At 40.4% G+C, this 288,358-nt stretch overlaps 2 protein-coding genes across 5 annotated transcripts; one reads left to right on the top strand and one right to left on the bottom strand.

Annotated features, from left to right (window-relative positions):
* Positions 1 to 25,715: 25,715 nt before the first annotated feature.
* On the bottom strand, positions 25,716 to 40,189 carry PRRG1 (proline rich and Gla domain 1). 4 transcript variants are annotated; one of them, XM_083612594.1, is made up of 5 exons: positions 39,890 to 40,036; positions 38,965 to 39,035; positions 32,279 to 32,316; positions 31,279 to 31,439; positions 25,716 to 30,128 (listed from the first exon to the last, which is right to left on the bottom strand). In XM_083612594.1, the coding sequence occupies exons 3-5, from the start codon at positions 32,295 to 32,297 to the stop codon at positions 29,628 to 29,630; spliced, it is 681 nt and encodes a 226-aa protein (XP_083468720.1). In that variant the 5' UTR covers positions 32,298 to 32,316; positions 38,965 to 39,035; positions 39,890 to 40,036; the 3' UTR covers positions 25,716 to 29,627. The 4 variants fall into 4 exon arrangements, with proteins under 4 accessions (XP_083468720.1, XP_083468719.1, XP_083468721.1 ...); XM_083612593.1 differs by lacking the exon at positions 38,965 to 39,035 and having other exon boundaries at positions 39,894 to 40,189; XM_083612595.1 differs by lacking the exon at positions 38,965 to 39,035 and having other exon boundaries at positions 39,535 to 40,036.
* Positions 40,190 to 65,359: 25,170 nt separating this feature from the next.
* CFAP47 (cilia and flagella associated protein 47) lies at positions 65,360 to 246,127 on the top strand. The gene is made up of 64 exons (XM_083612236.1): positions 65,360 to 65,865; positions 66,378 to 66,529; positions 68,812 to 68,927; positions 70,229 to 70,367; positions 70,681 to 70,909; positions 73,432 to 73,592; positions 74,436 to 74,572; positions 75,801 to 76,036; positions 77,427 to 77,619; positions 78,814 to 79,024; positions 80,679 to 80,831; positions 81,382 to 81,562; positions 82,293 to 82,389; positions 82,776 to 82,992; positions 83,892 to 84,136; positions 85,318 to 85,448; positions 86,014 to 86,136; positions 86,495 to 86,626; positions 87,824 to 87,901; positions 89,129 to 89,273; positions 94,344 to 94,432; positions 95,399 to 95,564; positions 101,832 to 101,932; positions 103,878 to 104,037; positions 106,439 to 106,634; positions 108,912 to 109,124; positions 111,455 to 111,555; positions 113,965 to 114,090; positions 115,579 to 115,789; positions 117,383 to 117,589; positions 119,634 to 119,727; positions 120,254 to 120,361; positions 120,976 to 121,171; positions 126,336 to 126,433; positions 127,924 to 128,040; positions 129,956 to 130,090; positions 130,992 to 131,104; positions 133,378 to 133,528; positions 135,831 to 135,919; positions 136,972 to 137,058; positions 141,387 to 141,469; positions 144,668 to 144,870; positions 146,655 to 146,763; positions 148,476 to 148,702; positions 149,409 to 149,586; positions 157,497 to 157,690; positions 158,478 to 158,621; positions 160,712 to 160,885; positions 166,200 to 166,311; positions 167,897 to 168,010; positions 173,320 to 173,417; positions 183,040 to 183,218; positions 184,234 to 184,341; positions 190,635 to 190,746; positions 195,798 to 195,902; positions 198,528 to 198,684; positions 205,170 to 205,262; positions 213,806 to 213,965; positions 215,652 to 215,749; positions 220,644 to 220,796; positions 233,382 to 233,553; positions 235,569 to 235,730; positions 244,916 to 245,084; positions 245,797 to 246,127. The coding sequence occupies exons 1-64, from the start codon at positions 65,641 to 65,643 to the stop codon at positions 246,004 to 246,006; spliced, it is 9,573 nt and encodes a 3,190-aa protein (XP_083468362.1). The 5' UTR covers positions 65,360 to 65,640; the 3' UTR covers positions 246,007 to 246,127.
* Positions 246,128 to 288,358: the final 42,231 nt, after the last annotated feature.

Here is a 288,358-nt window from a genome sequence, read left to right as displayed (position 1 = left end):
CGAGGCGCCGCTCGCTCCGCAGCCGGGAAGCCGAGCGGAGCCCCCTGGAGGAGGTGTGTCCGACTCCCGAGCAGCCCGCTCCTCTGCCGGCTCGGAGCAGAGAGGCGAGGGAGGAACTATCAGGTCGTGGAGTTCTTCCCTCAGCCCAGAGCAAGGCGGCTTCTCTTCGCCAGGGCGCCTGGCATGTTCTGCCCGCGCCTTTCGCTTCCTCTCTCTCTCCAGTCCTGCCTGAAATGTCTGCAAGAGACAGCAGCCCGCCGCCTCCTCCTCCCGCTATTTCCTCTGTGGTGTGAAGAAGAGGCGGCCGCTCTCCCTCAGCGCCTGGCAGTAGCAGCAGCAGCAGCCGCCGCTGTCAAGAATGCGCCACCCACCGCCACGGCGCCCCTCCCACCGCTGTTCCTGCTCGCTGAAGTCTGTCGTGTGCGCGCGCGTGTCAAGGCGGCGGCGTGGGGCGGCGGAAGAGAGAGCCATTGTTTCAAACATATGCAGCTCTTTTCCAAATCTTACTGTATTCTTGTCTCTCTCCCACACGCCCGTCCATCAATGAGTGCAAATTTCATTATATAGGTTTTTTAATAGGGCTTCATGCAGTCTGCCAAAATACCGCTCGGATAGTGGAGGCGTGTGTTTGTGTGTGTGTGTGTACGTACACACACACACACACACACACACACACACAGTATATAGGTAAGGCCAATAAGAAACAGATCCTTTTTCTTTTCTTTTAGGAAGAGGAAACTTTTAATTATTGTTATTAGAGGGTAATAAGGCGTCTTGCTATTTTAATGTATTGGGACTCACAAGTAACTTTTGATGACCGTGGTTTTTAATGTAGAATGTGTTAAGATGTTTAAAAATGTGTTTTTAATACAAAAAGAGGTAAGTAATAATAACCTAAGCACGCACACAGCCAGTTGAATTTCCATGTCAATATACCTTAGTGCTTCTTTTCATCCTCAGCAATGCATTACAATACTTGAACAGGGCAAGGAATTTCATCTTGAACAGAACAAATGGAGGAGATGCAGTACCAGAAAAGAGAAGCTCTACTGTTAGCACAGGTGCACTTCCTCTGCAAATTGCTACACTAGGCAGCTCTTTCTGAACCCACAGTGGCAATGACCTTGCTGTTATTAGAGGAAACTGTAAAGTCGAAGCAGATTTTCACTGACTGCAGCCAACAGTGTCTGGCTGTGCTTGCTATGAGACATTCGTTTTAGAAAACTGTATTAGGTAGTGCCAAAAACACATACTATGTTCCTATTCCCTGGTTTAGTGTCCTTTCCCCAATTACATTTTCTTTAAGTTGCAAATCTAGATAAAAGCATGAGCTTACCAGCATTTACTCCCTGAAGGCAATTTGTCTATAAATACTTCACAAGTTATCTGACTCGGCTCTGCTAAGCTTGTGCATTTGCCAAGGTTCACAATGAAGTGCAGATATAGGACTTAACGGACAATGTATCTCCTTTAAATACATTTAGAATGTATTAATTTTAAATGCATGATAGTTTGTGCCAAATGTCATTCACCTCTACTTACAAGAGTGGTAGGAAACTTTATTGGAGCATGGGCCACATTATCCCAGTGGAAAGCTGTTAAGAGCTGCATTCCAATAGTGCGCAGGGAGAGACCCATACACAATGACTCTACCTAACCCAGAGAGATGCATACCATCACATACACACACAGCTGTTTCCCAGAGGCATATGTTTACTTTTTAGTAGCATCCCTTAGTTTTCACTTTTAATCTTCTCCCTAGACTTTTAAGAAAGAAAATTTGCTTTACAAAATGAAGGTCTTCCTTTATTCGCTTCGAGCAAAAACAGCACCCAGCAGAAGAATGCAAAGAACATCAATGCATGGTTGAACTGAAAACCCTGCCTTACACCTCTTCAAACTTGAAAATGCACTTGCATCTATAAAACTCCATGCATGCAATTGCAAGATGCACAATCAACTTTTGCATATTTTAAAATTTCAGGATCAATATTCATGCAGCTGGAGATTTTCTTACTTCCTAAACCACATTACCTTGCAGCAGGAGCAGCTTCCTATGCTGTCAACTCCTTTCTCTTCCTGCACCATGTGTGCTACTAGACAGTTACTGTTACAGACACCTTGGCTATCAAGGTTGTTTGCATTTCTTAAATATTCTGCTTTATGAAGTGCTTCCTTTTATCTGTTCTGAATCTTCCAGCATTCAGCTGAGGCAGGAAGATTTTTCTCTATTTTCTCAAGACCTTGTATAATTTTATACACCTCTCCTCTATCATATCTCTCTTCCATGACTTTTTTTCTAAACTAAAAAAAACCCAAATTTAACTTTTTGTCATATTCTAGCCTCATAATCATTTTGCTTGCATTTTTCTAGTTCTACAATATCCTTTTTGAGGTGTGACAATCAGAATTGGCACAGTGTTCCAAGTGCAGTCACACCACAGATTTGTATAATTGCATTAAAATATTGCCGGCTTTATTTTCAATCCTTTTTAAAATGATTATTAACATGGAATTCGTCCTTTTCATAGCTGCTGCATGCTGCATTAACATTTTCATCAAGGTATCTAACATGATCCTGAGGTCTCGTTCCTGGTCAATCCCCACCAGTTCAAACCTTGTAAATGTATATGTAAAGTTACTCCTAACTCCAGGTCCCAGTACTGATGATTGTGAGAACAATCCATTTATTCCTACTATCTGCTTCCTGTTCTTTAACCCCAGGGTAAAAAAATATTATTTATTTATCATTAGTATTGATAAAGCAATGTGCTCCTCAAATTCTTTTGTGCATGTGTCTGTTTACTCACAAGTAAACCACACTATGTCCAGTGGGTCTTATTACCTTGTAACTTTTTAAGAATTGCAACCTCATATATTTGTACTTACCAGGTATTTCCATGCATTTGCTCTTTGCAGAATATTTATTCTTTTCACCACTATTCTGATTATAATCTTAACAGGCAAGTTGATTAGCAGCTAAAGAACCACAAGGAGCGATCTTGTTGATGCAAAAGCATATCAGTTTAAATAAGTAATTAAGGGCCATTTATTTGATTGACTGAGTGATTTGTGGGCAACGCATCTGTCCAGTAGTCCTTAGCAGAGAGACTCTCTTGACTAACTGACATAGACAGCAACACGTATCTCTGAGGTCCTTCTGTGCATTAATGACAACTACGGTCAGAACAGGGATGTATTTAATGTCATGTTTCTTTAGCTAAAACTGTTTTTAATTTAATTCAGTTTTGGCTCATACAGTGCTTTTAAACACTCTTAAGAACATGAATAATTCATTGTGAATGTTAATTGTGTGTCCAAGTGCTTTATGGGATCAACATTAGCATTCTAACCTTAGGCTAAGCCAGATGTGACAATACATTACAAAATATATTTACCATGGTGCTATATTTTTGGAATATATTAATTGGAATACAAATTCAAATTAGTGAAAATGAAGTCTAAAACCTTGCAATTAACCCTTTTGCTGTGATTTCTGTGAATATGCCGAAGGAAATCCTGTAAACACATGGAATGCTAATCTCTCATTTAAAAAGCATGAGTTTAATTATTTTAAGATAGTTATGTAAGTGAACTGATCCAGATTATGCTGGGTGCTGCTTGCTTAAAAGTTACATGTAGATGGTTGCAGGTGGTGGGGGGAGCTACAATTCAGAACTGGGAAAACAAATATGGCCACACTGAGGATTGTATCTAAAGCAGCACCAGAGGAGCTCTGTTTATGCAATGACACTTTCATTTCCTCCCACTGCACACGTACACAGAGAGAGATCTTCTCCCCCAATCCCCTAGAGGCTAGAACTGACTTTGAGGGCTTGTGGGGGCTGAAAGGGAGAGGCGAGGTGGGGAAAATCTGTTTTGCTAGTGTATGCCTCTTAGGAATAGGTGCACTGGATACCACCCTTAAGCAATAAAGTAGGCAAGTGTACACAGACTGCCTGTAAAGCACAAAGCCAAGAGAACTACCTAGGAAAGTTTTGCATCCTCTAGTGCTATTACATCTGGGATTCATAAATATCTCTTCTTCCAATAGTCTCAGTCCAGACGGCCTGTTTATTAAAACTCACCTCTAGTTGGTCTGTTGTTTGCAGATCCTTTCCATTTCATTGATATTATGTGCTGTCTTTTTCTGCTTCCCCACCTCCCCAAATAATTATCTAGTCTTCTTCTGGATAGCTTCTAGCATAGTTTGCATGTTCCTTGATAAGGACAAGGATTGCCCACCTGCTCCCATTAGGGCAAATTCATATATTCTAGTAGTTGTGCTGCGGCAAAAAAGAAAAGAAAAGAAAAGCCAGGAGTGAAGAACTGTCATGGATGAAGAACTGTCTGTGTCAGATCTCAGAGGTTTAAATGTAGGACAGAGTGAGCCATGATTTTACAAAGTATCAGATGATGCACCGAAGTGCACAGCATAGCAAAAAAAGAAAGTTAACTTCTCTTGGCTTCCTCATATCATTGCCCTGTCAAAATGGTTGTATGAATTCTACTTCCATCAATTCTGTGGATCATGTGTTAACGAATATTGCTAGCAGATACAATAAAACAGTCATCTATTTTTCATAGCACTGTCTTTTTCCTGACATAGACTCGCAAAAAAACCTTGTCCCAGGGGCTAGATAGCAGTGAGAGCCTACAGGCACAACACATATTTTGCCTTAGTTACATTTTGATGATAAAGGCAGCAGAATGAGAAAAAACAAAAAAATCAGGTTTTGGACTTGTGCCTTTTCTGAGAACAACAACTCAAAGTGGTTTTAAATCAGTGGTTCCCAAACTCCCCTCTTGCGCCACAGGCCACTTGAAAATTGCTTGAGGGTCTTGGCCAACCACTTTTACTGCCTTTATTGCTTATTTTATTGTACTACAATTTGTATTGCATAGAAGTCTATAAAATTCATACTGTAAGTGTTCTCCACTGACATGCCATGAGCCACCGGTGGACCACAGGTGGTTCATGGACCACAATTTAGGAATTCCTGTTTTAAATCAATGTACTTCGCATTTGGTGGATGTGCATTCAGACTGACATATAGATTCAGACAACGCAGTGACAGATTATAATGGCAAAAAATGATTGCAGGGGCACAGCTGAATAATTTAAAGGCACTTTAAACTGACTTCAGCCAGAAAGGCCTTGGGAATACGCACCTTCAGACTAGAAGAGTTGGACAAGGTGGCAATAATACATTGCATTGGCAGTATGGTGAATTTGTACCAATTTAGCAAGACAAAAATAAAACACTTGTTACAAAAAGGTGTGTTGTAGGCTAGTGTTGCTATAGTGGGGCAAGGGTTCAGGGAAGGCAGGTACAGTACACCCACAAACACCAACACACAGCTTGTTTTTCCTGAAGGAAGTAAAGGTCTGGATTGTGGATCTGGAAAAGGCAAAATTCTCCAACTGGGCAGCAATGTAACAGAACACATTTGATCAGGCAGGGAGGGAACAGCTTGAGAATGCAGATGAGAATTCTTCATCTGAAGAAGTGTGCATGCACATGAAAGCTCATACCAAGAACCAACTTAGTTGGTCTTTAAGGTGCTACTGGAAGGAATTTTTTTTTTTGTTTTGTTTTGACCTAGACTGAGAATTTCTCACTTAAATATTTCAAAAGGTGTGGTTATGTTTGCAATAATACTTTTTGGTAAATTATTTCATTTTTGATTCTTTTTCCCCAGATCTTTTAAGTATCAGTGTTGCATGCAAGGTAGAACATCTATCTATCATCTATCATCTATCTATCTATATCTATCTATCATCTATCTATCTATCTATCATCTATCTATCTATCTATCTATCATCTATCTATCTATCTATCTATCTATCTATCTATCTATCTATCTGTCTGTCTATCTGTGGTGCATAAATGAGTATCAATTCCCTGTGGTGGTTCTCTAACAGAAGGTCAAAATAGTCAAAATAGTCAATTATCTTTCAGCAGAATCTTTTCCTGTATTCCCACTTGAATTTATTTTTGTTCTTCTTACACTGTACATTTATTCTCTTGATACATGTACTGTACTTCTCAATAAAGATTAAATTTAGACAACATCTATATTCATATAAAATGTGAATAACATCTATAGCTATTTTCAGACTTTGATATGTATTTTATATATTTATGTATTTCAAATACTGTACAATGATAAATATATTTGTAGTGCATACCACGAGAGCTTGTTTCACTACAAAATACTTGAGTGCTGTGTGTGTGTGTTTAGTGTTATTTTTCATCATATTTGGAAGTATTTCAAATTACTCCGCATTGAGAAGTGCTTTTTTTATCTCAAATTTCTACCTGGATATTCTTCTCCATACTTTCTGCCTTTGTCTGTTGGCATCACAGCTAAGCAGTCCCTGGCACAGCCTTTTAAAAACAAAGCACATTTCTACATGGTGTCCTTGGCTATTGTCTTAGGAAACTGTCTTTTAAAGTGCTGCTTTACAAAATGGATACCGTGATACTAAACTGGTATGATCACCTGAAACAAGCTGATCCAGAACTATGCCTTTTATAATGTGTCACTCAAAATTAGAGGGAACAGAAGGTGGCCAAATTGTTTATGTTCCACTGTGATATTTCCCCTATCTCCAGTAATAAGTATACACATTAAAACAGGTGATTAAATTATTTTTCTCCCTTTTCTGGCAGTGAAACAAATTCTGTTTAAAACACTGATTCATAAGGCTCAATTTGTATGGATTCATTTCTCCTAAACCTAATTTGCAATCCAACGGCTAAACCTGACATCGGTGTTTAACTTCAGATGGGTTCCCTATTCGGCATTCTCCTCAGCCTCAAGTCAGTCCCTGTGCTCTCTCTCAGCAGGTGCTAGACATGTTTGGCATTCAGACCTTCTGTAAAGCTTTCTAAATGTGGAGGCTTTTTCATACTAGAGAAAATTGACAAGTTAATACTCTTGTGCTGAAAGAAGCAGCAAAGCTAACATAATTTTGCTTGGTTTTTGGAACTGGCTGGGGTCAGGAGGGGGGGCACTAGGTACAAGATGTACTGAAGAACTGAGAGGAAGCTGTGTATAGCTCTTTAAGTGAAGAAACTCTACTATATAGTGCCATCATTTGAACTGCCTTTCCCTGGTCACCACCTGCCCCATTTTCCAGTTTCAGCTGGGCCATCCTTAAGAGATTTTACAGCCTGAGGCAAGGGATAAGAGGACGCCTCCATGCCACTTTGGACATTCAGTATCAACACTAAGGCATTAGGACAGTGTCCTGGTTAGGGAATGCAAGCAGGGCTCACACAGCTCTATCTTCTGTCACCTTACCACTTGTATTTTTACAAAGATGCTGCAGAGCACCTGAATTAAGCTTGTGGACCACTCATGGTTCATGGACCACAGTTTGGGAATCCCTGGTGTACATGAATCAAATATATTGATCCTCAATGTACACAACCATAATCCTAACCATACACAGTCCGTGATCCAGAATCCCAGTGCCTGATATGTTGGGAAAGGTAAGGAAGCACCTGGGGCTTTTTAACCTTTCCACAGCTGACAGCAGGCTAAACAGAACATCTGCAGAGGATAGTAGTAGTGTCTCTCGACCACATAATTTGTCTCCCCAAATTATAAACATCCTGAAAAAAGATCTGTGAATATAGTTTGCCTTAGGTTACCTGAAGGCCTTGTCTGGATGGCTGCCAAGAACATTTCCAAATCAATTTTTGTTCACGTGTATCTACTGATCCTGTGCTAAGCACTTCTTGTCCCCATGTTATTGCTACAAGTCAACTACAGGACCCTTCCAGGCTGCTGGAATTTGGGGGGTGGGATTCAATCACATTCTGGCAATTCAGGCTGCACAATTAAAGCTGATTTGGAGCTCTTGTGAAACAAAAGACTGGGCTTCTTGCAATAATAAAAGCAACGGGGAAATGCACTGGAAACTGGGATAACGCTTGATGCGACATTGTCTAAATCTCGCCGCCAGCAAATCAGGCAGAATACTCATTAAACAGGCTGCCTGGAAGCAGCCACAGTGTGCAGAAAGTGTCAAGGACTGGGAAAAGTTTAATTTGTAATGATTACAGCTTGTGTCAATGCTTTTGTTCAGAATTCAAATAAACTACAAACACACCCCTTACTCTGGAGTGCATTTTGTGATGGCAGTGGAAGCTTCTGCTTGCTTGGCTTTTCATTTTTGTAAAATGTGCAAGCATCTAAAACTGGTGGGGTAATAGACTTCTCGCAGATTCTGTCAGGTGTGTTTTTTATTCTGTTTGAAACAAATTGCCTTCTGGGGTTCTTTACCTCTGACTCAGTCACTGCATATGTGTATATATATACAGAAATGAATCACAGAATCATAGTTGGAAGGGACACCAAGGGTCATCTGGTTCAATCCCTGGCAATGCAAGAATCTCGAATGAGCTGCATTTCAGTAAAATATACCAGCTTGATGGAGTTGGCAGAATCTGGGCATCCAATGGCATAAAAATAAATATAGCAACTTTTCATTTTCTAAGTACTCTGCCCTGATTTGTAGTACCTTCAAAGTCAGAGGGTAAAATAAAAATAGCCCACCCAGCATCATGAATTATGTAAGAAAGCATCCTGTTCTTCATTACTATGGCAAAGTGTTCACAAACTGTGACCAAGCTCTGGCTATGGTGCTAAAAGGAATCTTTATACAGATAGGCTTTTGTCCAGGAAAGCACTTAAGTCAATCAATCTGACTTATGATGTAGCTCCATGTTTTTCCAGCTTTTGATACCTGACTGTGAACCTCATACACAACTTATCTTGAAGTAACTCTCATTGAGCTCAGTTCCTGAGTAGACATGCATAAGATTGTGTTGTTACACTTTTTTTCTGGATTGAAATTGGCAACAAACTCCACTTTTACACCAGAGAAAAACAAATCACTTCACTAACTAAACACCTATTTAACCCACAGCGCCACCCGCGTCACAAAATTTAGCAGGGAGTTCCAAAATCTGGTTGCAACCACTAAGAAGGCTCTTGCTTGAATTGTTCACCAGGACATATAACATCAATCTTGGCATGACTGCACAGGCTGCCAATTTGTTTCTGGCCCAATGCAAAGACCTATAAAGCCTTAAACAGCTCAGGACCACAATACCTCAATGATTGTCTCTGTATGAGCCAAGCTGGCATCTGCAATAATCATCTGAAGCCCTTTTTTGTGTGCCTCCTCCACAGCGGTTTGGTGGGTGGCAATATAGGAACAAGCCTTTTCTGCAGTGGCTTCCTTCGTTTGTGGGATGCTTTCCCCAGGGAGGCTCACCTGGCGCCTTCATTACATATCGTTAGGCACCAGGTGAAAACATTTCTCTTCAACCAGACGTTTGGCTGACTAACATTGTATGGCTTTAAAATGTGTTTGTGGGAGAGGGGATCTTGGTTTGTTTTTGTTTTATTATGTATTTTGTGTTCTCATTTAGTATTTTTCTATTGTCAGCCAAGCTGGGATCTTCAGATGAAGGGCAGTTGACTAATTAATTAATAACAGTAGGATTGCCTGTTGAGGCAATAGGAAAATCTTCAAGACCTATCAGGAAACCATTTGAATCCATCAGTCTCTTCAGGGGGATCATCCAAAAGCTCTGCTGCTTTGAGATCACCATCATTCCATCCAACACAAACCAAACTAAAGCAGATCAAGAGTGTGCCCCGCTGAGTGAGTGGGGTCAGAAACTACTTGGGGCATATCCATGGTTGCCATATAAACCATGAAATCCTGAGACATTCCTGACAGGGCAGTTTGCACATGTGCGTTAAAATCCTGGGGAACACCACCAAGACCACCCTGGATAGCTCAGGAATGAAAACTGCTAGGCAGCATGATGGACAGTACAGTCATACCTCTAGTTGCTTTAGGTTCAGGTTGTGGATTTTCGGGTTGCAAACGCAGCAAACCCAGAAGTATATACTTCTGGGTTTCACAGCACATGCACGTGCAGAAGTGGCGCTCTACTTATGGACTTTTCGGGGTGTAAACGGCACCCCGGAACGGATCGCGTCCATAAGTAGAGGTACCACTGTACACCAACAGGCTCCCTATTCTTGTTCTGATGCAAATACTGACCTCAGCATAGGTATGGCTACCTTGGACAGCTCCCTGCAGGGCTTAGGATAAATAGGGTACTGCATAAGAACAGGGCTCAGATGTTACAACAGCAGTTGCTCTCGGACCTCTATAGGAGCTTGAGCTCTGCCTCAGTAGCCAGCTCCAGCTCCGCTGAGAGGTACCTCTTCATTTAAAGGGCTCCAGCCTTCTCAGCCAGATGTTTTCTCAGATGGAGCAGGGGAGATTTAGGTTGCAGTGGTGTTCAGGGATGAAGCTGGAGTCAGAGGATGTAATTGGGCTGGAGGGGAACTGGCCCTGTGGTTTCTTCTTGCAGAAGTGCTTCCAGTAGATTAGGAGCTTCTCAGCCTGACCATGATAGCAATTCCCTCTCCCAGTTCTGAATTCCAAACCTCATCCTCTGAAGAAGGGGAATATGACACCAGGGTCATGACAATTCTGTTCTGGGCACCCACTGTCAGGAACACACAAGAAGAAGAAGAAGAAGAAGAAGAAGAAGAAGAAGAAGAAGAAGAAGAGTAGGAGGAGGAGTTTGGATTTGATATCCCACTTTATCACTACCCTAGGGAGTCTCAAAGCGGCTAACAATCTCCTTTCCCTTCCTCCTCCACAACAAACACTCTGTGAGGTGAGTGGGGCTGAGAGACTTCAAAGAAGTGTGACTAGCCCAAGGTCACCCAGCAGCTGCATGTGGAGGAGCGGGAAGGCGAACCCGGTTCACCAGATTACGAGTCTACCGCTCTTAACCACTACACCACTCAAACAGGAAGACTGCTGGATGTGGGTCATTGGTCAGGGGAATGAAATTGCAGTAGCCTACTGCAATGCAAAAAGAGCTCTTAAGCTCTCTGCATTGCTTACCAGGTTCTGGCAGGCTCTTGCAAGATCTCAGATGGCCCCACAAGAAAGCTGTACGCCTTGCTGGGGTGTGTGTGTTAAGACCTGTTTGGCGTGCCAGCTCTGGAAGGTAAGATTGCTTGTGTGTGTGTGGTTCTGGGGGCAGTTTTGACTATACTTGATTTCAACTTTACATACCATCCCCAGAACGTAACCTCTGTTTGAGATGAGAGTGATCTGTAGTGTGACTCTGTCCTATAATTGCTAAGCAGACTCTCCCACTTCCTTTTTTTTTAAAAGATATTTATTAAGATTTTCCATTTTATACAAACCAAAAAGAAAAAGAAAAAAGAGAAAAAAAGATTAAAAAGAAGAAATATTAAAAACACATAAATTTCATATCATATTTTCCAATAACATATTTCCTTGACCTCCTCATACCTCCCCTTCTTGTATTCCAGTTCAAATTGTTCATCCAGCAAATCCTTATCTCATAGCATTACAGCTATAAACCTTATTTTCAATCCATCTTCTTAAATTATTGTAACTTATACTTTTACTTATGTACAAAAAAGAACTATTTTTTCATATTCTTTTGTATCATTACAGCTGATAACCCCTTAATTTCAATCCAACATCACTCAATGTTCCTTAATGTTACAATATTTTTGCAAATAGTCTTTGAATTTCTTCCTTTCTTCTTCTGCCGATTCTTCTCCCTGGTCACGGATTCTGCCAGTCAATTCTGCCAGTCCCATAAAGTCAATCAATTTCGTCTGCCATTCTTCCAGAGTGGGTAGATCTTGCGTCTTCCAATACTTTGCAATGAGTATTCTTGCTGCTGTTGTAGCATACATAAAGAAAGTTCTATCCTTTTTTAACACCAATTGGCCGACCATGCCCAGGAGAAAGGCCTCTGGTTTCTTCACAAAGGTATATTTAAATACCTTTTTCAATTCATTATAAATCATTTCCCAGAAAGCCTTAATCCTAGGGCACGTCCACCAAAGGTGAAAAAAAGTACCTTCAGTTTCTTTACATTTCCAGCATTTATTATCGGGCAAATGGTAAATTTTTGCAAGCTTGACTGGGGTCATGTACCACCTTTATATCATTTTCATAATATTTTCTCTTAAGGCATTACATGCCGTAAATTTCATACCTGTGGTCCACAACTGTTCCCAGTCAGCAAACATGATGTTCTGTCCAACATCTTGTGCCCATTTAATCATAGCAGATTTAACCGTTTCATCCTGAGTATTCCATTTCAGCAGCAAGTTATACATTCTTGACAGTATCTTAGTTTTGGGTTCTAAAAGTTCTGTTTCCAGTTTGGATTTTCCCACCTGGAAGCCAATTTTCTTGTCCAAATTATAAGCCTCCATTATCTGAAAATAATGAAGCCAGTCTCGCACCTTATCTTTTAGTTTCTCAAAACTCTGCAATTTCAATTTGTCACCTTCTTGTTCCAAAATCTCCCAATATTTTGGCCACTTGGCCTCCATATTGAGCTTTTTCTGAGCCTTCGCTTCCATTGGTGATAACCACCTTGGGGTTTTGTTTTCAAGTAAGTCTTTATATCTTGTCCAAACATTAAACAATGCTCTGCAGACTCTCCCACTTCAGAAGCAATATGCTTCTGAATACCAGACCTTGGGGGGAAAGGGCTTGATGCTTTCAGTCCTTGATTTTCTTGCTTGTGGGCTTCCCAGTAGTATTTGGCTGGCTGTTGCTGGAAACAAGAGACTCTTCTAATGTTTTTAACTACTGCCAGCCAGCTGCATAATAAAGACATGACTCCATTTCTGCCATGCTGAAGGGCCCTTGTGGGCAACGCTTGAGCTGTGCTGCATGCTCTTGTCACACATTTTTCCACATGGAGATGTATTCTGTCAGATTGCTAATGTTGTGTCAAGTGAATTGCCTTAAAAAAAATCTAATATGGAAATGTATTGTTGTAGAAACATATTTAAGTGCCTGAAAGACAGCAAAGGAAGTATCATTTCCCCCACACAGTTTGTATCAAATTGCATTGTTTTGATGAATTTGAGGGGTTGGTTTTTGTTTTTTTTGCTTTATTTACAGTATGTGCTACTTTTTATATTATAGTGACTGCAATTTTGTTATTTTTAAATGCTATTATTGTGAGCTGCTTTGAACTCAATATTTATTGTTGAAGAAGCAGAATACAAACATTATATCAGATAAAAAAAATGACAAAGCATGACCTCTGCATTGGCTCTGACTGCTTTAGTAATCACTAAGGCTGTCTTGCTTATGACACTGGCCTTGCAATGTTTTGTGTATTTTAAAGATTTATATTCCACCATATCTTCAAGAAGCTCAGGACAGCTCCCCCTCTGCCCAGCATTATATCCTCACAGTCACTTTGTAAAATGGGCCAGGACACTCAGAGACGGTGACTGGTTCAAGGTCACCCAGTGAGCTTCATGACTGATTGGGGATTTGAATCTGGATCACCCCACTCTAACACTAGTATAACTATTGCACCACATTGACTCACTAATTTGGTTCACTCTACTCAGTTCAGATTCAGATATGCTGATCTAATGTACCAAAAAATTGAGCCCATCACCTACTCTTTTCCTTCTTGTATTTATTTTTTTATCCAGCTGTATTGTGTCCTGTATAAGGTTACTATCCACTGACAACTTTCCGTCTTGCATCAGGCTGTCAACATGTACCAAGGCAGGATTCTCTTTTCTGATGTGTGTATGACAATCATATGTATGCATTTCATTCTATGCATACATAGTGTGTACATGCTGGTCAGTGATGGCCAAATTATTGACACCTCTGCCTGTGATTCTATGCTTTGTTGCCATTTCAGCAAAACATGGGTTATTACATGATAAATTGTGCGAGTATCTGGCCAGAAAAATGCCCCAGGAATCATGTCAATCAGAAATGGAAAAGCTCCTGCAGTGCAAAGGTTTTCTTAATTTACTCTCTTGAGTATTGTTTCTGCTGTGGATATGACAGAATATGGAAGGGTGGAATACGTATATGATTGACACGCACTTCAGTACCCATTTCCCCTTAGCAGCACTCAAGACACTTACTAAAATCAGCATGAGCTGATTGTTTCCTGTAGTGGGAAAATGCACTATACATTACTTTGCAGGTTATACATAGACATCCATTTTTATCTTTTAATATCACAGTATTATGCAGTGGTAGGATGTTGACTGTGTTGTGTCAGCATTAGATTGAAGAGGGGAAAGCAAAGGCAGCGCTTGGTGTGTGTTCCTTTTGTTGTTGACAGGATACTTTCCTGAAAAAGCAACACTATGTTTGTCTGCTAACAGAAATGAAGGTAACCATTACATTGGAAGCTATTACCTGTTTTGTTTAAAGGATTTTTGCAGTGCGTTTTTCAGATGAGGTGTCTGTTGTAATTTTAGCCCCATTCAGGCATTCTCTGCATGCAGAACCTTTGCATGGGGAAGAGGGACAGTGAGGTTGAACTGCTGGCACGATTCCCAGCATCCTACATGGCCTTGCCCCTGCCTTCTGGTTACTCATGTCTTGGTGCAAACATTTGCATAGGGGAAAGCAAGGACCTCTGTACCTTTGGAATTCATGATGCTGTTGGCATTGGGTGGAACCCTACACAGGAGCAGTTGCTCAAACATAGGTTCCCCTTTGCAGATGCCTACATAAGAACATAAGAAAATCCTGCTGGAGCAAGCTAATGGTCAATATAGTCCAGCATTCTGTTCTCACAGTGGGCAATGATCAATACACAACCATTCAGGGGATCATGCCAGTGGCATGCAGATCATTTGCATGGGGAAATAATATATGCTGTGAGCTGCCTAGAGTGGCTAGGGAAACCTAGCCGGATGGGCAGGGTATTGATTATGATGATGATGCAGGGGAACCAGGGCAGGGAGTTCAATCCTGCTGCTTTCTTCTCTGCTCATGTGTAGAAAACACCTGACCACTATTATGACTGAACCAGCTAGTTCAGTAAACAGTGTAAAAGTGGGTGAAAGTAGTGGTTAGGGTGGCAGTCTAGGCCTGGGGAGACACAGGCTTAGATACCCACACAAATATGATGGTCACCGAGTGGCCATCTCTCAGACAAACCTACAAACATAAAAGTGGGGGCATGGACGCCTTCTTGAACACCTTGAAGGGAATGTCAGATATAAATTCAAGAATAAACATAATAAATAATGATAGAGGAGGTAGTCCCAGAGCTTTGGTGCTACTGTTGAAAAGGCCTTGCCTGTGTGCACACACACATACTCTTTCTCTCTCACACACCACTGCCTCTAAGGAAGATCTTAAAACATGAATAGATTTATATGTGCATATGCAAGAAGGTCATCCATTATGTCATGGAGCAACACATAATCCCCACCACCACCACCACCACCACAGGAAAGCTGGGAGCAGTTGTTCTGCTCATGGACAAAATGCAGATAATGGGCTCGAGTTACAATCAAAAAGACTGAGCCTGGCCTTAGGACTGCAGCTGAAGAAGTAGAAGAGGAAACTGCTCAGGGGTGTGGTGGAATCTTCATCTTTATTTTGATTAAGGTTGGGCAAGAGTTTGGTTAGATTTGGTAAGGTGGGCTAAGTCCTCAAAGCCACACACCATCCTAGCCACACCTGCCATGCTTTGCAGCCTCCTTAAGCATTAAGTATTTCTGCCTGGCTTGAATGTGTTCTTGAACTCGGATAATTCTTGCTTGCCTGGTGAGAGGATCGAGAGAAGAAGAAGATGAAGATGAAGAAGAGGAAGAGGAAGAGGAAGAGGAAGAAGAGTTTGGATTTGATATCCCGCTTTATCACTACCCGAAGGAGTCTCAAAGCGGCTAACATTCTCCTTTCCCTTCCTCCCCCACAACAAACACTCTGTGAGGTGAGTGGGGCTGAGAGACTTCAGAGAAGTGTGACTAGCCCAAGGTCACCCAGCAGCTGCATGTGGAGGAGCAGGGAAGTGAACCCGGTTCACCAGATTATGAGACTATCGCTCTTAACCACTACACCACACTGGCTAGGTGTGTGAGTAAATTAACATGTGTTGCTCCGCCCACTTTTGCTTCTGTCATCACTTATCATCATACTGTGGCTTCTAAAAGTTGCCTGGAAGGAAACAGAACCCTTGGGCTGACCTCACTGTTTACCCCCAAATCATGTATATCACCTGTAACTTGTGATAGCACTTAATGCATCTGATGATGTGGATTGTCTGTCAAAATGAAAAGTGTCTGTCAAAATGAAAATAAATATGTTAGGCTCTAAGGTTCCAGAATGTTATTCATTCTTTATCTACTTTATTGAAACTCTCAGCTGTGGAATCTGGTTTGTGTGATTCCCTCAGCCCTACTTTCTTGGCTATTTTCCTGAGCAAATTATGCTGCTCTCTGAATGTTTGCTCCCTCCCTCCCTCTCTCTCTCTCTCTCTCCAAATAAATAGGAGGTTATGGCTTTAAATTTGCAGCTAAACAATGAGGGCAAAATTACATGTTGCAATTACTTTAAAAGCATATTTACATTTGTTTGTCTGTGCAAAGAGGGAAAAAACCCCTGATATGGATCAGCATCATGGCATGAGTGGAGGGAATATTAACCCTTTCTCCCCCACCCTAATGTCTGAATGACACCCGTTACTCTACCCTAGCTCAACTGCTGCCATGCCTCAACAGGAATAAGAATACCAACCCCCCAGTACATTTATCAAAAATCTCTGTTAAAAATTCATGAATGCATTTTGAACCAAGAGACCTACGTTGATGAAAACAGAAGGAATGTGATTAGACTGAATGCAATCACCTTTTTAAGATGTAGCCCTGCTATTAAGGAAACTGATATGCTTAGTAACAGTAACAGAAAACAAGTTCTCTGTAATGACTACATTAGAAATTAAAATAGGAAAACTGCTTCAAAAGCAGCATCCGTAATCAAAGAATGACTGTGCAGTAGCGTTTCAAGAGTCACATGCAAATGTTGTAACTGAGAACCAGGATGAAGAGGGATGCAGTGATTTGTCTCAATTAGTGAATAAGTCTGAATTCATGAAATGTGTATTTTTCCAAGAAATGCAAGGGGGACACCTGGTGATAGAATGAAGTAACGCCACCGAGAAGAACAAGAAGCATGATTCAAAGTGCAGCATGTAACTGAATGAGAAAAACTGAGAAGAACTATGTCACAATAAATCCATTAGTCTTTGAGTTACCATATGACACTCTGTATTGTTATCCTAGATCCTACTGGGCTGAAGGAGCCACTGACTGCAGCCAACACCAAAGCAGCCATGTTGGGCCAAAAATGATGACAATAATACAAGGATAGGCAAGATGGTGCCCTCCAGATGTTGACTGAATCAGGGATGATGGGAACTGTAGTTCAGCAACTTCTGGGGAGCACCCTGTTGGCTGGCCCTGCTAATGGATTTGTATAGCTCTGTGCCACTTTGTGCAAGCTAAGTGGAACTTTGCTGCATCACAGCGCCAGTGAAGTGAAACCTTTATGCATTCATTCATTCAATTTATTTCCCACCCCTCCTCCTGAAGGATCCCATCTCCATCATTTGCATCTTGTTGATAAGAACCAGATGGTAACATTAAAGAAAGCACCATAGGTAATAAAATGCAAAAGAGAGTGATAACAGTGGCCCAGCAAATGTTGACTCATAGCATTACCGGAGAAAATGCTGCAATATGTCAAGGTGACCTGAGTAAAGAACTGCCAAAAAGCAGCAGTCCCAGTTGCACTTTCCCCTAGTTAGAATATGGATAACCATAATCTACATCTTATGCAGATTCACCTATGTACATAATTAAATTTAAGTGCGAGTGACGCGGGTGGCGCTGTGGGTTAAACCACAGAGCCTAGGACTTGCCGATCAGAAGTTCGGTGGTTCGAATCCCCATGACGGGATGAGCTTCCGTTGCTCGGTCCCTGCTCCTGCCAACCTAGCAGTTCAAAAGCACGTCAAAGTGCAAGTAGATAAATAGGTACCACTCTGGCGGGAAGGTAAATGGCGTTTCTGTGCGCTGCTCTGGTTCGCCAGAAGCGGCTTAGTCATGCTGGCCACATGACCCGGAAGCTGTACGCCAGCTCCCTTGGCCAATAAAGCGAGATGAGCGCCACAACCCCAGAGTCGGCCATGACTAGACCTAATGGTCAGGGGTCCTATATATAAAAGATGTCCACTGACTCATTCTCCCCCATTTCATTCCTATCTAACTCTCCATGCACTCACATCTAGCTGAAAATAACAGAATCCTAGCCTCAGATTAACTATTTATTCAAAAAAATATTAGGAAATTTATACATTCTCGGAAATATTTCAATGGTTTTGTAGAAGAAGGAATGTAGATGTAGACCGTCATGCCAACTGCATGTTGTGGCGTTTGCCCACTCATTATGGCGATGTCGTACTGGGGGAGAGAGAGAAAGGGTTAATAGGCTGACCAATAAGAAAGCCCAGGGGCAGAGCCGAACTGTGTTTAAGGCTCAACACAGGGGTTTTGGCAGTTAGTTAGTTCGGTTGGTTTCTTGTGGGTGGGAGGCATAAGAGTCAGAATGAGTTAGAGGCAGAGGGGAGACAGAGAGAGTGAATCGGGTTATAGTGTTTCAAAGTATTTAAAACTTGTTTGTGTTCACAATAAACTGGGATCTTTGTTAATACGTTACAACCAGAGTCTGAATATATTACTGGGGAAACGTGGTTGGTGGCAGTGGAAAAGGGAAGCCGTGGTGGTGCAGCGTCAACAGTGACTGGGGCCCTGTGCAAACACCACGCATGGGGGAGGGGACAGGTAGAAGTCCACTGGCTCTCTAGGTCGCCTAATTTTGAGGAGGTGTTAATCTGCAGCAGTGGTACTGTGTCTAGCCAATGTTTCACTCTGCTTACAAGCTGTGCTAGTGGCATAGGCAGTAAGAGATCTGAGCCCACTTAAAGGCACCCAGGAGACTTACATGCATTGGTTTAAAAGCAAAGCAAGTTCTTTGGTTGACTGAGCGCATCTGGCAAGAACAGAAAAGGTGCAGAAATCATAAGCATAAGCCTTACATGGATTTCTGCCCACCTTTTGGTTTCAAGGGTGAAATGGGGAGGGGAGGGGTGGGGCAGGGTAATCACATTACATTCTGACTCGAAACTGGAATAAATGAAGGTAGAAAACATGTGGCCTAGGTAACCAGTGATCCAAAGATGATTTCATACTAGATAGAAATGGGGCTCAAATCCTTCTTAATGCTGGTATTATACTGTTCTAGTTTTCAATCTATCTGCATATTGCAAGGTAATACAAGCTGGTAAGAAACAGATAAGCTAAAACTCTTGCTTGCCGTTTCCTGCTATGAAAACATGTTCTGTACTTTCCAGGCATTTAATCAAAAATCTGCCTACAACAAGCATTTGCTTTCATCAGTCGTTTCAGGAGTACAAAATACACTTGAGAACTTCTCTTTTAAAAGTACTCTGGCCTACTTTCATTCAGATTTTAAACATGCAGTCAACAGAGAGGAAATAGTGAACAATTGCACAGAAAGATGGATGGTGACAAGCTCTCAAAACGGGTTTAAATAGTTCTGGTGAGCTGAAGCTGGTTTAGTGTGAAGCTTCTTTTAGATTTAGTTTGCAACAAAGATATGGGATAAGTTATATCCAGTGTGTTATGTGGAGAATCTCTCGTTGTGTGACAGGGAACCACACACTTCTGCCTGTTACCTTGTGTTTTGCCTCCCTGCAGTTTGTTTCCATGACATCCACATTTTCCCTCGCTGGCTATCCTGCATTTATATACTACAAGGAAACTTAGGTACAACAAACAGAGGAGAAAACTCTGTGCATCACTTGCTTCCCTCAGAAGGACCATGATCTCTTCTTTAATCTGGAGCATGCACATTTCATCACAGGAGAGATGTTCCAGGAAGCAATGGACTTCCCAATGCATTCTTTAATTTGTTCCTGTAGTGCTAAGCCTGCTGTTTTGGCTGTGTTCTCTCTTTTTCCTTTCCATACTAAAATGGTAACTCTAAATTGGTTACAGGCATAGAAGCAATTGAGATCTATAACGTGTCTTGGATTTATGATCCAAATTAATGTTATTTCATATTAACTTACAGCAGAAGAAAGATGGCAATCTTCTTTGAAGATCAAATGGATAATGAGATATAGGAATGCTTGTAATAATGGACTGCCTTCTTTGAGGATGGTCGGCTTCCCAGGTCTTTCGGGAGTTGTGATCTAGCTTAAAAACTTAAGATTAACTCTTTAACAGCAACTGCTAAGGAAATCTTATTGATCAATTCTAATTACAAAGCACACAGTTACAGCTTCAAAAATAAATGTGATTGCATAAAGCTTTGAGGTTAATTGTTACAGTATCAATGATTAGGAAAAGGATACAGTACTTGTAGACTAGACAGCTACAGCAGCTTTTGCGGCAACTGAATTTCTTGTTTAGTGTTTGCTGAATTCATCATAATTTTTACAAGCTGCTGAGAAGGGTGAAATAACTTGCATATATGATATACCTGCTGGCTAACATAAAGTACAAAGATCACATACCCTCCCTCTACTTTGCTTAATCTCCAGCCTCATGAAGAGTTCTGGAGAACTTGAAAGCTTGCTCATTATTTTGTAAAATGTTGGTTGACCTAAGGCAGACATAGCCAATGTGAACATTGAGCCAAGTTGTTGAGCTACAACTCCCATCAGTTCCAGCCAGCACAGCCAATGGTCAGGGATGATGTGAGTTGTAGTCCAGTAGCATCTGATGGGCACAACATTGGTTACACCTGTACCAAGGTATTACTCTAAAATGGATTTTAGAATTTCTTATGAGGCAGCATTCAAGTAATATATCTAGCAATCTGTATCTGTATTTATTACTTCACTGCCTAAGAAAAAAGAAAGCTATACTCTGCATGTAGTTTGGCAAAGGTATGAGAAAAAAACCACAGCATGAATAATTCAGTGAGATCAAAATAACTTACGTGCTGCAAAACAGAATAACAGAATCATAGAATCATAGAAAAGGGTGAGTTTCCAGCTGCCAACACTTGGGAGGCAAACTGTTTCAAGCTGTTCCCAAATTTTTACTAACTTATGCTCCCCCCTGTCCCGAACTGGAATAAGCTATGGCCTTTCAGATGTTACTGGACTTGATTCCATCATCTCTGATCATTTACTATGCTGGCCCTTGCTGATGGGACTTTGAGACCAACAACAGCTGGATGACTCCTCCCCTAGAAAGTCCACATTGTCTGTGCATCATATACATCATTGCTGCTATGTAATAAATCTGCAAATAGAACTGCAATGTGGGAATTGTTCCATGGGATTCTTTATGTGAAAAAACAATGGGCTGCAATAATAATGATAATTGAAGACACAACTCCTCTGCGTGTACGGATTCAATAGTCCTGATGAATTAAAAGCCATGACTCATCTCCCATGCGCTTGCATCATTCAAAAAGATGCTATTTTTAGTCGTGGCCCATACTGTATCTGCTCACAAGTGGAATCCAGCTCACAACTCTTTACTTTCAAACCTAGATGTTCTAGTAAAAGCTGCATACTGCTTGGTCATTTCACTCAGAAATCACATGGCTTTGCTACCTTGATGTTGGTCAGCTAAGTTGGAACATCATTTCTGTGCCAGAATAATGTCCAGCAGGGCACCCCTACAATGCCTTGTATTGTGGCATTATACTGATGCAGCAGCTGTTGGAAACAAACAGCTAGCACATAAAAATAAATAAATTAAAAAACCTACTACAGTAGACAAAAGCTAGTTCTGAAAAGTTCTCTCTGACACAGTGAGCTTTTGTTTTCCTGGCATGCCCGTTTCATAAACAGCTCTCCATCTAAAACTAAGTGCTATGATTCCTGTGTGAGAATTGTGACATGCCATTATTATTATTATTATTATTATTATTATTATTATTATTATTAAAATTAAGACCCTGGTTATTTGTTTTCACTATAGTCACCCACCCGAACATTCAAATTACGCTGCATTGGCCAGCTATTCATGGAAAATCATTTTCCCTCTGTATCTTAGATGAGGAGGTAATTTATGTATTAAAATAAATAAAATTCCAAATCACTGAATTGGAGGCAACAAGATCCAACCTATGCATTTTGCTATAAAGTACAGTGGTACCTCCGTTTACAAACTTAATCTGTTCCTGAAGTCCGTTCTTAAACCGTAACTGTTCTTAAACCGAGGCGCACTTTCCCTAATGAGGCCTCTCACCGCTGGTGCCCTTCCACCGTTCGGCTTCCATTCTTAGACCGAGGTAAAATTCACAAACCGGGACACTATTTCTGGTTTTGCGGAGTTCGTAAACCGAATCGTTCTTAAACAGGACTGTTCTTAAACCGAGGTACCACTGTATAATATTCTGTGGTAAGATGTCTTGATTGAATCGATGTTCCTTTCCAAGAGCGAATAGGATGACAACTGTGACACTTAATAGGGTGACATTTAAAGCAGTACCATACCTATTTAAGGAATCACAGCTTCTCCCAAAGAATCCTGGGAACTGTAAAGGGACTGAGTGTTGTTAGGAAGTCTCTATTCCCCTCACAGGGCTATAATTCCCAGACTAATTTAACAACCAATCCTTCTACCCAAGCGTTTCCTAACAGTTCCCAGGATTCACTGGGGGAAACCATGACTGTTTAACATAGGTGCCAATTCCATGGGGGCCCTGAGCACCCACAAAATTCCCCATGAAGGGCCCAGACACCCACAAATTTTGATGCCAGGGCCATGCACACTGCATGGCACCCGGAGTTGTGGGGGCATGCTGGCACTCCTGCTGTTTAACATGGTACATTGCTGCTTTAAAAGTTTAGTCCACATGGGGCCTAGGTTGGTTCCTTCTGTCTCCCTGAATTGTCATCTATTAGCAGCCCTCCAACCTGGTTACAGAAGAGGAAGAGGTGGGACAGCGTCTTCATCTTCCCTTTTATATCATGCCTTTCAGCCAGCAAACCTGTGGACAGGGACTGCCTTGCTTTTTAATTTGTGTACAGCATCTAGAATATACTTCTAAGTGAACAAAAAAGGTGACACCTTCAGCATCCCATCCAGCCTCTATTAAAATACACCACCTCAGATGGACTGAGGGACACACGCAGGACTAATGTTCTCTCTGTGTTTAGCAGAAAAAGAAACAAACTGACAAGAAAAACATTAAGGAATTAGGCTAATACAAACAATGACAAAAGCTTTAAAAGTCAACCTTGTTTTCACAGCATTTCCATCTTCAGCCTGCAGCTAGTTCTCCCTTTTGCAGATCAGCTCCCTTTGTATGGCATGCAATAACAGTAATTTCAAGAGATTGTAGCTGAAGCTGCAACTCAACCGTTAGTTTTACAGGCACTCTTCAGGAACACAAGTCTTTGAACTGGGTTTCTGTAGCTCAAAGATTCAGGCTAATGATAGTTATTTCAGACAAGGGCATATTGGTGACTCTCCAAACGGCCAGTTACTCTCTTCCACACCAATCACAAACGAGTTTGTAATTTGAATGAGTGGAGAATAATTGGGTCCTGCAGCAAACATGTTACTTTTAAATAAACAAAATAAGATTATTTCTCTAAACCAGGATCTCATTAGTTGGGTCAATCTATGCTAATTGCAGTACATTTATATTTATTTCAGCCTCTGCACATTGTCAGTGCTAAATGTTTACGAACAGATGAAACATGCTGTTTCAGCAGAAATGGGTGGAAAGTCTATACTGCTATCAGTAACAAGCTCACTTATAAAATATACTTTCTCGTGCACCACCTGTGCCTTCTCAGGGTATTTATGAATAGCACTAGAAGTATTGTAGCAGATTACCACTGCATTGCCTGGGACCGAGGAGCCTTATGCTGGGTCCAAGTCAGGCAGGGTTGCTTACAGCTTTCCTGGTAGGAAAAGGAATTCTCAAGGAGAGAACACTGTCTCTAGAAGCTCCCAGCCCCAAATCAGGCAGCTCCACAAGCACTGGAGGCGGGAAAAGGAAGCACATATGCACCACAGCCCAACCCTCAGATGCTGGCTGCCCCAGATGAGGAAACTTCATCACTGTAAATCCTCTTGGCCCAGTTTATTATTGGTGGGTGAAACTACACACTAGATGTAAAGGTGCATTTTGCCACTGTGTGCATTTTTCTTTCACAATAACAGACATGGGAGGGACCTCAATGAAGAGCAAGCTACTAGTTGTTTTCCTGTTCAATCCATAGAGAGAACAAGAGATTGATTTTAGATTAAGGAAAACATAGGACATTCATAGTAAATATAACAGAAGTTGTGCTAGATAGATATATTTTGTACCTAGTAAAAAAGGTAAAGGTACCCCTGTTAGGTCCAGTCGCGGATGACTCTGGGGTTGCGGCACTCATCTTGCTCTATAGGCCGAGTGAGCCGGCGTTTGTCTGCAGATAGCTTCCGGGTCATGTGCCCAGCATAACTAAGACGCTTCTGGTGAACCAGAGCAGTATACGGAAACGGCGTTTACCTTCCCACCAGAACAGTACCTATTTATCTACTTGGACTTTGATGTGCTTTCGAACTGTTAGGTGGGCAGGAGCTGGGACCGAACAACGGGAGCTCACCCCTTTGCGGGGGTTCGAACCACCAACCTTCTGATTGGCTGATCCCTATACTTTGCTTTAGTGTAATCTGGAACCAACAGTCTTCAAGCATATCCTGTGAGACTGTATTTTTCAGTTTTAGGGTGCTTATTTTAAAGGAAAGACCAAGTAGGCTGATTGTGGTATGAGCTTCTATAGCAACAGAACATTTAAAAAGTTGGTCAAGTGTAAAGTGAACTTAAGCCTTCCTATTAGAGGGAAACAGTGAAATACTTAAAAGGAGATGGTGCATTTTAAACTCAAATATACCAAACATGAATTTTGTTGTTTTAAATCTCCTTGGAGAACAGATGCAACCCACAACTCCAAAGACCACCAGTGAGATTTTAGTGGGAGTGTTGACCAATTACATTACCTACAGATTACATTTCCTGAAAGCTGTAAACACAAGAGTTCAAGACAGACCACAGAAAGCATTGTTTCCACATCATTCAACAGTCAAGCATATTAGCACACACATTCAACACTCACCTTTATGGAAGCAACTTGGGGCAGGGGGATAGTTTCTACATGCAGTGTGTGATGATCCCATTCATTTAAAATAATTGTGCATAAGGATGCTAGGGAACTACAATGTGGTATTGCATCTGATGTGAAACCTGAAGATTGACACTGAAATCCCTGCTAGATAGGCCAGGGCAGAAAGAGAGAGCATGAGAAAACCACCTCCCTAACTCCCTAAAGGAAGGGGCAAGAATAATTGTAACGTCAACGTGCCCTATGCTTCGTCAAAATGTTTCTTGTCCCCCAATGCTAAGAAATATATTCCAAATTTGTTTTACATTTTATTCTGGCCTTACAAGATTGTATACAACTGAAACTGATAGCCAATTTAATGAAAATGGACTTATTATTACTGGCTCAAGGTCCTGAAGTAATTTGGAATTAACGGACGGTTATTTTCCACTACGTACATCCATTTCCTTCAAATAAGCTCTTTGGCCTCCAGGAAGGTGATAACAAGTAATGTTATCCTATTACTCTGGTCTTGGCAATGACTTAGTGATGGTCCTGTGGAATTCTCAAGTTAGGCAAAGATAAGTGTATACTCCAGGGGAAAATTAGCAGTGGTATTTCATTTTGAACAACACTTAAAAACAAAGTAACTTAACATTACATACTGCAGCAAGCTTTGATAATCTTTTGGACTTTTATTAGTCTTACAGTGCCAATATATCAAAACTTGTTCATAACCTTTTGTTCCAGACAATAAAAAAGCAAGGCTGTGACAGAACCATTCTGCTCTGAGTAAAATACCAAGGCACCAAGAATTTAAAAATAGCTTTATTGCATACCAGGATCCCACCCCCCAAATGTTTTTAAAATAGCATTAATTTAAATGTAAACCATATTAAAAAAATATTTAATACTGCAATAAAATTGGGGTTATTTACATGCACTGAACAAGTTGTCGCAAGAGTCAGGATAACTGTTATGGACAACACATGGCTTCTCCATTCTTACTTCTTTTATAACATAGAAGTATTAAGAACTTCACAAGATAATGGCATTGTTATACTCCAGGTGCAAAATATATCACATTGCCTATTATTAACCTAAAATACACACATCCAAAACTTTTATAGGCGAGGTTATGTGTTATATTATCTACTGCAAGGCAACAACCATTTAAAAATAGTTAACCATATTTTGAAAAAATAAACCTTCTGTATAAATCATCATGTTAGTTGGATTAATACGTGATCAATTCAGGAACAGCAACACACAAAAATCAAGCTAATAGGAAGCCTCACTTTTATAGGTTATATAACTGGAACCACTGCAACACAGGAATAAATTTATACATGAGATGAGGAAAATCTGAGATTCAACAGAAACTGGGGAGCTTCTCTTAGTATGTATCATGCGCGCGTTCCTTGATCAGCAGCAACAGAAAGGCCAACAATAGAAGTAATCTTAACAATAGATTTGCCCCATCCCAAGTGATTTCTGTAAGTCAGATATGAGGCACTTTATCACAGGAATGATTCACTCTGGCCGTGCGTCAAGGTGTTTTGAGGTAAAGTAAAAACAGAAGCATCTAGAGAGGCATATTATTAGGAACTTCCATCTGTAAAGGTGCACAGAAGAAAACAGTCTGGCCTTGAAGGCTGTGCAGTCTCATTGCATTTATCTTTAGCAGATATTAAAGCGAGCCCTTTAGCAGCAGACACTGGAGATTTCCCCATCACAATGCACTAATTTTAAGTCAAGGGAAGCAAAGCTAAATGTCTTGCTGGAGAATACAAGCATGTTCCATTCGCCACCCAGTTCAAAAAGCTGACTTTGCTACTCTACAAGTTTAACTGCTTGCTATGATTTCACAAGCTTTTTGGGGTAACCGGTGTGTGTGTGTGTGACATCTGACCAAGATTATACTAATAAATGCCTTGATAACAGAGATATGGGATGGTTTTCCAGCAGAAAAAGGCAGGACTGACTGAAGGTATTTTCATACCCGAAGCAGAAAGGTAAAATTATCCCCCCACCATGGTGGTTACTGCTGCCAAAAAGCAATGCACCTTGCTGGAACCCAAAAAGGGATAGACACAGGGCCCTTCTTGCTCTGGAACAATGTTTCTGAAAAATACACACAGACACGAAGGGCCGCTTCTTGATTCTGTACTCACATTACCACTGTGGCTCAGAATCCAGAGTCCAAAAACTGGGGAAATGGGTGCAAACACAAAATGGGAACACACAGGGAAGCAAGAAAGGAGATATAGTAGCCAGGAAAGAAAACAGGGTGTGGGGAGGAGAATGTGCACATGGGCCTACAGCTAATCACCCCACTTTTATTCTACTTAGTACACTTGGCGTAACCACAATGATCGGTGACCTCAAGTTTAAGATCATATGCACCTTGCGAGTTGGATCTAGACTTAAGACTCATTGAAGTCAGTGGAACTTCAGTCACAGCTGAGTCCCATTGATTCCACTGGCTCTGCTTCAAGCACAACTATGCTTGGATCCAACCCATTGTCAATAGAACACCTCCCGCCAACATGGAAGCTGAAGAGAGTTGTGTGGGAGGGGGGAAAAACCACAATTCTATTTTCTAACAGGTTCGACAATTTAAGCTTTCTTCCATTCATACGATATGCTAAATCCAAATCTGAAAGTGTGCCTATACTGTTTTAACTTGAAGAATACATCAACCAGTCATTCCCAAAATATGTGTTGGCGCAAACTACTGTGACTGTGAGAGAATCACAAGTGTGTTGAGAGAAATAAGTTGTTAAAAGTGTTCCTTTGAGACAGTGGGCATGCCTTCTTGCCAACAACCCTGTGTGAGAGGCAAGTTCTGCACTGGGGGTGTGGTTCTGATCACTCTGCTGCTCTTGTGTAAAACACACTGCTCTTGGGTCTCTGTGTAATATTTATTTAATAACAGTGGCTGAATGATCCAAATAACATCCATAATGCAGAAATGCAGTAGAGGTACCTGCCTTCAGAAGAGATTACTTTCTGGGCAAATCTATGTGAATCACTACTATAGAATGCCTTCAATTTCAGCTTAGGAAAATGGGGGGGCCAAGTATGAGAAAGGTTGCCAGAGTCACTCTTGTCTGGTTAGCCAGACTGAAATGCTTTAGGGCAGCACTGCACAATCTTCTGCCCATCAGATGTTTTTGACCACAACTCCCACCAGCCCCAGCCAGCCTGGTCAATTGTCAGTGATGATGGAACTTGTAATATGAAACACCTGGAAGACACCAGGTTACCGGGGGGGGGGGAATCACCCTCTTCTTACCTTCATGCACTGTTCTAGTTTGCCATGAATGGCCCAAAACAATTGGTTTTAAAAGATCAGTATGTACAGGAAAGGGTCCCCACCTTCGCATTTCTCACTCATTTTCCTACCCTCCCCCATTGAGAAATAAGAGCTGCTATTAAAAAGGGGGAAAACCCTGGTAAAGGGGTGGGTGAAGAGAAGCAGCACTTTCTCAGCACTGCTTTTGGAATAAAGTTTCTGGTTTATAGATTTCTGGTGATTTAAGCATCACCTCTTATCTGCTTTAAAAGCCAGCATGCATAAACAAGAGACCAGTCAGATCTTAACAGCATCTCTGTGAAGTGAAAAAGCACAGACGGGTCAGAATTGAGTATTGTAAATAAAAAAACAATAGGCCATTTCATAGTGTGTAAAATATGAAATGAATACAAACGTGGAACAATTCATTGAACTGCAACCAAATACTGATAAGGTATACTCCCACTGGTCATGGGATAATTAGTACACTGGGCTCTCAAGTCAACACACTTCCCACAGAAAGTAGGAAAGAGAGAGCTTCTGTACAGGGCTTATCACATCTTATGTCAATCACAGAAAAAGCTCCCTTCCCCTGTAATCTATTGTCTCTTAACCTTTACTCTGGCAGATAGGTTGTTATAGCTGCACTGAAGACAGGAACAAAATTAATTACTATCAGTATGTGTTTCTAGTTTGCATAATCGGAAAAATATATGTAGTACTATACTCCACCTCAGGAGCAGAGGCCTCTTTTTTTTTTTTTTTTTTTGCTGGAACCTAAAATTAATCAGTAGTTTACCACATTTCTCACAACTGTACTAAGTGTTATTTGTCAAAATGTTTCAACCTTACTTAGGGCAATGTGCTCTCTTTGGCAGAGGCAGCTATCACCATTTATGCCAGCTGGCTTAACTGGTTTCTGTTGGGTGTGGCTTATAAAGCACAACAAGCAAAAGGACAAAAATTATTGGCCTTTTTTGGTTTTAGATTCCTTTGTGTGTGTGTACCTGTGGTTATGGAGCCCTTTAGGTCTGCTGCAAGATCACTTCCAGCAATATAGAAAGACAGAAATTGCATCTCTGGAAGTATGCACAACCGTATCAAAGACTGCATTGTATCCAGGGCTGGGGGGATATGTGGAACAAAACTAATCTGGCACAGGGAAGAGGAAGTGGTGATAGCATTACCAATCTTTAAAATGTATAATTAAGCTGCAATAAAGTGCTAAAAAAGTATTAGGCTTCCCTCCTCATCCCCTTTAAAAGAATGGGCCCAGAATTCTCGCTGCTTCATTTAGTGGTAACAGGAGTTACTGAAATGCTATTCACAATTTCTTCATATTGAGGCGGTGGATCCGAGTGATTTGCCGCTTCCTTTCTCCTCGGGCCATTTGCACCAGCCACTTCCTCATACGATGGCGGTGGGTCGTAATTTGACAGCCTGATTGATATTGAGTCTGAACGTCCGTCTGTGTAGCTCAGATATCCTGGAGAGTGTCCATTGCCTTCAAACATCTCTTCCTGGGGGGAATGAAGAATGCTGAGTGGCTGAGGAAGTGGACTGCTTCCATCTGCAACAGTTCTGTCTCCTGTGACTTCTCTGGTTCTGCTATGGGCATACATGGAACGTCTATGCATTTTCTTTCTGAACAGGCACCTCCATGTGATAAATATGATAAGGATAACGAAAAAGCCAATGATTAATGGAATCACAAGGTAAAATGGATACCAGTTATGTCCTCCATTGATTTCTCCATTGAGCCTCTTCGTGTAGTCCTTCCAGAACTCCATCTGAAAATATGACAGAAGAAAATAGGTTTTCTGAGAGGTCCCTCCCCTATTTCTGATTGGAGAACTGAGAGGTTTTATGGCTGCACAAAAATACTGCTCCAGGAGTCAGCAAACAAGTATTCTGGCAGGTTTCCAGTATATGACCTCTTGTCAACCAATTTTCATTTCAGTTCCATTAGACACTCTTTTAACACTTGTGAACACATTTAAGAGTAATTATTTTCCTTTCTCATAATTGCAGGGAGAAGAGGTAGAAAAAAAGACACTGTTTATCATATTGAGATAAAACAGCAAAACATCTCCCCCATTACATTACTTTGCGGCATAGCACGGATCATAAGAGCATAAGGACAATATCTAGCCCAGCATCCTGTTCTCCCAGTGGCCAACCAGAGGCCTGTGGGAAATCAGGGAGCAGAACATGAACACAAGAGCACCATCTCCTCCCATGGTTTCCAGCACTGCTGCCTCCAACTGTGGAGATAGAGAATAGACATTGTAATGAGTAGCCATTGGTAGCCCTCTCCTTCAGAGACAAAATGTTCTGTGGAAGCTGATCCATGACAGCAAATGGGGCACTCCCCTACCAGCCCCAGTCTGCCTCAAAGTGCCTGTCCCACCTGCCTTCTTCCTAACAACCAATCCAAGGGACGGGGTACAGTGGGTAGGCAGGACATTGGTTGTTTTATATTGCCAGAATATGAATCCAACAGTGAAGGAAATTATCTGAGAAACTAGGGTACAGAGATGTCACAAACTTATAGCTTATTCAGAAGTTAGTCCTGAGTTCAGTGGGATTCACTTGTAAGTATACCGTGGGCCAGGCTGTAATAATAGCCAGCATTCAACTTTTACTCAGACTAAACCCACTGAATTTAATGGACCCAACCAAGTAAAACTTAGCTGAACACCACTCAATGATTCCATTACCCAAGTGCTTGAGATAAAAGAGATGGAGGCAAGAGTTTCTAGTAATCCAGGTTCTCTTTCTTCTTGCTTTCAATTTGCTGCAGTTTTGAACTAACTTCTCGTTCAGAGATTAAAGAAAGTTTTGTGTTCATTATGTCGAAAAGAAATATAAACCAATCAGTATCATTAAAAAGAAAGTTAACCCAGGAAGCATACCTTTACAACTGCATAGATAACTTACCGTCTTCTCATCATTTTCAAAAGCTTCTCTTGCCTCTTCTCTGTTACAAATTTCTTCAAAGCATTCGCGTTCAATGTTTCCTTGCTTTAATTCCTCCAAAAACCCATTAGCCCGCGGATATCTTTTCAGGACAGAATTGGCTTTAGTCTCTGAGATAAACACTGCAAAAAAAAAAAAAAAAAAAAAACCAGAGGTCACTAGCAATTTAAAACAGAAACATTAGGTTTTATTTATTTTATTTAATTCAAGATAATTCTTTTTCTAAGGCAAGAATATGTCAACTTATTTCTAAATAAAGCACATGTGTCTAGTGATTATATGGTTATCATTTTTAACTGTCCGAAGCACAAGGGCCTGGAGCAGTTAACAACATTTCAAACAGTACCAAGCCAGGTGAACAGAACATTCAATGCATTTTAAGTGTCAACCTCATCTCATCCCCGTAAGATTTGAACATGTTTGAATTGTCAGCACAGAAACAATCCAGCTTCCGAGGCTGGAATATAATAGCAGAAGAAGGGATGGTAGATGATTTGTGGCTTTTACAGATCAAGTCAAAACCAAAGTTTTTAAATACGCATCTTGTAGTGCCCAGATTCAAGGTTCGTTCAGCTGCCACAAGTCCTCTGCATGTGCCAGATGACCATGAGCTCTTATTGAGCTTTTAAGGTTAGGCCAAACCTGCTGTGTGTGATCTGATTTGTGGAAGCCTACTCAGTGCCCCTAATGGATATGCAGTTTAATCCAGGGATGGATTCTTGTGATTTCCCCACTACAGGTACTTCACATGAGCCCTTTTGTGCTAGAGTTAATACTTGACTCCTGTCAGACAGTGACGATTCTTTATTGGGGTGGAGAAAAGGAAGGATCTAATAGCTGACATAACAGCAGATATAGGCATGGAAAGGAGACAATGCCCCTTGCTCCAAAGATCCTGGCAGGGCATTACACACTCTTCCAAGTGAAAACACAAACTACTAGAACATGCACACAAACTTACCACCATCCATGTTTAGCATTGCTGTCTGGAGAGGTCAGCTGTAACATAAAAAAAGAAGGCACCCATTGTTAAATGTGAGGAACATCTCTTATTCGAAGACGTATATAAAAATGATTAAATGTTGTCAAGTTGATGGCCAGCAAAGTTTGAAAAGAGAAGCAGCTTTGTTGTTCAACTCCAGTATCTCGTTTAGTAGCACTAAACACAAAAACTATATTTTTATTTAGAATAATTAATATAGTGATCATCATTAACAAAGACTGGAACGGGTAGAGAAGTTCTACTAGGTGCATAAAGCACAGGAACTTTACACAAAGGTTAGGTAATGACCGTTCATTCATTTCAAAACATGGGAAGCCTTTTTGTTTTCATGATTTTGAATACATGAACCACATTGGCAGGATGCAGACAACAGGAGTGCTAGGTCTGGATGGGGGTTGGGGTATTCAAATTCAAACTTCTACTCAACCATAGAGCTCATCAGCTTTTTAGAGGCTTTAAAGAGTGCTTCTCTTAATGTTTTAATTTTGCTTATTAGCAACTGTGGGCGTTTACTTTCTGGAGCATTAAAGATATAAATCTTGAACTAATTAATGGCCTTGGACAATACAATCTTCCAGTCTTATCCATCTCACATGGCTGCTTGGAGGACAGCAATCTGGTTTGTACACGGGAAATACTGCAGACTTGGGCTTAAATGAAAACCAGTTTCACAAAGCGCTGTTCCCATTCAAAGGAAGGCAAGAACGCACATGGCTCAGCATTGTGCGAAACACATGCCTTTCTCCCACAAGAGATTTGTGGATATGGGAGCAGCCCATGAGAGAAGCTGAGGAATGCAGCTCAGTTTTTCCTGGTTGCGCTTTCACATGTTGCTCTCCAGAGAAGATCTAAGCATGCCCTTCACTATAGTGTAAACAAATATCTTGAACAGAAGTAAATAAATAGTGTTCTTGAAGGCAATGAATTGCAATGCCGATACATAAATTTAGGGGATCTGTGGGTAATGAAACAGGCTAGACAGCATCTGGAGTGCATATGGCATGCTGTTGTCTAGTGGTTAGAGCAGCCTCTCTCAACCTTGGGTCTCTAGATGTTGTTGGACCAAAACTCCCATCATCTCTAGCTAGCAGGCTCAGTAGTCAGGGATGATGGGAGTTGTAGTCCAACAACATCTGGGGACCCTAAGGTTAAGAAAGGCTGGGTTAGAGTTTTAGACTAGGACCTGGGAGATCAGGGTTCAAATCCCCACTTTAATTAATTGTTAAATCCCATCCAAATAAACCACCCATCAGAAGTACACCCCATTTTGTCAGGACTACATTTGTTTACTGGCTCTTATTCTCATTACTCATCCTAGAGAACTCTCTGCCTTGCTTAAACCAGCTTTTAAAAAGTTCAGCGTCATCAAGCATACAGACAATACCCAACTCCTCAGATGACCTCACTCAGCAGTTTCACACAGAAGTTAAAAAGAATGGGACACAGAATCGGAGCCTGTGGCATCTCGTGGCAGACATGCCTCAGGGCCAAACAGTTGTCCCTCAGTGCTCCCTTTTAGAAATCAGGCACGCAGGTAGGAGCAGAACCACCTGAACATCATATGGTAAACATGAAGAGTCTATCCAAAAGGATATTGTAGTCAATGACATCAAAAGCCACACCCTGAAGGGTCCAGGAGAATTAACAGGGTTGTACTCCTGGTATTGTTTTTTCCGGCATCAGGAGGCATAGGCCTTCTGAAGCAGCAATAAAAGCAATTTCTAATGACAAACCCAGGTTTGAAGCTAGATTTAAATGAATCTACATTTAGAAAGCATTAGAAAACTATTTGACGACAACAAAAAGACCCTGTCTGCCCTTTTTATTGAAACAATGCATTTTAATTGGAATTTAAGGATACCTTGAAAGACCTACATTGCTCCCAGTACGTTTCTGAGCACAATTCAAAGTGTTGGTGCTGACCTTTAAAGCCCTAAATGGCCTTGGCCCAGTATACTTGAAGGAGCGTCTCCACCCCCATCGTTCTGCCCGGACACTGAGGCCCAGCACCGAGGGCCTTTTGGCAGTTCCCTCCCTGCCAGAGATGAGGTTACAGGAAACCAGGAAGAGGGCCTTCTTGGTAGTGGCACCTGCCCTGTAGAACGCCCTTCCATCAGATGTCAAATAAACAACTATCTGACGCTTAGAAGGCATCTGAAGGCAGCCCTGTTTAGGGAAGCTTTTAATGTTTGATGGACTATTGTATCTTAATATTTTGTTGGAAGCCACTCAGAGAGGCTGGGGAAACGCACCCAGATGGGTGGGGTATAAATTATTATTATTATTATTATTATTATTATTATTATTATTATTATACCTCCCTTTTTGGAGGAGTATTAAGAGTTTGGCCTGAAAAGCAGCAAGTGTCCTAAGTAATGCACATCTAGAACATGGAAATCCTCTATCTTCTTTTTAAAACCTGGACGCCACCCAATAGAATGAAGCAACTGCAAGGAATTTCAGTACTGCACACCAACATAATAAAACTAGATAAATCACAATTAAACAAAAATCACAACCATCAATCTGACATTAAACTCCAGCAAAATCATGAGCAAAAATGCACATCTTTAACTGGCACAAGAAGTTCAACAGCACCGGTGCCAGCTGTATCTCAGAGAGGAAAGTATTCCAAAACTGGGATCTCACCAATGAGAAGGCAGTGCCCTGCACTACACTAAGCAAATTTTAGTTAATGGTGGTACTGGCAGGAGAGCATTATTTATTGTCATACATTGTGTATAAGCTTCTTTGTGTAAATCATTACTATCAAGTGTCTACAACACGGGTAGGCAAACTAAGGCCCAGGGGACAGATCCGGCCCAATCGCCTTCTCAATCCGGCCCATGGACTGTCCAGGAATCAGTGTGTTTTTACATGAGTAGAATGTGTCCTTTTATTTAAAATGCATCTCTGGGTTATTTGTGGGGCACAGGAATTCGTTCACCTCCCCCCAAAAATATAGTCCAGCCCCCCACAAGGTCTAATCGCATTGTATTTACAATGCATCTCCCCACCCCTCAAGAGAGCTAGAATTCAAAACCCAGCCTTTTCCCCAAACTATACAGCAAATGCCAATGACAAGTTTCCCTATCTGATAAGGTACATGTTTTGTTTTTTAAAAAATCAATACAACAGAGTCGTTTTGTGCATGTATACAAGACATGTGAGTTTTATGAAGCAACTTGTGAGTGTTTAGAGAACTGCATGAAATTATTGTGGGGTGCAGAGTATTCTGCAAAGCTTGCTCCTGGCTGGTTTGAGGGAGGGCAAATCCCACAAACACACATGGACATTCCTCTTAGTAGTCAACACTGAAAGGTGTTGCAAGTACTGCTGAGGAGGGAGAGATATGGCTAATCTAATCTTGGGAGTGACTGCAATGTGCGTATGACATGGTTCAAGTCTCTCTTTTTTGGGGGCCATATTTTTAGTCTACTCTTCATGCACATGTACAGACGTGTAGAATATAAAGCAGAATAAAAAATAACCAAGCAGCAGCAACAATAAAAATAGATTTCAATATAGCAATGTTACATGCCATGCAAGGTTATGGTGCCAGATGAAAGTCGAAGAACCTAAGAGCCCTGCAGGACCAGGTCAAAGACCCACCTAGTCCAGCATCCAACCAGATGCTTATGGGACACTGGCAAGCAGGTCCAGAACACAGCAACACTCTCGCCGCTTGTGATTTCCAGCAACTGGTATTTGGAAGAATACTGCCTCTGACTGTGGAGGTAGAACGTAGCCATCATTCATGACTAATAACCATTAATAACTTTATCCTCCATGAATAATTCTAATCCTCACTGAAAGCCACCCAAGTTGGTGACCATCCTGTGACAGTGAATCCCATAATTTAACTACGTGCTGCATACTCACTTTTCTCTGTCTGAGCTAACTGTCCTAGAAATGACATCACTCATATCTGAACCAAGGCACTAGGATATTTTAAAACATATTATACAACGGCCCCAATCCAAAGTTAGCCATACTATTGAATCCCACTGATAATTTCTCCAATGGAAATAGTCATAAGTAACTTCTTTTGACCTCAGCAATAGGGCTGGATTGTGGGTCAGATAATAGAACTCTGTATGCTACTCATTTATTAAATAGATATGTAAGTAAGTAAGTAAAAGGTTAGCAAAACGCTTCCAGCACAATATGACGTTTTAGTAATGCGCCTTCCGAGGTAAACAAGGAAATATTTATGGATAATGGCCGTTGGACTGCGGGGATAGGGCTTTCCCCAATGTCAGCACTGAATTTTATATTAGGAAATATTGTTATTTAGAATGTACCTTATAACAACATAACATTTGGAAGTGGAGCTTGAGGGTGTATGATTTTGAATAAGTTACAGATTTTATATTGTATGTGTCCGGACACATATCTGCACACAATCATATGCATTACTATGTAAACCTAATTCACTTGGGGGTTCTTGGGATGTCTTGTAGCCTAGATGCCCTATGAAGTTGCTACTTCATAAGGCAGTATGTACACAAACAAGCCCACCTCCTGTATATGACTGGGTGTGAACACAAAATAGGTAAAACGGCCAGAAATCTCGGACTACAAAAGTTGCAATCCTTTACCTACTTACTGAGAGTAAGCCCTGTTGAACTCAACTGATCTTATTTCAGAGTATACGTGTATAGGATTGTACTGTAAAATACACAGCTATTATTCTATCATTGGAAATCTGGAGCTAAAAAGTTTCAAGCAGTGCAGGGCTAGGAAGCTTCTAAGCCTAGGGTCACTTTACATCATGGAAAAATGGCATTGCTTCAAAGCAGGAAAGTGCATGCATCATCTGCACTCTGCTGCTGTGGGAAATTCCTAATGCGTGCAGTGGCCACAACTGAGATGCAATTATGTCTGATGAGCTGCAACTCTGCCCACACAGCCCTGTGACATGTCACTCTTAGGTTTTGTCTGGGGAGGCTGTAATTCAGTGGTATAGCATCTGTCTTTCATGCAGAAAGTCTCAGGTTCAATCCGCAGCATCTCCAGGTGTCTTCTGAGAGAAACGTGCCTGAAATTCTGGAAAGCTGCAGGCATCGGTGTAGCTCATACTGAGCTAAATGGACCAATGAGTCTGACTCCTATAAGGAACGTTTCCTGTTTCCTGTGTCTTTCCCCACACCATAATCATCATTATCATCTATACAACATGCAACACTATCAAGACCTTCACATGCCTGATGGGTCATCCTTTGCTACATTTGGAGCTAAAGAAATCGCTTTGAACTTTTGTTGAAACTGTCAAGTACAGGCTCACAGGACTACAAATATTGCTGCTCCTGCTAATTTACTAATGATTTCTTCTATGGCAGGCATTTGAAAATGTTTACTTGTTCACTTCTCTTAGGTCCAAGCATATTATCTGGTCTTTGCCAAGATGGTCCACTGATTTGACCCACTTTGTAGATAACTTAATTGTCATCTTCAGTTTTCCTATATTATTCAGTTCCTTTTAAACTTTACATATTAGTGCCACTGGAACCCTCAGATCCATGAATTACAGGAAGGCATCTAGTACTTCCTTGAGACTTATTATTTTAGTCTGTATTGGCATTCCATTGATTTTCCAGGTCTGTTTCTATTAAGGACTCTTTATGCCATTTTTAAAGTTAGTCATGACCCTTAGAACTTTCATTCACTGTTTCCCAAATTTACATATGGGTGCTATTTCAAAAGTGTCTATGCTTTCTTAACTCGTTCCAGTAAAAATCAAACTGCTGAAATACTTAAAAACAACCTGCAAAATTCTAATACTCCTCAGGCAACAAAAGTCATTCTGGTCAACAATGCAAACTGCAAAAACAGCTTACTAAGCAAAACGTTAAAGCCATAGTCAGGAAGCAGAAGTTTCCTGTTTAAAAGACATCCACTGGGCTTTGTGTTCAACAACTACTGTCTGTCGAAGCCAACCCCAGGATATTGATTGCTGATGCATTTGACAGATAGCAATTGTTGAACACAATTGCATTCTTTCCTTTATTCTTTCCTTTACCAAGGTTATCACCAAAGGCCCTCCTCTGTGTGCATAGGGTAGAATACCCTGCCCAAGGAGTTCTCCCCCTTTCCAATTGTATTTCACAGCAACCCTGAGGGGTAGGTTAAGCCAAGCGCAAGATCACCCAGTGAACTTCAAGGCCAATGGAGGATTTGAACCCTGATCTCCCAGATCCTAGGCCAACACACTAACCACTACACCATGCGGGTTCTCAAATATCTGTGTGCTAGCATCTAAACAGCTGAGGATATTAACATGTGTTATCTATGCATTTTAAACCCCATTTCATGCTAAAATATCTGCATAAGTAGGGTCAGCCTACTTATGTGTACTTCAAAACAAAAGGAGACTAAATACATGCATGTACCTTTCATATTTAATGCACAGGTCTGTACTTGGGCCCTCACATCGCCAAATCAAAACATGAGAAATCTGTGCCATCACCAAACACACACTTCCAACACAGCCAGCAAAATTCGAAGTCTCAGACAAGAAACTTTAAAAAGAACATTTGGTTCTGCACTGCTAGTGCAAGCAGAGATATATTAGACACCAAGTAACCAAACACAGCCACTTGGCAGCGCACATGCTTTCTGCAGCATACTTTGAAGTACAATACCTTCTTTTTGTAAAAACCGCATGGCAGGTCAAAGATGCCTATGACACAGAAAGGGCTGTAGGAGGTCAAAGCTCATTGCAGAAAAACAAAGATAGTGCAGAGCAATTTCCTGATAAATTAAAAACGGGTGAGACTGCAAAGCGAGTGCTTAATGCTGCGAAAGGCAGGGAGGTGGAGGGGGACATAAGGTTACTTCGTGCAGAGAAGCCATTTCACAGGGAGGAAGCAGGCAGCTGCCTGTTATCGGAAAGCGAGGAGGACAGGCCATTCTCTCCCCCTTCCGATCCATGTAAAACGCTCTTTTGGAGTACTTGGAGCCAGCTCCCTTCTCGGGACGCAAATCTCAGAACTACTTTTGTCTTAAAGGAATTAGATCACTTGCTCCTAAAACTTCCCATCATCTCGGCTTCCGAAAACAAAAAACCGAATCCGACAATGGCGTCTCTCCAAAACTCGGGCTGCGACCCTCTGAAATAAGTCCTGCCGGGCACAAAACATCAGCCCACAACAAACCAAACTCCCTGCGCCCAGATCAACATCTGGCTGGCTGACATCCAGCCAGCCACCTACCAAGCAACTCCTGCGGCAGGCAGGAAGGAGACCTCCCCTTTCCAACAGCGAGGATCACCGGATACAGGAGAAGGGGCGCCCGGAGAGCTCCCCAAAGCAAACCCCGCTTTGCTATTGCCAGCAGCAGCACCCCCGCGGCCCCTACCCAGGGAAAAAGAGCAAGGCTCCGGGACTTCTCTGCCCAGCTCATCTCCCGCCGCCACCTTCCCAAAGCCGTTCCCAGAGCCAAACAACTCCCTCACTTTAGCTTGAACCCCGACGGCGCCGCCCGTCCGAAGTCATCTCCCCCCCCTCCCCGCAGTCACCAGCGCCCTTCCTCCCCCCGCCAGGCGCCGGGAAGCGGCCCAGGAGTCACGAACCTCTCCGCGGCAGGAGCGCGCCGCAGCCTCCCTCCTTGACGCGCCGCACCTCCTTCTCTCCGGCAGCCTCGGAGAACTTCCCGGCGCTGCAGCGCTCCCAGTTCAGAAAGGCGCATCCAGCGCAGGCGCAACGCGCGCCTGACAACACCCCCGCGACGTTAGGGAAGCTGGGAAAAGGAAAGCAGCGCGCGGGGGCGGGGAGACCCTCGCCCCTCCTACGACAATGGCTCTCTAATCCGGTGTTGCTTCTTTGTGGGGTCACAGCCAATTCGCTGGAGGCGAAAGGTTGGATCTGTGCGTCCCAGCTACTTAGCCGGAGCAATCCTTCTCAACCAAGAGAGGCAGGCCTTTCGTGGAGAAAGCAGTGGGCATGCCGAAGGAACGCCTGGCTTCCATATGCTGCTAACTTCGGCTTGCTCACTCCGATCTTGGCGCCGAAATGTCTGCTCCCATGGCTTAGCTCCGTAAGCGGCGTGACCTGGCAAGGGAACATACAGCATATTTGATTATTATTATTTTTGCCTTTAAATGTTAAGCCCGCGGGAACGTCCACAGCTACGAATATTCACAACTCACTTGAGGCATCCTCACCCAGATTTTTCTTGCTATGGGCCTGTTGCAGCTTTTTGCTCTACTGCCCCATGGTGCACAGACACCAGACCTCGGAAAAGCAAGGAGGCTGTGCAGAAAACCTCTACCAGATTTGAAGGTTTCCTTCTACCTTATTTGTCGTGAGAAAAATAGCCCGCTGCGTATTGATTAGTGGACAGTTAATGATTGTGGGCCCCGCCCCCAGTAAATGAACAATAAATACACGATCGACAATGTATCCTTAAGCACACAATAACATTTATTGTTTGTCACATACCAGGAAAATATTATGGATGGAACTCAACCAAATTTTACTCCGTAGATCTATTGAAGTTATGTTTGTTAACTTCAAAAGGCCTATAGCTGTGGTGGGAAATGGACTGTGAGGGGTTTAATAGACTCTTTAATGCTTCACACACAGATTGCTTTAACATCTAGCTTTTGTTTTTGAAATAAATATAGATATTTCAACACCTTCCCTTTACTGGTCCATTAAATGTGTCTCTTGAGTTCCAGCACCAGCAAGTGAGATCTTGTCAAAATTCCCCATAATACTGTAGCAGAAACTATGAAAAGCAGATTAAACTTTGCTGTTAGGTTTTTTGCACATATGTACCAGTTTGGTTTTATCAAGTACAAACCTATGTACACATTGCTATTTACTGCAGCTCCAGTGCAGTCCCGCTGTACAGTAGGTGTTTGATACTGAGTACACATGACATTATCTGCAGTCTATATCTGCTTCCATATTGGCACCCGTGGAGGGTTTGCTCACACTTTCTGGGCACAATTTCTTAAGGAAATTGCAATCATTATTGGCCATTCACTGGTATTAGATCCTGAACTGGCTTCTATTTTGTCATAAATTAATGCTTACCTAGCTTAAAAACCTTTGGTAATTTTCCTTTTAGTTACGGTTAGACTGGGTATAACACGGGCACGGAATATGTTTCTGTTATTAATGTGAATTACTGGTATAAGAAGCTTTGTTATAATAGGTTTTGATGGCACTTCAAACCATTGGAGTTAATCACACATCCACACACACAAAATTCAAACCAGCTTCCATCTGATTTGAAAACTGAAGTTGCAGTTAAGCTAATGTGAACATTTCAGGTACTTGTTGCACCTGCACAGATTATGGCTTTATTGCATAGGAGTTTGGGGAGCAGAGTTGCAGCTGTGGGGGAAACAAGCCAGGCAATGTGCATCGAGTGAAAGCATCCCCATCACTTTCTCGTGTATACAGCGACGTAAAAATGCACCTTAAAATGCAGTGTATGAGTGAGTGAGAGAGAGTGAGTGTGTGAACAACCTTGCTGCCTTTTAAGCTGCTAATATGTATGTAGCCCAAGAGGCAGCAATATTATAGTGCAATCCTGTGCCTGCTTACCCAAAAGAAAGTCAGATTGAGTTCACAGGGCTTCCTTCCAGGCAGGTGGATACAGTAATGCATCCCTAATCTGTAATATAAAGTGTACACCTTCTTAAACACTTGGTCAACAGGAGGGAGTGAAACACCTTTACTCTCAGGTACTTTATCTGCCTAACAGCTTTATTCTGTAAGCAGAGGCGTACCTAGACTCCCTTGGCAAGGAGTTGTATCCATACCTCCAAAGCCAGGAGATACCATGGACCAGAAACTCAAAAAGTTTGCTTTTCACCATCCATTGCACTCTGAGCCATGGTGGAGAGGTGCAATTTTGGGCACCCTGGTCCTCCGCCCCTGGCAGGGGCCAACCTTATCAACTCCTAGGTAGGGTCCTGGCTGTAAGCAATTTGCAGTCAATTGCAAAGCCTGCATTAATTTAAGAGACTGAGCATGTCACCACTTGCAGGCATATTACAACATTGCAAAAATAGCTTATCAGGTAAGTATCTTCCTTAGCAAACTAGATGGGGGTTGGGTGCTGCGTGCTGTTTTATCTTGCTTACAGATAATCCCTCTTAAACAAGGTTCAGCCACGTTGGCTAGGCGCTGTATATTGCATATTTACCCTGTTGATGTCTGTGCTACAATTGTCATTACAAGCCCAGTTTCCAGGGCTACCTGATACAGTACCTATTAACCTGACCTGATTTATTTCAGGCTAGTCATCAATTGCAATTAAACAAATATGTAGATTGACAATGTAGAGGTTCAAGGAGGACATTATTTGCACTTAAATTCACACAGTAAGAAAGATGTACAGTCCAATCCTACACATGTTTGCTCAGGAGTAATTCCTATGGTTCAAAGGGTTAACTTCCATGTAAGTAAGTATGCATAGAATTGTACAGAGAATCATTTGCCCAACTGAACTAGTAGCACTCATTAAACATACATACATTCAGAGCTCTTGTATTCTTTCTACCCTACATGCGACAGAGAGAACATGCACTGAGGTCTGATTGGCATTTGGCTCTGGAGCAAATTGCATTTCTTCCTCTGATCCCTGTTACCTTGTACAGGAGCCTACATGCCTTACCAGGTATATATGTTGACCTATATTTGACCTCACTCCAAGGGCAGCACCAGTAACTTAGAGTTAGGTAAGATTTAAGTTCAGTTCAGCTTGCTTCAGCTACTTTATAAATCAAGCTATGTGGCTTGTTTCAAAAACAAAATTGTTCAATTTTAATGAAATTAATTCAATTATTAGTTCAATATATGTACACAAACACTTTTTAAAATATAGCCTTGAGTCCCAGAAATCTATAAAGAATGATTTCTGCCCTGATTTTTCACAGTGGCAGCTCATGCAACAGTTTCATTGCATGGCGCTGTGACTAAAAGTGAGCTGAGCTGCCCAAAGTTAACAGCCTGGGGGAGCTGTGTGAAAGGACTGGTATTTCTGGTGCTTCCAGACAGTTACTGCAAGTCAGGTGGGATTTAATCACACACTGGTAAGTTCAGGTTGCACAATTAAAGCTGGCTTGGAGTTATCGTGCTACAAACCTGGTTCTCCAAAAAATAGGACTATCAGTGATAAGGAAAATGATGAGATCACGCTCGTTTTGATACATCATTGTTTAGCCTCCTTGCAAACAAACTTGCAAACATTTGTTGAGTAAGTGCTCAAGAAACCAGTCTGAAAGCCTCTTCTGTTTGCAGCAGAGGAGAAAATGCCCCAGCTTTGATCTCTTGACTCTCTGGGTAGGACTGGGGGAGACAATACTTCTTTCTGAAGAGCTGCTGTCCATTAGTTTGTAGGCAATGCTGAACAGATTAACTTGGCAGGAGGCAGCTTTGTATTGTTATAGGTTTGGGGCAGAGGCCGACTCCCAATCACCTCTAGATTCAGCAAAAGGGTTAGAGTTTGAGCAAACTCATAAATCCGCAAGTTAAGTAGTTTGGTTAAAACTATGAAGAGGGAACAGTTTCGCTCCCTATCATTCCAAACCTGCTATAATGCTATAGCAGAGAAAGGGCGCTTTCCAGTGGTGGCACTCCTACAGGAGAATTAAGTCGGGGGACTGGTTTGCCACATCAGACCCACAGGCTGCTGATTCACCAGCTATGATATTTGTTGTGGCACAAAATTGATGATAAGTTGACTTGTGTTGGAATAGCATTGCCTAATGATTTAAAAATATGCACATCTCCCATCTTAATACAAATTGCAAACATGCACTGGATTATGGAGAAAGCTAGAGAGTTCCAGAAAGACATCTACTTCTGCTTCATTGACTATGCAAAAGCCTTTGACTGTGTCGACCACAGCAAACTATGGCAAGTTCTTAAAGAAATGGGAGTGCCTGATCACCTCATCTGTCTCCTGAGAAATTTCTATGTGGGACAAGAAGCTACAGTTAGAACTGGATATGTAACAACTGATTGGTTAAAAATTGGGAAAGGAGTATGACAAGGCTGTATATTGTCTCCCTGCTTTTTTAACTTATATGCAGAATTCATCATGCAAAAGGCTGGGCTGGATGAATCCCAAACTGGAATTAAGATTGCCGGAAGAAATATCAACAACCTCAGATATGCAGATGACACAACCTTGATGGCAGAAAGTGAGGAGGAATTAAAGAACCTTTTAATGAGGGTGAAAGAGGAGAGCGCAAAATATGGTCTGAAGCTCAACATCAAAAAAACGAAGATCATGGCCACTGGGCCCATCACCTCCTGGCAAATAGAAGGGGAAGAAATGGAGGCAGTGAGAGATTTTACTTTCTTGGGCTCCATGATCACTGCAGATGGTGACAGCAGTCACGAAATTAAAAGATGCCTGCTTCTTGGGAGAAAAGCAAGGACAAATTTAGACAGCATCTTAAAAAGCAGAGATATCACCTTGCCAACAAAGGTCTGTATAGTTAAAGCTATGGTTTTCCCAGTAGTGATGTATGGAAGTGAGAGCTGGAGCATAGAGAAGGCTGATCGCCAAAGAGTCAATGCTTTTGAATTATGGTGTTGGAGGAGACTCTTGAGAGTCCCATGGACTGCAAGAAGATCAAACCTCTCCATTCTTAAGGAAATCAGCCCTGAGTGCTCACTGGAAGGACAGATCATGAAGCTGAGTCTCCAATACTTTGGCCACCTCATGAGAAGAGAAGACTCCCTGGAAAAGACCCTGATGTTGGGAAAGATTGAGGGCACAAGGAGAAGGGGACAACAGAGGACGAGATGGTTGGACAGTGTTGTCGAAGCTACCAGCATGAGTTTGACCAAACTGTGGGAGACAGTGGAAGACAGGAGTGCCTGGCATGCTCTGGTCCATGGGGTCACGAAGAGTCGGACACGACTAAACAACAACAAAGTGCATGTTGCTAAATCAAAGTGACGTTTCTATTCTTCTTCTTCTCCTTCTCCTCCTCCTCTCCACAATTGCTTCAGAATTAAAAGGATGCACACCACTTATCCCAGCAGGTCACCTCTGGACTGACTTTTCCCCTGATATAAGATTCCAAGCGAGATCTGCAAGATCAATAAAGCAGTGAAATAAATGCATTTAGCCACCAACTGTCACTGGAATTTTCTTCGGGTCCAATTGCAAATGCTAGAGCAGCAGTCAATAGGCATTTGGCTGTTGTACAAGTAGGAAGACTGCAGACAAAGTAAACAATTTTGTCCCAAGAATACAAGTTGTGTACATACAAGGTATTTTTTGTGTGATTCCTTATTAAACTAATGAGTAAGTGTGTATGCAATTTTTGCATATATATATACCGGTATATGGAGATAATGATATGACTTATAATATTGTCTTTAAGCCAGGGGTGGGAACCTGTGACGCTCCACATGTTGGACTCCAACTTCCATCAGCCCCAGCCAGTGTGGCTAGCAGGCAAGAATGGGAACTGTAGTCCAGGAACATCTGGAATGCTGCAGTTTCTACATCCTGGCTTTAAATAGTCATATACCTGCTATAAAATGATAAAGCAACAATTTAAATTTGGTTGCAGTGCAGAAATGCCTCATCAGACACACCCTATGGACTTGCATATCTTTTCACAGAGCGGCAGCCTCTCCACCACTCGCAAACTGTTTTGTAATTCACCCAACAAGTTTCAAAAGCTACTTTGAAAATGAAAGTCTGTGTCTCAGCTGGTGATGCCTTTCATGATACTTCACTGACACTGCAATTCAGTTCATGTCTACTGAATTCTATGGAACTTACTCCCAGGTAAGTGCATATAGATTAGCCTGACTGCCTAAATAGTCTGGTTGAGAGCTAGCAAGCTATTTACAAGTGTACTATTTTATTGTTGTTAGCTGCTCTGAACCCGGCTTCGGCTGGGGAGGGTGGGATATAAATAAATTTTATTATTATTATTATTATTAATAATAATTATTATTACAAGCGACTGCACAGATGCAGTGGGATATCTGACAGCACAGCAGCATTCAGTACAGTACATAAATGGTTGTTTTCTGAGAAATAATTTTAAAAGGCAAAGTATGTACGATGACACAATCTGTACGCTCTCCTGAACTTTGTCAATTGGGCTCTGAACTGTGTGTTTGTTCTTTAAACCACTAATTCCCAAGCAGCCAACACTGCAATGCCAGCACACTGACTGTGGACCAAGTCCTACTGAATGCAAAGGAACATTTCCTAGTATACAGGCACAGAACTGGGCTACTAGTCAATTTGCAGTGATAAACTTAATAATTATTTTGATTTTCCATTCTGATTTATAGATGAGATCTGTACAGCTTGGTCTTCTGATCAACTTCATTAATACCGTTATGTCACAATATTTAATTGTATTATTTTTGTGCTGTGCCCTTTTGTCATTTTTTGTGCAAATATTTGCGTGAGCTGTATAGCTATTTGTGACAAGGAAGATCTGAGATAGTCACATTGTATTGAGTACATTGATCCAAATAATGTTTGCTTATGTGTTTATAGGTAATAAATTACCATACTGGATTGCAACGTACCTGGTCAATTATATATAGATCTTTGTTGTTTACTGAAATAATATTTATATTCTTTTCAGCAGCAATGCAGTTTTTATCACCTCATTTCACAGTGCCCAACCTCACAAATTAATTGCAGCAGGTTCCATCCATTGCAATGTGCTTTGGTTCTGCATTTTGTATTACTCACATGCTCCCCATTGCTGTTTAATCTTCCAATCACAGTGCAATTAGCACACCAAAACAGCATCTCCCCTAGAGAGTGTGAATCATTATTACAAGAAAAAAATAATATTATCAGTGCCCTATTATAGACAACCAGGGATTAAGTTCTCTCTCTTGGGAGTTATGTTTAATTATGGTGTATAACTTATAGGCCACAAGTGTTAGAAACCGATAAGAGAAGGTGAAGCTAACTGTGCATATTTAGTATTCAGACAGCACTGCCCTGAGCTGTGGCCTGTAACAGACTGAAGAGGGATGAAGAGCAGTTTAATCTAGCTGAAATTGGGCATCTAATAGATCCTGCCCCGCACATTAGATGGTTAACTACTTAAAAGTATTTGAATAACATGTATGAGTTCAGGGATGCCAGCCAGACTTCCCTAAATTCCTGGACCCAGTAAGAATTTAAGTAAGCCTTTTGAACCCCTGGATTCAGCATGGTTTTAAAATCTAAACCAGGCTAGCTTCCTCACGAGGATGGGGAACAAAGGAAAGGCGATGGGCCATTAAGAAAGCAAAAGGGAGGGGACTCTGTCCCAGACAGCCAATGGGTCGGGCCCCTCTTCCAGCTCTTAGATAGCTAGCAGGACATAAGCCAGAATTTAGGGCAGAGAAAAAAGATTGCAGGCTAGTAAAAGCAGCAAGCTGGAGGGGCAGAACAAAATCTTTCTGTCTGAATCCAAGGCGGTAGCTATGGGAAAAACAATACCCTTTTGGGGTGTTGATGCTGTGAACTCCTCCATTGCAGGTGCAGGTTGTATATACGTGTAAATAAACCACATATCATAAAGACACCACAGTTTCCACTGTGCCTCATTGCCAAAAGGAAACACAAACGCTGGATAAGTGCCTGGAACCCCTGGACTCTCATGCTGCTTGGAGTTTGGGGTGCAACAGTAAGAAAAAGTGATTGCACTATGCAGTGTGGAGAGCCAGTGTGGTGTAGTGGTTAAGAGCGGTAGTCTCGTAATCTGGGGAACTGGGTTCGCGTCTCCGCTCCTCCACATGCAGCTGCTGGGTGACCTTGGGCCAGTCACACTTCTCTGAAGTCTCTTAGCCTCACTCACCTCACAGAGTGTTTGTTGTGGGGGAGGAAGGGAAAGGAGAATGTTAGCCGCTTTGAGACTCCTTAAAGGGAGTGAAAGGCGGGATATCAAATCCAAACTCCTCCTCCTCCTCCAAGCAAGCAAGCTTGTTATTTGGGTCTTGATATAGAATTCTGTGTCCAATAATAGGCAACCATCATTTCAATGATATATAGCAATAAACAATGAAGTTCTATATACATCAAGTTATTTCCTCCTTGAACGTATAGATGCATGTTGCTTTGCTTACTACATGGGGCAGTAGTTACAGTGCTACCCAGTCACCAACAATCAGCAGCAGGTCTGGGCTCAAGCTTCCAACTTTGCTAACCATGGTTTATTGTTTTCCCCCACTGATACCTACAGTGGTTGATACTGATAGCTTAGACCAGGCATGGCCAAACTTGGCTCTCCAGCTGTTTTGGGACTACAACTCCCATCATCCCTAGCTAACAGGACCAGTGGTCAGGGATGATGGGAATTGTAGTCCCAAAACAGCTGGAGGGCCAAGTTTGGCCATGCGTGGCTTAGACCAAATCCCAACTTCAAAACAGGAGGTTCTTGGTTCATCTTCTGTTTCCCAAGCCGAGTTTGTATCACAGTACTAGAACGGTAATTTCTGCCTAAAAGAAGGCTCCTAGCTAGGACTAGGACCAGAGTTCTTGTTCCAACAAAATTCAAAGATATACAGTCTAGGGAAATATCATGCATGCAAATGGCAAATGGCAAAGTTACAAAACAAAGTGGGATACAGCACATCTATAATTCTTCTGTATCTTTACTTCTGTTGGAATGCCAAGGATTCATAGTTCATACAGCCTGCTCCTGAAATATGCTGCACCACAGTGAGCTCAGGGTCTGTGGTCAACATACCGTAGTTAAAGCTGGGGTTGGCTCATCCGTGTTAGTGGACCTGAGTGGCATACCCCTATTTCTCTCTCTCTCCATTACAGATAGTTAACCAGTGGCTGTATGTGAATGTGCTTTACTGTGTAAGGCTCCAGGTACAGAGGCAATTGAAAACCTGCAAGGACATCAGTCTGCTGCCTGTAAATAACTGACATTTTTCATGTGCTATTTGGGAAACATGCATTCTTATTTCAAGCCAAAAATTAAATGCATTCGTCAATTGCCTATTACATGAAAAAGGGATAGTGGCTGTCACTCCAGCCTTGATCATTAAAAATGCAAGGATAAATAATATGCCAGTAGTCCTGATATTGTTGGAATCTGACGGTCGTCAGGCCCAGCCAGCATGGCCATGGTCAGGTATGATGGAAGTTGGAGTCCAACAGTATCAGGAGGGCAAACCATTCCTTTCCCTGCTCTAAAGCAATGCATTTTAGCCAGTGCTCTTTTTCTAGAAAAAGAGGTGCCAGAACACACCATGAACACCTTCCTCATTCACCTGAGAGGTGCTGGAACTGAGTTCCAGTGCATTCTGGCTGAAAAAAAGCCCTGATTTTAGCTATGGTCATATTCAGAATAGTGAGAAACCAATACTCAACAGTAAAATCTTTAGAAACTATGCAAGAGCTAATTTTTGCAATTTGCCAGTTAGCATAATGCATATACCACAGTTCCAGACACTATGTTCATAATATAATACTGTGAAACCTCAGATAAAATATTTCTTTTAATACAAAGCACCAAAGTCAAAGTGATTTTTATTTACTGGAGTGGAAAAAACGCCAACTTTCCTCTACTTAGCAAAATCGATTTTGATGCCATGGGAAAAACTCAATGGAGAGTTGAAATATCCATATCATTAACAACAGTTTGTCTAGTCAACCGTCTCACTTGAATGTGCCTGCTCTGTTATAGCTGAGTCTTGTCTTTTACAAATTTAATTTTTCAGACTTTGATCTCTCTGATCCAACTGTTTTCAACTCTCTTTCCATGAAATTCAAAGGAAGGACTGTGAAATGAACAAATATATTTAATATTTGTTGAGTGAATGCTCCAGACTATTTCTGGATGGTTGGTACTTTTTACCCTTTTCGTGGGAAGTAGCCCTGAGAAAAAGCTCTGCAGTATATAGCCACAACACATGGCATAATCACAATGACCAGTAATGCTTGCAATTGTGGATCATGAACTGCCATCACTGAGCAATCTGTGCTTCTTGCTTCATTTGTCACAAATATCACTGTATTTGTTGCTGTGATAATTATAATTAAAAAAGATGGACAGAGAAACAAGATATAGCAAGCTCAGCTGGAAGAGTTACACATGCCCTTAATAGCATTTCAGTTGGGCTAGTTTGTTTTCATAGTGGTTCAACTGCTTGGGCGAATCCACAGTTAACCCACAAGCCATTCCCTTATATAAGGCTTAACACTTCCCCTGCCTATATTGCTTTAATATTATAAGTACATCAGCAGTGTAGTGGTAAATTTTATTTTTTTTTTATAAATTTTTTATTGGTTTTTCAACACATATTAAAGACAATACAACACAATACATAAACAAACAAACATATAAACACGTATAATTTCTTAACCTTTCTTTCCTAAAACCTTCTTTCAGCGACTTCCCCATACCTCCCCTTCCTGCATCCCTGTTTTAAATCATTCCAGCAACCCCTAATTTCAATTTCTTATAGCACCTTCTTTAAATCTTTTTTCTCATATCCAATTGTTTATCACTGCAATTCTATTTTGCATTACCCAAGACATTTTAACATTCATTAATTTTACAACAATTCTTAAGGTAAACTTTAAATTTCTTCCAGCCTTCTTCCACCGTCTCTTTCCCTTGGTCATGGATTCTGCCAGTCATCTCCGCCAGTCCCATGTAGTCGATCACCTTGGTCTGCCATTCTTCCAGTGTGGGTAGTTCTTGTGTCTTCCAATACTTTGCTAAAAGTACTCTTGCTGCTGTTGTAGCATACATAAAAAACGTCCTATCTTTCCTTGACACCAATTGGCCTACCATGCCCAGGAGGAAGGCTTCTGGTTTCTTCACGAATCTGCATTTAAGCACCTTTTTCATTTCATTATAAATCATTTCCCAGAAGACCTTGATCCTTGGGCACGTCCACCAAAGGTGGTAGAAAGTTCCTTCAGTTTCCTTACATTTCCAACATTTATTATTGGGCGTATGATAAATTTTTGCAAGCTTGACTGGGGTCATGTACCACCTATATATCGTTTTCATAATGTTCTCTCTTAAGGCATTACATGCCGTGAACTTTATACCGGTAGTCCATAACTGTTCCCAGTCAGCAAACATAATGTTATGACCAATGTCTTGTGCCCATTTAATCATAGCTGATTTAACCGTCTCATCCTGTGTATTCCATTTCAACAGCAAGTTGTACATTCTTGACAGATTCTTAGTATTGGGTTCCAATAACTCTGTTTCTAATTTTGACCTCTCCACCTGGAAGCCAATTTTCCTGTCCAGTTTGAAAACTTCATTTATCTGATAGTAATGAAGCCAATCTCTTACTTTTGACTTCAATTTCTCATAGCTCTGCAGTTTCACTTTTCCCTCCTCATGTTCTATAATTTCCCAATATTTTGGCCATTTGGGTTCCATATTAAGTTTTTTCACTTCCTTAGCTTCCATTGGTGACAACCACCTGGGGGTTTTATTTTCCAACAAATCTTTGTACCGAATCCAAACATTATATAGTGCTTTCCTAACAATATGGTTTTTGAAACCTTGATGAGTTTTAACCTTGTCATACCATATATATGCATGCCAGCCAAATCTGTTATTGAACCCTTCCAAATCCAAAATGTCTGTGTTCTCAAGAAGCAGCCAACTTTTCAGCCAGCAGAAAGCCGCTGATTCATAATACAACTTTAAGTCCGGCAGGGCAAACCCCCCTCTTTCTTTTGCATCAGTTAGTATCTTCAATTTTATTCTGGGCTTTTTGCCCTGCCAGACAAATCTAGATATATCTTTTTGCCACCTCTTGAAACAATCCATTTTGTCCAAAATCTGTAATGTTTGAAACAAAAACAACATTCTCGGCAAGACATTCATCTTAATAACAGCAATTCGGCCTAACAAGGAAAGTCTCAGATTTGACCATACTTCTAAATCTTTCTTAACTTCTGACCAACATTTCTCATAGTTATCTTTAAATAGGTTCACATTCTTAGATGTCAAATTAATCCCCAGGTATTTCACCTTCTTTGCTACCGTTAAACCAGTTTCATTCTGAAACCTCTCTCTTTCAACCACTGTTAGATTTTTATCCAATACTTTCGTTTTCTGTTTGTTCAACTTAAATCCTGCTACTTGACCAAATACTTGTATTAGTTCTAAAACTCTTTTCGTACTAGTGTCTGGCTCTTGTAATGTTAAAACTAGATCATCTGCAAATGCTCTCAGTTTATACTGTTTAGCTCCGACCTGAATCCCTTTAACCAGCTGGTCCTCTCTAATCATGTTTAATAAGACCTCCAGGACCGATATAAAAAGTAGTGGGGATATTGGGCATCCCTGTCGTGTCCCTTTCTCAATAGGAAATTCTTCTGTAACCACATTATTTACAATCAATTTTGCTTTTTGTTCAGAATAAATTGCACTTATACCATTTTCAAAACGTTGGCCTACCCCCATCCCTTGGAGATTCTTTTTCATAAAATTCCAAGAAATATTGTCAAAGGCTTTCTCCGCATCCACAAATATTAAAACTGCCTTAGTATTAATATTAACTTCCAGTAACTCCATAATGTCTATTATGTTTCTCACATTGTCTGACAAGTGTCTTCCTGGGAGAAAGCCCGCTTGGTCTTTATGAATCTCCCCCACCAAAACTTTTTTCAGTCTTTTTGCCAAAATGTCTGCAAAAATTTTGTAATCCACATTAAGTAATGATATAGGGCGGTAGTTCTTAACCTGGTTCTTCTCAGTCTCTGACTTTGGTATAAGTGTAATATATGCTTCTTTCCACGATTCAGGTGCCTTCTTCCCCTCTAAGATTTCGTTACAGACCTCCTTCAACGGTTGTATAAGCCATTCTTTCAAAGCTTTATAATATCTGGAGGTCAGTCCATCAGGTCCTGGAGATTTTCCCAATTGCATATTTTGAATGGCTCCCTCAATTTCTTGATCAGTTATCTTCTGATTCAAAGTCACTTTACTTTGTTCAGAAATTTTTTGTAATCCATATTTTTAAAGAAATTCTTCTATTTCTTTTTCATTCACCGGCCCTTGTGCATAAAGTCTCCTGAAATAACTCTGAAAGCAGTTTCTGATCTCATTTGGTTTATAAATGTTTTTTCCTTCCACTTCTAAATTTGTAACCGTATTTTGTTTTTGTCTCTTCTTCAGTTGCCATGCCAAAAATTTCCCACATTTGTCTGCCGATTCAAATGTCTTTTGTCTCATTTGTTTTATTTTCCATTCTATCTCTTGATTCATCAGTTCCATATATTGTCTCTGGTGGAACTTGATTTCTCTCAAGATTTCATGTGACTTTGGTTTAGATCTCAATCTTTTTTCTCCTTCTTTTATCTTTTCCAGGATCTTATCCTTCTTCTCATTCTGTCTCTTTCTTTTTATGGCGTTCTGTTGTATTAAAAATCCTCGCATGACGGCTTTAATTGCGTCCCAAATTACTCTTTTTTCCACTTCTGTTCTCAGATTTATCTCAAAGTAGTCCTTTACCGCTTTCTGGGCCTTTTTATAGACCTCTTCGTCTCTAAATAGGGAGTCATTCATCCTCCATCTAAAGGAACCAGCTGTTGTTGGGTTCATCTCCATCTTTACAGCATTATGGTCGGAGCAAGTCTTTGGGCAGATTTCCACTTTCTTAATCTTTGATGCCATCCCACTAGTTATCCATATTTGGTCGATTCTAGTCCATGTCATTTTTGCTTCAGAGAAGAAAGTTCCCTCTCTTTCAAGGGGGTTCCTTGTTCTCCAGATGTCAATCAGATTCATATTGTCAGTCATTTCAAAAAAGGTCTTAGGTAATCTCCCATCCTTGGAGATCACCTGTTTTTGTGCTTTGTCCATATTTGTAGAAACCACTCCATTCATGTCTCCCATTAAAATTACATTATAATCCAAAAAGTCTATTAATGTCTCATGCAATTTCTTAAAAAATTCTGACTTCCCTTCATTTGGTGCATAAACTCCTATTATCAATAATTTTTCTCCTTGAACTTGAATTTCAATTGCCAAATACCTTCCTTGTTCATCTTTAAATATTAATTTAGGGGCCAACTTTTCCTTTGCATAAATCACCACTCCTCTTTTCTTCACTTTGTCCGATGAAATGAATTCTTGTCCTAATCTTTTGTTAATAAGTAATTTTCGATGTACTCTAGTCACATGGGTTTCTTGTAAACAAATCAAGTCCAATTGTTCTTTTTTTAAGATATGAAAAACCTCTCGTCTCTTTCTAGGAAGATTGAGGCCATTACAATTCCAACTTAGAAATTGCAGAGACATCTTGTTCTTTATTTGGTTACCCCTCCAACAGCTCCAAGAAGATCGTCTTCTGTTGATTTTTTAGCTCCAAAAGATAAATTGGAAATATCTGGTAAATCCTCTAGGTCCGTAGGTTCCGCCGTTCCCTTCAAAAGATCCTCCTCATTCCTTGTCAGAAACTGTTCTTTGTCTTGCACTGTTTTAATCTTGATTTTCTTTCCTTTGTAGTTAAAGGACAGGCCTTGTGGGAACTCCCATCTTTCTCAATAGAGTGACCAAATCCTTGTAAAAGGTCCTCGCTTCCAAAATATATTTAGGGATATCTTTAAAGATCTGCACACGAGAATCTTCAATCTCAAGAGCTGTTTGGAAGTGTAAATTCAATATCTTGTCTCTCTCCTCCTGAGATCTCAAGGTTATCAGGCAATCTCTTGGGCTCTTTCTGTTCTGTCTCCTTCCCAGTCTGAAAGCAGTTGTTATCTTAAATTCCTCCTCTTTTAAGCTGTCCTGCCAAAAGTCCAGAAATTCTTTTGTAAGATAGTCTATCAAATTGTCCTTTTCATTTTCTGGAATAAATCTCAATCTCAAATTTTTACTTTTCCTCTGTAGTTCCATTAAAGACAGAGCAGCATCATGTTCTTCCAGCTTTTTACAGACTGGTACTATCTTTTCCTGTGTGTTTCCTGCAGAAATTTTTGCCTCCTCTGCCGAAGTTTTTGCCTCCTCTGCGATCTTTCTAGTTATCTCATTTTCTTGAACTAATTTATTTATAGTCTCTGTGTTCAGGTCCAATTTTGTTGATAATTCATTCAGCTGTTTGGAGTTTTCAGTGCTCTGCTTTGTTAAGACTTCCAGAGTTTCATTTATTTTAACCAATGCCTTTGTTATTGTTACTGTATCCATGGAGGGAGTTGAAGCAGGTGCAGTTGGGTTTATAATTGAGCCTCTTCTCTTTTGTTCAACTTTGCTCTTAGCCCTGGTTAATCTCTCCTCTGTTGGGTCACTCATATCCCAAGGTCTTTCCCACGAGAATCACTTTCAGCTGGGAAATTCCACAAGCCTGTTCCTTACAGTAAAAAAATAGTGGCTATATTCCTACAGCCTCTAGATGGAGCAACACAAAGTTCCAAATACAAAGAAACGAAAGTTCCTTTCAGAGGTAAACAAAAGTAGCAGCCAATTGTCCAATAATTTCCAAAATATCAAATTGTATCTTTCCAAAGTGCCAAACTTGTAACAAATAGTGTCTTTAGTTTATCCAAGGCAAAGCGCCTACTTTGTAGCAAATCAAATGACAGTTCTCAGTCCCGGTGGCTCACTTTCCAAGCAGTCCTCCCCAAGGGTTTAAAACGGCAGAACTTTCCCCTTCTAAGCTTCTTTCATGCAGGTAAAACAAATCACCAATCTTCCCCCCCTGCCCCTGCCTGCTAAGGGGGGGGATTTAAGTCCAATGTCAGAGTCCGTCAATTTAAAGGCTGCTTTCTGTCAAATTGCAGCTTCCTGTCCGTTGCTTTATTTACATGCAGTCCGAGGAAGGCAGACTTCCTTACTTTTTGCCTTCTCCGTTTTCAGCCAATTTCAAATTGTTTCCTTTTAGATTTGTTGTTCAATCTTACTCACGGTAGTCCAATTTAAGTTCCAAATGTCAGGAAGGAATCGGCGCTCTCCGTCAATGGCGACGCGGCTTCACTCCACGGGCTGGGTAGCGGCTCTCAGCACCGCGCTCCCCGATGCCGCTCCGGAGCCTTTAAAAAGACTCCTTTGCAGTAAGGGGGGGCGCTTAAGGTGCCCACCGAGCCTCCTTGCTCTCAGGCTTCCGCGCCTGAGATTTTAGGGGTCCCCGCTTCGCCGTAGCGGTCAGACCCGAACTCGTGAAGAAGCCTCCCTGAGCAGAGCTCAGCAGGAGGCGGCCATTAGCGCTGGCGCCGACCGGAAGTCCCCTGTAGTGGTAAATTTTAAAGTGCAGGAGCTCTTCAGGAGAATCCATATCACAAAAAGTCAAATGAACCCATTACTTTTTTATGCTACTTGGCAACCATTTATTTCATATTATGTGGCATGAGGACCATATAATACAGTTGCCCCAGAGACATGGCAATATGGAGAGATTTATTAGACTAAAATGTCGGTCAGTTTTCATATACCTTCTCCTAGGTCTGCTTTGTGTTTGGCTGCTCTTTGCGGAGAAACATTTGTTAGCTGCTTTCATTGCTCATATTTTATTGTAAAGTTTTGAAAATGCACTAGAAAATACTTTGAAAAACAAAGAGTCAAGATGACGAGGGTAGCTTTGTTTTTTTTTTTTTTATTAAATATTTATTGGCATTTTCAAGAAACACACAACAAACAAAAACAAGAAATACACAAAACAAAACAGAAAAAAAAAACAAAAATACATAATATTCAAAACTAAAAAAAGAAAAAAAATTAGAAAAAACCACATAAAATTTCTGATACTTATTATTCTTAACCTTATTTCTCAGACCTCCTCACACCTCCCCTTCTTGTATTCCAATTTAAATTGTCAGTTCAGCAAGTCCTTAACTTATTTCTTTACCTTAACTTAAACATTTGTTCTAACATACTATTATTTTACTTTACTTCTTTTTTCCATTTCCTCAATTTATTTCTAACAGCCTTATTTTCAATTAATTTAAAAAGAAAAAACCAATTTTACCTTATTAAAATCACACATCAATACTTATACCTCATTAATTATTCTTAAGCCTTTTTCCTAAAGTTGACCAAAATTTCCCTTCCACGATTTACCCAATTTCCTTACCACTAACAAAATATAAAAAGCAAATTATCCTTATGTACCCTTTGGATTCCCAACCTCCACCCACCCTTCTCCCGGTTCCAGTCCCCAACCAATATCCATCAGTCTTTATGTTATTTATTTAGCCTGGAGATCTCACGTCCAAGGCCCTTATATCTCTCTCAGTTCCTTTCTGCCGGTCTCTTTGATAGTCCTTGATGTTAAGCCCCAAGTCTCGGAGGGGCTCCGGCCCAACAGACTCCATGTTGCTTCCAGCCAGTCCTCCATACTTAAAAACAAAGCCTATGGGGTACTCCAACTCTTGTTTCAAATTTCTTTCAGATCCATATGTCCCCAAAGCTCCAGCTTTCACCTTCAACAAATTTGTAATCCTCAGGTCTTCAGATCTCCTCCAAAGGGGATCTCTCCATTTTCCAAAGTCCCATTCAGACCAGGCTTTCCACATCCAATTTTTATTGTCCTTTTTTATCATCATGTCAGGCCTCATATTGTAACTCTCCTTTGACTCCTGCAAATCTCCTGCTCCTCCTTCATTTTCTTCAAAAACAACATATTGCTCCATCATATCTACACTTTCAGTTTCATTTATTTGTTCAGTTGAATAGGCTTCCTGTTTCAAGTCCTTATCAGGCTCAAAACTGTTGTTTACTGTCCAGTGTAGTAATGATACCTCTGTAGACAAAGCATTGTATTCATCTTGCAAGTTTCCCAAGAGAACGAGTGCTCTGTCCAATTCTGCTTGGATTTTACATACTCCAGCCATTTTTGTGGTGTAGTGTCCCTGTTACCCCTCTAGGGGGATTTTAGTTCCTTAATGTTCCTTTCGGCTCAAAACCAAAAGTCCAGTTATTTTGTATCAGCCCTCCTTATTTTCAACAAGTTGTACCAAATAAACCAGCAAAAACAGCAGAAACAATGTTCTCTTTTTCCAGCTGACAGCTCACTTGACAGCTGTCAAAATCCTCAATACAACAGGCTTTCTCATAGGACGTTCCCGGGTCTCGGGGGGGGGTGAAATTTCAGCTCCCAAAATTCTTTTTATCCTCCAGTAAATGTTCTTATAGTGTCAAAACCGTGAAGTCAGGATCTTTCATTAAAAAGAAACAAGAAACAAATTCTCTCGACCTTAGCTGCCCAGTCCTTTGCTTTAAATTGTTTACAAAGAGGGGGGGGGTGGACTTCCTTTTTAGCCCCTTCCCGCTCGTTCCAAATCCAAAATTAAAAATTTTTAAGATTCCAATCTCCGTATTACTCACGGGTTTATATTTTAGAGTCCAATCGGTCTTGGAAGAAGTTGGCGCTCTCTGTCAATGGCTTGCGGCTTCACTCCATAGGCGAGGGAGTACTCTCAGCACCACGCCCCACCCTGCCTCCGTTCCGAAGCCTTTAAAAAGGCTCCGTCGCGGATTGGGGGGGCGCAAATGGTGCCCGCCGAGTCTCTGTGTTCACAGGCATCCGCGCCTGTGATTTTAAGGGTCTCCGCTTCGCCGCAGCGGCCAGACCCAGACGCTACGGAGCCGATTCCCTCCGGAGCTCGGAGGGAATCCGCCATTAAACAATGGCGCCAACCCGGAAGTCTCGACAAGGGTAGCTTTGTTGATTGATTTGCTCATACACCCTTGCCCACTAAAGAGCAGCAATACAGAACATGATACCCAATTTATTAGGACCAGCTTAAAGTTGTAGAATAGTGAGCTGCCCAAGGATGGTGTAATGAGCACCATGTTGGAATTTGGCTGGCTGGATCTAAGTTACATCCCTGATGTGGCATTACTGTAATCCTATGGGAGTAAACTCCATGAAACTCAGTGGTGCTTACTTCTGAATGCATAGGTTGAACTTGTTGAACTTTAACAACAGAGCTGAAATGCAACATTTAACTTTTCATTAGATGCACAAAAAGTTTTGCAAATGCTCACTTTTATACTCTGTGCAATTAAATAACTCAAGATGGATGTGGTTATGATCTCAGATGCTTCCAACTGTGCAAAATGCTTTACTATTAACTGCAGCAAATTGGGTGATAAGGGAGCACTTTTCATTTTATGTTGATAAAGGGAAAACAGCCAGTCACCATCTGTTATTGTTTTTAAAACAAATCTGAGTTAGAGATAAGTTATTGGTGTATATTTTAGGCCAAGTAAACCAGAACAAAACTTTGTTATATACATACTATGAATTGCAAAAGTGTATGTATTTCTATTACAATGTAACATAAGAATAAACCAGTCTCAAAGAACACTTGACAAGAAATATAAAGAGATTTATATTGTTAACAATCCAAAGTTTCTGGTTTTACTTATCTTCCAACTTCAATGGTTTCTTCCTTCTTTGTTGTACAAACCATCCTGCTCGTTATTTCTCTCATGGTCTTTATCTCTTAAGAGAGGCAAACCCAGTTCTACCAGTTAAAACTTTGATACTGCCTCTACTGAAATATAAACTTTAAATCTTTAAACAATAAACTTTAAGAGCATGAAAACTATAAAAAGGAATGTTTGAGATAAAACAAAACAAAGGAGTGCTGGAAGAGAGACACGTGCTGTCTTTTAACATGGTTCTATTTAGACCACACACCCTTTTTATACCAGCCACTATGCACATATGGAAAAGCAGGCTAAACACCCACCACTTTCACTTCACCATTTCCATCTTCTTTTAACCACCATGCATTTAAGAGATACAATAAATAATATCTGATAGAAGAAAGTTATTTTTTGTTTTATAAATGTAGTCAGGATGGTCACCATATTTTCAAGTAACTTACAACTAAATGAAAATGCATTGTAAGCAGCACAGGCCACGTGAAGCAGTATATATAGTTTTGACATGTCTGTTTCTCCTTTTTATCATATAGGGTCTCTGAACAGGCCTAGATTCAATAATGGATTGGATCAGAGTGAAGGAACTTAAACTCAATCTAGAGTTAATGATTGTAGAGGACTCAGAGTGGTAAGCTGGGGAAACGTTCATTCTAGATGAAATTGCTTTTTAAAAAGAGTTGTCTGTTAGATACTTCTTAGCTGCTTTTCAAAATAAAATATATTCCCAAAGCACCATAAAATGTAACAAAACCCTTTTTTTAAGTTCACAATTTAGATACGAAAACAGAAAGAGCACTAGAACCATCTGATCTCAAGCTGGCACACTCTGGCTCACAGCCAACAGAAACACATAGTAAAAGAACAATTCTAATTAAAACCAGATTGGGATTGAATCATATTCAGAAGCCTATCAAAAAGAAAACAGAAGGGAGCCAATTGTACCACTTGTGGGAGATGCAATGCTGGAACTAAAAAAGCAGCTGTAGCATTATTTTAGCTTAAGCTGCCTTGCCACTACATCTGCTGCTGGAGCGTAGCCTGGCCGCTGCAATGCTTACCTTTTTGACTTTCTAACTAAGACAGTTGTAATGTGTCTTAAAGACTGCCTGGAAGCATACTTCAAAATGCTACTGCTTAATTCATTTAAGCTGCTGTCAGTTTTTGATCAGTGAGAACTTACTACACTTCAGCGGCTACCGGTGTGTTCACAACCAATTCAATGCTTTTGACCTATAAATCCCTATATCGTGATGGGGAACCTGTGGCACTCCACATATTGTTAAACTACAACTCACATTACCTTAGGCCAATGGAAGTTGGCATCTAGCAATATCATACCCTCCAACAATTTTGTGCCAAAACTGAGACGTCAGGTGGGGCACACCTTCCGGTCCAGCGCTCTTTTAGTCCGATGTTCACGCCAGAGTGCTGGACCGAAAAACATGACACTCCAGGATCCAAACAGAAGCTAGGATTGGCTTCTGTGATGTCCCATTTAAAGCAGGACACTTAGGAGGTATGCAATATCTGTACGGCCACAGCCTGGCTCTCCAACCTTCCTGTAAATAATTTGGGGTATTTAAAGGAACATCTCCCATTTTAAGATCTAACAATGAGATCCTGCTAAGCAGGTCCATCTCTGGGGGGCAGCCAGATACACTTGACCCAGGCCTTGGAGCACCTGCTGGCCTGTTACGGACTGGCTGTTTTTTGAGTTTATAACTGAATTCCAACAAGGCTTCCGCCCCAGGCTTCAGACGAGCTCTGCAGGGCCTTGCTGCTAAGTGTACTACCTTTTGTGGATGTCTGTTTAGCAGTGTGCTTTCAGTAGTTTCCCCAGGAAACTAATTCCATCCCATTTCTTTCAGAAAACAGATATATTCTTCTTCATATTTTTTTAAAAAAAGAGAATCATAACCACAAAACTGAGGTAGGAGTTTGGAAACTGAGCTTATTTAGGCCTCCTATTTCTTCAGTGGTTTTGTTGACCAGTTTTATGGGCTTTGGTTTCACTATTTTTGCTATTGTTAAATTATTCATATATGGTTTTAAGTTACAAACTGCTTTATAAAGAGATTGAAAATCAGTATATATATTATGTAAAGAATGAAAGTAAGAATCCACAGGTAACCTGTGTGACGTCTGAAAAACTTTATTTGCTGCATATCTGAGAGCCAACTATGCATTAAGCTTAGTGGGTACTGGGCATCTATTTTGCCCTTTTAACTTTCATTAATTATGAGTGCAGTGTGTGTGTGCAATTCTTACTGGAAATGCAGTGCTCAGGGAGAGGAGACTTGTTAATTTCCTCCTTGGTGCAATCAGAACTAAAACCACTTCCTCACATGATTAAAAAGCTTGTTCTATGTGTTCTAACTGTACGGGAAGGTATTTTAGCGGCTGGGAGTGAAAGGAAAGAGGAAATGATATCTCGCCATGCACCACATTACTGGTAAAGATCCCACCTAACCGGAATTCATAAAATAAAAAGGAGAGGTAGCTGCATATTACACATTAAACATAATGTGTCATTTGGTCCTAACCCAGATAAAAAAAAGATGAATTCAAAAGTCAGACGTTGCATGGATTTATCAGAAACCCCACTTGTGCCCTGAGGAACAGGTCAGGTTGTGCCAATGATTAAAGTTGGGCAAATGATAAAGCTGAGAGACAAAGTGTATCAATGAAAAGGATATTGTATAGAACAGCTTAATAAGAAAAAAGAATGTGGGAAGCTAAAGTGGTTCATTTAAGGGCAGATCTAAAGTTGGAATTTCTCTGTCACATACAGGTGAACTGTACCTGAAATACTTTTCAGAGAGCCACACTGAAGTCCAGCACAGGTGAAAAGCAGTTAATTGTTATCTTCTGTATCTTGCCAATTCAGTTGTCTACATAGACAGAATGAGATATGTTCCAGGTCTGAAAGGCTGTTTTTAAGTGTTGTGTGTAATTAGATATGCTATTATGGCAATATAATCTTTGTTTGGTTTTCTTGTTTTAGTGCATTTTAGTGTTTAAACCATCTACCCAAGTGGTATAATCAAATATTGCTAAAATGCAAGAAAACAAGAAAACCAAACAAAGACCATATAGGTATTCATAATAATGTAACTAATCACGTACAATATCCAGAGAATGTTATGGGGTAACAATAAATAAATACTTTGTTCATAGATGACAGCAAACACTTTCAGAATTTCTTATGAAAATGAACAAACAAATCTTTAAAGGAGGCAGGTTAAAAGACAGATGGTTTGCTTATGTTGCCACACCATCAAGCCAACCAAGGGCTAGCATATCTAGATGCTTAGTCTAGTATTCTTCTTTCTGCTTCTACCTAAAGCATTTTATAAATGAGTAGAAAACATTATGCCCTTTCTTTGTAAAGTATCACTGATGAGGTTCTCAGGCCAGTTACACCTCTAAGTTGCTGGTGAAGCCAATGGGAATAAAACAAATCCCACACCCTTCCACAGTTACAGCTTTTTCTTAATTTGTAAGCATGCACAAGTCCCACAGAGCTAAAAGAAGCTTATGGCCAAAAAACTGAGTGCAAGATTTCAACTTTAGTACACACTATGGATTTATACATTAGTGAACATAAAAGAGCTTTTCAAAATAAGAGCAAAACCAAAGGTGTATTCACTAACCTATCTAGCAAAATATTGTTCTAAAAAGAATAAAAATGGATAATAGCTGAGAGATAGAGCTTGTGCTTTTCATATTAAAGGTCTCGATCCTGGTCATTTTAAAATAAAAAAAATAATCTCAAGTAACAGACTGCAAAGATCTACTTCTTAATCTTAACAGTTTCCTAAGGCTCCCCAAAAGAACACTGTATGATAACTGCTGATTTACAACTCTCCCATCCGCCAAACACATAGCTATTGCATACTAAGAGGAAGTCAGCAGGTGGCACTATTATACACATATTCTGCATATTTTTCTTTATCAAACTCATTCTTTTTTTCAATATAGTTTTTATGCATATTTCTGATACTAAAAAGCATTGTGCATCTACCATATGCTGTACACTTATATTCCTTCCCACTTCGTAAGGTAAGAAATAAAGCATTCCTATACTGAGTGTTTTTGAACTTAGGACTCAGCAACTGATGAAACAATTTGAACTGGGAAAACTACACAGCTCATAGTAAAACTATAATCCAAACCTATGCATGTTTAGTCCAATGCAATTCCTATTTTTTACAGTGGTGCCTACTCCTAGATGAGCAAGTTTGGGATGTACATTTATCTATCAGGAAGAATAATTTAATTCAGTGGTGCTTAATTTCAAATCAACATACTGTTTATAGAAACAAAGGAAGCTGCCTTATATCAAGTCAGAGCATTGATCGATTTAGCTTAATATTGCGATTTATGGACACTGATTGTCAGCAGTTTTTCAGACAGGATTCTTTCCCAGGCGTATCTGACCATAACTTAATGGAACTCTTCGCATACCAAATATGCATTCCGATACCGAGCTTCGGTCAGTCACCACATGTAATGAACGATTCTTCTTTTTATTTTATTTTCCATTCCCTCAAGGAGGTATAGAAAAACAGTTCTTCTCCTGGTTGTATTATTGCAACCACCTCATTAATTACGGATAGGCTGAGTGAGAAATCCCCCTGCATGCGTGGGGTTGGGATCCAGCAGTTCTCTAGCTGAGCCAAGAGGTTCTCAGCACAGCGAGGCTACGATGGCTTAACTCCCCTATCCTTGGTTTCAGCCAGGATCCCACCAGCAGTGGCGAGCCCAGTGGGGATTGCAGCCCGAGTCTCCCTGCCTCAACATTTTTTAAAACAAAAAATTTTTTTTCCTTCCAGTAGCACCTTAAAGACCAACTAAGTTAGTTCTTGGTATGAGCTTTCGTGTGCATGCACACTTCTTCAGAAGTGTATCTGAAGAAGTGTGCATGCACACGAAAGCTCATACCAAGAACTAACTTAGTTGGTCTTTAAGGTGCTACTGGAAGGAAATTTTTTTTTTTTGTTTTGACTATGGCAGACCAACACGGCTACCTATCTGTAACGTCAACATTTTTTCTCATCGAACAGTGGCTACAAATCAGACCGCTTTCCCTTGCTCGCTGTTACAAGACCCAGTAATGCCCCTTTTTTTGGCTCTTGGACTATCATATCAGTTGCTAGGAAGCGGGGAAAACAACAACAGGATTTCAATAGAAGAAGAACTGTGCCTGGAGGAAGAACTGAGGGGAGAGACTCCATCAGGCAAGGCCTCCTTCTACCTGCCTTGCCCCACTCTCTGCTTCTCAATGTGTATTGCATTGTTTTATGTACTGTGGCTTGTTTTATTGATTATAGTTTAGATATTATTGTAACTGTTGAGTGGATTTCTGTTTAACTTTTATATGTTGGTATTATTAATTTATACTATTGTAATGATTGTTGAATGTTACTTTTTTTGTTGAATGTTACTTTGTTGAATGTTACTTTATTGTAATGATTGTTGAATGTTACTTTTTTGATGGAGGTTGCCTATTTTAAAGTTATGTTTTATTATCACATTTTTGCATTGCATTAGATTGTTATAACATGTACTTTTTTTGTTTCTTCAGCTTGTAAACCGTCTTGAGTATTCTAAGATAGAAAGGCGGTATACAAATTAAAAATGATGATGATGATGAAGAATAACAACAACAACAACAACGCAGCAAAGCCTTTTTGTTATGCATTCAGCCGCAGTGGCCACTGCCCTAATAAAGTCATTTTTGCATTTCTGACTTGACGCACTCCTTTGCTGGGTTAACATCAGCACAACTCCACTCTACGCTCCCGTCTCTCTATGGTAAGCAAGGAAGCTTCCGCCACAGGCTTCGGAACGTTCGCTCGAAGCCTCGCCTCCAATCAACAGCGCCAGTCCCGTTGCTAGGTGACCGTTGCCAAGCTGCGGCGTGCGGAAGGAAGCTCGAGTCGCCTTGGAGACAGGGACGCTCCAGGCTGGGCGCTGGTTTAGCCAGAAGGCTGCCATGAGTTCCCGGGGCAGCGAGCAGGAGGGGGGCTGCGGCGGCGGCTGCGGAAGGATAATGGAGGCTCCCGCAGCCTCGTGGCACGTAGCCGGGGTGCGCATTACGCCCTCCGAGGTGCGCTTCGTGGACGCGGTGCCCGGAGGGCGCTACCGGGCGCTGCTGAGCATCCAGAACCTGCAGTCTCACAGCTGCCTTCTTCGCTTAATGCCTCCGGAACAACCTCAGGTGGGGAGCCCAGAACTGGCCCTTGAAACCCCCGCCTTCCCCTTTAAAAATGCTCCTTTGCACCCTTCGCAACGCTCCTCCTCCTTCTGAGGCTACTGTTAGTAGTGTCCACGTCCCCATCATGCACTTTCCCCTCCCTCCATTCCCCTTTGCTGCTTCACTTGTTGCAAAAAAAATACAAAACACCCCTCCCCAGGTTCGTAACAATGTAAATCTTGGCAGATCAAATAGGCGTTAAATAAAACCAAACAAACTCAGAGGCAGAGCGTTTGCCACTTGAGAGTTACTGAATAGTGTTTTGAATCAAAGCCCATCACTTGTCAATCATAATAATAATAATAATTTTATTATTTATATGCCTCACCCCAATCTGACTGGGTTGCTCCAGCCTCTCTGGCGGCTTCCAGCAAAATATCTTTCATGGATGGGCAATGAATATACTGTATGATCCTGCTGAAATCAAATGACAGTTGAATTGGAAATCAAATGGTTTATTTCTTCTTCTCTTGCAGTTCAAACTAATTGTGGAAAATCAAAAGAACTCTGTTGCTTCTGGGCTTCACATAACAGCCATTGTGGAATATCATCCTGATAAAGAGATAGACCTTCAGGACAGGTTACTCCTTCACATAGGAAAAAAGATAATTGAGATTCCTCTAATAGGGTATGGCATTTCAGCGTACAGTATTGCTCCAGTAGTTAAATTTTGTTAAAACAAGGTGAAATTTCCTCCATATGATTATTGTGACTTAAAATTGTTATGTGTGAAGTGGCCTTAAGGGCCGATCTACATACTAATTGCTTGTAACCAATTAATGTCCATAGTTTGAAAAAAACAACAACAAATAGCTGTAGGTGTGTAAACAGGATGAAAACCATGATTCTGGCAAAAAATCCAACACTGCCTGCCCCCTGTACTCTGAGAGGAAAACTTAAACTGATGCCAATAGACATTTCTCTCTTAGCCCTAGTAACAGCTAGCATGGGCTATTTATTTTATTAAAATGATAATGCTCCAATTTTACTCTTTGTGACATAGTGTTGCCACTTGACTGATGTTTATTACTAAATTAGTGCTTTTTAACTTTTTTAATGATGTTACAGATGTCAAAGAGAACAACAACTACCAAACTTTTAGAAGACATCTGAAGGCAGCCCTGTTAGGGACGCTTTTAATGTTTGATGTATTACTGTATTTTAATATTTGGTTGGAAGGTGCCCAGAGTGGCTGGGGAAGCCCAGTCAGATGGGTGGGGTATAAATAATAAATTATTATTATTAAATGCATTAATTAATAGCACAATCCAAACCAGTGTCCACCAACACGGGTTTGCATTGTAAGAGCCACCAACACATTTGCATTGCTCACTTGGTTAGAACCAGAAAGCGGGAGGGGGCAATCAAAAGTATGCTCTATGCCACTTTAGAGCTGACTTAGTGATTGGGTCTGCTGCTGTCAAGGGGTGTTAGTGGAGCTGTCTTAGGATCCAGTATGCCCTGTTTTGCCTCAGCCCCTCCCTGCCCCATAGTACTGTATTTTGGGGCTATAATTCACCTGCCCTCTCAGTGGAACAAGGAGCTCTGCACTGATGGAGTGATGCTAGTATCACTCCATGAGCAGAAGCTAGTGATGCTGTTCTGGTCTGGGTGCAGGGAGTCTATCAGGTATGATACTGACATCCTTAGGAATTATGCTACTGTTGCGGGAGTGGCTCTACCAGTTCAGTGATGAGTTTTGACCCAGGCTGAGGTACTATTAACCCTTTATTGTGCTGCTTTTTTATTTATATCTGTATAATTTTTTGTATTTTGTATTTGTACTATTTCATTTGTGTCCTGCTTTTCTTCCATGCTGGATCTACCAAGCTGTGAAGATCTATCAAGCTCTAAAGGTCAAAACTAGCGCTTTGAATTGGGCCTAGAAATAAAGTAGGGCACCAGTGCTGTTAGCAAAGCACCACCATAATACGTTTCTAATTTTTAGTTCTAATTAGCAGACTAGCAGCTATATTCTTAACTAACTGCAGTTTTGAACTGTCTTCAGAGGCAGCTCCATGTATAATGCATCACAGTAGTATAAATGAAGTCACTAAAGTTGACCAGGTAGTTAAACATCCTATAGTATAAAGCGCTTTGGGCTATAAAGGAAACGTTCACCTCCAGAAGAAATGGTTCATGGAGCACCCTCAAGGTTTAACTCTGGACAGTTTGCTATCCTTATTCATAGCTGCCACTAGATTTTTAATCTTTCCATTTTGTTTTGTTAGCTCTTTACCAAAATGTATTAAAACAGTGAGATATAGGACTCAGTGATGTTTTGCTGCTAGGCTATATAATGGGCACATTCTATGCAAAATTAGTCATGATTTGTAATGTGAACTAATCCATGTTTACTTAGAAGTAAGTTCTACTGAGTCTCAGCAGTGCTTGTTTTCAGGCAAGTGCATATGGGATTGTCAGCCCAAATTATATTGTTCTTACTGTGATTTTATCTTTTTCTCTTACTTTCTTGTACTGAATGTCTGTTACAGCAGTCATCATGAGCTCATACAATGTTGAAACTTTTATAATGTTATAAAATTGTTGGGGTATTCCAGTGTACTCATTGTATATTAAATTGTGATCAGTGTTTTTTTCTTAAGCGTAAGTAGACCAGATCCATTTTAAGAATTTATAATTTGATGAAACAAAGATGTTCAAGCTAATTAAAAATATAGTTGCAACTCAATGTGATTAAATTGTCCTTAAGTTCCAATAATTAAGAAAGCAAAATGACATTTTAATAAACCTCTTATGTTTGCTGATGTTGCTGCTAAATTAGATTACATAATTAAATTCTCTGTGTGTTGAAAATGGGAGGAAAGCTTTCTTTCCTAAAGCATCTTTAAAAAATGCAGCCAACAAAGTAATGTCAGAAAGCCAATTAAAAGTGCAATTGTTTTCCAGATTAATCCCATGCTGCTGCCTAGAAATTGAACCTGAGATAGATTTTGGCACAGCGATTGCAAACAGTAACGTAATTAATAAAAATCTAAAAATTACTAACTATGGATCATCTCCAGGTAAATATTTTCTGTGTAGCAAATTATACCAGATTCCTTTTCTGTTAACATGGTATATTGATGGGTTTCCTAACTACAGTATACAATGGTACCTCGGGTTACATACGCTTCAAGTTACAGACTCCGCTAACCCAGAAATAGTACCTCGGGATAAGAACTTTGTTTCAGGATGAGAACAGAAATTGCGTAGCGGCGGTGCAGCAGCAGCGGGAGGCCCCATTAGCTAAAGTGGTGCTTTAGGTTAAGAACAGTTTCAGGTTAAGAACGGATCTCCGGAACGAATTAAGTACATAACCAGAGGTACCACTGTATAATGAAATATTCATTTTTGTCTCACAGTTCTTAGACACGTCAAACTAGGGTTATCAACTTCTGGGAAAGCTACCGCCCTAGATGGTGTCACATTTTGGTAGACAAAGGTAGCAAAACGGTTTTTCTCTCCTTCCTCATTTTCCATTAATTTTTAAAATTTTGGGAGCATGTCATTGTATTTTGGGATAGCAAAGACAGAGAAATAGGTATGTGTGCATACATCACTGGGCAGAATTCAAGTTGCTGCTTCCACATGCCATGCTTGTGATTTGACTTGCAGTCTGTGGCTAAGGGTGCAATCCAAGCCTACTGTGGTGGTTCTGTGGAGCTCTTGCCACCTTCACAGCCCTGCCATTCACAGTGCAGAAAGTGAAGGGCAATATGACTGGGCCTGGTCTTTGCACCAGCTCTAGGCAAGCACAGTGATCAGGTCTGGTTTGAGATCTATGTCTTCTGGCAACAGCTGTAAAACTGACTTAGGATTCCTCTGAATGCCCTGTTTTGGGGGTTTCTGCTGGGGTCAGCTGGTGGGGATCCCACCAATGGACTTACTTTCAGCATGTTAGGCAGATGTAATGTACCGTATTTTTCGCCCCATAGGATGCACCGGCCCATAGGACGCACCTAGGGTTTTTTTTGGGGGGGGGAAATAAAGGGGGGGAAAAAGCCTGAGCTTCCCCTGACCCCAGCCCCCAGAACAGGCAGCTCTCCGCAAGCCTTGGGAGACCGGTGCGACTTCCCGCCAGGCTCCCACGGCTTGCAGATATTTGCCTGAAGCCCAAACCAGGTGGGGGGACAGCGGGAAGGCGCGCTGCGCCTCCCTGCTGTCCCTGGAGCTTGTGGGGCTGGCGGCGGGGAGAAGCGCGCTGCTATGTGAAGATAGGTGTGGAAGTAAAGTGCATCTCTGCCCACATTTTGTGCTACCACGTATCAGAGTGGAAATAGTTAATTTTACATGCAATGCACAATATTGCTTATATATTTTGTAGGTACATTTGCTATAAAATACAAAGGAAATGTCTCCATTTTGATATCACCAACCAGTGGAGTGGTGGAACCCCGATCAGAACAGTTGATTAATATGGAGATTTGTACAGATGTACCCAGAACAATTAATGAGACAGCCATGTAAGTTGCAGTCTTCCTTCTGCTCAGAATGTTGTGTGACACTGATACCACTGTCTACTCTGACAGGAAGCACTGAAGCTATAAATATGTTTACTATATTAGTGACATAGGCAGGTTCCACCATTAGTCTCCCAGTAAAATAATCTGTCTTTCAACCCAGCTTGGAATGGTAGAAATAGGCAGCTTCTATAAGTGTTGTACAAATGCTCTAGTAAAATACTGAGTTCATAAGATTAATGCACTATTGTAACACAGTTCTTATCTGTTCATATTTTCCCCTTTTGTTCCTTCTTACCTGTTGTTTACTCAAAAGTGTGAAATTGCAGGGACGGCCCAAAGCTCAGATAATCATCAAAGCCAATATAGTGGAGCAAATTCTTGAGCTTTTGGGTGTGCCTCCATCAAACAAAATAAAATGTGTCAATTTTGGATGTGTCTATTTTGGAACCACCAAGACTGAAGAAGTTCTTCTTCATAATAAAAGCCCAGAGCCCATGGATTGGGTGGCAATCCTGCAAGACAATGCTGTTGGTGGAGAGATGGTAAGGAAACCTTTTTTGAATTATTTTTAAAAAGCTTTTCAAATGTAAGGAAACCTGATGACTTTACTCCTGCTTTTCTGTCTGTTTTGCAGCAGGGTTTCCCTTCCATAGTTGTAGTCTTGTAGAAGAGAGTTTTTCTTTTGGTCAATATTGTGTGTTTTTCTTGTCTATATGTATCTCTTCCAACTGTGCGGGTGGAAGGATACAAAGAGCATTGAGGTCAGCATGTGGGAGTGTTTAAGCCAGGTCTCACAGGGAAGAAGATGGAAGGGGATGGAAGTAACAGAAGAAAAACATAGAAGCAGAGAAACCAGGGCGCTCTGGAGGACGAGGAGAGATTCATGAGCGAACAAGAAGAAGTAGGTAGAGGGAAAAGACGTGGCTCAGTTTCTCACAAGAAGGAGAAAGAGGAATAGGACAGAAGGGTCTGGGGCTGCCATCCCTAGTGGCTCGACAGAAAGAGAGAAGGGTGAAAAAGCTAGCAGGAAAGGAAACTACAAGGGGCATCAACAGAAGAACTGTACTGTATAAGGAAAGATGGGGTCAGGTGGAATATACATTATGAGAGACTGAGGAAGAAGGGAGTATATAGCAAAAAGAGAGTGGAGTCCTGGGATGCAAGATGGCAGTGGAATTCTTTGAGTAACTTTCCCACTACGGACAAGAGACCACCTGGGGTTCTGCAGACACCTAATACCAAGGGCAGGGATAGAACTGACACCAGCTCTCACAGCATTGTATCACACTGTAGTATGAATAACAAGAAGAATGTGCATTGCAAATGTGTGCCATCTCTGAAAGGTGGGTAAATAGTAGTAGTAGTATACCATCTCATCCTTATGTGCCCAACTGATGACTGTGCTGTGCAGGAGAGGGCCTCTTGAAGATGTAATCTCATCAAAAGGGTTATTCTATACAATGTTAGTATTAGGTGTGGCGGCACCTACCCTTTGGAACGCCTACCACATACCATTTCTGTTATCTTTTTGGTGTCTGTTGAAGACCTACTTTCCTTCTAAAGCCTTTTAAGTGGACATTTTTATTCTTATCTGTATTGGACTTGACATGGTTTCCAATATGTGTGTTTATTGTTAAATAGCTTCAGGCTGCTTTATGGGAAGTGATCATTAAGTTGAAAGGAAGAAAGAATAAATAGAACACTTGTGTGTGGAAAAATACAGCACTGCATTTGGGCCTAATGTTGTGATAGAACCAAACCCTTTCCATTACCCTTACGCTGTGTGGCTTGACCTCTGTCAACAAGGCCTGTGTTTACTCCTGTTTACTGTGAGCTTACTGTGTTTCCTGTGTTGGACTTTTCATTGATGTTCATGTGATGTCATCTAAAATGGACATATATTCTGTACTTTGTTATTACTATTTGATGTGTTGTTTCTCAACATGTGTGTAGGAGAACCAGTGTGGTGTAGTGGTTAGTGTTGGACTAGAACCTGGGAGATCAAAGTTTTGTGGGGATTAAATGAGGACAGGGAGAACCTTGTATGCTACCTTGAGCTCTCTAGAGAAAAAGGTGGGATAGAAATGCAACAAATAAGTAATAAATAAATAAACCAGCTTCATACCAATTGGGGTCCTTAAGTCACTCCTAATTTATCTCCAACCAAAGTGTGAACACCTTTGCATAGGATAAAGGCATCCCTGCCTGTCAACACCCCCGGTGAAATAAAATGAAGTCTGCTGCTGTGAACAGCTAAGGGGGAAAGAGCTATGAAAGGTACCAGAGCAAAAACAATTTTACTGCACTCTAAGGAAATCAGCCCTGAGTGCTCACTGGAAGGACAGATCGTGAAGCTGAGGCTCCAATACTTCAGCCACCTCATGAGAAGAGAAGACTCCCTGGAAAAGACCCTGGTGTGGGGAAAAGTTGAGGGCACAAGGAGAAGGGGACGGCAGAGGACGAGATGGTTGGACAGTGTTCTCGAAGCTACTAGCATGAATTTGACCAAACTGCGGCAGGCAGTGGAAGACAGGAGTGCCTGGCGTGCTCTGGTCCATGGGGTCACAAAGAGTCGGACACGGCTAAACGACAACAAGGCAGCATTGTGAATACACCAAAGGACTCCATGGGGAAATTCTAATGCATCTTTTTGTGTAAGCACAAACTGCATCCTCTCAGGGTTCCTGCAGTGTAAGGGCCTTCCAACCCCACATACTCCACCTGTCAGAAAGATGCATATTTGCTAGGGCATAATAATTCTGTAGAAAGTTCTTACTTTTTTTTTTAAAGCTATATTATACCAGTTATGTCTAATAAATACAAACAAGGAGTGATCTAGTGCTAGGGACAAGTTTCTTTCACATAATGGCAGTTTTTCCTTGCTACTCTTTCAGTATTAGACTGTGATATTTTATTTTTATTGCTTTTCTATATAATACAATCTAGGCTTATTCAATATGCATAATGTTTTTCTGCTTTTTTCTTTTTTCTGAAAAGCCCAGCATTAACAACTGAGAAAACTGAGTGGCTTTTAATATATTTTATACCTCACTTTGTCTTACAGGGCACAGATATTCAGAAGAGTACCAATGCTGTTTTAAGAGATTTACATTACACTGATGGAAAAGCAGAACAAGATGTTTCCGCTCTAATTGCCTGCATTCCCAATGAAGGAACACTACAGCCTGATCAGAAAATGATGATCTCTATTTGTTTTAGCCCAAAGTAAGCATGGAATGTGAACTTAATGATATTATTTATTAAATTTGTATACCACCCCCATACCTTTAGATCTCAGGGCAGTACACAACAATATATAAAAATATATATGATACATATGTGTGTGTGTTTGTGTATATATATATATATGTGTGTGTGTGTGTATGTGTGTGATTAAAATTACTAGAAATTGACCCCAAATATGATACACTCCTCTCTTTTTGATATAGGATTCATTCATAGCTGAAAAAGCACTCCTCTAACTTTTGTAATGAACTTATTTTGACTAACTGTTCTCCTAGTTATGGGAAAGGTTTCTGTTTTCAAAGAAAATATGGGGTATGAATGCCCTCTTTTAGCTGCAGTGGGTGACAGGAAAGGGTATACCCTGTCTGGAGACCAATCACTTCTTGTCTCAGTTGCCTAGCTGAGGCCAGAGGAAAAATTGGGGGGGAAAGTGTAATACAAGAGATGCAGTTGGAATTATTGGAAGCTATGCAGGCTCAAGGGTTGTGACAGCAGCAACTAGGCTGAATGGGCAGGGGGGTGGTATCAATTCACATGGAGCGTTGTGAAAAGAGTTGTATATTTAGATGATTTGTAAGTTGGTACATAGGGAACATTCTTAGCATAGTGACAAGTGAGAAGTCAAGAACCAAGTATTTATTATCTTGCACAGTGAGTGAGGTAATGACCCTGTAGAAACACCCCGTTAATTAGTGTTGCTATATTGATGTTGCATAAGAAACCTTAATTGCTCTAATTTTTCTGTTTAAACTTGTTAAGACATTAACAGCATATATTCTCCCTCCGGGCTTAGAAACATAAATGTAATTGTGAATTTTTCAGAATGGTGAAAAGGGACAGGGGGGACCTTGGCAAAACTCCACCAAGGCAAGATTATGCTCTCTTTCTGAAATTTGAAGCTATAGGAAGCAAAAACGACTTCTTGGAAGCAGTGGCTAGTGGTGACAGACCTACAGATGGTATGGCATTTATAAATACTGAATAAATGGAATGGAATTAGAACTGTACTTTTCCCTCTATAAATTTCCAGGAAGGGTAATGGGCTTTGCATAAAATAATCTATAATTTGAATACCTAAGTTAATTGGAAAACTCCTACCTCTGCATGTAATAAGAAGGTGTGAATTACATACCTTGAGGCTTGTTTTAGGTGGCAAGAGTGAAGCAACAACAAATTAGTTCCCTGGTCCCCCACTCACTCCATTCTTGGGCTGGTTGGCTCCCTGAAGAGGCAAGGCTTTCCACCTCTACCTCTTCCCTGCCTGAGCCTCACTCAGGCAAAGGCCCAAGGGCGTCCTTCCTCAGAGTAAGACATTTTGGGAAAGATGGCCTGTGCCTCTGCCATGTTTTGCTGTGATGAAGGCCAGCTCACCAAAAATGTTTCACTCTGAGAAAGGATCCCCTTGGCATTTTCTGAGAGTAAGGCTTGGGTAGGGGTGAGGTGGAATCTCTGTGCACAGCTTGAATAATTCAGGGTCTCGGCACCTTCTGTGGCCTGCATGTCAGGGATCAGGCATACCTTGCTATCTCTCCTCCTTTGATGACTTCTTAGGGATGACTGAGAGATCCCAATTAATTCTGTGCTGGCTGCAGAAGGTGTAGTGGCTGCTAGGTACCAGCATGCAGTAATGACATCATACATTATTCTTACCATGTAAGGATTTCTGGTTAGGTTTAGCATGACAAGGCAGACTCCAGAACCTGATAGGTTTTCCACTTCCTTACTTCAGTGACACTGATTTTCTGGCTGAAGGGCTGGTTATCCTGCAGGAATCTGTTTGCGGTCTGTAATAGTATGTGGAATTTCCCCAGGTGTTTTCACCAATTTCTCATGCCCACAACAAAGACACTTTTCTATCCTGGATACTAGTCAAATTTTGAGCCCATGTATGTTCAGAAAGCAATGACTTTTGGAAGCTAGGCTGGGGTTTTATGATGATTTTGCGTCATTTTTTTTAAAAAAATCTGATTACAATAGGGCATTTTATGTACATTTATCATACAATGTGTCTTGCCTGAAATTTCAGGAGGTAGACTGTACATTGATACATGTATGACTTGATCATATAAAATGGGGGCAAATTATATGAAGACAGTCTTTCATGATCTATAAGTAAATTGGTTGCTATATTATCTGTCTTTCGGCTGTAAATAATAGCATATCCTTTTATCTCAATGCTTTTTACAGAGAAGAATCGTCATCAGGTTGAGTTGGGTTTGATAGGCTCAGGGCTTCCAGTCATTCTGACATTCAAACCAGGACCAGTTGTTAATTTTGTGGAGTGTTACATGGGTGAACATACAGATATTGTTTGCACACTCAAAAATGAATGTGATATTCTTCCAGTATCATTTGCTTTTCGTAAGATTGCACATTATAATATTTGTCCTGAAAAGGGAAAAGTAAAAGCAAAGTCTACACAGGTACTATTTTGTATTTTTCTTTCATCTTATGCAGCATATATGTAGTTAACTTTCAAAGTGCTTTATATTGTGAAGTGTTGCATAGTACAATAACATAAATTTAAGTTGCTGCTAAAGCAGTATTACTGTAATGATGGCATGCATGAATGATTGTTACTTAAAATAAAACAAAAAAATAGAGCTTTCTTTTAAAGTATTTATTTACTAAATTTATATACCACCCTTCATCCAAAGAGCTCAGGGCGGTTCACAAGATAAAAATACAAGATAAAAGCCCAAATAAATAGAACAAAAATAAAATAAGAACCCTCCCCCCCACAAGCAGATTAAAAAAGCTGTAGAATATTAATCAGCCAAAGGCCTAGTTGAAGCAGAACATTTTCACCTGGCGCCTAAAGATGTATAATGACACTCCCTTGTCATTGAGAGACTGTTTCTGAGATGCATGAAATTTTACTCCTTTTTGCTTCTCTTGTCTTCCTGCTTCAAAGCAGTTACAGAATTGTTGCTTTATCCATCTCCTATCCACAAGAAGCACCGTTTACTCTTACATACACAGATGAGAAACATTCTCCTCTCTCTGGCTAAAGCTAACTATCATAACCACCTTCTTTCAACCCATCCATTCATCCATAACCCTCCATGAGTATATAATGAGAATGCACCTGTTACAACTTTTTACTCTATTCTATTAGCAGTCATTGCCCTTCTTCTTTACATTGGTTACTTGTCAAACTCCACATCAACTTCAAGCTTCTCTTCCTTATTTCTAAAGCCACATACATCTGGTTGCATCTTCCCTTATTTCCTCTTCCTCTTCTATTTTGCTACCTATTCTGCTGCCAAACTCCACTCCTATCTTGATGCCTTCTTCTTTGTAGTTCTTTCTCTTCAAAATATCATGTACTTGGCCTTTTGTGAGAACCTTCCTTTGCTGAACCCTTTTACTGAGCCATCTTAGCAACACACAGAAACTTTCTCACTACCACCTGAGCCTCTCTTGTCCTTCTGCTCATTGGCAACCGTTGGCCTCTGTTTCCTCAACTTCTCTCTCCCAGGCCTCTACACATCTACTCAGATGCAAATCCTGTCAAGTTCAGTGGGCTTATTCCTGGGTAGATGGTTACAGAATTGTAGTCTTCAAGTACATTGTAAGGAACCATGCTTGCTGTATAGTCTATGAAGCAGTCAACAGACTGTGAAGCCTAAGTAGTTGGATAGGGATGTTTAAGAGAATTTTACTACTTAAAGTTCAAGAAATGAAAACTATTTATTTGAATGCTGGGAATTTAACATCCTGGTGGTTTTTTTTTTTTAAGAAACAATGAGTGAGCATGATGTAACATTTTAAAATGCCTAAAGGTCTGTATTTATTTATTTTTGTCTTTAGGATATTTTATTTTCATTTATTCCACGTCACGTAGGAACCTTCACAGCGAAGCAGGTGATAGATATCATTGGTCCAGTGGCAAAAAAAGATGGCTTACCAGCACTGAAGTTCAAACCTTTCCATCAGTTATACTTAATTTTTTCTGGTGTGTGCAACTCTGTAACCAATAAAGTGGTTCTGAAACCCAACCTTGGTAAGTTAGTAAGAAAAAGGGACTACAATTTTAACGTGTTTGAAATTACATTTCTGTCAGTTCTTTTGCGGGATAATTCAGACAAATGGTAGACAGAGGCTGAAATGTTAGAACTAGTATTTGGTGACTTTGGCATGGTAATTGGTTCAAATAATTAATTGGTGAAGTAGCAAGTTAGTCACATGTCATCCTGTGGCTAGGGATGGGTGAGCAGCCTCCTGCATGCCCTGAAAATGAATTGGGCCCCCTTGAGTGTTCCAGTTGAAACTCAAAGCTTCTTGAGAGGAGCTGATGTTTGATTAGTCTCCACCTGTGGCTCTAACTCTTCACCCATCTGCCTGCCCACCAGCACATTACACCTGCCCCAGTGGAGAAGTGACCTTGAAGGTCAGGACCAGACCTAACTGACAAACCCTTTTCTTGAGCTTGAATGGAGGCTTTTAAAGAGCAATTTGAGAGTTCTGTCAGGTAACACATACCTGTTGTATTCAGAATGTGCGTGGTCTTCTTTGATCCCCGCCATTGCCCTCTTTCACATGTAATACTAAGCCAAACCATGGATTAACACAGGTATGAGGAAACTGTGACTGCTAAACTACAACTCAAATCCTTCCTGGCCATCGGCTGGGGCTGAAGGGAGTTGTGCTTCAGGAGTCCCTAGAGGGCCAAAAGTTCCCCCCACTGACTTTGGATGAATGAGCAAATGTGCACACTTTGGGAGAGATCACCTTGCTCCTTCCTCCCTGGTCATTTTGCTGATGTGCTGTGCGATTGCCTCAGGTGGCACATGCTGGGATGTAGCTTGTCCGTTCCTCCAATTGTTCTTTGCTGGGTGATAGAGCTGTGTATCCTTTCTGTCCTGCCCTGTACTCCTAAGCTAGCTTCCAACCTGAGGTGCAGAGGACATTATCTGGATAGCAGTGTTGAAGTAAAATCCACCTGTCACAGTCCAGTCAGCTTCTCTGTGTGGAATGGGAGGGTTGTTGTCATGTTCTTTGCTTCAGGCAGCAAAATGTCCTGAGCTGCCCCTTTATAATAACTCGTATAAGCACACTTATAAAACTAGTCTAGGAATGTACCCCTTTATTTTTAGGGGGGGAAATGTAGTATTAGGAATTGAGTTTTCTGCAATTCAAGGAATAAAGATGATATCTGATACACATATAATTTATTTTTATTTAAATTCTGACTAAGGTATAACACCACAGATTTCCAATGAAGTGGGAGTATTTGTAGCTAGGAAGGTGGAACAAACCACTGATGTTGCTCCAGTGGCACTTCTCAAATCAGATCGGACACAAATTCATGCCCACCGGATTAAAAAAAACCTGAGCAATGCATTGGTAGCTTTTCCTAATGATCGTCAAGCCAGCATAAGACCTCCTGAACTGCATAAGGATTACAGGTAATATTGAAAAAACGATAATGATTAATAACTGTCAGAGCTGGTTCAGATGCAGGTCAGTAAAAAGACACAGAATTAGGCAGTGTAGTTAATTCTTTATTTAAGAAAATGGCATACAGCTTAGCAATACCTCCCAACAGGACTTGCCACTATAGAGCAGTTGCCAGGACTGATGGTCCCTGCCTTTTACTTCCTCTAGGTCTCATTTTCTGCTGAATGTTTCCCAAGCAGCTTCAGACTACCTTGGGGAACCCGTAATCTCTGCCCCACCCCACCCTACGGATTGCCCTGTGTGTTTGTGGAGTCAACAGAGGGAACCCCCCCATCTTCTTCAGCCTCTGAGTCTGAGCTGCTCCCTGTCACAAGCTCCCTTTGCTCATTAAAGCCTGTTTTCTCTTCAACATTCAACCATTCCTCTCCCCAGTCTCCCTCTGACCTCTCCTCAGTGTCCCACTGTCACCACCACCAATCACTGGGCTCCAAGCCTTCCTCCTTTGGGGCTCCCCTTGGGGGTTCCCCAGCTGGTACCTCCCACCCCTCCTCATCATCTAGCCAGTCCCGAACAATAACAATAATTAAAATATCACCTTGAAGGTGACATCAAAGACTGCCCATCGTATAGCACAACAGGTTTTTGCTTGTATAACAGGACATCCCTTTCCTCTCTTCCCACATGTCACTCTCCAAGTGCCCTCAGATCTGTTCCAAATAGCTGCCCTAACTGCCCAGGCCAGATTATTTTAATCAGTGGGAAGAGGAGAGGAAAGGGGAAGATTCATTGCATGAATGGAAATCTCTTGTGACATTGGGTGCTATTTTAAATATTTTATTTTGTAGCCTTTAATGTTTGTCCCTGTGAATTAAATATATAGTGAACCCTAATTCAAGTGCAAGTGATTACTGTTTGTGTTGAAATATATTTTGCTAATATTGGATTGGCTCCAGAGTGATGGTTGTGCAAACAAAAGGGTTTCTGTTCAGGGGAGAAAGGGGCAATATTCTCTCTGAAACCCATCCCACCGCTGCTACTGCATGCTGCTCCAGAAAGGCCCCCAATTCTTGGGAGCAGCTTTTGAAGAGGCCCAGTAGAAGGGGGAATCTGCAAAGATAGCTTACTTGCCTCCTACCTCCAATGCAGAGTGGACCTCTGGGCTCAACCCACCATTTCCCTTTTTTCATACCAAATTGCAACAGTTCTATGTTAGGATTGTCTTGGCAAGGTCAAATGCTAGTAATGATCAGTGGAATAATGGACGTATGATGATAAAAATAACTGGGATTAAAATTGTTTAAGTCATAAAATTTAAAAAGTTGATTGGAAAATAAGGTGTTAGTTAAAAGGAATGTTAAGAGATTAGGATTTGCTGGATTAACAATTGGAACTAGAAAACAAGAAGGGGAGGTATGAGGAAGTCAAAGAAACATGTTATTGAAAAACTGTTATTGAAATTGATTTGTTTTTAATATTTTTCTTTCTTTTTTTCTTTTTGTGTTTGTATAAAATTGGAAAATTCAATAAATATTTATATATATAAAAAAAAATGGACGTATGAATAGCACATTTATATAGCAAAAGTGGAATTGTTTTCAGAATCCAGCGCACATTTAAATGGCTCTTGCTCTAATGAGGCTGCATTTCTTTTCACACATTCAGGACTATTTTCACAAAGGTTGCCAGATACAGTTATGTGGATCCAGAGTTTTCTTACACGTTATTTGAAGAAATGGAAAAGCAAGTGAATAAGGATTACTATGCAAGCTATCTTCAGAGTTTAAGACAGCATCGTTTGCATAAAAAAGCTGCTCGGTAAACATTGTTTCCAAATAAACTGCCAAAATGCTCAATCACTTTCCAGATTTATAGCGCTATAGTTTTATTCTTCGTTTTTATAAAAAGCTACAAATCCTAGTATGAATAATGTATAGGAAATGTGACTTAAAGGTTGAGAATAATTCTACGTACCTGAATGGGTTTGAGAACAATGAATCCCACGTGAGTGACATTTAGAAATTCAGATTGCAGTCCCTGGTGATCAGCTGCTTCCTCCAGCGTCAGCTAATTGTCTTGTCATGTGTGGTTACTTTTCCTCCCTCCTTTCCTCCACAAACTGCATTGGACTCTGAGATCTATCTATCTATCCCAAGTGATATGAGGAAGACATGTTTGAAATATATGCACTGTGACAGGCTTTATAATTAAAAGGAAACTTGGTGTAGGTTAGTATTCAATATAAGGGCTTGCATTTCTCTCTAGTGAATCCAGTTAATCAAAATATGTACTCAAAATGTTGTAACTTTTCGCAGTGTGTTTACTTCATAGCTGAATGTCGCTTCTTCTCCATACTTCCAACTCATAGGATCTTTAAATCACTTAATAATCCTGTGGATATTGGGTTAAAACCAGCATCAGGCTTGAAATCTCCAAGGGTTAAAATTTTACAGGAGGAGAAATTGGAGGAAGAGGTTGCTTGTGTAAGGAGTAGCTTATTAACTAGTCAACAGTTAGCAGAAATGGAATCTAAAACTTCAGCCAGAGAGGTAAGCTAAATATGTTTGAAGATGATCTTGCTTACTTACAGCTTCTCAAAATATTATGTAACCTCATCCCATCCATGTTTCCTCAACAGTCCTGCTAATTTCAGTGTGATTGCTACCAGAAAAGTGTGCCTAGGATTCCACACTCAGAGCTGCAGCCTCTTTCCCGCCTAATGAATTCTGAAGATTAAGATTTTGTGTATTAAATATTCCCGTGTTGCCTTCTTGTTGTGGTTCTGGGTATCTTTCTTCTTCTGGTGGTGTTTCCTTTGCAGGAGAATCTAATTTTTCCAGCTTTTAATACTATTAATAACACCTCTGGTGAAGATGTTGTCCATCCTCCCCAGATACACAGTGCAGTTGTATAGTGTTGTACTGGTTGTACAAGTATATACAATTTGTGTAGGGTCTGTGATAATGAATGTTGAACCATGAAACACCCTGCTTTTCCATGCTCCCTTGGTGCGTATTGTGAACTTCTTTTTGAAATGTTGGTTGATAAACAGTGCCCAACATCTCATGCACGTGAGTGTTGCCTTCTGCCTTCCTGTTTGCCTGGAAATGAGCTGTCAGCCTACAGAATATGTTTCCTCTCATAAACTTGCCCTCCTGCTTATTTGCTTACCCAGATTCTATGGACTGTGTTCAATACATCTGAACAAAAGCCTAAAACATTCAGATATTATTAGCTATATTAGATATTATGTGGTTATTCTGTTGGCCATTTTTACAGGTGGGTGATGGGCTTAACCCTGTACCAACTTCGCCACAAGAGATTGAAGACTGTAGTTTAATTTTGACGCCGAAGCAGCTTCATCAAATATTCATTGGTAAGATTTCTCCTTCCTTTAAACACAACAAGGGACAAAAATCATGTATTGGTTTAAAAATAGTGACTGTAAAGAAAGGCCATACCATGCCATTTTAATATATTTTATGTTTGTGTGTATAGATAGAGAGCTAGAATTACAACTATATCAGTGTTGAATTGTTTTTATAAGGATTGTTTCCCCCCTATATTTTTAGCTGTTCTTATTTTTATCTGTTGGCGGCCATGAGTCCATGTCAAGGAAAAAGTTGGGGTATAAATAAATATATGGTAGTAGTATTAATTAATTAATTAACTAATTATAAATTCTGATCCTAATTCTTCACAATAGAAAAAAAGCCATTTTTAAAAATTCTGCAGCCACATCTCCTTTCCATTCTTTTTCAGGCCCCTCTACCATTGACTTTGGAGAGGTTTGTGTGTGTTCTACATCTACCAGAAAAATGCATCTGGTGAATAATCTCCCAGTCCACATCTGGGTACAAGTAGGAATTGAAAGTGAGGAACTGCAACAGACCAGCCCTTTGTCTCACGTCATTCCACCTTTTACGAAGACTTATATTCCAGTTGTGTTTGAGAACAAGAAATTGGGAAACTTTCGAAAGTAAAACTTTTTGACTTTTTTTTGTGGGGGGGAAATAACTTTTTGAGTAAAGCACTCTGAGGGAGGAAAGGGTTCTTATGCATTTTGTCTTTTTTATAAATAATATTTTTTATTTTTAAATTTAACAAAGAACAGGAAGGGGGGGAGGTACGACTGTGAATTGAAAAGCAAGCTGATATTTGCACAATTATTTTATACATGTTGCCTTGACAAAATGGCATGACTTGTTTTTAAAGACAGGAACCAAATAAAGTTCTGTGTTGATATCACTATCAGAGCCGCAACTAGGTGATCTTGCAACCCTGGCAGAACCATCCAGATTGCACCCCCTAGCCATGGACAAATTAGCTCTTCTTTCCACCTCTCCTCCAACCTCCCTCCACCTATTCAATTCACCCTCTATTTAAAACCATTTCTTATGAGGAAATAATTGACATTTATATTTATGGACATATTTTTAGCTGATTTTGTACCCCCCAATTGCCTGTGCCCCTGGCAGGGGTCCACCTCGCCACTCCCTAGCTATGGCCCTGGTCATACACACATGCACACACACATATATATGTATGTATATGTATATGTGTATATAACATTTAGGCGTCAATCCTATGCACACTTAAAAGCATTTGCATTGGATTTTATTTAAAAGAACTTTCCCTTGATCCAAACACCTTTTAAGCAATGCACGTTTTAAAATAGATTACTATTTCTGATTTCCCCCCCTGGAAAGGGGTCTTATAATTTACAAAGCCCAGTTTTTTAAGATGCTCCAGTATTTGGTCACAAGCATATACTTTTGTTAAGTATTTTAAAATATATTTGAATTAACATGTTTTTATGATCTTCTTCATCGCATGTTTCATTTTAATATCATACATGCAATCTCTTCTGCATTACAGGTCTTTCAGGTATTCAGTAAACCAACATCACACTGGACATGTGTTAGTGGTAGCATTAGTAGTACCTGTTGCTTTGGAAATGTCTACAAGGGAACTGACTTTAAATCCTGCCTTTAGCTACCTAGCAGAAACTGGATTTAGAACAACAGTGACACTATACAATCGTAGAAACTGCCCTGCAAAATTCACGTGGAAGCCTGTAATTACAGATGAAGGAATGGCATTTTCCATATGCCCAGAGCAAGGTAGAGTATATTATGGGACTATTTCAAGCAGTGATAAAATAAAGTAACATGTGATGGGCATATGCTGCAATCTGATATTTAAAGTGTTGAAGGAGGGCGAGGGGAAGCCCTCTGTCACATTGGCCACTGTTCCACAAAAGGAAAGTCTATATGGAAGTGAATAGGTTTATTGTTCAAAATTTGGAGGCAGATATGTTTGCAGGTATTTAAGGTACTCTTTTATTTATTTCTCTTACCACATTTTCTTTCTCCCCAAAGGGCCGCATACATGGTTCTCCCACTGCCCATTTTATTCTTGCAGCAACCCAGTGAAATAGGCTAGACTGAGAGGTGGTCCTAATAGAGTTGTAGTGTTGGAAGGGACCACAAGAGTCTTCTAGTCCAACCCCTTGCAATGCAGGAATCTTTTGCCCAATGTGGAGCTTGAACCCCCAACGCTACCATTAGGAGTCTTGTGCTCTACCAGCTAAGTCTACCCAGGTCTTCCATATTGTGGTCTGACACTAACTACATGGGTCAGTTACTAACCTGACGAACTGCTCAAAATTAGGGCTGCCACTTGCTTAATGACATCTTAGTTGACTAACCAGTCATAATTACTGTGCTGCCTTTCAGTATATTTTTGGAGCCATGACCACATAGCTAAGATTGCAGTCCAGCATCTTATAGCTTGTGTTGCTAAGCAGAATAATATGAATACCCAACCTTTTTATTGTCTCCACCTCGTCCCCAAGGTAATCAAAGGCTTTTAAGTATCAGGAAAGGTGAGAACTACATTCCACAGAAAGCAGCCAATGAAACAGAAAGGCTTGTTACCCTCTGTCTATGGCCAGCAGTCACCTAATAAAAATGGTGGAGGGCTTTTTTTGGTTCTTCTTCGTTTACCTAACCTAGCAGAGTTGCCTAAGTCTTTGAAATACAACAGGTTGGCTTTGGAGCATTGCCTGATTAATTCAGATCCTATTTTTAATCAATGTGGAATAGTTTGACAAGTTAAGATTTTACTTTCGTGTGCTATGCCAGTTTTTGTGGTTTTGAAGCCCAGACTCTATAATAGTATTTCTTAACAATGTGTATTCACATTGAGCAGGATTTAAGCTAAGTTTTCCAATTACTTGTCACCCTCCATAATCTTTACATTTTTAGCAGCTGTAATATATTCATTTTCATTATTAATTTAGGTGTTGTAGATGCCTGTCAAGATCTAGAGTGTGAAGTGGCTTGGCACCCAAGTTTTTCTGCTCCAACAAGAGGAGAATTTGATTTGTGTGTGCATCAGGGAAAAACCCTTAAACTAAAATGCTTGGCAAAGGTAACATTGTAATCTTTTGCTATATGGCTAGTACTTTTCCATGTGGCCTATGACTCCTTATGATTCTGGAGAAGGGCTGTAGCTCAGTGGTAGACCCCATACTTTGCAAGTCGGAGGTCCCAGGTGAGAACTCTGATGTTTCCAGATGGGCTGGGAAAGACCCCTGCCTGAAACTTTGAACAGTCCTACCCGTCAGCGTTGACAATTCTGAGCTAGATGGAGCTAATGCTTTGACTTGGTGTAAGGCAGCTTCCTAACTCTGGTTCAAAATGACAACTTTAAATAAGTAAAATGAAATCTGTACTGCAGCAGAATTAACTACAGAATGTTAAAATAAAACCGCACTGCAGGTGTGCCAAGGTACCATTCTCATTGAGAGAAACAGTGGATTTTTTTCTTGATTTTAAAAAAATCTAACATCCCTTTCCTTAAAAACTATTGTCTATTTTTATTCATGCTCGCTTTCTAATTTCCATGAAATAATGGGAATCTGAATGTGTGCTGGAACAAGTGCACTGATGGTAATGCATTATTATTATTATTTGGTTTTCTTTCTCGAGATTAGCTTGGCACCACCAGTGTTCAGTTTAAGGAACAAAGGATCACCTTTAATCATGCTCCTCTGCATTTGACTACCTGCAAGACAGCCATTCTCCAAAATGTAGGACATAACCATGCATACTTTCAGGTGAGGCGTACCCAGCATTGTGCATATTGTTGTGTGTTCTTGCCTTCATACCCCAAAGCTACAGCTGCTGGAGTGCTCACAAATGGTATTTTAGGCCACTCTCCCACGTTGTATGAGATAGGCATTCAGAACCCTTTTATTCCAGAAGTCATTTTATCATTATTCCTCTTGTTTAACTGAATCATTTGGTTCGTGCTTATTTTAATTCTTCTGTGTTTTGGATGTGAGATATATTTATTGTTAGTATATTTTATTTTCAGTAATCTGCTTTGAAATTTTTATCAGGGAGGCTGGAAATAGGTGTGAAAATATATCTGCCAAGAAACCTAAAATTTAAGATTCATGTTTTTCTTGGCAGGTCATTGATGCCAATCCTCTTCCTGGAATGATCATATCTCCCTTTCAGGGTGTAGTACCTGTTGGAGGCCACACCGAAATCAACATCTATTTCAGACCCAATGCATTAATGAAATTTGATAGCAGAGTGGAGGTATTAACATATTGAATAACTATTTAAAAACATTTGCTTGGCTTTTAAAAAATACTCGTATTTTGATATGCAAGTACTTTTTTTTGGATAATGCCTGTGAAGCCTAAGATTGCATTGATTGGCTGAGCTTCTGTGATGCAATGAAATATTAATCCAGATTATACCTGCCGATGACTTAAAACGCCAATAAAAAATCCTTAGCTTCTGTGAGGATGATTAAAGGGATGGTTTGCCTTGAAAAATAATAATCTCAAAATAGGATCAGGAAAAGCATGGATTGACTGAAGATTAGAAAGTTGAGTGGGAGGTCTCAAAAGGCAACCAGTCCAGAGGGTGACCGAAGAAAGGTGGCAAAGTAGGAACTGAACTGAAAATTAAAATGGGGGATATCAGGAAACCATGCTGGGAGACCCCAGCTAGTGAAATCCTTCTTGGACAATGAGCCCCCAGAGATAGGAATTATGTTATGTTCCATGACTTGACTTGAATCAAGCAGTCTAATCCTCTAGGGAGGGAGAGGAAGCATCACCTGAGCTCAGTTGTTCCAGGCAGGCTTCCTACATGAGGGAGAGGAGATGCAAGATAAGAGCATATGGTTCCACTGCCCTCTCATATTTTAATCATGGTTAAAGGGAACAGGAGTGTTGTATTTGCACTATTCTCTAAGGAGATGGCTTTTCAAAACTACCGATACCATGCTTTTCTAACTCAAAACCAGAATGTAATGAGATTGGGGTTGGGCTAAATAGGTTTCTAGAGTCGCTCCCGAACTCCAGTTGTAAAGGCAATCTTAGCCCTGACAGCACTGTTTGTTGGGATAATGTCCTTTGCATAACTAGATGTTATGGCCAAGTACTAGTGATTTGTTTGCTTATTCCAGACCAAATACATACTTCACTCTTTCCCACTATGCTGTCTTCCATATTCTCAATTTGTAAACATCAATTTGTAAACATAAAAAACCCATTCAGACAAATTTAGCTTCAGCAATGGCTGCACTATTTGAAATCTTAGCTTGCAATTGTTTGTACACCTGAACTACATCACAATATTATCAGTTGCATTTTAGAAAACAGTTTTTGAAATGCTTTGTCTTAATACAATTGAGCATGGAAGTTCCACATTAGAAAGATTGCTTTGCAAGGGTGATATACTGGCAAAATATGTTACTGTCTTATCTTCTTTCCTATTACTTAGATAGCTGTCCGGCATGCAAAATATTTGGAACTTAGGATTGGTGGATCTGTAGATGTTCCTGACATATATATCAGTATGGTAAATATGTGACATTCTTCATTGAACTTACTTTATTAGATACATAGAACTGGATTTTGTGTATCTGTTTTGTATAAGTAAACTAAAAAGGTAAAGGTACCCCTGACCGTTAGGTCCAGTTGCGGACGACTGTGGGGTTGCGCACTCATCTTGCTCTATAGGCCGAGGGAGCCAGCGTTTGTCTGCAGTAAACTAGGTAAACTAAGTAAACTAAGTAGGTAAACTAATAAGTAAACTAGGGCACCATCAATGAAAAAGGCGCTTTTTCTGTCCTCATTTTATGGGGGGATTTAAGCATGGGCTTAAACGTGTTTAACATAGGCTGGATTGTGCTTTTATGTAGGTGTTTGGAAGCTGAAACCAAAGAATGGTTTAGCTGTGTGTTTATGCTGAAACATTGGACTGCTTACAAAAATATCTACAGATGCTGGCAAACTTTTCCAAACTTCGGTGGTGAAAACCTTCTTCAAAGGAGATGGACACCTTTTAAGCCCCCAAATTCTTCTACAATTCAGATCAAAATTTAAACGACAGAAAAATTTGGAGGCTCTCCTCTCTCCCAAAATGTTCCCCAGCGCTTAACAAAGCCAACCCCCTCCTCCCCTCCCACTTCCCGGAGGCGTATCCTTAACATGAGAACAGAAGTGCTCATCCCTCCAAGGATTGGGCTCTTCCTTGGGGGCAAAGTGCCATGGCATAGGTCCAGAGGCCATGTAATCTAGTTTTTACTCTGACAAGACAAAATTAATTTAAATAAACATAATGTTTCATTTCTGTCCAGCCTTTGTTCCACAGTGAAACTTGATACAGCGTTCTCAGGTGGTCTGCCATCTAGGTGCTAACCCAGACCTGCTTGGTGTCAGTGAGCTTGCTACATTATAAGGGACAGCTACCTTAGTTTGTAAACCAGTTAAGTAAGGCTGTTTCCCAAGATTCCCTTTTGATGACATAAAGCTATTTTAAATAAAGCAGAACGTATTTAGCAGTAACATTGGCTTAAATAGCTTAAATGGTCCATGTATGCATCTTGATGCTGATATTGCCACTTTGTTTAAAACTGCTGGGAATGTGAGGCAATGAGTGGAATAATAAACTACTGTCATGCGTTCTGTATTAAACAGTGGGCTACTCAGCTTGATGTTGCTTCTTCAATATGGCTTTTAGCAGATTTAGCCACTTACCTTCATCCTAGGTCTTTCTAGTGCTTGTTATTTTTTCTTTTTAAAGGACTCATTTTGCTTTCCCGGGGTTTATGTTGGCTCTACCCAAGAAATTCCATTCCTTATTGAGAACAAAGGAAAAACAAGGGCCAAGGTGACTGTGGATTTATCCAGACATGAAGACTTTGAGCTACGTTTTTCTTTGCAGACAGGTATTTATTTGTTTGTTTTAGAACTATAATAAGTTGGGAAAAGTTGTCTGGGTAAAAGAAGAAAAGGCTTAAGCACTTCTACACTAAAAATCTCCCTTTTAAAGCAAGGAAATATTGTGCAGTTGCTGCATGAATAAAAAAAAAGGGGAAAACGCTTCTCTAATGCTCTACAGTGGTACCTCAGGTTATGAACTTAATTCGTTCCAGAGGTCTGTTCTTAAGCTGAAACCATTCTTAACCTGAGGCACGCTTTTGCTAATGGGGCTTCCTGCTGCATGTGCGCACCTCTGGCGTACGACTTTCGCTTACATCTTGGGGCAAAGTTTGCTTCCAGGAGACCTGGGTTAGCGGAACTCGTTACCTGAAGCGTTCGCAAGGAGGACGGTATGTAACCAGAGGTATTACTGTATGAAAAGGTAAAGGGTAAAGGGACCCCTGACCATTAGGTCCAGTCACAGAAGACTCTGGGGTTTCGGTGCTCATCTCGCTTTACTGGCTGAGGGAGCCAGCGTACAGCTTCCGGGTTATGTGGCCAGCAAGACTAATCCGCTTCTGGTGAACCAAGCAGCGCACGGAAACGTCGTTTACCTTCCTGCCGGAGTGGTACCTATTTATCTACTTGCACTTTGGCGTGCTTTTGAACTGCTAGGTTGGCAGGAGCAGGGACCGAGCAACGGGAGCTCACCCCGTCGCAGGGATTCAAACCTTCAACCTTCTGATCAGCAAGCCCTAGGTTCAGGTTTGTATAGAACTGTATATAAACATAAATCCAGCGAGTTAGTAAAGTTCTTCTTAAAGCTTTTCACATGAGAATCCATGCCAGTAGTCCTCCCCATGCACTTCTGAGCACCAGGTAAAGAATGCAGGATTTTCCAGTGAGTTAGTTGTAAAAAATATGCCTAACAAATTCTAGCTGCAGTCATTAGATTTGTGCAATACATGGGAGAAAATGCAGTGGTGTGTTAAAGCACAATGGACAGGTTTAAGAGATGGGTGTGCATTTCCCTAGGAATTGTTAGGGATTGTTATCCAGTCCTGAATCTACTGGAGTGTTTCTTACTAAAAAAATAAAAATAAAATGTAAGGCTGTTATCATTCAGCCTGCCATTGAAGGATTTGTAGTGCTCAGAGTCCTGGCTTTGCATGAAAACATGGTGGGGCAGAGGAGCATAAAAGAAGGCAGGTTGCACAGCATCAGTGGCCTTAGCTAGAAGAGGATGCTGAGAGAGGAAAGTGGTGGGAGAGGTCTCAGTAGATTGGGAAGGGAGGGTGGTTGTTTTTTCTTTTTAACAGCGAGAAATAGCAGAGATGGAAGCTAACACAGAAGAGCTGTTCCCAACTCCCTTCTTGCTGTACTGAAACATTGTTTTAAACTGCCACTTTTTTCCTCAGTGTCTTCTCCCTTTTTTCTGTCTCTGCTTGCTCTACTCAGACCTCTGCTATTGTTTAAAACTACAATTTTCCTCTCACTGTCAGCCTCTGTTTGCTTTGCTCAACAATCTGCTGTTGTTTAAAACTGCAGTGCCTATTCATCCCTGCTGGCTTTACTCAAACCTGTGCGGTTGTTTAAAACCACTATTTTCCTCTCTCTATCCCTCACTTATAATCATATGTCTCCCTCTTCCTTTCCTCGGCTGCCTTATGAGAGAGAGAAAAAGGATGCAGAGCTCTCAGATATTCCATAGTAGTTCCACACAATGTATTTCCTTCCTTAGTACTCTGTGTTGTCTTCAGTATGAAGTTCCAGATTCAGTATAACAATTTAGAACAGACATTTTATTAAAAAGCAAGCCCCCATATATGTACAGCATCCACAAACTGAACTGAACCTTCTCTAATTGAACAAGTGAACTGACAGGTTTGCTCTTAAGTCTATTCACCTTAAAGGTACAGTAACATATATCACCCCAGTGTGCGTAGAAAGAGGGCTGCAGAATAGGAGGGAGGCAACAATATGGGTGGTGTGTGTGCAAAGGGCACTTCCACCAGCTCCTTTACCAGTGCTTAATGCTTGGTCCACCCATAAAGTTGACTTTTGCAGCCAGTTTTGTTTGTGTTATGGAAGTCAAACCATTTTATTGATACCATGAGTCGCATGGAGACATCTCAGGCTTGCTGGATGAAATTAAGGGATGGGAAGAGCTAAAGGGAGGCTGATGGAGTCTTGGAAGGAACTTAGCAGGCTGGAATGGACTCCATTTGGGCCCTGTGAGAGTTGTCGGTGGAGGATATGGAAGCTGGATCCTGGGGAGGGACCCAGCATGCTATCGCTGAGTCAATCCTTATCCATCCCGCCCAAAGTCCTGGATCTGCCTCCCTCACCACTGAATCCTCCACTTCTGCTAGTTTCTGCTATGGAAGAGGGTGCCGGATGACAAGTCCGGCTCTGAGCCAGCACTATCTCCACCTCTGTTACCCAGGACACCGTGGCTCTGGCTCAACCCACTAGGAGGAGTCCCCATTTGCTTGCCCAGTCCAAAGTTGCACCCTGTTTGCTACACTTGTCATGCCTGCCCCACTCCATTATAATGGGAGTGCAAGCTTGCCTAGCCGTACCATGTACCTTCTGTGCCTTTGACCTTTGGGTTCTTGCAGAAATCATACTCTGAATTTGAGTTCTTCATCCGGTGAGAGCCAGGTTTGGTTTGATCTCCCCTTCAGTACTTTTCTAAACTGGGAGTCAGCAGATGCTCCATGACATAGTGGAACCAGGATACTTATGATATGGAAACTTCATGAACTTATTATACCATCAATTCACAATGTGGCAAAATTTACTTGGATTGTTTTTGCTATGTCGGAGATGAGTCAACTGCCCTTGTATCAAGCCGCCCGCATTTTTGCCTGTTAAATTATATTGGCCAGAAACCATGGCTGACATAGCTAACCATTAATAGCTTTCAGAAAGACCACTGCTGTTACAGAAAGTCATATGCTGTTGTTCATGTTTTTGATATTTTCTGTGGACTTTAAGCATTTTAGATTCAGTCAAGATCACTTAAGGTTGTTTACTTCTGTCTTTGCCTATAAGCATCACTGCTGTTTATACACCACAGGGAATATGCTTGTTCTGCTGTTGATGGCTGAGATAGAATTGTGATAGTTGAAGAAGATGATTGTAAATACATACAAATACTGTAGCAATTGTGGCTATTTACAAAAAGCTTTTGAATAATGCCCCCTGTGTTCTGTGAGAGGCTTTAGCACTCTTTAAAGCATCTCAAATGTACACCTCACTTAGTTCAATAGACTTTAAACTTCCTTATAGTTATGATTAGGACATGAGAGTCCAGGTTTTCAAGTGTAAGATTCAGAAGCTAGTATTTCCCTGCATATATGTTTTCCTCATCACTGCTTAAATGATGCATATATACAGTCTTCCAAGAAACTAAAAATTGGACATAGCCAATTTTGGAGTTCGTTTTCTACCCTATGCAAATTCTTTTTGTTGTCATCCATCTGTCTTGAGAGACAATGGAGTACGCCTCTGGGGGTGAAGTCAAACTTCACAATGCGCAAGCCTGAGCAGTGTGTATATAGGTCCTGGGTTGCCCAGATGACAAGACCCCCTTCTCAGCCTTGCTGATGTGGTTCCACAGGAAAGCAGAGCAATATGTTTGGCACCAGCTTGGCTGCAGGAGTTACTGGAATGAGATGTACAAGGTGCCATTCAGCCATCTTAGGGACTCCACTCCCGATTTGTGTAGGGTTTACTCCTTAGCCTGTTCTTCTTCTGAAGATTTCCCGCAAGGCAGAGGAGGCTTAGGATCAGAGTTTTTCTTCTCCTAGGTGGGCTACCTTTCCAAGTTGATGAGCCCTATCTGCCTGTCACTTCCCTCTACAACACTTGCAGAAAATGCCTTCTGGACTGTTGGACCCACTATTGGTCTCATCTGCTCAATCTGCTGGAGCCTGTCTTTGCATGCAGGGGGAAGTCCCTAACTCACTGAGGGCTTGAGATCCATCAGCTACACTCACCTGGTTTAGCTGGCTATTCAAAGCCATTTCCAGGGAGTGACTGCTGTCACATGCTGATAGCTACTAGAGGCACAGGTGAGAGCTGAGTGCTAACGTGGACAAAATACCCTGAAGGAGCATGAAGTGTCCCTCTCCAGAGGTACCACCCCTACCCTAACAGCATATACAACTTCTAGTGTAATGTAACACGTTCATGTTGTTGACTGCATTGTTATATTTTTAAAATGAAAGTATGGCTTATATATATTTAAATTAATTAAATAAATAGGCACAGTTAGTACGAAACTGACTTATATAGCTTTATGGCGGAATTTTTCTAATGCAAGAGAGCTCAAATGTGGGAGAGGTAAAAATGTCATAAAACAGTCACATGTATTGTGTTAGAAAAAGTTAACGTAACTGGTTTCTTGGGACTTAGCTACATTAGTCAAAAACGGCTTTTTGAATGTGTTAGAAACATGCAGCACCAGTTGGCGCTGGAGAATAATAATAATAAAAATCTTTGCAATTTTCCATAGAGGTTGTTGTTGTTGTTGTTGTGATTTCATTTCTGACTTATTTATAGCACCCGCCCCCCCGTGTGTAGATATACCCCTGGGGAGGTTTTTGCTTGGAAAAGTATGTAGGACTTTTTTTTTTACTGCAATAGGTTAACATTAACTGGGACCAAAAAAATCAGCTCAGTGGCTAAAGTCAGTAGCTATTGTGAAATATTTTTGTCCACAGTTTTTTCATTCATCCTAAGTGGCTGGAATTTGGGAACATTGTTTACTACTGTGCATGTGACAGTAAATCAGGAGAACTATGTTAGTTCAGTTTATGGGTAAATTCTTCAGTGAACAGCGATCTTGAGGTGAAATCCAATTCTTTTTTTCTTGCAAAAAGGTAAAACCAGCAATTCTGGAAATGACTGGAACCACTTCCCTAACTCATTCCTTTCCCCCTTTTTCTTGATCTGCCCTGAGACCTGCGGGTATAGGGTGGTATATAAATTCTAATAATAATAATTCTAATAATAATAATAGCATAGTTCTATAAAGCTAATCAGTACAAATGGTAACAGCATATAAAACACGCTCTGTTTTCTGATAGCTGTGACACCAGATACTCCCCGTTTCTATACTGCAATAATAGAAGAAAATTCAGCTTTGGACTGTTCACTGAGTTTCACACCAAAAGAAGTAAGTATATGAGATAATAATAAGCAACCAATTTTTTATCATGTGAAAAAGGGTTAACTCTATGTAATACTTAAAAACCCCCTGCTGAAGTCATCTTAGTCACTGAATTACTACATAGCAGCCTGTATAGCCTGTATAGCAGTGAAGCATGTACCTTGTCGTCGTACCTTGGAATTTGAACGGAATCTGTCATCCAAAATGTTTGGAAGCCCCGTTGGACGTTCGGCTTCCAAAAACAGTTCACAAACCGGAACAATCACTTTTGGGTTTGCATCATTCGGGAGCCAGAACATCTGAGTACTAAGGCGTTTGGGATCCAAGGTACGACTGTGCATAAAGGGGGAGGGATAGTAAGGGGTTTTTCATGGCACTTCTTATTTCTGTTTCTTTGCTGCTCTGAGGAAGCTGTTATCAGTATTCCCACTGTGCCTGGTAGAAATGGTTCGCCGATTCCCTGCTTCTGTTGCCTGAGAGTCCAGGTATTTACCTTTGGAAAACCAGTCTTCCTAGGTAAATAGCCTAATTGGGTATCCCTTACTGCCAATAATAATATTTGTAATCAAGGTCCTGGAATTAGTCAGGCAAGATTTTTTTTTAATGTCATGTGATTGTTTGGTCTTTAAAGATTTACACATCTGTAAATCAGCCAAAAAAACTGATGGTTTCTGTGCATGATGTACTGATTTGCAAGTAAGCATAATTTGTGGATTTTAAAAGGAAGGTAGGTAAAAAAATTAAATTGCTCTATAACCAATGATCTGGGATTAGCGCTGTTCAGTGAAGAGTGTAAAATATCTCATGGTAAAGGCTTGAAGTAGCTTTTATTAAATGTGTTTTGGGTATGTCAAGTGCTCCAGTCCATAGGCAAAATCATTGTTCAATTCAGGCATTCCCACACACAGTATGTGTGTGTGTTCTGTATTCCTTTTTGTTATCAGTGAGAAAGTGATGACTTTTTCCCTCTAGGTGGCAGCATATGACTTCAGTCTTCCAATAAACATTAACGCTGATGAGGATGAACCTTCACTGAACACCAAAAAAACAAGTCTTTCTGGTTCAGCAAAGCATATCATTGTCCCACGGCCTCAATTGTTGACTATACCTACTAAAGTGTGCAAAGTTCAGGGAACTGGTAGGTAAACCTTAGAAACAACATAAATATGTGTGCAATATAGCTCTCTTGCCTCCCACCTGCACCCTTGAGCTTTTTCTTGATAGAAGTGGGGAAACCAGCTGACAGAACAGAGGGGCTAGATCTGTGCGTTGACATAGCAGTTATTGCAGTCAAGTGATAACTTGGGTGTCTGTCCTGTCAACATTGTCCTGATGATGACAATAATGTTACACATTTTAAGTAACATAATTAAACAGCAATATATCTGAGTGCATAAATAAATGTACATAAGTAAAATAAACAAAAACCATGGAAGCAAACTCTATACAAAAAAATCAAAATGCAACATAATTACAGTATATATCTAGAAAAATCTCATAAATAATGCAAAAAGCTCTTACATATAATCATACAATTACCAAAATAATTTACATACACATTACACAAAACTAATATAAACATACATCCATACACTCAACAGGTCCGCTCTCCTTGCACCGACCACATCACTCAGTCCACTCAAACATTCAACAAGCAATTATCATGCACATAAAAATAGGGACTGATGTAATTTTCAGTGACAAGGAAATGATGCTAGTAATCTTAGATGCATTTAAAATATAATAAACTTTGCATCTTGATTTCCCCCCTTATGTACACATCATTCTATACTTGCTAACTCTGCAGCCTCTCCCAGCAGTTTTTCTTGTTTCAAACAGTATCAACTTTTATTTACCACAGGAAAGTGGTCAGTGTGGAAAAAAGTGACTAAGTAACTTACATTTCACTTTGGCTCTCTTTAGTTTTGAGTGCAACACTGGGTATAGGGAAGGAGACATGTTATAAAGAAGCATTTTCCTCCAAGGCTGCACCCAGACTGGCAGTTTTACATGTAACTGGCTACCAAAAGTTACACAAGCGTTACACAGTGTGTGTTACATTCAGTGATCAAGCACTGATTGACCCCACTTCTCTGTGTTCTGCATCCCTACCAGGGAGTAAGCCCAAATGAAAGTAATGGAGCTTATTCCTGAGCATGTGTGCATAGGATTGTGCTGTAGTTGTTTGGACCAATCAGAAAAATCCCTGAAGCTCTTTAGTCAGGTATAAGCTTTATAGCACAATGTGCTATGCCAGTGCAGTGGTACCTTGACTCTCAAACTTAATCCATTCCTGAATTCCATTCCAAAACCAAAGCGTTCCAAAACCAAGGCACGCTTTCCCATAGAAAGTAATGCAAAAAGGACTAATCCGCTCCAGACTTTTAAAAACAACCCCTAAAACAGCAATTTAACATGTATTTTAGTAACAAGACATTGATCCATCAAATGAAAGCAATAATCAATATACTGTACTATAAAATAAATAAGACAGTATTATAGATGATAAAAATTAAAATTATTATTTTTTTCCTTACCTGCACTGATGATAGTCATTGTTTGGATGGGGGACTTCTATCCATTTCCGCAGTCACACAATCAATCAGTAGCTGAACTCGGTTTCACAGAGTCACAAAAACAAATTAACAAAAAAAAACCTCAAAAACAAAAACGCAAAATAAATAGCAAAAACAAAAGAGCCAAACTTAATCTGTTCGAGAAGTCCATTTGACTTCTGAAATGTTCAAAAACCAAGGCGCAGCTTCTGATTGGTGCAGGTGCCCCGGAAACAATAGCTGACAGTCACATCGGATGTTCGGCTTCCGAAAAACGTTCGAAAACCAGAACACTTACTTCCAGGTTTTTGGTGTTTGAGAACCAAGGTACGACTGTATAATGCCACCAAATACAATGCTGTAAGTGTTGCAGATTTTTAGGAATTGGGTGCAAGATACCGTAATATAATGTAAAGGTGAATCAGTTATAAGACATGCCTGATAGGCTCTTGTAGCAGTTGGTCCCCTCTTCCACCGAGCTTTCCTTTTTCATTGTAATAGCTAGCTTTAATAACGATTACAATGCAGATGTGGTACACTAACTCAGAAGAAAGTCATTTCAAAGTGTGCATAGCACCACAGCCTTAAAAGTATTTTATCAAATTCTAGGCTGTATATAGTACTTTTTCCGTTTTCCACGGATCTGAGGGCAATGAAACAATCGTTGAGACGGCTAGAGCGCTGGTGGCGGATAACTCATTCCGAATCTGACCGGACACAGGTTAGAGCTCAATGTCGAGCCTACCAAGTGGCGATAGCGACGGCAAAGAAGAATTTCTTCACCGCCTCTATTGCATCTGCAGAAAACAGCAGCAGGAGACTTTTTCAGGTGGTTCACAATTTAGCGGAACCACCTGCAACATCGGGGCCCAGTACGGGCCACATGTTCTCCTGCAATGATTTTGCAAAGTTTTTTTGCAGATAAAATCGCTCAGATTCGGGAAGAAGTAGACTCCACCGTGGGAGCAGGGGCGGGGCGGGAGAGTGCCAGAGTTCTGTCTAGTCAAGTTGAGTGGGATCAATTCCAATCTGTTACCTCCGAGGATGTGGACAGGCTGCTTGGACGAGTGAAGCCAACCACCTGTCTCCTGGATCCTTGCCCATCCTGGCTTATAAAAGCTAGCCGGGAAGGACTGGGCGATGGGCTTCGTGGGATGGTGAATGCTTCCCTCCATGAGGGAGCCTTCCCAGACCCGCTGAAAGAGGCGGTTATTAAACCGCTTCTTAAAAAACCATCTTTAGATGCGGCCACGATGGCCAACTACCGCCCAGTCTCAAATCTTCCATTCTTGGGCAAGGTGATTGAGCGAGCGGTTGCCGAACAACTCCAGGCATGCCTGGAAGAAGCGGACCATTTGGATCCCTTCCAGTCGGGATTCAGGCCTCATCATGGGACTGAAACTGCCTTGGTCGCACTGGTTGATGATCTCCGGCGGGCTAGGGACAAAGGTGAGAGCTGTTTCCTAGTTCTGCTGGATCTCTCAGCGGCGTTTAATACCATCGACCATAACATCCTTCTGGACCGTCTTGAGGGGCTGGGAGCTGGGGGCACTGTCATACAGTGGTTCCGCTCCTTCCTCCTGGGCCGTGTTCAGAAAGTGGTGGTGGGGGATGAGTGTTCAGACCCCTGGGCTCTCACTTGTGGGGTGCCTCAGGGTTCTGTCCTCTCCCCCATGCTTTTCAACATTTACATGCAGCCGCTGGGAGAGATCATCAGGAGGTTTGGGCTGGGTGTTCATCAGTATGCGGATGATACCCAGCTCTACCTCTCTTTTAAATCAGAACCAGTGAAGGCGGTGAAGGTCCTGTGTGAGTGTCTGGAGGCGATTGGAGGATGGATGGCGGCTAACAGATTGAGGTTGAATCCTGACAAGACAGAAGTACTGTTTTTGGGGGACAGGAGGCGGGCAGGTGTGGAGGATTCCCTCGTCCTGAATGGGGTAACTGTGCCCCTGAAGGACCAGGTGCACAGCCTGGGAGTCATTTTGGACTCACAGCTGTCCATGGAGGCACAGGTCAAATCTGTGTCCAGGGCAGCTGTTTACCAGCTCCATCTGGTACGTAGGCTGAGACCCTATCTGCCTGCGGACTGTCTCGCCAGAGTGGTGCATGCTCTGGTTATCTCCCGCTTGGACTACTGCAATGCACTCTATGTGGGGCTACCTTTGAAGGTGACTCGGAAACTACAACTAATCCAGAATGCGGCAGCTAGACTGGTGACTGGGGGCGGCCGCCGAGACCATATAACACCGGTCTTGAAAGAACTACATTGGCTCCCAGTACGTTTCCGAGCACAATTTAAAGTGTTGGTGCTGACCTTTAAAGCCCTAAATGGCCTCGGTCCAGTATACCTGAAGGAGCGTCTCCACCCCCATCATTCTGCCTGGATGCTGAGGTCCAGCGCCGAGAGCCTTCTGGCGGTTCCCTCATTGCGAGAAGCAAAGCTACAGAGAACCAGGCAGAGGGCCTTCTCGATAGTGGCGCCCGCCCTGTGGAACGCCCTTCCAGCAGATGTCAAAGCGATAAACAACTACCTGACATTCAGAAGACATCGTGAGGCAGCCCTGTTCAGGGAAGTTTTTAACGTGTGATATTTTACTGTATTTTTGGTTTCTATGGAAGCCGCCCAGAGTGGCTGGGGAGGCCCAGCCAGATGGGCGGGGTATAAATAATAAATTATTATTATTATTATTTTATTTCTTTATTTCAATGTAGCAATTACTCTATGAAATAAAAAGTAATGCTATTATTTCTTTCTGTTTCTATTATTTCTTTATCTATACTTAAATTTGAGCAGCAAGCATAATCAATACACTTTTATGTAAAATGTAAGTGCCATTACAATAATAGAGTGGCTAATAATGGGTTTATGACATTCAGTGGTTTCAGAGAAAATAGTATGACTTGAACTCTCCATCATTAGTGAAAATTACTTTTTGACTATGATTAAAATAGATGGATTTAAATGCTACTTCAGTTCAGTTTGACTTAATTAGCAGCAACTCTAAAGCACTTCCCATTGTCTTTGAAGAATACTGTATTGTTTGCTTTAAATTCATTTGAAAAGAAGGAGATACTGACTTTGTCGTGATAGGCATACGAAAAGACATCCCTTTTATTAATTATTGTCTGCTTTAATGTTATTTTTTTCTTGTTATTTTGGATGCAAATTTAAATTTTTAATGCTCGTTATACGTAGGTTCAGTTCAGACCTTGTAACCTAGTCCTGCATACCATAGTTTCAAGGCTGAAATCATGCCGTAGACTCACATAATCCTACTCTTTTCTTCTTTCTCCTGCCCAGATTTCCTCCAATACTTAATGATTTTCTCTAACCATAGTTTGCTATGACATCTAGATCAGCAAACTACAATTAAGCCTGCTTCCAAGTCACTGTTTGCAAATTCTTCAAATTATGAAGATTCAGATGTCTTGTGGCTTGCAAATTTATCACGACATAAGCTTTTGTAGACCACTCTCAACTTCATCAGATCCATTGTATAGTCCAAAACTGACAAGTTTTGGTAGGACAGTATGTAGGAGAGTGAGGGCACAGTGAAATGATATTCAAAAAGAACAGATCATAAAAAAATGGCAGTGACTAATTAAAGTTTAGTTGCTCATCTTCTAGTATGAGAGGGATCATAATCTGTCAGAAATGCCCATTTGCATTCTATGTAGGACAAACAGGTCAATCTCTAGGCGAAACAATAAATTAACACAATCTGATTCAGAACTGACAGTACCCAGAAACTTGGAGGGGGGAACATTTCAACCTACCAACACCCTGCAACTGACCATAAAAATGGCCATCCTTGAAAAAAGGAATTAGAACTCAGCAAGCAATCCAATTTTGCCACTTTGGATTGAGATTATACATTTTTATTAAATTACATGTTTCAATTAGCTAACTAATGGCAGGATGTTTGTGTTAACAGCAACATTACTTTGTTAATTTGTCACTGTCATTACTGTACTTTGCTTTCCCGTAATTGTCACTGTTTGTTCTTTCAGCGTGTCGTTTCTCTTTGACTTCACTCTCATATAGCCAGAGCCAGCCCACCTGTGAGGCAGGGTGAGACAGCTGTCTTGGGCAATAGAAGGCCACTTTGGGTGCACTTTGCCTGCTCTGCTGCCATTGGCAGAGAAGTGGCACCAGCACCAGCACCGGTTTCCGATGAGATCTTGCTGAAGTCTTGCAAGATCTCACCAGAAGCCTTGCAACCCAGGGAAGGGAGGCTGTGGCAGTGGAGCAGTGTGGCAGCACGTTCTTGTTTTACATCAGGTGGTGAACAGGGCACACCAGCCCTGCATATGGCCAGCAGCAGATGGCAGCATACCAGAGAGTGGGAGGAGCATGACAGTGAAGTTGGCATGGCACAAACATGCCAACAGGAGCACTAGATTGGCCCAACTGATGTGACTGAACCATGCCATTCTTGAAGTGCCCCTCCTCCTCTCCATCATGGCATGCTGCAGGATTACACTTGTGGAAACGGATTGTGCTCTATTATAATTTATACTGGAATAATGGTATTAGCCTTCAAACTACTCAACAATACTGTAGCAAAGTTGCCACAGTACTCTTTTTGTTTTGTCCTTCTTTAAATGGGCAAACTATGTTTGAGTTGGGAGGAGGAAGTGAAGAAGAGAGTCCAGACTGTGAGAACCTGTGGCATATTCTTGTGGAGGGTCAGATTTGTGACATTTGAGCCAACGTCTCAATCAAACAGTGAAAGTAAGTTAGTGCCAGGAACGTCTAAGTGATTATAGGTTTTAAACAAATTATACTTGCAGAAGCATTTGTCCAGAGCTTAAAAATAACTATGTGTATTTTTTTCTTTCTACAGTATTACAGCCACCACTGCAAGTTTCTCCTTTAGAAATCATATTTCAGTATTGTAGGAGAAGTTTGAAGTTGGGTGTTATAAGTGACAGCAGTAACATAAAGGTAGGTATGTTACAGCGATGAGTGGATCTTCCAGTTCTGCTTTACTCTTGTTCTGTAGTGAATCATTAAACGGAGGTACATTTATTGTTCATGAGAAATGTGCTTTCTGTTTGTTAAACAACAAAAGCCTTGGTAAATAAAAATATTTTCAGTTTGGGTCTGAAACTCAACCATGAGGGAAACAGATGCATCTCTAAGTGGAGATCATTCCAGAGTTGATGCTACCGTAGAGGTCTTTCTACACATCTTCTCACTCGAAATTCTAGTGGGGACAGCAAGCAGACAATCCCTTTCCTGATGATTTTAAGGATCAAGTTGGCTGGTATTGGAGGAGGTGCTTCTGCAGATTATTTGGACTCTGGGCCATTCAGGGCTTTGTAAAATGCCACTAACACATGGAACTAACGCATGTGTGCCTGGTAGCACACAGACAAGCTAGTCCAGAGCTTTTAGGACTGCTGTTACATGACCCCATGTTTCTCCTCTAGTTAAATAACCTGATAGCCATTGGGCTCATCCACACTTTTGTTTGTTCTGTGATTTCTAGACACAGTTTTTCTTTTGTTCCACCACTTTCCCCAGGAAAGCCTGCTGCTTACTGCTGAATCAGAGCAAACACCAACACACAGAAAACTGAATTGACCTTGGTTCTGATTCAGCAGTAAACAGTGAGGTTTCTCAGGGAAAGAGGCAGGACAAAGGAAATACCTGGTGGACCCATGGGACAAACGGAAGTGTGAATAAGCCCATATTCTACACTAACTGCACCTTCCAAACCGTTTTCAAGACAGCCCTGTGTAGGAGTCATTGTAATTATACAATAATCCAAAAATGAGGTCACCAGAGCATGGGTTACTGATGTCAGGCTATCCTGATTCAATAACAGCTGCACTGGTCAGCCAGTTGTACCTGGAAATAGGCACTCCTTGCCACCAACGTCACCTGGATCTGCAATGACAACCAAGGTCAAGGAGTGCATCCAAGCTATGCACCTACTGTATTGGGGGGGGGACTTCTACCCCATCCAAAACAGGCTATCTTCCAAGTTCCTGGGCTGAAGAGCTGTCTATCCACAGTACCCCTGTCTTATGTGAATTAAGTTATAGTTTATTAGCTCTTATCCATACTACATGGCAAGTACCATTATGTGCTCCAATCTGTGTTTGGTTATTTTCACTATGAGACTGGATCTACCTGTGCACCAACCGTTGTTTAGCCTGTTTCATAGCCCAGAGTACCAAGGAACATTCTGAGCTTCACCAGAGCAGAGAGGGCATTGTGGAGTGATCACACTGATATCCTTACTCATTTTGTCATTCCACAATAAGACTTAAGTCTATCGAAGCAGGCATCAACCAAATGGATGACATTTCTAGGGCCTACCTCCACATTTCAAGGAAGGATGGCCACATATGGTTTTTCCAGTTTGTTACCACTAGTTCCACTTCTAATATCAAGTACTTTGTTTACGACTCGCCTCAGCTCCAGGAGTTTTCATGGACTTGTCTGTTGCCCTAATAACATATTTCCAGACTCAAGGGTTTTGTTTCCATCCATACCTGGATGACATCCTGATGTCACTATTTTTGTGTATATATATATTTAAGTATTGCTCCTGAAGTTTTCCTGTAGCATGGTGTGGTGTGGAGCTGTGGGGCAGCTTTCCTGGACAGGTCTAGGGTGGCACAGATTGGCAGCAAAGTTGAATGTGCAGGTCTGCCAGCAGGAATAGCAACTGCTATAGCAACACTGGTATCAGGAGGATGACTGCATGACTATGCTATCATTTGGACTGCTACTGAGGTTTTGGGAACATAATCTTGAAATCTGAGTGGTGGTACATGACTTTGTGAACTCCAGTCTCCTGAATGTTAATTAAAAACAGATATCTTGCTGCAGTAATGAAAGTAATGGCCCAGCTCTATTCCTCCACATCTTTCTACAGAAGCTACACCTGAAAAATGTCTCAAAGAAACAGATTACTTGGAGATTTGATCTTGATGCTGCTGGCAAAGCAGTAGATTCAGGCATCTTCAAATTTAGTTTGTATACTGGAGTTCTCTATCCAGGCCAATCTACAGTTGTTACCATATGCTTCTGTCCATGTAAGTATTCCCCCAAACCTGATTCAGTTTGCTCTCTCTTTCTGTCTTTAAAATTAATGCTGTATGTTTAAGCTTCCTCCTTTGAAAGGGTTTTGAAGACTCTGAAAAGCACCACCACCATTTATATTTCCTATTCTGTTTTAAAGCAAACACAATTTTCACTGAATGTTTGCAAAGTAATTGATTGGTACCGGAAGAACACAAGTTGTAAATTCTGTATGCATAAACAACCATAAGCTAGGGAGGTTGACTTGATTCTGAACAAAATTTAATTTGCTGATGCTCAGAAGAATTCTAATTGCTCCTATTTGTTGTCTTATGAAAAGTGTACTTGCAATGTGTTTATAGGGGTTTGGGAAACATCAGTTTCTATCTTGAAACAAATATGCAAGCTAGAATGAATCAGCTGATAGTTGTTGAGCTCCACATTCCACCATGCAGGAACTGGATTTCGGTCTGGGAAATGCTAAGAAGGCAGTCAAGGTTGCTTTGCTGCAGCCTCAGACATTGCTGCTTTATTGTATAACATATTTGACATAGTCAAGGGCTTACAAGTCTCCTGAGACTAGGCCTGTGTCATGGATAAAGTTAAATTCAACTTCCTACTAGTACAGCTGTGAACTCACCTCTCTCTTTTCAAAGCCAGCCTGTCGAAAACTTTGCTTGCTGTGCATCTATAGAATGTTTGATAGAGATACTACAAAGAGAAATAGGGTCTTAGCACTTTCCTTGCTTACTTAGAACATTTTCTGTTGTTTTATGTTGGAAAGTTCAGTAATGAAAAGGGCTAGTGATAGGCACATCACAAAGTGTGTATTTGAAAAAAGAGGTGTAGGTGTAGGTGCAGGGAGCTGTAGTTTTATCAAGATTGGTACAAGCAAGTTAACTGCTAAATCAGCCATTCAGCAAGTCCGCAAAAATAATTGTGATTCGAGGACCCGATCCCCGCTTGGGGAATAAAGACACGTGGACACAGAATGTAAGGGAGACATAGAAATCACACAGAGCAGGAAGAGAAATGCTAGCAGATGCAGAGCACAGTTTTAAAAACCAGCAAGCGATGGAATAGGGAGGGAAGCCAGCACACACTCCAACCCGTGGGGTGATAGCGTGCATCCAAACTCACGCTGAGGCAAACCTCACTGCCGAAGGAGCCTCCTTTCTTCCGAGTTAAAGCCACGTGGTCGCTTCCTCGCTGCTGAGCTCGCAGAAGAGATGCTAGATGACTCGAAGAAAATGTGTGTGCAGTGGTGGGGATGGCTGGCGCGGCTGCGTTTGAGCAGCAAGCCTCGCCCCCGCCGAGCTTCCCTATTGGGTGCCCAACCAGGGACGGGCATGGCGCGCCAGCCCTGGAGTTGAAGCAGGGGGCGGAGCGCCCCCTGCATGACGCGGGAATCGTCTCCCGCTCACAACTCGTCCCCTCCTGGGAGGAGGAGAGGCTTTACTCCACATTTCCCTGTCCTGCCTACTTATCCATACATTTTGATGATAGTAATATGTCAACTAAAGGTGAAAAAGATACAGTCTCTAAGGCTCTCATACCTAGCTGCTGGGCAGCAGTTTTTGCTTGACTAGATGCAGAGTAGTACAAGCCTGTGTCAAATATAAGTGATACTTGCCATTAAGGGATGTGCTGCAGTATCAATGAGGAACCTATGAAATATTAATTGTGAACTTGCTCACTACTGATGTTGTATCAAAAGTTGTCAAACAGAGTATGTTATCTTTTAAACTTGGCAAGAATGAAGTAAATGGTAAAGATCTTTGAAGTGAGTCATTGCCCTTCATAAAAGCTGGGCCCCTTTACGAAAACCTCCAGCTGGTATAAAATGCTGCAGCCAGACTAGTTATTTACCTCCAGCACATACCTCTACTGCTTAAAAACTTGCACTGGCCTCCAATAATCAATCAATGTTCTTAAATTAATTTATAAGACTCATAACAACTTAGGTGCATGATACCCCTGTCCGATCACTGAGATCTTTGAGAGAGTCCCTGTTACTGGTTCCCATAACTCACATGCATTATTCATATCTACCACATGCTGTGTGTTCAGCATCCTAGGTCCATTTCTTTGGACCTCCTAGCTGAGATCAGGCACGCCCTTCCTTGATGACCCTCATGTGTTTGGTGACTGCTTTTAAAAAATTTCAGCAAGCATTTAAAATGTGATTTTATGGTTAATTTTCATTGTTTTTATGCTATATCCTTATTGAATCCTTCTTGGACCCTTATTTCCCATTACATAGAAAATGTAGTATATAAAGTTGAATCCAACAGAAATGCTACAGATTTCTACAGCTTAGCATGCTTAGCAAGAAACTAGTCTAATCTGCTGCTTAAAAAGCACACTTAATTTATGTTAATATGAATAACCATTACATTCCCCCCTCTCCCCCAGATTGGGCTGGGGCATATACAGCTCAAGTGCCAGTTCTTCTGAATGAAGATGTATCTGTTTACCGAATAGTCACTTTATCTGGGTCCATGACGTCATCCAAGATCAACTTTGAGCCTCAGCTCGTGATACTGACTCCAGTTCCTCTCAATGTGGAAACAGGGGTAGATGTCTGTATAATTCCTCAGGATTATTTAAGGTAAATTACAATTTACCTAAATTACAGTTTAAGTTGCAATCAAGTATAAACTGCTTTCCCCTATTGGAGTTCTTCTGTAAAACTCTCATTAATTTAAAGGGTGAGTTTATACATATGCGAGGAAGCGGCATTTTTTTTAAAAAATGAGATTAATTTATACCTTCTTTTTTCAAAATAATGTCTTGTGCTGCTGATAAATGAATAGGGGGAAAACAGTTGCAACAAATTGTGAAGTTGCAGGATAGTTTATCTGTGAGACAGGCTTACCTACATCGCTTTTCCTAATTCTTACAGTAATATGTATTAGGGATCTTGGGTTAATTAATTATGCCTTATTATGTGTCAATAATTTGTTGTGAGATGGGGTATGGCATTGGATCAGAGCAGATGGCCAGATGCAGAAGTGAAAATCCTCTGCAGGCCACTTGGACAGGTGGGCAGGTAATATGATGACACTAGGTGACAGAAATTTCAAGTCAAAATTGCAAATGAAAATTCTTCTGTTGTAGCCATAGCTTGAAGCAGAGCTTTTTGAATTTGGTGCCACCTTTCCACTTTGCATGACATCAGAAAAAAAGGTACCTAATTGAAAAAGTGCCAAATTCAAGCCATGCCTACAGAGAGTGCTTTCTTGAGGGGTTTTTTTGGAACTGCGGCTTGAATTGTTTTTCAACTTTCCAGTGCCTAATGTCTTATGATGCCAGACATGGAGAAGATACAGTAAGTATGCGCCCAAAAGGTGGGCCAACCTTTGAGGCCCCATGTGCTTAATTAGGCCTGTGGGCTGGAGGTTCCCCACCATTGCTGTAATGAAGCTCAAGACTGCAGAGTAGTTGCTCATGTATAAACGATAATTCGAACCACTGTAGCAAACAAGTTGGACTTAAGGATGTCAGCATATAAGATCCTGGTTTGATGGAGGATCAGCTCCCGTTGTGTGCTGGTTCAGGACCAGACATCATCTCATCTAAGCCTATGCTGGACTGGTTTGATGTGCTACAGGCTTTTTTTATGGAAATTCATTAAGATGAGCAGAAAGGGAAGTTGGTCCACTGAAGGCTCTTTCTGTAGCATCCACAGGGCTGCCAGGACAGCTCTGCTTGCACACAGCACCATATCTAGAATTTGATTAAGTAAGGAACATCTTAGACATGTTTGCCATTTAGTTATATACCATTTACCACCTAGCCTATGATGTTACTTAAGCTCCAGCTGCCCAAACCTTTGGGTTGTATTTTTTTTTTTTGGTGCTGTGGAGGTTCAACTATCCTTGTAGGATTGTGCTAATTGTAGGATTGTGTTCACCAAAACATATTAGTTGGTGATTTTATAGGTTTTTGATCTACGCATTCCTTTGTTATTTCGAATGAATTGGATCTAAGGAACTATTCATGCATGCCCTGGAGGGCTTTGGATGTGTGTTTGTTAAATAACTCATCACGTCACATGATAAACCTCTTTTAGAACTTGAACAGGGTATCAGCTTGTGATATACTGATATATCATTGCAGGCGGAACAGAAAGTTATAGGGGAAGACAAAGTGGTGGAGCTTTTTTTTAGGGAGGTAGGTCATAAAATGCTTAAGTAAACCTGTGACGATAACAAGCGGGCAAAGTAATAAAGATAAGCTTAGTATCACAAACGATTGCCCATTTCATGGACAGAACAAGGGCGACGGGGGGCAGAGACTTCCACCACAATTCTAATTACAGCCAGCAATTTAAAGGGAGCCCGCGATTGACCATAGTCATTCGGGGATCGACCTGTTGATCGTGATCAACCTGTTGGACATTGCTGTGATATAGCATGGGGTTGTGCCTTTCCACATAAAGAAGGAAGTTCTACTGAGTGTTCAAGCCCTTGACTTTGCTGAAAATTGTTCTTTGTGTAAACACTAAATGGTGTTCCTAGCTGAAGTGGCTTTGCAAACGGACTCAACAAAGCAATATGCAAAATCAGCTTGGTGTTACTCTAAATTTTACTCTTCAAGAAGCTGGATAATGTAACAGTATAAACTTTGAAAATTATGAATAAGATTTAATATAACCTGAAGTCCTTCACCTTTTGTTTATGAACTCCCAAGTAAGAAGTGCTTGTTTAATACAAATTAGTTGTTACTTTACTCAAAGGATTCTCTTCTGACAGCTAATTATAAAATGTATTTTTTTCCTTAAAGTAATTCTCTGAAAGCAACTGTGAAAATATATTCTTCAGCTTTGTTACGTTGATCCTTTGGGACTACATATCTTACTGCTTCTTCTTCTTTTTTTTAATAGTTCGACAGTCTTGCAAGTTGAAATTTCAGAATTGGACTCTGGAGAGGATGTTCATCAGATTAATCCTTTAACAGTGGATTTTCCAAATGGCAATGTAATTCAAGTAACATCAGAAGGAAACAATATTGGATTTACCTGCCATGTCAGTTTCTGTTCTTCAAAGCCAATTTCCTTTTTGAAGAATGTCTTCTTTGTTGATGGAGAAAAGAACAGGTAATCACATTTAGGTACTTCTATGTGTAGAAATAACTTGGGAAAATTCTTAAAAGATGTTACTTAGCTGAGGGGAAGTGTATAAAAAATGGAGAAAGATGTAGTCAGATTATGTCTTGAGGGCAAATCTCATTTGAAATGCTACTGTTTGAAATGGTTGATTTACTACATAGAGAGAAATCCAAAGAACGAGTGACCCAGTGCTGGTTCCAGAATTTTGGTGGCCTGCAGGGAAAAAAAACTAACTTCGTTGAGCCAATGAAGTGGCCAAATAATCCATCCACCTGAGTGAAGAGGGGATAGCTCCCCACCTTTTCACTAGTGGTTTCCTCTTTCCCACTCACCTGCAGAAGTGGGACTGAAGAGGAGGACAAGGACCCTGTGTAGCTCTTTTAATAGGAGGTGTGGCAGCATAGCTCAAGTTCATTGTGGTATAGAAATAGGTTCAGGAGAGTTACACCAGGTGCCAGGAATAGGGGGAGAGGGGAGACAAAAAACAAGAAGACAGTTGCAAGGAATGGGGCATGCTCAGCACAAAAACTCTTTATATCGACTGCTTTCTATCTTGGCTCAGCTTATCCTGACTGGTCCTTTGGAGCCTGCAGCTACTCTTTCTCCTTCTCCTTGCCATGAAAGAGAGAAGTGACAGGACTTTTTTTCCAGGGGGAACTCACCGGAACTCAGTTCTGAGGTGGGTTCCAGAACCTCTCAGGTGAGTTCCGGCAGCTCTCAGGTGGCTGACACTGCCATTCTAAGAGAAAGAGGAAGGTGTTTATGGCGAGTTCTGGCACCTCTTTTTCTAGAATAGCCCTGGAAGATGGGTCTGTGGGCTGGTAGTGAAGTTAGAAAAGAAACAGCAACAGAGGGAGGTGAGCAAGCATGTAGCTGATTGCTACTCCTTCTCACCATTGTAATTTCTTGGGCGTTTCCCAGTTTTATTTATTTATATTAATATATTTATAAATTGTGCTTCCTTCAAAGGAGCTCAGGGCTATGTGCAACACACATATTAACACTGTAACACAAACAATAAAAGCATGCTAAAAAGAAGTAATAATAATTCAGTAAGCACTGATTCAGATATTGTTGCTGAACATTAAACATTCCAACATCAAGTGGCAAGAGTGTTCGACTAGGACGTGGGAGATCAGGGATCAAATCTCCACTCAGCCAAGAAGCTCACTGGGCCTGTCACCTTGGGCCTGTCACAGTCTCTCAGACTAACCTACCTGGCAGGGTTGTTGTGAGGATAACATTTAGAGGGAAGAGAAGTGTGCATGCCACCTTGAACTCCTTGGAGAAAAGGTGGGATATAAATATAAAAAATAAATTAACTAGCAAAAGCCTGGGTAAATAAAGTGAAACCTGAAGACCTGGAATGAGTTAATAGTTATGCCCTGTTTTTGGAGTGTTGCTCAATTAGTATTGTTTTAAAATAAGCTTTTGTATATTCATGATGCACAATTACAGTATAAAATTTATATTTCTACCCCACAGAATTTTAACTTCCCCAGATGCCTAACAAAATGGATAAACATTTCTAGAAAACATTAAAAATCCATCCCATGAAATAATGTCAGGGACCAGAAGACTAAAACAACCAGCAATTATGCCATAAATGCTCTCAAGAGATGTTTTCCCAACCCATGGTCTTAAAGGTGTAGCAAAATAACAAACCTGATTATGAATGCATAAATTCCTGAAAAGCTTATCAAGCAGGTGATGCTGTTGTTTGGGGAGTTGTCTGTCTTTAAGCACATTAAACGTGCTTTCTATTCTCAGGCTTTCTATTCTCAGGGCTGAAAATTACTGAAAGCCACTAGTCACAAGATTGAGGCAGAGCTTGGCATAATCAGCTAGCAATTACATCATTTTTTTACTAATATCTAATCAGTCTTACAAAATTTCTAAATGGTTTGTACAAGGATTTTCCTTGTGGCAAGGAGTTCCATAGCTCAGCTTTCCTCAAGCTACATACATACATTTCCTCTGGAGGTATTATGACAGGCTTCCCATTTTAGGCAAAATTTGTTTTGCTGTGTTTGTCTGTTGCCTGGTGTGCTTATTGCTTCCCCTTCTACCTTCACTATGTGCAGGCATATGAATGTATGCATTGAAAAAGGCCATCAATATATTGTTGGACTCCAGCACCCATCACCCCCAGCCGGGGTGGCCCCTGGTCAGGGATGATGGGAGCTGTAGTCCAACAACTACTGAAGGGTCACTGGTTTCTCATGCTTGCATTACAATGTGTGCAGTCTTCGGTTTGGGGCCCTGGTACCAAAGAAACTGAATGTGTTAATTGAAAATACCTCCTGTTGTATTTCTAGATTTCCTCTTCAGGTGTCTGCAACAGCAGAGAATTGCCTCCTTACTGTGTATCCCTACCTGGCATGCCACCTTACCAACCAACAAATTACCCTGAGAAGTGGTGAGCAGAGAAGGTTTTATCTACTTAGAAACTTTAAAGGATAGCTCAAATGCTTATCATAGTTAACACATTGTAGTGAGATTATCCTTAAAAAGGGCTTCTAATTTTCTTTGGCCACCAAACGGCATTTCAATTGTATGTCCTGTACAAGCTGATACTTTCTGTGGGTGGGAAAGAGTAGCAGTGAAAACTTAAAATGCCCAGTGTTATTCAAATGAAGAAAAACAGATGATAAGCAGGAGGAGGAGAGAGAGAGAGAGAGAGAGAGAGAGAGAGAGAGAGGAGGAGCAATGAGTAGATCAAGAATGAATAAATTTGAAGAAGATGCAAATCAGTAGCGGTAAATGGAAGCTGGTTCTCCACATACAAAGTGAGGTAACTCTCCACAATATCTCTCTCTCTCTCTCTCTCTCTCTCTCTCTCTCTCTCTCTCTCTCTCATCCCCTTCCTTTCCATCCATCCATCCACACACATACCCCAGCCAGCTGTTTATATGTGCTTTCCCCCCCTCTACACCCTTCCTTCCCTGCCTCCAGTCAGGACTTTCCTGATGCTGCTGATTACAGATAGGTAGCCGTGTTGGTCTGCCATAGTCAAAACAAAAAAAATATTTTTCCTTCCAGTAGCACCTTAAAGACCAACTAAGTTAGTTCTTGGTATGAGCTTTCGTGTGCATGCACACTTCTTCAGATACACTGAAACAGAAGTTGCCAGATCCTTCTATATAGTGAGAAGGTGGGGAGGGGTATTACTCAGAAGGGTGGTGGGAATGGGTGATTGGCAGATAGCTTTGATGAGCCTGTTGACGACTCTTAACGACTGCAATAGGTCTTACAGGAAAAAGCAAGGGGTGAGAAGGTGAAAATGGCTTTGTCATGTATAATGAGATAAGAATCCAATGTCTTTGTTCAGACATTGCTGCAAGACAGACCCAAAAAAGAAAATAACAGAACACCTCTAGTCATCACATACAGCTCCCAAGTTAAAACAGTACAACGCATCATCAGAGATCTACAACCTCTCCTGGACAATGACAGTTCTCTTTCTCAAGCTCTGGGAGGAAGACCTTTCATTGCCTACAGACAGCCACCCAATCTTAAACAACTCCTAACCCACAATAATACTACAACCAGACGTAACACGGACACTGGCACCAGAGCCTGCAATAAACCCAGATGCCAACTTTGCTGCCACATACACCCGGACAACACCATTACTGGCCCCAACAACATCACACATACCATCTCGGGACTATTTAATTGCTCATCGTCTAACATTGTATATGCCATCAAATGCCAATGGTGTCCTTCAGCTCTCTATATTGGACAAACAGGCCAAACCTTACGCCAAAGAATAAACGGACATAAATCGGACATCAAGAATCACAAGACAGAGAAACCAGTAGGAGAACACTTCAATCTCCCAGGACATTCTATACAAGATCTCAAAGTAGCTGTATTACTACAAAGGAATTTCAGAAATAGACTGGAAAGAGAAGCTGCTGAATTGCAACTCATTACCAAACTTAAAACCATGGAGAGACCTGGTCTGAACAAAGACATTGGACATACCAAGAACTAACTTAGTTGGTCTTTAAGGTGCTACTGGAAGGAAAATTTTTTTTTTTTTGTTTTGACTGATGCTGCTGAGAAATTGATGTGGGGTGAAGGGAGCTGACTGCTTTGCAAGTCACCTCTTCACTTTTTACAATTTGGATAAATTTTGCATCCAGAGAAGCAGCAATATGAGCGACCTCTAGCGTTGGAAAGGGCTCTCCTCTCAGATTCCTGGACCACCATTTCCTTCTTCATTCCCACTGCTCCACTCTCAGCCAACACCAGTCCTACCAATCCTGTTGCTGCATAACTGCTACCACAAACTAGTATTTGGAGGAGGAGGAATATGAGAACTGGAAGGGACGAAGGAGCTTGCGCACCCAACAGCCAAACCTGTTAGGAATAAGTTTTGGGCTTAGGTACTCCTTTCAACCCACAAACTCTTCGATTCCCCCACCTTGTCCAGGATCACCCTTTCCTTCTTTTGTTCCTCTTTGTTGCTTCTTCACCAGCCAACCCTAGCTTCTCCAGCTCCAGTGATGTACAGATCTAGGATTACTTCTTCCTTTTCTGCCTCCACTTGCTGCTCAATGCTTCTGCTCTCCTAACTAGTAATTTAGAGGGTTGTTTGGGACAGGAGAGAATGCAGAATATACTGAAGGGGGAGAAAATGTGTCAGATGAATGCTAGGGGACTCAATAACAGCTATGAGGACCAAACATGGCCCATGGGCTGCCCATCTATAGTATGTAGAATAAAATAAGAAGGGGGAAGAAAAGCAAATGCTTTTGTACTTATTAATTGCAGAAAGTATTGTAAAACGTGTAATGTTACATTTTAATCAAATTTATAGATTGTAATGAGATAATTTACAGCACCGGAGAAACTTTGCAGCATCCATGCTATGTTCCAGGATCATGTTCGCAAATATCTTCTGGTACTTTTGAGAGAATCACCAACTCTGAAGATTCTCTTGCAGGTATAATATACAGGCTTTCTTTACAACAACGAGGGCTAGAAATGTTTGTTAATGACAATTTAGATTTCCAGGGTTTGTCTGAAGTTACTAGCTTCTGCGTTAGATTCCAAATCCTGCGGCATGGCTATAGCTATATAGGTTTCCAGACGCCTGTAGGTTTAAGAGGTATCCTTGTTTAGGAGATGTGCTATGCAGTGGCTATGGCCCTACTAATACAACAAACAAAACTGACTTAACTATGCTAATCAGGATTTTATGTATGTTCCTGGACAGGATATCAAAACAAATATCACATTCTTGGGAATCAATATTAGAAAGTTTCAACAGAATGCTGCTGCTGAGAAAAAGAATATCAGCTAGTTTATTAGCTGTCTTGTGTGGATTCACCCTAAAAGACCAAATATAAATACATTAAACAATAAATAAATACTGGACTAGATGGACCATTAGTCTAATCCAGCAGTAGTTTTGAAATCGACAATCTGGCTTCTATTCAGAGGGAATGATTTTAGCAGGGTTGGCCAACCACAGTTCTTTGAGGGAGGGATTCAGTTCTGCTATTGGCACTTGCTTGAAAATCATATAATTGTAAAGTTGGAAAGGACCCCGAGAATCATATAATTCAATCCCCTGCAATGCAGGAATATGCAACTGTCCCATACAGGGACTGAACCTGCAGCATTGCTCCATGCTCTACCCAACAGGTGAAACTCACAAAACAATAGAGGGGATTTTAACTACCTCAGAACTGTTAAGGCCTGCAGTTGCAGGAAAACTACTGCAGATATCCTTTTGAAATTTGGCAGCATTCATTCCCACAATGGCATGCCACACCTACAAATGACACCAGATTCTGTCGAAAAGAAAAGAGATTTTTTCCTTTAAAAAATAAAATAAAAAGCCAAAAAGCAAACTTTAGACGTGGCCAGCACCTCTTTGTCTGGAATTTGCCAGCTTTTACCCAGCTAGGAGGGAATCATATACCTGCAAATTTCATTTGAGACTGTCATAAAGAAAATGAAATAAAGTTAGTAATTTGAGTGATTTACCTATGTTAGTGGGAAGGCACAATGCTTTGCTTTTCCTGAACTGAGATTCACATCTGAGGTGCTGAGTAGTCTCTAAAGCAGCCTGAGCTGATTTGGGGCTGTTTTCTGAAGCGCTGAATCTTGTGATGAGTGCACATCTCTACTTAGTACACCAACAAATGTATGGTGGAACTGAAGAAATGTCAGTGCATTTATTATCAGCTGATCTAATTAATCATGTTCCAGTATGGAGCTATACGTTGATTTGGTCTGCTTTGATAGCTAATGATTTCTTCATAGTAGTGTAGCTACTAATCAGCCACCACAGTGTACAAACACACCCGAAGTCCTTGGTTTTATTTCCAGCAGAAATCAAATGTATAAGAAAGTAAGTGCTTACTACTACTTTGTGTTCTAGGAAGTGGTATAATTACAACTAAATTCAGATATTTTTCTGCAGAATTGGAAAAGATGCTTGAAAGGCTGAAGAGTGAATCTACCTATCCAACTAGACGTGCTAGAAGCAAATTTGAATTATTGGTTTTTCCTGATGAAGGCACAGAGGAGTATGCTTTTTATGAGAAAGTCATTTCAGCAGTTCAGAATTGGTTTACTCTCTTTGGTTGGTCTAAAGGGCCAAATCCCATTTCCATCCCACATTCTCTAAGACGGTACTAGCTCATTATTTTCTCACACTTCCTACCTTTTAAACAGTGAATGTCTTTTTCATTTGATTAAAAGAACTGTTTTACTAAAATACCTGCAGTAGAATTTTACTGAGATCTTGGTAGGAGGTTGAAGACTGGGAGAGGAAAAGCCACAAATATACACCTCTAGTTTAAGCAAAATAATGAAGACCTGTGTAATGAGGCATGAACAGCTGAAAGGGGACACAGCTCTATGTGTGCCTTGATTTGGTTACAGGCTAACTTTCTGATCACCATATCTCTTTAAAATAATAAAAAATGAGTATATATAATATGTTTGCTCTCCTCTAGTTATAGCAGGTGGTATTGAACTAAGTGTTACTCAGAGTAGATCCACTGACATTAATGCAGCTAACTTAATTGTGTTCATTAATTTCAGTGGGTCTACTCTGATTAAAACTTAGTTCAATACCTCCCATTGACTGAAATGCTTCCCTTGAGTCACCTTATTCCCAGGGTCCTAAAAACACTACCAAAGCTTGATAGCTTTATACCTTGGTGTTTTTTGTTTTTGATTTTTTAAAAAAACTCATATAGTGAGGCAGATATTATTATTTTTTTACTTATTTGCCTTTGTCTTCCATTAGCTAGAAAGGCTTAAATTTGTATATTAATTTTCTTCACTTGTGGAGGTTCACTACAGCCCAACAGTTGCATTTTCTAAACAAAAAGTAACTTGGTTAAATAACCGTAAATGTTAAATTTGGGACATTTTGTACATATGCATGTGCACAGGTTGTGTCTAGCTCCATTGGGTATTCTGTCACTACTTATATTCTGAGGAGTAACAGAAAATATTCATGCACCATATATACTATATGTGTTTTATCTATACAAACATTAATTTGTATTCTTCCTTAATTTTTTAAAAATTGGCTGGCAGTTCTCTTTTTAAGAACTTGGGAAGTTATCGGGGCTGGTGGCTGAAAGAAAATGTGTGTCAAAAACTGAATGACAGTGGTATGGTATGATTTGGCACAGATTTCACCTGTGCAGTTCCATCTCTTCTCTACCTTCCTGCCTGAACATGGACTGCTAGTAGGGATGTTAAAGATGTTCTTTTGAATATATATATTTTTTACAAATAAATTTAAGAGGGATGCATAATAATAATGCTGATCAAATAAATCTAGAATAAAAATAGCAATGGAAGGCAATAGAATTCTTGTAAAGCAGGGCTTCCTTGTTGAAAGATTTATTACTAGTTACCTGTCAAAAGAGTTTTAATGATCTAACAGCACATAGATAAACTAATTGATTATGGTATGGTTGTAAAAGGCATCTTGCAGAATTTTTATTTTTATACCTTAATTTATCAGAGAAGACAGAAATACAATCCAACAGTCCAACACAGATGCATTTTATATAATGTTTGTGTATAGATTAGGGCCCAGAGCTCTATATGTACACTGGTGTCTTTAGATGAGCACCAGAATCACTATAGTGGAGTACATATTTCATAATTAAATCTCTAACCAGAGAGTTATCACATTAATGTGTTTTAATATTAGCTTGCTTTTAATAATGAAATAGAGTTGTTTTTATTTCTTTGTTCAGTGATGTCTGTAAAATTCAAATGGCTCCATCTGATGAAAAGCTTAGACAAAACCTTGGTAAAGATATAAAGACTATTTATGACCTGCTGCTCCATTTGAGTGGGCAGTTGCTGCCTGGAATTAGTTCAAGCCAGTCGTTGCCATGTGACCCCATAGAGCGAGTGGTGCAACTTCACTGGCAGCATTCTACAATGATCACTTTTCTCAGGTGAGTGTTTTAAAGATATTTTGCCATTATGTTTTGTCTAGTTGAAAAGTATTCCTAAGCCATGCTTGACCAGTGTATGGAGGGTGTAGTGTGCTGGATGGGGGCCTATAAACTGAAGCTGAATCCTAGCAAGATTGAGGTTCTGTGGAGTTGTGGTTCCTGAATCTGGGAATTAGGTAGGCAGCCTGTTTTGGATGGGGCAGGTTCACAGCTGCTGGAAGCCCTGGTGGCTTGAGTAGCACCAAGTTCCTATTTCCAGCTACAGCTGTTCCTTTTTAGATTATTACAAGGTGCTCTCCGTGAGGCTGCCTTTGAAAACTGTTCAGAAGTTGCAGCTAGTGCAAAATGTAGCTGCCAGAGTTCTGCTAGGTCTGGTCTTCAGGGACAATTGAACAGCAGCCCTCAAAGATCTGTGCTGGCTGGCAGTTAACTAGGGAGCGCAATTCAAGGTTTTGATGTATAAGCCCTAAGCAGCTAGGAACCTGGTTATCTGAGGACTGAGTCTCTCCTTAAATGGATCGAGACACTATTATCTGAGTGAGCACTTCTCCCCATTCCACTCTTCCCCTATGTGACCTAGGATCTACTGGGGAGGACCTCCTTGTACTTTGAGCTGCAAGAGGTCTAGGACCCATCAAAAGGCCATCTCAGTAATAGTACTCTAGTTGTGGAATGCACTCCTCCTATAGGTTGGCTGGCTGCAATGTTGTTGTTATAAAATAAGGCTAAACTGCTCAACACTTTCTTCATACCAGTCTTTCCACAAGGGATACCTCATTCGACCTGGCAAAAGCAGGTCAAATGGTGAAAGGTACAGATGTAGCTCAACATACATAGGTAAAAAAGTGGTACCAGAGGACTTGACAACTCAAAATAAATGCAGGTCTTCACAGCCTGTGAATTGCATCATATGTTCAAGAGCTGTTCAGGTCCAACGAAACCAAATGTGGAAGTTTCTGCAGTGAAGGCAGTGTGCTAAGATTTATATGAATGTCTAGCATCAAAAATAGGCCACTGTGGCCACATTAAAGTTCTTTTCATATAGAAATTGCCCAATATAGTTAATAAAATTGACTTATTACCCCATGTTTCACTCAAATACAAATTCCAGTAACTATGAACTTGATTGCAAAATGACCGTGGCTGGAAATGCTGATAAGGATGTTTAATTCTGACTGTGATTGCTGACTGGGTAAGACAAAGGAATGGGACACTTAAGCAATTCCTTTAAAAGGAGAAAAATGTGTCTGCCTTATTAAACAAAGAAATCTAGGCATACAGACAGAGAATACTTTTTCATTATAAACATCTTGTGAAATATACTGAAATTAATACTGCAATTTTCTATATTTGTCATAAGGTTATTGTGGTGAGTAGTGTACCTGATTTTTAGGACAGATTTCTTGCCTGCCTACTTTGTGCAGAATTTCATAGCTATATATTTCAAATGTATTGGCACAGAAAAGGGGGCATGAACACAGAGCATCAGTGAAGAGTGTGAGAAAGGAACTTCAATTTCCAAGACTTTATTTATTATTGTTGTTTAGTCGTATAGTCGTGTCCGACTCTTCGTGACCCCATGGACCAGAGCACGCCAGGCACCCCTGTCTTCCACTGCCCCCCGCAGCTTGGTCAGACTCATGTTTGTCACTTCAAGAACACTGTCCAACCATCTCGTCCTCTGTCGTCCCCTTCTCCTTGTGCCCTCCATCTTTCCCAACATCAGGGTCTTTTCCAGGGAGTCTTCTCTTCTCATGAGGTGGCCAAAGTATTGGAGCCTCAGCTTCATGATCTGTCCTTCCAGTGAGCACCCAGGGCTAATTTCCTTAAGAATGGATGCGTTTGATCTTCTTGCAGTCCATGGGACTCTCAAGAGTCTCCTCCAGCACCATAATTCAAAAGCATCAATTCTTCGGCGATCAGCCTTCTTTATGGTCCAGCTCTGACTTCCATACATTACTACTGGGAAAACCATGGCTTTAACTATACGGACCTTTGTTTATTTATTATTTATCCTTTATTCTTGTTTCTATATTGATGTTAGAGGTCAAGGAGCCAGCCTTCCTCACATTTTGCCTCAGTTTCTCCTTGACTTTGAAGATTATAAGAAATGGGCCTGTTTACAGCTTATGGTGAAGGTAATTTTATATAATGTAAATGTATCAATGCACTTTGATCTTGATCTTGGGCTTAATTTTAAGCATAAAGATTAATAAGTTTCCCCCCAGTGGCATAGCCACATATAATGCTGTGTTTAATTCCAAATGTGCTATACTTGCTACTATTTTTTAAAGTTTGCTTGTGACTTACAGTGTACATTTATTCTCTCTACCTTATAATAACGTTATGTAATGGAGGGAATGTTCAGTTTTGCACCAAGTTGCTCATCGGGGTGAAGGTTGGGATTTGCTTCTTACTAGATGGCAGCCTATTAACAGACAAACTTTTGCATATTTATTTAGAAGTGAAGCCCATGTAGATGTGAATTCAATTGTAGCACTACTATGCATATCCTCATGTATAATAACACAGCATTTTCTGCATTTCTACTTGTTATACAGGGTGATTATATTAGAAAGCAACAGCTAATGTTTAGTGTTTGCTGTTGTCCAATTTAGAATGAAATCAAAGTATAAATCACAAGTTTCTCATATTTATCCGAAGGTTGAGTCGTTTGATCCTAATGACAGTTACGTTTATGTTTTGGATGATTGTCTATTTGAAGCCATGAGCAAGCGAGCTTGGACAGATGTGTTGCTTCAAATATACAAGGTGAGATCAGCAAGCTTGTGCATATGTCTTAGGCAGGGTTCAAACATAATGTGAAACTGTGGTTTGTGCTAACCCTAAGTTAAGAATCCATGCAGTAGTTTGAGCTTTCATGTGTACAGCAGGCAAACCATGGTTTAGCACGGCTTTATGCTTTTGTTTCTCATCTGCTCAGCCATGGTGTGTTATGATAGGTATGGGCAGGTGAGTCTATTTTTCAGTAATTTCACTGTTAATATTTCTAAACCTATTTTATCCTAAAATATGTGATGTTTGCACTTTTGGCATTTTGGTACATTTGAGCTCATAACTGCATTGGGAAATTTGGAGAAGTGTGAAATTCGAAAGATAATTATGTTCTGAACTGCACATTAGACTAAAGGTACAAATAACAGGTACATATGCTTCATGAGGCAAGGGTCCCTTCTGAAGCATAGAGCAGAAGTAAAAGGGAGAAGATAGTTGCCTTTGTGTTAGAGCAGGATCATACCATTAGGTAGTATACTTAGTAAAGAGTTTGTGTAAGATATCTCACTTAGAGCAGTAGGGCTTATTCTGAGTAAATCTGTGTTTGTCGGTTATATAGAAGAAAGTTTTAAATAGTTTGTCCATTTTAGATTTTGGTTCTCCACCGTGTCTCCGTTGTTGAAGGTGATACCGAGAGCAGTGCAGAAAACTCCGAACATGTTCCACGTATAAGTGCTGATCCTTTGTCTAGTAATATATACTCTTCATCTGAAAGAATTCTTCTTATTTGGATGAACAGAAATTTTGAGAAGACACGAACAATTGTGTGGAAAGACAGCAAAAAAGGTGGGGGAAAATCACACCAACTTGCTAACTAGTATTCTGCTGGTAGTCCTGGTTTTTTATGTGCAGGAAGTCTATTATAAAGATTTTTCTAAGACCGATTTAAAAATAAGTTTAGAATTGGTCAAAACATTTTAAATGCATTCAGATATTGAAATATGAAGCTGTCCCTCTTGAAACATAGTCCCTCTTGAAAAAGTAATTTTTGAGGCCATTTTTTTCTAAATTGGACAGTTCAGTTATTTTCTTCTTGAACAAAACGACTTCTCAAAGTCTTTTCAAAGTCTCAGAACAAAGGCATCCTTTGAAAAGAGCATTTTAAAAGTCAATTGTGTGACTTATTCACCTCTCTGACAGTACTATGCACCGCTCAAATTTTAGTTGTTGTTTTATTATACCAGTGAAAATGTAAAAGCGATGAATGTCAGTATAATTCTTCTTTCGACACCGACTGTGACTGCAGTGCTGAGTTTGATCTTTAAGTAGTTAGATTAAAGCAGTCTAAGTTAGAAAAGCATTAACATTTAAAATAATGTGCAAAATATTCTTCTGATATGAAATTAATACTTAAGAATATAACTTCAGTTTGGTGTATATGATGCAGAAATACTACAAGGCTTGTGATATGAATCCTTTAAATACTTCCTTTAAGCTATTTTATTTAACCAAGCCTCAACATAATTTTATAATGTATCTTCTCTAAATTACTGCCCTAGGCCTATGACATTCCCCCTCATTAATGACCTGTTCTTATTCACTAATGATCTGATCCTGTTCCATGCTGTGCCATCAAAACAGGGTTAGGATTAGTGTCATGTGGTGCCATAACACATGTTGTGGTGCCACTCTTGAGACCCAAACCAACTAGTTCTTTAGACAGGTCCTCAGCCTGTGTCGAAAGGAAAAAGACAATTTAACTAGGACTGGAGATTCATGAAGCCCACACAAGGCTCAATTATATTACATGCTTAAGAATGTTTATGCAGACCTGTTTCCCTATATCCATATGGTGTGTCCAGCAGCCGGAGTGAAACAAACGCAGCGTTAGAACAGATTAAGACACAGTCCGAATAGTGAACTATTCATCCAGGCCCTACTCTAGGAGCTGAGACATAGAGAGAAAAGGTGCTATGTACAGGAAATTCAAGGATGTGTTGTTTGAGAGCGAAAGTGCCACCCCATCTGACACCCATGCTCAAGAACTACAAGACTATTTAAAGGATTCGTGTCACAAGCCTTGTGGCAATTCTACATCATATACACCATACACACCAAATTGATATTATATTATTAAGTATTAATTTCATATCAGAAGAATATTTTGCACATGAGCTACCTGTTCATATTTCCTGTGCTCAGGCAGGAGAAGCCAGCAAGGTGTGATAGAAGACTGGCAGCAGAAAGGACGGACAAGTGCTATAATAAACAGGGATACTGAGGGTCATACGATACCTGCTGTTAAATGAATCTGTCTCCATGGTTAAGAGATTGACAGTGCCACTCAGGCTCATGTGTTCCTTTTTTCTTCTCTTCCACTCCCTTCTCTTACAGTTCAGTTCTACCCTCCCATTTATTTCAGTTTTGTTGCTGTATTCAGTGGATGTCAAGAGCAAGGGTGGAGGAAGGGGTTGTGGTGGGGTCGGTCCGGCCTGGGTGTCATCACTGAGGGAGGTGACATTCGGCGCGCTGTCTGCCCGCGACTCCCAAGCCTACCCTGAGCCATCAGGGGAAGGGGCGGAACTGTGCCACCTTGCTGGTGGCCTTCCCCCCTTCCCCCTTCGTTTTGACAGCTCAGAGGACTATTGGGAGTTGCGGGCGCACGGTGCGCCATTGCTCCTCGCTACTTGGTTTCTTCCTGGGGGGAGGGGAAGCCTCTCCCGAGCTGTCAAAGGGAAGAGGGAAGGGAGGAAGGCTGCTGGCAAAGTGGGATGCTCACCCCCTGGGATGCTCACCACGGCCACACCCTCCTTGGACGCTTGCCCTGTCCCCATTGCTCTGCCTTCAGGTGCCGGAGCAGCTAGCTCCGCCTCTGGTCAAGAGCAAGCCAGAATTTAAATTATATCCATGCCCTGCGCCCCCGTTAGTAATGTCCTGTGTCACTGAAAACCCTGCATGAGCAGATTGCCTGCATGGATTCCTCTGGTTCTGCAGCCTGAACATGCAGAACGCTTGAGGGCTTCTATGGTTCAGCTGTCTAACTGCTTTTGTTTGCTTGTTTTAAAGAACCCGTTAAAACCAGTCAGATAGCAATTCTACTTGAAAGTCTAGCGCTACATAATAGCGTTGCTCTTTAGTAAGTTGGAGCAAAGAGCGCCTTTAGTTCCATGCATTGAAATAAAATCTTTGAACTGGATGCTATTGAGATGTCAGGTAAAATGACAGGTTATAAGTTTGATCTTGCATGTGCTGTACCTTCTTTTCTTGATGTTGCCTTAAGTTATGTTCTCAGGCTCTTTGTTGCTACAAGGGCACTAAACAAAATTCTTTTTTATATAGATTTCCTCCCACAGTGATAATCTCTTAAGCTCTGACACTCATCCAAGCCATCATAAACTGTAGAAGCCTTTAGAAGCTTGTTTAAATAAATTTTTTTTTGACCCATGCTTCAACTGCAGTTTGGGACCAATAATGGAAGGTTTGTTTATGCCTTCCCAGACTTTTACTTCAAAAGTTAGAAGGAGATAATCTTAAATGCTAAGTGACATTTCTGCTATGAATTATGTACCTCTTTGTGGTGTGAATTTAGTACTAAAATATTTTTATTAAATATTTTTGGAAGAGTGGGTGCATCTGATCTCAGAACCTAGAATATGGTTAGGGTGTACAGGTGTTATATGCATATTAACATGAATATCTGCCTAAAATTTGCTGACAATCCCAGATGATTTTTATTTCTGAAAAATAAGAAGCTGTATTCAGATATTTACAATATTTACCTAATACTGCCAGTATCCTTATGTAAACTTCAAAGTTCATAAAATTTTGGGTATTCAGTGTAATGTCCAAAATCTCGGGTGTGTAGCAATGAATGTTGACAACAGTCCAAACAAGATAGTCAGCAGAATATTTATGATAGATGGGAACTAGGCCAGCATCAGAGATTGGGACCCTTAGGTAGCTGCAAAGATCCAGCACAACAGGGGACTGGAGTCTCCTCCTTGTCCTCAGTGCCAGCATGTGCTCAGTTGCCCACTTGTTCAGGTGAGCATCAAGAACAGAGACAAGAAACAGAAGTGACTGCCTTCAGATCCTCATCCAGCATGAAGATTGGGCCCAGTTCCCTATTGCTTTCCAGAGGAAGGTGGTGAATGGGCAAGTAGGCTACAGTTGCAGTTTCTGCTCTTCACTGCTATTGGCTTGTCCCCCAGTAATTGTAATGTTGATGAGAAGGCACTTTTGATAGCAAGGCAACAAGCCATCCTTGCCCTTGTCTGATTTTGGTCAATGAAGGTTTTTTCTCATATGAATTCACTCAATACTGAACTGCATATGTGATTTAATTTTTTAAAAAATTACTTATACATAATTTTGCAGTTGTCTGTCTAAACAACTCTAAAGTTACAACATAGACCAAAATACATAGTTTAAGAGTAAATCAACAAAATACATATAAAATACCACACACATTTATAAAACAGTTAGTACATTGTGGGAATCATACATACAATTTTATTTTTAAAGGGCTGGACTGCTGAGTACAATGCTGTGAATAAGAGGTGCTGACTTGGGGGCAATTTCAGGTCACCATGGCTACCAGGTGACTATTTAATGACAATTCTTGCATAGAGTGACATAAACCCCATGTTCCTTTATTAATGTTGCAATGGCTTTGCTCAACCTTTTAGTGCAGCTGAAACCTTCTAATTACTTTTAAATATTAAAAATTTCCAGGGCTGGGTTTTGGAATTGGGTTACATTTTAATTCATTATGGTGTTTACCTATGACTCTAGTGCTAATGCAATTTTGGCTGGTAAATATTCTAAGTGCTGATGTATTAATTATTAAAGCTGAGTAACATAATTGTCAATTAAGACATATGGGAGTTCTAATTAATGCATTTGCTTTTCAACAGTGCACAAGAAAAGCAAATAATTGTTAGGACTGAGATAGCAAAAAAATGAAGCAGAGGTAAAACTAGTCAGCTTAGCTGGGCATCAGTAAATGGAATCTGTTGTTTTATTTGCATAATAAAACATTTCATTTGTTAGAGAACTAGCTCCAAATAAACGAGTACTTTAAGAGTGCTTCTTGAGTTTGAGTGCTAATGTACAATCTGTCTCTAGTAATTTTGAGCTTTAGGTATGGTGTATATATAAGAGTGGGACGCGGGTGGTGCTGTGGTCTAAACCACTGAGCCTCTTGGGCTTCCTGATCAGAAGGTCGGCGGTTCGAATCCCCATGACGGGGTGAGCTCCCATTGCTCGGTTCCAGCTCCTTCCAACCTAGCAGTTCAAAAGCACGCCAAAAAGTGCAAGTAGATAAATAGGTACCACTCCGATGGGAAGGTAAACGGCTTTTCCATGCACTGCTCTGGTTTCGGTGTTCCGTTGCACCAGAAGCAGCTTAGTCATGCTGGCCACATGACCCGGAAAAACTGTTTGCAGACAAACGCTGGCTCCCTCGGCCTGTAAAGCGAGATGAGCACTGCAACCCCAGAATCATCTGTGACTAGACTTAACTGTCAGGGGTCCTTTACCTTTACCTTTTTATGTATAAGAGTGAGGAATTTTTGTTGACCTCCATTCCAGCTATTATCTTAGGAGATTTTCCCCCAAAGAGCCATTTTAGGGTAACATACATGCATCCTTTGCCAATAGATAATTCTAATGAATGCTTATCTATAAATACTTCCATTTGCTGAATAGCCTGTCTATAGATCAGTCTATAGATCTATTTGCAGGATTTGTTGTGGTTGGGCTTCATGTGATCTTCATCCTAAAGGATGATGAAGATGTCTGAAAACCGAAAGCCTACCAACATAATTTGGTGAGGGGATATTGCAGGAGGGAATTAAACTACAATTTATCTAGGAAGATTGGGTAAACATACTTGAAATATTGTACTATGTTTATAATATGATTTTCCACAAGGAAAAAATGGAGGAATTTTGTCAGAATAGGCTCACAGATTCTTCAGGGGAAAACACTAAATTCTCATTTCAAACAGGTGATATACCACCTACAAGATGGATAGTAAACTTTGATAAAGATCTGCTTGATGGCCTTGTCCTTGCTGCACAAGTAGCCAAATATTGCCCTTATTTGGTAAGAAAGTTTTTCACTATTTTGATGGAAATATTATTTGTTAGTTTTAAAATACTTGTATTTCATTAAGAGAAATCAGTGTTTAATGTATTGTTAGGCAATTGATAGAAAATAAAAAATAAAAAATGCCATGATCAACTTGAGCTTGAACAGGAGGGAAATAATAAGTTATCCGTCTCTCATTTTGCTATTGTGCCAGCTACCTATTTTATCTTCTCTCTAATCTTTCCTTTTCTTCCTTCACTGTGCTCAGACTCATAACTTAATAGCTTCTGTTATCTGAGTCTTTCATTCTAGTCTCTGCCTTGTAACGTGCTTCTCCTAGGCTCTCACTTCTCCCTTCATTTAAGGCTGCATTTTTGCTTCATGCCCATCATCAAGACCCACTTTTCTTAACTACCCTAAATGCATTCTATGTGTTCCCTCATTGCCATTTTGTGCTCTTACTCTGTTCCATTGTCTGTTCCTAACAACCTCCACTTCCAATCCAAATTGTATTATTGTGACATATATCTCTCTGTTGGGTAAAGTGTCATTTGTTTTGTCTTCGCTTATGGCTGCAGCTAAACAAATGCACAGTGGAACCAGTGCATGATCTCGAGATTCTTGTCCCACAATGCTGGTTCTAAATTTAGCTCGCTACATTTTAGGGAAAATGTGAATGGAAGCCATTAAGTAGACTTGAAAACACAGGAGTGGTTGGAGTTGGTAATTAATTAATTGCCTTTCACATATGTCTCAAGGTCATTTACAAGCAAACCATAAAAACATATTTATATAGTTTAAAAAGCTGTAACCCGCCACCCCAGAAGACAGATTTAAAAGCAACACAAAATGAACACCTAAGGCAGAGACCTTTTTTTTCCTGCTGGAAAAATTGTCAATTTTGTCAATTAGGTGTCAAGCAGGAAGCTAGAGAACAAGTAAACTGACTAAGTGGTTTTCTACTGACAAAATCACTTTGTTTTGGAGGTTCCTGATGAAGAAAATGGGGTGTAGTGTAGCACCTGCTTTGTGTTGCTGGACATTGCCATTTCGGTCCCCAGAATCTCCAGCTGAAAAAATCCCAGGTGGCCATGCTAGGAATGACCTTTGAGACATTGGCGAGCGACTGTCAGTCAGAGCAGATAGTAGTGGTCTTGATGAGCCACTGTTCTGACATGCAGTTAGCCAGCTTGGGTGTGATTCTTGGAGTGACAGCAACAATAAGTGAAGAATTGAGGTGAGGAAGTGCAGCAACATAAAGCTGCACCTTTCTGAATAAGGTGTCATCAAGGTGTGCTAGTGCCACGATGCTCAAAGGAACAAAGAAAAAGACTAACTGTTTTTTTGAATGGAAAGGTGTGAGCTCTTGAAGATGAGGCAGTAGAGAGCCTGATGTGTAAGGAAATCAGAAAGTATCAAATAGGAATGTTTATTCCAAATCCTGAACTAGGACCTATTTACTAAGATGATTTAGAAGTTCAGTTTTTTTTTAATCTTATCTGCAGATTTCAACACACTTTGTGAATATGTACACTAATCCACAAACTTCTGAACAATGTCTTCACAATTGCCTGATTCTTGTAAATGCTTTTCATGCAATAAGCCTTGACATACATGTACTGGTAAGTGGATCTAAGTTATGAATGGTCTGTGAACGGTTTTGTTCTTTATTCTTGTATATTGGGATAAGTTAACTTTTCATAATGGCCTTGCTAAAAGGCATTGAGTAAAACTATTTGAATAGGGCAATCTTAAAAGGGCACTGTGGGTGCCTACTGGCCAGGGTGGAAGAGCTTTTTTTCTTTTTGGCTGCCCCAGCAGAGGGACCCAGATTGGTGACTTTTTAGTTGAGCAAAAATGTGAGTAACGGGGGACACAACAGAGGTGTTTAAAATTATGTATGGTATGGAGAAAGTAGACAGAAGTTTTTCTTTTTCTTCCTCTGTCATAACAGTAGAACATAGGGACAGTGAAGCTGAATTTTGGAATATCCAGGGCAGACAAATGTAAATGCCTCTGGACACAGTTTGTCGTTAAATTACTGAACTCATTTACACAAGATGTAGTAACACCAACCAACGTTTGTGCTTTAAAGTGGATTAGAAACATTCATGGGGGATAAAAGCTCTCAGTGGCTGTTAGTCATGCTGGTTGTGTTATCACAGTAGCCAACCAGATGCCTATAGGAAGCTAACAAACAGGGTATGAGCATAACAGCAGTCTCTCTTGTCTTCTCTACCAACTGGTATTCAGAGGTATAGTGCCTTTTACAGCAGAGCTAAGAAGTGAAGCAGAGGACGTCTGCTTGAGTGGGAAGGCCTGTGCAGAGCTGGTCTGAAGCCTGGGGCTGGGAGTCTTGTTAGAATAAAGTTACAAACTCAAACAAAAATGCAGGTGGTCCCTGGTAGGGCTCCCTAGCCAGCCTAGCCCTCTGAGGCCTGGGGCAAGGTTAGCTGGCTGCCCACCCCCCTCTGCATGGGCCTGTCACATCCCCTTACCTGAACATGTCAGGGATTGAACCTGAGACTTCTACATGCAAAACATGGGCTCTTGCTATTGAGCATCAACCTTTTACCTCACTTCAGCTGTTAAATTAGCAAAGCAAATCAGAAAGTTTGTCACTGAATTGTAGCTCAGACTTGAGGCGAATCAACACAGTTGAACAAAAGGGCTGGAAATGTTGCATTTTTCACTCAGAGTATAATATATATTTTGGTTTATGCATAGAAAAATAATGGTTACCTTCATACAGAATCTGAATATTAAACAAATGGGCTTTACCACAGACCAGCGCTTGCTGGATTCAGTCATTTACTTGCATTTTAAACCCAAATTACCATAAAATCCATTGGGTTAGAGAGTGCATTTCTGCCCTGCAAATAAAAAATATATTAACAGTTGTGATATTCATCTGCTTTACTCTAATTTCAGAAAGCTGCATTGTACTTTTAGTGCCATGAATGATGCCATATTTTATGAGATTATTAATGAACCAATTATGTGAACTGGTTAATCCTTTTTTTTATTTTTACTGAGGTACTCTAAATGATGTGGGATGCAGTAATGGTAGGGTGGATACATTTAGTCATAAGTCAGTATCTGTGAATAACTGCATCCGCTGAATTTCAGAATGCTTGTTTTGTAGTATACCTTGCAGTTTCAATAATGTATTAAAATTTAAATGATAGATCTCTGTGACAATGGAAGTATGTTTTATGTTGAAACTTGGTGAAAATGTAATCTCTATTAGTTAAAGTAGTTCTACAACCCTCATTTTCAGCAGCCATGCAATTTATTACAACACAATGAAAGTAAAATTTATTCTCTGTTCCTCATTGAAATATACTTTGTATGTCTTGGGGTTTGAAAGTTTAAATTCTTGTGTCTAGGATTTACCCTTTGCTTTTGTTGTTCCTTTATGTATGAAAAATTGGTAGTCAAGATGATAACTTAATATTGAAATTCCTTCATTTATAAGCTTTGGTGGGGGGATCTTTATCCACAGCATGAACTTACTCTGCATCTTTTTAAAATTAGGCTACAGACATTTGTGATCCAAATCCAATCACAATGCTTATGCTTTGTGTCTATTTATATGAGTGGCTTCCCCAGTATTTACCTAAGAAATCTGTCGAGTTTGCTGGTCCGCTTCATGCTACTGTTGTTAGAAAGGTACTAACTGTTTTTTTCTACTTTTAAGTGACTCCTTAAGGAAATTGCGTTGTGGGTTCCTTGCGCCGGGAGGAAACAAAACTTTAATCCCTGGCTTAGTATTATGTTTGAACTAGGGATTGTGGTTTGTTACGCTCCCCAAAATTCAGGCTCTGTATACATGGTTTGTTCTTGGTTTATTGATCAATCTCTGGGATTGTTGTTTCTTCCTCTGTGCATGAGCAGAGAGGAACAAAACAGATGCGAAGGGCATGATCATGGCAAACCATTAGCTATGGTTTACCATGATATGTGAACAAGACCTTAATAGATGCACTATGTAAATGCTACTGATTATGTGTTGCATATATTTCCACAATATTTCAGTGCTGGGGAAAGGCAATCTTTTCCCCATGTAGCAGGACAATTGCTACTTGGAGTGGCTTTCTGGAACACGGCAGCTCAGACATCACAGCCATCCGTTATCACTGGGAATAAGGAGCACTGTACTTCCCAGTGTATGTGCTACATTGTACTGACAACAGAATATTGTGCAAAATAAACAGAGATCTTGCATGGTTTTTGCCTGAACCTTCCTGGGCTCTTAAGATCAGTTTCAGAGGTCCTGCTCTGGGTTGACACGAAAAGTCAATCAAGACGGTGTTTACCAGGAGCAAGCCTAGTGGCCTTTAAACAGAATCTAAATACTTTTTCCTCACACTCTCAAGCTTTTTACTGATTTTATTGCTACATGAATAACACATCCCTACCTGGCATTATTTTATTACACTATTGGTTCACAATACCACTCTTTGTGGTGTTGTGTTTAAGAACATTCTAGAATAAACTGTCTGGTGAGAGCTTTCAGAAAAGGTGGGGTAGAAATAAAATAAAATGTTATTTGTGTATTTATTTGCAACAGATACAGTTAAAAAACCCAAGTATCAAGCCTTTGGTTTACACTGCTACAATTTTAGGAAGAGAATGTGCTGATTTTTCATTACCTAAAGGAAATATGGTCACCATTTCCCCAAAGTAAGTAGCCTTCCATTTTGTTTTACTGAACGAGATAGTCTCTATTCCTTCTTTATCTTTTGTAGGATATTTTGCAGAGCAGCAGGTGTCTGAATGAGACATAATGTTCCCAGTCTTCAAATCACAGTGTATATTAGAAGGATACTATGGGCTTGTATACTCCCCTTTCACTTTCTGGCTTTCCCTCTCAGGTATGAGAGGAGGGAGTGTGTGAGCCCATGATGTATTATGTCTGAATTGGATCAGGGGTAAAGCAGCAAATACTATGTAAAAGCTTTTCCTCGATGCTTGATCTCTAAATGAATTCAAATAAGGAGCTCTTCCTGTGCAAATTGCCATTTTATGTTTCTTGCAAATAGTTCAATAGGTTGAGCAACACAGATCACCCCCTGCTGCACTTCGTATTAATCAGAATTGCTTCAAAACAAAGTGATGGTACAAAATTAACTTGCAATGGAGAAAAATGTCTGAAACGTTAAGATTTCTATAATTCAGCTCCTGTTGCTCTTTATTGACTTATAGCTATCTTTATTTTATTTTTAAGTTAAGTTAGGTGCATATGTGTGAGACAATTTTAGGGCTCTGGTGATGGGGAAAATAAAGCTGGAGAGGAGGAGGAATTGGAGAGGGTTCAGATGGAAGTAGATGCAGCTAAAGGGGGCATTTGCAGTGTTGTGGAGGAGCAAGAGGGGGCATGGGGAGAAATTAAGGGGAATATGTTAGTGTCCCTCCCTTCTTAAACTTCTTATATTGCTTAGTACATCCCATAATAGAAACAAAGGATGAGTAGCCCTCAAATGTTCTATAGTACCTTCACACAATGTATTTGACACCTGGTACCATGGGTTGTCTTCAACATGAAGTCTACAACTCCTACAACTCCTTCTCATTAATTTAATCAATCTGAGGTAATCTTTCAAGTCGGGAGAAATAAGAATATAAGATGTTGTGTAAGTAAGCTTACAGATAAGTAAGCTGTATTTTATTTTCCTTTCCCCGTCTGCTTTGTTGTAAAATTCTATAAAAATAATAAAAATCTTTATTTTCTAACTCTATGGAATTTTGCTGACTAGTGCATCCTGCTTTTTGACATTTTAACACAGTAGGTTATTTTTAGTCAATAAAAATAATTCCATGTAAGCTACTTGCTTAAATCTCTTGTTTTTAAATGTTGGCAAAATTGAGAGTTTAAGGAGTCGTTGACATAACCTCCTAAACAGCACTTTGTCAATACATTTAGCTATGTTTTCTCCAGAGTTAATACAGCGTGAAGTTAGAACAATAGCTTGAAAAGATGTTTGTTTTCTAAAATCAGCTGTTCATGATTATCAGCTAAGGTCTGGATGAACTGTATAAAATATTTAAAACAAGTACTTTAAAAGAATGAAGAAAATAATAGAAACTGAGCTTTGTAGATAGACTGATTGTATCTTACACTTGTCTCCTACAGCTCAGCTTGCATAGGTGCCATGGCAACTAGGGACACATCCCTTGGACCCCCACATAGTCCCACCACATTTTATATATTGTGGAGGAGGGGAGGAGTTTGGACTTGATATCCCGCCTTTCACTCCCCTTCAGGAGTCTCAAAGCGGCTAACAATTTCCTTTCCCTTCCTCCCCCACAACAAACACTCTGTGAGGTGAGTGGGGCTGAGAGACTTCAAAGAAGTGTGACTGGCCCAAGGTCACCCAGCAGCTGCATGTGGAGGAGCGGAGACACGAACCCGGTTCCCCAGATTACGAGACTACCGCTCTTAACCACTACACCACACTGGCTCTCAGTGTGGGTGGCTGAGCACACTGCAAAGCGATTTGACAGTGGGGCTTCCATTGCTTTGTGTCTTAATTTTCCCAGCATGTCTCTGGGACCCATGTAATACGAGATACAGAAAAAGAACTATGGAACATCTGGTGAAAATAAATTAAATACTAATTTGAACAGAATGCAATGAATTTGGTATATATTTTATCCAGAAATTTATAAATAATTTAAAAATTACTTTGGGTTTAATTTTAATGGCGCACACAAATCTTTCTGTGCCAGTTTTAGTCAGTGGTGTTCTATTCATTATTTTTTTTTTTACTATTCAGGATTCTTGTTCTAGGGCTTGTAAGGTTTATTTCCCCCCATGCTCTTCTGTTGTCAAATATTTATTCAATACATACTTTTACTAGATTTGAAATATCTATTTTTACCATTTTGTGATTTATTCTGGGAAAGACTTTGCCATAATGCCATTGCAAAATATATTTCTGTATTTCCTGACTTAGGAGCCAAACAACCATAAATGTGGAGTTTACTAGTCGCTTCCTGCATCCTGCTGAAGCTGTGCTGTTACTTATTACAAAAGCTTTAACCGGAGTGGTTGGTGCTACTATGGCTTTCTCCTTGAAGACAAAGATCAGTCGTATTAAACTTGCTGTAGGTACCATGTGCTTAATGGGTATACTTGATAAAATCTGTAGTCCGTTAGAATCAAGTTTTCATGTGTATTATAGAATAATAGGTCATATTTATTGTTTGTTCCAGATAGCAAGCACCCTAAGATATTATATAGTGAGTCCATGTTTAAAGATCTCTCTATTATTGAAGATGCTGAAATATTTCTTACATTATTAAAACAGGGCCGAGGAACCAGTGGTCCATGGTTCAGATGTTTCAGTGGAGCATCTCAATGCACCATGTGCCATCACCTTTTTGCCCAGCCTCCCATTTAACAGGCTTGAAAAAAGCCCAATTGCTGTGAGAGGTGTATTTTTTGAGGAGGAGGGATCACAGCTGGGAAGGGAAGAGCTAACACTCCCTGGGCACTGTGGTACCCAGCCAAAAATAGTGCCCCACACCACAAAATGTTAACATGCTTGTTTGAAGCCTAATTGCTGGAGGCTGGAGAGCAGCAAGTGTGTGTGTGTGTGTGTGTGTGTGTGTGTGTGTCCCAATTTTGGCCCTGCCTGCTTTAGTCCTGCTCACAACTGCCTTGCAGCCCTCAGAATATTAACCATGAGGGAATGTGTCCCTCAGGCTGAAAAAAGTTTCCTCGCAGTTGCCAGTTCCCAGGGGCGTCTTATCCATAGAGGCTAGTGGTGCAGGGTGCCAAGTTCTGGAGGGTGCCAGGGAAGAGGCGGAGGCTGGACGCAGTGCCTCCTGGCATCAGCTCACCGCCCTCGCCTGCCTCCGCCATGCCGCGCTGAAGCAGCACCACGACGCACCCAGAGCCACTGTCTGCCGTGGCCACCACGGCACAAAGCGACGAACTGAGCCAGGAGCCGCCGCATCCAGCCTCTGCCTCTTCCCCGCTGGAGGAGCTGCCCTCCACCTGCTGCCCGCCTCCTCCAGCCCTGCAAAGCTGGGTGTGCCACCGGCAGCGCCGTCCTCCCTAAAAAAGATTGGCAACTCTGAGAAATGGGGGTGGGGGGCAGAGAGCAGAGGGATCTTTGCACCACGGCGCCGGATATGCTTAAGATGGCCCTGCCAGTTCTGCTTATGTGTGAACATGTATTTTACATGGGTATTCACAGGAAGTGTTGATTTGGGAATTAGCAATGCTCTTCTTTTTATTTTTGCTAGAGACAGTTGTACACAAAGCAAATTGCATTAGCTTTGAATACCTTTCTTACTTTGAGGGATTTCGGACTGACCAGTAAGGAGACCATATTAGCATGGTTGCTCTGGAGAGTTAGCAATAACTAAACTGTTGTTGCAGTTGTAATAATATTTATTTATAAAAGAAATATGGTTGAAATGTAAGAAATGGAAGTATAAAATGCTTTAGAAGCAACAAACTGGCACTGAAATGCCACCAGAGAAACATGCAGAAGAGAAAGGGCTAAGAATCCATTGCACAGCATAACACAGCCTCAAGTTGCCTGGAGCACACATTTAGTTACTGTTGCAAAGAAGGGAGAGATCAGAGGCTGGAAAGTTGCTTTATATGGAGTTTGGAGTTAAGAGACATAGAGACTTAGCTTTGCTGTGGGAAGAGTGAAAGAATCACAAAGGGTGAAAGGTTATATACAAAGTCATCCTTTCCCCCATCTTGTGAGAATCAGAGGCAGGCAAGGAAATGGAATTAAGGAAAATAGGAAGAGGTAAGAGAATTGAGACTCTATTGTTTACCTTTCTTGTGGTAGACAGAAATCGAAGATGAAAAATGCTTGGCTTTTTTGCTGTAACCTAGAGGTGTGCTTCCAGGAATTGGCAGGCAGTACCATCAGAGAGAAGGGGTTATTTAGTAAACGGTCTGTGCACAATAGCTGAAATAGTTGGTTATCAGAAACACAAGATGAAACTGCCTCTCCACAACCACTGGCTCATGTGTTCCTCGTAAATCCACCATTTTCTATTAAAAATAGAGTCATTCTTTGGAAGACAGCAGCAGATGCCCTCCTGCAGAGAGCTCCTGGCTAGTCCAGAGGGAATGAGGGAAGTTAGATGTAAGGCTAAAAGTAAAAAGAGAAGAGAAGGGTCAACTCCCACTGGGTGTGCCAACTCTAGGGAGCCGGCGTTTCTTTGCCCCCGTCAGTATTTGTTGGAAAGGGGCTGTTTCTATGAATATTTTATTGACAGAACTTTACACTTTTTGAAGTGTACATTGCACTGCCATTAACCTGTGTGTGTGTGTGTGTGTGAGAGAGAGAGAGAACAAAAGGATCTGATTATTTAAAAATATAATTAACTCTGAATTGTGAGCAATAAGACTAATGCTTTTTTCATTTACTTACAGGGTGTATTAAAATGCAAATCTCCATGTTATGAGCTAAACGAATTAAATCTGCAGGTTATTAGTCCTTTCAAAATGGATGGGCCATTCAGGTATCACATTAGATTGAAATGGTTTGGTTTCTAGGCAGTTCTGTATATTCTTTCCATAATTTTCTGTTCTTGCTTTAAACATTAAAAACCAGTAAATGTCACCATTTACCAGGACACATATAAAATGCTCTGAATTATAAAGAAATGATTGGTTTTCCAGGCATGTATTATTAAATTTATCTGTGTTAAATTTTGTAGTTGTTTTAAAGGATTTCATATCCGAAATATGCAATAATCTGATGACACATTAGCTTTGACTTTTTCTCCCCAAAATGATGCTTTTGGCCATAGGCATTCAACTTTTCTGGCTACAGAGTTTTATGTCATTTTATTTGTCTTTAAAAGGGTGGCTAGAGGCTGTACTCACCCTGGAAAAGACATTTTCAGATTTAAGAGTTTTAAAACAGCATTATAAAATACAAATTAATAAAAACAAACTAGTTAAAAAAATAGTTAAAATACAATAAAGCATTTAAAACCAGCATTAAAATGCTGATTGGTCAACATCTGCACCTAGCATTCCACAGCCTGTCTGAATACAGAGGTCTTAGCCTGCCAGTGGAAAGATAGTATGGAGGGAGCTACTCCAATCTCTCTTAGGAGGGAATTCCACAAAATGGGAGCAGCCACAGAAAAGGCTGAAAGTTATCCAGAACTTTGGGATACCTGGAAGTTTTTGTTTTTATAAAGACATTTCACCACTGCTTCTTTTAGATATGGTGGGACTCTGCCTTGATGTAAAGAAGCATTCATCACTCCCATTACCCACTCCACCAGTCCCCCAACAGCTGCTTTTATAAGCTGGGAGGGGCAGGGGTCAAGAACACCTTGGGTCGGCCTCATCTTTCCAAGGATTCTGTTGTCTAGGTAAAAAGTACATGAAAAAAAGCTTAGGTTTGGTTATTAAAGTATTTTTGCTAGTACAGAGACTTTGGGATGGGTAGGTCAGAGTTCTTAAAATCTAAGTATTGCTATATTCCTATTTTTGTAAGTAGTTTGTTTTATTACCTTTAAATATTGTAGGCTTTTTGCTAAACTGGAAATATTTTTAGTGTCATTTTAGTTGAATCAACCAGTTGCATCACTGAGCCTGAGAACTTAGATCAACTCAGCCATATTAAACAAGGTAAAACGAAAAGGTAAGTTTTCAAACTTATTAACTCGCAGCTCAGTGAGAGATAATACAGTATAATTCTGTCATATTTTTTTATACTTCCTTAGTAGGTTATTGTACTATGGTAGTTATAGTAGCAGTTTAAATGAAGGAATTCTGCAAGATTGTAATTATAGAGAGGAATGGTACATGTGTGCGTGCATATGCACTGTGTTTCTTACACCCCCATTCTGGTTTAATGGGTGAGAGGAAGGACCAAGCTCACTCTTGTCTTTTTAAAGCAGCAGGTGTTCCTTGTGTATACTGGTCAATATAGAAATAATGAAGCTTGCTAGGTGAATCCTGCCCATCAGCAGAAGCCCTGTGCAAGGGGTTCCACTTGCACAGTGTTGTTTTCCCCCTCTTCCTCCCCCACCCCCCGGTTAATTGTCTAGCAGGCTGATTTGCTTGCACAGGTGGAACTTTTCTACTATCACAACCTGAACTCTATCCAGATGCTTAGAAAGTTGAGGTAACTATAACTCAACAGCTCCTGTGTGAGCTACCTTGCTGAGGACAAAAGCATGACCTGATCATAGGCCCGTACCTGAGCCCTGCCCTGAAGGTATCGAGGAAGACTTCCCGTTTCTAACCCAACAGCGCCTATTGGGTGAGACTAGGCATTCAATATCCAGCCCTACAGAATGCACAGACTGGAGGGGCTGCCTGGAGGGGCTGCCCATCACCTCCAAAGGTGTTTAAGGGTGCTCAGCTGTTGATCTTGCCACCTTTCCGTCTCCTGCACCTACCTGCCAAAATGTGAACAAATTAACCTACTAAGCCACACCCACCACCTGTGCCCTTACCCACCATGCCATGCAGCACAGAGTAGGTGATGAAACTAGCCTGCAGGAGTGGACATGGGGGGAAATCCTACTCAGCTCTGCAGTGACTGGCACCAAGATCAATCTTGCAGCCTAGGTTGGGCCAGCCGGTTGCCGGAAATCAAAGGGAGGCAGTGCATGTGTTCTTCCTCTTCCTCAACCAATCACAGAAATGCTCTCCATTGATAGCTTTGCACCAGCGGTTTCTGTGAATGGGGTTTACATTGACATCTTCTCATCTATATTTACTGAAATTCTGTGGTTGAAATATCTTATATATGCACCGAACATTCACTTTGTACCTGATTACGGATGGAATATTTCAGTCTTATTAACTCCTGTTATATGTGGTATAGCCATCCCTTCCACAATGGTAACTTTCCATGTGTGAGGTAAAAAGAAACTATCACATTGTACTTAGTAAATTTATTTACCTCACTGTATTCCTATAAGAGGTTTCTGAAAACTGTTTGAAATAGGTGGAAGCTAAGAAATTCTAGTCCATTGAAAGAGCACCACAAGCGTGACTGCTTTTAAGATCCTCCTAGAATTGGGGGCAGAAGAAAATGCAAATTGAGAATCCCTGCTATAACCTAAGTTCCTTGGTGTGGTTTACCAATATATGAAAGTCTTCTCTTTGAAGGCAATTCATTAAAATATATGCTGCTCCTGCTGCTTCTTTATAGCCTTTATAAGTGATGAAGCTCACATTAACCCTAACATTGCTAATTTCATTATTTGGCTGCAAGGTTTAATTATGGAGAATGTAATCCTGTTCCACAGAGTTAGATAATAGCAAGAAATTAGTGTGACATGTATGTTCTGCAGCTGATTACTGTCTTGAATAACATACTTACAAAATGACATTAATATGCATAAATAACTTAGGTCCACAATTTCAATGGGCCTATTCTGAGTAGAATATACAACCCTAAGTTTGTTTTCTCTTTGCTGTATAATTGCCTTATCAGTTGTGATGGCTTCTAGATTCTGATTCAGAATCTAGACTGAATCTAGACTGATTCAGACAGTGAAATATCAATATTTGTCTCTCAATCCTACTGTGATCAGCTGTAGCCAGGAACCAAAGTACAGTATCATGAAATAAGTTTTATGAAGCCAATAGGCCTTTGGAGCCATTTTTTTGTGAGCAGCCATTACCCATACTTTTCTTTTTTTACTTTTATGCATGATTGATTAGGTATGATACAGAAACATAAATGCAGTACTGTCATTTTTGTATCACTACTCAACCTTTGGTATGGCAGAAAGTCAAAAGCATACTTTAGATACCTTTTTTCAGTTCTGGAACCCATCTTTAGCCCCCAAATGCATTTGGGGATCCACTTTATTATATTTTACCATATGCCTGTATGGTGGCAGTACTGCTGTTAGACTGCAAGCTGGTTCCTGATCCACCAGTTGAAGCTGCAGTCCACTGCTGCTTTAGATACTCATAATATTACCTTACCTGTGATCTGTGTGGAATAAAATCGGTTTTAATACTATATAAGATAAAATGGAGATTTTACTCAGTTATCAAAAGATCAGAATCCACAGCATAACAAATAAAAAGGGCAGTAGGCTATGAACAAGATACAGGATATCAAACACAGGAGTTTCAAGGTTTCACTATGACATTTGTGTTATATTCTTTTGTTTACATGGATATTAGGAGGCAAGCCAGTCATAGAGAGACAGTATACCTTTTCACATGCAGAGAAAGTATACTGAAAATGAAAATAGCTGCCATAAAGGAATATAAAACTGCCCTAAGGCTTCCGTCCTAAGCCACTTGCTGATCAATTAGACATTTTCAGCTGTGTTTAGGATTGAACCAAGTGAGATCCTTCAGTGACACATGGCTAACCATGAGGTAGTAAGTCATAATCTCAGGGGAACAATTTGAATTTACAATTACAAATTAAAATAAGCCAGTTAACTATATAGAATTGTAATTGAAAGAGCTTAGAGTAACTGAATAGATTGTTGGCTTAGGGGATTCCTTTGAGACTCCAAATAGATTTAGGAATTGCAGATGAGGACACCTTTTCAAATTCAAGGTTACTCCATTATAATAGTTAATGGAATAGAAATTCTTAGATTTTGTGGCCTAAATTAGACATTCAGGTAAATTACTGGGATTAAGACAGTTTGCTGGAGGAATTAAAGATCAGCTATCAAGATCAATTACCTCATATTTGTTATACACATGTGATGCTATATTCTTTGCAAGAACATTTAGTGTAACTATTTAGAAAGTTATTTCAGTGAAGGAAACATAAGGGGCGAGATTAAAGAGTCTTAATGAACTAGGTAGAAGATTGGTTGCACATATTCACTGAATGTAACATGGCAGTGGCATTAAAATACTGAATACAGTGATCCAGGTGAAGCATTGGACCTGGTCTGAGTACTGGAAAATCAAAAGAGTATTGTGTAAGTGAGTGGAGTCTTCATACCATTTTAGATTAGGTATTGCTATACCTCTTCTTTCTTGTCCCTATAAAGGGTTCATTGAGGTAGCTGAGGTCTCTTGTTTTCATGAACAAAATTTAATATAATTTTGGCTGATTATTAAATGAGAGATGGGTGTGCTCATTGGTAAGACTCGGAATATGTAAAGATGGTTAGCTTTGACCAGTTTTTGAGCTTAGTTGTTAAATGTTTTATCAAGGGAGTAAAGTTCAGATAGAGTCTTAGGTATATTCACTCCCAGGTATTTCTGGCCAGTTGTTTTGTGTCAGTTCAGTTGTAGGCTTGGCGGGGGTTGTATACACATCAACTCAGATTTGGTGAAGTTAACAGTGAACCCATATATCTTGCCACATATAGCAAGTAGGTGCATAATAGCAGGTAAAGAGGCTTAGGATCAGAAAGGAATAGTGCAACATCATATGTGAACATATTGATAAGATGGATTTTTCCAGATAATTCAAAACCTTTTAGATCCTCATCTGCTTTCAGTGCCAAAGCTAAGGGTTCTGTGGCCAGGGCAAGGTAGTGTGCTGTCCTGCTTCATGCCCCGGCCAATGGGAAATATCTAAGAGTTTTCCCCATTCACCAAAACTTGGGCCAGTAACCCATAGCATACATCTGAGAGCTTATCAACCCAGGATGCACAAATACCAAAGGAACCTCAAATTGTAAAGAGAGACTGTCAGTTTAAACAATCAAATGCCTTGACTTCATCCAGCATCCCAAGAACAAGAAGTTCTGGAGGTGATTGACCCTTAAAAAATGTATTGAGAATCTTTCTAATAGGCTATGAATCTGACTTGGTCATGGTGGAAATGGCTGGGTAAATTTCTTTAAAAGACAGTTGGTCAGTATCCCTGTAAATTAGCATTCATATTAATCAATGAAATAGGTCTATATGATTCAGCTTGTTAAGGTTTGGGTATAACTGTGATAACCAAGGCACACCAAGATTCAGGAATTTGGCCTCTATTCTTTATGTCAAGAAACAGTTTGTTTTTCATTTTTTTAGCTCCGAAACTGACATACTGAATAAAAGACATGATGTGATAGGTGTAAAAAAATTCTGTAGTCAAGAGGACAGATCAAATGCTGGTAAGCTCTATTTTTAATCATGTTTCTTACTGGTTTCACAGTTTAATTTGTTAAACTACATATAACATTTTTCCGATTACTTGGAAAAAAACCCCTACTATATTTATAAATATTGATTTTTTCGGGGGGAGGCTTATAGTGCTCAAATGTATTTTACCTTCCCCAAAGAGTAACAGTGTAATTCTGTATGTCTTTTGAGAAGTAAGACTCACAGAATTAAATGAGTTTTACCCCAGGTAAGTGAGATTGCATCCTAAGGCACTTCTGGCTTGAAGTTGCAGTGCACTGGTGTGGAGAGCAGGTGTGGGGTGGGGGGGGGCAGGAAAAGGAAAGGAGAGGTGGGTTTAAAAGTCCTGCAAGTGCATCCTTTTGATCCTATTAAATCTATCTGCCAGGTCTTAGATCCACTTAAAATATTTTCTAATGGAGCCTTTTCTTTGTGTATCTTTTTGACGGGGTTTCAGCTGAGCACTGAAACAATCATTTTACCAATAATTCTGAGGACCTGCCTTTGCCTATCAGATTATGGGTTCATTATTGTTGGCCCTATTTCTCAGTGATGTATTGGGCAGCTGAGCTCCTGAAAGATCAGTGATTAAATTATCTTATTTAAATAACTGTTAGTTCCTTGCAGCTTTTGAAAGAGGGAATATTTCATTTGTTTTACTGTTTTGTTTTGACATATATTAGATATACCGTATGTTTTGACTTAAGACTTTATTTCAAAAAGGAAAAACAATATTTCCTAAAATATATACAGATTCAGAGTGAAAACATAGCCTTGCTCCCAACGTTGATGATTAAGAAAGAACTGCCCTCTCCCTTTCTGCCCTGACTGATAAAAAACAAGAGGACTCAGGAAGCAGCAGTGGATCTAGATAGAATTGCTCTGCCTACTGTTATCTTTATGAAGGAAAGATTGTTGTCCAGGTTTTTTAAAAAAAGCTACTTATTTAACAAAAACAATCTGCAGTTGCTCTGTCTTGAATTCGTATGTATTTGTTTTTAAGTGTGTATAACAGTATAACATATTCTACTATAATGCATAGTATGTAAAATGGTCTTATACAATATATAGTATATAACATAGATCACAATGGAGAGCTCTTATATTCAGGGATTTGTGTGCATTCAATGGTATGTTAAAGAACGAAAGCTTTAACTCTGGAAGAGTAGTCACCATCCCTGCCTCTTATTTTGAACTTTAAGTAGAGGTAGACGTCAAAGAATTCTGATGAAAAAGGAAGCAGAAATTGCTACAGTTTGCATGTTTGTGTGTGATCAGGAAAATAAATCAGTCAAGTGAATATAATCAGCAAATGATACTTTCATTTCAATATAAATATCAAAAATAGGCAAAAATTCATTTAATTTAAGTTACATAATTAGTTACATAGAAGGTAAAGGACCCCTGACTGTTAAGTCCAGTCGTGAATGACACTGGGATTGCAGCGCTAATCACACTTTACTGGCCGGGGGAGCCGATATTTATCTGCAGACAGGTTTTCCGGGTCATGTGGCTAGGATGACTAAGCCGCTTCTGGTGAAACCAGAGCAACACATAGAAACGCCGTTTACCTTCCTGCCGGAGTGGTACCTATTTATCTACTTGCACTTTGACGTGCTTTCGAACTGCTAGGTTGGCAGGAGCTGGGACCGAGCAACGGGACCTCACCCTGTTGTGGGGATTTGAACTGCCGACCTTCTGATTGGCAAGCCCTAGGCTCGGTGGTTTAGACCCCAGCGCCACCTGCGTACATAATCTATGTAGCTTACATTTAATAGCAGACATTGGGATAGTATTTGGCAGAAATCAAACTGCAGCAGAACAGAAATAGCACTGATTGCTGGCCCAGGTGCAGTGTGGCTGCGAGCAGTCAGGGCTAATATGTGGAGATGAAATAATCACAGGACAATTGCTTTGGGATAAAATGGGCCACAACTTTATTGATTACAGATGTAAGTAAGTCTTGGCATAGGCCTTGGGTGTGTATCCAGAATCACCTAATCTGACTGTTGGTTGATACTGAGTAGGCATTGGGCAAACCTTAGTCTTGGATGAAGGGGGGTTGTAGTCTCTTCCTGCCCCTCCAGTGCCAGGGTATCCCATTAAAGGGATTCAGGGGGAGTTGATTATATCAGAGGCTCAGGCAGGGGCTGGGGCCTATAGCACTCCTCAAAGAGGCAATTCCTGCAGAGGTCCACTAATTTGATGCAAGTCTTAGGAATCCTCTGCTGCCAAATTGACCCTTGACATCACTTCTGGCAAGTGGGCCAGAAGTTAATGGTTGCCCAGTGCCTATGCCAAAACTTTTCATCTGCATTCAATAAATCTGTGGCCTTATTTGATCCAAACATAAGTATGTGGTGTCCATTATTATATGCTGTCAGGGAGGTGGGGAGCACAGAGCATCAGCATGCAATTGCTGTGAGGAATTGATCGGAACCACAAGCGAGCCACCAGAATCCCCTGCGACCATTGAAGGAGGAAATTATGTCCTTCCCAGTCGTGTGAGAAACAGGCCCCTGCCCCCAACCCCTAGCGTCAGGCCACAATCACTGCTCACTGGGGGAAGAGATAAGCGGTCCTTGCAATGAATACAAATTAGAAGGGAAATCACTGCCTTCTTACACCCCAGAGTATGACATTGGGTTGTACTCAGTTAACTTTTAATCAGAGTAGATCCATTGAAATTAATGACTACTAATTTCAGTGGGTCTACTCTGATTAAAAGTTGGTTGAATACAGTTACAACTGAATGCCTATATGAAATTAACTTCATGATTGTTTGAAATGGACCTTTTTGCTGATTCCTGATTCAAATTTCCCAATGCCTGTATTATGTCTAGTCATAGCATGGCTCATAGTAGCTGGGGTGATTTGCAACAGAGAATGGTGTTAAAAGGAAGGATTAATGCCCCTTCTCCCACACTGCAGCCACGATTCTAATTTCTCCCCTACCCCACAAAATCCAGGAACAGATTTACCAGGCAATGTGTGGTTCTGACCCTTTAAAAAAGCGCCTTATTCAAAATTTTCCTGCTCTTTGAGCAGCATAGTTAAAGCTGATAAAAATGGAAAGCATGAATTAGCATTTCTCTATTATCTGTCAGGTTTCATTGTATTCCTTAAGAATTTAAAATATTACGTATTGTTATGTACTGTAATTGCATTCTTACAATGTTTCTATATTATAGCAGAAGCATTTACTAGCTCTGATGCTGTAGCTGAACCTCCAGATGATGCATTGGCAACTAAGGAATCAAACTATTTACAAGAGTTCTTCAGCCCAATGGATGTACTTTTCCTGACGGGAGAAAGCAGTTCAGTCCTCAGGCTTCACTATCTTCCTTTTATTATGGGAAAACGTTATTGTGCCATAATTTTGTTCAATGAACAGGTAAATAGGTATATTTTTCATACATTGCCCTTGTGAATGACATGAGAAAAATTGGGACACTAAATCTTATTGTTATAACAGTTCATTGAAAATGCAAAAAATAAAAATAAAATAAAATGCACCAACTTCAAATCCTGGTACCCTAAAACATTCTTGCAAAGTCCTTCTATCTTCTCCAATCCTCTGTGGGTCCCTGGACTCATAGGTCAATATTAAGCAATCCTGAAGAAAGTATGGAAGATGTTCCATATCCATATCTGCATGCCAACACATACCTTTTAAAACAAGCAAACAAACCAAAGCACTTCAAAAAAAGGGCATTCATTCATTCATTCAGTGAAATTATTGCCTGCTTTTCACTTAAATGATATCCAGCATCTTATAGCTGATTATAACAATATAATACAGTAAAAAGAAATTGTCCTGCTGATGGGGAACTCAAGAAATATGTTGGGGAGAGTTGATGTTAAAAGCATTCCCAGTGTCTTTGACATTTCTATAGCTGTTGCTGCTATTTTTATGAAACCTCAGGTGAACTGGGGGAAATAGCACCCCCCCACCTCTCTTCCAGCTCTACAGTTCTGTGATAAGCAGGCTGTAAGAGATAAAACTGTCACTAGAACACATGTAGGCACACCACAGTCTATGAGGTGCATGTGGCTCTCCACCACTCTCTGTACAGCTCCCCGCCAAACCCCCCCCCCCCCACCAACTTTACCCTTTTGCTGAGCTGATCAGCCATCAGCTAGGTGATGGGGAAAATGATACTATCAAGCAATTTAAGATCTATCCAGACTGCTGGGGGCGGAGTTGTAAAAACCTGTGCTCCGCAACAATTCCAATATACATACTGTCACCATCGCTGTGGTGCTCTTAGCAATCTCTGCAGAATTGCTGTGTGTGAGTTTGTGTGTGTCCATGGAAGAAATGTTTTAGACTAAAACACAATTTCTTTTAAAGGATTGTTTTCCATATTCAGCAGTTTTGAACCACGTGGCCATTAAAAAGTTACAGTTGCGTAAGTGTCTTAATGAGAGAGCTCAGAATTTTTCAACCTTTATTTTTAAATGCAAGACTCAGCATGCTGTGAAATAGAAAAGAGCAGTACTGTTAATTTGACCTTCATTTATAGGTGTCAAGATTGCCTACAGGTATAACCATAAATTCTGGGTGTCTGTTAAGTTGTAGCTGCATTTCAAAGTTAATGAGTGGGACCAGACTGTCCTAATAAAGGCAGAAATATTGCCTTAACTTTACAAGGATTAGAGCTCTAGAATGGGATGCCACTATATATGTTGGAATAATACCGAGTTCTCTTTTTGTGACTCCAGCAAGTAAAGAATGTACGATGAGATCAGTCTAATAGGTTGATAAACCTATCCTTGAAGTCCTCTACTGAAGGACTGATGAACATTTAAAGGTCCAAATGGGTTAAGCCAATTACACCACATCTTACATGCAAATAATGCATGCAATCAATGGGGGAAATGGCTTTCATGGCATTGATAGGGCACCCGAGTTAAATAATGACAAATACTTCTGGTCCTAATTCTTTCCTACCCAACGTTGACTTACTAGATTTATTTTATTATACCTTGTAGTATTTCCAGTTTAGTTTATGAAGTGGCTTTAAAACGAAGACTCTCAAATGTATGAAATATTCTTGTAAGTCAAGCTTCAATGTTGCTGCAATGGATTTGTGTTTGTTTATAGTCTGAGAGGCTTCTAATTTGTTCTGCATGGATTGTTGTCGAAATTGAAATGCATATGTTCTTGTGTTTCAGATTGGGGAATTTGTGTACCTGGTGGAAGGAACATGTGATTTACCATTGCCTTCAGGCTTACTTCCAATGAATAGCCCAAATGTTCTGTGCATTAGCAGCATGCTAGAAGGTAAAGTGGGGGTATAAAAATCTCTTCCCCCCTCCCACGTTAAACTTTTAGATACAATAAATTCCATAAGCAGTGAAATATTTTGCAATGCAGAGGCATCAGAAAACTGCCATGGAATATATAATTGTTTCTTTTTCTGGTACCTCAAATGGTAGTCAAACATTTTTATTTGGATTACAAATTACTTCTAGCTCACACGTATTTCTTATCCTTGCATATGCCTGCTCTCTACTGGTGCAAATAACAAAGGATTATTTTCAGTGTTCTCCATACATCATTATCAGTTACAGCTTCTTTCCTGGTTGTCTCAGCATTGTATATTGGTAGCATATGGTTATGACTCTGCTTATATGAGCACTATGCCAGGTGAATGTTCCTAGACTCCAAAGGATTGAAATTTGATGTATAGAGTTCTGTTCTGACCATTTATCAAAGCCACATGAAGTACCCTTAAAGGTATAAAAAAGCTTCATGCTGTAATTCTTCACAGTATTTCAGGCCTGGGAATCTGTTTAGCTTTTTTTTAACAGGTCTCTTTATATTTAGACTTACTTCAGCTTGCAAAAATCAAATTTGCGGTCTTTGTTCAATTAGTATCCTCTAGCCTTTCTGCCATCTGGATTTATTACTGGTTGATAATGACCATGAGCTGGTAACCCAAACAGGCAATAGTTAAAGGAGAAGAAAAGGTTACTTATCTGTAATTGTAATTCTTGAAGATAATAGCTTGTATAGCCTTCCTTCACTTTGCATGAATCCAAACAGCAAATTACCTTGGAAGAGCTACAGTTACTGCACAAGTGACCTTTCTTTCATGGCCTGTGATTCAGACATACTCCTGCATGTCCATTTAATGAGGGCCAAACAGCCCTGTCAGCAAGGGATTGATGCTTGCGGAGACAGTGTGCCCCTAGGCTTCTCCAAAATGGAGTATATACTGACAGTAGTATCAACGAGAAATATAGCTACATTTCTTTAGCACCACTGGGCCATAGATATACACAGCTTTGGCAATAGGGCATGTAAAGTCTCTAAACCCATCTTTGTTTAATTGAACTCAGTTTTTACATACTCAAGATTTGTTCCGTGCTGTGCTTTTGAATGAAACCAGCAGCTTGAACTGTAATACTAGCAATGACTTTTTGCCTAGTCACTTATTTTTGCTTACTGTGAAGGAATGAAAATCAAGAGTTATAAGATTAAGACTTATTTCCACCATGACAGCTAAAAGGGGAAGAAAATGTTTTAGTAGCATTGTAGTTCAGCTGTTTTAGTTGATAAATTGAAAACAAGTTTGAAAACAAGTGGATTCAAGCTGGTTTTTTCCATGATTCCAGTGCCTAATAGAAATGGGAATTCAGATTGCTAACTTTTTTCTGGCAGGACTTCTGTATCTTTGTAGTTGCTTGACATGAGAAAATCTACCAGATGAAGTTTATTCCTTCACTTTATTTATCAGGTGCATTTTGTTGAACCATAGGGGTTAGAAGCACAGGAGCCCTGCTGAGAAATAAAGTTAGCAACACTAGTTTTTGTGTTGTGTTGTCCTTGTCAGCTTTTTCTAACACTAGGCTTTTGGCTCTTGCTCTGGGAAGCCATAGCAATTGGTGCTATGGTACCAAATTTAGCATCTGCCTGGTGCAGGTGTGCTGTAGAAGCAAAAATCTTAGTTGGCCATTGTTGATGTTACCTCTTGCTCTTGTTTATTATAGGTGACAGAGAAATACAACCAGTGCTTTGCCTGAAATGTTGTGTTGGTAATACGCTTCGAGAAAAGCTGAAGATCCCTCTCGTGAATGAAGCTAGGGAAAAGGCTCTGGCTCTTGCAGCACAACAGCAGATGTCTGCTTTGGAGTATGAGCGAAGAAAGGTCACTGGGACACTTGAGAGCAGCAGTGTTCGAGTTGCAGTTGCAGCTTTAGGTCTGTCACAAGTTGAGGTAAGAACATCATTGACTGCAGATCTTATAGTTGTACATTGTTCATTACATTTTGAAGCTGACAGGGAAGCAACACTTTTGACTGCATACTGCACGATTGGAAAAGGCCTCTTTGTCAAGCTGATTCTGAGCACCAATCTTGTAATGCAGTTTTCTCCATTATGTTATAAAGCTGCCCAAACCCCCAAAGTTTGATTTTGAGAGGTAACCTCCAAAATCTGGAAGTAAGCATCTCAGCACATAGTAGCAGGGTTGGATCAGAACTATGGCGGTTCCTGGGCTAGCGGACCCTATTCCAGCTGAAACACAATTCATATGCACGAGATAATCCAGTTTCTTTTGACATGTCTGTGCCCAGCCCCCATCCTTAAGTTTTTCAACCAACCTAATTTAGTAAGAACAGTATCATCTATTTCACTTGAAAAGAAAAATTGGTGTGTCCCGTGGGAAATACAGCATTCCTACAGACAGAAGTTAAAAAGTAAACTATATTTGCACCACCAAATCTCCCAAATGGCTTTTTAAACATAGGAGATTTTGAAGAGTATTTTGATAATTGTGTAATACAATTAAGAAAGTAATTCTGCAAAAACAAGGAAATAAAAATCTAGGTGCATACACAGAACCTTTTACATGCTTCCTCCTTGACTTGCAGTTAGCATGGAAACATTGTTAATAATCAACTACACTGTTCCTTTATTTACAGAAAGATGCGCTGCACAACTTTCCTAAATTTTTTACAAAATATATTGAGTACAGTGTTGAAGTGAGCATGCCTGAATATTTTGAAAGCCCTGGAAATATAGAAATACCTGTGTTGGCATCAAGCAGAATTCATCCTACACACCAGGGAAAAGGACATGTTTGGTCTGCAGAAGAAAGAGGTGACAAGCATCTGATTAGTAAATTACTACTACCACTGTCAATAACAAAACTCTTGATACTAATTCTGAAATTCTTCGTATGTCTTACCATCCTTTTTGCTGCAGATGTTCTTCACTGGGAAGGGATGCCCAGTGAGTGAAACAATATCTGTACAGTGGAGATGAGAAATGGTCTGAAGCCGTTTATAACTTCTGCAGATTACAGGAGCATTTCCCTTTCCTCAGCACTTCGCTTATTTTCATTATAACCAGGCACAAGGGGAGTGGGATGTCAGTCCTACAGGAAAGCTACTCTTGGTTTTTTAGAAGTAACTAACATCAATGTGGGACGCGGGTGGCACTGTGGGTTAAACCACAGAGCCTAGGACTTGCCGATCAGAAGGTCGGCAGTTCGAATCCCTGTGAAAAGAATTTGTGCCTGAAACAAATAATTTACAGTTGGAAATTTAAGGACTGGAGGTTTGGAAGTAAAAGCTTGTGCCAGTGAAGCAAACAGAGCATGTGGGACAAACAGCTTTGATTATACAGGATATGTAGTGGGATAATCATACAAAAAAGGCCAGTGACTGATTTTGGTATCCAAACCTTTTAATTATCAACATGTTTACTGGAAATCTTACCGATGTTGTTGTTGGCATCCATCTGTTAGGAAATATTTTGAATAAGCTAATATAAAAATAAAATGTATCAGAATTGCTTACCAGTATTTCAACATGATACGATCACACTTTCTGAATCTCAAAAGAGCCCTTGGTTCATTTTGAATCTCAAAAGAGCCCTTGATTCATTTTGACATCAACATGATTTTCTTCATGTACCTGAGGGAAATATTGTTACATATTTGTCTGCATATTTCACATTGTCAGTCTGTGCCATCTTTGTGTCTTCGGGGTCAAATTAAAGATCACTGAACCATAGCTGTGACAATGAAAGGAGGTAATTTCAAGTTTGCCTGGTTGCTTAAATATTCAGGATACCTAATTTGGAATTCACTGTATTTTGTTGTGTAAGTGCTCCATTGTAGTACCTAGAAGTTTGAAAGCATACCAGTGCAAGTAGATAAATAGGGACCGCTGTGGCGGGAAGGTAAACAGTGTTTCTGTGTGCTTCGGTTTCTGTCATGGTGTTCCATTGCACCAGAAGCGGCTTAGTCATGCTGGCCACATGACCCGGAAAGCTGTCTGTGGACAGACGTCAGCTCCTTTGGCCTGAAAGCAAGATGAGCACTGCAACCCCATAGTCACCTTTGACTGGACTTAACCGTCCAGGAGGCCTTTACCTTTTTTTTTTAACCTTTATGAAGAGAATACAATATTGGTTTATCTTTAACATGTTAAAATACTTGTTTCTTTTCTTTTAAAAGTAACTCATAAATTTTCTCGCACATTTGTATTCATACATTAATTAAATAGTTTGTAGCTTGGATAGGTGCTATTGGTGTTTAGGCTTCATAGAGTTTGAGTTTTGTGCGTATTAAGTAAAAGACTGCCAGCTGGATGTGACATACCAAGCTATCTTCAATTACTTATATGTAATGCTTCAGAAAACAAATATTAGCCTATATATTCCAAAATTAAATTCCATCTTACAAGACTGAGCTGGATCTTTTTAGCAAAAAAGCGAAACTCCCTTTTTTATAATAAGCACAAAAATGAAGAATTGGCCATTTTGTTAACCACAACTGCATGTTGATGAGATATAGTAAGGGGAATAGAGTTCTAATTCCTGAAGCTTTGAACAACTATTATGGTTGGCATTAAAAATAATAATAATCTGCACCTTGTTCCTATGACTCTAAAATGCAGACATTTTATGGTACCTTTGTACCATGTGAAGAGTTTTATCTGCGGATGTATACATGTCAAACTGCTGTTAAAGGCACAGAAGCAGACCAGACCATCTTTCAGGTCAGAAGGCAACAGTGACAGCTAGACTTTGGAGTTATAAATATATGTGAATAATTCTATAACTTACAATATTCCAATGACTGATTAAATAGTTTGCTTTGTACTTCATGCTTGTGAAGTGCTATCGAACTGTTAAGGCACTAATCATTTTAATATGCTTTATTTTTTTAATTTTGTGCCTGAATAATTTAAATGAATTTTTTAATAATTACATTCTGTCTTTTGGTGTGCTGTGCTTTCATGCTTAATCAATAGCTGTTCAATACTCTGAAACTAAAATAAGGGTGGATATTAGCTATTGGCTAATTCTATCTTCTTTTTAATTCTGTCTCTCCATTGTTTTTCATCTCTAATGGCCCATTCATTAGAAAGCAAGGGCAGGCGCAGGGCAGCACTAAAAGAAGCACATCTCTGTTTTCAGTAAAGTTAACTCTCTATTCAAAGAAACAAATATACACTCGGCCTAGTGGTGTCAGCAACACTTCCCAGCAGGTCTTGCCCCTATGGAGCAGTTGACAGGACTGAAGGTCCCTGCCTTCCACACTTCTCTAAGGCTCCTCCTCCTCTCCCAGCCATTTCCCAAGCAGTCTCAAATTGCAGTCTGCACGCTTCTGACCTCTGTTCTGCCCTTCGCATTACTATGCAGGTTCTTGGGGACCAGGGAGGAGGGGAGGGGAGCCTATTGCATCGGGAGAGGGAGACTCCCTGGATTCTTCAGCAGCATCTGAACTCTTCTCCGCCTGAACTCTCCTTGGTGTCCCACCACCAACCTCCTGGTCCCGATCCTTCCTCCTCTGGGGTTTCCCCTGGGGGTTCCCTGACTGGTGCCCCCCACCATTCATCTTTGTCCAGCCAGTCCTTGACATGGGCTACACCATTGATTGTCACATCACTAAAGTTTGTAGAAAATAAAGCGGACCACACAGCCAAACATCCTCCACTAATCCTTACAAATAAGATTGAATATCATGTCACATCACATTACTTAGGCTAGCAAATCATTTACAATATGTTGACTTCTATGGTTGCTAGAACTAACATTTATTTCCACTACTCAATTCAGAAGACATAAATATTTACATATTTAATAACACTATCTAAAAAGCATAATTTTCTGAAAACTTCTCCATATGTGTATGTTAAAAATATGCCTTCATATTATACTCAAGAACAGGTTATCGTTTTCGCTATATGCCTTATGAATTCTGCCTTGGTTCAGTGTCTGGTGTAATTGGAGCAATCTTTTATTTTCCAGTAATTTCCTGGAGCTTTAAACCTGCTCCCCAGCACAATGTTATCAGTGATCCTCTTTCTCTTCTGGTTGTGTTCTGTGGGTGGTCTATTTTGTTTTACATACATACTAAGATATGACTTTTTGAGATGACTACCAGTGTTCTAATCGTAGTTATGGATGGCTAGTTATGTGCCAGAACTGGTGACTTTATTTTTTTTTTTATAATATATTTATTAAGGTTTAGGAATTTATATAAAACAGAAAAAACAGAACAATAAAAAACAGAAATAATAAAAATACATACAATCCAAACAAAACACATACAAAACAAGTATAATTTCCATCCCTTATATTCATAAAACTTACTTTCCCGACCTCCTCATACCTCCCCTTTCTGTATTCCATTCTCTAATTAAGTCAATTCAGCAAATCCTTCCCCTAATTTCTATATAATTTTTAGCCTTTCTTTTCTTAATCACATAATCATTACAGCTTTTAACCCCTTAATTTCTGAATCAACATCGTTCTAGCCTTCAATAATTTTACAATGTTTCTTAAGATAGTCCTTAAATTTCTTCCAGTCTTCTTCCGCCGTCTCTTTTCCCTGGTCTCGAATTCTGCTGGTCATTTCTGCCAGTCCCATATAGTCTATCACTTTCATCTGCCATTCTTCCACAGTGGGTAGATCTTGTGTCTTCCAATACTTTGCGATGAGTATTCTTGCTGCTGTTGTAGCATACATAAAAAATGTTCTGTTCTTCTTTGGCACCAATTGGCCGACCATACCCAGGAGAAAGGCCTCTGGTTTCTTCAGGAAGGTATATTTAAATACCTTTTTCATTTCATTATAAATCATTTCCCAGAAAGCCTTGATCCTTGGGCATGTCCACCAAAGGTGAAAGAATGTACCTTCAGTCTCTTTACATTTCCAACACTTATTATCAGGCAAGTGGTAAATTTTTGCGAGCTTGACTGGAGTCATGTACCACCTATAAATCATTTTCATAATATTTTCTTTCAAGGCATTACATGCCGTAAATTTTATACCGGTGGTCCACAACCGTTCCCAGTCCTCAAACATAATGTTATGACCAATATCTTGTGCCCACTTGATCATAGCTGATTTAACTATTTCATCCTGTGTATTCCATTCCAACAGCAAGTTATACATTTTTGACAAGTTCTTAGTTTTGGATTCTAGTAATTCTGTCCAGAACTGGTGACTTTAGAAGCAGATGTACATCTCAGTATTCCATCAAAAAAAACAAAACATGTACAACCAGTTCAGTAGGATAAATGGGCACTGTGAACCATATGCAGAAGGAGATGTGCATTCAGGTGTGTATCAACAATGGAAATACACATAGAAGGCCACTTGCATGTGCAAATCTTCCTTACCAGATTGGGACAGGCATCTTTACAAAAAGTATCATCTCAGAATTTTAGGTAGCATTACTGCTACTTCTCCTTGTGCACAGTGGGTGCAGGATGGGCCTCAAATTGCTTGCAATGAGGGCATGCAGTTCTTGTGTTAATTAAATTTTACCTCTTGGCTGCTGTTCTGTTAAGTATAATTTTGGCAGTTGCAATATACCAGGAGAAAACACTAGTGGACCCAATCCTTGGGTTTGTAACAAAGCAACAAACATCAGCTTGAATTCAATGAATAACATCTTCAACTTCTTAATTCTGCTAGAAATTAAGCTTATATAATATCCAACTACCGGTATGTAAGTCCCTCTAGATCTAGAATGATCTTTGTGTGATTCGTGAATACCTCCCCTGCAATTGAGCCAGATATTCACAAAATTATCCGCTTTGACATCCTAATTTGGTGTGGCAGTCTTTTAGAGAGCGCTTTCTGCGGTATGTTTAAAAACTAACCCTACAAGGTGGACCAACTTGCTGTCTTCCAGTGCTTCTTCAAAAGATTTGGAAGCAGTGAACCAATCCAGGATAAGACCTTTGCTATTTATTTTGAGGATGAATGTTTATACTATGCAGGAAGTCATGCTTAACAAACTGATAGGAAATATGTGTTTAATTGTACTTGGGTATCAAAACCAGAATGCAAGCATACCATGAAAAGCAGCCTTTAGCTTGGCCCAAGATGTTTTCTGGTGTGCAATAAATTCTGCAAAATGCAAATCCCAGGAGAAAGAATAGTACATAGGAAAATTAGACCTATACTGATAATAAAGGCATGTTATCTAAAATGTATTGCTAATATTTTTGTGTAAAAGAATTGTGAGTTTTGTCTTGTGGTACTGAATATGTACTTAAACTATATACCAAAAAATTGAAAAATCATCTAATGTGGATATTTTCTGTGCTCCCATGTACTGCGTGAATGGTACGAGATAGTTACAATCTAATTTGGGGAAAAAATATTTATGAGCCAGGAATAAGTGAGCGAGTTTTATTACTAGTATAACTGACAATCGTGGGACGTTTTTGTGGAAGATAGCCGATGGGGATAATAACTTGGTGACAAAACAGAAAAGAGGTAATAATTCATAAATTAGCAGGTCATTAATCTTGTCTTTATGAGAGAACAAGCTAATTTATTTCAGAGAAGTTTGAAGCTGAGGTGCTATAATCTGTTTGATAGCCTGCTAATGTTGGAGGCACATAATACAATGCTGTGCTATTCCTGTTGTGAACTTGAGTTTTCTTAAAAGCAATAACAAAGAGTTCAAGGAAAGTATTGACATGACAATGGTGGCATCAATTAGTTTCCAGTTGGTAAAGACTTGAATTGCTACTGAACACCATTTTATAACAGGAAAATCAAATTGCCAATGAATATACTATTTGTTCATTACAGTTATTTATAGCCTGCTATTCAGGATACAAATCCTTCCAAGTCAACTGACACCATCAACTTTTTTAAAAAAGCAATAAACAATATAAAGCCATCAGGTTCCTTCCCACTTGACAGTGTTGGAATGGCCTTGTGTGGGGAGAGCAGAGTCCAGCTGGGACAGACAAGAGAAGGCTCTTGATGACTTCTTTGCCTGCCCGCTTACCTCTCCTGGAATCCTTCTTACAGGGCAGTTGGTGGTAGATGGTTGTGGTGGGAAGAGGTTAATCCAGCAAGAGCTGGGTTAGAGGTCTATTTCGCCTGCCTCCCTTGCTCTCCTGAGCTTTTCCCCACAGGGCAGCTTGTAGTAAAATAGCACTGGTGGAGAAGTCCAGCTGGAAGAGGCTCTGCCATAGCTTCAGGAACTGAGGATATTTAGATGAGATTGATAATAATGATATGGATCTCCCACTTTTTAAAAAAGCAGCTGTAGAGGAAGCCAAATCATACCGGGGCTGTGATACTGAGGAAGTGTTACACCCCCCCCCCTTTTTGCAGGGCAAAAAACCACTTCTTGCTTCATGGGAGAAAATAAAAAGGAATTTGTATAGCACCTGAGTGTGTTTATTCTCAGAGTAAATCCTAAAGCCTGAAAGGTACATTGGCTACTCCTTTTTGCTTCCTGCAGCTTAATGAATTCATGGTCCACAAGAAGACCTCTTATTCCTTGATTACTAAGCTTCCTCAGGAGTCTTTGGTGAGCTGCTTTGCCAGAAGCTTTTTGAAGTATACTATGACAACCGGATGTGGGTGGTGCTGTGGGTTAAACCACTGAGCCTAGGGCTTGCCGATCAGAAGGTCGGCGGTTTGAAACCCCGCGACGGGGTGAGCGTCCGTTGCTCAGTCCCTGCTCCTGCCAACCTAGCAGTTTGAAAGCATGTCAAAGTCCAAGTAGATAAATAGGTACCGCTCCGGCGGGAAGGTAAACAGTGTTTCTGTGCGCTGCTCTGGTTCGCCAGAAGTGGCTTAGTCATGCTGGCCACATGACCCGGAAGCTGTACGCCGGCTCCCTTGGCCAATAAAGTGAGATGAGCGCCGCAACCCCAGAGTCATCTGCGAATGGACCTAATGGTCAGGGGTCCCTTTACCTTTACGGCAACCAGACACGCACAGCTACAAATCCTTACACCTTTTCCAATTTTCTCTCTAAGTTTCCATGTAAGAACTATTCTCTAAAATGATTTTTGTTCTCTAAAACACACACACACACACACACACACACACACACACACACACACAGTATTCAAAGGTGCTGCCTCCCTGTCCTGACAACTCATTTGCAGCAAATTTAAAGATACTGTTGCAGGTGGTGTGTTAAGCCAGTATTTTTGGTACCTGAGGTTACTTACACAAAAGGCTCTTAAATTAGTACTTGAATTTTTCTTTTGTCGCTGTTCAGTGATAGTACATTGTCTTGCATTATGTATGTTAGGATCACATTTTAATGGTCTTAACTGTGTCCAGATGATTATTTCTAAATAGAAGGAATAAAGTCCATGGTATAAACCCCAATCTATAGTTGGTAAGTTGATAGCTGTATAAATATAAAGAGCAGGGACAGGGAGGGCATTAGCAGAAGCCAATTAATTTTTGTTCTAATTCCTAATTGCAGTTGAGTTGCTTTTTATGTGATAGTTGTGAAATTAACTAACTCAGGTTGCCCTCAAATTCTGGTCAATTTTCCATATAGATGCAAGTGTCTAATCAGATTAATAAAGTTACATTGACAATTTTAGGCTTTAGGCACCACCAGTACATCCATGTATCTATCTATCTATCTATCTATCTATCTATCTATCATCTATTGTACTTATATTAAAACTACTTATCCCTCTTCCCTCCTGGCAGAAGATGCTGCAGTTGAGCTTTTCTATTTAAACTAACAATGTTTATTTTCTCACCACAGAAGTTGCAGAAGTTGAGCTTCCTATAAAGTTTTTGCCTAAGTATCCTGGCCGATATCCTTGTAAGATTCTTCTTCAGTCGAAGTATGATGTCCGACTCTTCCATATAGAATGTGTGGTGAATACAAATACTGCCGAGGCTGAGCTAGAGTTTGTCACTCCAGCATATCAAGCAGTGACTCAAGACATTCCAATAGTATGTCCATTTAGCTTCATCCAGGATTTAAATAAGGCTGGTCGCTACTGGGTTAAAACTGCTGACTGAACAAACACATAAATATGTGTATAAATAGATGGAAAGCAGGGATGAGAGTTCTTCCTGCATTAAGTTAATCTTTACACAGATTACCTTCTATATTTCTTGGCCACAAATGTATTATTATACTAAAAATGGTAGAAAAAGACATAGGCTTATCTTAAAATAAGTTAGCTTAAGGAAGTTATAGAAGGGAAGTTTTCCATCCCTTTCTCTCCCCTTCCCTGCCACCTGTGCACTCTTCAAGCCGCTCTGGAAAGTTGGGATGAGTCCTCCTGAGAAATGGGGAGTGTTGAGCTGCTGATAGAGAATGCCTCCAAACTGGGCAAACCTCTGATTGATTTGGGGTCATTTATGTTGAGAACCACCCTAAGATCTTCAGTGAAGGGTGGTATATAAATTTAATAAAATGGATTAATAAATTTACCCTTCCTCCAGCAGCCTCCAATATCCCACATTGTTTAAGAGGGCTCCTTTAACTCCCACTCTCAAGAGGATTTTCAGAAGACACTGCTGGCTACAGCGGGGAGAAGGAGGGAAAAGCTTTCTTCTGAGAACTCCCATCAGTTAACATTTCTTAAGAGACAGTACTAAATAACTGTATAGATCATGTGCTTATATTAAAAACCTATATTTCCCATGAGGACTTCTGCTTCACCCCTTCATCCTTAATCACTGATATTCATTGTACTTTTAGATATTTCATTTGGATTTCCTTCTGTTTCAGACTAACATGAGTCAACAAGATTGGAAACTTAAAGCTCATTTAAAAGGATGCTGTTTTTATGGTCCCCCGCTTATATACATTGCCCCAGGTGAAACAACTCCATACACCCTCATGTTTAAGCCAACTTCCGAATGTGTAATTACGGTAGGAGAACAAAACACATTTTTTTCTTGTTTGGTTAGCTTTTCTACATTTAATGAGAACTGGTATAGCTGTGGAATTTATAAGTTCTTATAATGCAAGGGTATCTGTAAACATAATACTAACAGCATAGAAATGACATTGTAAATGTGGTGACTCCAAAACATTCCAAAGTAATGTGGAAATGTGCCCATAAGCAAAAATGAACTAAGCATGTAAAGAGCTGAAGACTTTAAATAATGCCCTCTATAGTTATATCTATGTATGATTATTCTTGCTACTGTAAGCCTCCTGGGCATGATCTATGCATGGAGTGACTGTGCCTGACAGTGTGTGTAGTCAATGGGTATGGTGGAGTCATGTCTCCCCATCGTTGAAGGAAGGAGAAGTGGAGGTCTTTAAAAGGCCACACACACAAGAGTTGGGGCCATTTTGCCCCATGAGCTTCCCACTCACCCACCTCTCCGTGTTAGTACCTCACTGGACTACTTGGGTCACTGACTGATGGGGCTAGAAAGTAATGTTTTCTTCCCAACCTCAGTTGGCCCTTGCAAGTGTTTCTTCCTCACCTTTCCCTCATTGAACTAAGGCATTGTGTTATTTAGAGGAGAACACCTGTTACTACTTGGAAGCAAAAATGGCATTGGGCAGGATCGGCATAGTAAAAGAGGCCTTCATAAGGGTTTTGAGGGAATGATTGGCTAAGGCACAGCCTAAGCTCAGGTTAGAGCCTCTGACTGGCTGGATTCAGCCTAGTCGTCCAGTGAAACCCTGGATGCTTGACTTGCCATGACAGGGTTTGACACATAATGTACATAGCCATGGAGGGTGTTTGGGTATTTCCCAATCTTGACACAATGGCATTCCATCAGAAGGGTCTGAGTGGAATGAGGAATTGACTCTTGCCCTCCTGCCATGCCAACCTCACTTCCTGCTGTAGTCAGTAAAGATTTGGCCTGATCTCACCCAACACCCGCGTCTTGTCAAGGTTATTTCACCTCTTTCACAGGGCCACAGATTGCATCTGGCCGGGCAACTTGACACCCACAATGCATCTCACTGATACTTGTAGATGATAGCGGCCTAGCTATTCATAACTTTTCTAATTTATGCCAGACCAATGAACTGTTTTGTTAAAAGGAAATAATCTGGACTCCGTATGACTGATTTATTTAGAATAAGCAGCCAGGTTATTGCATTGTATGATAGTGTATGGTTTGTCTTGTGCAGTGGCAGTAATTGCCAAATTGATATATAGATTGTGAAGAGTGTACATTTGGCTCAGATGCCCTACTGCTTCTGTATTTGATTGCTTACTTTTTACATTTTAATGTTCTTTCTGCAAGTCACTCGGGGGGGTGTACATGATATGTTCGTTTGCTTATTTAATGGATTTATAGACCACTAGGGCTATGGCCTGACAAAGTAGTGTATGCAGTAGAGATGATACACAAAAAGGTAGACACATCATGTAGCATAAATCATCATAAAGAAGCACCTAAATTTTGTAAGTATGACGTAATACCCTCCCCCATATATAAAACAAAATTGCTCCGAATCATATAGCTGAAAACACATTGAGGAAAGAGATTAAGGAAATATATAGCTTGAAATAGATGTTTAAGGCCCACTTGAATTCCTGTACTGAAGGAACTAAGCATGTCATTCAGTAATAATTAAATGATGGGGCCACCACCAAGAAACCCCTGTGCTTATCAAACGAACTGATTTTACTGGTAGGCACACGAGCAGGACCCCCAAAGCTGGTTGTATTGAACAGACTGGTCCTTTAGATAACTTGTATACCCAAGCTGTTAAGAGTTTTAATGGTTAGCACTAGCATTTTGAATTGGGCCTGAAATGGCACTTGTAGCAAATTGAAATGGTGCAACATTGGTATCACATGTTCTGACTTTACAACTTGCATCCATGCAACTGTATCCTGCCCTCATTGAAGTTTCTGAATAGTCTTCAAGGCAGCTCTGTGTAATTCTTCATCCCACTAGCACATTCAGGTCTCATTTCGAGTGGACTCTGAAGTTTTGCAGAAATATTTGCACCCCGCTGAATGTTCATTTCTTTCACTATCATAGGGGAAACTCATTTTGCAAAATGAAGCAGATGGCACAGATCATGTCTTTGTTCTGAAGGGGATTGCAACAAAACCTCTGGCGCTGGATTATCTTGCGATAGAGTGCCGAGTTAGAGAGATTACACAGAAGCTCATAATGGTACCCAATTTTACCAATGAGGAATTGCACTACAAGGTAAAATTGTGCAGGTTTGAATACAGATTTGAGTGAAAGTAACAGCAGTTCTCTGCCTAATGCATGTATTGTTATGATTTACTAGAGCATTTGCTATCCCACTCATCATTATGAAGGCTATCTGAGTGGCAGATGATACCAGAGTCATCTTGTCCTCCCTTCATTTGAAAATGTCATATTCATATTGGAAAGGTTTACCACTGCAAAATTACTAAAAATGAGTGATGTTTAAATTGTTCCTGATGGTTTCCCCCTGCCCAGTGTTAATTTTTTTAAAAAATACTTCCACCATTACTTTAATTCAGTGAAGTATTACAAGTGAATTGTAAGCACCAGTTTTTCCACAACAAATTGAGATACACTAGAGACCTTCAGCCAATGATATGGCTAGTTAATTCAAACCAGTTGGTGGTGTTCAGATGCTGCTCTTTTGCCACATGGCCTGGTCCTCCATTCACCATAGTAGCAGGTTCTTTTGTTTGTTTGTTTGTTTAATTAATTAATTAATTAATTAATTAATTAATATACCGCCCTCTACCCAGAGGTCTCAGGGTGGTTCACCCACATTTTAAAAGGGCATAGGATGTCAATCAAATCAGCCAAATGCCTGGTTGAAAAGGAACGTTTTTGCCTGGCTCCTAAAAGTGTATAATGAAGACAAGCTTTCCTGGGGAGAACATTCCACAGACAGGGAGCCACTGCAGAGAAGGCCTGCTCTTGTGTTGCCACCCTCCACACCTCTCAAGGAGGAGGCACACATAGAAAGGCCTCAGAACATGATCCCGTGCTCCAGGTAGGTTATATATTTTGTGGTTTTATATTTTGATTTTGTTCTGTGAACCATGCTAAACAGTATGGGGGATGAAATCATACCCCGAGGAACCCTGCATTGAAGCCTCCATGGGGCTAAAGAGCACTCCCCAAGCATCACCCTTTGGAAATGACTATCCAAGTAGGATGAGAACACATTTCCCTCTCTCTCTCCCAACACAGGTAATCATATAGGGCGACTAAAACCAGGCCTAAACCCTGATTCAAATGGATCTAGAAAATCAGTTTCATCCAAGAGTGCCTCTTCCAACAAAACACTTTAAATAATTTACCCTTCACTCCTGTTTTCTTCTTTTCAAAATGTTCCTCAACACAGAAGTTTCATTTTTATATTTTTATTAGGTATATAATATGTGATGACATCTGTTAAAATATAACATGTGCTCCTTATCCAGATTCATCAAATTTGGCATGCTAGAAATGCAAATAGAGCACACAATGAAAATTTTCCCTTTTATTTTGACATTTTAAAACTTTGTGGTAATAGCATGTTAGAGGCACACTTTGTATAGCTAGCAAGCTGTAACAATTTATAGCCGTCTTAATATTTTGGATTTTATATTGGCATTCGTGCTCTTTTTTATGAGATATATGAAGCCATTAATTTAATACTACTGCCATTTCATTAAAAAGTTAATTATGTCATGCATATGTTCCTCAGGTTACAAACAAACTACAATGCACCTGATCTGTATGGGATAAGTTGACGTAATTCTCAAATGGTACAACAAACTCTTTGCAGGGTGGCTATTTCCAGCAGTAGTTTATAAAATTAAATTCTGTGAATTATATACTTTTAAACCTTTACATATTTTGGTGATATAAAGTATGATTTGCAGGGAAAATAGAGATGATTGAAGATTTGAAGTCTTCCTCGTAATGAAAAATAGTTATGAAAAACATTTGTTAAATGAAGGTAAAAAATTATTGGACCTCTGGTTCACAGGTTTGCTACTCACATATATGTACACACTTGCAGTGAAAATAATTAATTAGTGGATAGCCAGCAACAATGGAAAGCTTCAGTGAGATTCTGTTGTGACAACAGTTTAGCCTGGAGGACTAACCACTTGTATGTTGAACCCTTGATCTTCATGGCTTATTAAATCTAGCAGGGAAGAAACATCCAGCTGGGTCCAGAAGGTTGTAAATGCCCACTTGAAAGAGGAAGTGGTTGCAGATTATTTAAAAGAAGTGACAAATTGACTGCTCCTGCAGAAATGTAACCTTGACTCAGAAGATGTTAACAATAATAGGCTGGCAACCAGCTTTCCCTTCTTGGGCAAGGTGCTCAAGAGAATGGTGGTTATGCAGCTCCAGACATTCTTGGATATTGATTTTCTAGATCTGTTCTGGTTAGGTTTTAACTTTGCTTTGGGACTGAAATTGCTTTGGTCACCCTCTGCAGTGACCAAGAGAGAAGCCCTCTTGATTCTCCTGGACCCTCTCAGTGCCTTGATCTCATTGACCATGGCAGCCTTCTGGATAGTTTCTCTGTGTTGGTATAGGGGGGCACTTGTTTGGTTCTGCTCTTGTTTGGCTGTCCTATTTCAGAATGAGATGCTGAGGGACCAGCACTTGATCCCCAGGCAATTGGGCTTTGGAAGTCTCACAAGATTCTGTTCTTTCCCTCGTGCTGATAATCTGCCCCCTTTGAAATTATTTAACAAATAAAGCAAGAACTACTGGAATGGAATGAAAAATGTCCCTACCTTGTACCCTTGCTTTTTCATATACCATTATCATTCTGTTATTATTCTTTCATTTTCTTACCTGTACTTCACCATAAAGCGAACTTTTAAAGATCTGGCACATCTGTTTCCCTACTTCTTCCTGTTCTCCTAACTCTTTTATTTTTGTGGTGAATTAATAAAAACAACTGATATATACATTTCATCCTGTCTGGAAACCATGCCTTTTCGCCTGTTGACATTTGAGATGCTGGCATAGTCCTCAACTAAGGTCCCCAATCTTCTCTACAGAATGAGGGACAATCCTCTGAAGAACTCACAAGAGATCAAAGCATCCTCGTGTAAAGTTAAAATATGTGCCCCACCCCCTTAAAATATATTTCATGCACTCTCATTCCCAGATCTCCAGCAGGTTAATATGAACAGTATCTGTGCTATGCATTCACATGTTCACCAAGCATTTTTTACTGATGTTTTTATATTGCTTGCTCTTTTTCATTGTTTTCTTTTGTTGCATTGTCTTAATGTGCAGTTTTGTGATAATTATATTGTGCTTTATTGACACAAGCTGCTCTAAGTGCTTGGAGAAGGATATAAATTTATTATTATTATAAAAATACATTTATATCCGACCTTTTGTTCAAGAAGCTCAGCATGGTGTAATGATTCCACCACCCTTCCAATGTATCCTCACAGTAACCCTGAGAGAGAGGTTAGGCTGAGAAGACACCACACTGGCTCTCGTACAAATTATAATATTAGACCCTTGTGGTGTAGTGCCAGGGTTAAGTGGCTTCCACACAACTTTGTATGTATGTGAAGGAGTCTTTAAGAGCCTGCCTCAGCACTTTTGCTAGACAGAATGTGTGCCCTATGAAATTAAGTTTGTGTGTGATGCCGGAGCCATTAAAAACAGGTTGTGAAATAGAATCCTTATTCTGTTATTACTTATTACTTATTTATGTAGAATATATATATATAGATCACTTTTTCAGATTTTCTTGATTAAGAGTTTTTTTGCTTCACTTGCTAACTCCTGCATAAGATGCAATTCCACTGTAATGCATGTTATTTTCATTAAGATACATACTTTTATGCACACCCTAGCACATGCATTTTTGTGCATATTACTTGGGTAGAGAAGAGCACTGCGAAATTCAGACAAGTTTGAATTTTGAAGGATGGTTCTGCTTCAGTTCTTCTGTTGCTTCAGAAAGCACAAAGTAGGTAGGTTCCCCTATACATGTGAACCAAATAAAACTTCTCTTCCATCTCTATTCCCTGCTGGAGAGGAGGGAATTTGAACCAGCCTTGTGGAGTGCAGAGGTGATTATTGGTAGGGCAGAGGTGGAGGCTGTTGGCTGCATTGAAAGACTCCATAGGCCAGGACTAGCTCAAATTTCTCCTCCCTGTTTTAGATTGCTCATTTAGCAATAGTCAGTTGTTAAATCGCTCTCTTTTCCCCTAATCTGTTCAGAGCTGGTGATATTATACACACCCTGAAAATTTTTTAATCAGCATACACAATGTTTTAGTTGGTTTAAAAATTCTAGAAAATATTGTGAAGCAATATATATACACTTTAAAAAAATCCCTCAAACTATTTTTATATTTAATTTTTCCTTGTCTGTGCGCAGCTGATGCCAGTGGTGAGGTGAAGGCCCCATGTTGTCAACAGCTGCTCTCAGCTGAGCCTGGGAGAATTCAGCTCCTTTCCTTATTGCTGACTGCTAAAAGAAGCAGGCACTGGTTTCTCCTCTTGCCAGTAGCTGTGTGAAAAGCAGAGGAGATATGCACAAATATTCAATCCCCCTAATGCTTTAAATGTAGTTAAATGTATTGTTGATATTTAACCACACTAGAGCCTTAATGAAATCTGAGATTAATGGTTGAGCATTGTTCCTATTCCCAGGTAGATACCACCCTAGTATCTGATTGGTTTATTTTTACTTTACTTTACTTTACTTTATCTCACTCCAGCACATTTCCCCTGCATTTCATCTCATGTTTCCTTCTTAGGCAGAACTGCCTTGTTAACATAGCTCCTTAGATGAAGAGTTAACTATCACTCCCCTTCCCCATATCCACAGGGGGTTAGGATGGGGCAGAGATGCCTCTGTGCTGGTGGTGGCATCTGTTGTCAAGGCAGAAAGCTCCATAGATGTAGTTCCATTGCCAGTGGTAGGCCTCAAAAGGTGTATTCTAGAGACAAGATGATGATGGGGCAGAAACAGCCTTGGATCTGCTGGATCCAAAGTCTCTTTATTGCTGTGATAGGCAATGGGATTGGGCTTATTACCTATGCCAACCAGGAGCTGGTGTGGGTAATTGCCTATAACATTTGTTTCAATGGACAGGATTCCCTCCATCCCTACACTCAAAGAATGCTCGGGTGAAAATAAATATATTACTCATCGCCACCTCCCACCCTGGCCAGCACGTCTAGGAGATAGGCAGGGGTGAATTTGTGTAAAATGGCAGGCTAAGTGTTTAGTGAACGTGGCACAAAACAGAGGTCCTGATTTTCAGTAGCTGGTCAGAAGGAATCTTTCAAGGAGTTAATGTACCTTCACTTGATTAATAGTATCAAATTTTAACTCTGATACATTTGAAAGAGCACAGCAGAAAGTGTTCCCTTCATTCTATAGTCAATTAAGCACTGTAGGAAAGATTAAGAGAAATGTAGTAATATTTGTACTTGAACTCACTGCTAAGAGCTACGTTTTTGACATTATCTTGACAGTGCTGCCTTTGCCATTGTTGGTTTTGCTGCTGCTTTTTTGTCATACTAGGTATCTTCAGATCTTCCAATTGTCAGTGGTGACCCAATTCTCACCGTAGAACCTGGTGACACAGCTGCATATACTCTGACTGTATTCCCATGGAAACGCGGAAAATTTCAAGGTAGGTTTTAACCTAGTGCTACATTGTAAGTATGAGATAATTACTGCATGATTCCACAAGACACAGCTAACTGCTAATGAAATTATGCAACACTGACCTCTGTTTTTTCAAAGTATCAATTAGAAAAGTTTTTCTCCCTCCTCAACAAGCCACTTTTAATAATACTGCAATTCAAAATCTACGCTCAGCCTAGATTTCAAGATTTAAATTCAAAGGCAATTTAAATTTTCACTTTCCTGAAGGAATGTTGAACTAGTCTAGGATTGTGCCATTTATGCCAATTTGTCTTTGACTACAAGCCAAAGACAGAAGAGAGCATGCTCAGAGTCAAGGCTTTCTCTGCTGTTTGCTACAGTTATCGTAGCCAAAGAGGCATTCACTGATTAAACAACACAATAACCTATTAAGGGGCTGCTCCTTCAGCAGTGGAGCACAGGGATTTGTTTTGAGTATCATAACTGAGCTGAGCTTACAGTCCTTCCACACAAAAATCCTATTCCTGGCAGCCCCAAGATTTCCTTACTTAATTTAGTGAGGAGGTCTTAATTTGTTCATGCTGTTATGAAACTTGGGAGTCAGAAATCCTTGTCAACCTACTGCAAGGTATCAAGAGGTCTACCAGTAGATCCTGATCTACCTTCTGCCCATCTACTACAGAACTGTCTCCTTCCATTAGCAGGAGTTTCAAACAGAGGTTTCCCCCATTTTTCTACCTGACAACTTTATACTGATTTCAATTGTCTATGCTGAGCATAGACATCTGGATCCAATCTAATAATTAGGCAATACGAAGATTTTAAATATTCTGGCTAAATGTGGCTGGGGGAAAAATATGAATATGGTTTCTTTTGTATATTGTGTTGTGTCTTTTATTCTGTTTTACATGACATTAAGTTATATCCCCCTCTTTTTTGAGTTTTTACTTTACTGCTGAAAAGGGACGCAATACAATATTCAGTTTTATTTGTTTGCTTAAAAATCCCCTTTTAAAATTCCAAATTCTTTTGTAATTGATTTTTCATTGTAGTCCTGCTTTCATGTAAAAAATTGTCTATATAGCTTACCTGTAAAAGTCTCCCACCTTCAAACTGGAGCCTAGGTGCTCACTTCATCTTCTTTAGATTTCAGAATGAGATTTGCAAAAGTTGACATATTCACTAGGGACTTTTCTGTTGCAAAGGGTAAATGAGATTGATTTCCATAAAATTCCTAAATTTTACAACAGGGAAAAATAGAAGGTATTAACTTTGCTTAACCACAATTGACAATAGAAAGGTGGGGCAGAATTCACACTGGCGTGGTGCTGAAAGGAGCACAGCCCCCCAACATTATGTTTGCTTTGGAGGTCAGGCCTTAAAATTTGAACTGGAAAAGGGATGTCATTTCCTGAAAGCTTATTAAGCCATGGTCCGTATTTGAAGGCCCCAATTCCAGGTATTTCTCCAAAATGAAATATCTAATACAAAAATTCATTTAAGCTAAAAACATGGATTTTGTCTGATAAGCAGGGCTGCATGAGGGTTTCAGGCCATCTTATGAAATGAATGCCTTGATTAATAGAACATCTGGTAACTATTTGTTTCAGGTGTAATTGTATTTGCTGCTGAAGATGGAGAACAGCAACAGAAGACAGATGGTGTACAGATCCCTCAGAAATTATCAGGAGCACTACCGAAAAAAGCCAATGCAGCAAACACTGGTAGGTTTTTTATTATGGGTAATTTCATTATCAGTCTGTATGGATGTTCTATCATCATTCATTTTTCAGTGAAATGCATATTTTATACACTAAACCATGTGCCTTTTTAAATAATGCATACTGCCTGGATGTAAGCTGACTAGTCTTTTGTTGTTTTGAGAAACATACTTATTTAGGTTAAATACAAACTGCTTGTTTGTATTTAAAACACTATTGCCAGTAATCAAACTTGAGGCTTTTTAGACCAAATAATATATCAGAATAGTATAGAAACCTTTCCATTGAAATTATACTTCATTCAGGGAGCAGTTTAAATTGTTCTCACAACCAGTTTGTAACTATAAATCATTACTATGCTATGAGTGGAAACCTGGTAATGTTTGTGACTGTTCAGTTGAAAATAAATTGCTTTGTGTCATTTTTTTGCAAGTCACAATCATGCATCTGATAAAGTGGGATGTGGTTCATGACAACTTATGACACAATAAATATGTTACTCTTTAGGGTGCTACATGACCCTTAGTTGTTTTAGCAACCATATGTATGAGTCTTCAGTTCATATTGTGTTGGTGCAAACTTCATTGAATCATTCAAATGTTTGTTCTAAATCCAAATTCTTTTTGCAACACAGAGTGATAGTTTGTTTTCAATGCATATTTTATAACATTTACCATGTGGTTTTTCACACTGTATATTTGTCATCAGTAATTTGTTCTCATATTTTTAGAAAATATTTTAAGCAATGCTCTTTACTATATGTTATTACAGCACATGTTATTTGAGTTTACAGTGCATCTTAGTTTTGAATATGTTACTGATGCAACTAGTCACATATTTGCTACAACTGTGTTTTGTTCCTTTTACTTTTGCAGTAGAGAGAAAAGTATGATTCCTATTTCTTGGCCTATAATCCTATATTTCTAGTGACCCTGAGAAAATGAAAAACTTGAAGTGCAGACTATTATACAGTGCATGGAGAGAAGGGGTGAAAGAAAGAACATAAGGTTGAAATACATAATTGGGGATAAAAGTTATGCAATAGCATTGAGGTGAAATTGGCATAGTAGTTAATGCAAACTGAGCATGAGTGAATGGGGAAAAGGGAAGGATCTTATTTAAACTATACCAGAAGCTTTACAAAAAAAAAAAAAAAACCCAACCCCAACAAATTGGTGAAAGATTTCATAAGACAAAGGCAAAAATGCATTATGTACTGCTGCGATAAACGAGGGTCCTATGTTTTGCAAAGAAAAAAAAATGATATAATGGCTAATGGAAAATGTCTAACTTTTTAAACTTTCTTACCACAGTCCACATTTACTGATGTTGCATGCCAGGCATCAGGCATTCCACATAGGAATATTATTTCTTAGAGAATATTTTTAGCAATCACGACTGACAAATATTTGTAGTCCTTCTGAGTTGCTATGATACCACATAACAACATGTAAATTTTTTCCTGAAGATAATATAATGAAGGCGACATGATATATTTTCTTAAAACAAACCTTTTGTAAAGAAAATAACCAAGAATGGCTGATAACTTTTAACAAATTAGATCACTTGGAACTTGGAATCTCTTTGTACATGTTTCTAGTTTAAAGACCAAAAATGAAACTTGGATCATAGACTTATCTAGTCCTAGGTTTTATTCACTGAAATATTTAATTCAGGTTTTCTTTTGAAAACTAAGTTGAAATTTGTACATTTTAAATTTCTTTACTACCTGCTGCTTTATTGTGGTCTATCAAATTTTAAAATAATTATGTTGGTCAATTTGTTGGACATTATATTTACTTCTATTTATTGTCATGTGATATATTCCCTCAGAGCCTTATTTCATTATTAGCAGTTTCTGGGAAATGTTTGAGAATGTATTTTCCAAAAGAATAGTCTAATGAAAACCCATTAATCTCAAATGTACATGTAGTATGTGGCTGAGTATGATTTGCCTAATTGCAGCTTTTTGTTCTCTATAATTGCAGGGATGCTTATGTAATTAGGGCTGCCTTATTGTTAATATTAATGGACTTAAATTAATACTTGTTTTAAGGGGTTATTTCATGTAGGTGATTCAGATTTTAAACTGGAGTGGCATTGCATTATCTCCCTGAGATAATCACACTGAAATTGTTAAAAAACAACAACAACCCAGCTGAATCTTATATTAGGCAGAATTAGCTTCTTTTATATAATGATGTGGTCAGTCTAAAACAAGCTAAACATCCAAACAGACTAGTATTTTGAGGTTGATTGACACAAGTCCTAAGAATATAGACAGGCCAATAAACAGATGAATAATCAATAAAGGCATTTTATGTATTTACCACAACCAGTGCCATAAACCCTTTGCTAAATCATAAATAAAGCATAACTTTCTCACCTATTATTAAAAATCCATTAATTGCTATTTTTGGATACAACTTGCCAAACCAGAGGAAAATCACATAAGGTGCACACTTGCTAGTCCACATTTTTCCAATTTATTTTTTAATTGGCCTATGATTTTTTTAAAAAAGACCTCTTACCTAAAATCAAGTGCTGTTATTTCCACTTAGTTTCCTTCAGCCATCTAACCAACTCTCTGTTAAAGAAGGCATGATTTATTTTTCATCAAATACATATTTTCTCCAACTTAGCTTGCATTCTTCTATAGTTTGTACAGCTTTCCTCTGGCTCATTTTCAGTACTTCAGCCAACAATACATTTCCTGTAACTTATATGACCCACATACTGACCTGAAAAAATTACTAATTCCTATTGCCTATGTATTTTCACGTAGGTGGGTGTGAAATGGTAGAATCTAGGATGATAGATCACACTGGGTGAGAAACAGAAGCTTCTTCCATTTATATTCAAAAGCTGTTTTGCTCCCTGCTGTGGAAGATGTTTTGTTGTTGCATTCTCACCAGTCTACTTGATAAACATGTAGAGTCTGGCTGACTACTGTGGGAAACAAAACAGTAGATAGGCAGACTGTGGTCTGATCCTGTAAGGCATCTCTCCTTTTCCAGTTAAATATAAATGTCATACAAAGTTTGCATGTATGTGTGTGTGTCAGTGTCACATTCTGAAATAAATATGTTAGATATAATTACCATTAAAAATGTTTTTCTTTTGGATTAAACAAGAGAATGTTACTTTTGGTATAGCTCCAAGCCACAAACATAAGGGGATTCTTACGTTTTCAATCAAGAAACATTGATCTATGAATAGCATAATTTGCAGAGGTTGTTGCCTAAAAATTTGTGTGACTTCAAACCTGACTTGTGGTTCGAGGACCCGACCCCCGCAGTGTGAAATGAATACACAGGGACACGTGATATAAGGTTAATGGGCAAGAAAAGGCCACAACTTTATTGATTACAGCAGTGAAAAGGTATTGGCTTAGGCATTGGATATCTGAAACAAGTGGGTTTATTCACCAGTAGGTGGAGCCTGTTGATGCCAATCCAACTATAGGCTCTCCCCTGACGTCACCGGGGGTCGTGCCATGGCCTCCCGCCAAGCAGGCATCGGACAGAATACACGACCGCCGGATTCCTTTAACGGAATACCCAAAAATTGAAGGCATAGGCGATGGCCACACCTAGCCCTTCGACACCACAACACATTAATCCAATGCCTAACCTACCCACCAATACCACGAAAGTTGTGACGATTGCTACGAGGTAGGCGAAGAAACCAAAAAGCCTAATGCCAAATGGAAAAACTCCTACCAGGCCCCCTAGCCAACCAGGGCGACCAACCTAAGGTCCATAGCAAGGCCAATGACCTAAGCCCTAACTTAAAGGGAGTGGAGGGTGGGTGACTCGCGGTGAGACGACGACGTAGAATGAGGCCGGGGCGAGGCTGGCGCCGCAGCAAAAGGCTGCTGGAACACGCCCCTCACAGGCACCTGGTTGGTTGCCTGCCGAGGGGCGTGGGCGCCAGCCAGGTGAGGTGGAGGCAGGGGGCTACGCCCCCTGCTATGCGCGGGGCTCAGGCTCCCGCCCACAACCACTCCCCTCTCTTGCAGGGAGGAGAGTCTTTCTCAACATATTTAAGCAACAATACTGAAGCTATGTAAAATTATCTGATGCAAAATAATTTATAGAAGTTAGGGAACTGGAACCTCCAAACTAAAAGAGATGGCCTGATTCTTTAAGGCAGATTAAAAAGAAAGAAAACCCACAACAACACAATGATCTCAGTTTTCTAAGGAGTGCATGTTTAGAAGATTTTGTTAAAAGCTTCTGAAAATTTCAGCCTTTTAATGTTTGTTTCCCAAGGACTGCAACTGCATGTCACAAAGAGAATTTTAGATTACCAATATCCAGTTAATGGGGTGATGGGGAGAATTGCTAGAGTTATAAATGTGGCAAGAAATGGGTCCAGTTCCCATACGTAGTTTTATACCCTGCCTGTCCTTGACCGCAGACCCAGAGGGAAGGAGGTTGTATCTTCTCTCTATTTCTGGTAGAGTAGTGGGGACAAGGAGTCTTAATTGGCCTTGCCTGCTGCGCTTTTAACTCACTTTTTGTAACCCCAGCAAGTACCTCACCCATCCTAGAACTTCCATGAGACAGGTGGAGCCTGAGCCATGGGCAGTGTCATCCGCTGGTCTTACCTGATGTTGCTTCTCTCCCTGTTGCTGGGGAAGTGGAAGTGGTTAATCAAAGGTTGTCTTGGGGCTTTCTCTTACCCTCAGCTGCTCTGCTCCTGGCAACAGCAAACCCGTTGACACATGGTCTTGTACCTTGAGCAATTCTCTCTAGATAGTGATTTTGGATGGTGAGAAAAGTTTTAATGGATGCTCCATGGACAAATGACTTTGTTTAAAGGACGTGGACAAAACTCTTGGCTTTTTGTAAGTGAAAAATGTATCTCAAATACATGGCTATGTAAATAAATGACATTAGGTTCTTGAACATTTCCATCATTAAGCTGTTTTGGTTCAAATATTTTGAATGTCAGGCTATATTAGCCAGTATCCAAATAATCAGGCAATTACTTCAGTGAGACCAGGGGTACCTCAGAGTTGTTTGTCTTGAACTGTAGCCTCTTGACCCTCTCTGTCACCTGGAAAACTTAATATTTCAGGCTGAGTGTGGATGTCATTTTTAAAAATACAACAATTTCATGAAGCTAGTGCAAGGCTTTGCATGCCCCTAAGTTGCAATTTGGATCCAAGGCTATAGAATTTAGATATTAAGGGGCATAAGTGCTTTCCATACAGGAAATGATTTCATGTCTGCATTAAGTCTTCAGTTAATACTCAAGATTCATTGTGTTTCCCCCCTGCCCTCCTTGTTTCTTGACCTGTTTAGGACAAAGTGCACCGTACAGCAAAGTCTGGTTTTCCCTGGAAATAAATTGTATACCAGCTGCACCAGAAAAAACTATACATGTTGAATGTGCTGTTCTGGTAAGATTACTTTCACTTATGGCCCAAAGAGATCTCCTTGCTGTGCATTTGGATAGGTTCATGTGATAATTTACATGCCCTCTCGGCTCTTGTCCTCCACGGCTGTTAAAGATCTTGCAAGAAGGGACTGACTGGGTGGGTCTAGGGGATAGTTAATGCCTTCTTGTAGGAGGAGTTGATGCCCACAACACTGAAGGAGGTGGTAAAATGTATTGTAGAAGCTGTGCATTGGAGACTATAGCTAAGGTCAGTTTGGTGTAATCTGAAGCTTGTCAGAGCTCATGCTTGGGGTGTTTTTATACAAAGTTGTACTTTCTTCTCCAGAGTACACTGGTTTAAGGTATGAGTATTACTTTGTAAGAACAAAAAACTTTACATACTGTATATACATTTTGAACAACACCATTGTTTCTCTCTGTGTGTTGCTCTCCTTTTAAAAGCTCTTCTTAGAGAGAATATGACCTAGTTCTGATTTTCAGTACAGATTGATTTGCTCCACTTTTAGAAACGAGGGAGAAAATTTTCACCATACAGATAGATGGAGGTTTAGGAGCTGAAGTCAACATAGAGTGAATGCCTTCCTAAAAGATATCAGACCCAGGAAAAATGCTCAAAATTAAGGAGATAGTTTCTGTATGAAAAGAGTAGAGGAGAACAAGTGTTAATGAGAATAATATTAAATGTGACTTGGTGTTTATCTGAAATCAAAACTCACAGTGGAGCGTACAGTGTTCAGAATTGGGAAACCACAGATCATAAACCCAATAATCCTGCTAAATGAGATCATGGTGTTCTGCAGAACTCCTGTGATGGCATGCTTTTAAAGATCTGTGTTGGTGTGTCTGTGCCTTCAACAGGAGCCAGATTTTTATCAGACAGCATAAAAATAGCTGACAGATAGTTTGACAGTTTGCTGTTTTACAGGTATTTTCCAATTATGGCTTTATTTCTACAGGTTTAAGTCATTAATGCATTATGGAAATTTAGTATCTGTTTATATAAGCTGCCCAGCAGCCCACATCTGCAGCTGAAACAGAAAGGTGTTTGTTTTAATATGCAAACCATTGCACTCTCTTTGACAGTAAGAGAAAATAGTACAGCTATTCAGGAAGAAATGGAAAAAACAAAACAAAAATACCTACTTCCTATGTGCAGTTTTGAAAACATTCTCTAAGAATGTATGTCGTTCTTGAAATGTGCTGTTAAAATATTAATAATAAGTGATCATGCTGTGCGTGAAAAAGCAAACAAAATGTGTTTGTTGAGAGGATGTTCAGATGTGCTTAACTTTTGAAAATGAGGAGTGCAAATTTCAGTAAGGGCCAATTTCCATTTAATTTATCTGCGTACAAGCTCACATTGTGGGGAGGGCTGCATTTTGCATGGTAAAATACTGTATAGGGATAGCCATACCAATATATTTTCTCAACACCATGTTTGCTTCTTCTTTCTGATGTGTGTACTGAGACAATGAGTTGGTTAATCCCAGTTACGAAAAAGACCACTCTAGTAAATAAGCATTGGAGTGGCATGCACAAAACAACTGAAACCCAACAAAACCATCTCTGTTACTGAGCTAAATTTTGGGAAGCAAATCTATGTGCTTGTAAATATGATTACCCCAGAAGGAATGTAAGGAAAGTTTGGTCAAGAAATTCTCCTCATGCCTGAAGTCGGCTTGAATGTCTGTCTTGAGGGAAGAAATATCTGTCTGGAGTTTGAGAAGCAGAATCATGACCATGCTGTAGTTGCGCTAAGACCCCAGTGTGGATAAAGTACAAGATCTGTTACTGGATGTGGCTAGCAGCACTGGATGATCTTCATGAGTCTCCCTGTGCCCCAGTAAGACTTGGGATTGTGTCATCCTCTAAAACAATGGAAAACTGCTTTTGCAGGTGTTTGCTCCGTGACTATCATTTACCAATACATAATTGAATTGTAATGAGGAAAAGTAGAATGCAGAAAAGGGGGGTTTGAAAGGAGCCTGTAGCCAGTGCTAGAGGTCACTCAGTTCTTTGCTTAATATTATTTTTGCATGTTCTGAGGCTTCTGCAGGCCTGCTTACCTTTTTGCCATCTTTTTAAGGGGATTAATTTCTTCCTTTGGGCAGGTCCCATTTTCTGTTTTTTAGGCTGCTCTTGGCCACTTTCTCTGAACCAGCCTTCTTGGTCCTGAACAGTTTAGCTGTATTATTTATATGGTCTCACCCCCACTTCTGCTCCTTCTTTTCTCTTTATTTCCTTGTGAGGTTCAGAATGCACTATTTCAATTTTAAACTCTCCCCTCACTCTATTTCCCCCTGAATTCATTTCCTGTTTGGACCATTCTGGATCCTAGACACTAGATCCTGGATTCACCTTTCTCATTTTCTCACCTTAGCCCCCCTTGAATGATGATTTAGCTCCATATACTCTGCTCTGTAGCTTTTGTAGCAGAATTTTATTGTGTGACCATAGGTTGTAAAAACAACATGAAATTTAAATGGTTATATAAATCATTTTGTAGTTTAGCAGCCTTGGCAGGGTAGCCAACAGCCCTGAGGGTTTCAAGTCTACTTGCTTTATTAAAACCTTCTTGCTTCCAAAATAATTCAGTATATAGTGAATTGGATCTGGTGTACGTTTTGAGAATTTAAGAGTTCCTGCTGTTTATTAAAGTGACTCTGATCCATTGGAAGCTCCCTCTGGTGGAAGAGGCAGGAACAGTGGCTTATCTTGACTTCTCTCCTTCCTCCTACAGCCTCTGGGGCAGAGCTTTCCAAACTGTGTGTCGCAACATGCAACATGTTGACTGCAGTGTGTAGGTGTGTTGCGAAAACATTCCCCATGTTCCTCCCGGGGCTGGAAAGGGGTTAGTTTAACCTCCAGTTTGCTAGTAAAACTGAATTACTGTGTCATGAAATGACGCATGTCTAAAAAGTGTGTCACCAACATGGAAGAGTTTGGAAAGCTCTGCTTCGCATGTCGCTAGCCGGGGACTTATGTAATAGTTCTGAAGTTCCTGCCTGGCTCACTATCACCTCAGCTCCTGTCGTCCTGGGGAAGACGGGTGGGCATGCCACCTGAGGGTCAGCCAAGAGCCCATATTTTTCATGTGGTTGTCCATCTGCAAATTGTGCCTTGGAAATCAAGGCATTTATAAGAGCAGTGAACTATTGGCATCCTTCCCAATTATTTTCTGTTTCTTAACAATTAAAAAACAGCACTCGTATCAATTTGTGCTATCTCCCTCTTCTTTTTTTCCATTTTGTGTTAGTTTGCAAACTTTTAGGAGAGGTCAGTACAGGATCATTTCCCTTTCCCTTGGTTCATTGGTAAAGCTTTTGGTGTGATTTGTTTATCTATTTCTTCATTTATTTCTGTTTTCAGCAAACAACAGCTACTTGATTTATTTGTCCATCAATTCATTTGCTTTCTCTTCTTTTTCCTTTAGACTATACAAGGTTCTTATGGAGAATCCCCCTCCCCCCTCCATTCTGTGTTTGTTTTTAATGCTTTTTATTCATTTCCAGTTGTTTTTCTTTTAGTCTGCCGGTTTACAGTTTTATCCTCTGCTCTTCAGCTCTAGGCCACCTGCGATTTCATTGTGTTGAATTCTTATGGTGCGGTATTATTAATATTATTAGATTGGTTTCACATTAAACTAAGTGACAGTCCTACTGATAACTTTATAAATGTACACCTATTCAATATAGTTACAGAGCATATCGTTATGGATGTAGAGAAAGTAATAAATGTTTATTTTTGTCATTTTAAATGAGAGGACATTTTCTCATAAACTTCAAATTGAGTTGGCATATTTATAATAATAATGTTTCTCGGAGTTGAGAACCACATCTTAAAGGTGGATTTTAATTTGTAGAAATTGTGCACTTCACAACACCTGACAGTGTTCTGTGAAACAACAATGGTAGGGTAGCTGATGAGCAAATATCTCAACTTTGAGAAGGCTGCTGTTAGTCATTCTAACTAAAAGCTCTGTATAGAAAATAAATTTGTTCAGATCATCTTGACGGATCATAAGAAGTAACCATCAAAAGGAGAATAAACAGCTATGTCTAGTGTAAAAATATTTGATATGTACACAGTCGCTGCAAAATACTACATTAATCAATTCTATGGTGCATCACTAGGTGGCTAGTGTAGATCATAAAATATCTACTGTCTTCAAATAAACCCGGGAAGACTGAAAAATGGTCAGCAGAGGGCTATTCATTGAATGGTTAGACGTGTGTTAATGTTCATGAAAATGAGTTGCCTAACATGTCAAATAGCAGAACATTTTTTATTAATTTGTCATTAGCTCAGTCCTTTCTGTAAGCTTTAAACATAAAATCATCCCATTGAATGCTGCATAAATTAATGCAGTTGAAAGTTGATTTAAAGCAGTTGTAGAGACAATTCCATAAAACCTGGTGTGTGTTGAAATGCTATCTGAAATTCAACAACTAATTTGCTGAATAAGATGGAGACATGTTTTGTTTCACTGACATAAATGTGCAGTAACTCTCTTTCAGTGTCTGGAACTGCTCTGGGCTTATGCATTTTTTCTGAGAGCTAAATTAAATGCATCATAAGGTTTAAAACAACTAGGGCTGGGTGGGAGATAATGCTCGGGAAATAACAGTTTGTTTTTTTGAAGAGAACAAAATCCTCATCATTGTGTTTGCTCAGCAGGAGTTCTTAATATGAGGCAAACATCAACAGTTTGGTTATTCAGCAAATTTCCTGTTGTTGGAAGCAGATTTTGACATACTATTTTTCAAAAAGTTGCTTGAATTTTACCACATTTCTTTACATTAGTACAAAGTTAATTACTATAGCAATATAAATTGTTGTTGCAGCATTGTGCAGGTGCCATGGAAAACCATGCATTGAAACTGCTGACTAAGGAAGGAAAAACTCTGAGGCAGAGAGTTGACCTGGCTTAGATGAACTTTTGCTCCTTTTCACCCCTGTAATTCTATGGCCTTCACTACTTCTTGGTAATTGAATGATACCTTATTGCAACAAGGCCTCAAATCAAAATATGTATTTATGTTATTAGATATATTTATAACCTAGATTCCTAAGTTATTTCAAATGTAATTTTGTTGTACCCTATTTTACAGGCATTCTTTTAGGACAATGACCAGGGGGGTAAAGAGACAGTTCAAGAGTCCTTTGCAACGTACGCATTTGAAGATATGTTTAGCAATTCAATTCAATGATATTTCTAAAAATTCTATATTTCACTCCGTCTGTTATCTAAAAAACACACTTGTGAATAAGTTTGCAGTGTATTATGTTTTCAATGGCAAAGAGTAATATGTTGAGTGCTTTCTAATGCTTCCTCACACAAACTTCTGTAGTTTAGATAACAACCAGTGGAATTTAAACTACAATATTAACACTGTAACAACTTCGCATGGAATCTTCGCAATTAAGCCCTAAGGGGCAAAAATGCATAGGAAAAGGTCTCTGCTTTCCAAATGTTGGGAAAATATTCCATATAAAATTTAATAGGAGTTCAATTAAACATGCTAAATGAGGACCACTTACGAAGGAGCTGAATGTTGGCAGATGTAGCGATATTAACAATTTGTGTAGACCACACTTTCTTTGTGAAGCAGTTCTTTAATTAATATATGCAGAAAACTGGAGCATTCCGAAATTCTATAATTACTTCAAAAGTGGAAGAAAATGCGAGACAGCATTGCTGCTTTCCCAACACACATGTTCCTGAGCCAATTATCTTATCACTTGGTTTATTTATTGATAGCTGGAAAATATTAAAGCTATAAGCATGCAGCTTAAAACCCCAAAGGGTATAGAGCAGTGTGAAAAAATGTCTAAGATAGGGTTGCCATATGTCCAGAATTTCCAAGACATATCCAGAATACTGGAGTCAGGCGGAAATCGCAAAAATGGCTGGGAAAATCCAAACATATGGCAACCCATGTTGGTAGCGTCGTTTTTGACAATTTCCCTTAAAAATAGCTCAAAAACTTTTTTTTTTGTGAATTTGCCAAACATTTTGTGAATTTTTGAGCAAAACTAAAAAAAAGCTCAACTGCTCTGTCTGGATTTTCACTGTTTGAAATATGGCAACCCTATCTAAGAGCTCCTCTGGATCTAGTCAGAGACCCATCAAGTGTGCATCCTGTTTGGAAACCCACAAGCAGTATACAAAGGCAACAATCTTTCCCCAACATTTCCACCCTTCTCCAGCACCTAGTATCCCTAGTATAGTGGTACCTCGGGTTAAGTACTTAATTCGTTCTGGAGGTCCGTACTTAACCTGAAACTGTTCTTAACCTGAAGCACCACTTTAGCTAATGGGGCCTCCTGCTGCTGCCATGCCGCCGGAGCACGATTTCTGTTCTCATCCTGAAGCAAAGTTCTTAACCTGAAGCACTATTTCTTGGTTAGCGGAGTCTGTAACCTGAAGCGTATGTAACCTGAAGCGTATGTAACCCAAGGTATCACTGTATTCGTCAAGAGCTTCCAGGTGCATTAGCTAAAACCCCTGACAAGTATGATATTTTCAAGCTTCACTCAACAATCCTAGTAGCACGGTTGAAATTTGTCTGCTTTGCTTCATTTATGATTATTACACCGTTTCGTTGAATAAGTGCAACTGAAAACCTTGTTTTTCATGGGCTTCATTTCACTGGCTACAATGTGGCAGGGAGATTACATGCACCCAGATCCAGGCTGGCATAGAACTCCTGGGTTCTCTTCAGCAACTGAAAGCACCTTGGGTTCAGTGAATCCAATGCTGTCTCTATTCTCCCCATTTCCCAGAATGCTCATTTTAGGGACACAGCACTGGCTCCTACCTGTGAAATAACCACCAGCAGCAGCTCAGGACCTGTGGGACTATCTGTGGGTAGGGCAGGTCCTCTTCTGTAAGGGAAAAGGCACCTCTGCTCCATCTTATCTTCCTCCTGTTAATGGATCTGGAGAGTAGCATTGCTCTGCTCATAGATGTTAGCAAGTGTTTAGACTCTTGCCAGGTTCATCAAACAGGATTTCTTTAAAAATAATGAATTGTTTCTTAACTCTCGGCTTAAGCTCCTTTTACAAGGTTTTGCTATGAAGCCCTTAGTGGTAAAAAGTTAATGGGACTCTAAAATTTGTTTACAGCAGTAAAATGATTCATCTGAGCCTTAAAGTATTTCATTGCAACCTTAAAATGTGTCTTATTGATGCAAGGCTATCGAATGATTTAGGTGGATATAACTCTGCCATCTGTAAAACATTAAATGCTTTAAATGCATATTTAGTCTAAATTGCCGTTTTCTGTAAATGCAAGGGGTCTTATGGAGGGCAGCAGGCAAAGATATACCACACTCCTTGTAAGGCAGTAAATTTCCTGCCTAAGCTTTATTATTGTTATCTTTCTCATTTATTTACACACATACCCCACCCATCCTGTTTTATTATACTATACATAAATAGAATGATCCATATTTTCCACAGAACTATCTTTAGCACTGTTGGTGTAGCATTTTATTTGTTTATAGGGGCATCTCAATGAAAGGACTGGATCTTCCCTTTGCAGCATATTTCTAAAACAAATATTATGGGGTTGTGATCATTTATTTATTTCTTTTGCTAAGTAATGAGGGCTAAGAACAAAAATTGAAGGTTATTTTGCTATACTGTGTGAGATAAAACCCATTTGCTTCCTAGTTTTGATTGTCAGAGAGGAGTCACTGGTAACTGTTTCTTGTTATGCAGTGGCAAGGATCTGTGGCCAGTTTATACTGTTGCTGTTATTGTTATATGATTTGTTAGCTGCTTTGAGGATTAAGAAAAAGGCAGGATATAAATCCTAAAGTGTGTGTGTGTGTGTGTTTGTGTGTGTGTGTGTTTGTGTGTGTGTATCCTTTCCACAATATATAATAAATTATGTGTGTAATTTATTATTTTATTATTTGCACTTCTGTGCTGCTTTTCATTATATAGGCTTCCAAAGCAGTCTACAAATATTAACATGCTATTATATCAGTAAAAGTAAATACAAAAGGTGGAATGACTAAAGCAGTGTTAGGGCAGCTTCCATGAGGAATGGCTGTTGACATCAACAGAGCGAACAGCTGATCAGCAGACTTGCCTTTGCACAGTGCTATCTGCAGTCCTCCTCCCACCTACTAATATAGAAAAGTGAGAATGGAAACTCCCCTTCCCTTTCTATGGTCATCCCATGCCTACTGTCAGTTTTACATATGAACCACCTCAAAGGCCAGCAGTAATCCTGTTATATAAATAACCCTTGAAACATTAAAAGCTAAAGGTAAAGGACCCCTGACAGTTAAGTCCAGTTGTGAATGACTCCGGCGCTCATCTCACTTTGCTGGCTGAGGGAGCCGACGTTTGTCCGCAGGCCACTTCTGACAAAACCAGAGCAGCGCATGGAAACACTGTTTACCTTCCTGCTGGAGCGGTACTTATTTATCTACTTACACTTTGACGTTCTTTTGAACTGCTAGGTTGGCAGGAGCAGGGACCGAGCAACGGGAGCTCACCCCATCGTGGGGATTCCAACCGCCAACCTTTCGATCGGCAAGCCCTAGGCTCCGTGGTTTAGACCACAGCGCCACCCGTGTCCCTCTTTAAATGTTTAGAACCCTTCTAAACTTCCCTGTGTTCTCATGATGCAATGGAGCTTTCTGATAATCTCAGACTCCTTCATCACCACCAAGGGTGTTGGGATTTGTAGTTTTAATTCCTCTGTGCCCAGTCCATTAAACTAGGAGGAATTAAAGATTCCAGAAATCCCAGAAGCAGAAGGAGGGAAGCCGATGGCAGGCATTGCTGGGAAAAGCAGGCACCAGCATTTGGACTGAGCCTGGTCTTTCTGAGATGTCTCAGAAAAATCCTGAGCCCCCCAACCTCCCACCCTGCCCGGATTTTCTTATAGAGCTCAGGAAGACTGGAGCTGTTCTGTATTGAGGTGATTTTATATACCCATCTATCTCAACTGATGAAAATGCATGCGTTAATCAACCCTAGAACTGAACCTGAGGCTACTTTTCACCTATTACAAACCTTTTTTCATCTTGTAAAATCATATCAAACATCTGAATTGTATCAAGGCTTGTGAAATTTTGCATATTCTCATTTGATGTTTGGCCTAGCAATGAGTCAAAAGGGAATTCTGTAACTGGGTTTAATATTGGGATGAAGTGATTTCCTCCACCCTCTGATTTTCTGAGTTTGGAATGGTACTGAGCTTCCTAGCACTTGTTGTGATGAAGCAACTATAGAAGCACTTATTTGGCATCTCTCCTGGTTGAAATAATGCCTGTTTATGTGAGGTCCCCATGGAATATCTCATGAGCACAAAAGTCAGGAGTTGCTTTTTTAGCATGGGTTGTTACTTCTTCAGTACCCACAAATATTCCTGACAGGTAGATGGCCTCAGGCTTGAACACCTCTTGCTGTATGCTTGTACCATTTTGTGGCAATTTCTTTCATTCTCTTGTGCTTCTGTGGATACGCTTTCACCACTGTGATGATGCATTCAGCAAACAGATCTGGCAAAGTGGATGTAAAGCCAACTGTTTCAAATAAGCATTGTTTTCTTGACATGTTTGGTAAAAGCTAAGGACACATGGTCTTTTTTTCTTTTCTAGGATACTGTTTGCATTGGAATTCCTGTAACCAATCCCACAGCTGATATTCTGGAATTAGAAGTGGAACTAATAGATCCTGTTACACTTAGTGGTGAAAGAAGCCTTGTTCTCCAGCCAAAAGAAACATTTCACTATGAAGTAAAGTACTCTCCAGCTGTTACTGGAGCGTTGGATGGAAGGTAAGATCTACAGTTGTGGCTGCTAAAACAGAGTTTCACTAGATCTATCGTCCTTCTTGTCACTTTAGCAATATTATTTAATTGCCTTTATTCTACTTTTTTCCATGAAACATCATTTTAATAAAGCTTGCACTTCGCTGAGCAGAACTGACTTATAAATGAAGAATGGATTTAGTCATTTTCTGTAGTTGGAGCTGCTTTCTCATGCTGCCTGTTAACTACAGATTGATGGCTAAATTATTTTCCATATGTTATTTACTATAAATGATGTGATCCAAGACTTTTGTTTCAAGATTCCTGTGAACTAAAAATAATTTACAGCTTAATGAATATGGAGGGCATTTAAATTAAAGACGTCTAATCACGACGGAAACCCGAGTGAGGCTGCGGTGTAATAATTAGAAACAATAAGATTGCTGACCTTTTGATCTTGGTTCCTGCCTTATAGCATGTTTTCATAGTCTTCAGCTGAACCAGACTACTGAACTCTGCCAAACTCTTAAGTCACTTATTTATCGGATGCTTAACTAAATTTCTAATATGAAGTCATGTCTAATAGAGCATCATGGCAAGGGGAAGACCAGTCAGCTGCAAGGAGCTTTCTTTCTCCCACCCCACCCCACCCCACCCTACCCTGCCACAATGGGCATTTGGCTCCATCTTCAAAGTTGAAGGAATGCATATTCCACTCAAAGGTCACTGAGAGGCTGCTCCCGCAGAACATCATGGCAGAATAACAACCACCCTGGCCTCATCCATTGGCCAATAAAGGGGCAGCTGTTTCAATGTTTGCTTTCTACTACTACTACTATTACTGATCCCCATTTCTTTTTGTTGTGATCCCCTCCCCCCCACCTGGTAGTAGTTGAGGGAAGTAATGAGAATAACGTTTCTGTGATGGGCTTTTCCACCACCTTTACAAATGGCCCCAGCCCTCACAGAACACCACAACCTTTAGAACTGTTGTGCACAGCAAAGTCATTTTAGTCACAACTACTTATATCTCTCATTTCAGTGTTGTATTCCAGTCAGAGAAGCATGGAGAGTTTTGGTATGCACTGAAACTGAAGGCACAGAGACCTCGGTCCACAAAATTGCCTATAGCAGAATGTGAACTTGGAAAGTAAGTGTAGGATTGTTCCTTACTTTAGTTCAAATATGCTGAAATATGAAATAGTAGTGCAATATCTTATTATATAATATGTTATTATCTTCCTCATCTTGGTGTTTTAAACACCTTGGTGTTTTAGAAGAGATTGTTTTGGAGATGACTGCAAGGGAGTTGAATGATTGCAGCCAGAAAGATCATCAGCTTAGCTTGGTTGATGCCTGAGGAGCAATGTGTAGATCAGTATAAAGCAGTGTAATGGAACTGGACTGATTCCCTTAATCATTTGACTCTGTTGAAACTCTGTACAGACTTTAAATGTGAAGGATACTTTGGACATCCTAGTTCAGAGTCGCTACTACTCTATCTCTCCATTTACTTGACAAAGACCCCTTGAATATTGCCTCGTAGCCAGGTTCTGCAAATATACCATATAATAGAAAATAACTGAAGTTACACAGGTTGGGAGAATAGGTCTCAGGTATTTTCTGTTATTCCTCCTTAAGGACAAATAGTACTTTGTGCTTCAATAACTTTTGCTCTGAGAGGTCCCGCTCACATGACGAAGATTGCCATCGTGTTGTGAGCTGCAACATCTTATGAATGCTTCAATCACAGCAGGGGGAGAGAGCAGCAGAAATCACATGGCCTGTAAATTTTTCTTTGACTAAATCTTTACTATTATGAAAAATCGGTGGAGATAAGGAGTCTGCAGTAAGGTCACTGCACCCTTTCTCTCTCTCTCAGGTATAATTCAATCATATTGTTTCTCAGAATGAGGTCTTAGTGGGAGCTGTGAGGATGCAATCAGGTACAGCAACGTGCTTGCAATCACAGTTTTCCATCATAGACCTTTAGCTTGTCCCATCCAGCATCTGCTTTTTTCTTTGCTCTTGTCCTATGATTTATAGTGACATTTTTTTTTAATTGAAATCATTCTGAAATTATAGCGCAATCCAGATAAAACCAGTGTTGTAATACCAGGTGACCTTTACCTTTGGAAAACAGTTTTTTTTAAAAAAACACTGTATCTTTTGTACGTCCATTTTCAAGAAATGCAAGAGCATTGAGGAAGAAGTACATATTGTTGGGTTGGGCGATTTAAAAAAATATGGTTTTGGTTTCATAAATTACTAAAGGTTTTAAAGTTGTTGTTTTTTAAAAAAAGACCACCACAACCACAACATAGAGCAGAGTACCTAATTTATATTGAAGCTTAAAGGTTGATAATTCTGCCTCAGTCATAAATACAAAGGCTGCCCAAAGAGCAATTGGTAGTTAACACATGTGGACAAAAAGCTGGGAGTGAAAAGGGGTGGATGAATCGTCTTTTAAGTGGAAGGCATAGAGCGGTCATCTTGTTTGAGTCCTCAAGGTTACACAATGATCAAGAGGAATTGCAGGTTTATGGCATTAAATCAAATGCTATTGGAGGAGTCAGTTAATTACAAGTTTCCCTTGCAGTTTTTTTCATTGAAGGGAAATACAGGTATCATCATTTATAGTTTGGGCATCATTAATTTTTGTACAGTTTTACTGAGGGTAGACTCTGTAGCTTTTATGGACTCTGTTATATGGCTATTTGTGATCTTTTCTTGTTATATTTCTGTACTAACAGTTCTATAATTGATACATAGCTTTATTTATTTATTTATATTTATTGTATTTATCTCCCTTCCTTGAACAGAGTCCAGGGCAATGTACAACCAAGGATAAAGTACAAAATTACATTCGTGATAAAAAAAATAAATGCAAAACTAAAATATTCACAAAGTAGCAATCTATAATAACCCAATCCATACATTGAGTCGGTTGGCTTAGAGTAGGCAGTTCTTTAGCTACTTGGGCCCTGAGCCATTTAGGGTTTTGTAAACCACTGAGCCATTTAGGGCAGTTGTAAACCACTGAGCCTCTTGGCTTGCCAATCAGAAGGTCGGCGGTTCGAATCCCCGCGACGGGGTGAGCTCCCGTTGCTTGGTCCCTGCTCCTGCCAACCTAGCAGCTCGAAAGCATGCCAAAAAGTGCAAGTAGATAAATAGGTACTGCTCCGGCGGGAAGGTAAATGGTGTTTCCATGCGCTGCTCTGGTTTCGGTGTTCCATTGCACCAGAAGCAGCTTAGTCATGCTGACCACATGCCCCGGAAAAACTGACTGCGGACAAATGCTGGCTCCCTCAGCCTGTAAAGTGAGATGAGCGCCGCAACCCCAGAGTTATTTGCGACTGGACTTAACTGTCAGGGGTCCTTTACCTTTTTTTTTTTTTAGACCATTACCAACATCTTGAATTGGGCCCAGTAGCTTACTGACAGCTAGTTCTGTGATTTAAGGAGCAATGCTACATTCTAACATCTTGCTGACCCTGTTGATACCCTGGCAGCTGCATTCTGCACTAACTGCAACTGCCAGACCATTTTCAAAGGTAGCCCTACATTAATACACTGCAGTAATTCAAATGCAAGGTCACCAGAACAAAAGTTACTGATACCACACTATATTGGTCCACGAATAGCCATAGCTGGAAAAAGGCACTCCTTGTCATTGAGGCTTCCTTGGCCTCTAATGACAGTGGGTTAAAGAATACCCCCAAGCTATGTGCCTACTTCTTTAGGCAGAATGCCACCCCATCTAGAACAGGCCGTCACACCAATAAATTAAATTAACTCACCCTATGGTGAAAACTGGATCAAAGGTATAATCTTTCTGAAGATGGCGGCGCGCATAGACGCTGCGGCTTAGTGCTCTCCCTTAGCGTTTTGTTTTGTTTTTTATTTTTACTTGGTCCGAGTATGTCTGACCGGGCAAGAAAGATTTACAGCAGGCAGGAACTTCTGAAGGTCGGGTTACAGTGTGAACAAGCTGTAAGAGCTGATTATTTTCGCCCAGATAACGTTCCGGTGGGAGTAGCCAGGCCGCCGGGCTCTCCATGGATTACTATGCCTCCAGGGAGGAGGCGAAGGCGGCGTAGAGACAGGAGGCAAAGGCGGGGTTGTCGGGCTGGCGTCCTGGTAAGATTACAGAGGAGTCCATCTAAACCACCACTCCCCAGCATATTTCTTGCCAATGTGAGATCTCTTGCCAACAAGATGGATGAATTGAGGTTGCAGGCAGCAAAGAACAGCCTTGTAAAAGATTGCTGCGTTTTATTTGTCATTGAGACATGGCTTCAACCGTCCATACCAGACACAGCTATTCAGTTGGAAGGCTGGGTGGTACATCGTCATGACCGAGGCATGGACTTCGGAAAAACCAGAGGAGGGGGGCTGTGCGTATATGTGAACAAATGCTGGTCCAATAATTCTAAGACTGTGGGCAGTCACTGTTCACCGGATTTGGAATATGTGGCTGTTAAATGTAGACCAGCCTATCTCCCTAGGGAGTTTACAGCTGTTATGTTAACTGGTGTGTACGTGCCACCAGATGCCAATGCCAACTTGGCTTTGGGACGCCTGCAGAGCCTTATCAGCAGCCAGCAAGACAAGTATCCTGAAGCTGTGCACATCATTGCGGGAGACTTCAACCATGTAGAACTTAAAACAGTGCTCCCAACGTTCTATCAGCATGTGAAATGTCCCACAAGAGGGGACAAGACACTAGATAAAGTTTATTCGAATGTAAATCACGGCTATAGGGCTTTACAGCTGCCACACTTGGGCCAGTCCGACCATATGTCTTTGTTCCTGGTACCAGCATATATCCCACTCAGGAAACGGGCTCCCACAATATTAAAATCTGTTAAAATCTGGCCTGAAGGTGCTATTCACCAGCTGCAGGACTGTTTTGAGAGAACTAATTGGGATATTTTCGATCGTTCAGACCTGGAGGAGCACACGGCGGCAGTTCTGTGCTATATCAATCACTGCACAGACACTGTCACAGTAAACAAATCCATCCGGTTTTATCCCAATCAGAAACCCTGGATGAATAGAGAGGTCCAGGGCCTGTTGCGGGAAAGGAACAGGGCTTTCAGGTCAGGCGAGGTGCAGCTTTACAGTGTGGCAAGAGCAAACTTGAAGAGGGGTATTCGACAGGCAAAACGGGATTATAGGCTGAGGATTGAGGATAATTTAAGGAGCAACAACACAAGACAGATGTGGCAGGGGATTCAGCACATTACCAACTACAAACCTAACCTTGGTGCTGTCGACGGTGACCCTTTGCTGGCGGAGGAGCTTAACCTCTTCTTTGCTCGCTTCGAGAAGGAGCCACCTGAGACGCCGGTATTACAGCCACCAGCCCATAGGGGCCCCTCATTCACGGTAGAGGAGCATGAGGTGAGAAAGGTATTGAGGATGGTGAATCCGAGGAAGGCGGCTGGACCTGATGGCATCACTGGAAAGGTGTTGAAGGGCTGTGCGGATCAGCTGGCGAGGGTCTTTACTAAGATCTTCAACAAGTCCTTACACCAGTCTATTGTCCCACCCTGCCTGAAGTCGTCAACTATTGTCCCTCTGCCTAAAAAATCCACAATCAGTAGTTTGAACGACTACAGACCAGTTGCACTGACTCCAATCATCATGAAGTGTTTTGAGAAACTGGTGCGCCGTCATATTATTTCCTGTCTTCCATCAACTTTTGACAACTACCAGTTTGCATACAGGGCAAATAGATCCACAGAGGACGCTATCACCACCACTCTCCATGCTGCTCTGTCCCATCTGGAGCAGCCGGGGAGTTATGTGAGGCTGCTGTTTGTGGATTTTAGCTCAGCTTTTAACACTATCCTCCCCCATAGACTGGTGTCCAAGCTAGAGGCGATTGGACTCTCCAACTCCACCTGTCTCTGGGTTTTGGATTTTTTGTCAGAACGTTCTCAGAGGGTTAGAGTAGGGTCACATATGTCCACAGCCCTTAGCCTTAACACCGGCTCACCACAGGGTTGTGTGTTGAGTCCCCTGCTCTATGCTCTCTATACGTATGACTGTACAGCCATCTATTCCAGCAACAAAATCATCAAGTTTGCTGATGACACTACGGTGGTAGGGCTCATTTCAGGAGGGGATGAGTCCGCCTATCGGGACGAGGTGGAGCGGCTCTGTGTTTGGTGTGGAGAGAACAATCTGGCTCTTAATACGGCTAAGACCAAGGAATTAGTGGTGGATTACAGGAAAAAAAAGGCGGACATTCAGCCCTTGCATATCAATGGGGAACGGGTGGAGAGGGTGGCGGAATTCAGGTTTTTGGGAGTAACTATCGATCAGGGCATGACTTGGAGCGCAAATACCACTGCTCTGGTGAAGAAGGCCCAGCAGAGAATTTATTTCCTCAGACTTTTAAAGAAGAACAATCTGAGTGAGAGACTGCTGGTGTCCTTCTACCGAGGCTCCATAGAGAGCATTCTTACATACTGTATTTGTGCTTGGTTCTCCAGTTGTACAGCTAGGGAGAGGAAGGTGCTCCAGAAGGTCATAACCACAGCACAAAGGATTATTGGTCAACCTCTCCCATCCTTGGAAGAATTGTACGGTTCCCGTTGTCTTAGGAAAGCAAACAACATCCTGCAGGATTCATCTCACCCGGGATACAGTCTGTTTGCACTACTGCCGTCTGGCAGGAGATATAGAAACATCAAGTCAAGGACAAATAGACTGAAAAACAGTTTCTACCCGAGAGCTGTGGCCCTTTTGAATGCTGTAACTCGATAGTGTGACTTGGGAGATTGATGGGTGTGGGTGTGGGTGTGGCTGGAATGTGGTTTGTGGGTTGTTGTTGTTGTTTTGCTTTTGTTGTTTTTAAGGGATGGCATCTAATTTCGTTGCACTTGTGCAATGTTGCACGTGTGTAATGACAATAAAGAATCTATCTATCTATCTATCTATCTATCTATCTATGTGTCAGGCCACAATATATTACTATTAGTCTTGAAAAGAGAGCTACATTGATTATAAATCTGTTAGGCGTCAATTTAATAATAGAGGAACAGTGATCACTGATAATGTGATACTTCACATTGTTCAAAATGTTAAAATTGATTTATGAATTCCATTCAGTGCCTATTACAGGTATTTAAATATTGGTACAGCTATAACTCGAGAAGAGGGGATTCAATGGTAGAATGAATGTTTAGTTTGCTTAAGGCCCCTGTTGATCTAGGCTGACAATTAAAAGATTTTAGATAGCAGGTATAGGAAATATTTGCTTAAGATCCAAGAGGGCAGCTGCTAGTAATAGTAAAAAGTTTTGTTCTGCATTGATCATTACATTACTTTCTAAATACACAAGAATAATCTTATCAGAATATTCAGTAGAACCTGAATCAATCCCAGTACTTATTAATGATGTAATAACATGACTTTTTATGCTTGTTGCAGATGGGTCCGTCAAAATATCCTTCTGGTTAATCCTACATATGAAATTCTGGAGCTGAACTATATGAATAGCAATACAGCCCATTTTATTATGGAGATAGACCCCGAAATCCCTGTGAGTTGAAGAACAAAATTATTTTATTATCATATGAGAGAGTGCCATGCAGAATGTAACAATTATGGAAAAGATCTGGTGTGGTGGCTTTATATGTTAAAGGCAAGAAACCTCTGGACAAGTAGAAACAACAGAGCATGTGCTTCTACAGTGCCTGTATTACAGAGACATCCATATTAGCTTCATCTAACCATTACTGCATAAGGGTGCACAGGACAACTCTTTACCTTCTTGCTACTTTCAGATACCAGCCCTGCTACAACATACAATGTTGGCAGATTCTGCACAGCAGTGCTCAAAATTCATTGGACACAAACTAGATTTAATGAGCGCTCATATCAGAGTGCTCTGTAGACTGATAGTTATAGTCATATATATGCTAACCTCTTATGCTCTGCCACTCCCGTCTAATGTTCCTAAGCCTTCTTTTAGACTTTCCTTGCTTCCTTTATATTTTTATAGACTTTTAATTCTTTTTAGTTTTTCAAATCATTTTTCAGATTTTAAATGACTGTACCCACCCACCCCCTATGCTGGTCCATGACCGTAATAAAGATTTGGTTTGATTTGTATATTCAGATTGTATTCTGAAGCTTTTTGAGCAACAAGGAGAAGTCTCTAGACAGAACTTAACAATCTGATGTTGAGAAAGCATGCAGTAGCTAGTTATTTTTAAAAGTCAAGACAGAGGCCCAAGAACAACATAGACGCTGGAAAGAAACAAATATACCTTAGTGGAGCATTGATATTAGGAACTAAGATCCCCAAGAGAGATGTGAAAAGAGAGGATGTAACATGAATCTCAAAGAGCAGGGCTGTACAACTATCTTAATAATAAAGTATCAGAGTACAGAGAAGGATGAACCCCAAAGATGCTAGAAATGAAGAAGCTTTAATCTTGGAGACAAGGGATTGCCAGCCATTTAAGGAAAGATTAAGCCAAACTTCATAATGGGTAGAATCCAAGTGTTGCCCTCTAACACAGAATTGTTTTTACTTTTGGAAAGTTAAGACTATTCCTTTTAAAAAGTGTTCAGGGTTATATTTAAAGGTAACTCTATTGAAAGATGGCCACTACTAGGAAGAGCATAGTGGCATTCCTGGAGAATGAAAACACCAATTATGACAGCTGAATAGATTCTGTCACTGAAGATCTTATCCATTTTTCTGTCATGAATTGAACACTATTTTGGGACTCTTGTTGCCATAGCAATAGGACCCAACCTGCTTAAAAGATAAGAATCCAACAGCTTTTAGAAACAAGTGGGTTTAAAACCTTTTACACTAAATATAGATTATTTTTGCATGTTTGTTTTTACAACATCCTTATGAATAATGATGACATATAAACATCTGATAATGAATTGGATAAGCTGAATGGAGGGAAACAATTGCTAAACATCCTCAACAGTTTGTGATCTATAGAAGTCAAAATTCATTATCATTAACTCCAATCCATCTCTGGGTTAATGATCTGACCATAATATGGATGAACCTGTTAGAGCTCTTGCAGAATCTTTCTACAGTAAATAATATAATAAATCAAGATTATAGAGTTTGGCTACTTGCACAAATGCTGGTTTGTGAAATGATTAGTAACAGAGAGCAGCCAGCTTTTGCTTATTTTATAATGAGGTGTTTAATATACTTTAGATTGGATATACTGAATACAATAAATTGATACTTGCTCTTATTTTCTCAGTTTGATATCATATGATTGGGAAATGTTAAGTGCTTAAAGGAGAAAATGGGAGTCTGTTTCTTTTCATTTTTCAAAGGTGACAATAAAACTATTGAGAGAGGCAAAAGGGGAACAGTGGATGTTCTGGTTTGGATCCAGAATTCCCATGAGCAGAAACGCTTCACCTCCACTCTCAGGATGTGCAACAGCAAGATACTCTGGTTGGAGGAAGCAGGGGAGGCACTTTCCCCCCAATTCTAACCCTTGCAGCTCCCTTTGTCCCATGAAAAGCTGTGCAATCTGGGCTTGGGAAAATCAGCAGAATAGTGTGAGAGGTGGCACAGGGGGCTGCAGGAGGAAGGACATCTCAGTGGCAGTCACCTTCTTCCTCCACAGGGTCGGTCAGAGTGCTTCAGAAACCTTCTCGACTTGATATGTTGCTGCCAGACATGGTAGACAATGCTGGATTAGATGGAGCAGCTTGTCAGATTCAGTATAAGGCAGGTTCAGGTGTTCAGGAACTTTTAAACTATGTGATCTAGACTGTTAGGTCACAGAATCATAGAACTGTAGAGTTGGAAGGGACCCCAGAGATAATCTATTCCAACTCCCTGCAATGCAGGAATATGCAGCTGGCCTGTACAGGGATTGAATCCACAACCTTGGCATTTGCAAGCCATAGGATGTTGAGATGGGCAGCTGAGTCCCTTCTAGAAATAGTCTGTCCTGTAGATTCTACACACATCAGGCTCCAGACTGGGAAATTTGAACCATGGACCTGAGAGTCTCATTAACTGTCAGACAGTTATTTTTTATTTGGACATTAGTAGTTCTGTTCATTGTCAGACAGAACAAAATCTATTGCCAGCAACATTTTCTGCCTCCAAAGATAGAAACAGTACTGTGATTTTAGAATGTTGTGTCCTTTCCATTAATGTTTTATTGAAGCTGAGTCACTGAGAAGCATCTTTTCTATGTGTTGTTTGTGTATTCATGTTGTGCTGGTTCTTAAAATGCAAGGTCCTTTGTAAATTGTTACAAGTTTCTGAAAGGTAGAACAAGCGAAACATGTACCTATCAGATAAACCTATAAAATGCCTTTGTGGCATTTAAGATAGACATTCATGTTCTAAAGCAAAATAAATTAATCTTGTCTATTAAGCTGTTTGCTTTTTCTTGGTTTATGATAACAAATTTCTGTTTTGTTGTAATGTAGCGTAATATTAAGTCAAAATTCAGATTTTTCTGAATTCAATAAAATGACCTTTCTATGTACTGAATATTTTACTGTTCTGTTTCATCAAACTGAATAAATATGCTGGAGCGGACATTTTCTCATTCAGTTTGTTTAATGTAAAATATATTAAACACTTCATTATAAAATAAGTAAAAGCTGGAAGTGTTCTGTTACTTACAATTTCACAAATCAGTATTTGCATGCATAGCACTATGATCTTGATTCATTATATTATTAGCTTGCTGCAGATAGATTTTTGGAAGAGCCCTAACGGGTTCATACATATTACAGTCAGATCATTAGCAGAGAAATTGATTAAACTTAATGATAATGAATTTTGACTCCTGTAGCCTGCATACAAACTGTCCAGGCAGTTTAATATACCCTTCCTGCTTTCAGCTTTTCTAATTCATTACCAGATGCTTAAATGCCACCACTATTCATGGCACATTATCTGTAAAGGCACATTAAAAATAAATTACCTAAATTTACTTCATGAAAGTGTTCAATCCCAAATGCATTAGTCTTCAGCACTGGGCATGTGAATTTCAAACACTTCCACTTCTGCCTCTTTCTTAAAATATGGTGGCTTTGAGCATTTTTAGTAATCAGCCAGCTGTCACCTTTTTGCTTCAAGAGAACCTTCAAAGTGCACAGGATCTCAGATTCTAATTGAAATTGTGGGACATCCATACCTTTAGCATCTCTTAGAGTTTTTTGTGTGTATTTGTGCTATAGTATATGAATTATTTTAGAAAAGATTTTTTTTATCAAGTACTGATCTCTCACCTTTTGAGCTTAACACTTGATTATTTTCTTTAAAAGCTCTTAATATTGCATAGAAGAACAACTTTTTAAACTTTTTAAAGATGAATTTTCTGCTCCACAGAATGCTAAACATAGTTGCCTGGGTATAGTTAACTGTAGCATGGTATTTCTGGAGCTAGACTGAGGCAGGGCTTCTAATAGACATATATCTTTATTATAAAAATCTAGTTTTGCTGGGTGATGCCCAAGTATAATCAAGGAACACTAACTGTGATTTAATTGTATATGCCAGCTTGCATTTTGCATTTTGGTTTTGTATTTCTCTCTCTTTGGACTGAAAGCTCACCTGGAAACCCTTGAGTGAAGGGTTTGATATAAGGGTTTGATATAAGTTGCCTAAATAAACAAAATAAATAAATAAATAAATAAATAAATAAATAAATAAATAAGAAAGAAAGAAAGAAAGAAAGAAAGAAAGAAAGAAACTCATCTGACTCGTGCCTTAAGTGAAACATAGTTTCCTGGTTAAGGAGAAATCAGACAAAAAGAAAAACATGGCAGCCTTTATATTAGCAAAGTTGAAGGTTATGTTTGGATGGTGTACTAGAAAAACCAATTAGAAGTTGCAGCAACAATATGTATGTTTCAGGCAGATATGCTTCTGGATGTCTGGCACTAGGCTGCACGTGTACCAAGTAATTTTATTATTGGATTTAGATGTTAGTTCCTTGCTTAGAAGCGTCAAACAATTTTATCTTATCACCATATAGTTGGCCACTTTGCCTATCCCTATGGAATTGTGAATCCAACTCTTTTAATTTGGAGTAAGCACATCACAGCATGGTAGTTTCTTTGAGCCCATATAAAAGTGCATAACTGTAGATGGAAAACAGAGACAACTGCACATACTGTAAATATATACTGCACATTGCCTTTTAAAAATGGTATCTGGCTTTTTAATTGTGCAGCAATATAAGACTTCTAAGCATCTCTGTAATGTGAAAAAAGAAGATATAGTGGCAGTATACGACCTGAAAAACTGAAGCTCTCTTTCTTTCATCCATACTTTAAAAACAGCCTCCACTTCTTTCTTTGTGGCTAGTAACACAATCTTTTTCGTTTCTGGGGAATACATGTGCTGCAACTGCCGCTAAGCACTGTTTACTGCAGTACACTTTATCAGTCTTAGCAGATCCTGCATGCTGAGAGTGAAGAAGGCATACAGTGGAACACATTAATTACGTAAACATCAACAGTGTTGATACAAGGCACAATAAAAGAACTGGCTCCAAAATAAAATTGATTTTTATTTTTCATTTCCTCCCCCCCTCTCTCTCCTCTCCCTCCCTCCCAATGTTTGTGCAGTTGGTTGTAGCTCCTCATTCCACCACTGAAGTACCAGTTCAGTTTTTTCCTTCTGCCCTAGGAAGGGCCAACCACACAGCAAAAATCACTTTCATGTGCCCACAGGTATGGATGCTCAATTAGATTTGATGAATTAAATATTATCTAGCATTGTAAAATATTATGATATGGTCCAGCGGCAGGAAAAGTTAGGCTAGTGTACAGTATTTCACTTCCCAAAGCTTCTATCCTGCCATTCTTCCTGAATGACTAGCCTACAGAAACAACATGGGGTTGCAGAGGCTGAAGAAAAGTGCTATTGGGCCTGATAAAGCTCAGGGCCTTGTGATTTTAAAATCCTGCTCAGAGGTTATTGGAATGTTGATATTGGCTCCTTCATGGGTAGTCCATTTGAAAATGCACATATTCTTGATTTTCAATTAGGTACTTGAGATTTGACTGAGGTTACTAACAGCTATGGCTTGGTTAACATTCAGGAAAGTAATCTAAAATGTATACAATTACAAATGCCACTGTACTTTTGAAAAACCTATTAATGACTTTTAAAAATACAAGTCTCATATGCTAATGTCCTATTTATTACAAAGAAGTGCTTGAAAACACTAGATCTAATTTTACTTAAAGGTTTCTTCAAAATATTAGCATTTCCTGCCTCTTTACTGTGTTGAATTTTGAAAGGGAAATAACTAAGTTAACAAGATTCATCTCCTTCACCAACTCTACCTTACTAAAAACTGCAGTCGGAGACAAAATAAATGAGCTAATATTATGACACATGCTGTAATGTTTGCATATTATTTGTGCTTGAGTAAAATGTTTGGTTTCTGAAATGCATATTATTTCCTTGTTGGATTATTTGATTCTCTAACTTAATGGGATTAGCACTTCAGCTGAATACTAGCTAAAATGTATGACTCCTTATAATGTAGCAAAACCAATATTTTTTCTGAAAGTTTGAAGTGATTTACAGACTAATCCATAACCAAATTAAGCCAAATTGCTGGATTCACATCAGAGTCCTTATACTTTAGCCTTGGAAAGACACAGTTACCTGGAAACAAGTCTTGCAAAACACAATGGGACTTACTTCACAGTAGACAGCTATAGGATTGCACTATTGCTATTGGTATATTTTAATTCCACTGATTTCACTTTAAAAACCCCATTCATCTGAAAATCAAAGCAGATAAGTTTAGTTTGCTTGACAAAGTATACTGTTTGGATTCTTTTTTCTCCTTTAACATGCATTTGGAAGAAAAACAGCAAGAAAAACTAAGTGCTAGCAGTTCTGGTATATATGGTGTATATACAAGGACAGTTCAAGAAGATGAAGTGCTATTATTCTGTCTGAAACCATGATAGCTCACAGAACTTTGATCAATAAATTAAAAAGTCTTGTTATTTATCAAATACCAAAGCCATAAAATAAGCAAATAAGTCACTGAAACCTTTCAGGTTCAAATTGAGGACTGACACTCAATTTTTGTCAACATGCCTCTCCTGTCAAATAGTGGCAAATCTTCAAGTTTTATCTCAGCCAAACCTTTAATCAATATCTCATCCTTTCACTTGCTGTGTCCAGCCCTCTCAACCTTTTCAGTGTTTTGCTCTAACCTTTGTGACTCACTTTGCTCTTTTCATCCTTAAATCATCTGAAACTTTTGAATTATCGACTGAACTTCATAAGAGAAAGGTATTAAACTATTGCATGATGGTAGCAGATTGAATATACATCAGCATTACGTTTCTACCATTCCAGTGCCAAGATTATTTGAGAAAGGCTTTCAAGGGTCCTTTTCACTGTATATATAGGAAGCCTGGCAAAACTTTAACCTTAAAAATTGGCATTGATTTTCTTCCCTTGATTTCACTGATTAAATGCTTCTGAACTGACACTTTAAGCTGTCTCATAGCTGAGTAACTGACTAATATAAAATCAGCTAATGACAGGACTTATAGGACAAGGCTTAACTGTTTCTGATTGTGCCTCATTGCTGAATTGAGAGAAACCACTATGGGTTATTATCTGCTTCGTTTGCTTCTGGTTTGCAGCTGTGCGAACACTCTGCAATACGAATTTGAACTCTGACTGCAATCACTTTGTTCTTGTTTTTGAGCACTGAAATTAACTTTGTTGGAACAGCACAACTGAAATGCCAGGATAAGTAGAACAGTTAGTCAAGATACTAATATACTTATAGCACCTAGTTTTCCCAGTAAACCAGCAATATCGGTATGTAATGGAGTGAGACTAATAATACTGAGCAGTGTTAGAGACGAGCAGGATCTATTATTAGAGTGTCAAGTATTCTTTGATTACATTCTTTTCAGCTTCTTCTATTTAATATGCTGCTAAGAATAATGCATCATCTCAAATTCACTTCAAAAAATGTAAGCAGTGAAGTGGCTGAAACAGCTTTCCTCTAATGCTTAATTAGCTTATTACCAATTAAGGGTAACAGGTGGAATGTATGAAACTTTTTAAAAGAAGGAAGCCAAATAAATTGTGCTAGAATTGGCTTGCTATCTATCTAGTGCTGCAAGTGAATGGTCTTTCTTGCATTGAGCTCCTCAGTTTGCATTGGAGTTGCTTATGTATATAAAAACCCCTTGACTGGGGCCATCATATTTTTACCTGAAGCTTAACATTTACAGGGAAATGAAAAGGAAAAAAAAAGAACAAAGAAGTGGTTTCTGATTAAAATGTGAACATTGTTATTCTTACCACAGCTTGAGGAATGGGTATTTTTATTGTCTGGGATTGGTCTGATTCCTCAGCCATTGGAGCCATCTTGTGTGAGTTCTTGCCTTGGTCACCATTCTTCTATCATCATAAGCTTCAGGAATCCTACATTTGAAGACATAGTGTTGGATGTCTTTTTAACAGGTACAGTAGATTCCTTTTATCATTATGCAATATATGTTGAATGCTTAAGTCTTTATTGAATTCAGTTGAATTCAGTACCCAAAATGTTGCTTTGCCTAAACAATAGGGGGTTGAGCATTCAGCACATACTTTAAGTTTGAGTGGAAATCTTTGCCAGCACACAAGCGGAGAAGTGTGTTTTCTTCTCGGGCACAGAAGGATTTATCTGTATTTACAGTTGGTGAACTAAGTTCTCCGGGGGGGGGGGGATATCATTGCTGGATCTCACATCTGCTTTTTAGTTGGCAACCTGAAGGACATCAAGAAGGGTTTACCCTGTTCACACCCCCCCCCCCAGCTCTAGCCAAAGCAGGAAACTACAAGGAAAGCAGCTTACCAGCAAGGGTGCATCTTTTGCTAATAGGTCAGAGCAGGTCGGGTAGCAGACCAGGGCTCCCTAAAACGGTTTCAAGTCAGTCCTCCTTCTGTAACTTGGATTGCTTTTGGTGATGGACCACTTTTGCCTTTTTTTTGTCTGAAATCATGTTGGTCTCTACTGGATCAAATGCTTGAAACTACTATTGTATGTTCAGCTGTTTCTACAGATACCTGGCACCATGGCAGCAATAAAGCACAGCTTCAGAACAAATAAAATTCCACTGCAAGGCATCCATAGATAAGTTTTAAAAAAACAAAACCCTAGACAAATAAACAGGTTTTCACCTGGCTCCCAAAAGAAAACAAAGACAGCCCTTGGCAAGTCTAAAACCAGGGTGAGGTTAGACAGTACTCCCTTCACCTCAAATAATGCGTGGGACTTAATGCTATGAAGTTAAATTTAATGAGTCTAGGGCAGTGTTTTCCAACCTTGGTTTTTGGACTACAACTTCCATCATCCCTAGCTAGCAAGACCAGCGGTCAGGGATGATGGGAATTGTAGTCCGAAAACAGCTGGAGACCCAAGATTGGGAAACACCGGTCTAGGGATTATTCCTTATCATACAGGCAGTGACCGTTTTAGGTGCAACTGATGTGTATGTCCACGACTGCTCTCATCACGCCAAACCTGGAAGTGACCTTGTCACAAAAGGGGGCAGAGTGGGGTGGGGATGGGGTGGAACAGGGTAGGATGGATTTATACAGGCCCTGCCAATGTGCACAGGGATTCAGAACATAACCTGTGCACCAATTGGTTGCTACCTGTATGGCTTTAGTGGATTTTTGGATAAAATTCTGTTGTTCTAATCTATTATCTGTTGTTGAGTGCGGAAGACCTATATCTCAGTGGCAGAGCAACTGCTTTTCATGCAGAAGGACCCATATTCAATCCCTGAATTCTGCAAGTGGGATTGAGAAAGAACCTTGTCTATAACCCTGGAAAGTCACTGTCAGCTGGGCCCAGTGATCTAACTTAGTACAAGTCTGCTTAGTACAAGATGGGACAGTGAGGATGACACTTCTTGAGCTGCAGGAATGTTGATAAGTAGCTTTAAAAAAATACACCTTTCACATGGCTCTGAAATGCAACTGAAGTGAACAGAGACTCTCCTAAAAATTATTCAGTAAATCTGAAATATTTAATCTCTACTTCTTCCACCTGCTCTAAATTGGCTCCAAGCTTACATGACCCTTTCTATATTGTACTTTGTGTGTGTGTGTGTGTGTGTGTGTGTGTGTGTGTGTGTGTGTGTTTAAGACTCTATTTAGTGTGCCTGGGTAAAGCCTGGAATACGTTTGGGGCTCTCCTTCTGTGTACTCTGGGGAGCAAGATGAAAAAAGATCATTAAAACAAACTGACAGATTGCCAAGCTGCCTCCTCCTTCAAGAAATTCCTTCCTTCTGAACATCACTTATCGAGACCAGCTAATATTGTGTTGGATTCAAAGACATGTGAGTGAAATGAGTTCACTCATTAGTGCTATTCCATGATTTGGTACACAAGCACTGAAGGAAGAAACAGTTTTTGGAGCTGCATCGCACAATACAAAGGAATTGTACACCTGTCTGTACATGGGATTAACACAATTCTGCACTGAAAAGCAAGCACTAATGGTTGATGTTCCCCATTGGAACACTAGGATTGCTCTGCCGTGAGAAATTGCATGAACCCCAGGCATTTGGGACTTGAATCAGCCTTTTAGTTGACCCAGGATATTTTTAAAATCTGAACCGGAGCAGTGTAATGCACATGGCTAGGAAATGGCTATCAACAGTTTTATGCTGCACGCATATTGATGACCACATTTTTGGAAAGAAGAGATGTGTTACTATTACACCATTTCATTCCGCACCATTTAGAAAACAGCATGTTTTGTCCTGATTTATCATTCAAGTCAGTATCTCTTCTGATTTGCACAGCAACAGAACTATTATAAGAAGCAAACCGAGTCTAAACACTGTGCCAAATGGCGTATTTAGAAGTATCATTGTATTGGGCTGCTATTTGTAATGTGCTTTCTTAAAACAGTTTCCACAGAAATGATATAAGAAGCGACCTTCAATATAATCCCTGCAGAAATCATGTGCACAGATGAATACTATTGTGGCAGACACCAAGCAAACTTGGGAGAGAAAGGCACAGTAAGAGGAGGAAGCAAATGGGAACCTAGGACACATCTTATACAGAGAAGGACCATTAGTCCATCTTCCTCAGTATTGTCTACACTGACTGGCAACAGTTCTCCAGGTTTTCAGACAGGGGTTTCTCCCAGCCCGGCTTGTTTACGGCAGGGATTGAATCTGGTACCTTCCGCATGCAAAGCAAATACTCTAACCACTGAACTATGCATGGCCTTTCTCCTAAACAGATCAAGAAGCTAAATGCATTTAGGTTTACATAATGATTCACAAGTAACTACTTGAATCTTTGGCTTCAGGGTTCAGGGAACATTATTTTGCAAATAGACTATTCATTGTTGTTTATATTTTTGTACTATCTACATTAGGTTCATAAGACTGCATGGTTTGGTTGTTGGAATTCCCCAACATATCAATCCACATCAACATTTGACCTCCAATTGCTAAAGGCACCAAGACCTAGATTTTTCCTCTGCAACACTTACCAAATAGCTCTATCATTGTTCTGGGCAAATAAAATTCTGGACTTGTAAATTCATTCATACAGCAATATTTAAACATGTTTATCTGCATAAATCGGGATTTACATATTGGTATCTCCTCACAGGGGGGAAATACATTAAATGTGCAACTGGCATTTATGCTAATAAGTGCTGAACTAAAAGATTAATGTCTCTGCAATTACTAATCAGTTTAGGAGAGTAATTGCTCCATCTTTGGGATCTGACTTTATCTACTTGTGTAAGCATCTTAAGCTTAAAGCAGATCTCTGTAGCAATATTTGGGGTTGTTCACTGCCACAGTATAGCAGCTGCCTCATCCTTTGCATTCCTAAAGCTAAAACTATTTACAAAACATAATTGTATGCAGTGTAGCTTGGTCACCCCATTTTCTTGGTGAAATAGCCGTTTTGTTTAAATTGGTGTGGAAATATTTTCTGACTGCTCTTATGCTTCTCTGGGAACTCTTTTAATTTCTGTGAAGTATTCAGCAGAACTAAATGCTGGATTTGTAGCAGTCTAGTCTAAACTTCTTTTTGTTGCAGTTTTTCCCTCTGGGTAGTTGGTATTAGAACCTTCAAAGACCATTTAATTCAATATACATAATTAAGAGCAAATAAACATCACATTTGTTGAAAACGTTAACTAAAACATTTATTTTGAGCATAACTATAGCTCTGTTTTTAACCATTGCATTATATTTATTTACTCAATATATGCCAGCACACTGTTATAAAATAGCATGGTCCTTGTTTTAGGCAGCAATTTTTTGTACACTTACCTGTGAGTGAACACAACCGTAATGAGTTCAGAGTAAAACGTACATAGGATTCTGCAGGTAGGCAAGATATAGGTTGGAATTCAGTGTTGTCTGTAGAATCTTTTCAGTTTGTCAGACAGAACAATCCCTCTCCTTCCCCTGCGTACTGTTCTGGGGGTTTTTCCTGACCACCCCTTTGAGCCAGTTTTGGCAGCAAACGGAGGGGGAAAGTCTTGTTGTAGTAGTGGGAGTCCTTCTACAGGACTTTTGCTGATAAGGCTTCTTAGGTGAACCCCACCCAAAATATTCAATAATTGTACAAATACAATTTATCAAAATTATATTACAAAAACTAAGTTTGGCAGAGAATAAATATTTCCAGGCACTAGCAAACTGTCAAATACATGAACAAATACCCAGAAGAAGTAATTTCTTATAATCTCATTAATCGATTATCTGGGACAACACATTCCGAAACACACTGTTTAAGAGCAATCCACTGCTTTTGTAATTTAAGAGAGCAAGACTGCTTCTTTGTCTTTGTACAGTGTCAGCCAGGTGCACATGGACTAATATTGTAATGTGAGTTAGGTCATTTAGAGTCTCATTTCCAGTAGAGTTGGAGAAAGCATATATTCAACTCTTACCAGTGTTGCTCTGTATAACAATCTGCTAGACAGTTTGACAGTGCAGATGTAACATCATTTGATTCTTGACAGCCTATTTTTCCACTCTCACTGTAATTTTTTTCACATGTGTCATTCACCATACCCGGTACAATGTTGCTGAAATTGGTTTTCCATTATAGTCTTTTTGGCAATCACTGTAAATGTCAACTCAACTAATTAGGTACCTATCTGTTGCTGCTGTGATCACCTTCACATTCCCAAGTTTGAGATAAGAGTTGTAGTAAAGACCAGTATTGTAAGTTTTCGGAAAAAGAGGTTGAGATGAATTAATGGATGGTATGACAGTTAAATTGTTGCGTTAAATCATGCAAAGCAAATTTGTGTACAAGTTATAAATCTTTGTAACTATGGGATGTTAGGAGGGAAGGGCGAGTTGGTTCTTTGCATAATTCAGCCTTGTAAATAAGCCTCCAAAGTTGCTATCCGGAATTTTTAACTAATCTATTAAGAGGCTAGTAGGCTGTGTTACCATTCTGGCCACTGGGAATGAGAAACCTGAAAGTGCAGGCTTCCAGCTCATTATTAAGTTGCTGTTGATCAAGCAGACTGGTGGGGCTTGGGAGTGGGGAGAGGGACGGAGCCATCCTTCCATTCTAGCCCAGTGCATTTCCATGGTAACCATGGAGGAAATGTACCTCCCTCCTTGTGGTTAGCACAGATACCAAGCAGGCTCAGGACTGCCGAATACATTCACTTACCTTCATGGAATTCCTGGTCACCTATGGCTACCATACAGGCTGTTAAATATAAGGTAGACATAGTTCTCCTGTTATTTGCCATTTGCTCCCTCAAAAGCTAGTCAGCTTGGCCTGTTACCATATATTTCCCTCCACGCCATGGCCATTCTAATGAAAACCACATATTTATTAGCATGGTGCTAATAACACCAAGGTTGCAGGTTTGATCCCCATATGGGACAGCTGCATATTCCTCCTGCATTGTAGGGGGTTGGACTAGATCAGGCATAGGCAAACTCGGCCCTCCAGATGTTTTGGGACTACAATGTTAATCAATTGTGAGTCTGACTTAATAATAATAATTTTATTTATACACTACCCAGCCACTCTGGGCGGCTTCCTCTTGCTGGGCTGCCTGCAACTGGGCAAATGGCATTTAGCCAGCAGTGAGTTGGTTTTGCATTTTGACTGCAGGGCTCCCTGGTTGCACTGTATCCTAACTGCCTCCAGGCTGGCAGATTGGAGTTTGGATTGCCCAGTGGTAATTCATCAGAGTTTGTATAACTTTATGTTTGCTGATTATCAGATCAAATTAATACTGATGATTTTCTCACTGCTGCAACACCAATTGTTTCTTTCTGGTATCATATTTTTCCATAGCTATGTATTGTGTGAGACTGAGCTTTATTTTTATTTTGTTGGTCGTCTCGCCATGTAGTACAATCATAATTAAATTTGATCTATCTGGGATGGATTAAATCACTTGTCTCCAGAAACTTCTATGCAGGATACAGCAAGAAGTAACATGTTGAGGTGCTGCAAATAGGCCTTTATTAATTTAGTTAAAATTTCAGTTTGGAATATAATTTCATAGAATTGGAGAGTTGGAAGAGACTCTGAGCGTCATCTCATCCAACTCTGTGCAATGCACGAATCTCAACTTTCTGCTTTAAAACCTCCGAGGAAGGAGAGTCCTTCTTTGCTATATATTTTTAAAGAACAAACATTTTTGCACATCCCTTTTCCAAAACTTTGGTTTTAGGGGGTATATTATTCCAAATAATTTTAATAGGATTCCATGAGCAGCTATAGTCATTTTTGGCATGCATAGGAGAACGATTAAAATGCAGAGAGACCTTAAAAAACTGTCATCTCCTATTTCAAAGTATACTTTGAAGAGCATTCATCAGTTCTTACATTAGAACAGCCTTTGATCACATTTCAACCTCCAGTGAATTCCTTTCCTTGAATGTGACATTGAAGCATAACAGAATTTTCTTTTTCTTTCCCTTCTTTTTATTAGATCAGGAGCATGTCATGCATAATCCCCATGCATCTGTATCCCACCATTCCAATAAGGACAGCATTTTCTGGCTTTCCCTCAAGCAAAAACAAGGTACACAATTGTATGGTTTATGTATGTTTTTGCAAAGTGATCTGCATAACGATTGAAAATATATATTCATTTATGTAGCTTAATTCCCATTTAACGAAACAATAAAGGCACAACTGTTTTGCTCTATTATATATTGTAGCGGTGGGACTCGTATTTGTTTAACATGGGTTGGGAGCTGTCCTCAAATTAGAGCAGGCATAGGCAAACTCAGCCCTCCAGATGTTTTGGGACTACAACTCCCATCATCCCTAGCTAACAGGACCCATGGTCAGGGATGATGGGAGTTGTAGTCCCAAAACATCTGGAGGGCCAAGTTTGCCTATGCCTGAGTTAGAGGAAGTGTGGCCCATGCAGAAAATGTTGAGAAGGAAATATTCCTCCCAGCATCCCAATTAAGTCATAGATGAGTATTCATTGATGTGGTTCAGTTATGGTTATGGGTTTGATAGATGCTGTAGTCATTTGAGTTTTGCTGGAGAAGAATGTACTGGTAGGCAGTCTGCTGCTGGTTCACCTTATCCTATCAAAAGCCACCAAACAGAGAGTTATGTTGTTTATTGCCAAAGGTTGGTGCCAAAGGTTCCCATGATCTTTGTGCCTTCCCTTTCTCTGGAGTAGGAAGGTCCAGAGGAAAAAAAATATTCTACTGCCATCTTGTCCAGGTGTAGTACTTGTTGAATATATCTTCCAGCTGTCCCATAACTCCAGATTATAGAAAGACCCAAAGTTAGCTCACTGTTCTGTTTTTTGGGTCCCACTGCTTTGAATATATTGTTTACCTTCTCCATAACTCTTATAATCTAGTAATATCATAACTCTAGTTCTCGACAAATGGAGTTATTTAAATTGTTCACTGTAGCGAAAGATTAATTTAATTAAAATGAATATATATACCCTATTTCAACACTGTCATTCTCTTCTTTTTGATACTCCATCACATATTCGCTAGGATTAACAAACTTTTCTAAACATTATTATAGAAGAGATAATAAATCATTCAGATCACATATACAAACCTATCCCTTGCCATGATTAAAGGGAATTTAGATTTCCCAATTTACTGTTCTGAATAGTGGTATTTGGATTAGATAAAACTTGTGCTGTTAAACCTGTCTGAGTTAATATAAAAGGAATATTCTTATTACTCCTGTATTTCAGTTTGTATTTAGCTATTCAGTTTAGAACATATTATTTCTACCCTGAGTCTCTTGGGCTTGCTGATCGGAAGGTTGGCAGTTTGAATCCCTGTGATGGGGTGAGCTCTCATTGCTCTGTCCCAGCTTCTGCCAACCTAGCAGTTTGAAAGCGCACCAGTGCAAGTAAATAAATAGGGATTGCTGTGGCAGGAAGGTAAACGGCATTTCTGTGTGCTCTGGTTTCCATCACGGTGTTCCATTGCACCAGAAGTGCTTTAGTCATGCTGGCCACATGACCCGGAAAGCCGTCTGTGGACAAACACTGTCTCCCTCAGCTTGAAAGTGAGACGAGCGCCGCAACCCCATAGTCACCTTTGACTGGACTTAACCATACAGGAGTCCTTTACCTTTACCTTATACTGCTACAAAATTAGTACAGTATGTGACTTAAGGTTGAAAATATAATAAAATATTACATGTTTTTAATATACTTTGATAACGAAACAGATGGAGTTTTATTCCAATTGATTTTGGAATAAACATGCCCTGGTGTCTACAAAGGACAGAATGTAAATTTTAAAAAATTAAAAATTAAAATAGATTGATACTTTGATTTGCTACTGGTTTAGTGTTATTTTTTTTTGAAAGCAATGTAATTTTTAGAACTTTGAAAGGAAGCTGATTACTAGAAATGTTATTTTATATGGTAGTAACAGGGACGCGGGTGGCGCTGTGGGTTAAACCACAAAGCCTAGGACTTGCCTATCAGAATGTCGGTGGTTCGAATCCCCGTGACGGGGTGAGCTCCCATTGCTCGGTCCCTGCTCCTGCCAACCTAGCAGTTCGAAAGCACGTTAAAGTGAAAGTAGATAAATAGGTACCGCTCCAGTGGGAAGGTAAACAGCATTTCCGTGCGCTGCTCTGGTTCGCCAGAAGCACCTTAGTCATGCTGGCCACATGACCCGGAAGCTGTACGCCGGCTCCCTCGGCCAATAAAGCAAAATGAGTGCCGCAACCCCAGAGTCGGTCATGACTGGACCTAATGGTCAGGGGTCCCTTTACCTTTAACAGGGACCCTGCCATGTTTCAAATGCACAGATGCTAATAAAAACACAGTCGTTGTACCGTTCTGCTTCTGGATTATGGTACAGAAGCTGTCAGTTTTTAAATATCCTATAGAAAACAAATTAGAAAAAATGAGGACCAAACTTTAGGTTTACAATTAAATGCCATTAGATGGGTTGGGTACTACTACTACTACTACTACTACTACTACTACTACTATTAGGATTCACTCTTCAGTCTATAAGCCAGTTAAGAATTACATTTATTGTTTCACACAATGTGTCGCTGCTTTTTCTGATGTCCATTCCTTCATACGTACCTGTGTACTATAGTAAAATGTCAATGTTTTAACATTACCTGCATCATCCTGTTTACATTTTAAATAGAAGTTACCTCCATTGAGTTCATAGGGACTTATCAAGCAAGCCTGACTGCAACTATTGATGTGTTCAGGAAATTGAGAAGATTGTAAAGTCAGGATGTGAGTAACCCGTACTAGGTGTCACAGCGTAGGAAGAGGGAATTAGACACACGGCTGCCATCTTCATAAGTAGAAACATGTTTATCATAACCTCTAGTTGGGACCTGTCACTCTTATTAGCAAGAAAGCAAATAGTTTATTAATGTCACAGACCAATAAAATTCAGTACAAAGAGACACAACATTTAAAAGCAAATACAAATAATTATATATTTTTCTCCTCTCAAGAAGCCAGCAATATTTTTTCCTGATCTAATCACTCTTGGAACTTCCTCTCTTGCCAGTTATCAAGATAAGACATTTCTTATAAAATTCAAATATTTGAATTTGAACAAATTATTTACATCCTGCAATTTTATGAACATTTTACTCTGAAATATGAACATAGACAAAATATTGGTCTACTGGAATTGATATAACAGTTAATCCTTTTACTTATATATTGACTTGCAATACCTTAATGATATAAATGGAACTCTAAATATTTAGAATAATTGGGTGCAAAGATGCAAACATAATACAGTGGTACCTTGGGTTAAGAACTTAATTCATTCTGGAGGTCTGTTCTCATCCTGAAGCAAAGTTCTTAACCCAAGGTACTATTTCTGGGTTAGTGGAGTCTGTAACCTGAAGCGTCTGTAACCTGAGGTACCACTGAAACTTTAGAGGGTGTTTGTATCTTTCTCTAGCAGAAACCTTTATGCTACATACTTTCAAAATATGTGTAGCTAACAAATTGTCCCAGAGTTGACGTATTAAAGTTGTAACATTCTTTATGTTTATTCCTATACTGTTTGGCAATGTGTTCTTTAAACACCTCATTCTTAGACATATTTTCCTGGATGTAAGCCCACTTGATTCCAGCAGAACTTTGCTAAATGTGCAGAGAATCATGGCATTAATCTTGTATATGATAGTGTTAGTTGTAAGTGCACTTTTTATGATAAATTAATATTAATTGCCAGAATATGTGACTGGTTGTTTGTTTTCTTTCGGGGGTTTTTAGCAGCAGTTATTAATGGCCAATCTTTAAGCAGGCTTCATTTCAAAACAAAGTAAACTGCATTGTCACTGCATATTTCATTACTGATATCAGCACTCAATCCATTTGTTCTCATCTAAACAGCAACTGGTTAACTTGCTTTTCTTTAATACCAGAAGAACAGCTTTTAAATTCAAGCTTTCAATCAGGGAAAGTGTATAGAGCTTCTCTTGGAAGTGCCAAGATCTTTATGAAAGATAAGCCTCATGAAACGGCAACCAGAGCTTGTAAATATTCTGTCTCTGGTAAATATTCTTTCCTGAGTTATGACAGTCATATTATCAAATAGATGAAATGTTCATTGTGTTTTCTTTAAAAGTCTTTTCATAGTCCCTCTTGTGGACTTGCCTGTGAGGTCATTGCGGGTCAGAACATGACTGAGTCAGTGGCATCCTTTTAATGCTTGAACTGCTCCTGCCTCTTTATGCTCCCAGCACAGTACAAGCCGGGCAAATTTTCCAAGGGGGAGGTAGGATACATACTGCACTGTTTCTTCTTGGCTGCCTTTTCAAGTGGGGATGCAACTCCCCAGTTACAAACACTATCTAAAAATTTCTGGTTGAGAGGCTTTTTGCTTCAGGTTTTCTCTATAGCAGTAGACAAACAGCATCTTGGTGGCCCCCTGCAAGCCATTAATGCAAACCAGGTGGTGATCTGCTTCTAGAGATTTTCACATCCAACCGCTTGCAGGTCTTTTGTTTGTTTGAAGAAGAACAAGAGTGTTTGATATTGTGGTGAAAATGATCAGCAGCAAAGACATTTTTACTGCTTTAATTTCACATTTAACACCTGTTTTTTAAAAAAAGTGAGATAGGCTTGGGACAGGGGAGGGAAATAATAATAATAATAATAATAATAATAATAATAATAATAATAATGATAATAATTTGTACTCCACCCATCTGGGTGGGTTTCCACAGTCACTCTTTTCGTAGTCCCACTTGTTTTGGTACTGTTTCTTGTTTCTTGTGTTTTTGCTTTCAAAAAGTAATTAAAAAATACTCCTTATATTAGTTGCCTAACAATATTAAGCACTATAAGATCTTGCCTTATATTGCTCACAAAAGCGAGTAGTCTGTTCGGGGGGGGGGAATAATGTGAGCTCACCTGATCCTCCCCATCCTGACCAATGTGAGAACTGTTGTCTGCTGTGGAATCTGCAAATTGCTGGTTTCCATCAGGTCATGTAGATTCACTTATAAAGGCTGCCTCTCTCCATTCACATTAAATTCCAGAGATGCCCTTTCCACTGAGCTCCATTTGCATCCCAAAATAGGCACTTTCCCCACCTGCCTATACATGCAGCTAGCTCATGCCGCAATGCATATTGCTTGATTGTAGCAATGGCTGTTGGGAATGATTGTACTTGATGGCATATCATGAGGTCAGCCATGCTTTTTTATGTACAATTCCCTCTAAGAGCATAGTCACAGCATCAAGTCTTGTTGCCCCCAGGGGGACTTCCTGCTACTAAATTATTTTCAATGCATGCAATGACAGGAACTCATGTGTTAGCTGGCAGTTTGTTGGTGGCTGTAATTACTTTTATAAAACTACCAAGAGAAGGCAGAGAGGCGTATTTTAAACTCCAAAGAACTAATTGCAGTTTTTAAGGATTTGTGTTCATCTCCTAAAAAAACCAAACCCCTGCACTGAACCTTAGTTCAGAAGGGATTTCTGTTAAATTGAGGAGCTGTGATAAAACAAAAATCTTCTTATGTTAAGTTGTTCATGCAAGTGGATTGCTTATGTGAATATTCATTTACTTCCATGTCTTTTGAAGATGACTACAATAACAAAGCCATAGCTGTCAACTTACAGATTTGAAAATAAGGGACCAGCAGCCTTGAAAATAAGGGATCAGCAGCCAAAATAAGGGACCTGCAGCCTCACCTGTTTCAGGCACTCCAGTCTTCCTGTCCTCCTGCAGTCTGGTCAAACTCATGCTGGTAGCTTTGAGAACACTGTCCAACCAACTTTGTAACCAGAGGTTCAACTGACTAGAATCTGAATCACATGCACCACAAGGCCTATGCAGCCTCAACTTAAGATGGCTCCCCAGCCTGGCTTTGCACTGCAAAGTTTGCAGCAGCACGTGCAACAAAATGGCGTCCAGCATTCAAAACCCCCCTCAGCTTGCATTAACTAGCCACACACACACAGCCTCCCCCCGCCACAAGATCGCCATTCACCCACCATTTTAGTCAACCAGCCCCTTTCTTTCCCCCCATAAGTCAGTCGAAGGATCCTCCAAAACAAATCCAAAAGCCCCCCCCTCCCACGAGATCTCCTTTCCTTTTCCCTCACCATGTGCCCCCGCTCCAGAGAGACCTTCTCGCCGGCAAGGGTGAGTGTGCCGTCTATGACGTACCCATCCGATTCCGATCCGAGCACTCAGCTCAGGTTTGTTCAACTTCTGAGCCCCTCTGAGCCAAAGGCAGAAAGCCCAGCCAGCAGCCAAACGAAGCCTCAAGGAAAACCACCGTCACCTCTCTGCTGGGAAGCGCTGAGCAAAGGCAAGTCCCTAGGCAATACAGCCGATTTGATCAGCACACGGCATGCAAGCTCCACCCCCCAGTCGTTCTTAGATTTCTTATTGGGTGAGCAACACAGCCAAGCAACACAGTTGGAGCCTCCCTCCTGCCTGGCCGGCAGGGAGGGAGGGAGAGGAGCTGCTTCCTTTGAAATTTAAGGGACGTCATTTAAGGGGCATTTAAGGGACATTCATCAATAAGGGACAGCAGCGGGACATGGCGCTGGAATAAGGGACTGTCCCTTCAAATAAGGGACGCTTGACAGCTATGAACAAAGCATAAAGATAGCACCACATAGAGTGCATACTGTGGTTGAGGTTGCCAGTGTGTGGATCATTGTGGCTAGGCTATTCTGAATGGCTGCTGTATTTTCAATTTGGCCCACTGAGCCCCTGGCATGCACCTGTGATGTCCTTTGCATGCTAGCAGCTAGCTGATTCGGGGATTTTTTTATCATGACCTGGTGCAATCCAGGTCGTTGAAAACCCAGATGGTTTCAGTTGTCCCTGAATTTTGTAATGGTTCTGTATGAATCAGAGCCAGTGGCCTGATTGTTACAACATTAAAAAGAAATGCTTTTAAACAAAGTAGACTTTTAGCACAGGTAACTCGCAACTTATGCGGGTTCCGGGCTCTTGCGCATATAAGCAGAATTGCACTTCCTTGGTTTCTCAACAGCTGATGCCGCCAACACCACCTTGTGTTTGAGGCCCATTCTGCAGTCTGAAGCTCTCCCAACCACCTCTTCCACACACCAGTCTCTTTCGTTGGCCCTCCAAACCCCTCTGCATGTCTCTCTGGCCTCTTTAGATCACCCTCTCTAACTGCCTCTACCTCACCCAAACACTCTCAAGCATGTGTTGCGAGTTACCCGTATTTAACTTGGAATGTGAAAGGTGCCCTGCCCTATTTTAGGAGATTCCCTCTACCCACACTGTTCAGGAGGGCTCTACCAACCACCCACACAGGTTTTACTGGGGCTAAGCAAGAGAATACTGTGGGAGGAGGACATAATAAAATCTGCCAAGCTTCCCTCTGCTTAGGGTTCTTAGGGTTCAGCCCATTGGCAGGTTTTTAAACTGTTGGTGTCAATATCAGATAAAACAAGCTGTTGTTGAAACATCATGAAATGGTGCTTCTGGTAGCTGCTTTTTCCGAAGTGTGTTCTTGTATTTTGATGGAATATCAGACATGATTTCTCCAATGACTACCCCTGCACCCAAACCTAGATCGTTCCAGGTTTTGATAAATTACAGTGGTACCTCGGGTTACATACGCTTCAGGTTACATACGCTTCAGGTTACAGACTCCGCTAACCCAGAAATAGTGCTTCAGGTTAAGAACTTTGCTTCAGGATGAGAACAGAAATCATGCTCCGGCGGCACGGCAGCAGCGGGAGGCTCCATTAGCTAAAGTGGTGCTTCAGGTTAAGAACAGTTTCAGGTTAAGTATGGACCTCCGGAACGAATTAAGTACTTAACCCGAGGTACCACTGTACATGCTAAGTGGTAGGCAGACAACTTCCGTAGGCACTAAATGTACTTTACCTTTTAGAGTACCGTATATTGGGGAAATCAGTACCTGCAAGACAAGTAGGAGATGGTATATGCATCTCTTTAGGAGTGAAAACCCTACTGGATTCCCATGGAGGAACCACCAATAAACTATGTAAGGAAAACTTTCCTTTGACACACTGTACCTGAAACACAAGACGCTTTTACTCTTCTAATTGAACACTTGAATTTCTGTTTCCATCTATTTTGAATATTTATAAGGTAACAAATATAATTTGTAACAGAGTTAAAATATTTAGATAAGACTGGCACAACTCTACATAGCACCACTGTTTCGATTTTTAGAAGCCAAACACTGCTGTGTAAATTGTAAAAACCACCATACCACAAAACTCCAATTAAAAGACAATTTGCCGTTTCTTTTGAGACAAACACACGCACATGGAATTTTCCAGTGGAAAACTCTGTCACTTTTTAACCAATTTAAATGTGCTTCTTTATATACCAGAAGCACGGATTCTCAAACTTTCTGTCCACGGAGTCTTCTTGAAAATGTTGAAAATTTTACTGAACTCAGCAGTTGCAAAATGTCAGCCAAGAAGGGGAGGTCAGCCCACATTATGGCCCACAGTTTGAGAAATACTATACCAAAGTGTTATTTCCATGAAACTGACACTGAATATATAGGAGATAAATTTCTGGCATGATGGTGAGTAGTTGACAAACCACTCCTTTCACAATATGTGTTTAAATTACTTATTGTATTTTTTAGGAATCGTTTTGGCTCCAAAAAACAAGTTGGATATTCCAGTATTCTTTGCACCTCACTCAATGAAACTGTATGAAGTTGTGCTGGTTATTAAAGTTGAAAAGTTGGATGCTGATAAATGGTCTTACGATGACACCTTCGAATTAAGCAAAGCACTAACAAGGTAAACATTTTAGTCGCAGAGGAGATAAAATTGATATCTGCTATTATTTGAAGTGAAAAATAATTGTGAGCTCTATCACTTTAGAAGATTGTTTATTGTAGTATTTATATATTGCTATAAATGTTGCAATGGTTAGAATTTACTAAGTCTAGAATGATTTTTCACACTTTTCAAACCTTACAAGTATTACTGTACATAGAATCGTAGAACTGTAGAATTAGAAGGGACCCTGAGGATCATCTAGTCCAACCCCCTGCAATGCAGGAATATGCATCTGTCGCATACAGGGATCGAACCTGCAGCCTTTGAGTTATCAGCACCACACTCTAGTCAACTGAGCTATCTAGGGCTTATTAGATTGATATTATTGAATTTTAGAGGTATGAAGATGCTGGTTGATATGATAGTACCCTGCCCCTGGAGAAAAGTGGTGGAGAGCAATGCACCTGGGTTATGTTCCAAGTATCCTCTCTGCCAGCCTTAGAAACTCAGTCCTCTGAAACAGCCATCTTGCAGAACAAATCTTAGCTGGCTATCCCAGCAAATCTTCTCAGAGTTTTTGTTTTTTAAGAACTTTCCCCCCATTATTCAAAATACAAATCGTAACAATGATGCCCTCTGGATATCTGAAACTGAAGTGGTGGCTCTGGAACCTGACAAGATTGCTTCTAGGTGTTCTTTTTCTAGAAAGCGGCATATAGACTCCACCGTTTTCTGAGCTTTTGAGGACAATGACACTGTTGTGGTGACAGCTACAGCACAAATGATGGGGAATGCATGTTAGACCTCATGTTAGTATCTACTCTGTAGCAGTGATGAAAGCTTTCTTTCTTCAGTATGACTGAATCTGTGCAGTGTCATCCAACATAGATCTTCTGAATGGTGAGAGACTCCTACCAAGGAAGTTAGTGGAACCTTCAGTAGTCTGCTGCCACTGATTTGCTAAACACTTTAAGGATTAAGGCCACTGCATACAATTCTGACTTGGAAGCTGCAGTTACAATAGTAATGGTCTGTGATGTAGCTATGGCTCTGTCTGGTCAGGCTGATATGGATACCTCTCCACTTGTTCACCCAGGGGGTATGGACAGGATACTCAGAGCCACATATGTACTCAGCCTGTTGCCCTTGATTGATAGTGGTGGTTGTACCAAACTGTTTAACTGATATGCTTTGAGCAATGAATTTTGTAATCTGTATTTTAAATTATTTGATTGTAGTAATTATTTTGATGTGTTATGCTTCCAGTCTGTTATCTCCTTTGAATATAGTTCTCTATAGAAAAGAATAGTAAATAGTTGAGGATAGGATGGTAGCAAAACACAATAGCCACTATCTTAGAATATATTTGTGTCCTACTCCAACTGAAAACAAATTTTACTGCGCAGATTAACTTCCGACATGATTCATTTAATTATCTTTGTTTTGATTTAATGACAAGTGTTAATAAGAAGTCTGTTTATGATCGTCCTAAGAAGTGGATTTAAAAACAACCAAAAGCCTTTTACTTGAGTGTACCACTGTTCCAAAAAAGACAGCACCTTCTGGAAGCTGGTCCCACTGAACAAATTTCAAAATGGTCACAAAGCATTGTTGGAAATCTTGGTTAATTGTACTGTCAATATCACTTGTATCAATTTTCTAGAGTAATCATATTCATATGTATATATTACTTATGTCTCTCAGCAACACTGTAATAATGAAGGATGAAGTCATCCGGGGAATTCGTTGGATCTATCCAATTCATGGAATTCCTGAATCGACACCCTATAAATCTGCACCAGGTACATATGAGCCAAGAACTGCAAACTTTTCTTATATAAATGAAAATAGTACCCCCTCCCCAAGCCTGGAAATAGGTGGAGCCATGGTCCCTAACATATAGGTGACTAAACAAACAAACAAACAAACTGGCTCTTCCTAAATGTCTCTTTCTGACCTCTAAATTCTTTTGAATGTTGCTGTAGCCAACACTCAAGAAGCTGGATGTCAAAAGGCTTATTTGTAACTTGCATCCCAATTGAAACGTGTTAGGAGGACTTTTTATTTCTGTTTATTACCTGAATGTTTCTAGCATGCCTGTAACATAAATTGTCTGCTAAGCTCAGAAGACAAATGAAGCAATTAAAATACAATATGAAACACAGATTTTAAAATGGAGAGGGCCAAGACATATTTCAAAGTCTTGGATGAGCAAAATGGTTCTGTCACCAAAAAGGACCACTAATATAGCACTGGAGAGGCCTCTTTGGGAAGACTGTTCCATAACAGGGTGCCACTACCAAAAAGTCCCTCTCCTTGGGGGTTACTTACCCCACTTCGATTAATCTATATGGATATGTTTTATATTTATATGGCTATATAAACCCAATTTATATGGGAGAAATAGCTTTGCCGTTTCAAAGTATTTTTCCATATACATCTTTTACTTTTATTCATATTATTATTTCAGTTGTTAGTTGCTTAATACACAGCAGTCTCTAGGAAGCATAGAATAAATACACAAAAATGTTAAAACATAAACAGCCCTCAGTAATAAATAATTATAGAACACCAAAGCAACAAATACTTCAGAAAGCAGCAGGAAAAAATTACATAGCAGATCCAAACAGAACCAGCAGGGAAGCCAACAGTAGCTCCAGGTAACAGCCCACTCAGCTTGCCCTATCAAATGCTTGGAAAAGGAGGAAGGCGTTAACCTGTTGGCAAAAAGATGTTAAGTCAGCACCAGGTGGACCTCATTGGGGAGAGCAGTCCATAAATGAGAGGTCATAACAGAAAAGGCCCTTTCCCTTGTCGCCATCCTCCTAAGGACTAATGAGCCTCGGTAGGCTTATGTCGGGACAGGTGTTGGGTCAGATATTAGGCTTCCAAGCCACATGGAGCTTTATAGGTTAAAACCAGCACTTTAAATTTGGATTGGAAATGTCTAAGCAGCCAGTGAGTCCTGCCAAGACTGATGTTATACAGTCAGATTGCTTATTCCCTGTCAGCAGTCTGATTCCAACATTCTGAACTAGCTGCAGTTTCTGAACCATTTCCAAAGGCAGACCCACATAAAGCAATGCATGGGCTGTAATTCAGCAGTACTGATCTCTCTATGTAGCAATGGGTTCCTCTTGTTCAGAATGAGAGACTAAATCTTTTGTGGCTCCAGCTAGCTGTGTACTACAGGGTTATCATTCAGTAAGGCTAACAGATAGCAGTTCCTCTCTGAATATTGTTTAGTAAGGAACATGAGTGGAGAATGCTATTATAATCATGTCCTGCTTATGGGAGCAGAATGCTGGACCAGGTGGGCCTCGGGTCTGATCCAGCAGGGCTGTTCTTATGTGAGACCAGTGAAAACCAGTTTGCTACTTAGGTGACAGCAGATGTTGGGAATACAGGAAGTTGCTTTATACAATCACACTGTTTCTCCAGCTAGTTTAATATTGTCTAAATTATGCGGCTCTTCAGGATTCTAGATCGGAATCTTTTCCAGCCCTCTGTTGGGCATCAGGGATTCAACCTAGGATGTTCTGCATAAAAAAGTACTCTAGCCTTCCCCAGAACTTCTAGAAAGGGTGGTATTCTGCGTTAATCCTAGTCAGAGTAAACCCTTTTGACGTTGCTGAGCATAACTAATTTGGGCACATTAATTTCAATGGGCTACCATTTAAGTAGGTACAACCAATAGTGCATAGTTATACATAGGCAAAATGCACTGAATTCAGGTATATGTATTATCATAGAGCGCTATGTGGAATATTGCAACAACAAATATATTCTTAAAAGCAGTTCTGGGAAAATAAGTTTCTGTGTAACAAAACGTTAACCATATCAGTTGGATTCCTAGTTTATTTCAAATTGGGGATAGTATGCCAAAAGTATATACATTAATTTCTTAGCTAAAGCACAATTACAGAATTAATTTGTTCCTTGGGTACCTATTAAGAACATTGGAAATCAGTTTAATGATGAAGCTAATAGCCTTTATAAAAACACACCACGTGGGCTGATAAGGGCACTTCAAAATGTGTGAGTCAATTATATACAAAAGCTTTTGTAAAGGAATGAAAACAATAGTCTGTCTTGGTGTTTGAAGGTAATTGAGAGACTTATTGAGGAATGAAATTATTGAACTTAATGGGATAGATATTATTTGTACTGCCATTGTTCTAATTTGTTAAAGACCTTTAACTTGAAGAAAAATGCCAGTATAATCTTAATTACAGATTTCATCTCATTAATTTGCAGTTTAATTAATTAAGGATGGAATGCTGAATATTACCACCAAATCTTTTCTTTCGTTCTTTCTTTGCACAGCATGGCACCCTCATAAAGTACTATAATGACAAATGTGTATATTGGTATTCTTTAAGTTAGTTGTATAGTGCATGGAAGAAAATCCATTCACATGGATGTTTTGAGAAAGTAAAGATAGACAATGAATGTACATACCATGTTACCCCAGAATAAGCATGTGTTTTGGTCCAGATATTCAGTAGTCCAATGTCTGCTCTTCACACTTTGCACCTGGGGTCCCCAACATAACAGTCAACCACCAAGGCCTCCTGCCCTTCTCTATTTTAAATTATTTTTAAATTGCTTTTTTTTGCCTGAAGAAGGCTGCCTGTTTGCAGGGTGGCAATGGCTGCCTGCTTATTTTTGTCTGTTTTTGTGATTGTAGGTGTTTTGCCTATGGGTGGCTGGGGGTGGGGGCTTGTCTGAGCACCACCAGTTTATCTTTTGTGAAATATCTATTTTTGTGATACCCGCAAAAATTCCTTAAATTTTGAAATGTACCCCCAGGTCCAAAAAGATTGAGGACCCTTGCTTTGCACTACAATAAAGAAGCAGTGATAGGATTTGTGTTTTTCATGAAGGCCTTAATTCAACAGTACACTTTTTAAGCCAATTTAAACAAATGAACTGTCCTTTGGATTGTGACTGCACTCAGCATGACCACATTTGCAGTGCCAGCTCTAGTCAGGGATTGCTAGCTCAATGCTAAAGAGCTGAACTAAGAATGTGGGATGTGCCCTTAAGCTGTTGTTTAGCAATCATGAATTGCTTATAAGACATGCTGCATTTTATAATCACAAGCCACCATGTTTTAATATTTTAAGCTGAAAGCTTCACAAAACACATGCAGTATTTATGGTTCACTCACCATTGACTTCATGTGCAGTCAGTTTTGTGCCCGGGTTTCAGAAGTGGGGTGGGAAAGGAAATCAATAATTACAATGAGACAGTTAATGGTTTTAAAGTGGTCAAAGCTTTCTTATTGTACGCAGCTGAAGATATACCAGGTAGAGCCTGGTGTTTTCTTTAAAATTGCTGTACTTAGGTTATTTCGAAATGGACAAGACTTTATAGTAATAACCGATGGTGGTGATAACAACAACAACAAATAATTATTATTTGCATCCTCTTCTACATATGCATTCATAGTGGGGTATATTTTGGTCTAAGAGATTTAGTTTGGTCAGAATTGAGTACAGTGGTACCTTGGGTTACAAACGCTACAAACTCTGGGTTACAAACTCTGCTAACCCAGAAGTAGTACCTTGGATTGCAAACTTTGCCCCAGGATGAGAACAGAAATTGCGTGCTGACGGCAGCGGGAAGCCCCATTAGCAAAAGCACACCTCAGGTTAACAACGGTTTCGGGTTAAGAAAGGACCTCTGGAACGAATAAAGTTCGTAACCCAGCATACCACTGTATACACTTCTAGGTAAGGTAAAGGGTAAAGGGACCCCTGACCATTAGGTTCAGTCATGACCGACTCTGGGGTTGCATGCTCATCTTTCTTTATTGGCTGAGGGAGCCGGTCTCCAGCTTCCGGGTCATGTGGCCAGCATGACTAAGCTGCTTCTGGCGAACCAGAGCAGCACACGGAAATGCCGTTTACCTTCCCACCAGAGCGGTACCTATTTATCTACTTGCACTTTGATGTGCTTTCGAACTGCTAGGTTGGCAGGAGCAGGGACCGAGCAACGGGAGCTCACCCCGTCACAGGGATTCGAACCGCCGACCTCCTGATCGGCAAGTCCTAGGCTCTGTGGTTTAACCCACAGCGCCACCCGCGTCCCCATACACTTCTAGAGTTAATGCTAAATACATTACTTCTGGTAAATGAGCCACTATAGCAGTTAGCAGGCCATGAAAATTTTGCCCCATGTTTTTTAGACTCATGTACCCATGTACTATCTGAAACCAAAGGGGCGCATTGGTTGCCAGATGTGATTTTTTCCCAGCCCCACTATCATGATTTGACTCACCAACTTGATCATAAACTAACAAAATACTGTCATAGCTGAAAACCCATTTAAAAACAAAATATAATAGCAGTTAAAAAACAAAGATGTTTTTCGTCTAAAACTGATACAGCAGCAGCGAGAATTAGATAATCAAATGTTATAAGCCTATTGAAACAGAAATCTCTAACTTCTGACAGGTAGTTGTTAAAGTGGGGAACATATCTCAGCTGGAAGGGTGCTGTAAAGTTGTGCAGCTGCCATTAAAAAGACCCCATCTCTCATGCTCACTCACCAAACATCTTATGATTGTAACTGAAACCTCTCATGATCTTTGGGACATGTGTCTTCTGCATAATGTAGTCAGGTGTAATGTGCTCTCAATATGAGCTCCTTTTATTTCAGAGAACTAATTATACAAAATATTTTTCCTAGCTGTTGTATGCTGCAGAGCCCGCAGTAGACTGGATGAAAGAGCAGAAGTGCTGTTAACTGGTGTAACACCTGCAACATCTGGTACACCTATAGTCTCAGACAGTATAATTATAGCTCCTTCCAAAAGCAAGTCCATCACTATTAATGATGAAGGTAAGAGAAATAGAGCACAGAAATTATTTATACCAAATGAATTAGCACTCCTACAGCTGTCTCAAATCAAGATAAACTTAAAATCATTTGTAGAAATTCTGGGCTAAAATATACTGGCAGAAAAGAATGTACCTCGTGGGACAAAAATGATTCAATCAGTGTAAGACATAGAAAGGCAAAATGAAGACAGGTAACTCACATCTAACACTTATTTTACTTATGCAACCACAGCTTTGCACAGGTGGGAATAAATGGAGAATGGAGGAAACTCACTGTTCATTAATTTATTACCCCACCTACACACAGCTGCGATCACGGGCTTATCCAGCTTTGGGAAGGAGGCAGGAGGGTTCTGGGACCCTGCCCAGAGCCCATGTACCTCCTTCCCAAAGCTAGGCAACCAGCCTTCTACCTTGTGCAGTTAGCGGCAGTAACAGGGGTTCTTAGCTTTTTGCATTTTTGTGTTTATGCATGGTCCCCAAAGAACTGAAGCCTCACATAGCATGTGAGTTACCCGTACATAAATGCCACAATTGTTAGCCAATCTGATGAAGGGAGGATTTAAGTTATACATAGAGTTTGATCCTGAAGTAAAAGTCATCCACTAAACTTTATTCAAAGAGAAACTCAACAGTTTAACCTTTTTATTATCCCAGACTATGCATGACCACCTTTGACATGTCAGAAGGAGGGGATACAAACCTAGCTCTCCTGAGGAGGGCCCTTGAGACCTCAGGGTGTCTTTGTGACAAATGTGTTTTTCACAGTACAGTGTCTAGTCAAGTACAATAGGCTCTCAATTTGAGTTATGTAATCCTTTGTATTCAGAATTGTCAATATTGTCATGTGAGTTAATATGATGCTGTTGGTTTCATATCAAAGACTGTGGTTACCATTCTTTCATAATAACAAGGTAGCACATGCTTGGTGTTTAGAAATGTGCCCTATAGGTGAGTTAAACGCTGTTTCATTTAGTTTCCTAAATACCGTAGTGTTTAAATGGAATTTAGTAAAATGTGCTTACCGCAACACAGTGACCACAGTTTGAAATGTTTCAAGTGTTGATGTGTGTGTCCTATATGAAGATAACAATATTTCATGATTAACAGTAGATTCTCTTACGTATTGCAAGACACTGGTTTGGAATAATATAACTTTTAAGGCAAGTAATGAGGTAAAAAATACTTTGACAGAAAAAAATAGCAGGATCAATTATTATTTTCTGACTTCTCTCAATAGCATTATAATGTCATTATTCCTAAATGAATGTGGTAGAATGTGATGCCTTTCAGTAAGTCAGATTTAATGGTGCTTTTAGTATTCTTCAAGCAACCACTGAAAACATACATGCACATTAAAAGCTCTAGGATAGCAGCTTGGCAAGTTTTTTTTCTTCTCTCTCTCTCTCTCTGACACACACAAACTGAAAAATTCTGCATCAGTCAGAGTGTGGCAAACAGTTTTTATACCCAAAGATCTATGATGATAATTATAGGAATTTCACATTTAAATAGTCACAACTGTGGTTCAGGATTTGAATTATTTAGATGTGAATAAATTCTTAAGTTATGAAACTTTTCCAGGCCTTCCTATGGCCTGTCATTGTGATTTGAAATTCTACTGACAGTTCTATTAAAATTCATTGGGAAAAGGCATGCCTATGCCTTAAAAGGCCAGATTCAATGAAAGCATTATCTCAGAACTAAAGGCTTAGGTAGGATTCATCATTTAATGGTTTTGTTAAGAAGTGAATTACAGCACCAGCTATTCTAATGTTCAGAACTCTAGAATATTTGAGGGTTCTGCAAACTTTATAATACAATGCCACAAAAGACTTACAGTGCAAACAAGCTTAATGTTGGCAAACTCTTCCTGCAAGTGGCTCCATGGACATTCTAATGAGTGATATATTTTCAATGCACACCTTTGCTCTTAGCAAGCTATACCAGCAGATCAAGAGATGCAACTGGGCAGGTTGAGATAAAAGTGTCCCCCAGTCACCACTGGCATCACCCTATGGACTCTGTTTTATACCTTAAGGACCCAAGTTTATTCCAGCATCTGCTGTTTTGTCTGCTCACCAGTAAAGTTTTTGAACTGAGAAAAGCCGTGCGACCTCAGTGGGAAGAACTTTTGTTTGTGCGGGTTGGAAGGAAGGAGTTAACAAAAAGGGATGTCAAGCTTTTGTGGAGAAGAATGGGAGAATGGAAGGAAGCTTTAGGACTGATCCCACCACCCGCTACACTGAGAGCAGCTGGAAATCTCCAAGATGGAGAGCATTTGTAATCCCTGCCTTGTTTCTGCAGATGGCAAATGAAAAGAGAAGTGGTGATGCAGGGACACCTTGCCAGTCTTCACTAGAGCAGCCAAACATCTATTTATTCAATTTGTTTAGTTAAAATTACACCCCATGTTTCACTTCATTTGAGTCTCAAAAAAGCTTAGAAAGAATTATTATTCTTATAATATATTTATTTATACCCTGCCTTTTCCCCTGACAGGGTACTCAAGGCAGGTAAAATAGGAACTGCTGAAAACATAGAGGAATCATGAAAAAAACAATTAAACATCAATAGAATTAAAACTATATGATATATATAAAGATCTGTTAAAAACATAGAAATAATTACAATAAAATCAACATGGCACCAGCCATTTCATTAAAAGCAGCCAGTTCCCCAAAGCCTGTTGGAATAAGGTGGTTTTCTCTTCTGCTTTCTCTCATTTCTTGAAAGAAAGATGTTGATGATTATGGAAATGACAGGAACATTGTTCTAAAAAGAGAATACGGTTTGAAAACACAGGAGACATCATAACTTCTATAAGCAGTTTCAGCTCTCCTATCATTGACTTAGTGGCCGGGGTGCATTCCACTGAGGCAGTTCATAAAGCAAGACTTTCCCATTGCTTGATGTTCATTTGGGAGTGAACAGGCATTGTGCTTTGCTGCTCCACTACAGGTGTTAATTAGGTCACCAGTGCTATATAACAGATGCTCTCTTTTGGCATTCACTTGCTACACATGATGCAAATGGCACAAGTGTGACTGGGACATGCTGCCAATACAGGACCTAGGCAACATGAGCCATCTTTGCTGGTGCCAGAGACCCTTTCCTCCCTCATCTGGTTCTTTTATTATTAAAAAAAACCTATTAAATTTTTGTACAAACCTTTACCTTTGGGTACATGAAGGACTATTTGTAAGTAAGTACAGCATCATTTCTGATCATGGGGCACTTCTGTTAAGTCATCAGCCATAGCTTCCAATTTTCTGGCTTTTTGGAGCTTGAACCAGCATGAGAGTCTTATTTCCTCTTTGCAATCTCTCTCTCTCCCCCCTCCCCCCATATTTCTCTCTGCCTCCACTTGAATCATCACACATGAACATCCTTTGCTGGCTATAAAGCGAAATTCCCCCTGCCTTCACATTTAAACAGTTTCCCATGACATTAGTTGGTAGTCTGGCACAGTGCTGCTATAATAGCTCTGCAGTATTTCCATCTTATGGAATTATTCTGAGAAACAAAGCACATGCAAGTCTTTAGATACATAGATATATATGGCTCTCTGTGTTCAGAAATGCTTATTTCTGATTAAGACTGCTCCCTCACCAACTGTCAGAATGCTGACATGAGAACTGCTCTGCTTGACTTATGTAATACGATGAGCCCATTGACTTGAATGGGCTGGGTAATTTAACACCTGCTTTACAAATATTATCTTACAAAGCTAATCTCAATGGCATTTAGCCTGTTCACTTGCTATTGAGGAAATCTGGTTTATTCAGCCATTCCCAGCCCCCTAATTTCTCTCTCCTTATCCCTCGGGCCTGGCAGAAACCAAGCTTTGGGGCCTGAGGTAGATTTGGAAAATGAGAAATTGTTATAGGCAACACCTCCCAATTTCCCCAAATAAATTCCAGTTTATCTCTCAATCCACTTATTTCCCCTCGGCCGGCAAACTCCCCATCACCACCCTGGGCCTTCACTCATACAAAACAAAAACACAAACCAATTGCTACCTGCATTGTGTGGTGGGTGTGGTTGCGTGGCATCTGTGTTGTGGCATATTTAGTGTATGGTTGTGGAGTGGAGTGTGTTTACATGTTAACGTGGGTAGATGAGTCCTCCTCACCTTTTGCTATGGTACCATGCAGCCATGTCTGTGAAGTAAACTTCTTGTTTCTTCCTTGTAGCATCTTGACCCCTCTTCACTTTCGTTTACAATAATCTGTTATCCCTTTCTGTGTAATTTCTTATGAACCAAAAGCTTACTCAGTTGTTTAAATACCCCCCCCCCCGATGAGTGACACATTTGATGGTACTGTGTGTTTAATTGTATGCATATATGTTGTTGTGCATCACCTTGGTATTTTATGAGTGGGCGGTATATTTTAATTAATTAATAACATAAAAAAGGCAAGGCTGTAAATAAACTTTAAAATGGATTTGAAGTTAAGGTGAGGTTCCTTTTTTCTTAATAAAGCACTTTTGAATTTTTGTATTGGTCTGAGATTCCCGCATGAATGCAAATGACAAAAAATACAAAATAAACCTAGAACATTTTAGGAAATATACATAAAAATTACATTTCTATAAATGAAAGCTGCAGCGTATCTGCAGTTTTCATACCCCGTGACAGGAAGATGATTTGAAGCTTTGCAGATGGGGCTAATAATTAAATTTTAAGATAAGCAGCTGGCTAAGAGTTTTATAGAAACACCACAGGCATGGAATGAAATTGCTATACTGCAGTATATTCATATTTAAGCTATTTTTGAAAAACAAACAGTGGAATATCAATTTGGCAAAAACAGTTACTCCCATAACTTTATTTACAGCAAGTGAGAATAAGCATGTTCCTCCCAGTAGTATAACATTTGTCTCCAAAAACAACAGCTGAGTGAAGATTTATTTAGTCCTTTTGCCAGCTTCCACCTTTGCAACTTATCATTGGTTATTAGTCAGGCCTGTCAAATTCTCATCTCCTAGCATATTGACAAGGCACAAATCAAGAAGACATTCAGAGAAAGAGGAACTAGCACAACATTTGACATTGACATCCATTTTGGCAGAAGGTTTTGCGCTTTTTAAAAAAACAAAAAGAAAAAATGGTTTCTCTTCAAATGCTGGAGTGCAATGCATTTGAAATCAGTTACGTGTTCAAACCCAGAGACCTCCCCCCTAAATAAGTTCACACTTGACTCAAATTTTAGTTTGGTTTTTGGCAGAATTAAGGCCACAACTTTATTGATTACAGAAAGTGACTGGTTGCATAGGCTCTGGTTTGATTAGCTCCCTGCACCCTTGCAGGTAGCGCTGACCCAGGGTTCCAGCACAGGTCAGCCAAGGGTGAACACCTGGATGGGCAAAAAATCAGGAACAGAGTATGTCCGCCACCCAGATGTCCCCCTGGACTCAGGCACGGGCACAACCCCCTCACAGGGGTTGAGCAAACCATTTGAGTCCCTGGATTCCTTTAACGGAATACCCTTCACATAGGGATGGCGAGAGCGTTCCCCCATCCCTATCACCTGAACCACAGCCTATCTGCAACCTTACAAGTTGTGACGATTTGCTACGCAGCAGGCGAAACCCAAATGGCAACAGCCAATCAGCTAAGTGGGGGAAATTCCTGCCGTGCCCCTGTCCCAACAACAGGCGACACAGGATGGCATAGCAAGGTCAAGTGCACAAGCCCTAAAAATAGGGAGAGGTGGGCGGGTGTTCTGAATGCACATGCCAAAAGAGGAAGATCTGGGTCAAGTGCATAGGCATAAATAGGTCCCTTGATCCATTTGGACTGCGCCAGATTGAACCCAACATCGAGGGACCTACCAAACGGGTGTTGTGGCTGACCAATCATACCCACCCACAACACAGGGGAGCGGTCTCCAGGTCTCACCGCAACACGTGCCCTCTTTTAGGGAGGACACAATTCGTCTGTTTAAAAGTGTAGCTCAGTCTACCCTATTGCTCACACTTGTAGCAAAATTCAATATTAGCTGGAGAACAAAAAAACTTTATTCATTCCTGTGTTTCATCAAAGTTCCAGTTTGGCAGATAAAGTGTATATCTGAATAAAAACTATTGATCTTTCTGTATTTCAAAACTCCATTTTGGGGAAAAAGGTGTGAGTTGAGTGCCTAAAATATGTGGCTTACCTAAACTGAGAGAATTAAATAGAAGAAGTGTGAGAATCTGAAGTAAAATCATGTGCATATTAAAAATGAACATTTAAAATTAATTATGCAAGAAAATATTTTAAAAGACAGTGAATTATTCATTCTGTAATATTAAATTGTCAGATCTAGAGTTATAGATCCTTTTTACATTGCTGACAGACTTCAGAATCATTTGGAATCAATTTGAAAAAGACGAGACTTTGTCAACCTTTCTAAAACCACTGAGGCTGTATTTCTGCAGTTAGTTAAAAACCAACAGAGGGGCCTTAGGAAGTGACATAAATGTTGTAAGTGTCATAAGTTCATGAGCAGGATGCCACATTCTCTCCAGCCCAGTAGGCCTGCAGAATGTTTCATTGACATAAATGGCCCACCAGTCATCACATTTAGCTAGCGATAGGTATTTCTAGGTACAAAGTATTTCTAGAACATGTCAGGAGTTGGCTCCTTGGTCCCCAACACTCAGGGCTGGATTAACCATTAAGCAAAATAAGCATGTGCTTAGGGCATCAAGGGAATGGGGACCCCACAGAAATTTTCCATTGCTGGATTTACCAGGGGCCATATGGTGCACCTGAAGCAGGTTCCACAAAAAAAGGCTCCCACTCTGCCCAACAAGGAGAGGGTTACTCGGCCCATGAGGTTAAAAATAGCAAGTGAATTTGTATGCTCTTGCCCCACCCCCCATCGGTATTCCTGAGGACTATGCATTTTTAAAGTTTATAAAAGTTTATAAAATGACGGGAATGTTTAATTCCTATTTATGTGACTTGACGGTGTGAACTGACCATTTTTAAACATCCTTGCTTTCCCCCCCTTAGAAATCATATCTATTTATGTCAAAAAAAATTATTTTTTGTTTTAAAATACTAGAATATTTTTAATCATTTATGAGTGGCATACCATAATAGTTCATTTTACACACCATAGACCATTTCTGTGGCAGGGGAAGCTCAGGCTGTTTTAACCTTATACTTTCATCATGCTATCTGCATTCGCATATTATCTTGGTATGAATTCACACCAGGGATCGCAGTGATGATGTTTTGGGGTTTGGAAAAATAAAAGTGGTTTATTGCAGAGTTAAAAGTGCTTGGAAGCTGGAATTACCTGGAGCTGCACAGTGCCGCCACCACCTGTTCTGTCTCATTCACACATCACTAGCATTGCTTAAAAGAAGAGATAAAACACACCAAGGTTGCATTGCTAAAGGGGAAAAAAGTTTTTTTTACTTACAGTTGCTTCATATTTACATACTTCTAAGGTTACATGGTGGAAACTAGTTTCCTGGTTGCCTCATGCAAAAGACAAAGGGGAGACAGAGCTTGGGGTTTAGTGGGAAGTGTATTTCCCCCTATCTGTTAGTCGCAACCCTGCCCTCTACTGCCTATAGCCATGCAAGGTAGCTTATACCCAACAGATCTTACACTGGTAGTCCTAAATCCTACAAAAGTATTTGTTGATCGAGATAGTCATATTGTATCTTTGGTATGTTTTTAAGGCTAGGGTAATTAATGTTGTCAGTGTTTGCATTTATTTATTTATTTAGGATAAACATTATATTCTTTTTTCACCCTACATTAATCTTACATGTCCCCTTTTCTTGCATTATCTGGGTTTGACTGTTGTTATGAAATGTGCAGTTTGCACAGAAGCCTGCAGTTCTCACATGCAACCCTGACATCCCAATTTTTTTTGGGGGGGGTGTCTTTTGTCATTGAGACCTTGGATGTACTCCAGAATTTGGCACCCCAAAGGTTAAGAAGGGCAAGAAAGAAAGATAAAAGGTTAATTTTATTGAGTCAAAAAAGGCATTAGCACATTCATTAAGAACTTTACGCAGAAGTTTCAAGGCAAGAATCTGAAGGAAGCAACATGGAAGGCTTTCTGGGCAATGGCAGAGGATGGGCTTAAGTAGCAAATGAGCAAAACAGGAACAGGTCTCCTCAAGAAAAAGACACCTGGTCAGGATTAAATGGAAAAGATAGAGGAAGGGGAGAGAGTCAGGGCTTGGCCAGCTGACTGGGTTTGCAGGCGTGGGGGTTAATAATGCAATATATGCAAGAAAGTGGCTTGATGTGTTGGAGTTGAGGGTTCCTTTTCACTATGCAGAGAGATGAGAACTCTTTCTGTTGGAGAGATTCCTAGCTTCTGTGGTGAAAGCATTACTGTATATACTCAGGTTGTGCTTTAATAAATATAAACAAAGACTAGCAATCCTGTGCTCCTGGCAGTTACCAGGTTGGGGGGAAATTAAACAGTGCCAGTCAGGAAGCACTTATCCTAGATGTCTGAGAAATGACTTCCAAAATTGCATCTTCATTCTGCTTCCCCTGCAAGTAGGGGTAAAGGGATTGACATGCCTTTTGTGCTTTTCTCCGTGGAGCCTCCCGTGATTTAAACTTCTTTGTTAGCTGTTGTTGGGGAGGTGGGCAGGGAAATTTTAGCTAATCATATTGGCTTGACAGAAGGAGCCTGATGCTCTTTTGTTTACTTTAAATTTACAAATGAGAAGAGAGGGAGGCTGAATTTTACAGTCAAAGAGACGGTAATGAGTGGATATACCAGGAAGTGTTGCAAGTCAGCTTGTTTGAAACATGCTGTAATAGAGGCTTTCTCTCCAGGCATCTCCAGGCCAAAACAGAGCATCCTTTCACAGGGAACGCTACTATAGCAAATGCTAGATTTTAGGAGTGCTTCATAGCACAGTTTTTTTGAGGTATCTACAGATGGTGCCTTTGATGCTTTAGCAGATGCAAGGCACATCTAGGCAGTTTGGCTTCAATGGAACTGCATAGCCAATGATACGCAGCTTGCCATGGATACGTAATGTTTGTTCAGGAGTATAAAAAATCTTTCTAATGTCTGTGGCATTCGTTTTGGGAACTGGGTCTTTCCAACTATCATTTTTAGCATTAATTCTTCAGTACAGTAAGTGGCTTCTAGGCCCTGATGCACACCAGTGCTCAGGATTACCTTTCAGGCTAAATTAATTCAATGGATTATACTGAATTAGTTACAAATTGAACTTTTTTCAGGTTTGTCCGTCTCTTGACGCCTCCTATTCAAAGCTATTGAAACAAACCCTGGAAACTTTAATAGAGATATTGGCAGCACTTCCTTCTTCCAAATCCTGCTGCATCCAAAGAGAAGTAACATTTTTGTTAGCTGTTCAACCCTCTCTGCAATCAATCTAAAACACTATAGTCATATAATAATTGAGTCAGGCAAATCATGAGCAAATTGTAGCCATTTTATCCAATAGTTTCTATTTCTGTACAAGTGCTCACTTGGAATTTCAACTTCATTTCTCTTAAGCCCTTTTGGGATTGATCACCACATTATCTTTTCCAAAACTATAGGATTTCCATGAATCACCCCTACATTCACATTTGAAGTAGCCCAAAAACATTATTTTGGACCCAAAGGCTAGCATCCCTCCTTTGGTGGAAAGATTCACTCCTCTATCTAGATCTCTGCCCTTATCAGTGCTGCTTAGGAGACAGATGTGCATTCCTCCTCATGAGAATATGATTCACATAAGAATGATCCATTGTCTGAAAAAAGCAGCAGCATGACAACAAAGACTTAAGTTGCCCTTGCAAACAATTAGAATCTGTCTTGGTGAGGCAGATATGACAAAAGTACAGCCATAAATTATTCCCATCATTTCTCTAAAGACAGCCAAAGAGAAGCCCTAAGTATGAAACCCTTGATGAATATCCAGCTCATTACATAGAAAAATGATCTCTACATCTCATGACTGGTTCTGTGCACTGAAGGAGACTTGCCTCTCTCATTCTTCTATTATTGTGATTTTACTTTACCTCACTTTATGTGATTCTCTGATTTTTTTCCTAAATTAACAGATCTTACACTGCTTATTTTTTTATACTTTTAACAAAAGTACAGGATTTACCATGTTCTATAGCACATCACTTTCACACATGCTGTTGCATCAATAATTCCTATTAATATAACTTTTTGAACAATAATATTGTGAAATTATACCTTCTCTAAAAAAGCAGTCAAAGTAAGCTGTCATTGCCTCAGAGTTAGCATCTGCTGGTAGAGGCAGTAAACCTGCCTTTGGGGTGGTACCACTTTATTTATTTAGAGTATTTAAATCCCACCTTTCAGCCGTAAAAATTCCAGGAACAGCTTACACATACTTGTGCAATGGAACTTTCTTCCCCCTCTCTCCTCCTCCGCCATATTCCTTGAACTTTCCAGAACAGATCACAAAGGCAGGAGTGAGGAGGTGGGAGTTCCATTGTGCAGTTGTAAACCCTTGCCCTGTTGAATGAGTGTGCTGAATACTGTCCATTGTTTAATGTGTGTAGGTAGAAACACTAGAAGCTTCATTCTGGCTTCATCTTCTATTTTGTAACACTGTGTTTTTAAGACTCCAATATTTTCTAAGTTGCGTTATCATTTTCATCAAGTCTGTGAGCTTTTTAGGAGCATCTGGAAATTTCGTCATTTGAGTTTAATCGCACAACTTTAGACAATTTTGTGATGATGATACATGGTCTTTTTTCTTTTCTGCTTCTAGCAGTTGTCACTGTATTTAGGCAGCATGTGTGTCTGGGAGCTGTCTAGATACTAAAACTAAAATATTAACATATTCACAGAGGGGTTTTTATAGCATGATTATGTGGTCGTCTTTAGAGTTTGCAGCTCTCACTGAAAATCTAATTACATTATTCTGTTTTGAGCAGCCCTAAATTAGATTTTGCAGTGGAGATTCACAACCAGCTATGGGACTGGCAAAGAGAAATAGTTTTATATACCTTCAACTGGTACTTACAAAACACATTTTTCCTCAGGTGCTGTAAAATACTTTCAGAGTGCTTAACAGAGACACAGCAGAGTTCATAAAACAGAAAGCCCCCAGCAAAAATAAATAAATATGTATTATTAGTGAATGACGGCAGGTGCCACATACATATGGAGGAAGCAAAGCTAATAGAGTCCTTTTAGAAATGCATTGACAGAATGTACAACACAATTACCAACTGCAGCTCCATCTTATTCATATCTGAACGGTGTGAACAATACAATAAACATTCACTATGCAGTATCCAGTGATTTGATTGCTGAAGGAAACATCTGTTCAGCAGTAGCAATTTTGTCTCTGTGGTAGGTTTCAAATGATGTCATCCCTCCTCTCCCCCACCAAGTTCATTTTTATGTTAGAGCCTCTGTGTGGTGACATTTTCTGCTGAGGAATAATTATGAGCCTTCAGTTGTGTCCTACTGTGAATGTCCCACTTTAGTATCACAATTAGCAGTGGATCAATTTAACAAAGGCAAGAAATGGTTTTCATACCTTAATGTCATAGCATGCATAGATCCCCAAGAGGAGGAGACCATGATCAAATCAGCAGATCCTATATGCCTACCCACAGAATTATGTCTTTTTTCATGAGTTGTCATTTTCAGCATGTGCACTGTATAATTCATTGTACTTTAGTGCCACGTTAACCATAGTACAATAGTGAAGCACTTGCTGTTTGGATCCAGACATGCTTCTCCAGAAGTGGAAAAACTCCTTTCATTCATGCAAAGAACCATGATCCAGTGGGAACGCCTCACATGAGGAAGAAGACTGGGCAGCAACTTTGCCAGTTCCTCATTCCTCTTGCAGACTCATGCATCACTTCCCTTGCTGTTCCATAGAGTCCCTCCAGCTTTTCAGGAGATAGACACCTGCAGCGGTGAGAAATTGATTAAAATCACCACACCGCACCATTTCTCTGGTGCTAGCTATTCAAACTGGACAAGGCCTAGGTAACTTTTGAACTCACATCAGCATATAAAGTTGTGGTGCCTCAGAGCACATTGCTGCACTCGAGGTGCTTTTATCTATTCCCTACTGTATCCTCAGGTATACATAGGTAACTTCTTAAATTGCTTATTATTCAGAAACTCAGGTTTACAGTCATCTGTAATTGACCATAGCCCATTAAATTAGATAGCACATAGAGCTGAAAGGTTCTAATATGGCCAACTATGTTTTCACAGTACTGGTGTCTGCCTTTCAATACATCACAGACAAGGAGCTAGGGGCTGTGCTGTGCCCTGACCGTTAATGAGGAAGTATATTGTTTATATTATGGTATTAGTACATGATTAATAGTTGCTATTTTATCACCTTGTATATAATGTATCCAGCAGCCAGATTGCGGAGGGAACAATTTGCGGACAATATATATACACGTAGTTTACTTTCTAAGAGGGCAAAGGATGATATTGTGGCTGGGGAGTGGGGACTGTAAAAAGCATTCATTTTTGGTATCAAACCTTTTCCAAAACAGCAAGCCTCTCCTCTTTGAAACCCAATTTTATTTATACTACATGTACAATGCTATGTTCTTATTTTCTCTCTCTCTTTTTAGGATTCTCGACCCAAGAAGAATTTGTGTATGATATTGAGTTTGAATCTGATAGAGTGGCATCTCAGCTGAAGTCTGCAGTAGCTATAAACTTGCTGAAGAAATTTCGGGATCTGAAAACTGGAATTGTGACCTTGATCTTCAATATCATATTTGCACCTAGCAAACCAATGAGGTACAGTGCCCAATTGTGATTTCTCTAGACCTGGTACAAGGCCTCCTTTCTTTTCCTTGAAACCCCTTTCTGTTGTTGTTTCTTCAGGCTTATTTAGGTCTGGATGTTTTATTCATATCTATAGCCAAGTATGGCATGTATGTCTATTAATTACATAGGACTAGAAATGCTTTTTCCTGTGTGCCATGGGGATGGTGATAATTCTCTTATGCATCACAGACACCCAAGGGGCCTGTAAATACTGGCTACCACTATTCCTGTGCATTCAATAGATCTTTCCAGGTGCTTCCTTTCATGCAACTGTGGTCACATGGAGAGACAGATTATGCTAGCCTAACCCCCACATTCTCAAAATAAATAAATAAAATTTAAAATTGTCAAGTAGCACCTTAGAGACCAACTAAGTTTTTTCTGGGTATAAGCTTTTGTGTGCATGCACACTTCTTCAGATATATGCACACAAAAGCTTATACCCAGAACAAACTTAGTTGGTCTCTAAGGTGCTACTTGACAATTTTTTAATTTTTTAATTTATTTCGACTGCGTCAGACTAACACGGCTACCTACCTGACCCCACATTCTCAACTGCACATTTTTTATTTTTTTTTTGAAGGGGGTGGTCTATAAAGAGAAGCTTGCTATGTTTGCATAGACTTGTGGCATGATTTGGAATCTTGATGGCATTGGCCCCAACAAACCTAAAAAAAATGCCATAAAATTTGGTCTATGCACAAGATAGAGGAAATAAGTTTGCACATGCATACTGAAATATGATGTGCAATATAGATTCAGGTTTTTTTCTGCGGAGTGATGGCATGTGTGTGCGCATGCTTGGCCAGTGGCTTTGGAACTTTATAAAAAACAACAGTTGCTATCCTGATTTCTGAAGCTGTGTTTCTAGTTCAACAATTCATTCTGATCCAGGAATCTGAATTTGTACATGGAGATCCATAAAAACGTCCGCATTCATGTGATGCAAAAACATGTTGGAACTGTGCCATCTCTTAAAGTGACCACAGAAGCTTGCTTGCATAAGTGTCATATGCCCTGGGGTTCATACAGAGCACTGTATCAACAGCAAGGAGTAAATACATTCTGTTCCTTCCCAATTTCATTCCTGCTTTTCTTTTGAAAATGACCAATTCTTGCCATTTTTATATCATTGGCCCTAGCTGAGCAATGAGTGTCAATCTAAGAGGAGTTGAATTGTTCTGAAAATGCACTACTTCTCATTATGTGAAACACCAAATGGTGTCTCATCCTGCATCATTATGGGAGAGTGAAGAACAGTGAAGAAAATAAATCTAGGGGCTTTTGGATAACGTTTGACTGAGATATATGGAATCAGATTCTACTTCGCTGTGGAATTTATTGGATGGTGTTGGACAGCTCATTGTCACTCATCCTTTGTCCCACAGTATATTTTATTGTTGTCAAGATTAACTATATCGGAGGAACACGTTAAATAGTTACAGCAGTTCAAGGGTGGGTGGAGATAATAATAATTCTTTTTAAGCTGCAGCTTCTTTAGGAATAAAATTCCATCTCCAGTGAAGTCTGTGGGAGTTGTCATTGACTTTAATGACAGAATTTTACATTTCTTTGGAAACTAGAACTTAAATTACATCTCAATTACTGAGCTGTCATACTGTTGCCATACTGTAAACAGTTCTCCTTTTCAGCAACATGATAAATCAAGGTGTCACCTTGCAGAAATCAAGACTGCTACTGAAATGTAAGCGTAAGGTGAATTAGACTGCGCCAATTAGTTTGGTTCTTCATTCTTTACAGAAACAGATGGGGAAAATAATGTGATATTTAGCTGACAGCCCTTTCCAAAGTAAGAATGGATATACTATCCTGCATAAAAATAATATCTGCAATCCAATTTATGACCAGCTGTGTAATGCATTACAGGTCTACAAGAATATAAGTGCACCTTGGACATTGATTTATTTGACTTACGTTGCATTATGCCTTCTATTATAATGAATATTTTAAACTTAATTTTGAAGGCATCCGGCAACGTTGGTGGTACAGTGTGTCACAGGAGGCATTTGGAAGTTTCCAATACTGTTTGTTGCCACTGAACCAGAAGTGGATGATGTCATCAATATTGAGGCAGCTGGCTTAAACAAGGAATCGGTAGTTAAATTTAAGCTTACAAGCCAAACAAGGTAAGAATATCTAAGGGGGGAAACCTAAAGGTCTTTTTCGAGAATGAAATGTAGCATCCAACGGGATTCAGCTTATTTAAGGACAATATGCAACTAGTCAATAAGACTGATACCAGATTCCTCCCCCCACCAAAAATAAATAAATCCGAATGAGCAAGTAGATCAGGACATGTTTGGAAATAATGCTATACTAAGAATGTGGTGCCTAAACAGGTTAACATTTATTGAGGCTGTGGGACCATAGAAATAATTGAGGAATCCCATACATAAACACACCAATAGAAATTGTTTCAGGTGAATAACTTTCCTGGATCATTGTGGGGATATAACTATCATCATCATCATCATCATCATCATCATCATCAGGCTATTATTATTCCTGTGTAATCATGTAGCATAAAAAATGAATATATTGTCCAAAGATGTTCTGTCTAAAATGATGGTGTTCCTTGTACCTAGAGCATTTTGGGGTTTGCATTTGTTTCTTGCAACAAGTTTCAGGCACTGCCCTAGCTCTGCCTTGCCCTAACAAAAATGAATGAATGAATCAAAAAAACAATTACTAAACAAAACGTACCAAAAAAAAAAATCTGGTTAATTGAAAATGTTACATAGTAAGATAATGATATCATCTACCAGGAAGTGAATCAGGACAAATTACTGAGAGTAAATTAAGGCCTTTCTCCCCGGGCTCCATTTTGTATCAACGTGTGTATGTTGTATTAACTAGGAAATAATGGAAACAAAGATGAAATCAAGTCATTAAGCAAGGACTCGATAGCAGACTGTTCTCCCGGCATTTCCAATGGTATCTTAGAATGTTAATAATTAGTGGTAAATGCAAAGGATCACATTACATGTGAAAGTACAAGGAAAAGCTGGGAAAGGTATTGTTGCAGGCCACCTCCACATCTGAGTAGCACGAGATTCCAGAGTTCCAGGTACGCATCGAGGGTTCATGTTTCCTTTTATAAATGAGGCACAGTGCAGACTTTGGTGTCATTCTGACATGTGGTTTATTTACACCTATATACAACCTGAGCCTGTGATGGAGGGGTTCACAGCATCAGCACCCTAAGAGGGTCTTGCTTCTCCCACAGCCAAAGCCTTGGATCCCTGCAGAAATCAGTCAGGCGCTCTCTCTGCCTTTTCAAAGCTGCTGCTTTTGCCTCCAGCATCTCGCTCACCTAACCGCCCCAGTTCAACTCCCTATCTATCAGTTGCCCCTTAATTCCCCTTACTGACTCATCACCCAGGCTATCACTTCACAGGAAGCTAGTTTGGCTTGATTGGATATTAACACTTGCTCGATCCAGGTATTAGAGGGGTCTGACACCATCTTAACACCCCAGACTCATAACAGTATATACATGAAAGACCACGTTGTCTTCCAATGGAAGAGTGGGATTTAACTCAATAAATAGAGGATAAATAAGTTTGCAGCATAATACATTTATAAGGATTCTGGAGAGGGAGAATTTCAAAAGCCTATAAAATCCTGCCTCAAAAACACGGTGATGTTTTAAAACTCCCAGATTCTTCTCCCACTAGGATTTGAAGCCCAAACAAAACAATGCCTTGGCTGTCCAATTCTTTCCACTGACTCAGCAAAGTCCTTGTCAGCCAGGGATCATGAGAGCTTTGAAACCCAAAACCAGAGCCCTCACCAGCTTCTTAAAAAGCTTCCATTACATTGCACAGGGCTTAATTTTAAGAAGAGCACCGGGCAAAATCTGGGATGGGGTTGGAACTGTAGCAATAGCTCCTCCCTCTTACGTCATGTTTTCTCCCACATATCTTTTTTCCTACTCTAATAGGAATTAATGGAGTAGTTTTCCTTCTCTGCCCATAAGATTTGATGGTTCCATTCGTTTCTATGGCCAGGGTTGTCAACGTGCTTTCCTGGGTCCAGTACATTGTATGTGGATTCGGGTCTTCCTGCATTCTTAAACCCTGCAATCTATTGGCAAGCACTGCTGCTTACATACATATATTATCTCAGTCTAATTCTATGTCTCAGGGTTGTTCTGAAGAGAAAAAGGAGGGGGGACAATGCACAAAGCCTTGAGCTCCTAGGAGGAGTCAACATGAACAAAGAAAACAGCCCCCCACATTCCTTTAACTGCTACATTCCACAGTGCTGATACTTAAAAGCAAAACGAAAAAAACAGAAAAAAAAGCTTGCCAACCCAGGTCAAGAATGACATGCAAAAAAAATTATGTGTGCACTTTCACAACTTTGGCAGCTGAATCATCTACCTCACAGTATTGTTGTGAAGATAAAAAGGGGTGAAGGGGAAGGCCACGTACACAGCTTTGAGCCTTTCTTAGTAGAGGAAAAGGAAGCTACAGTATAACATTTGCTCACCATGTTGAGAAATAATAATAATAATAATAATAATAATAATAATAATAATAATAAATAAATAAATAAATAAATAAATTTTTATTTATACACCGCCCTTCCCAGTTCAGAAAACCGGGTTCTGGGAGGCTAACAACAAATTTAAAACTCTTAATTGCAATACAACATAGAAGCAGCATAAAATACAGTATGAAAACATGAATAACAATAAATAAGCCAGTAAAACACCTGGAAAGTGCATGCACAGCGCTCCATGCTTTAACTGCAAGATCACACAGCCCAGGCATTTTAGAACAATAAACAATTTGCCAACCCTGATTGAAACAAACAAAAGAGAACACACAAGAGGAAAATATCTCAATGTAGCCCTGCCCTCCTCAAACTGTTTTCCTGGTAAGTCAATGCTGCTTTTGCTTTTCCTCCTTGCTCCCAGTGGCAGCAAACACCTTAAAAGCAGAGAAATGGTGAGGAGGAGGAGACGGCAGTGCCGGTGTGTGCCACAACCACACCCTCAGACAGTAGCCCTGGGGAGTCCTTCTCTGGGTGGGGACATACAGTGTATGGAAGGTATAGCCACAGATGCCTGCAAGCATGATGTAATTGCTGCTTCCTGCTGCCACAGGGCAGGCCTTCTTGCTCCCCTCTGCTGGCTGGCTCCTGCTTGAGCAGCTCTTACCTGGAGGTGAAAGTGGCCAGTTTTGGTGCTCCTCTGCCTCCTTGCTCCACCCTCTCTTGCTACTTTCTTCTGCTCCTGTGCTTTTCAGCGACCGAAGCACTGCAAATGGGCTTCCTTGTGGATCTGCTTGCAAGTAACACAGACAGGTAACAGTTGCTGCTCCATATGGTAGACCCATTCTGACATTGGGCCCGGTACCACCTATACCCATCTCTCAGTGGGCCTGCCTCTGTGAGTGAAGAAAAAACACTATGGGAATGAAAACATGGGGAAAGGGCCAAATACACCATGATCTGCAGGCCAAATACACCTCCACAGAGGGGAATGGAGCTGGGGAAAAGGACAGAGTATTTCTTATCAGCCCTTGGATTGAGCCTAAATTCTGTTTTTCTTTTTCTTTTTTAAGAACTCAGGTGATTTCTGAAGTAATCTAAGGAAAGCTTTGGGAAGCTTGCCTATCTCTAAATAGTGGGAACAAGGAAGTTTTCATAATTTCTAAATCTAGCTATTATTGCCTGTTCAGCTAAGTGTTTGGAAGAGAGGCGAGAGTGCGAGTTGAAATCTTAACTTCCTCACTTTCAAAGGATGTCCTTGGCCATTATTGATTTTCTGCAAAGAGCCCACTTCTTGCGTCTGTGTACCTGAGATGGACAGTTGCTATAGCTATCGCTCATGGCTGTCAGCGGAGAGGACCCTTCAAAATATGGCAGTGCTTTCTGTCACAATGGTGAAGCTATCAGGTTCAATAGAACAGGCTGTTTCTGAGCACAAAAGTTGAAGTAATTGCATTGGCAATGCTGTAATCTGCTGGTAGGTGTTTGATAGTAGTGAAGAGATCTAATGTTCCAGGAAAAGGTATAATAAAGTCGGAATCATTATAGTTATATAGAAAGAGGATCCATGATGCAAGCTTGATGCAGCCTATTCATGTCAGAGAAACCATAGAACAGCCTTTATTACACTTGGAAAATATTCCTCTCTGCCCCTGTTTTCCCCATTCTTTCTCTTCTCTAGCAAAGAATGTAGTTTGTTATGCTGACAATTCCCTTGATGAGTGCCCTTCTTCATATGTTTCTTCATCATCTTCTGAGGAATAGGAAAAACCTGCATTTGTTACACAGGGCAAGAATTCTGGCCCTGTTGACCTCATAACTAGAACTTTAAAGTACAGGAAGGTCATAAGGTTTCTAACTTAGTAATGAAGGATTGGATGAATATTTGGATGAATATTTGAAGCCACTGTTTAAAATAACAGCAACCTGGCATGCCTTTCTTCTGTGAAAATGACTCTCATTCAGGTGTGGGAGGTGTGGGCCTTATGAGCTAGAAGGCCTCACTTGCCTGACTACAGTAGGAGAGTGCTATGAAAATGAATGGTGCTGTTAGACTTCTATTCATTAGGGAAAGAATGTAGAAAAAAATATTGATGTCAGAACACCAATAGCAGCATGCACAGTCCTAAGCATATTGTAACTGAACTCAGCAAATCATACTTCGAGTAAAAAATGTTTAATATAGTTCTGTTAGTATGTTTTTAAATGTTTTATCTTTCACTAAACATTGAAATACCCTTGGAAGTGTTTTTAATCTGCAGGCCAAATACACATATTTTACACATCACAGATCTAAATTGTGGGGTACATTACTACTTTCAAGATAGTGGCAATTAGTACTACTTTTAATGCTTTTATATAGGACAGGGATAAAGAACTGGATCTGCCCATATCTGGTCCACCCTCTGCATCCCACTTTTGGCAGATGTGAACAGCCATCCATCATAGAACATCATGGGACACCCAGCCAGATCGGCGGGGTAGAAATAATAAATTATTATTATTATTATTATTATTATTATTATTATTATTATTACTAGATGTCAGGTGATTGAGACTTCAGGGAAAGAATCAGTATGGCACTCAAAGCATGCTACTGATTTTTTCCTCTCAGCCCCACTTGTATTCAAGCTATGGCTGCAAGGATTAATGCCAAAAGTTGGGCTTAAATTCAGCACCAACTGCAAGGCCCACTCTTGGTAGGGATCAACTGCACTCAAGAGCTCAGACTGAGTGAAAAGAATCCCAGCAGGTCTTCCAGTTTGAGCCCAATTTAAAAGGCATGGAATGCAAGCCCCACTTGCCAAGGAACAGTCAAGAGTGTGCATCAAACCCCTTACCTTTTCCTTTGCACCCATGGCTTTACTAGACATCATATGCTGCCCTAGGGTCTTCTGGGGAAAAGGTGGGATATTCTGTATTTAATTAATAAATAAACAAACATGACAGCATGCATGGGGCAGATAAGGGTGACTGGGGTGAAATGTCATTTATCAAATAGGACACATACTGCATTTGTCCCAGGAAACTAATACTTCATATTATTCATTATTCTGGTTGTCATCCCTCCTGGTTTTGCTGAATAAGCATTTTTATAGTGCTGCCAGGAGAAGCTTAATTCCTTTGGCTTGCTATCAGATGAAGAATTGCCAGAATGTGGAATTCCCTATACTTTTTAAATCCTGAAAGTCTCAGGGAAGCTCAGACTTCTCTGTTTTCCTTAGATGTGATTAGGGCTTTTTTTTCAGCCAGAACTCACCAGAACTCAGTTCTGGCACCTCTCAGGTAGGCACCATTGCCACTCTAAGAGAATGAGGGAGGTGTTCATGGTGAGTTCCTGCACCTTTCACCCCCTAGAAAATCAGCACTGGGTCTGATGATTGCAATATTTATACCCACTCACCAGAAAGTAATAGTTGAAGCGCCATGGTGCTGTACTATAAGCACAAGACAATGTAATTGAAGTGTGGCAAGTCTCACTGGGAAAAGCAGCACTTATTTCCTACCCCAACCATATCTAGGTGTGCCATCATTGCTGGTTGGCCATTTATCTCAAAAGTCAGAAAGAAATGAGTCATGGGATCATACTAATGATAAATATAGTAAGCTTGTATCATGTTGAAAACTATATAGTGGTACCTCGGGTTAAGTACTTAATTCGTTCCGGAGGTCTGTTCTTAACCTGAAACTGTTCTTAACCTGAAATACCACTTTAGCTAATGGGGCCTCCTGCTGCTGCCGCGCCACCGGAGCACGATTTCTGTTCTCATCCTGAAGCAGAGTTCTTAACCCGAGGTAATATTTCTGGGTTAGCAGAGTCTGTAACCTGAAGTGTCTGGAACCCAAGGTACCATTGTATACAAAAAGACACATACAGTGGTACCTCGGGTTAAGTTCTTAATTCATTCTGGAGGTCCGTTCTTAACCCGAAACCGTTCTTAACCTAACCTTTTGCTAACGGGCTCCCACTGCCACTGCACCGCCAGCATGTGATTTCTGTTCTTATCCTGGGGCAAAGTTCTCAACCCAAGGTACTATTTCTGGGTTAGCAGAGTCTGTAACCTGAAGCGTCCTTAACCTGAAGTGTCTGTAACCTGAGGTACCACTGTATATGTTTTCACTGTCTAAATGAGAACATTGACAGAAATAGGCAGCCCAAACCTTAGCAGCTGTTCAGTGGGCATACATACATACATATATACATATATATCAGGTCTCTCCAGATTTTATGAAGAAGTAGGGAAAGTAAGAAAAGAATCAAGTCCCTAGTAGAGTATGGTGTGTGGGGTATATAAGTACAGTGGTTAATATAAACCTGCTGTGAGCAAAATGTTACTCATGTGTATAGCAAGATTTCCTTGATACTGAAAAATACTTAAAACTTCTTATTGGAAAATGGCGCTATGGAGGCACCAAGGTAATATTGGCCCTTGGCTGGGTTACCTAACAGTGTAACCAACCTTTATTTCATTAAGGGGTTTTGAGCTTTCTCTCCAAAAGTGCAGTGGGTCATCCATAGAGCTGAAATATCTTTCGTTGTCTAAACTTCATGCCCCAGAGTGATTGATTAAAGCAAAGTTTCTCTTGGACAGGTACATAATGCAATCAATGATGATAAATGATGGGCCCTTTATACTCCTGTAGTTATGTCATCATTTTCTTGAAAAGTGCCTATCAACTATCTTGCGTTTGTCATATTAAACTTACCACTGTAAATTATCTCATGATAATAAGACTACCTTGAAATGTGCATTTCAAACAATACCCAATTGCTTTTTTCTTTTTTCAAAAAGTCCATTCTTAACCTTTAATAATTTTTGCTCCTCAAAAAGCTTTTTATATACATAAAAAGAAGGGAATCGTGGAATTGAAAAAGTAATTTATAATTTATCTGATAAATTAAATGGCTTTGCCCATATAATGTAGTTATATTTTTATTTCTGTGGACCTGGATCAAATTGTCCTGTTCAGCCATCCTACTTCTATGTTTAATCAACATGCAAGGGGGAGGGGGAAGACAAGCACACTAACTCCTCCCTCCTTGCCCTCCATGAGTTGAATGGATAACTAATGCAGCAGGGAGCCTTTTCAGCTCATAGAAGATTCCCACATCTTGATTTTCCAGGATTTTAAATCACACAGGGAGCCTCCACTAGTAAAGAAGACCCCCTGTTGAAGTTATCCCTCCGATTTATGGAGGGGGTTGGAATGGGAAAGCAGAGTTAGGATGCTCCCCCCCCCCGTGCTCCCCCTTACTGTGTACAGAAGGAAAATACGGTAATAAGTGCAATATTCGCTTTGAAATACCAAGTGACCCAGTTTACCTTTGCGACATGTTCTTTAGAAAATAATTAATATAATTGGGTATAATCTAATCAACTTGAGAACACATCCACGGATGTATGAATAATGTAGAGGGCCTAATAATAATATTTGGGGATTATTATTATTATTTTGCAGAGAATTACTTTGCAATCATAAATTGCTTCAAGAGCCAAGATTACTTTAGTTGTAATAATCAAAAACTGCTACAAAATAAGCACCGGCTCAATTAAGAATACATATGGGTCTTTAGGATGAGGGCTGTCTTTAGCCGTGTACTATCAGTGCCATGAAATAGTGGGCTTGTGCTGGATTTACAAATTCTGGAAGCAAAAACTATTCGCAGGGTAGTAATAGACCATTCCCTAATCCATGTGGGGATGTTTTTTATACAGTAAGTCTGGTCTGCAGTAGCAGGAACTGAAAGCAGCAACAACATGTTCTAGCACAGGCTTCCTCAACCTCAGCCCTCCAGAAGTTTTTGGCCTACAACTCCCATGATCCCTAGCTAGCAGGACCATTGGTCAGGGATGCTGGAAATTGTAGTCTCAAAACATCTGGAGGGCCGAGGTTGAGGAAGCCTGTTCTAGCATGTCTACCCACTCTTTTAGGGTCAGTGTTTTTATTTATTCCCTAAAGGCAAGTTGGGCAAATTTTTCTCTGGTTACTGAGCAATCCAGTATTTTATTACTATCACAAGAAGTACCCTTAGGCTCATGATGTGCTACAACACTAATCTGGGTGACGTTGGCCTTCATTTCCTATTTGATGTTTTGGTTTGATCCGTTACTGCCCTGGAACCTGCAGAGAGAGGTGGTGAATGGAGAATTGCATTTTCTCATTTCTCCAGCTGATTCCCAGGCACAACTCTGCCCTATCCTACAGGAAGGATGTCACCAATATTTCCTAGAATGCAAGGTTCTGAACTCTTACTGACTGGCCTCTTATATGCTGGCCAAATAACCTTTCCAGTAGGGCTTGTTTGTTTTTTAAGTTAGGACTTATTAGGTAAATGATTTTCCTAACCAATTGTGTTTTAGATTCTTGAAGCTGCTATTACTACGGTAAGTGTGTGTGTGTGTGTGTGTGTGCGCGCGCAGCTTCTCCTTACTTTGGAAGATTCCCAGATTCCTTGAAAGAAGTGTGGTAGATTGAATGGAACACATTTCCCTCCTTCTGTCCAAGTAAGGAGGAAACCACTAGTTAGATGAATGCCTGCAGTAAGGAGGATAAACTTACATTAAAAAACCATGTTATATATATATATATATATATATGCGCAAGTATTACTGAAAGCATTTCAGAAAGTCTCTCCAATAGGCAGGCTAAGAAAAGCAGTATATGTACAAAGTTGAACAGCAGGAAGCACAGCTATAAGGCACCATTAATGTTTCATTGCTGATCTCCTGTAGCAGAATACCAATTATTTAGGACTACCGTTGCATGGTGATAAATGTTGTATGATATATTTTGAATGCTCTTCACTTAGGTACCCAGAGCCTTACACGGCATACTTCCTAACAGGCAGCGATCCAGAATTTGCTGTATCGCCTCAAGCTGGGGAACTTCTTCCACTTGACTCGACAGGAACCTGGATCACTGTTGGATTCAAGCCTAATATGTACAGCAAGAAACACACAGCAACATTAGTAATACAGGTGAGCCCTGACAATGGGATTCCTGATAAGGGACTTTACTGTAGTAAGCTCATGGACTTAAGGATTTTTTCTCTAAAATAAATGCTTATAAAATATCCTTTCTGTGGCTAGATATTTCCTTCTAGTGAAATGGGTCAGCTTTGCTATAAAGAAGGTACCTGAAAATGACTTTTGTTCTTGGTTGCTGTAGTATCCATATCACACTCCATCCATGTACAGAATTTACAGTGCGGAATTCTGAGTTGCCTTTCCTACCCATAGTGTGAGATGACTCACTTGACCCAAACAAAGATGCTAGAAGTTGATGCTGTTTATTTCAAGCACCCCATTAATCCCTGGGGTACAAATAAAGCCAGCAGCCCATTTATTATTTCTGCTTACTTCCTGCTGTGAACTAATTCCCTCAGAAGCTGCATCTCAAACTGTTGAGCATTAACAAGAGTTTTGATTACCTAGGGCGTTAGACAGTATACATATTTCTAACGCTCTGCTCTTAGTTCATAAAACGAAATGTTCTGCCTTGCTTTATTATTGCATGGTAATGTTTTTTTGCACCATGGTACACTTCCGGTAATGTGGCTTTTTGAGGCACCCCCTACGCTGGGAACAATAAATGACCTAATTACACACATTGTGGCAGATAGCTGTTGTCTGCTTCACAGTAATAGACTATGAACTCATTTCTAGTGAAATTTCTCTTTGGTGCTTTCAGACCACAGCAATGCAATGGATGTATGAGATCAACGGCCTGCCCCCACAAACTGTACCACCAAGTTCATCAGCAAAAGTTGACTGCAGGAATACCTATGTCAGATCAGCTACGGTGCAACAACGCAACTTTGTACGGGAAAATATGAAGCTGTTATCCACTGGCGTGTCCTCCACCATTAAAGGAGCACCTCTCGTTCTAAGAGCAAAATAAAGCATAATGCCCTCATTTTATATTTTTTTTATTTTTTAGAAGAGTTGTATTTACTCAGACCAAATACTTTATACATAGTGAATTGTAAAACAATAAATTTTGTAACAATTCTAGTGAGCAACTCAGTGTAGAGTTTGTTTTACCTACTTGGGAGAATGTGTTGGGAATTTTTGCCGAGTTTCCCTGATCAAGTGGTGATAGCATATTAACATAAAAATACTGCAAGATCTGCAGTGTCCTAACATTGGAATAGCACTGTGTCATTTTTAGGATAGCCACAATAGAAAAACCAAGCCCCCCAAGTATAGGGTACCATTGCAATCTACTATTGGTATTACTGAAGTTAATTAAGCACTTGGTTAGGGGCTTCCCAGAATCAAAGTCATTTAATTAACCAATGCATGTGCCACATTGAATACTAATGCAATTTTATTAATACTAGTTCAGTACAGGTGGTTTTTAAAAATACTTTTTGTTGCTTCCTACTTGTATCCTTTTTGACTTTCTGTAAACTAAGAACTACAAATTTTAAAAGTTGTTTCGAGCATTGCAAACAGCAAGGGTGCTTGGTAATGCCTGCCCCACAGGATGCATTTATAATATTGATGGTGTGGAACTGGTAGGAGCTTCTGATTTACTGTCTCTGCTGTGTCAGCTTCGTTGGCAAGAGTACAGTGAAATTATATCAGTAGCACAAGAACTGTGGAATTCTGGCTGAGCTATCCTTGGCAGAGAAGTGGGGGAAGATGCTGTAAGACACACTTAAATTCATTCAGTCGTGAAGACCGCAGGGATCTGGGTCAGCCTGCAACATACATTAGAGCATTCAACAAGTGGCACTTTCTTACAGTGAGATAAAATGAATGGGCATTATGTGGGTGCCGTGATGTATGGATTATGTCCCTACCTAGCAATCCTAATAGCCTAGATCAGCAATGCTGTGATCTGAAGCTTTAGGATATGTTGACATTGGGGTTTTGTCTAGGACTTAGATGTACTCATTCTTTGCATATGACCTCCACAGGAAGCAGGGCAACAGCAGTGCTAAACCCTTTCATTCCAGCAAGAATTGGTAGAGTGAGGGAAGGCTCCAGAGTGTGCATATGTCGGGGGGGGGGGAGCCAAAATCCTCACAACATTGTGACTGTCTTTCATGATTGGCCCTAAAAGAAAAGTTCTCAGTGGAGAAACCTGGATTGTACAAGGCAGTTGAGCCATTTAATTTAGACCACATCCTTCCTCTTTCTCCACCCAGATATTCTAGCACAGGGGTGTCAAACTCAAATTCATCGGGGGCCACATCAGCAGTTTGGTCACCCTCAAAGGGCTGGTTGTATCTGTAGGACTATGTGTCCACTCTTTATTTGTATGGTGCATGTATGGGGACATATTTATACTACTGCTGGCATTATATCACTCCGTTTCTCCTCTCTTCTACAATGGGAATAACCATGGCCTACCTCCTAGGATTGTTGTGAGATCACATTAAGTGTGTGCAGTCGGGTACTGCTGCTGCAAGGCTGAAAACAAGAAACCAGCTCCCTAAAATACAAGCTGGCAATAGCCCATTATGTGGTGCAAGTTCAGCTTTTCTGCGGAGCTCAGAGAGGCGTTTGCCACCCTAACCCACCACGCTCTGTTGGCCCCAGTGTCTGTTGCGTGTGCCGGGGCTTGCCACGAGGCTTCCGGCAGGTGCTTCACCCAGGAGGGAGAGGGCCCAGCCTGCCTCCATCTCTTACGGCCCCGCACCTCAGGGACCAGTCCGGGCTGTGCCAAGCCTGCAAAGGAAAAGCACAGGCTGCTTTAATATCCCCATGTGCTTGCTGACAGCCTCCTACTCCACAGCACCAACAAGGTGCTGTGGCATGGGTGGCACGGGCTAGCAGCAGCAGCAGGTGACACAACTTGGGCTGCCATCTCTCCAGCAGAGCGAGCCGCCGCCGCTGCTCGGCTTCCTCCAGCCAAGCTTCCCCTGGCGCATGGGTTTTGCTTTCGTGCTCTATTTTTTGCAGCAGCGACCTTGCTCAGCCAGCACCCGTTGCGCGTGGGTTGCTTGGAGGGGGGCACGCACAGAGCGACCCGCTTGGCTTTCCGAGCCAACCCTCCTCCAGCCCACCTTACAAGGGCCTAGGCTTGCTAACTTTGTGGCTAGACCTCGGTGTTTGTACACACTGCAGAAAATGTGCAGGACTTTAAAGGTGCAGTGACCCTCCCGCATCCAGCCTGCCTTTCTGGGAGGAGAGGAGGAGGAGGCGGCGGCGGGGGGCGAGTCACCCGTGCAAGAGGGAAGAGCGAGCGATGGCCCGGGATCAGGCCTCTCCGATCAGGGCCAAAGGTGAACCGAGGGAGGGAGAGAGAAAAGGATCCTTAGCCTCGTGCGCACGCGGACCCCGCGATGGCGCAGCTGGTGTCGTGTGCTTTGCTCCGTCCAAGCGGGCAAAGCGAGGGCGGAGAGCCGGGAAGCAGTCCGCATTTCTCAGAAGCAAGCGCCGCAATGGGTACTGCGAGCCAGACAGGCCTTGACAGCGGAGGGCGGGCTCGATTCAGGGCTTGGCGAGGAGGAGAGGGAGAAACCCGAAAGGGCACCGCGCGGCTGGGTTGGGTTGCAAATCAAGCGCGTGAAAGGGTTGCCTTTTGCAGAGCCGGACAGGCGCGGAAGGAGCGTTCCTGCCTTTGTCATTGATAAAAGGGCTTGCGGGGGAAGGGGGGGCGGCCCTTACGGACACCAGGAATTGCTGGCTGCACGGGCCACATGACGAGGTCTGGCGGGCCGGATTCGACCCACGGGCCTTGTGTTTGACACCCGTGTTCTAGCACATCCCTATAAATTTTACTGATGCTCTGCCAAGGATGGATTTGTTTCACGCAGACCTCCCCAGGAGTTTTCATCTGTGCCCTAACACTTTCTGCTTCCGCTGTTGCTGCGCAACCCTATATGACTATCACACTTGCACCTACTCCACTGGTGCAATTATGTGGCTACCTCAAGACTCACCCTGCCATAATTAACATAACCTCCCCTGGGCATAACTACCCAGATCTCTTCCCTTAACTTCTATTTTGGGGAAGAAGGGGTTATTCTAAGTGTGGTCTTTTGGATCATCCAGTATAGATTGGAAAAAGGTGGTGCTGGCTTAGCTTGACTAGAACCATAAAACCACATTAAAAGAACTCTGTAAATGCTATTTTACCCACAGTTTAAGCAGTATATTTTAATTGCAAATCTGAAGGGTGAAAAATAAGAATGGCATTTGCTGGCTTCCTTGGTCTGAAATGAGCAAGAAAAATAGTTAAAATCAAAATATTTCAATAGGACTGCAACAGGTAAATCTAATATTTATAATAAAAAAGATAAATATCAAGGCACATCCAGGGTGTTTATCTGCCTGCTAGATATTTAATAATGGTATTTCTCCCTGCAGTGACTTCTTGCTCTAAAATAAATGACTGAACAGTGTCTTATTGCTGACACAGATCACAGTTTGTTGCTAATGGAATGTTAACTGCTTTTTAAATAACTCTGAATAAATCTGCTGATCCATAAGATTCATCAGAAAGAAATTCAATTCATCTCTTGGCTCTGTTGCCTGCGCTGACATTAAACATATTCCTCCATAGTTTACTTCACTCTGGACTCATAATGCCACTATCAGCACCCGGTTTGCAACAGGACAGTTTAATAGAAGGACTGTGACACATTAATAATATAATGTGAAATAGAGATGATATCTAAAAGGAGGTGAGGGCCTCAAAAACATTTTCTCGACTCCTATATATGCAGACCCAGAGCCTTCTGCAAACTAAAAATGAACACAGAGAAAATATATAATGGTCCTATGAAAAGCAATCATATAGAGGAGTTTGCATCTTTAAAAAGGTTTTGAAGTTAAGAGAGGCCAAAATTACACAACAAATCTTTCTTCTTGTATCTCATTTAAAACATATACTGCCCTATAACCTATTTAGAATTTCAACTGCATCACAGTACAAACACACTAATAACGTATCACAAGTTGCATTAAAAATGTTCCTGTGGCAGTTGCATAGTCATACATTCTAGCAATAGCAATGTAGGTGCTAATGGATGATGGGAGAATCACGTTCTGCCACCAATGACCTACTGTGAGTTGACTGCTGTTGAAACAATTTTTCCGCCTACAATAATTTGAAGACCCACTGATGGCAAGAGGATTGTATCACTTGCAAGCAATGGGCTGCAGGATGTATGACTTGCCTGTATGATGATGATGAATCAAAGAACGTGGCAGCCAATGGAGGCTTCTTGGAGTGAAAGGAACTGTAACCGCATGCTCACCAGAAGCCCACAATGGTAGCACATCCCCATCTGAATGAATATTAATAGTCCAGTTTTTTTGCAGATGTTTCTAGTGTTGTGAGGGAGTGGATATTCTGTGTTTTTGCTATAGTAGACATTGCTAACTTCGATTCTTCTGAACGTGTTCTCAAGATATGAGGAGAGAAGCGGCAGCTTATAGGACTCCCACCAATCTAACATTAAAAAAACAGCAACCCATGAAGAAAAGAAATGACGATAAGGTAAAGGAAGAAGATAGGGCAATCAAAATGTCAAATATTAAGGAAACACAAAAACGAACAATAACCCAGCTGTGTGGCGCATTTTAACGTCATTCAAACACACTGCATCTCCTCCTCTTGGTGACATGCATTTGGAATTGAAAAATGGACGCTTCTGTTTTTTATGAGTTTTTTTCTTTACAAATGTCAAGCATTGTAATATTAGCTGAAATATGGAAGAGCACTAAGAATGGTATGTTCCAAGACAACAAAATAAGGTATAGTATCTTAATAAATCATTCTGGACAAGCAAGCCAAAAGTAAGTTTGCTCAAGATACTGCAAATAAATAATGGATATCTTAGATATCTACTTCAGTATGAGCAAGAAATGTGAAATATATCACATATCAAATACAAATGATAAAACAGTAAAATATATGAAACACAAAGTAGTATGAATAACTAAAGCAGACTAGCAACTAAATTCAGGTATTCAATACAATTAATTGGCCATCAATTTTAGAAGTCAAATCAGATATTAGGTATTAAATTCTGCCTGAAATACTATACCCATGTTGTAAAGAACATCCAGACCTGCCACATAGGTAGTTCTGAAGTGCAGAGCAAAGGCAAATTTGTCCTGCCTGGCAACACTCAAGATCACATGTGTCTTCCTCCTCTGATCAATTTTAGGCTGCTTGGACATCCAACATTTAAAGCTTACAATTTTCCCCAAAGAATCCTGGGAATTTCAGTCTTCTAAGAGTGCTGGGAACTGTAGTTCTCTGAGGGGGTAAACTAGAGTTTCCAGGATTCTATGGGCAAGTGGTATGCTTTAAATGTATGGTTTTCACACAACCTTTATTGTTCTAAAACAGGATGGGAAAGTTGTGGCCCCCAGACGTTGCTGAATTCTAATTCTCATCAGTCAGTGATAAGGGATATTGGGGACGGGAGTCCAGCAACATCTGGAAGGGCGTAAGTTTCCCATCCCTGCCCTAAATCTTATTCCAAGTATACTGATGGTGAGTTTGTGCAAGAAAAGGACCTGATCTCACTTCTCATCTGAAGTTTGGCAAGATCTAATGGCAAGACAGCCTGAAATAGCTTCTCACCTCTTTGTAGTCTTAACAGTTTCTATGTCAATAAAGGAGACTGAATTGAATTGACTTAACAGTTGCAGATTTCCTTTGCAGGGGAGGAGTTCCACAATTTAAAATTAAAGGATATGGATGACAGTTCTTTGTGCACAAGTCCTAGAATCCTCTGCCTGCAGGCACTGAATGGAAAGAGTGCAGGTGGATTGTGTCCACTGTCTTTTTCTATTTGGTGCAGCAACTGGCTTAGATAATTGTCAAGGTTATGGGGGATTAATCAAGCGAGAAGGAAATGCTGGCAGGTACTAAGAACACTAAGGTCAGACGCAGACATCTGCCGGGATGTCAGCAATACAAAGAGATCTCTGTCTCTGATAGCACAGGATAAGACAGAAATTGCAGAGGAACTGAAAGGAGAGGATGAAATCACAGTGGAAAAGTTAACCAGCTTGTTAAACAAAGAACTCAAAAGAAAAGATGCTTATCTTGAAGTAGTAGCTTACATATTCAGTAATGCAGGTGGTTTAAGTGCAAAAGGATCTGAAACAGTAAATACCAAGAAGTGGAAGGGATGATGGGAAAGTGACAGTTTTTGTTTGTTGGCATCAGTCTGTCTTGGGAGACAATGGAGGAGTTGCAGAGTTACAGAGCCTACTGTGGCTATAGAGACCAAGACATGTTTTGTTGCAGCTGGGGCAGATGAAGGCATCCAATTGTGCTGCTGCAGATACACCATGGTGTTTCTCCTCTCAGCAGTCATTCCTCCTCTGGGTGCTGTGGATACACGGCCTGACTGTCTGTGTCCAGGCACCGCAGTAATCTGCAAGGGATTCTCACACAGCAGGGTTTGATGTTCTTAGACTTCATGTCATCCTTGAAACAAAGTTGGTCTGCCAACGGGCCTTGCGCCTGAAGCCACCTCTCAGTAGAGCACTTCCTTGGGGATCCTGCCATCTTCCATTCAGTGGACATGGACATGGCATTGTGGACATCACTGAGATGGGAGTGCAAACATGCTGGGAGTATGGGCTTGAGAAAGCACATCTTTGTTTGAAATTCCATCCTGCCACGTGGTACCCAAAATCTTCCTGATGCAGCGCATGTGGAAGGTGCTGAGGCATTGCTCATGGCGGCTGTAAGTTGCCCACGATTCCCTTCCATAAAGCAGTGTGCTCAACATGCAAACCTGGAAGACCTTCATCTTGGTACTGGACATTAGCATCACATTCTTATATGCTTGCTTGTCTGGTTCAGCATCGATGGAGAGGTTGCTAGATATGGCAGAACCCAGCTGGTCAAAATTGCCTACCACCGCAAGTGTGTGATCACCAGTGCTGATACATGGAGTCCGGTTACTTCCAGAATACTATAACTGGAATCTGAATGAGGTTCCCAAATAAAGGAGGCAGGAACAGCCTCAGGCCATTTAGAACTTTAGGCAAAAAGAAAGAAAAGGTGTGCACATGTCTATACACACACCTTTCCTGATGGTTTGACTTCCTTTGTGTCTCCTTTCCCCTCCAAAGTTCACACAGCCCACTCCCTGACTTGGAGAGTTTATAGTTTATCAGCCCAGTATGTTCTCTCGGCCTTCCCCTATTTATGGTGAGCCACATCAGTGTAGCACATGAAACCTAGGGGAAGGTAGGAGCAGTTCTGGTCTTCCTTCCGCTTTTAAAACTGTTGTGGTAAAGTTGGGTACAGAATGTGGAGGAGCACAAGGAAAACCAGTCAAAGTCAGTCAGAATGACAGAAAACCCCTTTTCTTGGTGAGAAGCAAAAGACCAAATTTGGCAAGAAGACAGCTGCACTTTCATTAAAATTCAAAGCTACCAATGGAGCAAAGCAGTAAGACATAAATCTGCTATTCTGCTTTAGTAGTATGTGGCAATATTAAACGCTTTAACATAAATTTGAGAATGTGAGCTGCAAATATTAAAATTCTTGAATCTGATTCTATTTTCAACCAGGCTGTGACTGATTGGTATGCCTTTATTATGTATACAGCAAAAGAAGATGCAGAAGAACCTTCCTCTCACTACAAAATTTTGTAATGTAACTGTAAACTATAATTTGTTTATTCATTTGGACACATGAGTGGAATTGTGTTGTTCTAAGAGTTTGCAGACCTACCGTAAACTGTATTCTCACCTCCTGGGGAAGACGGAGTGGTGAGTTTTTCCTGTTTTACTGTTCTTTGATGATCTGCAACTTTTAAAGGGTTTAACCATGTGGTTTCTGTGACTTTAAGTGGCTTTTGATACCATTGTATCCTTCTGGGCAGCTTGACAGGATAGGCTTGAATGGCAGTTTAGTGCTGGATTTGATTGTCATTTTCTTTTCCTAGCAGGGAAGTTTCAGGGCTTGCCCACACTTAAAAATAATAACCAAGACAAGGTATATCAAACTGGTGAGGCTGTTGAGGGCTTGGAGCTGCCAGGCTCCGTGTAAAAACTGTAGGTTCCCTCCCCCCATTTCCATTAGATGGCAATTAATGGTGAAGCAGAACAAGGAAGCTGCCGCTTCTAAGCACCCTCTCCTTTTAAAAAGCAACTTGGCAAAAATGGCACCATCACTGTGGCTTGGCAGTGAAAAACATCAGCTTGCCTCCTTAGAGCTGTTTATTGTTTGCAGATTTAGAAATGCGTGGGGATCAGGGGAAACATTCCCCCCCCCCCCCAGCAGTAGGTTGACAGCAACAGGCAGCAATTAGGCCCTGGAGGAATCAGCAAGGTTACAACTATTGGTCACGGTGGTTTACAATAAAAAACAGAAATAACAGCATCCTCTTGGGTTGGGAAAAATGTATTTTGTGATTTCAGTAGAAACTCTTTGTTTCAAGCAGTGCACTTGCTAAAAATCATTGCTAGGTGTCACTGGCTTCTAGAATATCCTTTCCCACATCCAGGTGATGGAGATGATTGTTGCCTGTCCAAATTATTCTTGCTTCTAGGGCTGTCAAGAAGGGTCAAAAGTCCATCTTTCAAGCCTTCTTATGACTCAATCCTACGCATGCTTAGGACATTCTCAGGTACGTAGGACTGTATTGAAAGCTAATGGTGCAATGCTATGCATATTTTACTCAGAAGAAAGTCCTGCTATACAGGACCATATCTTGGGTTGTGTTTGCTTCACCTTGCATTTTTTCTGGCAACAAACGCAGCAAACCCGGAACTGTTTACTTCTGGGTTCACCACTTCGTGCATATGCAAGAGGATTGGCACGCTTTGCGCATGTGCAGGAGTGCTCTATCGCGTCACGCGCAGAAGCGGCACTCTACTTATGGACTTTTTGGGGTGCGAATGGCACCCCGGAACAGATCACATCCATAAGTAGAGGTACCACTGTATTCAAGAGGGTTAACTGCACATAGCTCTGTAGCCTAAGAAGACACCTACCACTCTTCTGGAGGTAATACAGTTTATTTATTTCACTTACTTATTTAACAACATTTATATACCACTTGATTGCTAAAAAACAAACAATCCTCCCAGCCGTTTTCAGAAATATAGAATAAAACACTTAAATTCATTTTCAATATCCATTTTACAAGGTTTTGACACTGCAGAGTATTCAGACATACAATACCCAACCTCTGTTCAGGAAGCAGTACACTCCTGGAGTGACTTTATAAGTTATAGTTGGGGGCACAGTGTTGTGGTGGTTCCACACCTACCTGCAGAATCGCTACCAGAAATTGGCATTGGAGTCTTCTGCTCCTTGAACTCCTTGACTCTAGAGAGGCGATATCTTGCAGGCATCCATCATCTCATCCTTACTGGGTCTCCCCAGCCACTCTGGGCGGTTCCCAACAGAATATTAAAAACATGATAAAAGATCAAACATTAAAAACTTCCCTAAACAGGGCTGCTTTCAGATGTCTTATAAAAGTCAGATAGTTGTTTATTTCCTTGACATCTGATGCAAGGGCGTTCCACAAGGTGGGCGCCACTGATGAGAAGGCCCTCTGCCTGGTTCCCTGTAACCTCATTTCACACAGTGAGGGAACCGCCAGAAGGCCCTTGGAGCTGGACCTCAGGCTGAATGATGAGGGTGGAGACGCTTCTTCAGGTATACTGGGCCGAGGCCATTTAGGGCCTTAAAGGTCAGCACCAACACCTTGAATTGTGCTCAGAAACGTACTGGGAGCCAATGTAGGTCTTTCAGGACCAGTGTTATATGGTCTTGGTGCCATCAATATGAAGAAGGCAGGGCAGGAGGGCAAATTTCACAGCTACTGTACTTGATATGGAATTGTTCCTCCCTGTACTCTATACTATGTCAAAACAAGCCTCACTCATCATCTAGCAGTGGGGCCCTGTTTCGTTGACAATACAGGAAGATAAGAAGCTGCCTTACACTGAATCAAACCACTAGTCCATCTGGCTCAGTACTGTCCACACTGACTGGTGGTGGCTCTCCAGAATTTCAGACTGGGATCTCTCCTAACCCCACCTGGAGAAGCCGTAGACTGAACCTGGGGGCTTCTGCCTGCAAAGCAGATGTTCTGTCACTAAGCTATGAGCCAACTGTTCTATTTCCCACATAAATTCCTTTACTTGTACATGCCACTTTTTTGTATTGCGATGTCTCTTCAAAAACCGAGAATCAGTCTCACTCTACTCCCATTTTCAATGGGTTTTCAGCTCCCGTAGACTAGGCCTTCCACATCCACCGACACTATCCCTTGCTCTGTTCATATCAGCTTAGAAATATTTACTGTTTAATGTTCACTCTTCAAGTAAAGATGGAAAGGCAAACAAATGTTTCTTGGAATGCTAGCAAAGCATCTCAAGCAGACAGAAAAGAGGGGAAATGTGATTCATGAGTGGCAGGAGGTCTCTGCAACCGATGAAAGCAAAGGCAGCTTCTGTTGTATTGCCTCAAACAGTGAGGCCTTCATGCGATAGTCTTCAGGGGAGTTTGTTTCACATATGTAGTAATTTTCCTGTCTGGCAGGCTAGCAGTGAACAAGCGCAGGTCCTTTGTGCATAGATATTTACAAGGCACACCAATGCTTTCACTTTTGGCATCCCCATTCCTACTGGAGGAACATGCTCCCGAAGACCTCTTGTGCCAAGAAAAATGAATGTTGCTTGTTTTCCCCAGTCACGCTCTGGAGGATTCAGCTCCTAAAGCACTGTTTTCCAGACCCTGTGAAAAAAGAAATATTAGTTTCCTTTCAAAGCACAATAGTTGTATGCAGATACGAAGCTAATATTTGAACTCTGTCAAGCAAGCTCTCCTAATAGGATTTTAAAGCCTCTAGCCAAGAACTCAGTTTCCATTATTACAAACAATTTACACATGCCACAGGCAAATACTAATGTTTAAACAATAAAAAAGGATCTAAACTCTGTTGTTTAAACGACAAGAGTATAGGATTACAGGCTAGTAATCCTATTTTTAGCCTCCCCCCACCTTTTTCTGGCACTGCGTAATCTGGGTACAAATTAGCCAAATATGAATTTAGTTGTACAATGGGGTGCTTAATATCTGCTGCATCATTTATCTGAAGGCGCTTTCGGATATTTATTTTTTGTTGGTAATGGCCTCATGGGGTGGTTCCTTGTCAGAGAGAATGCTTGTCAACTTGGCATATGAAACCACCCACCTTTGAACTCAACAAGGGAAACAACCCTGGCCATTTTGGAGTTCCACATACAATGCATGAGTAGAGACTTCGTTGGCCACGATTCTGACACTGTTCCATCTAAACATGATCTTGACTTGCTGGAAATGGGTGTGAGCAGAATGTTCAAACCCCAGTGCCTCATATATGGTACTCTTTCCCCTGATTCCAAACAGCATATTCACTTCCAAGTGTACACACAGCCCCTACACGTGAATTTCCCTGCTCACTTCAAAAGCGGTAGTACTATGGAGACACACATTTTGCATCCGGAGCTGTTCCTTCCATTGAAAATAATGGGAATGTCCAGAAGCCATCTGCTCCATAGGAAATCATTTGGAGAAGGGCCATAGCTCACTGGTAGAACATGTGCCTTGCATGTAGAAGAACCCAACTTCAATATCTGGCATTTCCAGGAAGGCTGGGAGACAGAAGCCCTGCCTGAGACCCTGTGTACACAATACTGAGCTAGATAGACTAATGGTCTGATTCAGTGTAAGGCAGCTTTCTATGTTCCTGTGGACTGGGGTGCATCTCTTGAAAGGGTTAGTCATAGAAAATAGCACCTAGGTTGCTGCAGAGGTCAGGAAGCAGGGTTCTCCTATCAGGGCCCTAGGAATTGCAGTCCAGAAGGGCTGTGGCTCAGTGGCAGAGCATCTCCTTTGCATGCAGAAGAGTCCAGCTTCAAATCCTCACATCTCCAAGTAGGGTTGAGAGACAGCCCTGTCTTAATTTCTAGAGAGTTGCTGTCAGTCAGTGTGGAAAATACTAGAACTGACTCAGTGTAAGGCAATGTTCCTATGGATTATGGCACATGTACCGAAAGCAGAAACAATGCTACCAGCTTTATGTTGCATTCATGTTACATTTCAAGTTACCTTTACAAATCACAAGAGAAATACCATGGTTTGTGCATAAGAACCTTGCAATCAGATGTAACCCTTGGAGCAAAACATATATTCCTTTAGAATTACCATTTCTTTCTTGCCCCAAGACAACTCAGAGAACAAGTGTGTGGTCTGCATTTAAATGTTCACATATCTGCAAGACCTTGCAGGAGAGAGTTCTTTGATTACAGAACAGCTTTCTTCATGGGAAAATTGGTTTCCTTGGGATTCAGGTGATCAGAACGAGGCATTTTACTGAGTCTGAATGGTATAGATTGCTATCCGGAAACATTCAGAGAAGACTCAGCGCATAATCAAAAGGAATCTGTGTTAAAGCCAATAAGCCTGAGCATGAACTAGAGTTCTGCGGGAACAAGACTGTACAGTGGTACCTCGGGTTAAGAACTTAATTCATTCTGGAGGTCTGTTCTTAACCTGAAACTGTTCTTAACCTGAAGACCACTTTAGCTAATAGGGCCTCCCGCTGCCGCCTCTGCGCAATTTCTGTTCTCATCCTGAAGCAAAGTTCTTAACCCGAGGTACTATTTCTGGGTTAGTTGAGTCTGTAACCTGAAGTGTCTGTAACTTGAAGCGTCTGTAACCTGAAGCGTATGTAACCCGAGGTACCACTGTATTTGTGAAGCCTCCATATTTTACTACCAAAGTGGCTTCAGCTCATGCATCTCTGCACAGGGGAAATATCCAACTTCCTTTTCATTCATTAACCTGAAAGTGTGGGAAAAGGAAGCACAAATCACTTGCACTTCCTGTTTCAGCATTTCTGTAGGTGTTGCCCCAAGACTTATACAGCTGATGATATTGTAGATTTACAGGGGCAAATTTCATCACGTGAAATAACTACTATCTTATATAGAAGCAGTGTGGGAAGCTAAAATCATAAACAATTAAGGTACTGAAAGAATACAAATAATGACAAAATAATATATCAACCTCAAACCAAAAAAGAAACCATTAAATCAAGACAAAAACATGAAACAAAATGTAAGATCAACATTTTGAAACAAGGCAGCAGTAGTAAATAAATAAATATAAATATAAATATAAAAACTACCATCATCATGTCAGTAGGCATTTCAATATATTCCAGATTAATCTTAGTGCACTAGCAATTCCCATCAATGGGACCTAACAATAAAATATATACACAGTCTCAGAACTGGAAGACACACCCCGCCAAGAAAAGAGCCCAATGAAACCCCTCCTCTCACCAGGGTTCCACCTCTTGTCCAAAATCAGATTCTTATATCTACAAGGCACTCAATTCTGTGTGTATGTTGCCCCTTGGAAACTTAATTTATGAAGGCAAAAATGCTTCATAAAAAAAGATTCTGGAGGAAATAATAATAATTTAATTCATTGAAACTCTGAAAGACAGAACACACTAGATCACTTGGGACTTTGAAATCTGATGTTAATTGTATTTAAATGGCTCACATAAATAAGCATTTAATCAAGAAACTTTGAGGGGCGTATGGCGTGCAAGAGCGCGTGGAAAATATGTTTGAGTTTTTATTAACGTTGCTTCATATCCTAAACTCCATTTTCTTTGCATCAGTAATATGATTCTTACTGTATTTTCTAATTCCTCCCTATATACCCCAACATATGTGCGCTTCACACGCACACACTTTTGCATAAGCATATACCTTCTTATATAAAACTCTAAGTCACTCACTTTTGTTGGAGTGCACACTATCAACCCATTAAAAGATGGGGGGTGCATTAGTCCTCTTCATTGGCTATATTCCACACAACGTCTATAGGATGAGCGGCACTGTGCCCTCTGCCTCTGTCCTTGGTGTCATGTCCCATGCCCTTCCTGCCCTGCCCTGTTCATACCTGAAGGAGGGAAGTTTGCTGAGCATAGGCAAACTCTTCCCATGATTGGGAACCCTGATCACACATGGTTTCAGGCAACGGTAAGAGCCTAGGCACATTCACAAGACTTGTCTGGTACAGGCATTTTGCTAATGTGCGAACGGCACGGTGCAGAGCCAGCAGGTTCAGCCCTGAGAACTCACTTTCCATGAGATCTTAATCATGTAGAGATGATAGGGAACCGGTGGCCTCCAGATGTTGTTGCATACCAACTCTCCTCTGCCCCAACCAGCATGGCCAATAGTTAAAGAGATGATGGAAGCTGTGGTCCAGCAACATCTGGCAGCCACAGGTCCTCCATCCTGAAACAGATCATAAGGACAGAAAAAGGCCATTGACAGCACAGTTTATATACACATGCACACACAATACCCTTAGCAAGGCTGAATATTTCACTATTGCTTTTGAATTAAGGCTTTCAGGATAATCATGCAGTTGCTGCATTGCACCTTTGGCATGTATTGAATTGATCGTTCAGATTACAGAGGCATTCAGTGGCAGAGTTTGATGATTTGTGTCGTAAACAAATACTTTGGTTGCTCAAGAGTGCCTGCTTAATTACAAGCTTAGAAGACTCTTCACATCATTCCAGATACCTGCTTTGGTTATAACTCTCAGATGCCACAGCTAATTACTCCAGAGCACGGCATGGATGCACGGAGCAGGTGGTGCCGTTTTGTCAGGCGTCACATGTGCTATTTTTGCTGAAACAAATCCAGAAGCTAACCTGCAATTCGAGCAAAAGAAACAGAAGGCTTTTTAAACAAGCCCTTTGCCTAGACTACCTGGAGCAGACAGCTTCAGAGGGATGACTGATGCAAAACATGTGTTGACAATCTGGCTTGATCAAAGACTCAAAAGGAAAAGGGATGAGGTATTGTCACAGAGAACAGAAATGAACCACTGTTGGGAGGTGTTATGAATGATCAGCTGGGGTTCAAGGCAAGTCTATTTCTTTACCCCCTAGCTTTTGTGGAAACAAAGGTATATGTGTGTGTGTGTGTGTGTGTGTGTGTGTGTGTGTATCACCCAAACCCACCAGATTACGCAGAGTGCAAGCATTTTGCAACAGAAGCAGACTACGAACAAATTGCATAGGCCCGCTTGAAAAACGTTAAATCACAGATATGAATGCCCCAATTATACAAAGGTTGGCACTTCTCCCAGAATGATTGAGCCAAATGCCCTTTGGCCATTGTTTGTTTCTAATATTATAATTAAATATATGAAATTGGAATATTGTCCGCTGAGTAGCATAGATGGACCACTAAAAATGTAGACTGGGTAGAACCATCTACAGAACGATTTAAAACAACTCTCTTGTCACTGTCAATTCATTGTTACCATCTGTCCTTGTTCTTGTAGTTTTGCAAAGAAATCATAGCTAACATAACACGATCAGATGCCCAGATCCACAGAGAGAACAGTCGTTTTTAATGTAATGTCTTCACATCTCATCCGATTCAGCACAATCACTTCAATGTGCCAGGTTTTTTTTCTTCCTTTGGTGATATGATATGTAGCATTAACAGCCAAAAATCACTCCCTTAAAATATTTTCATCATACCAGATGCTAATAACTATAGAATTGCTACCCTTGGGTATTTGAAAAATAATACCATGGATGTCCTGCCATTCATGCTGTTCAATGAAGCATTTAATACAATCAATTTCACTTGAAATATGTCATGCCTTGTAAATCATTTTGCTGTTCGCCTTTCCAATGTCAACCAGTTGTCACACTGTCAAATTGAAATGAAATGGTTCCTATCTTTGCAAACTAAAATGTAAGGGGTTTTTCTGCAGACTCTTTTCATTAAGGTTGCATTCCTGAACCAAATTGAGTAGACGTAAGCCCCATTGAGTTTCTGGGGCTTATTTCTGAGTAGACTTGTTGTATGATACTGCTGGGCTAATGCTGTATGATAATGACTCCCAAAGCCCCATGAGACTTGTGGGCAGGTTCTTGAGCAGTTTGTTGGTGTTAAGTCTGCTACAGCACAAGAGAATAGTGTACAGTGACATCAAAATCAGAGTCCACTAGCAAAAAGTACCACCCAAACTGCTTCCGGACTGCCCCTATGTTGTGAGTGGGATTCAAGTGCATAGCAGTAAATTCAGGTTGCAGAACCAAAGTGGACTTGATGTTTTTGCACAACAAAACCACTTCCACAGAAAAACCAACCCTAGACTTTCTGCAGTGCAGAAGAATACACTGGAAAGTGTGGGATAACAATTGCTTGATGCTACCTTGTATAACCTCCTCACAATCAAACCATTGTTCATGTTTAATAAAGAAAGGGCATTGTATAACTACAAATCAGGAAGAATGCTCAATAAACAACTGAGGGAGGCCTTGGTTTGTTAATAAAAACACAGTGGTTTGTTTTTTTCAGTACGATAAGTAAGAGCTGTCATCTCCCCACTACCCCATGTCGTGTTAATATCATCATATCAAGGCATGCTGACTGAATACTATTTTCCACAGCAGAGTATGCCAAGGCTAAACTGAAATTAATGGCTTGACATTTATTTTACTCTTTGGCTTCACTGGGATTTGGACACACCTAATTCTAATGGGATCATATGTGTTATTTCTTGCATTTTCTTTGCCATTTAGCCTCACAGTGTGAAAGTATTTGTCCCTCAGTCTCTATACCCTGGTCTCTCTCTCTTTCCCCGCCCCCCACCTCAACTTTCCAGACCTTTTATGTGTCTGTGGAAGGCTACATCCTTATTACATTTTTGGATGCCTCTGGACCCTCTCATTTTTTTATACGATCGTAGGCTAAACCAGTGGCGTAGCGTGTGGGGTGCAGGGGGGGCCGGCCGCACCGGGCACAACATCTGGGGTTAGGGCAAATCCATGGGTTAGGGGGCGCAAATCCACGGGTTAGGGGGCGCAAATTACTTGCCTTGCCCCGGGTGCTGACAACCCACGCTACACCACTGGGCTAAACAACACATGATGTTGTGAGTCACTGAGGGTTATTTATTTATTTATTTTTAACCTGAAGCTGCAGAGGATGCAGTCTAAAGGAAAAGATCCATGTGGGGGATATAGCTTCTTAACTCTCTCACCTCATTTTCTTTTCCATTGCTCTTCTCTAGCAGTTTTTCCCAGACAGTTGGAGGATTTCAGCTAAAAGCCCAAGCCAAGAATGTGGATGCTAAATTGTAAGTAAGCAGAGTATGTGGGAAATGTCTTTACTAATTGTATAGCACATTTGTTGCTTGGGCATTAGGGAGTATGTAAAACCCTTAATTCTACTCTTTTTAAACTGAGGGATTTTTAATCCCACAATTTTCATGTTGTTGTTTTTAAGGAAATGCATCAAGGTACGCCTACTTTTTGTAGCAGTAGCAATGTTATTCCTCAAAACACAGGAATGTTTCTTTTCGATCCACACACCCCTACCCCATGTCTGATTTCAGGGAATGCAGTAAACTAGCTGAAATATAAATAACAACCTTCCTCTGTTATGTACTGAGTTGAATAGGATCCAAACTGCAGCAGTCTGATTGGTCCTAGAACAATAGGATCCAAAAGGCAGCAGTCTGACTGGTCCTAGGATTCAGAATGCAGCAGTCTGATTGTTCCTAGAACAATGCAGCAGTATGATTGGTTGGCAGGAACCACCCAATCATGCTCCAGATAGAAGTGAATCCACAACCTGATTGGCTTACAGTAGAATTCTGGAATTAGCCAATCATGTGCAGCCCATTGTGTAAATAATGTATATAAAGCAGATGCTTTGAGGGGACTTTCATTCATTCCTCCTCACCACTACGAGCTGAATAAAGAGCATGAAATCACTTTGCGACTCTGAGTATATTTCACTCTCTCAAACCCTACCATAAATTAGGCTATGCAGCTCACCTTGGCTTCAAATTTGCAAGAGGGATCTGTATTTAAAATGGCAGCTGTCATTTTGTGAGGCAAAATGTAAGGCAAGGTCAAAGTTCACCCCAAGTTCCTCCTTTGTGGGTCTTATCTCCTTCCCATTGCACCTAGCTAGAGGTGAGGGGAGGGAGATGGGGAGAAGCAGGCTGTTCCATTTCTAGCCCTCTGGGGGCCTTGCTTGCCTTCACCATTGTTTTCTGGTGTGTGCAAAGGGATATAATATAGCAAGGACATTCCTCAGCTGTCTTAGATATCCAACTGGTGTACAGCACAATCACCCATCCCAGTCATAGGCCCCATCTGCACTATGCATTTAAAGAAGGATTATATCACTTTAAGCAGTCATGCTCCCCACAAACAAGCCTGGAAACTGCAGTTTGTTCAGTAGCTGAGAGTAGCTGGGAGACCCCTATTCTCCTCAAAGAACTACAATTTGCAGAATGGTTGAACAATTAATCACTCTTCCCAGGGAACTCTGGGAATTGTGGCTCTCTGAGGGGAATGAGGGTCTCCTAACAACGCTAACACATCATTTCTGTTTTCTGCATACAGTGGTACCTCGGGTTAAGTACTTAATTCGTTCCGGAGGTCCGTTCTTAACCTGAAACTGTTCTTAACCTGAAGCACCACTTTAGCTAATGGGGCTTCCCGCTGCTGCCACGCCGCCAGAGCACGATTTCTGTTCTCATCCTGAAGCAAAGTTCTTAACCCGAGGTACTATTTCTGGGTTAGTGGAGTCTGTAACCTGAAGCACGTGTAACCTGAAGCGTATGTAACCCGAGGTACCACTGTAGTCCTCTTGTGCTGTTACTTTTCTTTTGGTCTGTGTAATCTTAAGGCTAAAGCCTTTTTCTTTTGTAATATGAATGTCCCCTTTAAAATTGGGATATCCTTTTCCTGCTCTTAATGTAGATGTGTTGGGTTAGCTACACAGAGCTGTTATATGTTGTCAAACACAAATGAATTTGCTCAATGCCTCTTCCAGATGGCTCCAAGCTTGCAAACTAGTCAGGGTTTTTTTCAGGATACGCTGCTGTTTGATAAAGCTGCACCTCCTTATTTACTATTCATAGCCACTGTCTTGATTTCCTCTGCACATTCACTCATTCTGTTCAGGTGTCTCCACTTCTGTTTGATGACTACTGAATGTAACAAACGCTGTGAAATTTCTTCTCTTTTCTGCCTGAAGATTGCCTGCAAATGTTTTCTGTGAGTGCAATATAGTATAATAACCCATCTATGAGGCTTAGGAATGAATAGCTCAGGCACATTGCATTGCTGTCATAGCTACTGTCTGTGGCTGAAGGCTCCCATAAATTCACAGCTACGGCAGAAATACCAGGCTGCCTTCTCAGCTGAAGATTCATTACCAGAGGGGGGAAATTCATAGCTGTATAAAGCTTTCCATCTGACAGTCAATTGTGATGCAAAAGGAGCAGGCACAAAGGAATCAGATGTGTGGAGTGGCGATATATCATGGCTAACATGGCAATAACAACCTACTGGACAGCTTTCTATTCAAAAAGCTTTTCTTGCACTGGTAGGTCAGAAAGCAACAGGACCACATCCAAAGATGAAGGCCCCAACAATGCAGCCAAATATCATCAGGGGCATAGGTATTGTTGTGCTGGTATTTCTCCTTCACTGGCTGTGTGAGAGTTTCCAAGTGAGAAAATGATGGGAAATAACTCTATTTGATGCTTGCAATAAAGGTCAATCCTGAACAGCTGTTTTTTCATGCGTTCTGTGAGGAATACTTGTGCAAAGAGGAAGCACCATGATCCATTACACACTAGTCCGCTTAGGAATTCTACGTGGAACTTTCACATGAAAAGTCACATCCAATTAAAAAGAGACACATTTCCCAGCAATTGGGCTGCAGAGATGTTTCATGCCATCCTTCTCCACTGTCGTCATCCTATTGCAGCCCTTTTCCTGAATTCCCAGATTTCTCTTTCTTTCTTTCTTTGGTTTAAAATGGTGTTTATAGCACGACACCTATACATCTATTAATCATCAAATGCGGCCCTCCAGGCCTCTCTGTCTCCCCAGGCTGCACATCCTCTGTAGCCGCAGCCCTCATCATGGGTGTAGCCAGGATTTATTTTAGGGGGTCAGGCTTTATGTTGGTGTGGGCAGAACTGAGCTATCTGCAACACAATTGGTTGCAATAAATTAAGAAGTATTTTTATTTATTTACTTGATTTAGGTGGGGCAGCTGCCCCCTGCACTCCCATGGCTATATCCATGCCCCCTTAGAGCTTGCTTCACACCCTTCTTGAGTGTTTGCTTTGTCTGGCTGGACTGTGTCCTTGACTTCTGAAAACAATTCTTGCTTGACTGGACAGATAGGAGCATGGGAAGGTGTGTAGAAACTAGCCTGCTACACAAAAGTAATTGCTCTACCCACTATTGCTTTTGACACCACACACCACTGGCATTTGGGTTGCAGAATGGAAGGCAGTTCTTGGGCTGAGAAAGATTAGATAGAAAAACACAAACACAAATACACACACACACACACACAGAGAGAGAGAGAGAGAGAGAGAGAGAGAGAGAGAGAGAGAGCTGCTTTCTTGCTAATGCAGCCTTGAATTTCCTTCAGTTCTGACAGACATTACAGCAGCAGTTCTGCTTCTAGAAATCTACCTAAGGGGTATCCTTGTTGAAGCAGTGCATTTCTCAGCAGACCTATTGAAGTCAAGTCACCAAGTGGTATCACATCTCCACTTTTTGTTTCGCTTTCTGTTTCATGTGTTGCTGTCAGCAAGGCAAGCACGTTCTGGATATGAAAACATGTAAGGAAAAACTCTACCTACAGGTGTGCTTAAAAAAAAAATATACAGCCTACTTTTGCTTCACCAGCCTTGTTAAACTATTGGCGTACACATGAAGAAAACCTTTGAAACTAACTGTGCAATGCAGCTTCCAGAAAGAAAAGCGTAGGGGAAGACACTTGCTCACAGTGCACAAACGTTTAGAAGCTGTGGATTTTTTTACAAGCTAAAGACAGAAGGCAGGAGGTATTCCCAGATCACTATGGTGCGGGGGATGTTTAAGTCCTGAATCTGACCTTTAAATTGAATTAGGCTTGATAACTACAATAAGGCATAACCAAATCTGAATGAGGGATAACCTGGACACTGATTTCAATATCAAGACTTAATCCCCAGGCCATATGAAATTGTAATAAAGCACATAACTGAGCATGTGCAGAATGTGGTCAATACCTTCTACACTTGTTTAGGACAAGGATTTATGGGCACACTGAATTCTGGTATCTTCCCTTTTAGAAATGAATCCAATCTTGGACCAATCTAAGTCAATAAAAATATCAAATCAGCGTTCTAAACTTGCCATCAGTTTTGGATACCACATAGTGACTGCTTTGGCCCAGTGCTAAAATTCATTGTTGGTGAGAGCATAATGACTACTGCAGGAAGTCTTCCAATTATTAAATGAGTTTCTTAAGCTGTAAAATATTGATGACTTCATTCTCCCTAAAATAGCACTCAAATACTAAATAGTGCATTATTTCCCCCTTCTTTTTCTGATTCACAAATATGTTTGTTTTGCAGTACAGTGGTACATCGGGTTAGTACTTAATTTGTTCTTAACCTGAAACTGTTCTTAACCTGAAGCACACTTTAGCTAATGGGGCCTCCCACTGCCGCCGGAGCACGATTTCTGTTCTCATCCTGAAGCAAAGTTCCTAACCTGAAGCACTTTTTCTGTGTTAGCGGAGTCTGTAACCTGAAGTGTATGTAACCTGAAGCGTATGTAACCCGAGGTACCACTGTACATCATTTCTTGATAAAACATCCTGTTCCCATTGAAATCAGGTGAAATTACTATTATGGTGATGAAAAGCTTTAAATACCAGGCAAATGTGGAAATAAGAACATGAGACATATCTGCATTCTGCTAAGGTTCTTAGGCTACTAACCATGATATTATTGGAAACAAATCATCAGACACTTTTTAAATAGATGCATTTTCATACCCACCTTTTCATGATGCAGCACTATTACTCTCTCATTAACTCCAGAAACCAATTCATTGTTTGTGTCATCAGTTCAAATGGTAATATAATAATAAGCTAATGAGGACAAAAAAGGGGGGAAATGTTGAATCATACATTATTGAAAATGGAATGGGCTGGATTATATCAAAGCAGCTAATGCTTTATAATAAAGGAATTCTGGGAAAATGGGTTCCAGTTACATTTTTGCTGAGTTAGGTTAAGCATACCCATGCCTACATTTGATCAATATTATTACACAGGTTTTTGCCACCCCTAATCTCTGCTGAATGGCAGCAAGCTACCAAGACATCCAATTTCCTGTGTGACATCACCCTCCCCATCACCTTGGCAACCTCCCGCCTGGTTGATGGTTTCCATTGATAGGGTACTGTCTTGCCCAAAAGCAAATCTCACTGGTTATGGAAAAAGCTTGTGATCTGAATAAGAAAAAATAGCACTAGTACTACAGGCAACATGGGTTGCAGAGAGACTCTTTGGGTGAGTTCTTCTACCTGAGGAACCAGGGGTAGGAATGGGCACCAGTCACACCTGAGTGTGCCTGAACACTTTCATCTCCATTTGAGACACACACTCTCCACCACCACCCCTGTAATGATAGACAAAATGTGAGGGGAAGCAGAGGTGTTCAGGACAGCCTTCTGCCCTGTTTCCTTCCTGCTTGCAGAATTTAAAGAGCTCCAAAGGCTAGTATTAAACATTTATTTAGAATTCAGTATGCTACAAGCAAACTATGAATCCTTAATTTCTTCCTTACTATTGTGTGTGTGTGTGTGTATCATTCCTAAATCTCTAAGGTGTTTTTTTTAAAAAAAAACATTTTTATGAATGTGGGATTCTGTAGTCAGCGTTCTTTTTCAAATAGCCTTGGAATTAGTTATTTATGGCAAACTTGTATGTTTTTTTAATTCACTGATGCAGCATAAACAAGCCCAGCTATCCTACATTCTAAAGTGAAAGTCAAATTATTCTTTGAGATCGGTGGCTGCAGTCACATCGTAGTCTCAGCCCAAGGTTCTTTGCTTCAGCAGGAGGGCATCTTGTCAGGCCGTTTAAGGCCTAATCCTGCTGATGCCACAGGCAGCCCCAGGACTTGCCCTGTTTTCTTGAACACTCTGAGACAATGTGGACAATTACAGTGGCAGCCACTCAGAACTCATGTGAGGAATGTTGCTGTCGCCACAAAGTGCCATTGTCCTTGTCCTCCTGTGGTAAGCTCTCTTCCCATGTCCGACAGAGTGAAATGGGAACAAGAGCGTGAAGGAAAAGGTCACATGCTTCCATGGAAGGGGAACCGGAGCGGGGGGACACTAGGCCCTGTGTGAAGGCCCCCTCAAATATACAGCTGGACGTGCATCTGGCCCCTTAGGTTCTCCCTTTATGAAAAGACAGGCAACCTTAATTGCACATTATTTGGAGCTGTGTAGTTTCCACCAACCCACCATGTCTCACACCATGTTTCTCTGATAATATATAGTGGAGAAAATGCAAGGTGTGGTGCTATACTATTTTTAGCATAGCTAAAACCCTGGTCTCGTTGATCTCTCTCTGGATGCATCTTTGGAACAGGTGCTCTTAAGAAGGAACTAAAAAGGGAGTAGGTGGTTTTTAAGGAAGTGGGGTGGTTAGGCCAGACTCAATTACAACTGCCTGAAAAGAAGTGATACAGCATCCTAACCCATTTTGAGCAGTGATTTAATACTGCACAAGCCAGCTTCAGATTACTCAGTTTCTCAGTCCAGAAGGGGAAAAAAATCAAAAAATCTATTCATTGAAAGAAAGCTTGAAACAATTCCAGTAGAAGCAGTGATATTTAGTTCCTAGTTTCAAATCAAGCTAGTTTTACTTTTCACTGACCTGGAACAAAATGTGAGTTGTGCATAAATTAATTCTATTTTGAGTTTGCCTCCTTATAAATTTATCCAAACGTCTGTTTCCCTCAAACCAGGGTTAAATATCTGTTCCACAGCAGAGTTTGTAAAGATTCTTCCACAAATGTTTGTTTATTTCTTTGCACGCAGCCTGTTGCTGTGTGAACAGAAAACTGAGCATTGGAACAGCAGTCCAACACTGACATTATCAACTGGAATATAAAGAGACATTTTGGACTCAATGTTCTAAAGCCATACATAGAAATAGCATTAGAACATGACTGCAGCTCCTCCTATATCAAGTTGCAATTATTGGAGCAAAAGGGGAGGAGTCACTTGCAGAAATCCAGCGTGAATCAACGAGCATCTTAAGCTAATAGGGATTTAGCTCAGCCATACATTTTGGCTGGTCAGGGGAGAAAAGCTCCAGCTTCCTCAGAATCCTATCCCTCCTTGGAACTTAGTGCTCCCTTCCATAAGTTGCAGAAGTTCCAAGCCCTGCAACTGTGAAAGTGCTCAGCTATTAAGTGATTTTAGACCTCATTTTATGGAAATTCATTGGCCAGGAATTGAGAAACGGACTTTGAACACGGAATTACTCTTTTGGATTTTGCACTTCTCTAATTGTTCTTCTAATCGTGCACCAAAGTCTCTAGCGGGCACACATGACCGCACTATCTAATAACCATTTTGACTTACATTTGTCAAGGCTTTGGTTGACAATTTTTTCTTTAGCCCATCTTTTAGGGAAGCTCATTAGTTTCTCTGGTATTTTCAAACCTCTTGAGTAACCCCACTAAAATGAAAGGCGAGCAACCCTCTCACCCCCCCCCCCAAATGAGCATATATTTACATTTTTCCTCAGCCTACTAAATTATCTTTTTTGTTATCGACAAGGCTTTCAGGAAGCCATGGTAACCAAGGGCTATTTTTAAATGATTTTGATGTGTGGTGTTTCTTGTGCAAAGAAAGAAAGAAAATCACTTGGTCTGGCACTATTGAGTAGATTGATCCACCTTGTGTGTGTCACCTCTTCAGATAATCTAATCATCTACAAGGGCCTCACTGCCTTCTCTATGTTGTAATTGTATACTTTGTGTGTGTGTGTGTGTTCTGTCAAGTTCTAAGAATTAAAGCTGTATATAATTTCTAAAGGCGTATAATTTCAACATACAGTAATTACATTCTGCAAAAATAGGAATATACAATAGGCAAGTCTACTGTCAAGTTTATATACCACTTAAAGTAGCCTTAAAGAATACAGTGGGGGGGGGACATCTGGACCTGTGGTAGGTTCCCAGGCAGATGTGACAGTGTAAATGCAATAGCCCAGAGGATGAGGGCAAACTCCAAAAGAATGAGACTTCTGCACTTCCTCCCTTTGTCTAAGCAGAATTGGTATTTATAATAATTGTTCCCTGATAGATGTTGGTGCTCTGATACAGTTTGACAAGAAACATGGAGATCAAAGTGAAGGACAGAGGGAAGGATTATAAAGAGATTGTGGTAGCACGTACTTGCGGCAGGAAAAAATTAGTGTACTGCAGCAATTAATGCAAAAGATCTATCCCCATATAAACAAGGAATGGTGAATTCTGTGATCTCATCTGTCCTGGTGAAGCCCTGTACTATGATATATATTACAGCAGTTCTTATAAAGGCTAGTGGGGAAACAGATACTTAGAATCATAGTATCAGAGAGTTGGAGGGGCCTCTAGTCCAAGCCACTGCTCCATGCAGGAAATCCAGAGCTTAAAGGACTATAGCAGGGGTCAGCAACCTTTTTCAGCCATGGGCTGGTCCACCGTCCCTCAGACCATGTGGTGGGCCAGACTATATATTTTTTGGGGGGGGGAATGAACGAATTCCTATGCCCCACAAATAACCCAGAGATGCATTTTAAATAAAAGGATACATTCTACTCATGTAAAAACACGCTGATTCCTGGACCGTCCGCGGGCCGGATTTAGAAGGCGATTGGGCTGTATCCGGCCCACAGGCCTTAGGTTGCCTACCCTTGCACTATAGCCTTATTCTTATCATGGCAGAACTTAAACTGGCAGGAAACTGGCTAGCCTCTTTGTTTGCACCCTGGTCTGCTCCAATCACATATAAAGGGGGAATCAGGGTGTCTAATGGCATAAGGAATTGCCAGTCACCAACTTGCCCCTCAAACAATTAGGTTGCACAAATGTTGAAATTGAACATTTGAAAAGCATTGATACGTTATTTTCAAGAACTGGACTTGAACATGCAAGCAACCTGAATCCTCCCTGCCTAAGTCCTTCCTGTCCTGTCCTCTCCTCTGACCTTCCTGCTAGTCAGTACTCAAATTGGGGAGAGGAGAAATAACAAAATTCATGAGCCCCATCACCTGATACCCCGCAACTTAGTAAAATCTTCCATCTATAACCTTCTACATTGTGTAAAGGGCCAGGTCTACCTCTCATTCAAGTACTGCTCACAGCCCCCTCCTTCCCCAATGAATATATATATATATATATGGGGGGGGGGAATATTGGACAGTAGAGGGCCGAAGTATAATTTGCAGCCAGAGATTGTGTAGCTTGTACCTTTGGCCACAAATGCTAGGCTGGATCTACATTAAAACTGCTAAACATTTTAAATTAAAATGTTCTACAAAGCTTAATAGGAGTTTCCCATTGCCAGTGACTCGCTGCTCTGCAGCACCCTGTGGTGTCACATTTTAATAACACGTTTTAAATGACGAGTGTAGATTAGTCCCTACAAGCAAATTGCAAACTTGAAAAGAGCTGTATGCTCACTTTTAATTGGGACTTCTCTAACTGAAGCATGGATTCTCACTGTTGCATGTAGTATCACTTTGAATAATTTCCCCATCTCTGGGGGCTATCCATATTCTATATTGCAAGTTTCTACCTAGTATAGTCTGCACATATTTTAAGTCCTCCATAGTGAGTCTGATAACATATAAATGCCCAATTATCAGGCCTTTCTTGACATCAGGATGACTTGGAGCACATATTTTCCACATTCCAGGATTCTAAGTAGTGAAGCATTGCTCTAAAAACTGTTACTCTCTTTCCACTGACCAATAGGTGCCTCACTCCCTGGAATCATCTATAATAAAGAGTCACACCCTTTGTACCTATAACTCCTTAACAAATTGTGTAAAGCCTTGTGCTGGTCGTCAGTTTTATGATTTACTTTGACATCTTCATGGATAAAAAGTGCTTTATAAATCTGTGATCATTGTCACAGGCTTGTTTGTTCTGGCCTGGGGACCTCATCTGAGAAGATAAAAGGTTTTCATCAAGGGCTGACAGGCAAACTATTTGCTCAGTGACAAAAGCCAGACGGAACTAAAAAATATGTTCAAAGGAAATATGGAAAATATATTTTAAAAGCTTCAAAATAAACCAGCCTGAAGTTGACTATGCTCTGTGTTTGTGACCATACAATATTTATCGTTCCAGAAGTTGCTTTTAATATCTTAATTTTCTGACTGAGAAAACCTTCATAACAGTGATTCAAAATGCTGCTTCTCCATGGCTACAGAACAGGTATGCCAAGACTCTGAGGTTCTTGAATGTTTCCATCTGAAACTTCCTATTGTGCCAAGAAAGTAGTTTAAAAAAACTAACAAAACAAAAGCAAAACAAAAACACCACCACATAATTTTATTAATCTAGATTTCCAAGATAGCCTACAAAAGAGAACCATATAAACAGCTTAATTGATTTTGTATCTACTGATTTTGTATTTTTACTGTTGCTACGATAACTGCTTTTGTTTCTGAGAAAGTAGTGTTGAAGTGAGTAGCATCTATGCAGGATATCCTTGACATCACAATCTGACCCCTGGGATGAAATATACATTGTGTACCGTATTTTTTGCTCTATAAGACTCACTTTTTCCCTCCTAAAAAGTAAGGGGAAATGTGTGTGCGTCTTATGGAGTGAATGCAGGCTGCGCAGATATCCCAGAAGCCAGAACAGCAAGAGGGATTGCTGCTTTCACTGCGCAGTGATCCCTCTTGCTGTTCTGGCTTCTGAGATTCAGAATATTTTTTTTGTTTGTTTTCCTCCTCGAAAAACTAGGTGCGTCTTGTGGTCTGGTGCGTCTTATAGAGCGAAAAATACGGTATGTCCATGTGCATCTGAGCATTGGATGGCAGGTTCAGTACAATCCTTTGCACATGGGGTGGATGAGCCCTAGGGGTGGTAACTTTCTGTACACGGATCAGAGTGTGGGCAAAGGAGAAGCTGTGTGCTAGATGGGAATGTAAGATGAGGTGGATCCAGCCTGAGGGAGGCAGCTTTCTACTCACCCACCCCTGTCAGAGCACTGGCCCACCTATGAGGCAGGGTGAAACAGCCACCTCAGGCAGTGAAAGCCCCCGAGGTGGCACCCTGCCTGCCTGCCTTGCTATCAGCATCAGTTCCAATTTCTGGTGAGATCTCACCAATGCCTGCTTGGCAGCAGACTGGAGTGGCACATCCCATTTAGCCTCAAGTGGCAAAACAGGACATGCCATGCCTGTGTAAAGTGTGTTGTCTTGAGAGTCCCATGGACTGCAAGAAGATCAAACCTATCCATTCTGAAGGAAATCAGCCCTGAGTGCTCACTGGAAGGACAGATCCTGAAGCTGAGGCTCCAGTACTTCGACCACCTCATGAGAAGTGAAGACTCCCCAGAAAAGACCCTGATGTTGGGAAAGATTGAGGGCACAAGGAGAAGGGGACAACAGAGGATGAGATGGTTGGACAGTGTTCTCGAAGCTACCAGCATGAGTTTGACCAAACTGCGGGAGGCAGTGGAAGACAGGAGTGCCTGGCGTACTCTGGTCCATGGGGTCACGAAGCGTTGGACACGACTAAATGACTAAACAACAACAACAACAAAACCAAGTCTGGAGAGACCTGGATTAAAAAACCCCCAGTCATTTGGTCATGAGGCTCACATGAGGCCTTTTGCCAATTGTTTTCTCTCGGCCTATTTTATCTCACACTGCTGATGAAAACATAAATGGATGGGAGTGTGGGTGGGGGAGAGTGGATTCTGAACACTGTCCTGAACTCATTGGAGAAAAGGGCAAGGATATAAATGTAATAAACACACATTTGTGAATGTGACCCTTCTACCTCAAAAAATGGATGGAAGACTGAAAGTCCTTACTTGTTTGTTTGCAAACGTTGTCTCTGTCATAGATCATTCATATGGTTGTCATATCAATCAAATCTTATCTTATCAGAGCTGACAGATTACAGAAGAGCCTTCTTCCCTTTCTGCTACTTGCCAGGATTAAGTGTGAATAATTATGGTCATCCCTTAACATTGCCTGATTATTTATTGTGATATAAATCGTGAGACAACCAATCTAAAGGGGGCTCGCATTGACAGTAAACTATATATATATATATATATATATATATATGTCCTCAGATAAGTTGATATAGAAAGCAGGTGTCATGACAGCCAACTCTGGGTCTCAGAACTGGCTGGTGATGTATTTTAGGATTATAACAACTGTTAAGTTACCGTTCTTAATGTATTTGATTGCTTGCTGATGGCTAGTTGATGGTTCTAAAGTGGTCCATAAGGTCAGAGGTAAAGGGCACTTCTCTCAGTGCATGGATAGCTCAGTTGGTTAGAGAGTGGTGCTGATAACGCCAAGGTTGCAGGTACGATCCTTGCATGGTACAGCTACCTGCTGAAATGGGCTCAGATGAATGAGCTGTTCTCTTTCTGTGTGTAAAGGGGTGGGGTGGGGGGAAGAAACAATTTAGAGCTGGAATGTAGGCAGCTGAAACAGCCAAGCAATTGGGTGGTGGATCATTGCCAAAGGCATGTGGTTTGCTTTGGGCACCTTTACTTATTAGCACTGTCTATATGTTGTTTCATTCTGAACATGTGTATTTTTTAACTAAACAGAGAACACAAAGGCACAAAAAGTGCCTAGAGCTCTCTCATTAAAGGGAAACAGACCCATTAAAGGGCAGACTACTGGAACTTCCTAATGCTTCTGAAAAGTGGTGTGACCTTCCTCCTCCTCCTCCTCCTCCCTCTCTTCTACTCTCTTCCTAAATACATTTTGCTTAATAACAATAATATCTGACATAATAATGGACTGAATCAACTTTATTCTTATTCTAGCAGAAAATCTGTATCATGGTAAAGGGTGGAGGAAATATTTTGTCCTGTTGCCAACCTAAAGGCAAAATCACTGTGAATATGGAACCCTTCTAAGAGCAGTTTTAGCACTGCTGTGAAGAAGATGCAAAACAAACCCCTGTGTTGCAAAGAGAATGTCAGCAATGTCAAGGCAACACAATGACCATGTACATAAGCAATAGACAATCTTTATAGAATTCCTTCAAACCGTAACAAGTACAAAATGAAATCTTTAGTCTCAAAGTCTCTGAAAATCTTAAAATGAAGCGAGGTACCAGACTTTGTACGATGAAAGACAAGCTGTGAAGCTTTGTGTATTCAGCAAATATGATGTCCAACACTGAACAGTGATTCCGGATATTGACTACTGTTTTGTAGAATTCTTCATCAGCGTGGTGGGAGGATATAGAATTGCTTCATAAACCCATCTTATTTCGAATGAATGTATGTAAATGAAAATATCAAATGCTGTGGAACAGTGCTCATGTAATAACTCATGTAATAAATAATTCCCTACTCATCTTGCAGCCGTGAGACAGGTTTCTTCTTCCTCTGGCAGTGGAGACTCAGAGAAGTGACTTGCATGATAATTCCCCTCCCCCCGGCTTCCTGTTTCCTGTGTGTCAGGGGGTGGACACCTCTCCCAATACCGCGGAGAGAGATAATCAGAAAATGATGGGAGAATTTTATTATCTGCATTCCCCTTTGGTTGGAAGAGGAACTAGGCTCTCACCCGCAGTTTGCCTGGCAGTCTGGCCCCTCGCTTCCCCATGGAATGTGAGGGCAGGAAAAGGCACTGAGTGCACAGAGCACTCTGGCTGCCACAATCACCTGATCCCATTCCTGGAAGCACAGGTTATCCTGCTAATTGTTTTTTTTAACTGGAGTAAACTACAGGTGCGTGCTAGAGATGATGAGATGAGAAACTGAGAAAATGAACCCAGTTACAAGGAGTTAAAAGGTTTGGATTGAGAGGGGATTTCATTCAGTAAAAGAGATGATGGGAGGAGAGGAGCCCACAGTTTGCTTATACCAAAGTTTTCCTCTACATTTATGACACGGCAATGCATGGTATTTTTATTATAAAAAAAACCTGTACAATTGAGGAAGGAAGAAATTGGAACATGGAATTTAACAAAACTGGAACTGCGTGTGTGGGAGAAAGGAACTGGGGGGGGGGATGCTACGCTTTGAAAATACGGAGCCCTGGGTTTTTTTGAACCCTCCCTAACCTCTGTTATCCACAAAGGAATGTGTTTGAGATAAGGATAATTCTATGCTACAATGGCTGCCTGGATGCTGATAGCTCAGAGGTGAAAGGAAGAGACAACCCCGACTAAAGAAGATTGGCAGATCAAGTTGATGGACTATGCTGAAGTGGCAAAATTAACTGGGAAGCTCAGGAACCAAGAAGACAAGAAATTTTAAAAAAGAATGGGAAATGTTTATAATATATACAAAATCATTGCAAACAGGTTAAAACATTATCAGGATTTTAAATACACTTGTAATGTGACAGAAACTGCAAATAATTTAGGATGATGAAAATTTTGGAGAAGTATTGATATGTAGATGAAAACAGAAGAAAGAGGACCCATGGATGGGATGGGATGGAGGGAAGTCACGATATTTTTTTTAATATAATAATTTTTATTAATTTTAACATACTGATTATCATACATACAACAAAACTTCACTTCTTATACAATCTTTTTGGACTTCCATCAGCCCCTCTGATGATCCACCATTCTTATCACTTCTTCTGCATTTCTTAAATTCATATTGCCTTTAATTATCTTAACTAACAATTCTCCTCTTTAACATTTTTGCAATAATTCAAATAATTCACCTTACAAAACTTCTTGCAAACCTACTAGCATAATCTGATCATCACAGTTACTTTTCAAATAGTCCGTAAATTTACACCAGTCTTTTGTGAATCTCTGGTCCCACAGGTTTCGAATTCTTCCTGTTAATTTGTCTAATTCTGCATAGTCCATCAGTTTCATCCTCCATTCTTCTTTTGTCGGTATTTCTTCTTGCTTCCAATTTTGTGCCAATAATATTCTTGCTGACGTCATTGCATATAAAAATAATTTACAATCCTTTCTATTTATATCATCTCCTACAATGGCAAGTAAAAATGCTTCTAGCTTCTTAATAAATGTATATTTCAACATTGTTTTCATCTCATTATATATCATTTCCCAGAAGTTTTTCACTTTTTTACATTCCCACCACATATGATAAAATGTTCCTTCTTTTTCTTTACATTTCCGGGAAGTCAGGAGATTCAGAGCAATCTATGAATGTGTATGGCATTTTGATGTAACTTTATTCTTTTTCTTTTTAGTTTTTCTTTCTTTCTTTTCCTTTCCTTATTTTTGAAAACCAAATAAAAAATATATATAAAAAAGAGAGATAAGGATAATTGGTCATAAATTAGCGGTGGAGAGGAAAGGAGTCTATCAGCTGAGGGAATAGAAGCTTTTGGATTAACTATTTGCAGTCTGGATTCAGACCATTCTTCCTAGACTGGAAAAAATGGTGAAGATGGCTTGTTTACTGGAAGCCAAATCATGGGACGAAGTGATGCAGTGACTTTTGGAAACTGTGAGATAACCGCTTCTCCAGAGGCATGATGGGAACCATCAACAGTTGTATGAATGAAGGATATAACACCATATATGGATGGGGAAACGCACAGGAAAAAATAAGGATTTCAGTTAGAGTTCCTCACATGAAACTTTATAAATTACCTTATATGCCAACACAAACAGAAATCACAAGATTGTAGTTGTTCTATAAGGGATTATTATATCTGAATGGAATGGAATGGAAATTATTAAGATTTTGGAACGCAGAAAAAATGTAGAAGAATGAAGCCATCAAATCTAGCACACAGGGAGGCCAGTTTGAATAAATAGTATACTGTATTTTTCGCTCTATAAGACACACCACACTGTATTTTTCGCTCTATAAGACACACAAGACGCACCTAGTTTTTGGAGGAGGAAAACAAGAAAAAAAATATAAAAATATTCTGAATCTCAGAAGCCAGAACAGCAAGAGGGATTGCTGCGCAGTGAAAGCAGCAATCCCTCTTGCTGTTCTGGCTTCTGGGATAGCTGTGCAGCCTGCATTCGCTCCACAAGACGCACACACATTTCCCCTTACTTTTTAGGAGGGAAAAAGTGAGTCTTATAGAGCAAAAAATACGGTAATTTGACATTTGAATAATTGGCATTAATAATTGTATTAATTGGATAAAATTGGTATTGTTATAATGAGGCTGCTACTGGAACGATATTGGAAAATCGAGGGAGAGAGAGAGAGAATCCCTCCCCCCTTTTCCAGCAGGCAGCTTTTGGCTATGCATGATTTTACGTATGCACACTGCCTCTGGAATGGGGTCCCTCGCATCATTTGTGATTGCACTGTCCTATAAATGCAGGAATGCTCAATCAAATAATTATGTCAATCAGTGGATTGATAAGATATATTTGCTTCTGTTCTTAGTGAAGCTACTTTTAAACACCATGGTCATGATCCAGTTGAAATTAGTTGTAAGCCTCACTGAAAATTAGTTGCAATAATGAACACATTCCACTGGGTTTTAATGGGACTTTATGCCTTGGTTTGGGACCCTTGTATCTTTTCATTCTGCCTTCGCAGTAGTGGTCAAAATACCTACTCCCATCTTGGACAGACAGACTATGTCACTTCTACGTTACACGTATTCTTCTGGATGTAGATAGGATGTTAATCTAACAAAACGTTAGCTTTAAAAAAAAGACATATAGTTCATGCTGTCACAACAACATAAAAAAAAAATGTATTGCAGCATTGCACAGTGTAATGGTATCTGTTGGGAATGTTTCACAGTAGGCATGCATTTCCCTCCAGGGATTTTATCATTTTTTAGTCTCTCTCTTTCTCTCTCCTTGCACACATATTGCTTATTTCATGACCTGCAGTGTGTCAGTTCAGTCCTTCTGCTGAATAAAGACTAACCATTCTTTGAGGAGAAGAAGAAAGAAACTTGGAGAGAGGGAAAGAAATTTCCGTAACCATTACAGGGGAAGAATGAAATTAGAATGGGATGTGAAATTCGGGGACTAATACAAATAATTTCCTTCCTGGTAGCAGATGCACAGCTCTCACCAAGTCATTTAGACAGCAGCCTGCACGCTTGCATAGAAATTCAGTCAGCCTCCCTTGAATTCTGGGAACTTGCTTGTTAGAATTCTTTCCTATGACGTCTGAAGACTATCAGCTGCAATGGAGAATACTAAAGACCCGCAGACCCACAGAAACAGATGTCTAATGTCTTGCTTCTGAAATTCAAGACCACTAAATCAGATTTAGTTAAACCCCAAGGCTCAGGTTACAGCAGCATTTGTAAGCAGAGGAAACACAGCATTCCTGCCATCAGTAGATAACCTCACTAATAAATTATCAGGATGGATAGGTAATTCTACAAAATGCTTTCCATTATGTGTGCTTTAGATACTTTTTCTTTGTCTAGATATATCAACGCTCTGACAATGATCCCATTGTTTAGAAATGTCACCGCCATCCATTATGTGCTGCACTCAGCTGTTGCATGTCATGCAGACAGGACTCCATTCCTTGCCTGGGCATGTGAGCACCATCCCTTTCCCACTCTCAACAAGCAACGTGTACCGAGTTTGTAACGTACATGACAGCCCAAGACAATTGCAAGAATGGTATATGTTACAATTATGCTAAGTAATTGATCACAAGAGTTTCCGTGAAGTGCATGAAACAGAATACCGAGACAGTGGATGACAGCAGAATAGAATACTACTGTTACTTAAAATCAAGGATGTGTACACATTATTGGGTTAAAATGCAGCTAGGTCATTCTTCTTCTCAATTAGGATCAAATCTGGTTTGAGGGGAACTGTATCACAATGCAGTATTTCATAAGAAACTACAGGATCAATCCAGGATCGATAATAGTTTGTGGCTAGCGCTGTGTGCACACCACTTCCCAAACCAGCAGTGGGAGCACACTGGGTGCAAAATAAGCAGGAGTGTGTATGTGCTGCATATATGTTCCACACCTGTATGGCAGCAATGGATCCCTGGAAAAGTAACATAGGAAGTGCCCTGTTCTGATAGTAGAAAATAACCAGAATAATGGTGATGTGGTTGATGTGGTCCAAGCCCCTCTGGAATGTGTGCTTTGCTGGGATCAGCTCTGCTGATTGAGAACATCTGAATTGCACAGACATTTTGTATCATGGCTGGACCTGCTATGAAAGTGAACTGGGAGACCCAGTGGCCAACTCTCACCTCAGCCATGAATTCAGGGGATCCTAAGCAAGCTGCTTTCTCTCAGTCTAACCATCCCTAACACAGCAATGATAACTTTTATCTGTTAAAAAGATCACTGAGACAGCAAATGTGAAGCACTTGGAGCAGTGCTGAAGAATGTTGGTTGCAATCACCTGATAATTCTGCTGATTTTGGTTCAGAGTCAAATCTTAATAATAATAATAATAATAATAATAATAATAATAATAATAATAATTTATTTATACCAGCCACTCTGGGTGGCTTCCAACAAAAGATTAAAAATACATTAAAACATCAGTCTTTAAAAACTTCCCTAAACAGGGCTGCCTTCAGATGTCTTTTAAACGTCAGATAGTTGTTTATTTCTTTGACATCTGATGGGAGGGCGTTCCACAGGGCAGGGATGGCATTCTACATACGCAGGTGGACTGAGGATGAAGAAAGATGTGAAGTTTTAAGTGTGATGGTGGTGGTTAGAATACACATTTGATGCATTCAAAAGCATTTGTTTTCAGGTCAAAGAATGTGTGTTCAAGCCAACACGGAATGTATGCCTGTTACTCCTAGTGCATAGTCAAAGAGAAATAGACCTGTCACAGTCTTTATTTGCAAGGCATGGGAGTACACATCACTGAACACAAGTCCTTTCATTCTGGAGCATACCAGCATCCTGTGTTTCTCTTAGTAGGACAGAAATTTCTTCATGAATCCAAAATGGTAATAAATGTTAAATGCCCCTCATCTCCAAGTTCTGCTGATGTTTATCCCACCCAACTTGTTCCCTAGCCCTCTACTGGCTTCATGCATCATTTAAGATCTCCTTACATGCTTTAGCTATTCTTAAAGTCTCTGAGGGCTTTGTCTCCTCATCTTCCTTTGAGTGTTTGACTGTCCATCCTGAGTGAGGTTCCACAGATTCTGTTGCTTAAATTGTCATTTCAGATCCCTGGGATGGATTCTTTGGCTTGATTCACACACATTTGTTCATGACTGTTGTTTCAAATAGGAGCTTGAATGGGTGAAAGAGTTTTCACACTTCACATAGCACAGACTGAAGGGTTATCCACACTTACCTTTCAGCCTGCTCTTTCAGGCACACGCCTGTGCTTAAAAGCTCCATGTCTGAGGGCTTTTTAATTTATTTTTTGTTCCAGAGCTTTCCCTGTGAAAACCTGCTCTTTAGCGCTCAGTTGGAACAAACATAAATTTGGGGTTTCTGTGAATTGCCATTTGCTCCTGTTGAGCAGGTTTAAAGAGCAAGTTTTCATGGGGCAAACTTTGGAACAAACAAACAGCAAAAAAGGTCACCCGGACACAGAACTTTTAAAGCGTGGGATGTGCCTGGAAAGAGCAGAGGAAAGGTAAGGGAAGACAAGCCCTGAATTTCCATCTCACCTCAGTCATTGACAGTGCTTTCTTAGGGGTGGCTGTTTAGCTGCTGGTCATGAAGCATGGAATAATCAAGTGACGTCCCTGCCTACATGAACAATTAATGACAGTGTGCCCTGTCCAAATAGTATGTCAGATTATTCCTGGAGAAAAATGTATTATGACTCTATACTGTGACCTCTCCCTCACCCTAGCATTTCTTCTTGGTGAGGAGAATGGACCAGCTGAACAATTTATTGGGTGTTACAGCTGGTGCTAAATGTTTTTATGTTAATATGTCATTTGAGATGCAGCTGTCATATAAAGCACCCCAATTTGTACTTGTAAAAATTTAAGAGAATACCAGAAATCATACCAATGGCTCTGTCTTACATTGTGTGCAAAAGAAAAACAAACCTAATCTTCTTTTTTTAACCACACCCCTCCAAGTCACAACAACTTTTTACCTCTTGGAATCCATTTCTGGCATCTGTTGCCTTTGCAATATTATCGTTGATGCCATTTTTTATGTATATAAACAGGAGCGTCCTGGTTCCAAATATGTAACTGGCTAATGGGTGGTCTGTTTAGGCAGACAAGTTCAATCTGTGTAAAGAACACAGCACAATGGTCTATGAAACAGTGGCACTGCATTATGCATCAGCCAGACATGTTAATGTCATGATGGAGATCAGTTTTAAAGTTACAAATGTGCTTGGGGAAGACTTGTGTGAATTAGAGCAATGGAATAATAATAAGAGTAACCAGTCCCACACACTATTTGCAATATATACAATAATATATGAATGGTATCCAATGTCCTGTGCAGAGTGGACAGGACTAACAGTTTCATTAATTTCAATAGGTCTAGTCTGAGTAACCCTTAAAGGTAAAGGTAAAGGGACCCCTGACCATTAGGTCCAGTTGTGGCCAACTCTGGGGTTGCGGCGCTCATCTTGCTTTATTGGCCAAGGGAGCCAGCGTACAGCTTCTGGGTCATGTGGCCAGCATGACTAAGCTGCTTCTGGCAAACCAGAGCAGTGCACGGAAATGCTGTTTACTTTCCCACCAGAGAAGGTATTTATCTACTTGCACTTTGACGTGCTTTCAAACTGCTAGGTTGGCAGGAGCAGGGACCAAGCAACGGGAGCTCACCCCGTCGCGGGGATTCAAACTGCCGACCTTCTGATCGGCAAGTCCTAGGCTCTGTGATTTAACCCACAGTGGGTTGGGGTGGTGGTGATCCTAATAGTGCTAACAACCAAGGAAGGACATGGAGGCTAGAGACTTATTCAGCAACAGCTAATTTGGAGCCATGTTTTCAGCCACTTGCTGATCAGCAAGTCCTAGGCTCTGTGGTTTAACCCACAGCGCCACCCGTGTCCCTTCAAGTAGCCCTTAGTTGCATACAATACTATGGGTTCTGTTCAGTGCTGTGGACATAGAAGTCTGCTTCTGCAATGGACTTCCCTTCCCTTTCCCATGCACACCCAAAATCTGCTCTGAAGAGCCCCCCAAATCCTCTGGAGCAGATTTTGAGTGTGCATGGAGGAGTGCAGGGGAGAAGACGGAAATATCCATTGCATACGTGGAAGTCTGTTGTGCAAGCAGAATGACAGTGTTGGATACAACCCTCTATAGAGTTGTGCCATAAGTTTTCAAATAACTTGTCCAAGCAGGATTTATATGCAAATGTTGTTGTTGTTGTTACATTTCTATCCTGCCCTTCTTCACAAAGAAGTTGAGGACAGCATGTTTAGGTTACCACAAGACAGAGTGAGCACGAAAGCAATTACTGAGAGGCACAGAGCTACAGGAAGAAAAAGGTTTTGTTCTGTTTGAAGAAAGCCCAGACCAGGCAAGAAAAAGTTTAACTTATTAGAGAAAAGTAAGGTATAGATTTCTTTTAACAGGTTTTCTCAAAGATCTATTCCTTGGTAGTCCAATAGACTTTTAAATAACACATCCACTGATCTGTGTTTCTTAAACAGCCATCGCCTCCACCCTCTTGCTCCTTGATATGTAATTGCTCACTGGTAGTGGTTGAATTAGGGGATTTTTTGTTTGTTTTTTTAAAAAAAATTAAACAAATTTGGTCAATCTAATAAATGTATCCCGAATAATAGGTTGACATACATTGCAGTAAGAGAGTTAACAAGGATGTGTTAAAGACCAAAGACACCAAGGTGAAAACGCAATCGAGTTCTTCCTCTTGAAGGACTTTCCTCAAAGCTACCTATCAAATTGACAAGGAGATGTACCAATTTATAGCAGAGACTGAAGTTTCTCTCTGGAGCTGTGCTCTTAAGTACTGCATCCTGGGTATTTTAAGTTCCAATGATGTCTGCAGGATTCGCAAGAGGAAATAAGATCTTTGTATGCAAAGAGGAGTGTAGAACAAGCCGGAAAGGAGGCAATTACAGTGACAGGCTGCTGAGCTGAATTCTTCCTTCCTTAGCTAAGGTACAGACCAGCAGCTCTTGAAGCTTGAAATCAGGGCATGGAACTTGTGCACTGGGGACCTGTCCCATATCTACTCCTGACATGAAAGGGAAGACAGAAAATAACACCAGCTAGCTCCCAATTGTTCCCCACTTTCCGTTGCTTGAATTAAAATTCTTCCGGCTGCTTAAACAGGGACAGTTTTAAGTATTTTGCCCCTGCTAAGCTTTCCTTTATCAGTTGTCCATCTGGAAGTTAAGAGCCTTCCTACCCTGTGTTGTTATCCCATAATTCTGCAGCATCTTGACAGAGTTCATGTGCTGCCAGTGTTGGACCACATGAATTCCATACAAAAGGCCCCCCAGGTTCAAACCCTGGCATCTCAGGGTAGGACTGCCAAATGCCAACTACAGAATGTCACTGTTTTGCAGCAGGGATCCAAGCACTTATTGGAAATGTAGGTTTTCACAATGAAAGTGGATTAAAACACTCTGTTATCCCAGCACAACAAATCCATTTAAAGCACACACATGGACATGCACAACATTTTGAGATTAGCAAAGTGATGGGGAAATGCACTGTAGAGATGAATGGATTATTATTGGGAAGATTTATAGTTACCCTGCGAGCAAATCAGGATGAATGCTCATTGTCTTATCGCTGGCCTGTAAACAAATGAAAATGAATATTCCGGACATAGACTCAATAAACTGGTTTTCTGGAGCATCCCAGTCTCCTATTTGAAACTCTGGAGAGCCATTGTCAGTCAATGTACGCCACACCAAGACAGATGGATCAATAGTGACTCAGTATAAGGCGACCTCATATGACTATACAGTACAGATCTGCAGATGCTATATATTAATGACCTAGCATGTGAGAAATGTACGCGCACACATACATATAGGCCCCAAATGAATGAGTTTAATCTTGCTTATGAAAGGAATCTTGAATATGCATGCAAGTTACTCTAAAGTTGGGAACGATAGTGAACCAGTCAGTTTTTATTGGATTTTAGAAACATTTTTAGAGACTTTGCACCTGTCCATTGGGAGAGATAGGAAGCCCAGAACACTTGTTCTTTAGGTGTCCCTTTTTTAAAGAGGCACATAGTAAGATCATGGATCCCCTACTGGTGAGGCTCGCCGACCTCCCGCAAAAGCAAAAATTTGACCTTTTGCTGTTGGGCAAAGATCAGAAGATGACCTGGATGGTCGCCAGATTCTGTCTACAGATCTGTAGGCGCAGACCATCGCCCAACCCAAAATAGTTCGGCATGAAAAGCCCCAAACACGGTTCCATGGGTGATTCCATGGGTGATTCTGAGACAGTTTATTGTTGCACATTGTTTCTAAATTTAGTGTTGTATATTGTTTTAATTGTCTGTTTTAACCATATTTGCACAGCAGTTTTTAACGTTGTGAGTGTCCTCTATTTAAGAGGCTTCTACTCTGCAGCCTCTTATAGTTATTTTATCTGCGAGTCTTTTAGTTCTTATGCTCTTACAGCTGTTTTAACTGCGTGTCTTTGTTGGTTTTTAGCTCTTATCTGTTTTAATTATTAGTTTTTTATTTATCCATTATCTGTGTTTAATCTTGTATTTTATTCAGATGTTTTATGCCTGTTTCCTTGTCCTCATTTGCCCTAACAATTATCGGTCAAAAATCCCAACTGCTATTTTATCTATATGCTTTTCTTAATCCTGGTCTGTGACCGTAATAAAGTTCATTCAAACACTATCCATTCGTCACTGTGCTCAAACTGAGCTGTGACTTTCTTATCAACTCACAGCTAGACATACTAGTTGCTTGTTCTGATGGTGGGACCATGTATGCCATCTAAACATTATCCTCATCAGTATTATATTTCTGATCCAGTTATCATTTAGGGGGTTCAGAGAATGGGGTAGAGAAGGAAGTGGGTAGGCCTTTATCACAATACTAGAAACCAGGATCATCCAATGATGCTCAGGGGATGGAGACTGAGGATGGACAAAAGGGGGTATTTCTTCACAGAGCACAGAAATAATTCATTCCCCTTAGATGTAGACATGGCCACCAACTTGGATAGTTTGAGAAGGGGTTAGAAACTTCATGTAGGTAGGTAAAGGCAATCAATGGTTACTAATCACGGTGGCTATTTATTTTCCCCAGTATCAGAGGCAGCATGTTTCTGAATCCTAGTTGCTAGGAAACATGACTGGGAAAGTGTTATTGTGCTCTCATCCTGCTCATGTGTTTCCCATGTGGTTGGCCTCTGTGAGAACAGGATGCTAGACTAGAGAGACCTTTGGTCTGATCTTAAGTTCATGTGAATTCTATGCATGCAGAATCTGTCTGACTCTTAAGAGCCGCCCTGTTTCTTTGATGAAATATGACCCACTAAAGTAAATGAATTCATGAACTTAACTGAAATACAAGTAAAAGTCCCTGTGTGCAGAAGCACCTTTGCTCATTATAGTGCATGTGAAATTCAGCATTAGTGCACCCTGTGCTGTTTTTGCCCTGTCACATTTAAATGCTTCAAAAGCCATTCATAACCACTTGGTTACAAATTCAATAGGAAATGAGCTTAGAAAGTTTCAAAATGCCTTTTTTCTTTCAACCACTCCTATGGGATATTTATGAGAAGTGGGGGGAAATGTCACCAGTATGGCACACTGCCTCATTGTTGAGTCTAAATAAGTGCTATATTATAATATTAATAGTAGACTGACTTTTAATGAGGGGGGAATAAGCAGCAAGCTTTTCAAAACACACACAGTCCCTTAAAGAACATTCTGTATGACCTGGCCTGGTAGCCAATGCGCTATTGAAGGGAATTAAGACTGGACAAATTTTGTTTCCGAAAACAAGAGGTAGATTCCAAAATGGTATATATGATCTGAGGAACAGAAGAGCAAACGTGTCACTTTAGTAAGATATGACAGATAATTTTAGAATTTTTCTGTGCACCTTCAGTCACAGTTGGAAGGGACTCTGAGGATCACCTAGTCCAAACCCCTGCATTGCAGGAATATGCAGCTGTCCCATATGGGGATTGAACCTGCAACCTAGGCGTTGTCAGCATCGCGCTCAAACCAACTGAGCTATCCAGTCAATCAATAAACTGATATAATATAATGGGACACAAAAAGATATCCGTAACTGATAGCCCAACCATACAAGTGTTGGTATGTTCAGGTGCCCCTCA

Source organism: Podarcis filfolensis (assembly GCF_964270895.1).
Source record: "Podarcis filfolensis genome assembly, chromosome: 4".
Taxonomy (NCBI): domain Eukaryota; kingdom Metazoa; phylum Chordata; class Lepidosauria; order Squamata; family Lacertidae; genus Podarcis; species Podarcis filfolensis.
This window is presented reverse-complemented; position numbering and strand designations above follow the sequence as displayed.

Excerpts from the sequence above, each read along its gene's own strand:
- CFAP47 (XM_083612236.1), top strand. The coding sequence starts at position 65,641 with ATGAGTTCCCGGGGCAGCGAGCAGGAGGGGGGCTGCGGCGGCGGCTGC. Across the intron at positions 82,993-83,891 it reads AAATTGGGAAACTTTCGAAA|GTCTTTCAGGTATTCAGTAA; the intron begins GTAAAACTTTTT and ends TCTGCATTACAG. Across the intron at positions 166,312-167,896 it reads GAAACGCGGAAAATTTCAAG|GTGTAATTGTATTTGCTGCT; the intron begins GTAGGTTTTAAC and ends TATTTGTTTCAG.
- PRRG1 (XM_083612593.1), bottom strand. Across the intron at positions 30,129-31,278 it reads TTGAAAATGATGAGAAGACG|ATGGAGTTCTGGAAGGACTA; the intron begins GTAAGTTATCTA and ends TCATATTTTCAG.